At 40.7% G+C, this 265,089-nt stretch overlaps 1 protein-coding gene across 2 annotated transcripts; it reads left to right on the top strand.

Annotated features, from left to right (window-relative positions):
* Positions 1 to 53,528: 53,528 nt before the first annotated feature.
* On the top strand, positions 53,529 to 248,391 carry RCL1 (RNA terminal phosphate cyclase like 1). Of its 2 annotated transcripts, none has more exons than XM_027549345.1 (9): positions 53,529 to 53,845; positions 74,528 to 74,599; positions 77,953 to 78,128; positions 83,677 to 83,751; positions 84,672 to 84,796; positions 98,801 to 98,926; positions 102,880 to 103,036; positions 106,794 to 106,897; positions 117,965 to 118,736. In XM_027549345.1, exons 1-9 carry the CDS (start codon positions 53,710 to 53,712, stop codon positions 118,113 to 118,115), a joined length of 1,122 nt encoding a protein of 373 aa, XP_027405146.1. In that variant the 5' UTR covers positions 53,529 to 53,709; the 3' UTR covers positions 118,116 to 118,736. The 2 variants fall into 2 exon arrangements, with proteins under 2 accessions (XP_027405146.1, XP_027405145.1); XM_027549344.1 differs by lacking the exon at positions 117,965 to 118,736 and adding an exon at positions 247,970 to 248,391 and having other exon boundaries at positions 53,537 to 53,845.
* The last annotated feature ends 16,698 nt before the right edge of the window (positions 248,392 to 265,089 follow it).

Genomic DNA, 265,089 nt, shown 5'->3' with positions numbered 1-265,089 from the left:
GGTCCCCAGGGTTAACAGAGGTTCCCCCTCCCTCCTCCTAAACCCGCAGTCCCTTCCACTCCCTTCTCTGCTGCTGAGACTCTTCCTCCTCATTAGCTTTCTAAAGGCGGTTTTTGAGGTACGTTTATCTGAGTAGAGTCACTGTGGGTGGCAGTGAACCCAAAGGGCTCTGCTCATTTCACAGAAGAGGAATCCCAGTCGAAATTGAGCACAGGGTTCTAAGTCACAAGTCTGTGGAGGGCTGTCTCTTAATTCCCAGGATCACACTTTCAGATTCAAAAGTAACTGTTGCTTTTACTCGGCAGAGCCTGAAAATACTGACTCCTCCTCAGATTCTATTGTTTGCCTTCGGCCCGCCCAAGCATATTGTCTCACTTACTGATTCTGTAAATACTTACTCAGTTAAATTCCCACTCCTGCAGTTGAAAGTCTAGTGGAGGCAGATGAATGTGCAAGGTAATTTAAGATAAGTACTATGAACAAAATAGGGGGCTTCCCAGGTGGCTCAGATGGTAAAGAATCTTCCTGCAATGCGGGAGACCTGGGTTCTATCCCCAGGTGGGGAAGATTCCCCTGGAGAAGGAAATGGCAACCCACTCCAGTATTCTTGCCTGGGAAATCCCATGGACACAGGAGCCTGGCGGGCTACAGTCCATAGGGTCGCACAGAGTCGGACAGGACTGAGCAACTAAAACACAAACCTGAACAAAATAAAATAGAATGCGCGGAGGAAGGCTGTTTTATATCTAGTGGTCAGTTAAGCTTTAAAGAAATGGCATTTGTTTGCTCTTGAGTACTGAATGGGAAGGTGGAGGGAGAGGGACAAAGTCAAGGAGAAAAGGCCCTAAAATGGCATGTTTTTCATGTTCCAGGAATAGAAACACAAGACAAAAAGACCTATTTCCTCTGTAAAATGGGCATGGAAGATTAGTTTGGAGTTGTTCAAATTATGGGTATAAAGTAAAATGCCAGCCACAGGGTAAGTGTTCAGTATTACATTAGAGTCATCGATTATTATTAACAATTTTTGTAGAAGGCACTGTGCTAAGGCAGAGAGAAGGTTTTGTGAAAATAAACAGTGCCATCCTTCACAGAAGTTGCCAAATGAGTGGCCCCAAACTGCTTTCAATTTAAAAGATAGAAATTATGTCAGAGAGAGATGGTAAGAGAAAGCTTGCTCCCCAGTGAATCTGAGCTGGGAGAATGGGTGGGGGAATTCAATATGTAGACAGCTCTGTACGTGGAAAGAAATTTAGTAGCTCATTCATATTTCTTACTAAGAAAGCAAGAATAAAAATAATTAAATATTCAGCTCATGTAGTTAGAAAAAAACATCAAAATAATCCATTGAAAGGGTTATATGAAGAATGCAAGTAAAAGGATCAGAAAACTTAAGAACAGAACTAACAAATTAAAAAGTTTGGACAAGTACAAGTTACAGAACACTGGAGAACTAGGTGCATAGAGACTCCTTCTGATCTCCAAAGCTGGGAACATTTGAGGGTTTAGAATGCAAAAGAGACCTCAAAGAAAATCCTGGGGTTATTTGGCTTAGAAAGAAAACAAACAAAATAGCTGAGAAACTGTCCTATCAGTGGGGAGGGAAAGCTGAATGTTGTGTTCACATCACCAGGACCCACAAAACACCAACTAACTGCAGCTTTGCAAAAGTTTGTTGATTATGAATGAGGAATGATAAGTAACTGTCAAACTGAGAAATCTCCTGGCATCTGGGCTTAGCACAGTCATTTGTCCATGGGCACGCACATTTGTATGGGTTGGTTCTTCTCCCTTGAACTTGCCCCAGTAGTAAAAACACTGAGCTCAAATAATACATTAAGACACCAAGAAAGTCAAAAAGAGATTTAAGAAGTGCTTGTATGTCAGGGCTTGCTCTCTAGGATTCTTGAAAAGGCCAGATCTGAAGAAGTTTGAGTGAAGGTTATCCACATAAGCCCAGCAATCTGAGTGGGTTCAGCCATTCCAGCTGAGCTCCTAGTTGTAGCCACAGGATTGAACCTGTGGATAGGTGGATTAGAGAGTGGAAGAAGAATTTCTCCCTGAGTACTAGAAAAATAGAACTGTCATTAACTGAGATTGGAAAGACTATAGGAGAAACAGGTTTGAGGAAAATCTTAATGCTGTTTTGGGTAAGTGAATTTGGAGATGCCTTTGGGACATCTACAGAAATTGATAAGGTAGCAGTTAGATGTACAAATTTTGGGTGCATAATAGAGGTCCAGGCTGGAGGTATAAAACCGGGGAGTTGTTGATACATTTAAATCCATGAGCCAATACAAAGTCACTTAGGGGATGGGTTTAGATGAGAGGAGAAGAGGTTTGAAATCTGAGTTTTAGGGTTCTCCAGCATTTAGGGGATGAAGAGGAAACACTGAAGGAGCCCGAGGGGAACGGCGAGTTAATTAGGAAGAAAACAGGTGTGTGTGGTATCTTGGAAGTTGATGGAATGTGTTTCAAGAAGGAGTGACAGCCATAAAAAAGAACAAAATTGAATCATTTGTAGAAGCATGGGTGGACCTAGAGACTGCCATACAGAGTGAAGTAAATCAGAAAGAGAAAAACAAATACTCCTTTAAGGCATATATTAAGGTATATATGTGGTATCTGAAAAATTTGGTATAGACAATCTTATTTACAAAGCAGAAATAGAGACACAGATACAGAGAACAACAGTATGGATACCAAGAGGGAAAGAGAGGAATGAGATGAAATGGGAGATTGGAATTGACATGTAAATTATGTATAAAATAGATAACTAATGAGAACCTACTGTATAGCACAGGGATCTACTTAATGGTCTGTAGTGACCTAAATGGGAAGGAAATCCAAAAAAGAGGGGATATATATATGTATGCTGCTGCTGCTGCTGCTGCTAAGTCGCTTCAGTTGTGTCCGACTCTGTGCAACCCCATAGACGGCAGCCCACCAGGCTCCGCCGTCCCTGGGATTTTCCAGGCAAGAACACTGGAGTGGGTTGCCATTTCCTTCTCCAATGCATGAAAGTGAAAAGTGAAAGTTATACACAGAGCTGATTCACTTTGCTGTACAGTAGAAAATAACACAATATTGTAAAGCAACTATAAAAAGTATTTTTTTAAAAAAGGAGGGAGAGATTAAATGAGCCAGACTCTGTTGATAGAACTAAGAACCAACTGAAATTATTTCTAACTGTAAAAAAAAAAAAGATTATTTTTCATTTGCAATGCATCGGTAAAAATAGCAAAGGGTAGTGTTGCCCAAAATCCCATAGCTAATCAACGACTGAATTAGTAATTTCAAAAAATGCTGGATTGGAGAAGGAAATGGCAACCCACTCCAGTGTTCCTGCCTGTAGAATCCCAGGGACAGGGGAGCCTGGTGGGCTGCCATCTATGGGGTCTCACAGAGTCGGACACGACTGAAGTGACTTAGCAGCAGCAGCACCACTGCATTTTGGACTCTTTTGTTGACTATGATAGCTACTCCATTTCTTTAAAGGGATTCTTGCCCACAGTAGTAAATATAATGGTCATCTGAATTAAATTCACCCATTCTGGTCCGTTTTAGGTCACTGATTCCTAGAAAGTTGATGTTCACTCTTTGCCATCTCCTGTTTGACCACTTCCAATTTACCTTGATTCATGGACCTAACATTCCAGGTTCCTACACAATACTGTTACTTACAGCTTCGGACTTTACTTCCACCACCAGAGACATCCATAACTGGGCGTTGATTTTTCTTTGGCTTAGCCTCTTCACACCTTTGGGAGCTATTTCTCTGCTTTCCTCCAGTAACACACTGGGCATCTACCAACCTGGGGAGTTCATCTTTCAGTGTCATATCTTTTTGCCTTTTCATAGTGTTGATGCTAGCAAAGTAATGCTCAAAATTCTCCAAGCTAGGCTTAAACAGTACATGAACCAAGAACTTCCAGACATTCAAGCTGAATTTAGAAAGGGCAGAGGAACCAGAGATTCCTCCTGCCACTTAAGAGAGATAAAAATGTCTGACACTTGCAGCCTATTTCCTCCATTTGGAGACCCCTGGCCTTCCTGCCTGTTACCCTCTCACTGCCTCAGTATTTTCTTAATGGAATAAAATAATAAATTTTGGGGGAAAAATTCTGGATGAAATAGAAAAAATGCTTTCTCTGAGAGGGAACTTCTGAGAATAGAATTCAAACTAACAAGGATGTTAGAGGAAAAAGGAAGAGAAAATCTAGACAAAAGTAGAAGAGAACAGAGGAAACAGAAGTCAGAAAATACAAGGAAATATTTTTTAACACTGCAAAAGCAACAGAAGAGGGAGCCTCAGCGCTAAGACAGTTTTATTATAACATTCATTCAAAAGTATAAATAAGCAAGAATATATGAGAAAACCCTGAAAAGGAAGAAAATGAGAGTTGAACCTTGCCAGTTATTAAAACATTATGAAACCTGTATAATAAGGTGGTATTGAAACATGAATACATAGATCAATAAAACAATTAAAAATCCAAAAATAAACCTAAATTCATCTGGAAGCTTAATATATAATAAAGGAGGTATCTCAAATCTTGGAGAAAAAGATCTTCAGGACTTCCCTGGTGGTCCAGTGGTTAAGAATTTGCCTTCCAATGCAGGGAGTACGGATTTGATCCCTGGTCAGGGAACTACAAGGGATCAAATGGGTCAAAAGTGATGGGTCGAAAAGAGTCGGACACGACTGAGTGACTGAACTGAACTGAACTGACAGGGAACTACAGTACTCTTGCCTGGAAAAATCCCATGGACAGAGGAGCCTGGTAGGCTGCAGTCCATAAGGTCGCTAGGAGTCTGACACAACTGAGCAACTTCACTTTCACTTTTCACTTTCATGCACTGGAGGAGGAAATGGCAACCCACTCCGGTATTCTTGCCTGAAGAATCCCAGGGACAGAGGAGCCTAGTGGGCTTCCGTCTATGGGGTCGCACAGAGTCGGACACGACTGAAGTAACTTAGGAGCAGCAGCAGCAGGGAACTAAGATCCCAGTTTTTTCATGGCCAGAAAAAACCCCAAAACATGAAAACAACATTGTAACAAATTCAGTAAAGACTATGCTATGCTAAGTCACTTCAGTCGTGTCTGACTCTGTGTGACCCCATAGACGCCAGCCCACCAGGCTCCCCCGTCCCTGGGATTCTCCAGGCAATAACACTGGAGTGGGTTGCCATTTCCTTCTCCAAAGCAGAAAGTGAAAAGTGAAAGTGAAGTTGCTCAGTCGGGTCCGACTCTTAGTAACCCCATGGACTGCAGCCTACCAGGCTCCTCCGTCCATGGGATTTTCCAGGCAAGAGTACTGGAGTGGGGTGCCATTGCCTTCTCCAAATAAAGACTATGGTACATACCAAAAAAATCTTTAAAAAAAAAGAAAAAGATCTTCTTCATAAATAGTGTGAAGGTGAAGAGATAGCCAGTGGGAAAAACACAAACCTATCTCTTTCTTCATCAAGATGAATTCCAAACAGATCAAAAATTTACAATTTTTTAAAGAAATAAAACTATATTAATACTAGTAAAAAGTATGGGTGAATTTCTGTATAATCAAGAAGTTGGGGACATTTTTTTCATTTATTTTTAATTGAAGGATAATTGCTTTATAGTATTGTGTTGGTTTCTACCAGAGTCAACATGAATCAGCCATATGTCCCCTCCCACTTGAACAGCCTTCCCACCTCCCTCCCAATCCCACCTCTCTAGGTTGTTACTGAGCCCTGGTTTGAGTTCCCTGATTTATACAGCAAATTCCCATTGGCTATCTATCTTTACATATGGTAATGTATGTTTCCATGTTACTCTAACTGGCAAAATGTGGAGGCAATAAAGAAAAAGACTGAAATTTGGAATGTACAAAACAACAACAGTGTAGCAAAATACATCATAAGCAAGATGAAAAATTGCAAACCAGGAAAAATATTTCCAACTTATAGACAAAGGAATAATGTCCAGTGGTGTGTTCTGGAGGGGAGGGCTAGAAGGAGCCCTGACTCGTGGCATTTGCCCATGGCGTAAATACTTCCACCATAGCAGATTTTTAAGTTGCCAAGATGACATCAGCTGTACCAACATGATGTCACCTGACTAACTAAATTCCTGAAAATTAAGCCATCTGCACTTATAGGGCAACACCCATCAGCTCCTGCATGCCATTGTAAATATCCCTACTATAGAAAGGATTTCAACAAATAGAGAAAAGAAAAACCATTCTGTGGGAAATAGGCAAGTGATATAAACACACAGTACACACACACACAAACACAAAGAAATGAAAATAAAAGTTCTATTTAACAGCCCTTAAATGAGCCATATGAAAAGATGTTTAATCATACCTATGATAAAGGAAATGCAAATTAAAACTATAGTGGGATACTATTTCTCAACTATCAGATCAGCAAAAACCTAAGTTTGGCAATGTAATGTGTTGACAAGGTAGTGAGGAAACGGGCATTCATATTTTGCTAGTGGGAATGAAAAAATGGTACAATCCATAGAAAGAGAAATTTGGCAGTCTCTAGCAAAATTTCATGTATGTGCACTTGTCAATCCAAAAATTCCACATCTAGGAATCTAACCTAAAGATACACTGGCAGGGGACTTACCTGGTAACCCAGTGATAAAGAATCTGCTTTGCAGTGCAGGGGACTTGGGTTTGATTCTGGTCAGGGAACTAAGATCCCACATGCCGTGGAGCAGCTAAGCCTGAGCACCACAACAGGCATGGCCTGTATGCCAAAACTAGAGAGTCCATACACTGCATCAAAAGATCCCGAGTGACACGATGAAGATTACATCCTGCAGCTAAGGCCTGACAAACCAAATAAATAAAAGAAAAGCTCTGGGTTCTCGGAGCCTATTTAGAGTCTCATAAATACGTATATTTTTAAGATACCCTGACTTTAATACAAAAAGATGTATACATAGAGTTGTTCACTGAACACTATTTGTATTAGCAAAAGAGTGAAAACAATCCCAGTGTCCATCAGAATGGTCAAATAGACAAGGATCTGCTCACATACTGGAATACTACACAGCTGTAAAAACATGAGAAATATTCCACAAAGCTATGGCATGATTGCTAGTGAAAAATGGACAAGGAGGCAAAGCAGAACCATTTAACAGGATGGGGGTGGGAGTGGGAGGGATATGAATATATCTTTATGTTTTAGAAAAATAGGATAAAATAAAAATAAAATAAAAAAAACACAAATTAAAATTTTTGTTTTATTTAAACAAATGAAGACTGATTACCTCCAGGGAAAGGAAGGAACAGAACAGGGAAGCATGTCAAATCTCTCGTTGCACTTTGGTTTATACAAATGACTTTGCTAAGTATGTAACAAGGTCTAATTTTTTTTAATGTTTCCAAAAGCAAGTCTTAAAAGTCAAAAGCAAAATGAAACAAATGAACTTGGTTGTGTAATGACCTGGTTCTGTCTATTTTTATAAATTGCTGCTGCTCTTTGAATAGTTGTATAAATCTGAGTTGTTTCCTTTGCTACTGAGGTAATGCATGTTCTGAAGTTTTGCTTTGGAATTTTCCATACCATCTCACGTATCTCGCTTTGGCATTCCTGCCAGGTGACAAATACCGTAACCATGGCTGTGGAACATACTTCCTCACCAATTTTGTTCTAGCCTAAGGCATTGTTTGTAATTTGAGACAAAACTTCTCCTATCAGAGCACTGACTTCTGTCCAGAGAAGAGACACTGTTATTCCCCTAATAATGCCTCATGAGTTGTGTCCATCCAGGACATTTCTGTCCCAGGACCCAGGGTAAGACAGTCATATATCCATGAGGGTAATCCTCCTCCCTGAAATTCAAGAGTTTGCTGGGTCACAGGATTTGGTATTGCACCTTAGCTAAATTTGACTCTCACAAACTGACCTTGAGCAAAATAATTAACATCTCTGCTTCAGTCGCCTCATTTATGAAATAGGGGGAGGGTGATAGCATGGGGTGGCTGTGAAATTTAAATAGGATCCTGTATGTAAAATGCCAGGCATATGCTGGGTGCTGCTTCTCTTCCCCTTGCTCTGCTTCCCCCATCTTTTCTTTCCAACCTTCTTTTCATTAAATCTTCCCTCTACCCCCTTTCTTCATTGAACAAAATGAGTTAGACCAGGGAACTTTTAAGGGTCTTCTCAAACCCTGAGGTCCTTAGAAATATTGATAAAGTGCAGTGCATTCAAATGGAGACTTGGCCACTAGAATTTGAAATTCAAAGATAAATACAGTAGAAATGTGGGTGTAGAGGTCAATGATGATTTTAAGTGAAGAGGCGTTTAGGGGTTAAAAGCCCAGAGGAATGGGTTTCTTGGTTAGTTTTAATAATATTTTGCCAATTTGTCCAAGGGAGGAGAAGTAGGGAAATGAGAGAAGGACAGAAGGAAAGAGAAAAATTGGAAAGAAAGGAGGAGATTAAAATTTTAAAGTTAGATAACAAGTGTGGGTGAAAATATGGAAAAATTAGAGTTTTCATTCACTGTTAGTAGAAATGGAAAATGATACAGTCACTTTGGAATTATGACTGACAGTTTCTCAAACAATTAAAGGTAGAGTTATCATATAATCCAATTTCACTCCTAGGTATACACTCAAGAAAGTGGAAAACATATGTCCACGCAAAAACTTGTACATGAATGTTCATAGCAGCATTGTGCATAATAGCCAAAAGGTGGAAACAACTCATATGTCTGTCGATAGATGAATGGATAAATGAAATTAATATATTCATATAAGGAAACTTTATTTGGCCACAAAAAGGAGTAAAGTACCAATACATGCTATAACATAGATGAAACTTGAAAACATTATGCTACGTGAAAGAAGTCACATATTATGTAATTCTATTCATATGTAAGTCCAGAATAGGGAAATCTATAGAAACAAACAGTAGATTAATTGTTGGTTGGGGCTGGGGAATGTGGAGAACAAGGAGGATAGGGTGGTAATCACTAAAAGGTACAGAGTTTCTTTTTGAGGTATGAAAATATTATAGAGTGGACTGTAGTGATGATTGCACACATTTGGGACTCTCCTAAAAACCGCTGAATTGTACACTTTAAATGAGGGAATTATATGATGTGTGAAATATATCTCAATAAAACCATTTTAAAGATCAATCAATACAATTCACCATATTAACAGATTAGTAAGAAAAAAGCTTGCTGCTAAGTCACTTCAGTCGTGTCCGACTCTGTGCAACCCCATAGATGGCAGCCCACCAGGATGCCCCGTCCCTGGAATTCTCCAGGCAAGAACACTGGAGTGGGTTGCCATTTCCTTCTCCAAGGCATGAAAGTGAAAAGTGAAAGTGAAGTCGCTCAGTCATGCCTGACCCTCAGCGATCCCATGGACTGCAGCCTTCCAGGCTCCTCCGTCCATGGGATTTTCCAGGCAAGAGTACTGGAGTGGGGTGCCATTGCCTTCTCTAAGAAAAAAGCTTATGATTATCTTAATAGGTGTTAAAAATCATTTTATAAAATTCAACACCCATTTATGATTAAAAGCTCAGAAAACTAAGAATAGATGGAAAAAACCGTCTGTAAAAAACCTAAGTTAACATCATAGTTAATGGTGAATATATTGCCCCAAATGTGGGGGACAAGACAAAGATATCAATTCTCATGATATTTCTTTAACAGTGTGCTGGAGGGCCTAGACTGTGCAGTAAAGGAAGGAAGATTGGAAAGAAAACTGTCTTATTCATAAGTGAGCATGTATGTAGAAAGTCCTAAAGAATCTATTCAAAAGCAACTAGAATTAATGAGTTCTAGATTCAAAGTCAGATAGAAAGTAACATGGGTATCTCTTTGCACTGGAAACAGACAATAGCAAAACAAAGTTTTAAAGATGCCATTTGTAATAATGTAAAAAATATTTGGGGGTATCTAACAAATTGAATACCAGAACTTGATATATTTTTAAGAACTCAATATTGAAAGCTACTCATTTCAGAGAGAAATAATAGAAGATCTAAATAAATGGAAAGAAATACTATGTTTATACAGCAAAACCGTCAGTTTTCTTACAATCTCAGTTCTCTCCCAAATCATCTATAAATACAACATAGTCTCAATCACAAATATCAGCAGTATTTTTTTAATAAAAATTGACATTGATTTAAAAATTTTTAGAAGTAAAAGGAACCTAGATTAGCCAAAACAATTTTGAGAAAGAACAAAAATGGAGAACTTTACTTGATTTCAAGACTTACTACAAGACTGCAGTATTTAAGACAGTATGGTATTGATGTAAAAACGGGTATATGGATCAGTGGAACAGAATAGAGTCCAGAAATAGAATCATACATAAGGTCAATTCATTTTTGACAAAAGATAAAAAGATAGCCTTTTTAACAATGTTGCTGGAATAATAGGATATCCATGTGGAAAAACATAACCTCAATTCTTACCTCTTGCCATATGCTATAATTAACTCACAATGGATCCACAGACCTCCACATGAAAGTTTAAAATGATAAAAGTTCTATAAGAAACCTCACAGAAAATCTTTGTGACTTTTGTTCAGGCAAAGATTTCTTAGGCCACAAAAAGCATGAATCATAAAAGAAAAACATTATAAATTGAAATTTACCAAAATTAAAAACATATACTCTTTGAAAAACCAATGTTTAGAGAATGTAAAGACAAAGCATACACTGGGAGAAAATCTTTGAAAAATATATATCTAATAAAAGGTTTGTATTCAATAATAACAGAACACACAACCTGGTAACGAAACAGGCAAAAAACATTGGATAAATATTTCATCAAAGAAGATATATAATTAAAAAACAGGAACATGAAAAGATCCTTAATATCACTGCTCACCAGGAAAATGTAAAATAAATATAAAAAACTAGGAATAAAACTATCATATGACCCAGCAATCCCACAACTGGACATACATTCTGAGGAAACCGGAATTGAAAAAGATACATGTACCCCAGTGTTCACTGCAACACTATTTAAAATAGGTAGGACATGGAAGCAACCTAGATGTCCATAGGCAGATGAATGGATAAGGAAGTTGTGGTACATATACGCAATGGAATATTACTGAGCTATAAAAAGGAACACATCTGAGTCAGATGTAATGAGGTGGATGAACCTAGAGCCTGTTACACAGGGTGAAGTAATTCAGAAAGAGAAAAACAAATATCATGCATTAACACATATATATGGAATCTAGAAAGATGATATTGATGATCCTACATGCAGGGGAGCAAAGGAGACATGTAAAGAGAAGGCTTTTGAACTTAATGGGAAAAAGAATGGGTGGGATGATTTGAGAGAATAGCATTGAAACATATATACTACCATATGTAAAATAGGTAACAAGAGTTTGCTGTATGACACAGGACACATAAAGCTGGTGCTCTGTGACAGCCTGGAGGGATAAGGTGGGGAGGGAGGTGGGAAGGGGGTTCAGGATGGAGGGGACACATGTATGCCTATGGCTGACTCATATTGATGTATGGCAAAAACCATCACAATATTGTGAAGAAGTTATCCTCTGATTAAAATTAATTAATTAAATAACTATAATGAGAAATTGAAAGTGGTCAAACAGGAGATGGCAAGAGTGAATATTGACATTTAAGGAATCAGTAAACTAAAGTGGACAGGAATGGGCGAATTTAATCTAGATGAGCATTATATCTACTACTGTGGGCAACAATCTCTTAGAATAAATGGAATAACCCTCATAGTCAACGAGAGAGTACAAAATGCAGCATTTGGGTATAATCTCAAAAACGACAGAATGATCTCAGTTCGTTTCCAAGGCAAACCATTCAGTATCACAGTAATCCAAATCTATGCCCCAACCGCTAATGCCAAAGAAGGTGAAGTTGAACGGTTCTATGAAGACCTATAAGACCTTATAGAACTAACACCAAAAAAAGATGTCCTTTTCATCATAGGGGATTGGAATTCAAAAGTAGGAAGTCAAGAGATACCTGGAGTAACAGGCAGGTTTGGCTTTGGAATACAAAATGAAGCAGGGCAAAGGCTAACAGATTTTTGCCAAGAGAATGCACTGGGCATAGCAAACAACCTCTTCAAACAGCCCAAGAGATGACTGTACACATGGACATCATCAGATGGTTAATACCAAAATAAGATTGAGTATATTCTTTGTGGCCAAAGAGGGAGAAGCTCTATACAGTCAGCAAAAATAAGACCAGAAGCTGACTGTGGCTCAGATCATGAACTCCTTATTGCAAAATTCAGACTTAAATTGAAGAACATAGGGAAAACCACTAGACCATTCAGGTATGACCTAAATCAAATCCCTTATGATTATACAGTGGAAGTGACAAATAGATTCAAGAGATTAGATCTGATAGACAGAGTGCCTGAAGAACTATGAATGGAGGTTCAAAACATTGTACAGGAGGTGGTGATCAAAACCATCCCCCAAAAAAAGAAATGCCAAAAGGCAAAATGATTGTCTGGGGAGGTCTTACAAAAGCTGAGAAAAGAAGAGAAGTGAAAGGTAAAGGAGAAAAGGAAAGATTATACCCATCTGAATGCAGAGTTACAGAGAATAGTAAGGGGAGGTAAGAAAGCCTTTTTAAGTGGACAATGCAAAGAAATAGAGGAAAACAGTAGAATGAGAAACAAAATAAGAGATACCAAGGGAACATGTCATGCAAAGATGAGCACAGTGAAGGGTAGAAATGGTATGGACCTAACAGAAGCAGAAGATATTAAGAAATGGTGGCAAGAATACACAGAGGAACTATACAAAACAGATCTTAATGACCTGGATAACAATGATGGTGTGATCACTCACCTAGAGCCAGACATCCTGGAGTGCGAAGTCAAGTGGGTCTTAGGAAGCATCACTATGAACAAAGCTAGTGGAAGTGATGGAATTCCAGCTGAGCTATTTCAAATCCTAAAAGATAATGTGTTTAAGTGCTGTACTCAATATGCCAGCAAATATGAAAAACTCAGCAGTGGCCACTGAACTTGAAAAGGTCAGTTTTCATTCCAATCACAAAGAAGGGCAATGCCAAAGAATGTTCAAACTACCATACAATTGCACTCATTTCACATACTAGCAAGGTCATGCTCAAAATCTTTCAAGTTAGGCTTCAACAGTATGTGAACCAAGAAATTCCAGATGTACACGCTGGATTTAGAAAAAGCAGAGGAACCAGAGATCAAATTGCCAACATCCATTAATCATAGAAAAAGCAAGAGGATTCCAGAAAAACATCTACTGCTGCTTCATTGACTATGTCAAAGCCTTTGACTGTGTGGATCACAAGAAACTGTGGAAAATTCTTAAAGAGATGGGGATACCAGACCACCTTACCTGCCTCTTGTGAAACCTGTATGCAAGTCAAGAAAGAACAATTAGAACTGGACATGGAACTGGTTCCACACTGGGAAAGAAGTATGTCAAGGCTATATATTGTCACCCTGCTTATTTAACTTTTATGCAGAGTACATTGTGCAAAATGCCAGACTGGATGAAGCACAAGCCTGAATCAAGTTTGCTGGGAGAAATATCAATACCCTCAGATATGCAGATGACACCACTGTAATGACAGAAAGCAAAGAGGAATAAAGAGCCTCTTGATGAAAGTGAAAGAGGAGAGTGAAAAAGCTGGCTTAATACTCAACATTCAAAAACGGAGGATCATGTCATCCGGTCCATCACTTCATGGCAAATAGATGGGGAAACAATGGAAACAGTGACAGACTTTTTTTTCTTGGGCTCCAAAATCACTGCGGATAGTGACTGCAGCCATGAAGTTAAAAGACGTTTGCTCCTTGGAATAAAAGCTATGACAAAGCTATGACAAACCTAGACAGCATATTAAAAAGCAGAGATATTATTTGCTGAGAAAGGTCCATACAGTCAAGGGTATGGTTTTTCTAGAAGTCATGTACAGATGTGAGAGCTGAACAATGAAAAAGGCTGAGCACCGAAGGATTTATACTTTTGAACTGGTTCTGAAGAAGACTCTTGAGAGTCCCTTTGGCAGCAAGATCAAAGCATTCAATCCTAAAGGAAATCAACCCTGAATATTCATTGGAAGGATTGATGCTAAAGCTGAAGCTCCAGTACTTTGGCCACCTGATGTGAAGAGCTGACTCAGTGGAAACGACCCTGTTGCTGGGAAAGATTGAAGGCAGAAGGAGAAGGGGACAACAGAGGACAAGATGGTTGAACAGCATCATGGACTCAAGGGACATGAGTTTGAGCAAACTCCAGGAAATAGTTAAGGACAGGGAAGCCTAGTATGCTGCAGATCATGGGGTAGCAAAGAGTTGAACACAACTGAGTGACTGAACAACAAATAATGAGATACCAGTGTATACTACCAGAACAGCTAAAATTTAAAACCAGATCATACCAAATATTGAAGAGGATATAGGATGACTACAACTCTTATACATTGCTGATGTGAATACAAAATGATACAGTCACTTTGGAAAAGGTTGGCAGTTTCTTGTAAAGTTAAATGCCCACCTACCAAAAAAACAAGCAGTCTATCTCCTAGGTTTTTACAGACATGTAAACATATTTCCGATATTAACCTGCCTGGGTATTGTAACAAATACCATAGACTGAGTGGCTTAAACATTTACTTTCTTACAGCTCTGAAGGCTGAAAGTCCAAGATTAAGGTGTCATCAGGATTGGTATCTGGTGATAGCCCTCTCCCTGGCTTGCAGATGGCTACTTTCTCACTGTGTCCTCACATGTCCTCTTTTCTGTGTGTGCCTGTCCTCATAATGGGTGTAACATGTTGATTTTTTTTTTCTTTTACTTTTCTGTTTCATTTGAAAAAATGCTTAATGGGCTCATATAATTTTTACCCCCAAAATCACCTTAAAAAGAACCAAATCTCATTTAATACAGCATCACCTATCAAAAAAAAAAGTGAATTTTCTTCAGCTTTTTTTTAGCTTTATTGAAGTATAGTTAATAACATCACCTTTTTATTATTCATGTTGATTGATTTATTTTGATTCAATTAACATTTACTAATATTCTAGGAATATAGCAGTGAGCGCAATAAAGCCCCTATTCTCACAGAGTTTCCCTTCCATTATGTGGAAGGGAGAGAGGCTAGTAATGATTACTGTGGGAGAAAAAAGAAGAAGAAAGCAACTGCTGCTGCTGCTAAGTCGCATCAGTCGTGTTCACCAGGCTCCCCCATCCCTGGGATTCTCCAGGCAAGAACACTGGAGTGGGTTGCCATTTCCTTCTCCAATGCATGCAAGTGAAAAGTGAAAGTGAAGTTGCTCAGTCGTGTCTGACTCTTCGAGACCCCATGGACTGCAGCCTACCAGGCTCCTCCGTCCATGGGATTTTCCAGACAAGAGTACTGGAGTGGGGTGCCATTGCCTTCTCCGGAAGAAAGCGAAGGAGAATTTAAATCTGCAGGCAATTCTTATAAAAATAACTGTCTTTTCAGTGAATATTTGCAGTATCTGCCTCATCAAATACTCTCTACAACAGAATAAAGTGACAAAGTCTGAAGAGCTGGGTCTTCAAATTAGAAGAGCTGGGTCTTCAAATTAGAAGAGCTGGGTCCTAGCCCTGCCTCATTTATTAATTAGCTCTGGAAACTTGGTCAAGTAGTTCACCATTCTGAGCCTTGCTCTGTGCATCTGTGCTCAGTTGCTCAGTCATGTGTAACTATTTGCAACCCTATGACTGTAGCCCACCAGGCTCCTCTGTCCATGGGATTTTCCCAGCAAGAATACTGAAGTGGGTTTCCATTTCCTCCTCCAGGGGATTTTCCCAACTCAGGGATTGAACCCAAATTGGGTCTCTAGAATTGGCAAGCAGATTCTTTACCACTGAGCCACTTTGCTCTCTCAACAGTAAAATGGAAATCACGCCCGTCCCAGAGGGTGGTGAGACTCTAAAGGATGTGGCACGCTTTATTACTATGTAAATGAAGGCTCTGTTTTCAAATAATCTTATTAATCAAAGGTTGTGATTTGAAATGGAAATTCTCTTTTTCATCATTCCCTCTTTTTTTAACTCAAGGTTTTAAAGATTGCTATTAAAAGACAAACATCTGTTAAGATAGCACATTAAGATACTATCACCTAAAACATATTTATTTAAAAATACCTTTCCAAAGTTATTCAAGTCAGTCTAAGTAGCAGAACTGTGATGCCTTGGGGCACAGTGAAATTGGGGTTCAGATATGGTGGGACGTCTTCAAGAACAACCTGGTTCCTGGCTCTTGGTGCTTTTAAAGAAGACCACTAGACAGAAAAGTGAATGGAAGGACCCTCAAACCTTGCCCATCTTTGCAGTTTTGCCTTGGGCTTGCGATTTGCTTGTCTGGAGAACAACACAGAATAGGTGGATAAGCAGATGAAGACTATTTCTCAGCAAGCACTAATTGACAAGCTAAAAAGATATAAGATTAACTGTTAGAACTGAAGCTGTGCTGTACATCTCACAAGTTTCTTCCAGGAAAGGTCCCCAGTGATACACAGAACCCTTCGGTTGAGTATGAAATTATCACAGGGCAGTTAGAGAATTCTAACTGCTAAGTCACTTCAGTCGTGTCCGACTCTGTGCGACCCCATAGACGGCAGCCCACCAGGCTCCCCCGTCCCTGGGATTCTCCAGGCAAGAACACTGGAGTGGGTTGCCATTTCCTTCTCCAATGCAGGAAAGTGAAAGTGAAGTCCCTCAGTCATGTCCAACTCTTAGCGACCCCATGGACTGCAGCCTACCAGGCTCCTCTGTCCATGGGATTTTCCAGGCAAGAGTACTGGAGTGGGGTGCCATTGCCTTCTCCAGAGAATTCTAAACTGTTCGGAAAAGTTGATGCCCAGACTGAAGCCAAATTGAGGAATGGGAGAGTGGTACCAAGGAAACCAGGAGGAAAGTTGTAAAGCAACTGATGATGGGAACCTGAGATAGGGAAACCTGTAATGCCTGAGGCTAGGAATCCCCACTCTGGATGAAGACAATCCCCACTCTGGATGAAGACTGCCACCTCAGTGATGTGTTGAAGTTCCAGAGATGCACAGAAGGAGGCAACATTCGTGTATTATTCCTCCTGCTCCCACCCCCCCCCCCCCCCCCCCCCCCCGTATTGAAACTCCCAGCAATAGGACTTGTCACTTGTATTTCACTTTACAGTTTTGAAGCACTTTCTCATTTGGTTCTTACAACTAGGCGATGATTAGGGGCTGCTCCTATTATCCTCATTTTACAGATAGAAAGCTGAGAGTGGCCAGTTTAACTGAATATTCAGTGTCAGACAATGAGGAGGCAGAGCTGGTCTTCCAACTTCTGACACAGTGCCCTTCCCATTCTCCTGTCTAGAATAAAACAGGATTGTCAAGTACAGCTGAGAAATGAACAAAGACCCAAAAGCTCCTGACAGAGAGAAAGAAGACCCATTCCAGTAGCCATTCTATGCAGAGAATTAACTTTAGAAACAGCACTGCTGTTAGAGGAGGGTCGGAGGTCAAGTTGTGCTCACTCCCAGGTTTCAAATAAACAATTAAATTTAGCTTTGTTGGGTCATTCTGTGGTCAGAGCCATGAGTTGAGCTTGGTCAAAGGGAAGGAAGGGTATAAACTGAAGTGGGTTGGGCACCTGATGCTTTTCTGACTCAGTGCCTCTCTTCTCATAGACATGAAGACACTCAGCATAACTCTTTGGTAGCTACAACTTGGGAAGCCTCTAAAATGATTACTTTTGGGAATTCCCTGTGGTTAAGACTCTATGCTTTCACTACTAAGTGCCCAGGTTCAGTTCCTGGTCAGGGAACTAAGATCAAATACGTTGTGTGGCCAAAAAATAAATTTCAACCTAAAAAAAAGAAAAGATTACTCCTGACAAAGGCTGAGAAAGCCTGGTATATTGTCAGAGATCTAGGATGCCTAGGCAGCCTTTACTTTTGAGGAACCTAATGTAGAGATACAAGAATCACTGAAACAGTGTAAAAATTTGGTCAGAGAATGTTTTCCCATATCAGCGTATTAGTTCACAATTGTTACAGTAATGCTCTGTAACAACAACACTTGTATCTTAGTGACACACAACCGCAAACATTTATTTTCTTGCTCATAAGTCTACGGTTCGGCTTGGTCCCTTGGGACTGAGGCTGCTCCTTGGTCTTCATCACTCCAGGCCCAGTGGCTAACAAGGTCATGGCTGATGAATAGCATAAGCTCAAAAGAACAAGCCAAACCTCACGAGCACATTTAAAGCCTCTCCTTGTGTCACAGTGCCACTACTCCTGCACTGGCCAGAGCAAGTCATGGATGCCAAATGGGGATGTACTTTATCCTAGTGCAAAGTCCTTTAGCAAAGGACATGGATGTAAAATTCTAAAACATGGAGGGAATGAAACATTGGGGGCAATGATCCAATGTTACCACAGTTAGTAATCTGGCAATGAACATTATTACGAATAATATATAAAGATAATAAAATAATATTTATCATCTACTGGGCTTCCCTGGTGGCTCAGACAGTAAAGAATCTGCTGCAATGCTGGAGACCCAAGTTCAATCCCTGGGTTGAGAAGATCCTCTGGAGAAGAGAATGGCTACCCACTCCAATATTCTTGGCCAGAGCGGACAGAGGAGGCTGGCGGGCTATAGTCTATAGGATCACAAAGGGTCAGACACGACTGAGCGACTAACACAACACTAAGTCTTATTAAGTGTTAGGCACTTTTGTTAAGTATCTTGCATGTATTAACTCATTTAATCCTCACAACAACCCTATGAGGTAGATACTAATATGGTGTATATTTTACAGATGAACAGCCAAGGCACAGTAGGATGAAGGAAGAATTAAGATCATATAGTAAATGTCAGAGTAGGGTGCTGCTGCTGCTGCTGCTAAGTCGCTTCAGTCGTGTCCGACTCTGTGCGACCCGAGATGGCAGCCCACCAGGTTCCCCCGTCCCTGGGATTCTCCAGGCAAGAACATTTATATTAGAAAAGAACACTGCCCATTACCTCTCTCCCTTTTGTGTCTCTCCTACTCTTCTTTGCCCCTCCCCAACTCTGTCCCTCCCTTTGTGTGCCTTGTCTTGTGAAAGACAACCCAAAACTGGTTGTCTGATTCCTGATAACCCAAACCAGAACCCTTAAGGTCATCCTTGGACCCCTCACACTTGCTCCCTGCTCCATGTGTGTCAGCCATTAGTGTCTACTGTCTGTACCTTCTTAATTCCTCCCAGGCTGCTCCCTCCTCTTCATCCTCTGCCCATTGCCTCCACTCAGAGCCCCACCACTTCTTTACCAAAGGATGCTCTGTTTTTCATCCTGCACACTTAGTTTGCTGCCAGAGAGATTTTTCTAAAATACAGATCTGGCCAAGTCAATCTCCTATTTAAAAAGTTTCCGCATTCCCTGGAGCTTTTAGGATAAAGTTAGCCTAGTATTCCACACATTTTGTTTTCTGACACTCTGTCACACTTCAAACTAGCTTCCAAAATTTAAAAATGCTTGCTCCTTGGAAGAAAAGTTATGACCAACCTAAACAGCATATTAAAAAGCAGAGACATTTCTTTGCCAACAAAGGTCTGTCTAGTCAAAGCTATGGTTTTTCCAGTAGTCATGTATGGATGTGAGAGTTGGACTATAAAGAAAGCTGAGCACCTAAACATTGATGCTTTTGAACTGTGGTGTTGGAGAAGACTCTCAAGAGTCCCTTGGCCTGCAAGGAGATCCAACCAGTCCATCCTAAAGGAAATCAGTTCGGAGTATCCATTGGAAGGACTGATGCTGAAGCTGAAACTCCAACACTTTGGCCACCTGATGCAAATAACTGACTCATTGGAAAAGACCCTGATGCTGGGAAAGATTGAAGGCGGGAGGAGAAGTGGAAAACAGAGGATGAGATGGTTGGATGGCATCACTGACTCAAAGGGCATGAGTTTGAGTAGACCCCAGGAGTTGGTGATGGACAGGGAGGCCTGGCGTGCTGCAGTCTATGGGGTCACAAAGAGTCGGACACGACTGAGTGACTGAACTGAACTCAACTGAACACTACCTGCAGGTCACATGAAATTTCGTGACCTTGCCTTTTCATATAGGGCACCCTCTGCCTGGATCCTCTGTTCCACTTCTTCACCTCATCTAGAGTCTTACCTTTGTGGAAGCCTTCTCTAATCTATTCCCTATTCTGATTAGACATCTTTTCTCTGTGTCTTCAGTAGACTCTGCCATAGGATGTGGCATTTACCGGTCTATATTTCAATATTATTCCACTGTCTACTTCTCTGTCATTAGTTTTCCTCAAAATATGATTTGTGGGCCCCCCTGCTTCAGAATCACCTGGGAATTTTGTTGAAAATCAAGTTCCTGGGACTTGTCTCAGTCCCATCAACTCAAAATCTTTGCAGGATGGAGCCCAGGAGTGTGCATTTTAGAAATTTCCTGAGATGATTCCGACTTATACCAAGATTCTGACCGTCCTAGACAAAACAAAACTGCGGCCATGCTTTCTCGTACTTCTAACATCTAGCATAGTGCTTGACACAAAGTAGGCACACAATGAATGTGTTCCTAATGAATGAGTTAAGTGAGCTGCACTAGTCAAGGCAACACAAATATAAAGCGTGTATTCAGCGACTGTAATACCAGATTCCAACAGATGGCGCTGTGTCAACATCTGTGTTTTAACCCGATGGGGAGGAGGAAGACGGGAAATTTTGTTTTACAGGAATTCAAGACTAGACTGCTGCGTAATTGAATTTATTTTTTCCTACCCAGTTTGTCTACCATTGTCCCACTTGAATTATTAAATTGATTTCTGAAGACATGAAAACTTAGACAAGAAAAACAAGTGGAAAAAGTCTGGTCGCAGAAAGAGCTGAGCAGGTAATGAAAGAGAAAAGAAGGTTATGCTAATTACCCCTATTTCCATCCTGTTGATGGAAAGCTGCTCCCAGCCCGTACTAAGTGTTGTGAAATTACCCAGAAAGTTCAAAAGAATAAGCCATTTCTGCAAGAGGGTGGAGTCATCCTGTAATTCTGTTAGTCATCCACGTTTCCTTTACAGACTGTCAAATGACTACATGACTAATCTTTTAAAATCCTTTCCCTAGTAGTACAAAGTCTGAAAGCCTGAGTATTCCTCCTGGGCTGAATACTTTATTCTCCTGAGGTGTTGGAAGCGAGCTTCACAGTCTAGGAGCCAGGGCCCCATAGACCACTCTTCCTCCCACTTCCAGCCTGCCCTCTCGACCCCCAGGGGCATCCGTGTGCAAATAACTGATAGGGCTGGCATAGGGCACTGGGAAGACTATCAGCAGGGCCAGAACGAGAAGCTGAGCTGTTTTCCTCCCAGCACAGAGCTTTCTGCCAGAGGCCCTCTCGGGGCGGGGAAGGGGTGGGGGAGGGGCTTCCCAGCACGCGGAGGGGAGCAGTAGACACAAAGATAGACAGAAAGGAGAAGCAAAACCCCTGCTCTCTGCACAGCCTCCCAGCCTTACTGGGAAGGCGCAATTGAGAGGCATCATACAAATTTCCACCTAGTAGAAAATAACTTTCAAGTTCTGAATGATTCAGTATAAACTAGATGGAAGTGCTTAAAAGAAATGAGAGACAATACAGTTTCCCTTTTGCTTTCTTTTTACTCCTTGAACTGTCAAGTTCAAAAGTCACTAAACGTCATTTGGTGGGGGGCTAGGAAGTTGGGACTTCCTGGATGGCTCCTGGTCACAGCAGCAGGCAAGAGCACCCTCCCAGGTCCCCCACATGGGTCTGGTTGTCCTCATGATGAGGGGTACATGAGGACAGTGGCGGGGAGGTTGGAGAGCACCAAGCAGGAGAGTGCTCAGTGGCAGATGTTCCTGTCTTTGTCCAGTGTCCCCTCCCCCAACCCAGGAGCAGGGCCATGTCTGGGCCCAAGGGAGCTGTCCCCTGGAAGCAGGAGGTCCAATCTGCTGCAGCTGCAGGTAGCACCCAGTGTCTCTGACCAAACTGAGCATTGGGCTTCAGAGAACAAATGTGTTTTACAGAATATGAGCAGCTTGAGGGGTAAAAGCAGAAGCACTACCAGTAATCTTTCCAGTGGCTGAGGTGAGAGTAACTAGCTGGGGGTAGGTTCCAGGGGCCACACAATGCAACACATGTTACAGCGAGGGAAGCAGATCTGGCTCATGTGGTCTGGGAAGGGCAGCCTGGAGGAGAGCGGGAGGCCAGCCAGCCAGAGGCCCTATCACTGTGGGGAACGCCCTGGACAACAGGAGTGAACTGAGCAGGGGGCCAGAACTCAGCCTCGGGGTGGCCGTGGACCAGTGTGGGGCTGACACTGTCTCTCTCTGCTGGTGGCAGGGAGAGCAAATCGTCTAGACCAGAAACAGGGAGATAAACTTCCTCCTGACCCACAGGGGATTGTGGAGGGCAGTGCTTCCTCCTGGAAGGGATCCTGCCTGTGGCAGGATGGGCAAGAAGAGGGTGGCCCTGCTGGATGCAGGAGTCTTTGGGAGGAATCCCCCTCCCTTAAGTCAGGGGAGGGTTAGGAGCAGGTGCTCCTGGGGAAGAACTCTGACCAGACTCTTCCTGCCCTGGAGACCGTAGAAGATAAACTTGGCCTGATAAAAACCGGACCAAGGTCAAAGTTGCTCTGGGCTGGGTCTCCAGCTGGGATAGAGATCAGCCACTGGCTGCCCAGAGGATTGGGTTCTCTCTATAAGAGCTGGGTTTAAGGGATGGGGTCATGGGAGTCCGTTCCCTGGTGGGTGTTAACTATTGTGATTACAGGACTGGTTCCTCCATCTTCTTAGATGGTTGATTAGGTGCAACATGGAATTCCTGATTTCAGTCCTCAAACTCATTCTTCTCTCACATTCCTCATCTCGACTGGTACCACTATCTACCAGATTGTTTAAACCAGAGAGCTAGACATGATACTTGGTTTGGCTCTTCCCCTTCATATCAAATCCATTAGCAAGTCCTATCATTTCTACTTCTTAAATATATCTCTAATATGCCCACTTCCTTCTCTCTCCACAATAATCAAAACCATCTGTCATCTGCTGCCCAGACAATGGGAGGACCCACTTTATTGGTCTCCCCACTTCCTCTTTCAGCAACCCCCTCCCCAAGTTTGCATATCACCCACCAACCAGTAGACCCTCTCTGTGATTCTTGGGCACCCTGGTTATTTATTTCCTTCAGAGCACTTGTCACAAGTTGTATGTTTATTTTTGTCTTGCACTTTATTGTACATCTCCTTCACTAGCTCATGGCACCATGGGGCGGGGGATCTCGCCTGTTAACTTCGTTGCATTCTTGTATCCTTTCTGCCTAGCACAGTGCCTGGCACAGACTAGATAGTTTTTAAATGAATGACATTAGGTCTAAGAGTTTAGATTTTAATTAGTAAACAATTAAGACCTATGACACATTTCAGAAAAAGGACTAATAAAACATAAGGACGTGTGAGGGGGAATAATGAAGAAGCAACTGGATGGACATGAATTTGAATCCTCCTTACTAACATCTTTCCAGTTGATGAGGCCTAAAGTGGTTGGTGTTGTGAAATTCAAGATGGAATTCTGGAGACAGTTTAAAGGAGAAATCTTTTTTCCCCAGTTTTATTGAGAAGTAATTGATTCATGTCACTGTATAATTAAGGTGCACAGCAAGATGGTTTCATTTATGTATGTTGTAAAGTGATAGCTACAATAGGATTGGCTCATACCCATCTTCTCATAAAGATGCAATTTAAAAAAGAAGAAAAGAATAAAGGAAAAAAATTTTCTCCCCTTTATGAGGTAAAAGGAGAATTTCTGTCTTTGTAAATATGTGGAGAACAAAAGAGAGAGGCATCGATGTTGTAAGTCTGGTGAACCAGAAAACTATCATTACTTCCTCTCTTAAAAAGAAAAGGGATGACATGACTGGAAAAAACCTCAGATTTGAGCAGAAGATGAGTTCAGCTTTTAGACATGTTGAGTTTGAGACGATTATAAATGTTTCTTATGGGCCACTGAAACAGCCTCACTGGGAAACTTCCTTGACAATTTAGTCAGCCATGAAGTAGTCATTGAGTTTATTAAAGTTAAGGAATTACAATAAATTCTTCAATTCTAGCAGAAAGGAGAGAGTTAAAACTTTAACATTCTGAATCTGTGTTTAAGGAGACAAATAATTTTGTGCCATGATTTTTTTTTACAATAAAACACCATTAATAGGTATGCCATTGTCTACTGAATATAGAAAGATTTTATTGTATGAGTACCAGTCATATATGATTTAATTTCTACTTATGAGAATATATAATGTTTTATAAATAAGAGGGAAAGAGGAAAACTTTTTTTAACTAAAAAATAAAGACTCATTATGTCTCTTGCTGACTATCTTTGGGATGAGCACTTGCCTTTATACACCAAACATATGTAAGCACAGAAGTTACTAAATGTTCCCAGAAATCACTAGAAATTTCCCTCCAAGAAGTATACACATGTTGATGTTTCTTGGAATTCCCTGCAGCTGGTTTCCCCTCTCTGGTTTCCCTTTTCTGGTTTTAGACAGCCTTGGTCACACTGGGCTAGAATTATACAATAAGTCCATTGTTCCAGTACCTCTCCCTGAAGGCAAAATTCAGGATTTTGTCCTTTTTGTAAAAATAATAATAATAAATTATAGTCCCAGGCCTGACTATGAGCTATTCTCTTCGTGGTTTTGATCTCTTAGAGGATTGTCCCAGCAAAAGTGTCTTTTATGGTTTTAACTTGGGAAGGTGGTGGTGGGGAGGAGAGGGCAGGGAAGGGAGTAGAGACCAGTGCATGTCAAATTCAGAGTCATCCAGCTTATTAGACTGAACAATGGTCCAGAGATGAAGGACAGGGAAAGAGAATGGTCTGGAAATAATGACATTGAGAAATAGACCAAATTCAGTCAGTCAGTCACTCAGTTGTGTCCAACTTTCTGCGACCCCAGGGACTGGAGCACGCCAGGCTCCCCTAACCATCACCAACTCCCAGAGCTTGCTCAAACTCATGTGCGTCGAGTCGGTGATGCAATCCAACCATCTTGTCCTCTGTTGTCTACTTCTCCTCCTGCCTTCAATCTTTCTCAGCATCAGGGTCTTTTCCAATGAGTCAGTTCTTCACATCAGGTGGCCAAAGTATTGGAGTTTCAGCTTCAGCATCAATCCTTCCAATGAATATTAGGGACTGATTTCCTTTAGGATGGACTGGTTGGATCTCCTTGCAGTGCAAGGGACTCTCAAGAGTCTTCTCCAACACCACAGTTCAAAAGCATCAATTCTTTGGTGCTCAGCTTTCTTTATAGTCCAACTCTCACATCCATACATGACTACTGGAAAAACCATGGCTCTGACTAGATGGACCTTTGTCAGAAAAGTAATGTCTCTGATTTTTAATTGCTGCCCAAGTTTGTCACAGCTTTTCTTCCAAGGAGCAGGCGTCTTTTAATTTCATGGCTGCAGTCACTATCTGCAGTGATTTTGGAGCCCTCCCAAATAAAGTCTGTCACTATTTCCATTGTTTTCCCATCTATTTGCCATGAAGTGATGGGACTGGATGCCATGATCTTCGTTTTTTGAATGTTGAGTTTTAAGCCAATTTTTTCACTCTCCTCTTTCACTTTCATCAATAGACTTCTTAGTTCTTCTTCACTTTCTGCCATAAGGGTGGTGTCATCTGCACATCTGAGGTTATTGATATTTCTCCTGGCAGTCTTGATTCCAGCTTGTGCTTAATCCAGCCTGGCATTTCGCATGAAGTACTCTGCATATAACTTAAATAAACAGGGTGACACTATACAGCCTTGACATACTCCTTTCCCAGTTTGGAACCAGTCTGTTGTTCATGTCCAGTTCTAACTGTTGCTTCTGACCTGCATACAGATTTCTCAGGGGGGCAGGTCAGGTGGTCTGGTATTCCCATCTCTTTCAGAATTTTCCACAGTTTACTGTGATCCACGCAGTCAAAGGCTTTGACATAGTCAATAAAGCAGAAGTAGATGTTTTTCTGGAACTCTCTTGCTTTTTCTATGATGCAAAGGATGTTGGCAATTTGATCTCTGGTTCCTCTGCCTTTTCTAAATCCAGCATGTACATCTGGAAGTTCTCAGTTCATGTACTGTTTAAGACTCACTTGGAGAATTTTGAGCATTACTTAGCGCATGAAATGAGTGCAATTGTGTGGTAGTTTGAACATTCTTTGCCATTACCCTTCTTTGTGATTGGAATGAAAACTGACCTTACCCAGTTCTGTGACCATGGCTGAGTATTACAAATTTGCTGGCATATTGAGTACAACATTTTCACAGCATCATCTTTTAGGATATGAAATAGCTCGGCTGGAATTCCATCACCTCTACTAACTTTATTTTTAATGATGCTTCCTAAGAGCCACTTGACTTCACACTCCGATGTCTGGCTCTAGGTGAGTGATCACACCATCATAATTATCTGGGTCATTAAGATCTTTTTTGTATACTTCTTCTATGTATTCTTGCCACCATTTCTTAATATTTGCTGCTTCTGTTAGGTCCATACTCTTTCTGTCCTTTATTGTGCCCTTCTTTGCATGAAATGTCCCTTTGGTATCTCTAATTTTCTTGAAGAGATCTCAGGTCTTTTCCATTCTGTTGTTTTCCTCTGTTTCTTTGCATTGATCACTGAGAAAACCTTTCTTATCTCTCCTTGATATTCTTTGGAACTCTGCATCCAGGTGGATATAGCTTTCCTTTTCTTGTTTCCCTTTTGCTTCTCTTTTCTCAGCTATTTGTAAGTCCTCCTCAGACAACCATTTTGCCTTTTTGCATTTCTTTTTCTTGGGGATGGTCTTGATCACTGCCTCCTGTACAATGTTATGAACTTCTGTCCATAGTTCTTCAGACACTTTGTCTATCAGATCTAATCCCTTGAATCTATGTCTCACTTCCTCTGTATTGTGAGGGATTTGATTTAGGTCATACCTGAATGGTCTAGTGGTTTTCCCTATTTTCTTCAATTTAAGTCTGAATTTTGCAATAAGGAGTTCATGATCTGAGCCACAGTCAGCTCTTGATCTTGTTTTTGCTGACTGTATAGAGCTTCTCCATCTTTGGCCGCAAAGAATATAATCATTCTGATTTCGATATTGACCATCTGAAGATGTCCATGTGTAGAGTCATCTCTTGGGTTTTTGGAAGAGGGTGTTTGCTATAGCTAGTGTGTTCTCTAGTTCTAACTCTGTTAGCCTTTGCCCTGCTTCATTTTGTACTCCAAGACCAAACTTGCCTGTTACTTCAGATATCTCTTGACTTCCTACCTTTGCATTCCAGTCCTCTATGATGAAAAGGACATCTTTTTTTGGTGTTAATTCAGAAGGTCTTGTAGGTCCTTATAAAGCCATTCAACTTCAGCTTCTTTGGCATTAGTGGTTGGGGCATAGACTTTGATTACTGTGATATTGAATGCTTTGCCTTGGAAATAAACAGACATCATTCTGTCATTTTTGAGATTGCACCCAAGTACTGCATTTCAGACTCTTTTGTTGACTCTGAGGGCTACTCCATTTCTTCTAAGGGATTCTTGCCCACAGTAGTAGATATAATGGTCATCTGAATTAAATTCACCCATTGCAATCCATTTTAGTTCACTGAATCCTAAAATGTCAATGTTCACTCTTGCCGTCTCCTGTTTGACCATTTCCAATTTACCTTGATTCAGGGACCTAACATTCCAGGTTCCTATGCAAAGTTGTTCTTGACAGCATCGGACTTTACTTCCATCACCAGTCACATCCACAACTGGGTGTTGTTTTTGCCTTGACTCTGTCTCTTCATTCTTTCTGGAGTTATTTCTCCACTCTTCTCCAGTAGCATATTGGGCACCTACTGACCTGCGGAGTTCATCTTTCAGTGTCATATATTTTTGCCTTGTCATACTGTTCATGGGGTTCTCAAGGCAAGAATACTGAAGTTGTTTGTATTCTTTTACGCAGTGGGCCCCGTAAAAATGCTACAGTGTTGTCATAGCAAAACACTGGAAATTGTTGTGGATAGTTGAATAAAATGGCCCATCCATACAAAGGAAGCTGTAAAGGGAAATGAGAAAGAACTGTGTGTTCTTCTGTGGAGTAATTTCTAACACACATTTATCAGTTGAAAACTGACATGAAGAAAATTCTATATAATATGATACTGCTTATCTAAGAAAGCTGAAAGGAGAGAGAATAAAACTATATTTTATAAAATAAGGATAAACTAAAAACTTTAAAAAATCTGTCATTTATATGGGGGAGGGAAGGGACAAGATAGAAAGTATGGAAACAATAGCTACATTTTTCTACATATACTTGTGTTTTGTAAATTTTGCCTAACTGTGAGACAAAGTTAAACATTTTTTAAGTCCCTAAAATTGGAAGCAAATGAAACAAATAAGCCTAAGTCTATAATGAGTAGATGGCATAACTACAGAGAGTGGAACTATTTTAAGACTTTTAAAACATCGGAAATTCCCTATACATCCCTTCTGGTGTATACTCTGGGGACAAAAACAAATGCTGTAAGTGCTTTTTTATAATTGTATTGTTGATGTTATAATTATTGTTCTGACACTAGCTTTGTGTTTTGTGGGATAAAGCAAATGAGTAATTATGTTGGGGTCCTTGGGAATAAGGCTTTTTTTTGGAGGGGGGCAATGGAAGCAGAGATACAAATGTAAGAATAATGGAATTAACTTAAATACCTTGAACCCTGAATGGAAGTACCACTACAAATTCACAGTATATTTTTATTTTAAAAATATAAAGTATTTCTCTGCTTTGTCTCCTGAAAAAGACTAGAAACAAAGACAATACAGTAGATTACCCAGATCTACTTAGTGGCCTCCAGCCCCCACTAAAAGAAGTCAGAACTTCTTAGGAAAATGTCTGATTCTAGATGAGAGACAGAAAAGATACAGGTTGATTCTGGAACACCATCTCATCCAAGAAAGCAAGGATGTTATTAGGATACACTTGAATAAAGCAAAAAGGTTCAGCAACCAAGTAAAGATTCACTTCTTGGGACTTGCCTGGTGGTCCAGTGGCTAAGACTCTATGCTCCCAATGCAGGGGGCCCAGGTTCAATCCCTGGTCAGGGAAGTAGATCCCACATGCCACAGCTAAGAATTCACATGCCACAGCTAAAGATCCTGCATGCTGCAACTAAGACCCAGTGCAGTTAAATAAAATAAATAAATATTTAAAAGAAGAAAAGAGAGTCACTTCTTAGAGAGAGGGGATAATTTGATTATTATTAAGAATATTAACTGCAGTGATTTGAGTCATATCAAATATGTTTAAATTAATGAGCTCATAAAGGTTCACATACTCCCAAATCCCCAAAGGACACCTTTGCAGAACTCATTATTTTGAAAATTGGTAGATAAATGAAAAGGAACAAATGCAGATCTTACATTTCCTCTGTGAACTGCACCTCAGGTAAGCAGATACTAGATTAGAAGAACTTTCTCTTCATGCAGATATTTGACTTAATAAATGAAAAAGAAATAATTGAGTTTGAAAATTACCATTGTGCAACCCCTCCTGATGAATTAATGGAGGTAGGCAATGCTTATCCCTGGCTGCCAACATGAAAAAGAAGAGCCGTCTAGACATTCTATGCCTCATGACAGAGATGCACATCCTACCTATAGAGTATGCCTTCTGCTCCCCAGTGCCCCATTACCCTAGATTTGATCCTGAACCTTATGAGTCCTCTAATATCAGTCACTCTCAATGTTTTTGTTCCTAGAATACATTTGTCAATATCTGGAGATTGTTTTTGGTTGTGTTAGTTGGGAGAGGTAGTGCTCCTAGTATCTTGCAGTTAAAAACCAGGATTTCTGGAACTCTCTTGCTTTTTCCATGATCCAGTGGATATTGGCAACTTGATCTCTATTTCCTCTGCCTTTTCTAAATCTAGCTTATACATCTGGAAGTTCTGCATTCACATACTGTTGAAGCCTCACTTGAAGGATTTTGAGCATTACTTTGCTAGCATGTGAAATGAGTGCAATTGCATGGTAGTTTGAGCATTTCTTTGGCATTGCTTTTCTTTGGAATTGCAAAGGAAACTGACCTTTCCCAGTCCTGTGGCCACTGCTGAGTTTTCCAAATTTGTTGACATATTGAGTGCATCATTTTAATAGCATCATCTTTTAGGATTTGAAATATATCAGCTGGAATTCCATCACTTCCACTAACTTTGTTCATAGTAATTCTTCCTAAGGCCCACTTGTCTTCACACTCCAGGATGTCTGGTTCTAAGTGAGTGACCACACCATTGTAGTTATCTGGGTCATTAAAACCTTTTTTGTGTAGTTCTTCTGTGTATTTTTACCACCTCTTCTTAATCTCTTCTGCTTCTGTTAGATCCTTGTCGTTCTGTCCTTTATTGTGCCCATCTTTGCATGGAGTGTTCCCTAGGTATCTCCAGTATTCTTGAAGATATCTCTCTCTAGTCTCTTTCATTCTATTGTTTCCCTCTATTTCTTTGCATTGTTCACTTAATAAGGCTTTCTTATCTCTCCTTACTATTCTCTGGAACTCTGCATTCAGTTGGGTATATATTTCCCGTTTTCCTTTGCCTTTTGCTTCTCTTTTTTCTCAGCTGTTTATAAAGCCTCCTCAGAAAACCACTTTGCCTTCTTGCATTTCTTTTTCTTTGGGATGGTTTTGGTCACCACCTCCTGTACAATGTTATGGACCTCCGTCCATAGTTCCTCAGGCACTCTGTCTACCAAATCTAATCTAATAATGCTCAAAATCCTTAGACTAGGCTTCAACTTTATGTGAACCAAGAACTTCCATATGTACAAGCTGGATATAGAAAAAGCAGAGGAACCAGAAATCAAATTGGCAACATCTGTTGGATTAAAGAGAAAGCCAGGGAATTCTAGAAAAACATCTATTCCTGTTTCATCAACTATGCTAAAACCTTTGACTGTGTGGATCACAACAAACAGGAAAATTTCTAAAGAAATGGAAATCCCAGACAACCTTACCTGCCTCCTGAGAAACCTTTATGCAGGTCAAGAAGCAACAGTTAGAACCTTATACAGAACAACTAACTGGTTCAAAATTAAGAAAGGAATATGTTAAGGCTGTATATTGTCACCCTGCTTATTTAAATTATATGCAGAGTACATCATGTGAAATGCTAGGCTGGATGAATCACAAGCTGGAATCAAGATTGCCAAGAGAAATATCACCAACCTCAGATATGCAGATGATACCACTCTAATGGCTGAAAGCAAAGAAGAACTAAAGAGCCTCTTAAGGAGAGTGAAAGAAGAGAGTAAAAAAGCTGTCTTAAAACTCAACATTCATAAAAGCAAGATCATGGCATCCAGTCCCAATACCTCATGGCAAATAGATGGGGAAAAAGTGTAAACAGTGACAGATTTTGTATTCTTGGGATCCCAGATCACTGTGGACAGTGACTGCAGCCATGAAATTAAAAGACCCTTGCTCCTTGGAAGAAAAGCTATGATAAACCTAGACAGTATATTAAAAAGCAGAGGCATCACTTTGCTGACAAAGGTCCGTAGAGTCAAAGCTATGGTTTTTCTAGTAGTTATGTATAGATATGAGAGTTGGACCATAAAGAAGGCTGAGCACTGAAGAATGGATGCTTTTGAACTACGGTGCTAGAGAAGATTCTTGAGAGTCCCTTGGACAGCAAGGAGATCAAATCAGTCAATGCTAAAAGAAATAAACCTGAATACTGGAAGGTTGGAAGGACTGATGCTGAAGCTGAATCTCCAGTACTGTGGCCACCTGACATGAAGAGCCAACTCACTGGAAAAGACTCTGATGCTGGGAAAGATTGAAGGCAAAACGATAAGGGGATGGCAGAGGATGACATGATTAGATTGTATTACCAATTCACTGGACATGAGTTTGAGCAAACTCCAGGAGATAGTGAAGGACAGAGGAGCTTGGTGAGCTGCAGTCCATGGGGTTAAACTTTCAGACATGACTTAGCGACTGAACAACAACAACAACTAGTTATCATCCAAATATAAATGGGATTTGGGCTTATATAGCTCAATAGTTCCAACCTTTTTAGATGTTCCCTTAGGAGAGAGGCCTTTGTCATAGAAGGGCAGACCATTTGACTTGTATTTCTTGAAACTCAGAAAGTCTGTCATCTCCATCAACACCTTTAACACCCTTCATAAGACATTTAATCAGATGTGGGATTTGAAAACCAGTGTAGTAATTTTCTATTGCTATGTAACAAATTACCACAAACTTAGTTGCTTGAACATGCACTAATTATCTCACAGTTGCTGTGGGTCAGAAGTTCAGGCATGGCTTCATTGGGTTCTTTGCTTCAGAGACTCTCAACCTGGACTAGGTGCTTATTCGGAGGTTCTACTTCTAAACCTTCAACTTCAAAACTAGTGCCTTTACTTGGATGTGTAGCTTTATGTATTTCATCAAATTTGCAAAGTTTTGGCTCACATATTCTTTCTATCCTTGTCTCTCTCTCCTCTTCTGTGAGACTCCCATTATGTGTATGTAAACATATGCCTTTTTTTTTTTTTGGCCACACTGTGCTGCTTATGGGATCTTAGTTCCTGACCAGGGAATTGAACCCATGCCCCCTGCAGTGGAAGTGCAGAGTCCTAATCATTGGACCACCAGGGAATTACCCTCTTTTTTTTTGTTAAGCTTCTCAAAGTGTGATCCTTAGGCCAGAAGCATCAATATCACTTGGGAAACTGTTAGAAATGTAAATTCTCAGGCCATAACCCAGAGGTACTGAAGAAATTCTGGGAATGAGGCCCAGGAATATGAGCCCTCCAGGCAATTTTAATGCATGATAAAGTTTGAGAACCAATGTTTTAGCCAGTTATAATTTATTAATATAGCCTAGCCATGTGTGTTTCAATGAATTGATTAATCAACTGTAGTCACAGTGATTAAACACCTATTAGATGCTGAAGAATTGATGCTTTTGAACTGTGGTGTTGGAGAAGACTCTCAAGAGTCCCTTGGACTGCAAGGAAATCCAACCAGTCCATTCTAAAGAAGATCAGTCCTGGGTGTTCATTGGAAGGACTGATGCTGAAGCTCAAATTCCAATACTTTGGCCACCTCATGCAAAGAGTTGACTCATTGGAAAAGACCCTGATGCTGGGAGGGACTGGGGGCAGGAGGAGAAGGGGACAACAGAGGATGAGATGGCTGGATGGCATCACCGACTCGATGGACGTGAGTTTGAGTGAACTCCGGGAGTTGGTGATGGACAGGGAGGCCTGGTGTGCTGCAATTCATGGGGTCGCAAAGAGTCAGACACTACTGAGCAACTGAACTGAACTGAGATGCCAAGCACTGGACATACAATGAGATGACTTCTGCTCTAAATGATAGGACCCAGTCCTCAGGCCCACTGGATCACAGAGTGTTGTTAGGAAGGCTGCCACATAAACAGGTTTAAAGAGGTAATAAGAAGGTATATATGTGGAGATGTACTTGTGACTAGTCATTGTGGGAGTGCAGAGAGGAGAGTGAAAAAGCTGGCTTGCAACTCAACATTCAAAAAGCAAAGATCATGGCATCCCATCATTAAGTGCCATCACTTCATGACAAATAGATGGGGAAAAAGTGTAAACGGTGACAGATTTTATTTTCTTGGGATCCAAAATCACTGTGGTTGGGGACTGCAGCCATGAAATTAAAAGATGCTTGTTCCTTGGAAGAAAAACTATGACAAACTCAGACAGCATTTTTAAAACCAGAGACATCAATTTGCTGACAAAGGCTCACATAGTCAAAGCTATTATTTTTCCAGTAGTCATGTACGAATGTGAGAGTCAGATCATAAGGAAGACTGAGTGCCAAAGAATGGATGCTTTTGAACTGTGGTGATGGAGAAGACTCTTGAGAGTTCCTTGGACAGAAAGGAGATCAAACCAGTCAATCCTGAAGTAAATCAACCCTGAATATTCTTTGGAAGGTCTGATGCCACCTGATGTGAAGAACCAACTCAGTGGAAAAAAAACCTGATGCTGGGAAATATTGAGGACAGGAGGAGAAGAGGGTGACAAAGCATCAGATGGTTGGATGGCATCACTGACTCAGTGGACATGAGTTTGAGCAAACTCTGGGAGACAGTAAAGGGCAGGGAAGCCTGGAATGCTGCAGTCCATGGTGTTGCAAAGAGTTGGACACAACTTAGTGACTGAAAAACAACAAGAGAAGGAGCACTGGAAATAAAAGCATCCTAAAATTGAAGCAGTGTAAGCATTAGTTCCAGGCTGAGTTGAGAAAAAGCCCATTGAGCCATTATGGTTTGAATAAAGGAGATGATAAGATAGCAGAGTTGGTGGAAGTGTGGTGTTGAGTAATTTTCTCTATAAACTGGGAAGAATGTGTTTCTACTCTGACCTCTAAATCCATTGCTGAGCCAAGTACACTGTTATCACTATTGAAATGGGAGTAATCATGGAAGTAATTATAAGAGAAGATATATATCATTTATCATTGTGATATATATTAGTGTGAAAGAAGAATATATGAACAGATTTTAAAAATTGAAATGGACAATTCTGAAAATAAAAGTAGAGAGAATTGTATCATAAAACCCCTATGTACATATAATCCAACTTTTGAGGTAGTTGTTGTGACCAAATGAGATCATGTGTATAAAGCCTTTATACAGGGCCTTAATATCAGTTCACTTCAGTTGCTCAGTTGTGTCCAACTCTTTGCAATCCCATGAACCACAGCACGCCAGGCTTCCCTGTCCATCACCAACTCCTGGAGTTTACCCAAACTCACGTGCAATGAGTCGGTGATGCCATCCAGCCATCTCATCCTCTATCATCCCTCTCTCCTCCTGCCCTCAATCTTTCCTAGCATCAGGGTCTTCTCATCCCTCTCTCCTCCTGCCCTCAATCTTTCCTAGCATCAGGGTCTTCTCAATTGAGTCAGCTCTTCGCATGAGGTGGCCAAAGTATTGGAGTTTCAGCTTCAACATCAGTCCTTCCAGTGAACACCCAGGACTGATCTCCTTTAGGATGGACTGGTTGGATCTCCTTGCAGTCCAAGGGACTCTCAAGAGTCTTCTCCAACGCCACAGTTCAAAAGCATCAATTCCTTGGTGCTCAGCTTTCTTTATAGTCCAACTCTCACATCCATACATGACTACTGGAAAAACCATAGCCTTGACTAGACTTTACAGGAATTAAGACCATCCCCAAGAAAAAGAAATGCAAAAAAGCAAAATGGCTGTCTGAGGAGGCCTTACAAATAGCTGTGAAAAGAGAAGTGAAAAGCAAAGGAGAAAAGGAAAGATATACCCATTTGAATGCAGAGGTCCAAAGAATAGCAAGGAGAGATAAGAAAGCCTTCCTCAGTGATCAATGCAAAGAAATAGAGGAAAACAATAGAATGGGAAAGACTAGAGATCTCTTCAAGAAAATTAGAGATACCAAGGGAACATTTCATGCAAAGATGGGCTCAATAAAGGACAGGAATGGTAGAGACCTAACAGAAGCAGAAGATATTAAGAAGAGGTGGCAAGAATACACAGAAGAACTATCTGTGTATCTATCTTCACAACCCAGATAATCACGATGGGTGATAATAATCACTCTCCTAGAGCCAGACATCTTGGAATGTGAAGTCAAGTGGGCCTTAGGAAGCACCACTACAAACAAAGCTAGTGGAGGTGATGGAATTCCAGTTGAGCTATTTCACATCCTAAAAGATGATGCTATGAAAGTGCTGCACTCGATATGTCAGCAAATTTGGAAAACTGAGCAGTGGCCACAGGACTGGAAAAGGTCAGTTTTCATTCCAATCCCAAAGAAAGGCAATGCCAAAGAATGCTCAAACTACCACACAATTGCACTCATCTCACATGCTAGTAAAGTGATGCTCAAAATTCTCCAAGCCAGGCTTCAGCAATATGTGAACCGTGAACTTCCAGATGTTCAAGTTGGTTTTAGAAAAGGCAGAGGATCCAGAGATCAAATTGCCAACATCCGCTGGAGCATCACAAAAGCAAGAGAGTTCCAGAAAAACATCTACTTCTGCTTTATTGACTATGCCAAAGCCTTTGACTATATGGATCACAACTAACTGTGGAAGATTTTGAAAGAGATGGGGATACCAGACCACCTGACCTGCCTCTTGAGAAATCTGTATGCAGGTCAGGAAGCAACAGTTAGAACTGGATATGGAACAACAGACTGGTTCCGAATAGGAAAAGGAGTACGTCAAGGCTATATGTTGTCACCCTGCTTATTTAACTTATATGCAGAGTACATCATGAGAAACACTGGGCTGGAGGAAGCACAAGCTGGAATCAAGATTGCCGGGAGAAATATCAATAACCTCAGATATGCAGGTGGCACCACCCTTATGGCAGAAAGTGAAGAAGGACTAAAGAGCTTCTTGATGAAAGTGAAAGAGGAGAGTGAAAAAGTTGGCTTAAAGCTCAACATTCAGAAAACTAAGATCATGGCATCCCGTCCCATCACTTCATGGCAAATAGATGGGGAAATAGTGGAAACAGTGGCTGACTTTATTTTTCTGGGCTCCAAAATCACAGCAGATGGTGATTGCAGCCATGAAATTAAAAGACACTTACTCCTTGGAAGGAAAGTTATGACCAACCTAGACAGCATTTTAAAAAGCAAAGACATTACTTTGTCAACAAAGGTCCGTCTAGTCAAGGCTATGGTTTTTCCAGTGGTCATGTATGGATGTGAGAGTTGGACTATAAAGAAAGCTGAGTGCTGAAGAATTTATGCTTTTGAACTGTGGTGTTGGAGAAGATTCTTGAGAGTCCCTTGCACTGCAAGGAGATCCAACCAGTCCATTCTAAAGGAGATCAGTCCTGGGTGTTCATTGGTAGGACTGATGTTGAAGCTGCAACTCCAGTACTTTGGCCACGTCATGCAAAGAGCTGATTCATTTGAGAAGACCCTGATGCTGAGGGCAGAAGGAGAAGGGGATGACAGAGGATGAGATGGTTGGATGGCATCACTGACTCATTGGACATGAGTTTGAGTGAACTCCGGGAGCTGGTGATGGATAGGGAGGCCTGGCATGCTGCAGTCCATGGGGTTGCAAAGAGTTGGACACGACTGAGCGACTGAACTGAACTACACTGACTAGGTGGAGGCTTTCAATATTGGCTTGGTACTGGTCACGTTTTAAGCAGAAAATCAAAAGAGGTTAATTGTCGGGATCTGACCTTAACAAGTGTGGGGGCTAGTTTCATAGTCCATATGAGGCTCTTGTCTTTGTACTTGGTGATAGAGCTCAAAATCAACAGGGATGAGCTGGAAGCTGCGTCAGTGGCTCACTGACTCCAAGTCTCTAACTTTATTGACCAGCAGAAGATGCTGTCCTTTATCATGGAGCCCATGACAGTTGGGGCTGCTAGGATCAGGTAGGAGCTAGAATGTCAGGGACTGTTTAACAGTAGGATTCCTGTGTGCTGTTTCCTATCTCTCTTGAGCCCTCTGTTCCTTATCAGTTCCTGATAGGAGAGAGCAGAGTGGCAAGCCACTCCCAGGACTCAGATCAAAGAGATGGGATTCTTGCTTAAGATTTCCTTCATTAGCTTTTCCATATGGTGAAAGGGATTATCTACAACCCTCTTTTGATATGGATTGTCTTTTGGCTTTATGGCCTCTAGTACTCCTTGTTTCCTTGGTAATTTGTAAAGTCTGGTCTTTTGATCTTTATCTGAAGAAGCTACCTTGTAATATGGTATATATATCCACACAGAATTCAATAAAGCACCCTTGTTCCACCAGAGACTTGGGTCCCCATGTCCTTCTTTCTCTCTCTCTCTATCTCTCTTTCTGGCTGATTCCCTGGAGCATGGAGGCCTTCCGAGTTCATTTTCCTGCCTGGGCTTCCAAGACCTCTCAAGACTTCTTGAGAGGGTGCCCTGTGCCTACATGAGTGGTACAAGCTCTGTCCAAGGGCTTTATTGGTTTTCAGCATAACCCAGGGAATATTAGCCTCTTTCTTTCTTTCACTTTCTTATCATCGACTATGGACCACCAGGTTCCGGTCCATTAAAGGACCCCAACACTAGAGGACCGGTGAGCCTGGCTGCTGCTACATGCCAACAAAGTAAGTATGTGAGCTGCAAGGGAGCCTGGCACCTTGTAGTGACCTTTGAAACATAAAAAGTGTGGCTGTGACTTCACTTTTGCCTTTTAAATCTCATGTAAGATGTTCCTTGCACTTTGGTTGGGAACCCACTCCAGTATTCTTGCCCGGAGAATTCCGTGGACAGAGAAGCCTGGTAGGCTACAGTCCATGGGGTCGCAGAGTCAGATGCAACTTAGCACACATACACACAACTGAGAATTATGCACAGAAGGGGATTCAGGGACATGTAGTTTTGGTTATTAATTACTGTGTAACAAACTACCCCCAGAGCCATAGCTTAAAATAGTAACAATCGTTTATTTATCTCAGAAATACACAATTTGGGCATGCCTCACTGAGGACGGCTCATCTGTGCTCCATATGGTGTCAGCTAGAGTGGCTCCAAAGACTTGTCAGAGGCTGGCTGGGGACTGGAATCATCTGAAGGCTCTGTCACTCCTATGTCTGGCAGTTGATGCTGGCAGCTGGAACAGCTGGTGCTCTGTCTGTGTGGTCTCTCTGGCATGGCAGCTTCATGGTAGCCAGACTTCTTATTAGAGTTCAGAGTTCTAGAGACATGAGATGAGAGAGGTAGACAGACAGTGACAGGCAGACAAAGTTTTTGTTCTGGTTCTGCCATTTATTAAAGGTGTCACTTTAAGCAAGTGTCACTTTAAGCATTTATTCTCTCTGATCCTCAGTTCTCAAATATTAAAAATCAAAACTTACATTGGAGTTGTTGAGAAGAAGACCCTTAGGCAAAAAATTGAGTGAAAGTAGTTTATTTGGAAATTAATCCCAGGAAATATCAGAAGGGAGCTGGGAAGCTTGCAAGGAAGCCAGTAAAAGGTACTTAAGCAAGTAACCCCTTAGGCAATGGACGCTTAAAACCTCTGGGGAACCCTGGGGAACCACTGTAGAACTTATGTCTCAGAACTAGGGTATTAACTCAAACCAGCCATTGGGTGAGGACTGGGGGGAGGTGGAGGGTGAGGGGGTGGGGTGGGGAGTGGGAGGTGAGTGAGGGAGAATTAATTCCCAGTACTTTTGCCCTGTTAAGTTACACAGGTGAGAAAAACCCTCAGACAAAGAGATAAAGGTGCTGTTGGAGGAAAATTAAGCAGGTTTGCACAGAAAATAGTAATAGCTGAAGAGATATGAACAGGGCACTGACAGGGGTTGATACAAAGGATATTAGTTGTTTTTTTAAGGTCGTTGAATAAAATGTGATAATATACAAAACATCCTCTACTGGTGTGATGGTTCTAGTTTTTGCTTTGGGATCCTCCACATCAGGATTCAAGGGCTGCATTCAGAGGTCCTGGAACTTTGAATACTGTCAACTTCCTAAAAGTCTCAACAAATGACATTAATGTATATGGATTACCACTTCCCTCAATGAACTTCACGGCTGATCATGTTAAACTCTGCATTGTTGTTGTTGTTCAGTAGCTAAGTTGGTTCTGACTCTTTGTGACCCCATGGATTGCAGTAAGCCAGGCTTCTTTGTCTCTCACTTCCCTGTCCCTCTTGTGACTTTGCTCAAACTCATGTCCAGTGAGTCGGTGATGCTACCCAACCATCTCATCCTCTGTTGCTTCCTTCTCCTGCCTTCAATCTTTCCCAGCATCAGGGTCTTTTCCAGTGAGTTGGCTCTTCACATCAGGTGGCCAGAGTGTTGGAGCTTCAGCTTCAGCATCAGTCCTTCCAATGAGTATTCAGGGTTGATTTTCTTTAGGACTGATTGGTTTGATATCCTTGCAGTCCAAGGTAATCACAAGAATCTTTTCCAGCACCATAATTCAAAACCATCAGTTCTTCAGTGCTCAGTTTTCTTTATGGTCCAACTCTCACATCCATACATGACTACTGGGAAAACCATAGCTTTGACTATAATAGGGATCTTTGTTAGCTAAATTATGTCTCCACTTTTTAATGTTTTCTAGGTTTGTCATAGCTTTTCTTCCAAGTAGCAAGCATCTTTAACTTCATTGCTGCAGTCACTGTCTGCAGTGATTTTGAAGCCCAAGAAGATAACACATGTCACTGTTTCCACTTTTTCCCCTTCTATTTGCCATGAAGTGATGAGACTGGATCCCATGATTTTCTTTTTTGAATGTTGAGTTTTAAGCCAGCTTTTTCACTGTCCTCTTTCACCTTCATCAAGAAACTTTTTATTTCCTCTTTGTTTTCTTTTATTAGAGTGGTATCATCTGCATATATTAGGTTGTTGGTGTTTCTCCTGACAGTCTTGATTCCAGCTTGTGATTCATCCAGTCTGGCATTTTGCACAGAAATGTAATGTAATATGCACAGAAGTTAAATAAGCAGAGTGACAATTAACAGTCTTGATTTATTCCTTTCTCAATTTTGAAACAGTTCATTGTTTAATGTCTGGTTCTAACTGCTGCTTCTTGACCTGCATACAGATTTCTCTGGAAACAGGTAAGATGGTCTGGTATTCCCATTTCTTAAAGAATTTTCCACAGTTTGTTGGGATCCACACAGTCAAAGGATTTAGCATAGACAATAAAGCAAAGTAGATATTTTTCTGGAATTCCCTTGCTTTCTCCATGACTGAATGAATGTTGGCAATTTGAACACTTGTTCCTCTGCTTTTCTAAATCCAGCTTGTATATCTGGAAGTTCTCAGTTCACATACTGCTGAAGCCTAGCTTGAAGGATTTTGAGCATTACTTTGCTAGTATGTTAAATGAGTGCAAATTGGGTGGTAGTTTGAACATTCTTTGGCATTGCCCTTCTCTGGTATTGAAATAAAAACTGACCTTTTCCAGTCCTGTGGCCACTGCTGAGTTTTCCAAATTTCCTGGCATATTGCGTGTAGTATTTTAATAGCATCATCTTTTCGGATTTGTAATAGCTCAGCTGGAATTCCTCACCTCCACTAGCTTTGTTCACAGTAATGCTTCCTAAGACCCACTTGACTTCACACTCCAGGATGTCTGGCTCTAGGTGAGTGGCCACACCATCATGGTTATCTGGGTCATTAAGACCTTTTTCATACAGTTCTTCTGTGTATTCTTGCTACCGCTTCTTAATCTCTTCTCCTTCAGTTAGGTCCTTATGGTTTCTGTGCTTTATCGTGCCCATGATTGCATAAAATATTCCCTTGGTATCTCCAATTTTCTTGAAGAGATTTCTAGTCTTTCTCATTCTGTTGTTTTCCTCTGTTTCTTTGCATTGTTCATTTAAAAGGCTTTCTGTTTGCTATGCTCTGGAACTTTGCATTTGGTTGGGTAAATCTTTCCCTTTTTCTGTTGCCTTTCATTTCTCTTCTTTTCCTGGCTATTTGTAAAGCCTTTGCTGTCAGACAACCACTTTGCCATCTTGCATTTCTTTTTCTCTGGGATGGTTTGGTCACTGCCTCCTATACAATGTTATGAACCTCTGTCCATAGTTCTTCAGGCACTATGTCTACCAGTTCTAACCCCTTGACTCTGTTTGTCACCTCCACTGTATAATCATAAGGGATTTGATTTAGGTCATACATGAATGTGCTAGTGGTTTTCCCTACTTTCTTCATTTTAAGTCTGAATTTTGCAACAAGGATTTCATAATCTGAGCCACAGTCAGCTCTTGATCTTGTTTTTGCTGATTGTATACAGCTTCTCCATCTTCGACTGCAAAGAATATAATCAATCTGATTTCAGTGTTGACCATCTGGTGATGTTCATATATAGAACCGTCTCTTGTGTTGTTTGAAGAGGGTGTTTCCTCTGACCAGTGTGTTCTCTTGACAAAACTCTGTTAACCTTTGCCCTGCTTCATTTTGTACTCCAAGGGTAAACTTGCCTGTTATTCCAGATATCTCTTAGCTTGAGCTTCCTACTTTTACATTCTAATCCCCTATGATGAAAAGGATGTCTTTTTTGGTGTTAGTTCTAGAAGGTCTTGTAGGTCTTCATAGACTCTGCAGATGACCATTATATCTACTACTGTGGGCAAAAATCCCTTAGAAGAAATGGAGTAGCCCTCATAGTCAACAGAAGAGTCTGAAGTGCAATCTCAAAAATGACAGAATGATCTTTGTTCGTTTCCAAGGCAAACCATTCAATATCACAGTAATCCAAGTCTATGCCCCAATCAGTAATGCTTAATAAGCTGAAATTGAATGGTTCCATGAAGACCTATGAGACCTTCTAGAACTAGCACCAAAAAAAAAAAAAAAAATATATCCTTTTCATCATAGGGGACTGGAATGCAAAAGTAGGAAGTCAAGAGATACCTGGAATAACAGGCAAATTTGGCCTTGGAGTACAAAATGAAGCAGTGCAAAGGGTAACAGAGTTTTGCCAAAAGAATGCACTGGTCACGGCAACACTTTCTTCCAACAAGAGATGACTCTACACATGGACATCACCAGATGGTCAATACCGAAATCAGATTGATTATATTCTTGCACAACAGACTGGTTCCAAAGAGGAAAAGAAGTACGTCAAGGCTGTATATTGTCACTCTGCTTATTTAACTTATATGCAGAGTACATCATGAGAAATGCCGAACTGGGAGAAACACAAGCTGGAATCAAGATTACCGGGAGAAATATCAATAACCTCAGATATGCAGATGACACCACCCTTATGGCAGAAAGTGAAGAGGAACTAAAAAGCCTCTTGATGAAAGTGAAAGTGGAGAGTGAAAAAGTTGGCTTAAAGCTCAACATTCAGAAAATGAAGATCATGGCATCCGGTCCCATTACTTCATGGGAAATAGATGGGGAAACAGTGGAAACAGTGTCAGACTTTATTTTTCCAGGCTCCAAAATCACTGCAGATGGTGATTGCAGCCATGAAATTAAAAGACGCTTACTCCTTGGAAGAAAAGTTATGACCAACCTAGATAGTATATTGAAAAGCAGAGATACTACTTTGCCAACAAAGGTCCATCTAGTCAAGGCTATGGTTTTCCCAGTGGTCATGTATGGATGTGAGAATTGGACTGTGAAGAAAGCTGAGTCACAAAGAATTGATGCTTTTGAACTGTGGTATTGCAGAGGACTCTTGAGAGTCCCTTGGACTGCAAGGAGATCTAACCAGTCCATTCTAAAGGAGATCAGTCCTGGGTGTTCTTTGGAAGGACCGATGCTGAAGCTGAAACTGCAATACTTTGGCCACCTCATGCGAAGAGTTGACTCATTGGAAAAAACTCTGATGCTGGGAGGGATTGGGGGCAGGAGGAGAAGGGGATGACAGAGGATGAGATGGCTGGATGGCATCACCAACTCGGTGGACAGGAGTTGAGTGAACTCTGGGAGTTGGTGAAGGACAGGGAGCTCTGATGTGCTGTGATTCATGGGGTTGCAAAGAGTCAGACACGACTGAGCGACTGAACTGAACTGATATTCTTGCAGCCAAACATGGAGAAGCTGTATACAGTCAGCAAAAACAAGACTGGGAGCTGACTGTGGCTCAGATCATGAACTCTTTATTGCCAAGTGAAAAGTGAAAGTGAAAGTCGCTCAGTTGTGTCTGGCTCTTTGTGAGCCCATTGACTATACATTCCAAGGAATTTTCCAGGCCAGAATACTGGAATGGGTAGGGTAACCTTTCCTTTCTCCAGGGGATCTTCCGAACCAAGGGACGAAACCCAGGTCTCCCACATTGCAGGCAGATTCTTTACCAGCTGAGCCACAAGGGAAGTCCCCTATTGCCAAATTCAGACTTAAAGAATGTAGGGAAAATCACTAGACCATTCAGGTATGACCTAAATCAAATCCCTTAAGATTATACAGTGGAAATGACAAAGAGATTCAAGGGATTAGATCTGATAGATTGCCTGAAGAACTATGGATGGAGGTTTGTGACATTGTACAGGAAGCAATGAGCAAAACCATCCCCAAGAAAAGAAATATAAAAAGGCAAAATGGTTGTCTGAGGAGGCCTTATAAATAGCTGAGAAAAGAACAGAGGCTAACGGCAAAGGAGAAAAGGAAAGATAGGCTGATTTGAATGCAAAGTTCCAAAGAATAGCAGAAGAGATAAGAAAGCCTTCCTTAGTGATCAACACAAAGAAAAGGAGGAAAGCAATAGAATGGAAAAGAACAGAGATCTCTTCAAGAAAATTACAGATACCAAGGGAACACTTCATGCAAAGATGGGCTCAATAAAGGACAGGAATTGTAAGGACGTAACAGAAGCAGAAGATATGAGGAAATGGTGGCAAGAATACACAGAAGAACTATACAAAAATGATCTTCATGACGCAGATAACTGCGATGGTGTGATCACTTACCAAGAGCTGGACATCCTGAAATGTAAAGTCTAGTGGGCCTTCAGATCAGATCAGATCCGTCGCTCAGTCGTGTCTGACTCTTTGCGAACCCAAGAATCGCAGCACGCCAGGCCTCCCTGTCCATCACCAACTCCCGGAGTTCACTCAGACTCGTGTCCATCGAGTCAGTGATGCCGTCCAGCCATCTCATCCTCTGTCGTCCCCTTCTCCTCCTGCCCAAAATCCCTCCCAGCAGCAGAGTCTTTTCCAATGAATCAACTCTTCCCATGAGGTGGCCAAAGTATTGCAGTTTCAGCTTTAGCATCATTCCTTCCAAAGAAATCCCAGGGCTGATCTCCTTCAGAATGGACTGGTTGGATCTCCTTGCAGTCCAAGGGACTCTCAAGAGTCTTCTCCAACACCACAGTTCAAAAGCATCAATTCTTCGGCACTCAGCCTTCTTCACAGTCAAACTCTCACATCCATACATGACCACTGGAAAAACCGTAGCCTTGACCAGACGGACCTTTGTTGGCAAAGTAATGTCTCTGCTTTTGAATATACTATCTAGGTTGGTCATAACTTTCCTTCCAAGGAGTAAGTGTCTTTTAATTTCATGGCTGCAATCACCATCTGCAGTGATTTTGGAGCCCGGAAAAATAAAGTCTGACACTGTTTCCACTGTTTCCCCATCTATTTCCCATGAAGTGATGGGACCGGATGCCATGATCTTCGCTTTCTGAATGTTGAGCTTTAAGCCAACTTTTTCACTCTCCACTTTCACTTTCATCAAGAGGCTTTTTAGTTCCTCTTCACTTTCTGCCATAAGGGTGGTGTCATCTGCATATCTGAGGTTATTGATATTTCTCCCGGTAATCTTGATTCCAGCTTATATTTCTCCCAGTTCAGCATTTCTCATGATGTACTCTGCATATAAGTTAAATAAACAGGGTGACAATATACAGCCTTGACGTACTCCTTTTCCTATTTGGAACCAGTCTGTTGTTCCATGTCCAGTTCTAACTGTTGCTTCCTGACCTGCATACAGATTTCTCAAGAGGCAGGTCAGGTGGTCTGGTATTTCCATCTCTTTCATAATTTTCCACAGTTTATTGTGATCCACACAGTCAAAGTCTTTGACATAGTCAATAAAGCAGAAATAGATGTTTTTCTGGAACTCTCTTGCTTTTGTGATGATCCAACGGATGTTGGCAATTTGATCTCTGGATCCTCTGCCTTTTCTAAAACCAGCTTGAACATCAGGAAGTTTGCGGTTCACGTATTGCTGAAGCCTGGCTTGGAGAATTTTGAGCATTACTTTACTAGCGTGTGAGATGAGTGCAATTGTGCTGTAGTTTGAGCGTTCTTTGGCATTGCCTTTCTTTGGGATTGGAATAAAAACTGACCTTTTCCAGTCCTGTGGCCACTGTTGAGTTTTCCAAATTTGCAGGCATATTGAGTGCAGCACTTTCACAGCATCAGCATCATCTTTCAGGATTTGGAATAGCTCAACTGGAATTCTATCACCACCACTAGCTTTGTTCATAGTGATGCTTTCTAAGGCCCACTTGACTTCACATTCCAGGATATGTGGCTCTAGGTCAGTGGTCACACCATCGTGATTATCTGGGTCGTGAAGATCTTTTTTGTACAGTTCTTCTGTGTATTCTTGCCATCTCTTCTTAATATCTTCTGCTTCTGTTAGGTCCATACCATTTCTGTCCTTTATCGAGCCCATCTTTGCATGAAATGTTCCTTTTGTATCTCTGATTTTCTTGAAGAGATCTCTAGTCTTTCCTATTCTGTTGTTTTCCTCTATTTCTTTGCATTGGTCGCTGAAGAAGGCTTTCTTATCTCTTCTTGCTATTCTTTGGAACTCTGCATTCAGATGTTTATATCTTTCCTTTTCTCCTTTGCTTTTTGCTTCTCTTCTTTTCACAGCTATTTGTAAGGCCTCCCCAGACAGCCATTTTGCTTTTTTGCATTTCTTTTCCACGGGGATGGTCTTGATCCCTGTCTCCTGTAGAATGTCACGAACCTCATTCCATAATTCATCAGGCACTCCATCTATCAGATCTAGGCCCTTAAATCTATTTCTCACTTCCACTGTATAATCATAAGGGATTTGATTTAGGTCATACCTGAATGGTCTAGTGGTTTTCCCTACTTTCTTCAATTTAAGTCTGAATTTGGCAATAAGGAGTTCATGGTCTGAGCCACAGTCAGCTCCTGGTCTTGTTTTTGCTGACTGTATAGAGCTTTTCCATCTTTGGCTGCAAAGAATATAATCAATCTGATTTCGGTATTGACCATCTGGTGATGTCCATGTATAGTCTTCTCTTGTGTTGTTGGAAGAGGGTGTTTGTTATGACCAGTTCATTTTCTTGGCAAAACTCTATTAGTCTTTTCCCTGCTTCATTCCGTATTCCAAGGCCAAATTTGCCTGTTACTCCAGGTGTTTCTTTTTTTTTTTTAACTTTACAAATTGTATTAGTTTTGCCAAATATCAAAATGAATCTGCCACAGGTATACATGTGTTCTCCATCCTGAACCCTCCTCCCTCCTCCCTCCCCGTACCATCCCTCTGGGTCATCCCAGTGCACTAGCCCCAAGCATCCAGTATCGTGCATCGAACCTGGACTGGCAACTCGTTTCATACATGATATTTTACATGTTTCAAAGCCATTCTCCCAAATCTTCCCACCCTCTCCCTCTCCCACAGAGTCCATAAGACTGTTCTATACATCAGTGTCTCTTTTGCTGTCTTGTACACAGGGTTATTGTTAGCATCTTTCTAAATTCCATATATATGCGTTAGTATACTGTATTGGTGTTTTTCTTTCTGGCTTACTTCACTCTGTATAATAGGCTCCAGTTTCATCCACCTCATTAGAACCGATTCAAATGTATTCTTTTTAATGGCTGAGTAATACTCCATTGTGTATATGTACCACTGCTTTCTTATCCATTCATCTGCTGATGGACATCTAGGTTGCTTCCATGTCCTGGCTATTATAAACAGTGCTGCAATGAACATTGGGGTACACGTGTCTCTTTCCCTTCTGGTTTCCTCAGTGTGTATGCCCAGCAGTGGGATTGCTGGATCATAAGGCAGTTCTATTTCCAGTTTTTTAAGGAATCTCCACACTGTTCTTCATAGTGGCTGTACTAGTTTGCATTCCTACCAACAGTGTAAGAGGGTTCCCTTTTCTCCACACCCTCTCCAGCATTTATTGCTTGTAGACTTTTGGATCGCAGCCATTCTGACTGGTGTGAAATGGTACCTCATAGTGGTTTTGATTTGCATTTCTCTGATAATGAGTGATGTTGAGCATCTTTTCATGTGTTTGTTAGCCATCTGTGTGTCTTCTTTGGAGAAATGTCTATTTAGTTCTTTGGCCCATTTTTTGATTGGGTCATTTATTTTTCTGGAGTTGAGCTGTAGGAGTTGCTTGTATATTTTTGAGATTAGTTGTTTGTCAGTTGCTTCATTTGCTATTATTTTCTCCCATTCTGAAGGCTGCCTTTTCACCTTGCTAATAGTTTCCTTTGATGTGCAGAAGCTTTTAAGTTTAATTAGGTCCCATTTGTTTATTTTTGCTTTTATTTCCAATATTCTGGGAGTTGGGTCATAGAGGATTCTGCTGTGATTTATGGTGGAGAGTGTTTTGCCTATGTTCTCCTCTAGGAGTTTCATAGTTTCTGGTCTTACGTTTAGATCTTTAATCCATTTTGAGTGTACTTTTGTGTATGGTGTTAGAAAGTGTTCTAGTTTCATTCTTTTACAAGTGGTTGACCAGATTTCCCAGCACCACTTGTTAAAGAGATTGTCTTTAATCCATTGTATATTCTTGCCTCCTTTGTCAAAGATAAGGTGTTCATATGTGCATGGATTTATCTCTAGGCTTTCTATTTTGTTCCATTGATCTATATTTCTGTCTTTGTGCCAGTACCATACTGTCTTGATGACTGTGGCTTTGTAGTAGAGCGTGAAGTCAGGTAGGTTGATTCCTCCAGTTCCATTCTTCTTTCTCAAGATAGCTTTGGCTATTCGAGGTTTTTTGTATTTCCATACAAATTGTGAAATTATTTGTTCTAGCTCTGTGAAGAATACCGTTGGTAGCTTGATAGGGAGTGCATTGAATGTATAAATTGCTTTGGGTAGTATACTCATTTTCACTATATTGATTCTTCCAATTCATGAACATGGTATATTTCTCCATCTATTAGTGTCCTCTTTGATTTCTTTCACCAGTGTTTTATAGTTTTCTATATATAGGTCTTTAGTTTCTCTAGGTAGATATATTCCTAAGTATTTTATTCTTTCCGTTGCAATGGTGAATGGAATTGTTTCCTTAATTTCTCTTTCTGTTTTCTCATTATTAGTGTATAGGAATGCAAGGCATTTCTCTGTGTTGATTTTATATCCTGCAACTTTACTATAATCATTGATTAGTTCTAGTAATTTTCTGGTGGAGTCTTTAGGGTCTTCTATGTAGAGGATCGTGTCATCTGCAAATAGTGAGAGTTTTACTTCTTCTTTTCCAATTTGGATTCCTTTTATTTCTTTTTCTGCTCTGATTGCTGTGGCCAAAACTTCCAAAACTATGTTGAATAGTAATGGTGAAAGTGGGCACCCTTGTCTTGTTCCTGACTTTAGAGGGAATGCTTTCAATTTTTCACCATTGAGGATAATGTTTGCTGTGGGTTTGTCATAAATAGCTTTTATTATGTTGAGGTATGTTCCTTCTATTCCTGCTTTCTGGAGAGTTTTTATCATAAATGGATATTGAATTTTGTCAAAGGCTTTCTCTGCATCTTTGACTCCAGGTGTTTCTTGACTTCCTACTTTTGCATTCCAGTCCCCTATAATGAAAAGGACATCTTTTTTGGGTGTTAGTTCTAAAAGGTCTTGTAGGTCTTCATAGAACATGTTCAACTTCAGCTTCTTCAGCGTTACTGGTTGGGGCATAGACTTGGATTACTGTGATATTGAATGGTTTGCCTTGGAAACGAACAGAGACCATTCTGTCATTTTTGAGATTGCATCCAAGTATTGCATTTCGGACTCTTTTGTTGACCATGATGGCTACTCCATTTTTTCTGAGGGATTCCTGCCCGCAGTAGTAGATATAATGGTCATCTGAGCTAAATTTACCCATTCTAGTCCATTTCAGTTCGCTGATTCCTAGAATGTCGACATTCACTCTTGCCATCTCTTGTTTGACCACTTCCAATTTGCCTTGATTCATGGACCTGACATTCCAGGTTCCTATGTAATATTGCTCTTTACAGCATCAGACCTTGCCTCTATCACCAGTCACATCCACAACTGGGTATTGTTTTTGCTTTGACTCCATCCCTTCATTCTTTCTGGAGTTATTTCTCCACTGATCTCCAGTAGCATATTGGGCACCTACTGACCTGGGGAGTTTCTCTTTCAGTATCCCTATCATTTTGCCTTTTCATACTGATTATGGGTTTCTCAAGGCAAGAATACTGAAGTGGTTTGCCATTCCCTTCTCCAGTGGACCACATTCTGTCAGATCTCTCCACCATGACCTGCCCATCTTGGGTTACCCCAGGGCATGGCTTAGTTTCATTGAGTTAGACAAGGCTGTGGTCCTAGTGTGATTAGATTGACTAGTATTCTCTGAGTATGGTTTCAGTGTGTTTGCCTTCTGATGCCCTCTTGCAACACCTACCGTCTTACTTGGGTTTCTCTTACTTTGGGCGTGGGGTATCTCTTCACAGGCTGCTCCAGCAAAGCGCAGCCATTGCTCCTTACCTTGGACAAGGGGTATTTCCTCACCGCCGCCCTTCCTGCCCTTCAACGTGGGACAGCTCCTCTAGGCCCTCCTGCGCCCACGCAGCCACAGCTCCTTGGACCTGGGGTTGGTTCTCCCGGCCACCGCTCCGGCCTCTGGCATGGGGTAGCTCCTCCTGGCCACCGCCCCAGACCTCGGACGCGGGGTAAGTCCTCTCGTCTCCACCTCTGACCTCGGACGTGGGGTAGCTCCTCTCGGCCCTGTGACGACCGGTGCGCTAAGCGCAGGCGGCTGCGACGACCTGTGCACTAAGCGCGGCCGAGAGGAGCCACCCCACGTCCAAGGTCAGGGGCAGAAGTCAGGAGGACCCCATGCCCGAAGGGCGGCGGCCAAGAGGAGTTACCCCATGACCCAGGTCAGGGGCAGCGGCGAGAGTACCAGTGGGCCTTAGGAAGCATCATTACAAACAAAGCTAGTGGAGGTGATGGAATTCCAGTTGAGCTATTTCAAGTACTAAAAGATGATGCTGTGAAAGTGCTGTACTCAAGATGCCAGCAAATTTGGAAAACTCAGCAGTGGCCACAGACCTACAAAAGGTCAGTTTTTATTTCAATACCAAAGAAGGGCAGCACCAAAGAATGTTCAAACTACCACACAGTTGGACTCATCTCACATGCTAGTAATGTTCAAAATTCTCCAATCCAGGCTTCAACAGTAGGTAAACTGTGTACTTCCAGATGTTCAAGATGAATTTAGAGAAGGCAATGGCACCCCACTCCAGTACCCTTGCCTGGAAAATCCCACAGACAGAGGAGCCTGGTAGGCTGCAGTCCATGGGGTCGCTAAGAGTCGGACATGACTGAGTGACTTCACTTTCACTTTTCTCTTTTCATGCACTGGAGAAGGAAATGGCAACCCACTCCAGTATTCTTGCCTGGAGAATCCCAGGGACGACGGAGCCTGGTGGGCTGCCATCTATGGGGTCGCACAGAGTCGGACACTACTGAAGCAACTTAGCATAGCATAGCATAGAAAAGGCAGAGGAATCAGAGATCAAATTGCCAAGATTCATTCAGTCATGGAGAAAGCAAGAGAATCCCAGAAAAACATCCACTTCTGCTTGAAGTGAAGTGAAAGTCGCTCAGTTGTGTCTGACTCTTTGTGACCCCATGGACTATACAGTCCATGGAATTCTTCAGGCCAGAATACTGGAGTGGGTAGCCTTTCCCTTCTCCAGGGGATCTTCCCAACACAGGAATCGAACCAGGGTCTCCTGCATTACAGGTGGATTCTTTTACCAACTGTTCTGTCAGAGAAGTAGATCACAGTAAACTGTGGAAAACTCTTCAAGAGATGGGAATACCAGACCACCTTAACTGCCTCCTGAGAAATCTGTATGCTGTCAAGAAGCAACAGTTAGAACTGGACATGGAACAACAGACAGGGAAAGTAGTACATCAAGGCTGTATATTGTGACCCTGCTTATTTAACTTCTACGCAGAGTACATCATGCAAAGTGCTGGGCTGGATGAAGCACAAGTTGGAATCAAGGTTGCAGGGAGAAATATCAGAAATATCAGAAAATCAGAAACCTCAGATATGCAGATGACACCACCTGTATGGCAGAAAGTGAAGAGGAACTAAAAAGCCTCTTGATGAAAGTGAAAGAGGAGAGTGAAAAACCTGGCTTAAAACTCAACATTCAAAAAACTAAGATCATGGCATCCGGTCCCATTACTTCATGGCAGTAGATGGGGAAACAGTGGAAACAGAGAGCTTATTTTCTTGGGCTCCAAAATCACTGCAGATGGTGATTGCAGCCATGAAATTAAAAGACACTTGCTGCTTGGAAGAAAAGCTATGAGGAACCTAAACACCACATTAAAAAGCAGAGACATTGCTGACAAAGATCCATCTAGTCAAAGCTATGGTTTTCCAGTAGTCATGTATGGATGTGAGAGTTGGACTATACAGAATGGTGAACACTGAAGAATTGATGCTTTTGAACTGTGGTGTTGGAGAAGACTCTGGAACGTCTCTTGGACAGCAAGGAGATCAAATCAGTCAATCCTAGAGGAAATCAGTTCTGAATATTCATCGGAAGGACTGATGCTGAAGCTGAAACTCCGATATTTTGGCCACCTAATGCAAAGAACTGACTCACTGAAAAAGACTCTGATGCTGGGAAAGATTGAAGGCGGGAGGAGAAGGGGCCGACAGAGGATGAGATGGTTGGATGGCATCACTGACTGCATGGACATGAGTTTGAGCAAGCTCAGGAATTTGGTGATGGTCAGGGAAGCCTGGCGTGCTGTAATCCATGGAGTCACAGAGTCAGACTCGACTGAGGGACTGGACTTAACACCTCTAATAGCCTATAGGAGTTCAGACCTTCCAGTGGTTCCTCATAACTCTTAACCCACATTAAGGCTAGCCATCTTCTTTAATCTTACGCAAACTCTGACCCCTTCCAGAAGCCCCTCTTTTCTCATATGTTCTGGAACTCATGATCTGTAATATTTCCCGAGAATAGCTGCAAACCAACCGTATTATGGTATTGAACTCCCAAGTCTGCAGTCATTTTATAGTTAATTGTGTTATCTTCGAAGATTTTTCAACAGAGTGACATAATCCAATCTTTGCAAAGATTTTGGTGTGCAAGATTTGGTGTGCAGCTACCCGTTTTGAGGCATGAGAGGCGGGAGGACCTGACTTGGCATGAAGCACAGTGACAGTAAAGGAAGCCACTGAGGTTAAAGTGGCAAAGCTTCATGTCTAGTAAACAATGGCCTGGTATCTGAAGACTTCGGTTCCTGGGCATGGTGCTATGCCAGTCTCGCAGTGTTGCTGGTGTCTTCCCCAAGTGTAGGGAAGGAATGACACTACCTCGCAGGGTCACAGAGGGGAGCGAGGGGATAAAACTGGCTGCGTGCTCAGCACTGTGTCTGCCAACAGGGTAAAGCGCGCCAATCCTGTTTTCTATTAAGAAAAAGCGGGAGGAGATTATACTATCCACATCCCAGAGATTGCCGTTAGTGGTGAGCCTAAGTACCAGGCCTGCTGTTCACTCCCCTTACCCCTACGGGGGAAAGACCCGAAGAAACTGGCAGGGAGGGTGTGTTACAGAGAGTCCGCTCCCAGGCCTCTCCGCAATCCACCCCCAGCCCCAAAGCTCCTCCAGCCGAGAGCTGTTGCCGGGGCCCGGGCGCCGCCCAACTCCAGCGCAGGCCAATGGTAGCGCGGCCTGGGCACCGCCCAGCCTCAGTGAAGGCCTATAGCGGCGCGGCACGGGCACCGCCCTGATTCTCCTCCGGCCAATAGCGGCATGGCCCGGTGCGGGGGACTGCCTCCACCGGGCGGGTAGGTGGAGAGGCGGTCACCGGCTCCGCCTCACTCCCCTCTGACCCGGTGTCTCGTCTCTCTCTCTTCCTGTTCCAAACCACGTGGACGCGCCGGGGGCTGCGGGAGGGAACCCAGGCCGCCCCTGCCGCTGTCGCCGCTACTGCCATACCGCGACCCCCTCGCCCATCCGAAGTCGCCTCGTCCCTGCTGCCCGCGGCTTTGCGGAGGGCGTGCACATGGCGAGCCAGGCGCACTCCCTCAGCTACTCAGGCTGCAACTTCTTGCGCCAGCGTCTGGTCCTGTCCACTCTGAGCGGGCGCCCAGTCAAAATCCGAAAGATTCGGGCCAGAGATGACAACCCCGGCCTCCGAGGTAACTCCAGGGCGCGCAGCTCGCAGGGTGGGCGCAGGGCCCGAGGGGAGACCGCGCTCTTGCCCTGGGGTCCGGGAGGCAGGGAGCCTCCGGGTTCCGTGGGCGCGTAGGGGGCTCGCAGCGCGTCGCCCCCACACCAGAACGCGCTTGAGGTTGTGGGGAGGCGGGGTCGCGCCCCGAGGACTGAGCTCTGGTGCGCGCGGCGCTCTGCGTCTCCCAGGCGCTGGTAGTAAACAGCTACACGTTTTCCAGCACTATGTGTTGCAACATATCCCAGGCATCGCCCCCTCGTTTGTCTTGAGTCTCTCTTGCTCTCGCTATTAACCTCTCAAAAGAGAGAAACAGTTTGTTGGACCGACATGTGGTGAATGGGCAGATGAAAAGACGGAGAGAGATGTGGAGAGAGCGAAGTACCACTGGTTGGTATTGTCCCCTGTCCCAAAACAGGTCTCAGAAGCAGATGTCCCCTTGGTCGCCACCGGCTGTCCGTGTCGCCATGATTTCTCGGCCGCCCTCACACATCTCCTTGCGTGTGGATTAAAGAATTTTTTAAAATTCTTTGTTTATTTTCAGCCGTGACTGTGATTGGTTTGTGCAGGACAGAAGCTTTGAGATAAATTTTTAACAGTCATGGGCCTAATTGCCTTGACTTTAGTAAAGGGTTGGTGACAAGTGCTAAACTATAGGCTTCAGAGCTCTCTTTTTGCCCTACAGGGTGAATAGGTGAAAAATAAGGCCCCATTTAAACCCATGTCAGGTTAACAGTGTCCGAATTTCAACTGGTCCCCTGGCATAAGACTCATATATTTAAAAGCTTCTGTCTGGTTATTCCGATTTGGAAAAATCACTTCAAGAAAAAAAGAAAACCTCTCTGCATGTTGAAGGAGAAGAGGGTTTGTGGTTGGTCCTGGGAGCTTTCTGGGCCCTGCTGGTGTGTTTGATTTTGCACTGGTTCCTATACTCGGTGACCAGCCCATTTCATCATCTGTCTGAATGCATTTTCTGGATGTTTCTGCCTCTCTTGAAGGGTGATTGGTTGCACATAAGGGGAAATGTCATGTCATTGATGGAGATAGAAGGTTTGTAAGGAAGGAACCAGATGAACCTCTGTACCATGGAGGGGAACCTGGTGACAGTGAGAAAGGCTTCTGTTGGTACATGATTATTAGTGCCCTCACTGTCCTGAAGAAGTTGAGGGACCGCTAGCATGGTTTTTGCCAGGTGCTCTTCCTCTCAACATTTCTTAACCTTAATTTGGAGTCTGACTCTTGGGTGAAGCAATTGCTTGATTGCTCTACTCTGGCATTCCCTATCAACTCTCCCACTAGCCCCCTATATTAGCCTGCTGCTGCTAAGCTGCTAAGTCACGTCAGTTGTGTCCGACTCTGTGCGACCCCATAGACGGCAGCCCACCAGGCTCCCCTGTCCCTGGGATTCTTCAGGCAAGAACACTGGAGTGGGTTGCCATTTCCTTCTCCAATGCAGGAAAGTAAAAAGTAAAAGTGAAGTCGCTCAGTTGTGTCTGACTCTTAGCGACCCCATGGATTGCAGCCTACCAGGCTCCTCTGTCCATGGGATTTTCCAGGCAAGAGTACTGGAGTGGGGTGCCATTGCCTTCTCCATATATTAGCCTAGAGAACTCATAGCTACCTGGATGTGGTGTGAAGACAGGGTTCTAGGAACACTGGGGATAGCATTTTTAAATAGAAGTACTTTGGCTTCTATTTAAAGTACTCAGTGGTAAAGAATGGTGGCTCAGTGGTAAAGAATATGCCTGCCAATTCAGGAGACGTGGGTTCAGTCCTTGGGTGGGGAAGATTCTCTGGAGGAGAAAATGGCAACTGACTCCAGTATTCTTGCCTGGAGAATCCCACGGACAGAGGAGCCAGGCAGGCTACAGTGTATAGGGTCACAAAGAGTCAGGCAAGACTGAGTGACTGAGCACACATTCATACATTAGCCTGTAGACCTGGGATTTCTAATGGAAATTGTGCCCATGAGATATAATTTAGTGATGTTTCCCTTTCTCCCTCCTGCACTGTTTGTGAGTATCTTTTCACTGCCACACACATGAATGGAGCTTGGGCACTTGGCATTTTCCTGAAAAGATACCAGACTCTGGTACCTAGGGACGGTAGTACTGGTTAGCAGAAGTGCTGGTATTATATGAGGAGCACTCTGTATAGCCTTATTTGCCTTACCTTATTAATATACTAGGGGGTAAAAAGAGACCCTTAATTTAGACCTTCTTGGCTAGATTCAAGGCCTCAGAAATTCTGTAGACATATACTTAATTTCTAAGAAGAGAACTAAGATATATGTATATACATGCATTCATAGAGAGAGAGAGAGAGATATATGTATATATGTCATACATACATATGTAAGTGTATATACATACACACATATAAATACATGTTGCCCCAACACATGATGTGATCATAGTCATATGAGTCTGTAGTAGCTTCAATGGAGGTGTAGCCAATGAATGTCTTATCTGTCATCTGTCCCTTTCTGACTCTTCCTGACTTAGATTCTGAGAGTTAGAAAAAACTCATCATCTCCAATAAAATTTTGCAGCTCAAGTGCAAGAATTATATCTCCTGAAGGTGCTTACTTAAATATCTCCTCTGGTGTGAGCTTTGGAGAGTGGAGGTGGCGTCTCTGGAATAGTCATTCATAAAAGGTTCATTGAGCCCCAGGTCGAGCATAGCTTTGTGGAGGTGTAAACATGAGAAGCTCATTGCTCCATTCTCAAGGAGCTTTCTGAAGAAGAGCTGAGAGAGTGAGTATCCTGAGTAACTTGAGGTAGGAAGTTGTAATGGGGCTCCTCAGAGTTAGAGCAACAGTGTGCCTAGAGGTTATGATGAAGACTCTCTGGATCTTCTGATCTGACCGGATAGGACTGAGATGGTGGCTTTGGGAATTGTTGCTGAAAGAAACAGCTTTTAAGTCAAAAAGTTCTTCATTTTCTTTATTTTGTGGAGGTGTGTACCCTCCGAGGTGGCACAGTGGTAAAGAATCTGCCTGCCAATGTAAGAGACGGAAGAGATGTGGGTTCTCTCTTTGGGTTGGGATGATCCCCTGGAATAGGAAATGACAACCCACTCTAGTGGGAAATTACATGAACAGAGAAGCGTGGCAGACTACAACACATGGGGTTGCAAAGAGTCGGACATGACTGAGCACACAAAGATGATGAATAAACTGTTCATTTGTCATGGTCATGGTAGGTTGGGAGTTGAGAGCTTGGGCTCAGTTAGATCTCTGTTTGAAATAGGGTTCTGCTTTTGCTATTAGCTATTGGAGCTCCTGAGCCTCAGTTTTTTCATCTGTAAAGTGAGGCCATTACTACAACTTCAGAGGGTCATGTGAAAATTAAATGAAATAGTGCTTGAAAGTGCACTCAGCAGAGCCTGGTGTGTAAGAAGAGTAAATATTAGCTGGTTTTATTTTTTGTAACTTCTGTTCACTGGTATATTTCCCTTGTCTGGCATTCAAAATCTGTTCCTGCTTCTATATGGAAAATTTTCAAATATTTAATTGTACCTTCTCTGTTTTCTTTTCAGTCTAAAGGTTTCCTTTTAGGTGATGGCTTCCAAATATTTGTGTGTTATATGTATAATGTAGTGGTTCTTAGGCAGGAGCAGTTTTGCTCCCCGGGGATATTTGGCAGTGTTTGGAGACATTTTTGGTTGTCACAACTGAGAGTCTGCTCCTGGCACCTAGTGGGTGGAGCCCGGGGATGCCCCTAAACATCCCTACAGTGCGCTGGACAGCTCCCCACACAAAGAACTATTCTGTGCAAAATACCAGTGCTGCTGTTGGAAAACCCTGCTCTACCAGACTTAACTGGGCGTCCCAGGTCGCTCCGTGGTAAACAGTCCACCTGCCAATGCAGGAGATGTGAGTTCAATCCCTGGGTAAGGAAGATCTGAAGAAAGGAATGGCAGCCCACTCTAGTGTTCTTGCCTGGGCAATTCCATGGACAGAGAAGCTTGGCAGGCTACAGTTCGTGGGGTCCCAGAAGAATCAGACACACTTAGTGACTAAACAACAGCAACAACTGAATATAATTGTTAAGCTTTTTCTTTTCTTCGTATCCGTAATGACTGGGAATAGCAGCATGAGGTACCAAGAAAACTGCAAACAGATTCAGAAGGGGATGAGACACAGCTGAAATTGTGATTTCAGCTGGATTTGTTAATCTCTTAAATAGAATATTTTTGTCTCCTCTGAACGAGGAATTGTAAATGATGAGAAGAATTTGAATCCCAAAGAAAGAAGATCCTGAAATAGTTTTTATTAATTATGCAGCTACAATGTATAATATTTACTTCACTTTTGAGGAACATGAACAATTATATTGCCTCGTTAGATTCTTTCCATCAGTGAGGAGGAAATAAATATTCTTCTGTTGTTGTTTTACTAAAGGTAAAAAGGCAAAACATGGTTAAGTAAGATAGCTGGTGAAGTTAAATATCTAGTCAGTAACAGAGCCAGAAGCAGACGGCAGCCAGCTCCAGTCGGCAAGGCCTATTCTCCCAACCGACTGCTTGGTGGACTTGAGTGTTCCTCAGATTATAAAGCAGCTGTCCAAAGTGCTTCGGTTTCTGGATTTCACGAGGGCTGTATGCTGTAGGGTTCAGTTGAATTAACATTTTCTGGGTAAAGGTGAGGTCCATATGGAAAGAATTCACAAGAATGATGATTTTTTAAAAGTGGGAATACAGAAATGATGGACTTGGGTAAGAGTCCTGATTTAGCACTTAGGACATGGGATTGCTGCTACCCATGTCCCTGAGTAGGTCACATGTTTGCTGTGAAACTGGAGAGAGGAGTTATTTGGTCCTCGGGGAGTGCTGCACGTGGCTTAACCAGATGAGTTTCTGAAAAAGGAGGGGTAAGTGAAATTTTAATAAAAAGAATCCTTTAAAGTGTGCTGAGGAAACATGCCACATGGAGGTCCTTAAAGGTAAAATGTCTTTTGGCAAACTGATACATTGTTTTGGGGATAAATCTGGGTGTTCATGAATTGGATTTTGTAAAAGGATTGTAAGGGCAAATTATTTTTCTTCTCTGCTCTCAATACTTCTGACACCAGATGTGTGGGGTTTCCTTTCCATACCAGGTAGTTGTCCAGTTCCCAGTGGACATTCACTGCTGCTGCTGCTAAGTTGCTTCAGTTGTGCCCGACTCTGTGTGACCCCATAGATGGCAGCCCACCAGGCTCCCCTGGCCCTGGGATTTTCCAGGCAAGAGTATTGGAGTGAGTTGCCATTGCCTTCTCCGGGACATTCACTGGGTGTGCTACAAATTTAACTCAATTGTGAACTACCTCGGTGGTGATAGCATCAAATCCCACAGGTTAAGGACTTAATCTCAAATCTCAGTCACAAGCCCAGACCATTTATACTTCGTAGCAACCGGTTATAATTCGGGGGTTCCCAAACTCCCTCCTGAGGTCTAATAATTTGCTAAAATTATGTCTCATGAAGCTCAGGGAAATATTTATTTGCATTTACCAGTTTATAATAAAGGATATAAAAGATAAAGATGAGTAGTCAGATGAAGAGATACATAGGGTAGGTCCAGAAGAGTCCTGAAGTAGGGGCTTCCATCCCTGTGGAACGGTGGGGGTTTGTTATTCTCCCAGAATGTGGATTTTTTTTTGTTTTGTTTTAAACTAACATGAAGTTCTCTCCTTGTTCAAGAATTTTTACTAGGGCTTAATCTCCAGGCCTACCTCCATACCACACCACCCCCTGTAGAAGTTGGTAGGATTGAAAGTTCTAACCATCTAATCTTTTGGTTTTTTTGGTGACCAGCCCCATCCTGAGGCTGTCTTGGGGCTCTGCCCTAAGTCACCTCAGCAGCATAAACTCAGGTGTGCTCAAAAGGGACTCTATGAATAGCTTTTAAAGTAGACCCCTGTCACTCTGGAACGTCCAAGGTTTTTTTTTTTTTTAATAGGAGGTCTGTGCTGGGAACAAAGACTAACTATATTTCTTATTATACCACAGGATGTACCTATACTTTATTTCAGTATGGTCTGGGACTCAAAGTTGTTGCTAATTAACTGGAATTGGGGGAGGCCTGGCCACTGTACTAATGATAAGCATAGAGTTTGTATTCCTACCAGTATTGAAGGAATGATTTAATTTCTTTACATTCTTGCCAGCATTTGGTGTCATTATTTTTAACTGTAGCCATTCTAATTAATGTGTAGTGCTGTCTTGCAGTTTAATTTGCACATTCCTAATGACTAATGACCCTGATGCTGGGAGGGGTTGGGGGCAGGAGGAGAAGGGGACAACAGAGGATGAGATGGCTGGATGGCATCACCGACTCGATGCACTCGATGCACCGACTCGATGCACATGAGTTTGGGTGAACTCAGGGAGTTGGTGATGGACAGGGAGGCCTGGTGTGCTTCGATTCATGGGGTCGAAAAGAGTTGGACTCGACTGAGCAACTGAACTGAACTGAACTGAACTGAATGGCTAATGATATTGAACAACATTTCATGTCTTTTGCCATTTTCTAGTAGGATTTTTCTGTTAAGTTTGAGAGTTCTTTACATATTCTAGTCCTTTGTCAAATATGTGGTTTCCTAGTTCCTAGTATTTTATCTCACTCTACAGCTTGCCTTTTTATACTGTAACATGGTCTTTTGCAGAGGGAAAGTTTTAATGAAATAGAATTTATCAAATTTTTCTTTTACTGCGTGTACCTTTGGTGAAAAGTTTAAGAACTGTTTGCCTAGCCCTAGACCTGAAGATTTTCTTTTTTTTTTCCTGTAAATTTTATAGTTTTATATTTTATATTTAAGTTAATTTTTGTATGAAGTTTAAAACTTAGGTCAGTGTTCATTTTTTTGCTTATGAATGTCCAACTGCTCTAGCACCATTTGTACAAGTGGCTATCTTCCATTTAATCCCTTTTTAACAAATCACTTTGTTAAAAAAATATTGGGCATATTTGTGTGGGTCTCTTTCTGGGTTCTCTGTTCTGTTTCACTGACCTTTATGTCTGTCCCTTTGTCAGTACCACACTCTCATGATTTTTGTTGTTCAGTCTCTTAGTCATGTCTGACTCCTTGTGACCCCATGGACGGCAGCACACCAGGCTCCCCTGTCCTTCACTATCTCCTGAAGTTTGCTCAGATTCATGTTCATTGAGTCAATGATGCCGTCCAACCATCTCATCCTCTGTTGCTTCCTTCTCCTTCTGCCCTCAGTCTTTCCCAGCATCAGGGTCTTTTGCAATGAGTTGGCTCTTCGCATCAGGTGGCCAAAGTAGTGGACCTTCAGTTTCAGCATCAGTCCTTCCAGTGAATATTCAGGGTTGATTTCCTTTAGAATTGACTGGTTTGATTTCCTTGAAGTCCAAGGGACTCTCAAGAGTCTTCGCCAGCACCATAATTTGAAAGTATCCATTCTTCTGAGCTCAGTCTTCTTTATGGTCAAACTCTCACATCCATACATGACTACTGGAAAAACCATAGCTTTGACTCTACAGACCTCTGTCAGCAAGGTAATGTCTCTGCTTTTTAATACGCTGTCTAGGTTTGACATAGCTTTTCTTCCAGGGAACAAGTGTCTTTTATTTTCATGGCTGCAGTCACCATCCACAATGATTTTGGATCCCAAGAAAATAAAATCTGTCACCATTTCCACTTTCCCTCTGGTCTGTTTGCCATGGAGTGATGGGACTGGATGCCATGATCTTTGTTTTTTGAATGTTGAGTATTAAGTGAGCTTTTTTGCACTCCTCTTTCACGTTTGTCAAGAGGCTCTTTAGTTCCTTTTTGCTTTCGGCCATTAGGGTGCTGTCATCTTCCTATCTGAGGTTATAGGTATTTCTCCTGAAAATCTTGATTCTAGCTTGTGATTCATCCAGCTCCGCATTTCACATGATGTACTCTGTATTTAAGTTAAATAAGCAGGGTGACAATGTACAGCCTTGATGTATTCCTTTCCCTATTTGGAACCAGTCTGTTGTTCCATGTCCAGTTCTAACTGTTGCTTCTTAACCTGCCTACAGAATTCTCAGGAGGTGGGTCTGGTATTCCCATCTTTTAAGAGTTTTCCACAGTTTGTTGTGATCCACACAGTCAAAGCCTTTGGTGTAGTTAATAAAGCAAAAGTAGATGTTTTTCTGGCATTGTTATGTATATAATATTTGGGTGGGTTGGTCCGTTCAACTTTAGTCTTAATTTTCATGAGTATTTTAGTTATTCTAGTTCTTTGCCTTTTCATATAAAGTTTAGAATAATTTTGTCTTTATAAAAAATCATATTAGGATTTTGACAAGAACTGTGTTAAACCTATATGATAGTTTAGGGAGAGTTATCATCTTTACTGTATTGAGTCTCCTAATCCATAAACATAATGTATCTTTGCATTTATTTAGATGTTAGTTTTCTTTCATCAACATCTGTTGTTTTTAGCATTTAAGTCCTGTACATGATTTGTTGATTTACACCTAAATGTCTCACTTTTTTGAGCAGTTGTAAATGATACCTGATTTTAAATTTTGGCCTCTATGTGTTCATTAATAGTATATAAAAAATACAATTTTTTTTTTTCATGTTTGTCTTGTGTCCTGCAACCTTGGGCTTTCCTTGTGGCTAAGCTGGTAAAGAATCTGCCTGCAATGCAGGAGGCCTGGGTTTGATCCCTGGGTTGAGAAGATCCCCTGGAGAAAGGGAAGGCTACCCACTCCAGTATTCTGGCCTGGAGAATTCCATCGACTGTATAGTTCATGGGGTTGCAAAGTGCCAGACACTACTGAGTGACTCAATTCCTAGCCCTGCAACCTTGCTAAATTCATTTATAAGTTCTAAATGTGTAGTGGTTTTTCTTTTTTTGGTAGATTCTTTGGGATTTTTTTTTTCTTAGTTTTCTTTTTTTTTTAATTATTTTATTTTATTTTTTAACGTTACAGTATTGTATTGGTTTTGCCGTATATCAACATGAATCCGCCACAGGTATACACATGTGGACAGTCATGTCATCTATAACTTGGAACAGTTTTATTTCTTCTTTTCTGAAATTTATACCTTTTATTACTGCCTTATTGCACTGAGTAGGACTTCTAACACTATGTTAAATAAGAGTAATGAGACCAAACTTCGTTACTTTGTTCCCTGTCTTAGGAAACAAGTGTTTTGCCACAAAGTATAATGTTAGCTGTATATTTTTTTTAGATTTTTTTTTTTAATCAAGTTGAGAAAATTCGCTTCTGTTTTCTAAGATTTGTACATGTTTATGAATGAGTGTTGTATTTTATCAAATGCACTTTTTGTACCACTTATGTGATCTTGTGATTTCTCTTGTTTAGTCTGTTAATATGGTTTATTTCATTGAATGATTTTCAAATATTGAAGCATCCTTGCATTATGGAAATAAACCCTACTGGTCATGATGTGTAATTCTTTTTTATATTACTGGATTTTATTTTCTAACATTTTGTTACAGATTTTTTCATATATATTCATAAATGATACTCATTTGTGGACTTCCCTGGTGGCTCAGATGTTAAAGAATCTCCCTGAAATTCAGGAGACCCAAGTTCGATCCCTGGGTCAGGAAGGTCCCCTGGAGAAGGAAATGGCAACCCACTCCAGTATTCTTGTCTTGAGAATTCCATGGACAGAGGACCTGGTGGGCTACAGTCCATGTAGTTTCCTATTTTTGTACTCTTAGTCTGATTTTGATAATTTAAATAAGAATATACTAGTTTAACGGAGAAGGCAGTGGCACCCCACTTCAGTACTCTTGTCTGGAAAATCCCATGGACGGAGGAGCCTGGAAGGCTGCAGTCCATGGGGTCGCTGAGGGTTGGACACGACTGAGCGACTTCAGTTTCACTTTTCACTTTCATGCATTGGAGAAGGAAATGGCAACCCACTCCAGTGTTCTTGCCTAGAGAATCCCAGGGACAGGGGAGCCTGGTGGCCTGCCGTCTATGGGGTCGCACAGAGTTGGACACGACTGAAGTGACTTAGCAGCAGCATACTAGTTTAAAATAAATTGGAAACTGTTTCTTTGTTTTCTAGAAGAGATTGTGTAGAATTGATTTTAGTTCTTTAAACATTTGGTATAATTCTCCAATGAAACCATAAAGGCCTAGAGATTTCTTTTGGGGGAGTTTTAAAGAATATATTTTCAATTTCCTGAATGGTTATAGGATCATTTAAATTACCCATTTTGTATGATGAGTTGTGGTAGTTTGTGTTTTTTGGAGAAATGGTCCATTTCATCTAAATTGTTTTATATATGTAGAGTTCATAGTTCTTTCTTATTGTGCTTTTGATGCCTGGAGGTTCTGCATTGATATTCCCTGTTTCCTGATAAACTATTGATTTGTGTCTTTTTTTTTTTTCTGTGTTGCTAGAAATTTGGGATTATTTTCTTAAAGAACCAGCTATTTCACTAATTTTTTCCCCCCATTTTTCTTGTTTTCAATTTCATCTGTCTCTGCTATTTTTATTATTTTCTTCATTTGCTTTGGATTTATTTTGTTCTTTTTCTAAATTGAGGTGAGAGATTATTGGAAACCTTTTCTCTTTTGTAATATAGGCATTTAGTACAATAAACTTCCTCTCAACACAGCTTTAGCTGAGTCCCATGAATTTTCAGTGTGTCATATTTTAATTTTCATTTAGTTGAATATGTTTTTTCTTGCCTTTAAAACTTCCTCTTTGATCCATGGATTATTTACAAGTGTGTTGTTTAACTTCCAAGTGTTGAATATTTTCCCGTTATCATTTTGTTATTGATATAAGTTTGATTCCGTTATGTTTAGGGAACGTGCTCTGTAAATTTCAATTACTTTAAATTTCTTGAGTTTTCTTAAAGCCCCAAGATACCATTATCTTGGTGTGTGTTCATTGTGCACTTAGAAAGAATGTATATTCTGTTCTGTGAGTTGGGTGATATGTAGATGTTGATTAGAATTGCTTGGTGGAATTGCTGAGTTCTTGATTCTGTCAGAACAGTTTTAGCTTCATATATTTTGCAGCTTTGTTGTTTGGTGCATGTAGGTTTGCTCTGTCTTCTTGGTGGATTGACCCTTTGAGTATTATGCAGTGTTGTCCTACTCTGCTTTGAGTAATTTTCTAAGGTGGAGGAAATATTTCAGTGCATTAGGCTTAGAGAGGGGTCGGTTCAGTTCAGTTCAGTTGCTCAGTTGTGTCAGAGAAGGGTCACTTCCTCTCTGTTTGAAGAAAAAGACTAAAACTGAGGAGGTTGGATACAAATAGAATACTTGAAGATGCTAAAAACAGCATAAATCAGAAAAATAAGCTGTGTTTTGTTGATTTCATTTCTTCAAAGGTTTTTATATGAGCAAGATAAAATATCCAGGAAAATTTGAAGGTAGGAGGCAAAAAAAGTAATCTTCAGTGTTGGTTGTTTTAAATAGAGCACCACAGTTCAAAAGCATCAATACTTCAGTGCTCAGCTTTCTTTATAGTCCAGCTCTCACATCCATACATGACCACTGGAAAAACCATAGCTTTAACTAGATGGACCTTTGTTGGCAAAGTAATGTTTCAGCTTTTTAATAAGCTGTCTAGGTTGATCATAACTTTTCTTCCATGGAGCAAGCATCTTGTAATTTCATGGCTGCAGTCACCATCTGCAGTGCTTTTGGAGCCCCCCAAAATAAAATCTGTCGCTGTTTCCATTGTTGCCCCATCTATTTGCCATCAAGTGATGGGGCCAGATGCCATGATCTTCGTTTTTGAATGTTGAGGTCTAAGCCAACTTTTTCACTGTCCTCTTTCACTTTCATCAAGAGGCTCTTTAGTTCTTCTTTGCTTCCTGCCAAAAGGGTGGTGTCATCTGCATATCTGAGACTATTGATACTTCTCCCAGCAGTCTTGATTCCAGCTTGTGCTTCATCCAGCCTGCCATTTCACATGATGTACTCTGCATAGAAGTTAAATAAGCAGGGTGACAATATACAGCCTTGCCGTACTCCTTTTCCGATTTTGAACCAGTCTGTTGTTCATGTCTAGTTCTAACTGTTGCTTCCTGACCTGCATACAGATTTCTCAGGAGGCAGGTCAGGTGGTCTTGTATTCCCATCTCTTTCAGAATTTTCCACAGTTAGTTGTGATCCACACAGTCAAAAGCTTTGGCATAGTCAATAAAGCAGAAAGAGATGTTTTTCTGAAACTCTTGCTTTTTCCATGATCCAGCAGATGTTGACAATTTGATTTCTGGTTCCTCTGCCTTTTCTAAAACCAGCTTGAACATCTGGAAGTTCACAGTTCACATACTATTGAAGCCTGGCTTGGAGAATTTTGAGCATTACTTTACTAGCATGTGAGATGAGTGCAATTGTGCGGTAGTTTGAGCATTCTTTGGCATGGCCTTTCTTTGGGATTGGAATGAGAACTGACCTTTTCTAGTCCTGTGACCACTGCTGAGTTTTCCAAATTTGCTGACATATTGAATGCAGCACTTTCATAGCATCATCTTTTAGTACTTGAAATAGCTCAACTGGAATTCCATCACCTCCACGAGCTTTGTTCATAGTGATGCTTCTGAAGGCCCACTTGACTTCACATTCCAGGATGTCTGGCTCTAGGTGAGTGATCACACCATAGTGATTATCTGGGTCATGAAGATCTTTTTTTGTATAGTTCTTCTGTGTATTCTTACCACCTCTTCTTAATATCTTCTGCTTCTGTTAGGTCCCTACCATTTCTGTGCTTTATTGAACCCATCTTTGCATGAAAAGTTCCCTTGGTATCTCTAATTTTCTTGAAGAGATCTCTAGTCTTTCCTGTTCTATTGTTTTCCTCTATTTCTTTGTACTGATCACTTAGGAATGTTTTCTTATCTCTCCTTGCTCTTCTTTAGAACTCTGCATTCAGATAGATATATCTTTCCTTTCCTTCTTTTGCTTTTTGCTTCCCTTCTTTTCTCAGCTATGTGGAAGGCCTCCTCAGACAACCATTTTGCCTTTTTGCATTTCTTCTTCTTGGGGATGGTTTTGATCACCGCCTCCTGTACAATGTCATGAACCTCTGTCCATAGTTCTTCAGGCACTCTATCAGACTTAATCCCTTGAATCTATTCATCACTTCCACTGTATAATTGTAAGGGATCTGATTTGTGTCATACCTGAATGGTCTAGTGGTTTTCCCTATTTTCTTCAATTTAAGTCTGAATTTTGCAATAAGGAGTTCATGATCTAAGCCACAGTCAGTTCCTTGACTTGTTTTTGCTAAGTATATAGAGATTCTCCACCTTTGGCTGCAAAGAATATAACCAATCTGATTTCAGTATTGACCATCTGGTGATGTCAATGTGTAGAGTTGTCTCTTCTGTTGTTGGAAGAAGAACATTAAGAGACATATCAATTTTATCAAAATATATGGGAGCCTACCAAAGAAAAATTTACCACTCTAAACACTTTGGTAATTAAGAAGAAAAACAACAGAACAATGAACTGAGATATTTAGAAATGGAACAAATTTACAAGCCAAAAACGAAATGAAAATATTTTAAAGGAAGAGATAAACAAAATGGAAAATAGCAAAAGACATCAAGTTAATTCATTAAAAAAATACAAAACAAATCAATAGACTCATTCATTTGTAAAAGGAAAGAAAGTATGAATTAATAAAATAAAAAATGTAATTAATGTAAAAGATCAAGAACATTTGTGGTAGACTATTCTCTATTATTTACTGATACATTTGGAATTGACATAGTTATGTAAAAAGATAACAAATCAAAATAGATAAAATGAAATTTTTAAAGACACCCAAAGATAAAACCAAAACAAAAGGAATGCAAAAATTCACCAAGTAATATATAGAAAAGAGCACTGAAGTTGCTAGAAAATTTCCCCCAATATTCAATGAAAAATAATTCTTATTATTTTACACATTCCAAAGAACAAAAAAGAATGTATAGAGATGACTTCTGGAGAAGGCAGTGGCACCCCACTCCAGTACTTTTGCCTGGAAAATCCCATGGATGGAGGAGCCTGGTGGGCTACAGTCCATGGGGTCCCTAAGAGTCGGACACGACTGAGCGACTTCACTTTCACTTTTCACTTTCATGCATTGGAGAAGGAAATGGCAACCCACTCCAGTGTTCTTACCTGGAGAATCCCAGGGGCGGGAGAGCCTGGTGGGCTGCCGTCTATGGGGTCGCACAGAGTCAGACACGACTGAAGTGACTCAGCAGCAGCAGAGATGACTTCAGTTGTAGGGTACTTAAGAGCACCACACACAAAAAAATTAAATTACAAAATAACCTCATTTAATGAGGCCAAATGAAAAGCCCTAAATAAATCTTTAAAAAATAGATCATAACAAATTTTTAAACTATCCAGTATGATTAGGAAGGGTACATCTCAAGAATTGGCTACAGATAAAACACATGGAAAAGTATAACATAATTAAATGTAAGGTTAAACACAAAAATGAGGGGGAAAAAAATCACATAACCAACTTAACTGCTACTGAAAAGACACCTGACAAAATTGAACGTCCATCTCTCAGTAAACTGTTTCAAAAACCATGAAGAATAAATTTATCAGATGTAGTGGTTTCCACATGAATATAGAAGTTCAAGGAGAACATCTTCATGAGCTTGGTGAAGGCAAAGATTTCCTTAAAAGGCCACAGAAAGATTTATAAATTGGGTTCTCACACACTAGCAAAGTAATGCTCAAAATTCTCCAAGCCAGGCTTCAACAGTACGTGAACCGTGAACTTCCAGATGTTCAAGCTGGTTTTAGAAAAGGCAGAGGAATCAGAAATCAAATTGCCAACATCCACTGGATCATAAAAAAAGCAAGAGTTTCAGAAAAGCATCTCTTTCTGCTTTATTGACTATGCCAAAGCTTTTGACTGTGTGGATCACAACTAACTGTGGAAAATTCTGAAAGAGATGGGAATACGAGACCACCTGACCTGCCTCCTGAGAAATCTGTATGCAGGTCAGGAAGCAACAGTTAGAACTAGACATGAACAACAGACTGGTTCAAAATCGGAAAAGGAGTACGGCAAGGCTGTATATTGTCACCCTGCTTATTTAACTTCTATTCAGAGTACATCATGTGAAATGGCAGGCTGGATGAAGCACAAGCTGGAATCAAGACTGCTGGGAGAAGTATCAATAATCTCAGATATGCAGATGACACCACCCTTTTGGCAGGAAGCAAAGAAGAACTAAAGAACCTCCTGATGAAAGTGAAAGAGGAGAGTGAAAAAATTGGCTTAGACCTCAACATTCAAAAACGAAGATCATGGCATCTGGCCCCATCACTTGATGGCAAATAGATGGGGCAACAATGGAAACAGCGACAGATTTTATTTTGGGGGGCTCCAAAAGCACTGCAGATGGTGACTGCAGCCATGAAATTACAAGATGCTTGCTCCATGGAAGAAAAGTTATGACCAACCTAGACAGCTTATTAAAAAGCTGAAACATTACTTTGCCAACAAAGGTCCATCTAGTTAAAGCTATGGTTTTTCCATTGGTCATGTATGGTTGTGAGATGGACTATAAAGAAAGCTGAGCACTGAAGTATTGATGCTTTTGAACTGTGGTGTTGGAGAAGACTCTTGAGAGTCCCTTGGACTGCAAGGATATCCAGCCAGTCCATGCTGAAGGAAATCAGTCCTGAATATTCAATGGAAGGACTGATGCTGAAGCTGAAACTCCAATACTTTGGCTACCTGATGCGAAGACCTGATTCATTTTAAAAGACCCTGCTGCTGGGAAAGATTGAAGGCAGGAGGAGAAGGGGATGACAGAGGATGAGATGGTTGGATGTCATCACTGACTTGATGGACATGAGTTTGAGCAAGCTCTGGGAGTTGATTATGGACAGCGAAGCCTGGTGTGCTGTAGTCCACGGGACTGCAAAGAGTCAGACATGACTGAGCCACTGAACTGAACTCACATGATTTATAATTTAGGAAAGATGGGATGTATGTAAGGTCAAATTACTTATTATTTGTCACATTCTGCATAATTATATAAAATATGTAAATGCCTTATATATATATTATTTCCAAGTGAGTGAACATCCTTTAATTTATTCTGAGACTTGGGTATATATTTGTAATTTCTACCTTTTTTGGATTAAATGTTGAAAATAGTAAGTCCTAATTTCATGTGTTAATAGTTTGCTGTCTTTTCTTTTAGTTCTGTCTCTGACAGAATTGTAATCACACTGTATATATTACTTAAAATTTGTTTTCCTCAAAATAGTGTGAATATTTTCTTTTGTAATTAAGCAGTTATTTAAAAAATGATGGCTATGTTGTATTATAAAGACCTTTCATAGGCCATTTAATGAGAGCAGTGTTTATTGGTTCTTTAAATTGTATTACAGTACCTTTGTTTTTTTTTTTAATTTAATTTTTATGTATTTTTTAAAAATGTGTACACATGACATGAAATTCAAAACAAACAAAGCGGTTTACAAAGTCTGTCTGTTTCTTTCTCAATCTTCCTTCCGTGTGAAGCAACCAGTGTTGTTGGTTTGCTGTGTTTCTTTTCAGGACTCTTTTTTTCTTTCCATAAATAAGCAAATAGGTACTGTTTCCTTTCTCAGACAGAGGCCATTTGCATCTTACTTTTTTCCCAGTCAATATACTATAGAGATGATTCATATCAATGTATGAAAAATCTCACTAATTTGATAGCTGCTGAGTGTTCCAGTATATAGATGTGTCATAATTTATTTGAGTCATTACAATACTTTTAAGTTGAATCTGTTTCTTGAGATTTGCTCCTTGTTTTTAAAGGGTAGATCTTTGGATTGTATTCCTTTTTTCAGTCCCCTCCTTTAAGAAATGGCTTTTTGCCTTTCTTTGGTGAGGAATGGGTCAGGCTTAGTGCCAATATTGAGTGCCACTAAGTCCTCATGTATGGATGTGAGAGTTGGACTGTGAAGAAAGCTGAGTGCCGAAGAATTGATGCTTTTGAACTGTAGTGTTGGAGAAGACTCTTGAGAGTCCCTTGGATTGCAAGGAGATCCAACCAGTCCATTCTGAAGGAGATCACCCCTGGGATTTCTTTGGAGGGAATGATGCTGAAGCTGAAACTCCAGTACTTTGACCACCTCATGCGAAGAGTTGACTCACTGGAAAAAACTCTGATGCTGGGAGGGATTGGGGGCAGGAGGAGAAGGGGACGACAGAGGATGAGATGGCTGGATGGTATCACTGACTCGATGGACGTGAGTCTGAGTGAACTCCGGGAGTTGGTGATGGACAGGGAGGCCTGGTGTGCTGCGATTCATGGGGTCGCAGAGTCGGATATGACTGAGCAACTGAACTGAACTGAACTGAAGTCTTCTAGAAGTTACCAACCCCTTTAAAGAAATGAAGAACTCCCTTCTTTGGGGGTCTAGGGAAGGGAGGTCATTATGTATGGGAGGTAGTATTTAAGGAATCCTGAAATTAAAGGTCTTAAATGGGACAATTTTGTTGAAAGTGTGAAGTACAATAACATGAAAAATTCATAAAACATAAAAGTAGTTCTCATAGGATTATAAAATGAGCATCCGTGTGATGCCATCCAGGTCAAGAAAGAGAGCATTGTGCACACCTTCACTGACCTGTTTTATTTACCTCTCCCTTCCATGCCCCTAGTGGTAGCCAGTCTCCTGACCATTGTGGCGTTCATGTTGATTCTCCTTATAGCTGTGTAACCTAATTATGTATTCTCAAACCATCTAGTAAAATTGTGCTTTTGGGGGGAACTTCCTCCCTAATGCTCAATATCTGAAATTCTGTACTCCTAGGAGCAGTCTTGAAGAAGTGAGGTGGCAGGGAATCCTACACATCTTGTTTTAACGAAGTTTGAGGCTTCAGTCTGACTATTATTAGGCGAACTTGAAATCTTTTTCGTACCAGGTGATGGAGCTGTATCTTCACTGTTACTAGGATTCAGGAACTAGCTCTGCATTGGGTCTTTGAGGTACGGCTTCTAAAGCACCTGTTTACTGTGATCTGGGGATGGTTTTTGTCTGGAGGTCTTCATAAGTGCTCATTTTCTTCCTACTTGTGTTCCTCTGCTGGACATTTTAAACTGTGTTCATGCTCAAGAGCCCCTGTGGATTGCAAAAAAAAAAAAAAAAAAACACCCTACTTTCAAAGTAATTTTTTGTTTTCTTTTCTTTACTAATTTATAAAAGCTATGGGGTTTATAATCTTGGACTTTATTCATAAATGCTTGTTTGTCTCACCCATTTAGGCAGCCTGAAAGCTTGAGCAGGTCAAGTTTTCTTTTTTTGTGCAGAATACCTCGCATTTTCTATAAACATAGGTAGACAGTGGCATGGCATTAATACATCCTGCCTACATTAAAACATACAATATTCTATATAAAAGACCATAGAAATAATATGTAGTTCAATTTTGTAGCTGACTTAACCTTTCAACTTTCGTGGTGCTACTTCTACGTAACCCAATACATATACAAGTATATATTGAACTGAGACTAAAATTTCATGAACAGCACCCTTACTATGTAACTGATACTGTTTATTCTGTTCTTATTTCATTAAAGATAAATGTTGACTGGGGACTCATTAAGTCATCTGCAGGACCTTCAGTAAATCAATTGAAAGGTAGTATGATTTTCTAGAGGGGGAGGTTAGCTTTGAGAGATTAAACTGAGTGAGGCAAACCCAGCCCTGGTTTGGTTTTATAGAGAAGGGCAGACTTGGGTTCAAGTCTTCACTGTGCCAGTTGGGCCTTAGCCTTCTGTAAAACTGGAAGCACTTCCTGCTTAGTGGTTATGAGGATTAATATAATGTAAGCATTAACACACAGCTTCTGTTATTAGCCATTATGCCTTATTTCAGGACTTAAGGGAGCTTCTCTGACTTCTAGCCTAGTGCTCTTTGTACAGATTGCAGAATTTGCTGTAACAGGAGTTATGGGACAGCGTTAAGTAACAACAGGTGGATGGGAATTGCTTCGTTGATCTGCTCACCCTTTGGGATCAGTTTAGGTTACTGTTAAGGTCTGTGCTCTCAAACTCTGCTGGTTTATTAGAGGAGTAGGAACTGCCTGACGAAAAAGGCAGTAACAGCCCACTGCAGTACTCTTGCCTGGAAAATCCCATGGATGGAGGACCCTGGTAGGCTGCAGTCCATGGGGTCGCTAAGAGTTGGACACGGAGTGACTTCACTTTCACTTTTCACTTTTATGCATTGGAGAAGGAAATGGCAACCCACTCCAGTGTTCTTGCCTGGAGAATCCCAGGGACGGGGGAGCCTGGTGGGCTGCCGTCTATGGGGTCACACAGAGTTGGACTCGACTTAGCAGCAGCAGCAGGAACTGCCTGAAAGCATCAGGCAGTCACCATGCCTTCAGTATAGAAGACTTGGTCTTCCTGTTTCCGTTCATGGGAGGGATGTTGAAGCTAAAGCTCCGTGTGTGTGTGTGTGTATGTGAAAGAAAGAAGAAGTGAAGTCACTCAGTCACTCCATGTGACCCCATGGACTGTAGCCCAGCAGGCTCCTCCGTCTACGGGATTTTCCAGGCAAGAATACTGTAGTGGGTTGTATGTATATAATATCAATTCAGGAGAACAGAGAACATATCCTTCTGATTCTTCTCTCTGTCTTTTCATATTTCACATTTACAATCTACCCCCTCATGTTTTAGAGAATAACCCAGCTTTTGTATTTTTTTTAATTAATTTTTTTATCGAAGGATAATTGCTTTACAGAATTTTGTTTTCTGCCAAACTCAACAGCTTTGATAACAATTTATTCATAAAAGTAACTGAAGCAATTTTTTTGAAGCATATTTAAACAAAAATTCATATAAAATGCTACTGTGAAGAGAAACCTATTTATTAACATTTGGTGTTTTTTTCTTCTAATCTTTTTCATGCATTAAAAAAGTGACAATAATACTGTATATTCAGGTACCTTGTAATAAAATTAAAAACTGAACTGATTAGAAAGTTCTAGATCAATAAGATGATAGAGGAAGGGAGAAAGGGCACTTTGTTGAATGAGAGAGGCAGTGACCTTTTACTGTCTCTGAGATTGAAGGGTATTCTGCAGCAAGTAAGAGTTTGACTTTAAAACTCTTTCCTGCTTTCTATTCTTTCTCTCATTTGGCACACACTCCTGAGATCAGAACAAATGGGTGTTATGCTGCTGAAATTAATATCCCATTAGATTGCTGGTAGAGTTCCTATGTTTTGGTGGAATACAAAAACTGAGTTGTTTTTAATAGTTCTACTAAACGTACATATGGGCTTCCTAGGTGGCTCAGTGGTAAAGAATCTGCCTGCCAGTGCAGGAGATGCAAGGGACACGAGTTTGATTCCTGGGTTGGGAAGATTCCCCTGGAGAAGGAAATGACAACTCACTCTACTACTCTTGCCTGGGATATCCCACGGACAGAGGAGCCCAGTGGGCCAAGTCCATAGGGTTGCAAAAGAGTTGGACGCTACTTAGCGACTGAACAACAGCAACAGCAAAACATACGAATGCTAGTCAGTGCTTCTCAACTGCTTCAGATTCCTTAGCCAGTGTGCTCACCCAGGTCCTGTGAAGAACCCAGTGTGATGCAGGAAGTAACCTACCCTGCACTGCAGCACTTGGATGGGATCTGCTGTCTGAAAATGACCTAATTGGAGGCCAATCAGTTTTCTTTTCTCCCCACAGATTTTGAAGCCAGCTTCATAAGACTGTTGGACAAAGTAACTAATGGTTCTCGAATTGAAATAAACCAAACAGGTAAGCTCCTTTTCTTCCCATTCCTGAAAGCACTTACATGTACTACTTAAATATTCCTCTGTTACTCACTCTTTTTGATGGTATAAATATTGTATTTGAATGGAAAGACCCAGTTTCCTGTCTGTGATATGATTGTCTGAAGATAGTATGTGATATTGCCAATTTAAGGGACATATACTTGACTTAAGGAAGTGAGAAGAGTGAAAATTTCAGATAAACAGGCAAGCACCTCCTCTCTTTTAAACAATAGAAGTGTTTTATACCTAACTTTATGTACAGCTTTTCAGTGTCCATGTAGCTTATGTTGTCACAATAAAATCTTACAACAAACTCTGAGGTAGCTGTATGTGATGAATTTTAATTTTTTTTATTTTGTCTTTTAAAATAAGTTCATGTAAGTATGTGCAAAAAATGTGAAAATCCCTTCACCTGTTTCCCCTTCCATTCACTCTCCCAGGGGCAGGCATGGGGACTTTGTCCTGGTCTCCTTTGTATGTATTTGCTTCCATGGGCACTTCTGTATCTCAAACCATCAACAGGATCAGGCTGTTCATACTGTTCTGCAGCCAGCTGTTTTTTATTAGCACAGATGTCTCAGGGAATTTGCTTGCCAGGCACATGCAGGTCCATCTCAATTTTTCAGTGGCATTACATTGTATTCTGTTGTATGGATACATGATAACTTATTTGACTGTTCCCTGCTGATAAACATTTAGGTTGTTTCTAGCTTTTTGTCTAGTTTTTTTTTTTTCCTTCTTTTTTTTTGCTATTAGAAACTGTTATCTACATTGTATAGGTGATCATGGCAAACATGCTTTGATTGTCTCCATGAGCTATGTGCCTTTGCACATGTATTCAACAGAGGAAACTGATCTTTTCTATGTGTTTTCTGTTAAGGGAGAAACATGTATTCAACAGAGGAAACTGAACTTTTCTGGTATGTTGGCTCTGTTAAGGGAGAAGACAAGCTTGGCTTTATAAGTGGCCATGGGACTTGATCTGTAGCTGCATTCAGCCATACCTCACAGAGAACAGGTTTCAGGAGTAAACCATCAGATGCCCTTTGCAAGCTATGATTCCTTTAGTCTTTCTTGATTCCTTTACTTTGAAATTGCTGGGGATGTTTTCAGTGGTTTTTATTGGTGATTCAGAGGACAAGAAATTCTGTTGTTTTGGGGTCATATCTGTTGTTTTATGGTCATATCCATAAAACCCGAGACTGTGAGCCACGCAGCAGAGCAGTTCTCCTGGATTCCCTTACCCTACTGCTCTCCACCCGGGTGCCCTTTCCCAATAAAATCTCTTGCTTTGTCAGCACATGTGTCTCCTCAGACAATTCATTTCCAAGTGTTAGACAAGAGCCCAGTTTTGGGCCCTGGAAGGGGTCTGCCTTCCTGCAACAAATGGCGACTCTGGTGGGACTCTTCTTCTCTGAGACCAACATCCTGACCACTCAGGGTACTCAGGGGCCAGCTTGCCTGCCAATGGACCAGACCCAGTGGCTGCAACTGGGACCCTTTTGTCCCTGGTCTCCTCCTGACCTGGACAACTGGCCAGAGTGCCCCGACCGGTAAGGAACAAGAGACTTTATTGACCTCTCTCCCCTTCCCTCTCTCTTTCCTCTCCTTAACCCTTCCTATCCTTCCCCATTTTTCTAGTCCCCCGGTCCTGGACACAGGAATCTGGTCGAAGGGTCCTCAGCATGAGCTGAGGATTGGAGACTGATCACCTCCTCGTGGCAGAGAATTCGAATTCTGGTTCTGGTCTGGTCTGATTTCTGGTAGGGCCGAGTTCCAGTCCTCCCTTCTCTGAAGGCCCAGGGAAAAGTCCCATAATGCCTGGGTATCTGTAGGTGGCAGGAGACGTCTGTAAGGCCACCCCTTTCGCCCCCCTCTCCCGCCTCCTCCCCCTTCTTCTTTCAACCTGGCTTCCTTTCCTCCCTTTGACATCTTTGATGTTAGTACTTGGATCTGAAGTTCTGTGTCTCTATAGGAGGTTTTCTGAGAGACTGTATTCTTATATTTAAGGGCTTCCTTGGTGGCACAGAGGTTAAAGTGTCTACCTGCAATGTGGGAGACCTGGGTTCAATCCCTGGGTCAAGAAGATCCCCTGGAGAAGCAATTGGCAACCCACTCCAGTATTCTTGCCTGGAGAATCCCATGGATGGAGGAGCTTGGTCAGACATGACTAAGTGGCTTCACTTTCACTTTCTACAGCTTAGTTGAGAAATAAGATATTTATATGATCCTGCTTCCTTCCACCTCTTGTGTCTACCCGCCCGCCCCACCTCACCACCCCCCACCCCCCCCCAGCCTTCATTTTGATGATCTGGTTAGTTTCTTATTTGGTTAATTTGCCAGCATAGACAGATTTTAGTGCAGAGTTCAGTGGTTATAGTCTTTGGGAGTTGGGGGCTTTTGGACCTAAAAGATTGTTTTGAGTCACGAATAGTATTTAGAATAACTAAAGTAGAGTTTTCTAACTTTGATTAGAATATGATTCTGATAGTGATTATTGTGATTTTGATTTTTTAATATGGTAAAACCTGTATTTCTTGTGTCAAACTCCCAAGTGCTGCTTTCCTTTTGGTGACTGAACCTAGTTCCTTCCTCTAATGTTAGATTTCTTTATTGGTAAATTGTGCCAGGAGAACTTGGCCAGGGATTATTAGTATCAAAAATATATTGTGTTCATTTCTTCATATCCCCTGAATCATCTAGCATATTTTATTTGGTTTTTCCTCTAATATGTAAACCTAGTATGAAACTTTTTGGATGATATGCATATTTGAAAGAATAAAGAAAGATAAAGTGTTTTCACTAAAGCAGTTCAATAATTTTAGACATTTCCATTTGTTACTATTAAATTAAAATAGTTACTATTAATGGAAATGAGTGCCATAAGTACTTGCCTTCTCTAGGTACCTAGTTTGGTGACTATGGTATTGGGAAATCTGATTTCCTGGGCCTAGAAGAAGCTGATTGCTGGCACGATGATTTCAGAACATCATCTGTAAACCCCGACATTGGCACAATCTGAGAGCATGCTGTTGGGAGACTAAGGTGCCTGTTAGGATATATCTCCTCTGTGCCCTGCTGTGACTCTGGCAATTCAGATGGCTTAGGGAGGGGTTTAATTTATTACTGTTTATTAAATTACACTCACAGTTTATTATTGTTACAAGGACTTGACAGTAATGAGTCAGCTTTTGGAGTGAAGTATGTGGGCTCTCAGGAATGGCATTTTGAATTCTTGGATGCCCTTGCCAGACTTTCCCCTTGGGACTGACTGTTTCATTGCCTTTGTGACACTTTTTTTTTTCCTTCTGCTGACTTTCTTTCCTCTGTTATAAGGAACGACCTTATATTATCAGCCCGGCCTCTTGTATGGTGGGTCCATGGAGCATGACTGCAGCGTTCTTCGCGGCATTGGGTATTATCTGGAAAGTCTGCTCTGCCTGGCTCCATTTATGAAGCACCCGCTGAGAATAGTTCTGCGAGGAGTGACCAATGACCAGGTTGACCCTTCGGTGAGTAGTGAGGCCACACCACCCTGTGATTTTTGTCTCCTGTTACACCTAACTTCTGAGAAACTAGTTCCTGATAAAACACATTTGTTTTGTTATTTACCTTGAAGTTTAGAGATTAATCACTCCAGAAGGCAGATGAGCCAAGACTCATAATCATCAGATTCAGTGACGATTGTTAATCTTCTTCAAGGTGCCTTTCATTGTTATGTCTAAGAACCTTCTGAACAGATGCTTGCAGTCTCATCGTGTTTGACATGAAATATGGCTCTGTTGACTGAAGTTTGTGGGAGTGGAGTTTTCATAAGGTCATGTGACGGTTGAGGCTGAAAGGCAGCAGATCAGAATTTTAGGCAGAGAATAATATCTTCTTGGCATGCTGTAGCATAATCTTGACTTAGGCTTCAACTGTACACTTTAGGACTTTCTTCTTCTGAGAAGAGTTTGCAGATTTAGAGAAAGGGTATAAGGGCAGGGAAGGTATATATGAGCTTTGCCAGTGTGTGAGCATCAGCAAGCTTCTTATTAAGCGTGCTGTGTTTGTGGGGAGGATAGTTTAATGTACAACTAGAGTATTCATTGTGGCTACCTCAGCTGTCTTAATGCCAGTCTGGGATGGGTTTTATTGTATGTGTGTGTGAGTGAGAGAGAGAGAGAGAGAGAGAGAGAAAGACAGACAGGTTGGGGAGAGGGAGATTGATGGATTGGAGCAGGCCTGCCTTAGACCTTTCATAGTGAGGCAACGATCCCCTCCTTTGGATGCTCTGCTGTCCAGAGAAGATATCTTCAAGCTGAGGGCCATGATGTGAAGTTCTAACTGAGGATGCTTGTCTTCACCTTGGCAGACATTAGAAGAAGACCACTGAAGGGGTAGCTTCAGAGGCAGATGTGTGTGGCTTCCCTAACCAGGGAAGACCAGTTAGGTGGTGCAGTGAGCTCCAAAGCAGAGACTGCTGGTATTCACCAGGATGCTGATGAGGTTATAAACATGATTAATGTGTTCTTGGGCAATAAAAGGTTTATTCCTGAATTCTTAAGATTCGGGTACATAAAGTCTTCCCAGGATCCAAAGTAGAGTGCAAGATCTGATATTCTTAACTATATACGAATGCTGCATAAACTGTTTAGAATTTCAAAGTAATTTCAAGTGGTTGCTTATTTCTCACATTTTCCCGGAAGATTGTAGGAAATGGGTTCTTCAGTTAAAAGTAAGAGTGGAGACCTCTACTATTTCAGATTGGGAGGGGGTGGGGTAGGTGCCTTGACTCTTGGGAAAAGTCCCTGAAGCAGACAGATGTTGGCACCATGTATCCCAGTTTTGTATTCTCTTTCTATAGTTGCCAGTGATCTTAAAAGCTGTTATTACTGACAGTACTAAAAATTTACATATTTACATATTAACAATGACAAAGATTAATTGATAGATTCCCTAGAAATAGTATTTTATTCTTTCTAGCAGTATACTAAAAGGCTTTCTTGTAGTTTTCACAAGCTACAGGACTAAAATGACCTTGGTTAGTACCTGGCTCCAGCCCAGGATAAAATAAATACACCTAATCCTGGATAAAGAGTAACTTCTTCAGCCTGTGGCTTCTTCATTTTAAACTTTCTCTTTAATGTGTAGTTTCCCCATCAATTTATGTCCACACCTACTGTCTGCACACAGGGATGAATACGATGAGTTCTGCCCGTAGGGAATGTGGTTTCATGGGGTGAACAGCTGTGAACACAGCCAGGGAGACCACAAGGCTGGATACTCTGGGCTCTGGCAGACGCACAAGCCGAGTGCTGAGGGCTGGGGAGGGCTTTCAAGAGGAAGGGAAGCCCCAGAGTCAGTCATGGTTTTAGGAAGATAGCTGTAGAGCTGAGAGAAGGGTAAATTGCCAAGGTGTCAACCAGTATGAACTTGATGCAGAGGGAAGTGGAAGGGTAGACAAATATGAAGGGCATTGTGGAGGGAGGGGCTTCATAACTCAATAACTAATTGGAGTTGGGATAGGAGGAAGGGGTCACAGGTAACTCCATGATTTCTGTCATAGTTGACTTGAAAGGATAGTGATCAGAAAGAGTTTCACAGGGAAGAGGAAAATTGTGATGGGGTGATAGTTGATGTGTCTGATTTTGGTCCTATTCTCTGGGATATTGATGGGATATCCATGGGGGATGTCCAGTTGGGAATTACTGTTTGGAGCCTCAGATCATCAGGATCTTACCTACTCACATTTCACTCTGTAGGAGAATGAGGTTGACTAGTACCCAGTTTGATCACTGTTGGCTTTTTGGCTCAGTAAGTCTGACAGGTGCTTTTCTCTTGGTCTGCACAGTGTGCTGGTGGTGTTGGTGTTGGTGTGTGTATCTGAGTTGGTTGTTCTTGTTTGAAACCCCAGAGTTTTTCATTGCAGTAGGTTGGCGTGGCTTCTCCACAACAGCAATCCATCAGAGCAGAGTAGCACCTGCCCTCTTGGGAAGAGGCGTGAGAGCTCCATTTGGACACAGGTCTTAACTGACCTCATCATTCATTTAACGTCCCCTTCTAGCCTCAGTGGGCCAGTAGAGTTTTGGCTTCATGGTTCCAGGGACTGAGAATAGATGAAGAAGAGGAATAAGTGTATAAGGAGTGAGTTGGGGAAGAGGAGCTGGAGACAGTGACTATGGAAATAGAAGGATTTGGAGGAGCCAAGGAGTTGAGTTCTGAAAAGCTAGGGATGATCCAAGAGTCAGTCCTTGCAGGAGTTGAGTTGGGATTGGGTAGGGAGATGCAGCAGTGAGAAGTTCTGTTGAGCTTTAAGAGAACAGTATCATTAGGGTGCAAGATCACACACAGGTTCAGAATGAGTAAGAAATAGAACCATAGAAGGTTGGGAGATTCTTCCAGAATGCTAGATGGGATATCCCCTTAAGAGCTGAGGTTGGGAATTTTTAAGTGAGAGAAACTTGCACTCGTTTGTAGGCTGCAATGGAGAAGGAAAAAGTTAAAATGAGAAGGGTAGAAGGGCTTAATAAGGCCACCTACAGATATCCAGAGGATAGAAGCAGCAGTGATGGGATGAGCCTTGTAAAGGGGTAGGGACATTTTGGAGACAAAAAGATAGGAAATGGGGGGAAATTTTGAAAAGAAAAATTCTAGGAGGTCTCCTTTGAGTCTCAGTGATTTGATACTGGTGCCCCCAGTTGATATTTACTGGTGCCAGCAGTTGGCCAGACGGTGAGTGAAGAGTCTGTCCTCTTTCAGGGCTATCCTAGCAGGGAAAAGAAGTAGAGTGAAATCTGCTGTGTCCTGGCCACTTGTTTAGGTGGACCTCTGTCAGTATCCGTATTTATTTGATTCATGAGGGTTAGGTAGATGTTCTTATCACTGTTTCAGAAGGGAACAGGTTTCTTCCCTTTTTCTGTTTGTTGTGGTGTGTGCTAAGTTGCTTCAGCCATGTTTGACTCTTCTGCGACCCTATGGATTGTAGCCTGCCAGCCTCCTCTGTCCATGGGATTCTCCAGGAAAGAATACTGGAGAATATTCAGTTGCCATTTCCTTCTCTGGGGGATCTTCCTGACCCATAGATTGAACCTGAGTCTCTTATGTCTCTTGCACTGGCAGACAAGTTCTTTACCACTAGGGCCACCTGGGAAGCTATGGGTCTGATCATATTTCTACTTGTTGACTGATTGGACTGTAAGGGTGGTGCCTTTGCCTGAGGTTCCACTTGGGTCAGACTTTTGCCTTTCCTCTCTGACTTCAGAGTAACAGATAGGTTTCCTTGAAGCAGAACCCGCAGACCACCCCCACTTTGCTAGATCCAGTGTGTGGAGCTTGAGGAGGTTATGGAACTTTCTAGTTGGGCCCCTCTTTCTACAGCAGGCAGCCAAAGCCCTGAGGAGAGAGCGTCCGGGCCTCAGAGGCTGTAAGAGGCAGAGTGGGGCTCCAGGCCACAGCTGCCTTTCCAGCCCTTGTCCCACCACAGCGAGGGGCCTGCCCTTCGTGTCAGATGGAGAGTGACCTGGGAGACAGGACCACACCTGCAGTTGTATTTGGGCTCCTGACTGGCCCTCAGTCAATTTGACTTCCTCCTATTTGACTCCAGGTGTGGGTGGGATGAACCAGCAGGGGTGTTCTGTTCTCTTGCCTTTCTCTTACCTGGGAGAGCTGGAGGCCGCCTAGCTCCAGGAGTCATGCTCACGGAGCAACCGGCGTCCTTGCAGCCCCCACCTTTTCCAGAATCTGGCTTGGTCTTCTCCCCAGCTGCCCTTCGTACTAGCCTTGACTGAATTCTTCTTGGTTTCAGCAATTCCAAATGCCTATTTTAAGTTTCTGAGTTGTGTGTAGCTTTAATATTTAATTGAAATTAGCTAATCTTTAATGGATTTTCTCAGTAACTGCTTCTGCCCCACCTGATCCATGCTGAACATGTTCCTAGGATACATAGGTCATTTCTACCTCTGGTTAATTTTCTGATATATGAATATTTGGTTGGGGACTGTTCTCTGCCGTAAAGCCCTGTTGGAGTATTGTTCTGTTGAATGTTAGCATGTAAGACTTGGTAGCAACTTGGAGACAGGCAGGCTGAGCTCCTTACCTTAGAGACAAGGGAATTTAGAAATTGAGATTTTCTTGTTTGAGGCCACACAGCAAACTAGAGCCTGGACTGGGACCAGGGCTTTTTCCCAGAGCCTCTGCTTATGCTGCTTGCCCTCAATGCTTCCTGTTGTAGGATCAGCCCCTGCAGGGCTGAGAAACATCTCTTGTTCCATTGGGAACAAGGAAGGGATTGCTCTTGTTTCCCTAGTTGCCGCTGAGACAGCAGTCACTGACTTCTTGGATAACGTGGATTGGAATATCACCTTATCCTCTGTGAGGAATCTGCAAATGAATAAGGAAGGATCGCAGCCCTCCTAGGAGTTTCGAATGAGGAGATGGTAACAGTTGTACTTGACAGTGTCTTGCCATCGACTGTGGATGTCTTCCTTTGCACTTAGGGGTTTTTGTTGTTTGCTGCAGTTTGAGGCTGTCTTTCCTCTGAGGCTCCCGGCGCCTTGTAGAATCACCACCACTTTTAACTGCCTGTGTGTGGGTGTCAGCAGGATTCTTAGGTAGAACTGTTAAGCTGAATAGTTGATTCACTTTAGCCTGGAGTGCCACCAGCTCTAAACGTGAAATAGTCATGTTGAATAAAGAATACTTAAAGAGGCCATGTCTTTGCTTAGTGTTTATACCTGTAAGAATGAGCAGAGGTCTCAGTTTGTTTTCTGCATGAGCCCAGCAGTTTCTTGGTGCTTTTTGCGTGATAGCATGTGATGCTCATGATGACTCATAAGGTAGGTGTGTACTACTATAAATGTGGAAAAGGGGCTCAGAGAAGCCAGTGGCTTATAAAATCATAGTCTTTAGTCGAGAGCAGAGCCAACCCATGCCCTCAGTTGTAAGCCAGCCTCTTTTCTCTTTACCAGACTGCTTCATCTACCAGGAGGCTAAGCCTTAACCGGCTTTGTGGATTCTTTCTTCTTTCAATCTCAAGGTTTAACTAAACTTTTTTTTTTTTTTTCTGAAATTATTCTGCAGGTTGATGTTCTGAAGGCAACAGCACTCCCTCTACTGAAACAGTTTGGGATTGATGGTGAATCTTTTGAGTTAAAGGTACGAATGTCCAGATTGTTGGTGGCATAAATCAGTGTGAAATATTTTCTTACCAACTCACTGGAAGAGCTGTATGGCCCAGTGTGTGTGTGGCACGTTTGAAGTCACCATTATAAGAATTCTTGAACCTAGCATTGCAGACTTTGAGCTGAAAGGGTCCCTTTAGTAATGACAAGAGTAACTGATATATTGCACTTACTTAGTGGTAGTAGACGTTGTCAACATTCTACATACATTAACTCCTTGACTCATAACAACTCAGCCAATAAGTCATGGAGCTGGGATTCTGACCATGCTACCTCTCTGATCTGGATCATTTATTTTAATTTGTGTCCAGAGCCTACCAATCTGAATGTCCCTGAGACTTTTTAGTACTTTACTTTCAAAACCTAGTTGAAGTAATTTAAGCATCTATTTGTTTGCTATTTAAGGGAATTATATCAATCCAGGGTGATAACACTGGATATCTTAAGCTGTTTAGCATCTCTGCTTTTTGAAGGGAAATTACTTCATTTTTATTTAATAACTCAAAACTATTGAGTTTTGATAGACCATTTAATTCCAAAAGAGGAGAAAAGGGTTCTTGGTGGTTAAGAAGTGGGTAAGCTGATGAGCTAGACCAGTCCCTCATTTTAAGGTTGAGGAAACAAGTTCTGGTGGTGAAGTGACCTGTCTGGCTTTGACTGGAACATGCAGGCTCTGTTTCTACTGCTTTTTCTGACACACCACATAGTCCCCTTGCTCAGCATGTGCCCCTGTGGAGCTGACATTAGGTTCTGTTGATCTTGAAGAGATGGACAAGTTGGGTTTGAAAGCCTTCTGCATTCTAATGTTGGTTTTCATTCTTGGTGTACACCAGCCTGGCTGGGTGTCATCCACTCTGTTGAATCCTGACCTCTTCTTTTTCACTATGCCTACAGGTTGTACGACGGGGGATGCCACCTGGAGGAGGAGGTGAAGTGTTTTTTTCATGTCCTGTGAGGAAGGTCCTGAAGCCTATTCAACTCATAGATCCAGGAAAGATCAAACGTATCAGAGGAATGGCGTATCCTTTGCATTAGCTTCAGATTTCTTACTTTTTTTTCTTTGCCTCAGTAAGATAAGAATGACTCATAACAGTTTACTTCTTCCCAGGGTTATTTACATTTCAGACAACAGTTCAGTCGCTCAGTTATGTCTGACTCTGCGACCCCATGGATTACAGCATGCCAGGCCTCCCTGTCATCAACTCCTGGAGCTTGCTCAAACTCTTGTCCCTCAAGTTGGTGATGCCATCCTACCATCTCATCCTCTGTTGTCCTCTTCTCCTCCTGCCTTCAGTCTTTCCCAGCATCAGGGTCTTTTCAAATGAGTCAGTTCTTCACATCAAGTGGCCAAAGGATTGGAGTTTCAGCTTCAGCATCAGTCCTTCCAGTGAATATCCAGGACTGATTTCCTTCAAGATTGACTGGTTGGATCTTCTTGATGTCCAAGGGATTCTCAAGAGTCTCCTCCAACACCACAGTTCAAAAGCATCAATTCTTCAGCACTCAGCTTTCTTTATAGTCCAACTCTCACATCCATACATGACTGCTGGAAAAACCATAGCTTTGACAAGATGGACCTTTGTCGGCAAAGTAATGTCTCTGCTTTTTAATATGCTGTCTAGGTTGGTCATAGCTGTCCTTCCAAGGAGTAAGCGTCTTTTAATTTCATGGCTGCAGTCACCATCTGCAGTGATTTTGGAGCCCAAGAAAGTGAAGTCTGTCACTGTTTCCATTGTTTCCCCATCTGTTTGCCATGGAGTGGTGGGACCAGATGCCATGATCTACATTTTATTAATGTTGAGTTTTAAACCAGCTTTTTCACTCTCCACTTTCATTTTCATCAAGAGGCTTTTCAATTCCTCTTCACTTTCTGCCATAAGGGTGGTGTCATCTGCATATCTGAGGTTATTGGTATTTCTCCCTGCAACCTTGATTCCAGCTTGTGTTTCATCCAGCCTGGCATTTCACATGATGTACTCTGCATACAACTTAAATAAGCAGGGTGACAATATATAGCCTTGACATACTCCTTTCCCAATTTGGAACCAGTCTGTTGTTCCATGTCCAGTTCTAACTGTTCCTTCTTGACCTGTATACGGATTTCTTAGGAGACAGGTAAGGTGGTCTGGTATTCCCAGCTCTTTAAGAATTTTCCTCAGTTTTTTGTGATTTACACAGTCAAAGTCTTTGGTGTAATCAATAGAGAAGAAGTAGATAATTTTTCTGGAATTCTCTTGCTTTTTCTATGATCCAACGGATGTTGGCAATTTGACCTCTGGTTCCTCTGCCTTTTATAAATCCAGCTTGAACATCTGGAAGTTCTCAGTTCACGTACTCCTGAATCCTGGCTTGGAGAATTTTGAGTATTACTTCACTAGTGTGTGAGATGAGTGCAGTTGTGTGGTAGTTTGAACATTCTTTGGCATTGTCCTTCTTTGAGATTGGAAGGAAAACTGACCTTTTTCCAGTTCTGTGGCCACTGCTGAGTTTCCATATTTGCTGGCATATTGAGTGCAGCTTTAACAGTATCATCTTTTAGGATTTGGAATAGCTCAACTGGAGTACTGTTACCTACACTAGCTTTGTTTGCAGTGATGCTCCCTAGGGCCCACCTGGCTTCACATTCCAGACAACAATCTTGGAAAAATCTTAACAGTGAACTTGTAATTATTGGCTGAGATAGGGTATTTTATTATCTGCCTCATCATAACTAGACTGACTGATTGATTCATTTATTTTTTTTGGTTAACACTTAAGCAAACAGTTCCACTGTTTGTTACACTGTCTTGAGGGCTTTGATTTGGGGGCTACCAATGCACTGTAGTCCCTGCTTCAGAAGAGCTCATTGTCTGGTGAAGGAAATGAATGTACAGATACATAATTCTGCTATAATGTATAAAGTGATGTAGATGATGTTCAGTGGGTCGGAGGAACTAAGAGTAGAGTGGCATATTTGTCTGGAAGATGTGAGAGAGCTGACTAGTAATTAATAATATCTACCATTTAGTAATTGCTTATTCTGAACTATGATAATTTATATACTTAATTTATTTTTTATTTTTTAAACTATTGAGATGTGGTTGACATACAAAAAACTGTATATATTTAATGTGTACCACTTGAGGAGTTTGGAGAGATACATATATATACCTGTGAAACCATCAGCCCAATCAGTGCCATAAGTGTTTCTGTCACCTCCAAAAGTTTCTTTTCATCCTCTTTATTGTTTTAATTTTTTGTGATAAGAATACTTTTAACATAAGATTTATCCTCTTAGCAAATTTTAAGTATGCAATATAGGCATTACAGTGTATAGTAAGTGTCTAGGAGAAGGAAATGGCAACCCACTCCAGTGTTCTTGCCTGGAGAATCCCAGGAACAGGGGAGCCTGGTGGGCTGCCGTCTATGGGGTCTCACAGAGTCGGACACGACTGAAGCAACTTAACAGCAGCAGCAGCAGGACTTATTTAGATTCCTCATATACATGGGATCATGTAGTACTTGTTCTTATGTATCTGGTTTATTTCAGATAGCATAATATCCTCCAGGTTCACCCATGTTGCCACAAATGATAACATTTCCTTTTTTGAGGATGAATAACATTATTGAATCCATATACCACATTTTCTTTATCCATTTGTCTGTTGGTAGACATTTAGGTTGCTTTTATACCTTGGCTATTGTAAATAATGCTGAAAAAAAATATAGGAATCCATGTGTATTTCTTTGAGATCCTAAGTTAAGTTTCTTTAGATATATGTCCAGAAGTGGGATTGCTGGATCAGATGGTAGTTCTATTTTTAATTTCTCAAGGAATCACCATACTGTTTTCTATAGTGGCTTCACCAGTGCATGTTCCCACTAGCAGTGTACAAGGACTCCCTTTTCTCCATACCCTCACCAACACTTCTTACTTATTTATTTTTTGATAATCACTGTCCAAATAGGGTGAGGTGATATCTCAGTGTAGTTTTAATTTGTAGTTCCTTGGTGATTAGTGATTATTGAGTGCCTTTCCATGTTTTAGTTTGCCATTTGTATGTCTTTTGGGGAGAAGTGTCTATTCAAGCCCTTTGCCCATTTTTAAGTAGAGTTGTTTGTTCATTTTGCTACTAAATTGTAAGATAAGGTGTGCTGTATCTTTTGAGTGTTAATCATATATATGAATTTCAGACATTTTCTCTAATTACATAGGTTGCCTTTTCACTCTGTTGTTTATTTTGCCTCCTTTTTTTTTTCCTTTTTGGTATTCAAGAAATCATTGCTGAAGCTAAAAGTCTTCCTCACTGTTTTCTTCTCAGAGTTTTACAGTTTAAAGTCTTACATTTGTCTTTAATTCATTTTGAGTTTATTTTTGTACCTGGTGTGAAATAAGAATCCTCTTTCATTCTCTTGCATATAGGTATTGTTTTCCCAACAGTGTTTATTGAAGAGGATATCCTTTCCCCATTGTATATTCTTGGCAACCTAGTTGAAGGTCAAGTGACTAGATATGCATAGGTTTATTTCTGGGCTCTCTGTTCTGTTGTCTTTTTTTTTTAATGTTAGTACTATACCGTTTTGATTTTGGTAGCTTTGTAACATATTTTGGTATCAGGACCTGTGATGCCTTCAGCTTTGTTCTGCTTGCTCAGAATTCTTTGGCTATTTGGAGTCCTTTGTGGTTTCATATAAATCTTAGGTTTATTTTTTCCCTATTTTTATTAAAAATAAATGTGAGATTTTGATAGTGATTGCCTTGAATCTGCAGATTGCTTTGGAAAGTATGGACATTTTAACAATATTAATTTTTCCAGTCTTTGAACATGGCCTGTCTTTTCCTCTAAAGTCTTTTAAAATGTCTTTTATCAGTGTTTTGTAGTTTTTAGTGTGTAGGTCTTTCACTTCCTTGGTGAAGTTTATTTCTAAGAATTTAGGTTGTTTTAAATGCTATTGTAAATAGGATTGTTTCTTTGATTTTTTTTTTGTGGGTAGTTTGTTGTTAGTGTATAGAAACTCAACTGATTTTTGTATGGTGATTTTGTATCATGCAACTATATTGAATTCATTTATTCTAACAGTTTTTTGGGGGGGATGCTGTTCTTTAGGATTTCTACATATAAGATCGTCTTCTGCAAAAAGAGATAATTTTACTTTTTCCGTTCCAATTTGAATGCATTTTCTTTTTCTTACTTAATTACTCTGGCTAGGACTTCTAGTATTATGCTGAATAGAAATGTCAAGAGTGGGCATCTTTGCTTTGTTCTGAATTTTATAGGAAAAGTTTTCAGTTTTTCACCATTAAAGATAATGTTAGCTTTGGGCTTTTCATATATGGCCTTTATTGTGTTGAGGTAAGTTGCTTCCATGCTTAATTTGTTGAGAGGTTTTTTGTTTTGTTATCATGAAAGAGTGTTATTTATCAAATGCTTTTTCTGCAGCTATTGAGACAATGATGTGATTCTTATCCTTCATTCTGTTAATGTGAGGTATCACATTGTTTGATTTGCATATGTTGAACCATTCTTGCATCTCAGGGATAAATACCACCGTGTCATGTTGTGTGACCCTTATAATATGCTGTCGAACTCAGTTTGTTAATTTTTTTGAGGTTTTTTGCATCCGTGTTTGTCAGATATATTGGCCTGCAGTTTTCTTGTATTATCTTTGGCTTTGGTGATCCTAATCTCATAAAATGAGTTTGGAAGTGTTTCCTCTTAGATTTTTTTTTAGAAGTTTAAGCATCGGTGTTAATTCTTCTTTGAACATTTGATAGAATTCACCATTAGAGTCATCTGCTGAAGCCACCTGGTTATGGGTTTTTCTTTGTTGGGAACTTTCTGAGTACTGGTTTAATCTCTTTACATGTAACTGATCTGTTCAAGCTCTCTGTTCTTGATTCAGACTTGAAAGTTTTTATGTGTATAGGGGTTTATTTATTTCTTCTAAGTTGTCTAGTTTATTGACATATAGTCATTTATAATAGTCCCTCATGATGTTTTCCAATTTCTGTGGCGTAAGTTGTTAATATTTCCTTTCATTTCTGATTTTACTTATTTGAGTTTTGTCTTGTCTTAGTCAAGCTAAAGTTTGTCAGTTTTTATCTTTTCAAAAAATCAACTATTTCATTAAGTTTCTTCTATTGTTTTTCTGTTTTATTAATGTCTAATCTGCCAACTGTGAATTTGGTTTCTTTTTCTAGTGTAAAATTAGGCTGTTTGAGATCTTCCTTTGAAAGAATGTTAGCACTTATCAGGCGGTCCTAAGATGGCGAAATAATAGGACAGGGAGACCACTTTCTCCCCCACAAATTCATCAAAAGAACACTTGAACGCTGAGTAAATTCCACAGAACAACTTCTGAATGCCGGCGGAGGACATCAGGCAACCAGAAAAGCACTTATCAGTATAAAATTTCTTAGTACTCCTTTTGTTGCATTCGTAAATTTTGGTATGTTCTGTTTTCATTTTCATTTGTCTCTTGTTGGATCTTCTTTTATCGATTCAGGCACTCTGTGTCTTTTGATTGTGGAGTTTAATACATTTATATTTTATATACTTTATTCTTAACCTCAAAGTGAGTCTGAATTCACTTCTATCCTATTTTGTGGATGTAGAAACTGAGGCTTCAAACACTTAAGGAATTTGCTCCCATATAACATTGCTAGTAATGGTAGAGCTGGGATTTGAGCCCTGTCTCTGTGGCCCATGCCTTTAACCTCTGCTTTTTCCTGTAGACAGGACAGGGCATTTGGACTGAGCTTGAAGAATAGAGGCTTGTAAAGCGGGACAAAGAAGGAGGAGTGCTGTGGACGGAAATGTGGGCCTGTGGAGGGAACAGTGCCCAGCCGTTCTGGGGAGCGGCAGGCGATGTGGTGTGGCCTGAATGCAGGTCACTCAAGGATGTCAAGTGGAAGATGGGATGAAAAGTGAGAGCAGGAGCCTGTGGAGACTGGAGGCTGTGCTGAGGAATTGACCTTCATTCAGAATCAGTAATTTTCTTTTGGAAAGAGAATTTAGAATTTGCACATTAACCAAATAACTCCAGTGGTACAGAAAGAACTTTTGGCTGTTTTTGGCTCATTGTAGAAATTTTGGTAGGTATGAGTTGGAAAACAAAACAAAACAAAAGCACCTCTTCACTGCACTCACTTAGAGGCAGAGATAGTAAGGAATTATCATGCCCTAAAGAGAGCTGGTGAGGGTTGTGTCTTGGGGACAGGTGAGGGCTGCTAGTTTATGAAGGTCTCCTAGAGGCAGGATGGATAGGATGCAGTGATCACCTGGGTCTGTGCTAGAGGAATAGGGAGTCCTTGAGTATGATTTTGATGCTTCTCACTTATACCCCTGAATAGACGTATTTGTTCAGATAGAAACTGCAAATGTTTGGGGTGGGGTGTGGCCATGTGGTTGGCAGTGAAAATAAGTTTAGTTTTATTCATGTTGGGTTTTATGATTCCAGGTAAGTACATGGATAAGTCCAGAAAGGACTTAGAAATTGGGAATGTAGAACTTCCTAGGAAATGTAGGACTCAGGGACAAGGAAAGCTAGAAATGGATGGTTGTGGCATCAGCCACTATGTAGAAGGCAACAGAAGAGGATGGGACCCTGAAAGGTCACTAAGATTTGAAAGCAGAAAGCAACGTTCTTCCAGGAAGGGAGACTAGGGAAAATCAGAGTTGAATGGGGAATAAAGAAATCAGTGATACTTCATTAAAAATAAATAAATTAAAACTACACTGAGATGCCATCTCTCACTAGTTAGATTGGTAAAGAAACTAAAGCTTGACATAATATTCTGATGAAAGGTTGGTGAGAAGGTGAGACAATGTAATTAGTATGATTAAGAATTTGACAGTATCTAGTAAAATTCCTAGACATCAAGGGAGCTGTCAAAGGCTACTAGAGTCATGTCAAATGGACACGGAAGCCAACTTGAAGTGGCTCCTACTAGCCAAAGATGGGACAATCTAACTACCAATAAAAATAACTACAGATCAATTGATTACACATTAAATAAGGTTACATCCACAAATTTATTATGATACTTAAAAAAAAACCCTGTATTGATCATCCTTGGAAATCGACCCATTCTTTTGAAAATCAGTAATAAAAGTCAACCATTTTTTCTGCTTTTCCTATACAAACTGATAAGGGGAAGTTGATGAGGGAAAGTCTCTGTGTATCAAGGTATTGACTCTTTGTTTATGAATAAATTGCAAATAGTTTTTTTCTTAAAAAAATAAAGAGAAAAGAAAATGCAGCTTATTAGAAGCCAAGTCAGTGCCTTAAAGGGCCCAGAGAAGTAAGCATTAGGCCAAGCCGAGGGACTCACAGGAGGCTGCCACTGATAACCCTGAGGGCTCTTTCCAGTGAGTGTTGGAGTCAGAGGCCAGATAACCAGTTCTGGGCTGCAGAGTGATGGGGGGAAATGGTGGCAAGCAGAAGCTACTCTTTCAAGAACTTTGACAGGAAAGAGAATGGAAAGAAAGATATGGTGATAACTTGAGGAAAAGAATTGAGAACATCCCCTCTCTTTAACAAAAAGATTGATGATTGGAGTATTTTTGTAGGTTAAGTAGATTTACGCATGAGAGAGGGAGACTGACAAAGCGAGGTAACAAGGCGATTAAAGCTAAAGCACAGGTGCTAGAGTCAGACAGACGTGGCTCTAATTTTGGCTTTGCCATTCACTGATGTTGGGATTTTGGCCCCAAACTTTGGTTGGCACATTTATCATTGGGCCAGTTTATGACTGCTATGTGGGGCTGTTGATGCTGTGCTGTGCTCAGTCTTGTCTGACTCTTTGTGACCCCATTAGTCCGCCAGGCTCTAATGAAGTTTAAATGGAGTAATAGATGTGTAGTATGAGAAACTGGGCTGGTATAAGTAAGTATTTGGTAAATGGTGGCTGCTCTTGTTTTTATTATTATTTAAGAGGAGATGGATTGAAAATGCAGGTGTATGGTAAGAATGGCTCTAGATGGAGCATTTTGATGATGATTGGAAAGGGGTAGGAGGCATTTTGAATTTTTACTGAGTTAGGATGGGTTCCAGGGTGAGGGGACTGGCAGGGGTGTGATAAGGGAATGTGACAAGGGTGGCGAAGATGTGGGCCACTTAGGCATTGTGAGGGGTGTGTCCAGTGGGGCACAGTAACTCGGGATAAGGAAAAGGCTGTGGCACTGCAGTAAGGGCTCAGCTGAAGTGAGGTGTTTTCATGGTGCTAGCTGTGTGGTGTGTGGCTAGTCCAGCAGTAATTGGCAGCCTAGAAGGAGGAGTGGAGGAGGCAGGAGGCCATCTTCATGCAGGACTGGGTGTGGATCGACCAGGTGAGTGAGATGTGCAGAAGTATGGAGTACAGGGCGTATTAGTGAGCGTGTCACTGGAGCGACGGCCGGTGCACTCCTTACTGAGGAATGCAGCAGAGGCTGCCAGCCTGGAGAAGGCACATGGTCATGGGGTTGGAAACCTTCACAGTTGTTTTTTTTTTTTTTTTTCTTCACAGTTTTAATGGAAATAGACGTGTGTGTTGTGTAGAACTTGACATTGTGTTTAGGGAGTTGTATTTCGGGGTTTCCATTGTTAAGAGTGGTAGAATTCTAGGTGCCAACAAGATCATGGTAAGGGCAAGTGTTGGAGGTGGGGGGCCGGATGGGGTTGGGTGATGGCTTTCCTGGTGGGGATTTGATATGAGTAGAAAGGATGTGTGCTTCTAGGGGTGATAGGGGCTTAAAGTCAAGTTTTGTATTTTTCAGGAGGGTTAAGGGTGGTCTTACTTGGAGGAAAGGAACTGTGGAGTGGATTGCCTTTTCAGAGGCCTTGACTGGATTGCATGGTGAGTAGTGAGGGCACGATGTAGGGTGGATGCAGAGCCACAGGACAGAGAGAGCTGTTGCTGAGATAAAAGAAGAAACTTGGGGTGCTGCCTGAAGTTCTTTTTAGGAATTATCAAGAACAGAAGAACTTGTAAGAGAGCTTCCCTGGATTAATGTCTGTTCTCTGCAGGGCTATCCTTGGGCCCAACCATAGGCCAAGACTTGTGCATGTAGGGGGGAATATGGCTGGTGGAGGAGAAATGGTACCTTTCCCAGGGAACCCCCAGGTTGATGGATGCTTACATTGACGTCTGAAGGTGATGGTCGACTCTCATATTCTCCGACTCTTAGGAGATAGAAACAGGTTATAGAGGAATGGAAATGTGATGCAAGTGTGTGCTAAGTTGCTTCAGTTCTGTCCGTCTCCTTGCAACCCTGTGGACTGTAGCCAGTCAGGCTCCTCTGTCCATAGGCTTCTCCAGGCAAGAATACTGGAGTGGGCTGCCACTTCCTCCTCACAGGGGATCTACCTGATCCAGGGATTGAACTTACATTTCCTGCATTGGCAAATAGGTTCTTTACCACAGGTGCCACCTGGGAAGCCTGGTGATGCTAGTAGGTGGGTTTTCATTTTAAAAACTAGAGATACCTGTTTTGCTTGATGCACGTTAGTTACTTATGTGCATGTTTAGTCGTTTAGTCGTGTCCGACTCTTTGCAACCCCGTGGGTTGTAGCCAGCCAGGCTCCTCTGTCCATGGGATTCTGAAGGCAAGAATATTGGAGTGGGTTGCCATTCCCTTCTCCAGGGGATCTTCCCAACCCAGGAATTGAACCAGGGTCTACTACATTGCAGGTGGATACTTTCCTGCCTGAGCCACCAGGGAAGCCCCCCTAGTTACTAATAGCTCGACCTCATTCTCTTTAACATTGAATTTCACTGTGTACAAATTCCAAGTTAAACCCTGTTGATGGCCATTGGGATGTCTTCTGTTCTTCACTGTTGCCAAAAATGTTGTGGTTAATGGCCTTGTACACAGAGTCCTACACACTTTCAGAACTATTTCAGTTTGTTTTTTCCATTTAGAGATTTGTTTCTTCAGTGCTGTGTCATGGCAGTGAACTCTGCTTGGAGTCCACTCTCTCAGTTTGGAAATGTGATTTCCAGTGTGTGCTCTCTTTGTTTACCACAGTCCTGTGGTAACAACGTGGGTTGCATGGAGGCTGTTACACTGGGGTCTCACATGTACTCTGTACCAGGTGTACAAAAGCCTTGTGAGTTTTTTGATGCCTTTGATGAAGATGCCAGGAAACAGGGAAAGCTCTGGGATTGTACAGGGTTTTACATAACAGCTGAAGCAGCTGTTGTACCCTAGGCATCTGGGATGTAACCTCATTCCTCCCCTGCTTTTTTCCGGCGTTCTTCGAACATTCCCTGTGTAGGCTCTGAGCCAGAAGGATGCTGGTGAGGTCCCAGGCGGTTCCTCTTCCTTGAGGCTGGGGATAGGACACCTGTGCCTTCCCCCATCTAGCCCTAACTCTAGTCCTTCCTCTAAACTCCCCACGCAAGTCGACACAGCGCCCTTGCCCAGATCCCTGTCTGCAAACCAGACATTCCAGCTGCTGATCTGCAAAGCTGCCCGTTTCACAGATACCCCAAAGGAATGTGGGTTTGAATTGAGATCACTTTCTTGGCCAGCTTTGGAGCCTGGGAGAAAAGAAGCTGCTTTTGGAAAAAGCTTTAGCAGGGGTTTGTTACTTGCAAGGCTGGTTAACAGTCGGGCTGAGCTTGGAGGTTATATTCCCCATAGGAGGACTCAAGCTGGGAGAAATAGCCCCATTCTCTTGTGTGTGTCTGTGGTTTTAACTGTTCCCCCTCCCCCGCCACCCCCATCCCTGCAGAGTGCATCTCTCTGACTGACTGGCCAGGGCCTGGGAGGGAGCTGGTGGCGTTCCTGCCAGCAGCTGTGACTGGATGGTGCGGTTGCCTTTTATTTACTGCCACCCACTCTCTTACTCCCCACTGCCTGAGAGAGAAAGAAACACTGTCTTTCAGTTTTGTGATGCTGTCCCAGTAGTTCATGATTGGATGTATAAGAGTCAAGAGAAAAAGCTGGGGTGGAGGCAGGAGAGGGGCATGAGGTGGAGTTTGTTGGACGATCTGGTTTCCTTTCTCTTAATTGTAGGGAGGGTACTTAGAGAGTGAGTCTCTTGCTTTGTGTTCACACATACCCTCACTCCTTAGCCTTCTCTGACTTGTAACACCAGGGAGGGTGAAGGGTAGGAGTTCCATATGCCCTGTAGCCATGAACTTGTCTTTCATGGATATGAGTTCTTAGTATGGTACTCATAAAAGGCCCCTGGAATTGTCTGCAAAATTGTGTGTTCACGTGTTTCTTGAGACAGGGTTCATGGCTTTTACCAGATTCTCAGAGAGGTCTCTTACTCCTGAGAGGAAAGAACCTCTGCTTTGGGGTTTGAACCTTGGACTGCCAGTAGGAAAAGCAGTAGTGGACATTCACTGGGCTCCAACTACACACAAGGCATGGCTGAGCGCCTGACATGCATTGTTTCAGTTGAGCTCCCAGACCTTGTGAAGGAGAGTATTATGATCGTTATTTTTGTAACAATGAGGATGCGGAGGCACCAGGTTTTCAAGTAGCAATAATCACACCTTGGATAAAGCTCGTTGGCTATGATACCACCACTGTGCAAAGCCAGAAGCACCAGGTATAGCACATTGGTTCCAGAATGATGCAGTTTGCCAGAGCTGGGACTTAATACAGATAGTCCGATTCTAGAACTCTTAGCCAGTGTTGGTAGGACCTCCATACCAAGCCAGAGAGCACCACAATGACTCTGGGATGCAGCCGGCTTTAAAGTTCCTTTCCTTCATTACTACAGTGCCTGAATTCTAGTACACGCTTCCATTGGCCCCGATTAGCACTTTTACCTACTGAGTTTCCACATCCCTGGAGGGATCAGGGAAGAAGATTGCCTTTGGGAAGTCGTATCTGTTTAATTTTGAATCTTGGTTCTGTGATTCAGTTGTCTTCAGTGAGACCCCTGAAGCAGAAACCCGTGGCCTTACCTCAAGGTTGCTGCTAAGTCGTTTCAGTCGTGTCCGACTCTATGTGACCCCATAGATGGAAGCCCACCAGGCTCCCCCGTCCCTGGGATTCTCCAGGCAAGAGTACTGGAGTGGGTTGCCATTTCCTTCTCCGATGCATGAAAGTGAAAAGTGAAAGTGAAGTCACTCATTCGTGTCCGACTCTTAGCGACCTCATGGACTGCAGCCTACCAGGCTCTGCCATCCATGGGATTTTCCAGGCAAGAGTACTGGAGTGGGGTGCCATTGCCTTCTCCTACTTCAAGGTTACGTGAGCATAAAATAAGATGACCATGTACCTGAAAGAGCTTTGAAAGCCACGAGCACCATGGGATTATGTATCAGGATAGTGACATCTGTATTTTCCTGCAGAATGCAGGCACTTCAGGCCTCAGAGGGACAGCACCCTCTTGGTCCAAAGGGTATGAGACCTGGGACTGTTTATCGAAGCTGCCTGTGGTCAAAAGTACGTTCTGGACAGAAGAGGTGGTGATGTAACTGGGCTGTGTGTGTGTGTGTGTATTGAAAAATCCCTCTTTACTCTTTCCTCATTTTGGGTTTGTCCTTTGAGTCAAGTCAAATATTTATCGAGTATTTCTGAGTACAAAAGTAGTGTATGAGAGACTTGTGAGGGATACGGAGGTAGAGCCCCTTTCATTATGAAGCATGCAGTGTTATCGGAGAGCAAGGACGGCCTGAGTGTATATGAAGGGAGACGTGTGGTAAGTTCAAGTGCAGGCCACAGGTGGGGCGTCCTGGAGGGTTTCAGGAGAGAGGGAGAACTCCAGGTTGGAAGAATGGAAGCAGGTAGATCAGGCTGAGGGATTTGGACACTTTGGTTCATGGAGCTGGGGATGGTGGTGTTGGGTTGGGGATGAACCAAACAGACTAGGGGTCTGATCGCAAGATCTGGGAAGGCCTGGAGTTACTGGGAGCTTCTCCCTTACATGTGGGAGCTGGATCTTTTGGTGAATGTCCAGGATGGGTCAGAAAGGGGAGCTTGATGCCAGTCAGATTCTTTGGTTTTTGTTTCTGCAGTCCAAATGAAAATTAAATGTGTTATTGACAGTAATTTTCGAACAGTTGGGCTGGGCTGGGGAGACCACACACCTGGTTTTCCCTGTTGGACTTTGTGCCTGGGGTTTGGATCAGAGTAATGGAAAGATCGTGTGTTGTTCTTCATTTCTTTAGCCCCTCGTTCCACATGCACAGCCAGCCCCTAACCATACATCGGACATTGGAAGTGCTTAGTACATACTTACTTTTTATTTGGTTGGTTGATTTGGGGAGAACCAGTCTGTAATAAAGTTTAATTTGAGGCAGTAGTTTCCAGTTCCTCAAGCAGCACTCTTTTAATTTGAGTTGATTTGAGTTGCCAATATCTTTCCTTTCCTTTCTGAGGCTGTCCTGTTGTAAAAGTGCTAATTATCACTAATTGGACCATTAGGTAGCAGTTGTAAGGAGCCTGTATCAGCCATAAATAGCATTGTCGGCACTTACATAATCGAAAATAGGCGTGAGTTAAAAACCTGTTTAGACCTATATAGACAGCCCCACTATGTTCTTTTACTAATGTTTTTTCTGCTTCTTTTGTCAGCATACCATGGGGTGGATTGGGTCACCCAGAGGCCCAGGTCAGTCCCAGTGGGGTGTCTGTCCTGGTCTTAGGTTTCTAAGAGAAAGACTTAATGGTAACAGCAATGGGGATGTTCAGAGAATACTTCAAAGGGAGTCTGGCGCATGCCATACAGGGGGGCAATTGCCTTTACTTGTTCCAAAATTGAGGTGAACCATTTCTAGCGGGGAGGGAATGGGTAGGCAATCTAGAGCAGGGTTGGCAGCTGCTTTTATTTTATACTTTCCAAGTGTCTATATTGTTTGGGTGTTTTTCATCCAGGACTTTTTATAACAATACAAAAATTATATAATAATAAAAATAATAATGTAAAAATTGAGTTATGATACTACAAAGTTTAGTAATTAAATACAGGTGGAGAATAGAAAGAAATTAGAAACATCATTTTGTTATGGCAGTACCACAAATATTTGCTAGCTTTGTGACTGACTTTTCTCCGCTGTGGAGTCCAAGCAGAATGACACCCTTAACTCCAAGTTGCAGGTATTCGGTACGTGTATCACCTCAGATGGCAAACCGGATTGTGGATTCTGCAAGGAGCATCCTCAACAAGTTTATACCTGATATCTATATTTACACAGACCACATGAAAGGCATCAACTCTGGGAAGTAAGTGTCTGTGCATTTTGGAAGCCTAATTCTGCCGCCTCTCTAAGCATTTTTCATACTCCTGGTCTCTGATTGAAGCTTAAGCTGCCAGCTCTGAGGTTGGGCAGCCAGAGGAAGAATGATTCGCCTTTTTTTTCCTTCTGACTTACTGCCATTGTCACCACCAAGTATATTCTGAGCATCTATCACATGGAAAGCATCGCCGTGCCCAGTGCTGGGTGATGAGGGTTTGAGATATCAGCCTCGGGGAATTAAAACCCAGCTATTAATAAAAGTGCCTCCAGCTTTAAATCCCATCTGCACTCTGTTCCCACTAAAAAGTAAAGTAAACAAAGTTCTCCCACCCTGAGTAAATAACAATTTAGGGAAAAAAATCCTTTGTTGGTCTAAGTGCCAGTCGGTGTGTCTCTCCATCAAGGGGAACAACACCCTTAGAGCCAGAGAAACTTGTTATTGCAGATTTTAATTTGGTTTAGTTAGAGCCTTTGTGGAAAACCTCACGTTAGAACATAAAAGTTAATAATGATGATTTATGTAATGAAAATATCTGTTTTAGGCTTTTGTTATATATTTAGAAACCACTAATTTTTTATTATGAAAATGTTAAGCGTACAGAAAAGTTGGAAGGATAATACAGTGTACACTTGTATATTTTTCTTACTTGTAAGTAGAGATTATTTTGCCAAATTTGCTTTCCTTGTATGTGAGTTTTCTCTGTTTTTGCTGAGCCATTTTAGTGTGAATGACAGTATCTTTACACTCTGGACCTGAACTTTTCAGGTTGTGTCTTACAAAAGTAAGAACATTAGACACTGACAATTGTGAGATAAGAAATCAGTTTTTTTCCTAAGTTGTACCACAGCTCATCCTTTCATAGTCCTTTCTCTGAGTTTCTTTAACCTCAGCAAAAGAAGGAAAGAGAGGGGAAAGAAGGGGGCGAGTGTGTTATGGGATCTCTGACCTTCATGAGGCCTAAGGAAAAGATAAAGGAGATTTCACAAATGCAGTGGTGGCTCTTTGTCCAGAGCAACAGAGGAGGTGGTGTCAGAGCTTAGAGTTGGGACAGGATTTGTGTGCAAAGCTGGCCTTTTCCCTGGGAATTGGAAAGGTCAGTGATGGTCCCAAACTTTTGGTGTATTGCTCAAATACCACTGGTGGTGTCCTCATTCCTAACATGTGAGTGATAACGCCTACATCCCTAGGTTACTGTTACTGTAAAGATGAAAAGATCCCATATGTAAGCCCCTAATGCAATGCCGGGCACATAGTAGGTGCTGCAGAAATGGTAGCTGCTAATGCCGTTCTTGCCTTTTTCCTCCCTTCTTGGCTGCAGGTCTGGGATTATGTGTCAGCTGTTTTTGGGGAGAGGGAATTACAAGGGATGGGGGAGGATAGGTGGTGCCAGCAGCTGTCTGAGTGGCCTGATCTCTGTCGTGCCTTGTCATCTGGCTTCTCGCTCTACAAAGAAGCAGAGCAGACCAAAAGGCTGTGCTCCCAGCTAGAATGTGGCTTTTCATAATGCCATCATTGACCAGCTGACCCTAGTGCTGCTCAAGGCCCATACTTGCGAATAATGAGTAGGAAGCTCACATGTGTATGGAGATGTAGGCATAATGTAGCCTTGTTTTATAGGTAAAATTTACCTATAAAACCAATGCACGATGTTAAATTTGCATTCTGCTTTCTAAATAACAAGTTACGGTTGACAAACAGTGATCTTCCTTCTCCCTTATGAAATTACAGTCACGAGTAGCTATTTTCCTTTTCTAATTCAGTGACGTGTCCTCGTAAGTTAAGCTTGCTGAACTCTGGGAGTGAGTCCTGTGTGGCCACGCCCTGGGACTTTGGGAGCCAGCAGTTCTTGGGGACCTGTGTCAGTTGTTTATCCAGTGCACATTTGTCCAGCATGGTCCCATTTTGATTCCCAAAGTCATGACTTTTTTGAAAAATCTAACCATTTATCAATGAGAAAGCTTTGGAGCCCGTTATCTATAAACTGTACTAATGCCATCTTCAGTGAGGTCACTTGGTGATCAGCTGCTTTGTCAGCATAACTTGAAATAGGCCTGATAATATACATAGCCCAAATTGGGGGGTGGGGGATGTCGGCATAACGTGCATAGAGCATAATATGTTATCGTGTTTTCTCTGTAAAACAAATACGATATCAACAGTCTTGATTAAATGTGAAGTTCATTGTAATAAGTACACAATACCTCAAAAATTTCACATGGATGGAAAAGTTTGGAAGTGCTTAGGAACTGCAAGTTAAGTGGGTTTGAGCAGTGATGATGGCTTGTCTCCTGGCCCTTCCTCCCTCCGTTTTCTCTTTGTCATTTTGTGCCACTACCTCTGCTGATGAGTTGGGTGCCCCCTTCCCTTCTCCTGGTCAAGTGAGTCATAGGCAACTTGAGATTGTGCTTTAAATGTCCCATGATGATGCTGGGAAGTACAGTGTTAGATTGTTGAGTGTGACTCAGAGTGCCCTGGAACCTGTGTTCTCACTGCTCCCTGTCCCCTTGGCAGGTGTTATTAACCTTTGGCTGTATAGACGATCAATTTTTTTTTTTTTTAAAGAAATTAAGGACCAACCAGTATAGTTAGCCCCTGTCGTGAGCTCATATAGTACATTATTAATTTTACATGTAGTTTTTCTGAAACAAATATTTTGGCTAGTTTTGTGCTAGATGCATAGAAGGTGCTTCATGAACATGTATGTTGAATTGTGTTAAAGGAGGCAGGGCTGTATCATGCTTGCATGTGGAGTGTACTGCTGGGAGCTGGATATAGCTAACCCTGGAACAACGCTTGGATTAGGAGTGCTGAACTTCCCTGTACTCGAAACCAGCGGTCAGCTCTCCATCTTTGGTTCCTCTGTATCCGGGGTTCGTATTTAGTGAAAAAAGGTCTGTGTCACTGGACCTGAGCAGTTCAAACCTGTGTTATTTAAGGGTCAGTTATATTTGTTTGAAAGGCACTGAGCAAGGTAGACATGAGGTGTCACGTCTAGAAGTTTTGTGGGGAGATGCTTGTGTTTATTATTGTCAGCTGATTTTGTTTTACATCAAACTGGTTGTCACTAAGCCTCATGAGGGCAGGGGCCCGTGTGTGCCCCAGTTCCTGGGTATGTGGAAACTTTCTCCTAAATGTTTTTTGTGTGCATGAGTGCACGAGGCATTTGTGGTCCTGGACTGGTAAGGGTGTTAGGTTCTGGCTGCTGGTGGTCAAAACACCTGGGCGAGAACATGATACTTACTGGCTTCTGGATTCTATTCATTGAATTCTGAGTTAGCGATGTCCCGTGGGGACAAAAGCATAAAGGTGTACCTTCTCTAGGCCCGTTCTCCTTGGGTGGTCTTTGCCATCACGGGGCAACAACTTGCTGTGTCTCAAGAAGAGCTATAATCAGGTGGTCTCCAGGCTGCTTACATTTCTGGGGTGGTTGAGTGAGGGCCAAGGAAGTGGAGAACTTGTGTGGTCTTTGGCTTCTGGAAGACCATGTTTGAAATGCATATCAATCTTCTTTCTGGCTGTGTGGACTTGATGCTCGTTGCTGGATTTGTCCATTTCCTCAGTTGTAAGGTGGGATGGTAATATTTACTCTGCAGAGTCATGTCAAGCCCCTAGCTCAGAAACTGGCTGAGAGTAGAACTCAATATCTGGTAGCTGTTAGGGTGGCTGTACATGTGGAGTGTTACAAACTCTCACAGTGTACGGTGTGGGCGAAGGGAGGGCTGAAAGGCAAAGCAGTGCAGATTCTCATCACCTTTGGTTTTGCCATGTTGTGCCCTCACTGAGTCATGTGTATTTCCAGTGTGAGCTGGTAGGATCTCTAGTAAGGCCTGATATAACCAGACAGAGTGCCATCAAAAGGATGTTTGTCTTCTCTTTTGACTGGTGAATGCAAACCCTGCTTCATACACTACTCAGTGTCTGTGCCTTTGAACCTCCAGGTCTCCGGGCTTTGGGCTGTCCCTGGTTGCTGAGACCACCAATGGCACTTTTCTCAGTGCTGAGCTGGCTTCCAACCCCCAGGGCCAGGGCGCAGCGATGCTGCCCGAAGACCTTGGCAGGAACTGTGCCAGGCTGCTGCTTGAAGAGATCTACCGGGTATGTCCTCAACTTCTGCAGGTCTGGGAGAGGAGCACCTGGAAGCAGTTCCCATGTATCTTCATTAGCAACTTTCTTTCTCTTTGAAGGGCTTCAGTCAAGGAGTTAACCTCTTCCTACCCTTTAGACAGTTCAGCATTAACTAGCTTAGTGGGTTAGCTAACTAGTCAGTGAGCAGAGACTCAGCCCCATTGGTTTGATACAAACAGCAGGTAAGTTTTAACGATTGGGAGGGCAGAGAACTAGAACAGAGTCATGCATGAGGGAGGAGATGAAAAATGAAGCAAGTTAGGCAGTGACTGGCCAACTGAAGGGCACGCACTGCCCTCCCCAGAGCAGGGACCTTCTCTCAGCCCCCCAGTCGTTGCCATGGCATGGGTGAGGGCTCGTTCTTCTCAGATTTTTCAAGAAAAACTGGAAAGCTGGATTTGTATGTGACAGTTAATTCAGATAAAAAACAGTGTAGTAGGGTCAACTTTGCACAGCGTTCGGGAGCATTGACGACTGTCTAAGGAAGGCAGGCCTGTGTCAGAGCACAGTAGGGGCTTGGGAAGATGAGACAAAGAAAAAGTGACGACAGGATGCTGAAGACAAGCCTGTACCACCGGTCATTTTGCTTAGACATTCATCTGCGCTCCTGTCTCTTTCCAGTGGACCTGGGGGAAGTGGATGTATCTCATTACGGAACAGCCCAGTGGGAGCCCACAGGCACAGTTGGAATGTGGGTTTTAAATCTCCATAAATGGCAGATTATAAGCCTCAGGGTGAAAGCACAGTCTACCAGTCCCCAAGACATGCAATCTGGATTAGGTTATTATTTTTTTTCTTTACTCTAGTTAAATTCTACTTTAAACCATTTAATTGTGGCTGGACTGCATTTTTTTTGTTTGTTTTAAATCATTAAGAAAACTTCTTTTGTGTGGGTCTGTGATCTTTAATTGCTAAAAAGGATGAAGATGCTTCTTGTTTTTATAATAATTCTTTGTAAGTCTGTGATGTGACATGGTTTAAATAAGGAATAAAAATCCATCTCCTTTGGTACCATTTATTTTTACTAAAGTTTTAATCCTCTGATCTAATTCCTCTTGTTCCATTTATGTCTCATCAGTTACCAAGCCCTCTTGATTTCATTCCAGACTTTCTGGAACTACCCTAGCCTATCCATCTCTCTGGCACCATCTACTACCCTCTTCCCTTCCACACCAACCTCCTCTGATTAGATGTACTGGCTTTCCCTTCTTGCAGAGAGCAAATCCTTTCCACATTCTCTCCAACATCGTCTTCAGTCTAAATCTCCCCCTAAACAGTGATCTGATCTTGTTACTCCTGTGCTCAGAGATCTTCACCACCTTCTCACTTTCCCAGGATAAAATCAAAACCCTTGACCCAGTGAGAAAAGCCCTGCCTCAGCCTCCCTGCTCCGCCTTGTCCCTGCAGTTTCGTATAGTTCTCCTCAGAGGGCACTCAGTCACTTTCAGGCTGGCCTCCTGGCTGTTCCTCACTGGCCCTGGGTCATATTTTCCCCCATCCTCCTGTTCTTCTTCCCTCTCCAAATCCTGCTCATCACTCCAGGGCCAGCTCAAATCCCCACCTCCACAAAGCCTCTCTCTGATGCTGGGCGAGTGACTACCCCTACCCCATCACCTTGGCAGTCCTGGTGCCCTCAACAGCATAGCTTCATCTTCACCTTGAACTCTTACTGGTTCCTGCTCATATCTCATCTTTATAGTGAGATTGAAGCTACTTGGCACAAGGATTGTATCTTCTGCTTTTGGAGTGGCCCCACCACTCCCTCCATGGTGTCCTGTACACAGACCCTAATATATTTATTGCAGTGAAGTGTTGGTTCAGCACGTAATAAAAATCAGTTGAGGAACTTCCCTAGTAGCCTAGTGGATAAGAATCTGCCTGCCAATGCAGGGGACACGGGTTCGATCCCTGGTCCAGGAAGAACCCACATGCCTCAGAATAACTAAGCCCATGTGCCACAACTACTGAGCCTGTGCTCTAGAAACTGTGCTCCTCAACAAGAGAAGCCACTCCGATGAGAAGCCCTCACACCGCAAGGAAGAGAAGCCCCTGCTAGCTGCAACTATAGAAAGCCTGCACAAACGCCAGTGAAGACACAGTGCCACCAAAAATAAATAAATTAATAAAATAAATAAAAATCAGTTGAGAATGGCAGAACAGCACTACAGTGATAGGAAGCAGAGACGAAAGAGAACAGTTTTAATTTTATGAAATGGAGTGAATTCTGTAAAAAAGAAATAGTGTTGTTGGTTCATATATTCTCCATGGGGTCAGGTTTTCCTTTTAGATGGAAATATATGTGCTATATAACTCTTGTTCTAAAATTTGCTAAAGAAGGTAAATATTGTCCTTTATCAACTCAGGTAGATTTAAGAAGAGCAGATTTTCATAAAGCCTGGCTGGAGGATCCACTTCCTGGTTTTCTTACTCCATTGTAGGAAGTTTTAACGGCAGAGAATGAGTGTCTGCATCTGGGAACTGACTTACTTCCTACCCTGCACACATTGAAAAAGGAGAGAGATGTGCTCACATAAGCAGCAGTAGGCGACCACCTAACCTGTTCAAAGTCTGGGAGATTCTAGCCCTGAACGGTGATGTGTCATGGTTAAAAACTAGATTTCTTGTGATGTGTGCAAAATATGTTGATGTCATCCTGCTTTCGCTATTTACAATGCAAGTTTAAATTGTTTTTGGAACTTCCCTGCCTAAGGGAAGTGGTCCAGTGGCTAAGACTGCATCCTCCCAACACAAGGGGCCAGGTTCAATCCCTGGTCAGAGAACTAGAGCCATGTGCTGCAACTAAGAGTCTGCATGCCGCAACCAAGGATCCCGCATGCTGCAACTAAGACCCAGTGCAGCCAAATAAATGAGTAAATGTAGCTAGCTAACTGACTAAATAAATTGTTTTAAATAAAGTTATCCCAGAAAGAATGATCTGAAATAAAGACATTGTTTAAAGCACAAATGGAAACAGCAGGAATGCACACATCAAGTGTAAGAATGGCTAAAGTGGTTGAGAAATTCAAGAATGAAAAAAGAAAGGCAACCAAAGCAGTTATACTTCAGGAGAAATTTTTGAAAAGAATTCTGTTCTGCTTCTTGATTTGGAGGAACAGGGAAAATGAAAGATCATGCATAAATAGTAAGAGTGGAGGGATTGCATTTGGGAGGTTCTCCAGTTCTAAGGCACACAGGAAGAGCTGAAGAGGGGAATCTAATGGGACATGGCATGGAGTTTCTGAATGTAATTAAATAAGTGTTTCAGGTAAGACCCTTGAAAGGGAATGGTCCTTTCATGTCAGATTAGCTGTGGTGTTCTCTGAAAGATATTAATAAGTAAAAATGTCATTCACTTAACCCATGTTAATTACCTGTGCAAAAATGATTATGCCTTTTTGCTTATATGTCCTGCTGTGGGTTTAATTACGAAGGGAAAGTTTTATTTTTCCTTAGATATACTTCAGTAAACTTCAATGTCTATTGATTCTGATAGTCTCAACTCATACAATTATTTTGATTAACTGTTAGTTTAACCCCCTACAGTTGTTAATATGAGGATAACTCTTTAAAAAACCCTTACTCAGTTTTATTATTGTTTGAACTTTGCAGTCTGCTCTTCTGTGTGTCTGCTCTGGGCATCTGTGTCTTTTTTTTCCTCCCTCTATTTGATTGGTTTTCCATTATCTGATTGGTACAATATTAATCTTTATAGTGTTTTTATTTACAGGGTGGATGCGTGGACTCCACCAACCAGAGCCTGGCTCTATTACTCATGACCCTTGGACAGCAGGATGTTTCCAAAGTCCTGCTCGGACCACTCTCTCCCTACACGTGAGTTGTTTTCTTTCAGCTTCCTTATATTGTCCACTTCTGTTCCCTGATAGCTCAGTTCGGAAAGAATCTGCCTGCAATGTGGGAGACCTCGGTTCTATTCCTGGGTCAGGAAGATCCCCCTGGAGAAGGGATAGGCTACCCACTCCAGTATTCTTAGGCTTCCCTTGTGGCTCAGCTGGTAAAGAATCCTCCTGCAATGTGGGAGATCTGGATTCAGTCCCTGGGTTGGGAAGATCCCCTGGAGAAGGGAAAGGCTACCCACTCCAGTATTCTGGTCTGGAGAATTCCATGGACAGTCCATGGGGTCACAAAGAGTCAGACATGACTGAGTGACTTTCACTTCACTTTGTCCTCCAGTTGCACGAAACCTTGAAAGTGTTATACTGAACACTGTCCTGTGGACACCTGATTGTACTAATTCATAAATGAGCTGGAGGTTGTCGTTTTCATCTGGTGTCTCAAGGATTCGGCCTTCTTTTCTTTCCTGCAGTTTCTTCCTGTCCATCTGTCGCTCCCATGTCCTTAAAGCTGCGTGATATGTGTTTGACAGTTCTGTCTGTGCTTTAGACCTTATTTCGATTTTGGAGGTGTACTATTATATATATAGCTTGGGTGTTATTGTTAGTTTTTAAAAATTCCTCTTTTCTCTAGTCATAGGAAAAAGGACTGCCTTTTTGTCCGAAAGACAAAGTTCATAGTAACACCACTGGACTAGGAGGGAAATGCAGAAGTGAGTTTGAGGCCAAGGGGTTGTTATCAGAAGTTGACTGCTGGGTTTTAAAGTAGGCATTCTCCAAAAAGAGCAGATCCTCAGAAGACTTGAATCTAAACAGCACAGTGAAAAAGCATTACTGAAAGTAAGTGAGGTTGCTGTGAACAGCCCCTTTGAGCACTGATATCTCTGTACATGTGTCTGTGTGCTTAAAGATTGTTCTGTAGCCACCTATGGGTGGGTAGCTTGGGAGGAGTGTGCCTTGGGTGCAAGGGAATATTCAGGTAGATATGAGACTGAACTGTCCTTTTTCGGTTATCATGGTACCGATGCTGTATATCTGAAAGGTACAGTACTGTGATAACTGAAGAATGGTGGTGCCATCACATTGAGAAAGGCTGGGCACTGCAGAGGGGCTGGCACACCACTGGACCATGGTGTTATGGGCAGAGACCACGGTATTCTTCTGGAGGCTTTTTTTTTTCCTGTAAGTTGATGGTGGAAGGCTCTCCGAAACAAGGAAATGGAAGAGAATACATTCTGTTAGCAGTGTGGAAAGACAGATAAGCAGGAAACTGATGAGGACCACATTATCTCCTGATAACTTGTGTAAAGTAAATGTTTCACAGGACAGGAAATCTGAAATTGACTAATCCTAAATGACAAGCTGACATGAGGAATCAACATTGCTGAGAGAGACTTTACAGTTAGCACAGCACCCTAAGTGCAGAGATTGGCTTTCCGGTGAGGGTTTGCTGGAAGTGACTGGCGGCTGTGTGACCACCACAGCCCACTCCAGCTTCTTAGCCAGTCTCATCGCTGCTGCTTTCCCAGCCTTGGTTTCGGGGCCTGGCCGCTCACCCAGCCTCAGACAGTGTCTAGAAATGTGTGTGGTCGTGGGGCATGGGTTTTGGCAGAACATTATGTGAAAAATGGAATGTATATTTTTATTTTTCCTTGACACTTTTTTTTTTCTCTCTCTTTTAGAGTTTTGTTTTTTTTCAGTTTGCTACAGAGCCTTGTATAGTCTTTTTAAGTCAGCAAACTCTGTGGAGATGGTGAAGATGTGACTGGACATTTTTTAAAGTTCCTGTGTCCTTGACACACTCCCTCACTAAACATTAATTGCAGTGTCTTGTCTTCCAGAAACCTTGCCTAAAATTACACATCTCCTGGAAAACAAAGTAGTCTGCTCTGAATGGAGCTTTACAGAAGTAGGACAAATTGCAAAATTTTGTGTTTTGAGCCTTGGGGCTGGAGCTCGCAGGACATGTTCCTCTGGGTTACCCACCTCCCAGGGCTTCCTGCAAGAGGGGTGGCCAGGGGCTTGGAAAGGGCAGCCTCTCATCTTTCAGTAAACTAGCACGAGGTGGTGGTGGGAGGGGGTCTCTTTTTGAAAACTGTTTCTGTTTGGGACCCTTCTTCCCTTAATCATCATGGAAAGCTCCAGAAGCCCAAAGTGATGCAGGGCAAAGGTGGGAAGAAATACATGAGCTGCAGGGCAGACAAAGTTATCATCACCTGTTTACATACAGGCATTACATACATTACGTTAATGGTGAAAAGGATAGAATCCGCTGTCAGGTAGATGGCGGTGAGGGGACAGCTTATCCCAGTTGGATTCAGGAACTTTGGAGACCAAACTATCACACTTATTTTTATGTGCGGTTAAAATAATAAAAATCTGCTTTCTGTAACCTCAGATTTCTAAAGAAAACCAGAAGCAAGATCCTCCTTGGTTTAAAGAAATGTATTTCTTCTGGCAGTTTGCACATTTTGATTTGTATAAATAACTTTAAAAATGTATTTACAGAGCACTGGGATCAGGCAGGATAGTTTTTTTCCAGCAGTGTTGCTTTCAAAAACCCTTTCTGGAAAATAAGGGTCCCTTGTTTTTCTCCTTTCATCTTCTCTCTTATTGCAGGATGTGACTGGTAATGATTTTCTGTGTTACTTGAGAAAGTAAGTCAATATGTGTGAAATTCTCTGGGAAAGCCAGAGATTTTTTTTTCCCCCCAGTAGAATGAAATAGTATTGGATGACATGGTGGTAATGTGGAGAATCTTATTTCTTTTCCGTTTGTGGAGTTCTGGGTGATTTACAATTGGTAATGATGATTCTACGTTCCCTTCAAAAAGCTTAGTTTTACAGTTTAGGGACAGTTTGTACTTCATTTAAAATTATGGTTACATAGCAATGAGCGTCTTAATTAGCGCTTGCAGAAACCGTTTATGATCGGAAACTGCAGTGACCACAGCTCTCTGTGTTCTTCCAGTGCACTGGTATTGGAGCCCAGCCTATCTGGATTTCACTTCTACCTATACTTTGCAGCACTGGGAGACCATGGACAAGGTCCTTAGCATCTCTGAGCCTCAGTCTCATCCATAGAGAAAGTCATTGGTCCTGAAGTCATGGGCTTGTGGAGGTGGAGTGAGGCTTTTAGACGAGATTGGGCACTTAGCGCTCCAAACAGCATGCCTGGTGAAGCTCCATCAGTGCTCAACGCACAGGGAAGTCCAGTCTCCAGTTTAGGTTATTTTGAACATAAGGAGGAGTTACTTTGGGTGATCTCAGGCCTGAAGTCAGCTGTAAATTGTCTATCTCTAGATCTGTGTCCACTGATTTTTTAAAATTTATGACTTAGCTTCCTTCAGTCACATTAATAAACAGATTACACATATTTTACTTACTGTTCCCAAGAATTCTGTAAGTTTATTTAACAACATTTATAGTGTTCACTGTTGGCCAGGTGTTGTTTTAAGTGCTTTACAAATACGAACTCATTCAGGTTTCATGATAATCCCACAAGGGTTTAGATAAAGACAGGTACTGTTGCACACTCTATTTTACAAGTGAGGAGATTGAGACACAGAGAGGTCGAGTCACATGCCCAGGGTCACTCACACAGTCAGCAACTGAGGTTTTTGACCTCTGACGTCCTGTCCCTGACCCACTGTGCTCTTCAGTAGAGCATATAACATACATGTTACTGAACTCCAGGTACCTCCCTGCCTGAGCAAGTATGCCATGCTGTATCTTCTCAAAATCCTTGTTTCAAATTGTCATAAAATAATTTCCTTCTGTCTTTCTTTGGAAGTCTAAAGTAAACCATGTCACTTTGTTTTATTCCAGTTTTAATAACTGACATCTTTATACTATTTTTGAAGTGCTGGGGAGTGAGAGCCCAGTGTCCTTGTCAGACGCTGACTGATGGGGGTCGTTGGCTCACCCAGCATGTAGCACAGCAACGTGAGGATCAAGGCGAGTGATGCGCAAGAGTACTGAGAGCTGCTGGTCGAGCCTGCTGCTCTTTGGGTTCGTTGCCTAACTGCTCTCTAGGAGCCAGCACAACACATGCCGCTGTATTTACATCTGGGGAGTGGTTTAAATGCTGCAAAGCCCTGCCAGCTTACTATGCTCTTTGAGCCGCAGAACACATTTGGAATATGGTAAAAACAAGTGATATCCTTACTTTTCAGATGAAAAAGAGGTCAGTCACCTGCTTATAGTTAGTTCTTGGCTGAACTTGGCCTGGGGCCCCTGTCTCATGAGAGTGCAGCCTGCCTGGCTCTCTTGTTTCCTGTTGCCTTATAATGGAGTTTAATAACTTAATTCCTGGAGCAGAGGTCAGTGGGGCTTTGGGAAAGTTGCTCTTTGGCAGAAGAAGTACCACCAATACATCTAAAAGCTGCCGTGTAGTGACTTCAGGGGGCCCCATTGAGCAGATTCTCTTCCCACCCCCAGATCTTCCATCCCCTCAGCTTGCAGATCAACTCCTTAGACCCCAAAGGTAGGTGATTCCAGTGTCTGAGTGGCTTGGTGGAGCAGGAGGCAGGACCCTCTGGCATGGTTTGGTCTGTGGAGCTGCCAGAGGGAGCTCATTGTGACTCCTCTCACTGCCATGCTCTAGCAGGCTCTAGAGGGGGACCTGCTAAGAAGGGCTGTATTTTAAGGGGCAGTGCCAGGCAACCTGACAAGTTCCAGGCAATTGGGATCAAATGGGCAGATGACAGTGAGCCCAGTGGCCTTCACCTGTTGACCAGTAGTGGTGGTGGGAACAACCTGCTCTTGGAAAATACCCAGGAAAAATTACCTCTGTGCTCTAGGAGTCTCTGAAACCTGCTTGTCAGATGGACTGGAGGCATTCACAAAAAGTCGGTTGTTTATATATATATATATAAATCACTTTGTTCTGGGGTGGGGGAAGCTCACTCTGGATACTTGTCTGAGTCAGGATTTAAATTCTCTGCACAGGAGTTGCATAGTCCCAGTTGCCTGAGATGGCTAATTCGAGAAGCTGCCAGTCACACCATGTGGGGGGTTATCTGTAGAGGAGCAGGGCTGTCCTCCGTATCCCCTAGGTGCCTCTTCTGCCTGGCTCTGTAGCTGGGGTGTATATTTAGGAGGTGTGGGTCTATTGTATGGTGTTTGGAAGAGAAGGAAAGGGGAGTGGTGCCTTAAGAGCCAACATGTGGCTATGGCCGTGCTGAGCTGTGGGGCTGTGGAGGAGGATGTGGACACGCCCTGAACGTGACTTTGTTCAACTGCATGTAGAGGTGGGTGAATTTATTCTGTTTGATTTTCTTAATGAGATTGTTAGGATTCCATATCGTCTGAGGTTATTTCTCATAGCAAAAAAAAAGCTATATTTGCTTTTTGCTATCCCAAGCAGCAAGAGACTTAGGGATAATGAGGCTGGAGGGGAAGGGGATCATAAGACATACTTTCATCCAGCCCTTACACAGTCTTCTTCAGACTGGCTGGAGGGTTGGCAGAACATTATGTAAGAAGTGGAACCAACTTTGCTTTTTCTAACACTTCCAAAGGCTACAAATACCCCATGCAACTATGCAGGCCTGCACACTCAAGCCTGTGTTTCTGCCCTCCTTCTCCAAGAGATCAGAAGCAGGCTGTGGCCTCTTAGGAATTCTGCCAGATGAGGAGGGTGTCTGGTTTTTCTAGCACAGTTGAGCAATTCAGGTGGAAGAATGAAGTAGCCTGGGGAGGCTTTCGGGCCTGTGTTCGAACCGAGGCAGCAGCAGGAGAGAACAGGCTGTTTGCTGCTTAGAATGCAGACGAGTGGGTGAGATGGCTGGCTTTTTCTTCATTACTGCCAGCTGGAAGCTTTGCCCACAGATGTGGACTATTTATCTGTGGCTTTGATGTGTTTGTTTTCTTTTTTCCCTAGGGCAGCGTTGAGGAGGTTGTAAGGCTGGGACATAGAACAACAATCTGAAAATTTCAGTTGGTTAGTAAAATGGGAAAGCCAGCAGGGGAAGAATAGACTCCCCTTAATTGCTCAGAATGTTGAAGTCATTTCTCAAAAGTATCCCTGAACCCTAACTCCCGGTTTCTGTTGGTTACCCCATTCCTGAGTGCCTTATATAGTGCCTGGCAGGTATAATGGGTTAAGGTCATTGCCATGGAGATGCTTATATAATTTGCCAAGAGGGGGCAAGGGGCAATTGTGAGACAGCTATACATGAACATTTCATGCGACTCCATAAGCAGAGCCAAGAATGCTGTGGAAACCTGGAGGGGTCATAGGCTAGAGAAGGCTTTGTAGATTAGGCAGCAAATAGGATGTTACTTTAAAGATGGAAATGAAATAGCACGATTCAAGGTGGAAGAGAGAGCAAAGGAGTGAGGAGTTATTCTATGAGTGTGCATTCATCACCCTGCTCTCCAGGGTGGTTACTGTTTCATCTCTTAACCCCGTCTCAAGCAGAGAGGATATGCAATTGTTCAGGCTTACTTTTCCCCTTTTTGCCTTTCCCTCTTTTGTCTAGATTAATGAGGACAGAGGGGTAGGAGATGGTGGAAAATACAATAGACTTTAGATTTAGCTTGTAATACCATGTGAGGATGGGAGCCAAGGATCAGTTCTTTTTTTTTCTTAACTTCACAAAATTTTAACCAGCTTTCAGTTCAGTTCAGTTTAGTCGCTCAGTCGTGTCCGACTCTTTGTGACCCCATGAACCACAGCACGCCAGGCCTCCCTGTTCATCACCAACTCCCAGAATCCACCCAAACCCATGTCCATTGAGTCGACGATGCCATCCAACCATCTTGTCCTCTGTCGTCCCCGTCTCCTCCTGCCCTCAATCTTCCCCAGCATCAGGGTCTTTTCCAGAGTCAGCTCTTCACATCAGGTGGCCAAAGTATTGGAGTTTCAGCTTCAACATCAGTCCTTCCAGTGAACACCCAGGACTGATCTCCTTTAAGTTGGACTGCTAGGATCTCCTTGCCATCCATGGGACTCTCAAAAGTCTTCTCCAACACCACAGTTCAAAAGCATCAATTCTTTGGTGCTCAGCTTTCTTTATAGTCCAACTCTCACATCCATACATGACCACTGGAAAAACCATAGCCTTGACTAGATGGACCTTTGTTGACAAAGTAATGTCTCTGCTTTTTAATATGCTATCTAGGTGGGTCATAACTTTCCTTCCAAGGATTAAGTGTCTTTTAATTTCATGGCTGCAATCACCATCTGCAGTAATTTTGGAGCCCAGAAAAATAGTCAGCCACTGTTTCCACTGTTTCCCCATCTATTTGCCATGAAATGATGGGACCAGATGCCATGGTCTTAGTTTTCTGAATGTTGAGCTTTAAGCCAACTTTTTCACTCTCCTCTTTCACTTTCATCAAGAGGCTTTTTAGTTCTTCTTCACTTTCTGCCATAAGGGTGGTGTCATCTGCACATCTGAGGTTTTTGATATTTCTCCTGGCAATCTTGATTCCAGCTTGTGCTTCTTCCAGCCCAGCGTTTCTCATGATGTATTCTGCATGTAAGTTAAAGAAGCAGGGTGACAATATACAGCCTTGATGTACTCCTTTTCCTATTTGGAACCAGTCTGTTGTTCCATGTCCAGTTCTAACTGTTGCTTCCTGACCTGCATACAGGTTTCTCAAGAGGCAGGTCAGGTGGTCTGGTATGCCCTTCTCTTTCAGAATTTTCCATAGTTTATTGTGATCCACACAGTCAAAGGCTTTGGCATAGTCAATAAAGCAGAAATAGATGTTTTTTTGGAACTCTATAGCTTTTTTGATGATCCAGTAGATGTTGATGATTTGGCCTTTTCTAAAACCAGCTTGAACATCTTGGTTTACGGTTCATGTATTGCTGAAGCCTGGCTTGAAAAATTTTGAGCATTACTTTACTAGCATGTGAGATGAGTGCAAGTGTGCAGTAGTTTCAGCATTCTTTGGCACTGCCTTTCTTTGGGATTGGAATGAAAATTGACCTTTTCCAGTCTTGTAACCAGCTTTATTGAGATATAATTCACATACCACACAGCTTATTTAAAATGTACAATTTAGTGGGGTTTTAGTTTATTCACAGAGACATATAAATGTAACTACAGTCTAATTTTAGAACATTTTCACCACCCCAGAAAGAAACTCTTGCCTATTTACAGTTATTCCCAATTCCTCTCATCCCACCTCTGCAGCCCCAGGCAACTCCTAATCTGCTTTCTGCTGCTGTAATAGATTTGCTTGTTCTGTCCAGTTTATAGAGACATAAACAATATGTGATTCTTTGTGACTGGCTTGTTTCACTGAACAAAATGTTTTCAAGGTTCATCCATATTATCACATATATCAATACTTCATTCCTTTTTATGGCTGAGTAAGGAGAAGGCAATGGCACCCTACTCCAGTACTCTTGCCTGGAAAATCCCATGGACAGAGGAGCCTGGTAGGCTGCAGTCCATGGGGTCGCTAGGAGTTGGACACGACTGAGCGACTTCACTTTCACTTTTCACTTTCCTGCATTGGAGAAGGAAATGGCAACCCACTCCAGTGTTCTTGCCTGGAGAATCCCAGGGACTGGGGAGCCTGGTGGGCTGCTGTCTATGGGGTTGCACAGAGTCGGACATGACTAAAGTGACTTACATAGCATAGCAATATTCCATAAACCACAATTTGTTTGTGTATTCATCAGTTAATAGGCATTTAGGTTGTTTGTACTTTTTGACTGTTATGAATTAATGCTGTGTACAAGTTTTTGTCTGGATATGTTTTCATTTTTCTTGTGTATATACCTGAGTGGAACTGCAGGATTATATGGTAATTGACTCCTTGTTTCACATTTTGAGAAACTGCCAGACTGTTTTCCACAGTGGTGGTACCATTTTACATATCTATTAGCAGTGTTTGAGAGTTCAGTTTCTTCATATCCTCACACATACTTTTCTTATTACCTTATTTTTTTTCAGGCTTTCTGTTGGTTTGTGAAGTGGTATGTCATTGTGATTTTTATTTGTGTTCCTGTAATAACTAATGATGTTGAGTTTCACATGCTTAATGCTGTATGCATATCTTCTTTAGAGAAATTTTTATTCCGATCCTTTGCTCATTTTAAAATTAGGTTATTTGGTTTTTTATTATTGAGTTGTAAGAGTTCTTTATATGTTCTAGACACCAGACCCTTATGAACTAAATGATTTTCAAATATTTTCTCCCTTTCTGGACATTGTCTTTCTACTTTTTTAATAATGTCCAGACAAGATTTTAATGTTGATGAAGTTCAGTATGTACCTGTTTTTTCTTTTATTACTCTGCTTTTGATTCTGTATCTAAGAAATCATTGCTTAACCCAAGATTATAAAGATATTCACCTATGTTTTATTCTGTGAGTTTCGTAGCTTTAGCTCTTGCATGCAGGTCTTTGATCTGTTTTGAGTGAATTTTTGTGTGTGATATGAGGAAAGGGCCTAGCTTCATTTTTCTGTGTGTGAAGTTGTTACAACACCATTAATTGAGATTATTCTTTCCTCATTGAATTACCTTGGCACCTTTTAGAAAATTAGTTGACCATAAATGTGTGGGCTCATTTCTTGACTCTCAGTTCTGTTCCATTGGTCCTACACGTCAGGATCAGTATTTTGAAAGCTCCTGGGGTGATTCCATGTACGTTCTGGGTGGCAAGCGTTTGGACAGTTTGATTAGGAGACAGCACAATGCAAGGTTGCTGAAGTACTTCATGAAAGACGTGCTGATTGTGTGTTCCTTAACTAAACCTGTGTTTCCCAAATTGGACTGGTAAGAGTCACTCAGGGATGAGGAATTACTTGGGGAGACAAGGCCTGGTAAATGGTGGAGGGGAACATGTGGCCTGTATTTCTGGGCTCTCCAACATGGACATTTTCTCTTCACCAATTGCCAGTTGATTGAAATCTTCAGGGAGTTGCTTGTTTAGTGAACTATGGTCAGTCCTATGATCAGTCTGCTGGAGTGATGCTGGATCTGCTGGGCCAGACTAGTAGAAGACTGCATACCTGAACCATGGTCCTTCTACAGAATTGTTGCTCCCACAGTATTCTTGGGGTGAAGCCATCACTCTGTCTTGAGGGAGATGACAAGAGAGAGCTCCTTGGAACTCCATGTTTACTGTGAGCCCTTCTCTGGTCACCTTATTTATTGCCTTCTGCCATATATAGGGCTTCCCTGGTGGCTCAGAGGGTAAAGAATCTGCCCACAATGGGTGAGACCCGGGTTTGATCCCTGGGTTGGGAAGGTCCCCTGGAGAAGGGAATAGCTACCCATTCCAGTATTCTTGCCGAGAGAATTCCATGGACAGAGGAGCCTGGCGGGCTACAGGCCATGAAGTTGCAAAGAGTTGGACATGATTGAGAGACTAACATTTTCACTTTTTCTGCCATATACACACAAATATTTTATACCTACATTTCCTTCTCATCTGCCTTGTTTACTTAAATTTCTGATTATGGAGAAAGAATATATATATATATTTCAAGGATATTTATGTTGTCTGCTCTACTGGCCTGAAAGCTTCATGAGAAAAGGGAGTTTTGGTTGACAGCAATGTCTCTAGCACCAAGGACAGTGCCTGGCACATAGTAGGCACTCTGTAAATATTTGTTGAATGAATGAAGGGCCTGTTGAGATCAAACAGTGGAGAGGGCAGCTTCTCTCTTTCAGCATCAGCAGCAGTCACTCTGCTTGGTTTTAGCTTCATGATACTGTGAATCATCAAAGCATGTGTTTCTCTGTATGAACCACTTGAAGATTAATGCCATATTCATGTCCAACCTAATGTGCTTGTAGGACTAACCTCCATACTTTTCATTTATTTACTGAGTTTGTCTAGTATGCATCTCTGCAAGCTGTCTAAAATCATCTTTGGAATCTAGCAGGCTGTAAATAAATGCTATTTAATCGGCTTTGATGAGAATTTCCTAATTTCAATCTTTGCTCCTGATCCAGGAAATTCAGTTCTAGGTTGGCAGAGGAGGACAATTTTTGTAAAATCGAATTCCTCTTTCATTTCTCCCTCCTTTTTTTACCCCCTCCCTTTTTTTTTAATTTTAATTTTTATTTTTTAGGATAGAATTTTTGCGGCATTTGAAGAGCTTTTTCCAGATTATGTTTAAAATCGAAACCAAACCATGTGGTGAAGAACTCAAGGGAGGGGATAAAGTGCTGATGACTTGTGTTGGCATTGGCTTCTCCAACCTTAGCAAGACCCTCAAGTGACATTGTCAGAAGATGAAAGGCCCAAAGGCTTCTAGACAACGCAGAAGCTGCCAAGGAACCAAAGGGACCAGATTCATCCAGGACTTTCCAACTTCCCGTTTGAAAACAATCAGGATATCCGAACAAAAAATGTCTCTCTACCTGTGGTTTTCAGCCATTTCTCCGGGGCAGACATTCCTCAGGAGGCCCAGTCACAACGGGAGCTCCCTCGGCTTACCTGGATGAAGAGTGTGCCTTCGGGACACAGTTGTACTGCTGCAGCATCACAGCTGCGTTTTAGCACTACTTCCTGAGCCCACATCCTCGGGCTTCCGCTGTATGGCTATTTTCTAGACCTTTGGAGTTTGTTACAGTTGCTTCTGCAAGGACTGACCCTCCTGAATCTTGGTTTCTGTGTCGGGATTAAATGAGATACAATGAATTGGAAGCCCTTTATGAATAATGTCATGTAATGCAAATGTCAGAAATTGGTGTGTTAGACTATTTTATCCCTTGTCTTATGAATGGACTACTATCTTGGAGATACACTGCTCCCCATCTGGTTCATTGTATGTGGATTTTGGGGGAATGAATGCCTAGGGACTGCAAGAATCCAACTAAAGTTATTGAATATTTTCCATATCTCGGGTGTGCTATGCATGTTCTCATTTAATTCTCCCAATAGCCCAGTGATGTAGATTTGATTATCCCCACAAGAGAAATTCAAAAAGGATATTTTGTTCCTTTTGAAATTTGATAATATAGAGATATTAGCTCTCCTGATTTCAAGATCTAAGTATCAGAGTCTAGAGTTTTATACTACTTGCAAGCTAGTAAGTTAGATTATTACTGTTTCACGGATGCTAGCAGAAAACATGAAAATCTCATGTCATAGACAAAAAGCTTTATTACTCAGAGCACAGGAAGCAGCATGAGCTTCACTGGTTTCTTTCTCCAAGTCCCACAAGATGTGGAGGGTCTGCAGGTATGCCATGCACACCAGTGGTTTGCATCACAGGCAAGGAACATGCACATGTGGGAACTCCACCTCTTACAAGCTTGCTCTTTGTTCCAGATAGGGACATTACTTCACCCCTCAAGATTGCTTGCTGTGAACACGTGATAGGAAAGGGCCAGGATAAAAGCCTCCCCAGTGGGAATGTGCAGGAACACTCAGGACTTGTGGCGATTGTACCTGCTGCTAGTAGAGGCTACAAGTGGTGTGTATGGGGGTTCAGAGTTATCAGTGGTAGGGGAAATATCTGATTTTTCTATTAGGATTCCAAATGATATTGTCTACCTAGGGTGGACTTTTGAGGTAAGGCATGGTCTTTACCTCCCCAGGTCTCTCAGTACACTTTTCTTTTCTCAGTAAAAGGGGTCCCGAGGAAGTTTGTGCTCTTGTGTCTGGGGGTGTGGGAGGATGTGGAGTGGGGAGCTAACACCGACAGGTCAGGCCATTGTGAACTGTGGTTGTCAACTTACTGAGAGCTCTACATGCTGTATTAGATTTCTGTTGCTGCATAACCAGTTACCACAAACTTAGGAGCCTAAAGTATTACCATTTATCATCCACAATTCTGTAGGTCAGAGGTCCTGGTCTGTGCTTGGATTCTCTGGTTATGGCTTCGCAAGGCTAATGTCAAGGTGCTGGGCTCCGGGCAGGAATACATTTCCAACCATATTTGGATTGTTGGCAGAATTGTTGGACTGGAGTTCCTGTTTCTGGCTGGCTGTCAGCTGCAGGCAACTCTCAGCTTATAAGTAGAGGCTGCCTGCATTCCTTATAACTTGACTCCCTGCATCTTCAAGCCAGCGATGATGCATTGAATCCTTCTCATGCTTTGAATCTGACTTCTTGTGATAACGTATCTTAAGTCATCTGGTCACAGCAGTACCTAGGTTAGTGTTTGAATAGCCGGGGCCAGGACTCTTAGACATCTGAAAATTTTGCCTACCACACATCAGTTCAGTCACTCAGTCGTGTCTGACTCTTTGCAACCCATGGACTGCAGCATGCCAGGCTTCCCTGTCATGCTCCTTCCTGATGCTTGCTCAAATTCATGTCCATCGAGTCAGTGATGCCATCCAACCATCTCATCCTCTGTTATCTCCTTCTCCTCCTGCCTTCAATCTTTCCCAGTGTAAGGGTCTTTTCCAATGAGTTAGTTCTTCACATCAGATGGCCAAAGTATTGGAGTTTCAGCTTCAGCATCAGTCCTTTCAATGAATATTCAGTACTGATTTCCTTTTGGATGGAAAAGGATGCTCAGCTTTCATTATAGTCCAACTCTCACATCCATACGTGACTACTGGAAAAACCATAGCTTTGACTAGATGGACCTTTGTTGGCAAAGTAATTTTATTTAATGCTGCTGATGTTCAAACCCAGATCCACCCATGCTCAGATATAGAAGTAAGGAACCAAATGGCTTTGGCTGTGTCCAGTAGGAACTTTCTGTCCCTTGGGACAAGATTGGGAAATGGGTCCTGTTGGTCAGTTTAGGGTGACATGTAGACACCAGGCAGATCATTACAGCTAGTATAAGGGATGCGAGCTTCCATCTGCTGTCAACACGAAAGTGTCTGGTGGTCTCCAGCCCTCTGACTGGTACAGCTGCTTCTGGAGTGGTAGTAGTGATGCTGTAGGCAATAGGAAGACACATTAAATATTAATATTTATTTAAGCAGCCTGCTGCCAGCTCCTTCTCAGGTGCCTGAGAGAAGCAACAGCTCTCCTTGGGCAGAGGTTACTGGTACTTCTTAGTGACATTCCACTTCTGCAGTCTCTGCCTTGTTCTTAGCTTAGCTCCTGGTTGGTGCAGCTACCCCTAGTATAGTTTGATGGGAGATTCCAGCACTTTGAGCTTAGCTTTCTATCTTGACCCCTTTACTTCCCTCTGTTGACAGAAACAGACCAGTCTGAATTCAATAAGACTAGTAATTTTTTTTTTTTTTTTAAGGCATATACACATTTTAGGGATCGTGACAGAATCATGGCCTTGCCTTCCTATCATGTTCCAAGCCTTGCTTCTGTCTTCTACCATCCTTCTCTGTTACATTCTGGGTGAACACCAGCCAGCCTCCTTCCATCATGATTATTTACCATATTCAACAAGACAGATGGGGGGGAAGCTAGGGTGTTGCAACATGATGTGCGGATGGGGAAAGAGCAGGAGGCACTGCTGAAATCCAGATTGCCCTCAGAGGGCAGCCGAACCTTGTGGTTTGTTTGTTTATCTTTTCTGATAAAAAGTGGTGAAGGACATCGTTGATTACAGACCCAAGCAAAAAGCCCCAAAGCTTAGGTTGCACTGTGGTGCCTGTCCTCTCACTGTCACTCTATAGTGAAAAATGGTGAGGTCGCCATCCCGCTGGGTCTTCTGTGTTGGGAGGCTCCTGGGTAAGGCCAGTGCTGACACTTAGTTTCGAGGTGGCCAAGTGGAAGAGAGAAGGGTGTGAAAAGGCAGGGAAGAAAGTAGATGATTGGAGTAGAGGAGGCCTAAGGAAGTGGACAAAATCGTAGGTAGATGGAGAAAAGGAAACACCAGGGAACTAAGGGATTACTTTAATTTTGGCTGTGCCTGAGGCCAGGGGTGGGATTCAACTGGTGAGGTGAGGGGACCAAAGCAGGGTGCAGAAGTGGATTTTTCCAGGGTATTGGTTATGGTGGGTGGATTAGAATGTGGGGCCTCATTGACTTTACCTGTTGGTGCTTTTTTGGAGACGTGAATGTGCTGGTAGGTGATTATAACAGTCTGTGATGGATAAAAAAGCAGCATCACAGGCCTTGCACCCAGCCTGGACCTCTGCTGTTCCTCATCTGACTACAGAGTGGAGAAGTAACTTGCACTCAATCAGAGTTTCCATGTTTAGACCACCCTGGCCTGTTCTTTAGAAGTGACCAGTAGTTACGAGGAATGTCAAGCAGGCAAGTGCAGTTTTTCTGTACTCTAGTTGACTAGATCTAGGAAGCCATTTGAGTGGGAAGCCAAGCCACATCACTCCTTTACCCAAGCAAATAGGGCTGTCATATTTGTCAGGAGCAGACTAGGTCCAGGGCTCCTCTAATCCATGTCTTTCATTTGGCCCTTAATAGTTAGATAGCCTGACTCCATGCCTGAGGCACTGGCCTTTGGTAGCATCTGTAGATGGACTGGGGCAGAGCTTTTGGCACATGGGCCACTTCCTGTCTTCCTGGTTCTTCTGATACTGGTGGTTCTAGATGTGGATCCTGCTCTGCTAATACCCTTGTGTTAAGTCTACAGGGGTGGGGATGCTGATCTTGGGAGGTAAGAGGCCCAGCTTGCTTTCTGCCCCATTTCAGCTACTGACCAGCTGTGATGGCATAAGTATTTCACTTCTGCACACTTGGATTGCTTTTGGGAAATCAGGGTGGATATATGAGGCCTTGTACCCAGCCTGGACCTCTGCTCTTCCTCACCTGACTCCAGAGTAGGGGAGAAGTAATTTGCACTCCATCAGAGTTTCCTGGTTTGGGTGCCCCCAAAACCAGAAAGATGACCTTCATTGCCTCCTCCATGCCACTCCCATCCTCATAACATCAAGATGTTTTACACTCTTTATTCCTGTGTTTTTCCCCCCATTCCCAACCCTCTTAAAGAGCTTTACATCTAAAAATTTCAGGTTGATTAGTTTGCTAATAATTTCTACTGTGATTTGTGAAATCATGTATTCAAACTGATGAAGGTAGGTGAATTTCTAGAAATCAGAGACTGACTTAAATGAAGTAGCCCAACAATGACGCATTTGGCAGCTTCATGTGTCTACTCTGTGAATACCCTGTCACCACACGGTCCTGAGGGTGGTGGACCTGCTGTTGAACTCACTGGGGGCCATTTGGATAACTGGTCTCCTCTTGGGAGTGGATGCTGCCCCAAAGGAAGAGGAACGTTCGAGGCAGGTGCCTATTCCTGGTGCATCTTGGATGGTAGGACTCCTGAAGATATCACTTTAGTCTTTAAGGGAAGATATTGGTGGGACCATATATTTTGAAATGGTGCCTGGCTTGTTGCTCGGAGGGGTCCAATTTCAGGTCATGACAACTGACCTGAGGTTGTTTTAAATGCTGAGTACATTTGGCTCCCCATACTTCTCAAATTCTCCTCTCTCTGTCAATGCTCTGTTTCCACGTCTCTGCTGTTTTACCTGTTAGGCAATTAAAGGCATTGTGTCTAATATTTGTAAGCTTTGAAGAATCAGTGGGAAGGCTTACCAAAAAAAAAAAAAATATATATTGCCTTCAAGTTAGGCAAAGAAAAAGAGCAAAAATAAATATCCACAAAATGAAACATTTCCAAATTTAAAATGTTGAAAACAATATAATGAGTTTGTTTCTTCACATATATTCCCAGGCACACACCATAATTGCAAGGAATTATTGCCAGTCATATATTAAATGGCCAATTGTTTGGCCAACCAAACAGTTTAAAAGGCAAAATTATAAGGAGCCTTTCAGAAATTTGCCACATGGCTGTATTTTAACATGTGTGGTTTGGTGACACTGTCATAAGAAGCCTAGAAAGTAAAACCATGTAAGTCCTCCCCCCTCACCGAGCCACCGCTGTAACGTTAGAGCCTCAGCATCTCCGGAGGGACTCCCCCAGCCTATGGGGCATCCCCAACTACAGGTTCTCATACACCCCTGGGTTCCTTCTTCACACGTCACACCCTCAGTTATTGGTTAATTCTCTGTGTTAACCTGTTTTGATGTGAAGTAGGTTGATCTTTTACAATTTGGTGTGGTTGTGGTTTTAAAGTGTTTTTTTGAAAGACTATATTAAAAAAAGATGAATTCAATCATTTGTGAGGAAAGCTTTTGGCTTCTTGAGTTTCAGTAGAGCACTGTGGAAGTAACAGGCTTAGGAATGAGACTGTGTTTACATCTTATTAAATAGCTGAGTCTGTAGCCACATGGCATTGGGCAGATCCTCTACCTCATCTGTAAAATGGAAAATAGCTGCTGTCCACCCTCGTACTGACAGGACATATTAAATGGTTATGTGTTAAATGCTTAGGGTTCTTTTTAGCTGTTAAACCCCTGATGAGGATTCAAAGCAGTCTTTTACCTAACAGGTTCATGGCTCCATGGGTCATAGGGTTTATCTTTATATCTGATACTTGGATGGACTCAGCCAGAAGACCAGAGGCAAGATGTGGCACCTGTACATGGGTTGGGGTCACACTGCCCCATGACACGCTATAGAGTTAAAAAGAGTGCCTACAGGCATCTCTGTGAAGTTCGCCATGTTCTAGCAGGACCCACCTGGTCAGGGTGAAGTAAGCAGGCAGGCTGCCTCAGGGCTCAGCACTGCTCAGCTACTGTGTGCACCAAACCAAATGAAGAGCTCCAGTGTCATCATGCCAAAGTGTTACAAGACTACCATGTAAGCAACTGTATGTCATCAGAACTCCGCTGTCTCCCTTCTCCCAGTATTGCTTTGTGTTTCTTCTCCATCAGGCAATCTCTTTAACATTCAGTTCTTAGCAATCTTGTGGTCAGAGAGATTCTACCCATTATTTAAATAAAAAAAAAAAAATCCTCCAGAATTGTGTCTCCCTCTGGTTGACTCCAAAATGACCAGATCTGGGTCCTATTCTCAACCCTGGAGTGGTAAGGATGTCAGCCAAACTACCAAACTGTGTAGTTTGAGAGGAACAGGTAAAGTGGTTCCTGAAGGAAAATCTGAATGCTTTTACAAAGAGAAAAGACACTGGGAAGGCAGAAATAACAGTTATCTACTATAGACTGCATTACCTAGTTCCCTGAATACTCTTGGGAGGATATCTTACATTACTGTTTGCCCACCGCCATCTTTCACCATCCAAAATCTTCCAGGATCATGGTATAGAATAGAGTGGACGGAACTTCCCTGGTGGTCCAGTGGTTAAGAATCTGCCTGCCAATGCAGGGGTCACAAGTTTGATTCCTGGTCTGGGAAGATTCCACATCCCACGGGACAACTAAGCCCATGCTTCGCAACTACTGAGCCCATGCACCCTAGAGCCTATGCTCTGCAACAGGAGAACCCACCGCAATGAGAAGCCCATGCACTGCAACTAGAGAGTAGCCCCCACAACTAGAGAAAGCCCTCGCACAGCAATGAAGATTCAGCACAGCCATAAATAAATAAAAAGAATTGAGTGGGCAAGAATGAATTCACTTCAACAGGTGCTTCCTGACAAAAAGCAAGACTTTTGTACCTGGAAGGCCAAAGTTAATATGAACACTGGGCAAAAGTTTATCATTTTAGCTAGTGGTATTCTTGGGCTGGAAGGAGGAGTATACCAGGATGATAACACAGAGGGAGGAGAACTGGCGGTGGGAACACCATGTGGGCTGTGGGCAGGAGGAAGGTTAGGGGGCCAGCTTGAAGAAAGGCGGATATGCAATATCCATTGGTGCTTTCCATCGTGGTTCTGTCTTTTTCCACCTCTGGAAAGACAAATTCAGAAGTGGGGAGGAAAATCAGGGCTTTTTTCCATTGCCAGGAATACAAGAATTAAAATGATAATGACAGTGATGTAAAAAGCTATCCCTAGAAGAGCACTGAAGACATATATAAGTGATGACAGGAATTAGGATGGGGACATGATGGGTATTCCTCTTATTTCCAAATAACTTGCACGATTTTGTTTTTATAGTTATATACCTGTTTCTGTGTGTATATACGTTTACTTATATTAAGAATCTCAGGTGCAACTCCCATCATTTTTCGTGAGCTGCAAGGCAAATAAAAGATCAAGCATCCCCTTTGTCCTACTCCTCTGCACCTTCCCTTAAAACACACAGACACACACAAGCAACTTACTTATGATGTGGCTGGGGCCTGTGGAAGGAAGTGCCGTAGATGGAGAGGAATCCAAGGCCTGCTCATGAAACTGCCTAAGTGGCTTCCCTCTACCCTTGCCTCTCTTCAGGATTCTGCGTCAGAGCACTGCTTCACCTCTTAATTAGATTACGTTGCTGCTGAGTCACTTCAGTTGTGTCCGACTCTGTGCAGCCCCATAGACAGCAGCCCACCAGGATGCCCCGTCCCTGGGATTCTCCAGGCAAGAACACTGGAGTGGGTTGCCATTTCCTTCTTCAATGTATGAAAGTGAAAAAGTGAAGTCGTTCAGTCGTGTCCGACCCTCAGCGACCCCATGGACTGCAGCCTTCCAGGCTCCTCCATCCATGGGATTTTCCAGGCAAGGAGTGGAGTGGGGTGCCATTGCCTTCTCTGTAGATTACGTTAGGTCTGCTGTAATGTTTCCCAGAGCATGTTCTGTTGTACACTAGCATCATAGAATGCTTTCCATGAAAAAGTGAAAAGAAAGTGTTAGTCGCTCAGTTGTGTCCCACTCTTTGCGATCCCGTGGACTGTAGACTGCCTGGCTCCTCTGGGCAAGAATACTGGGGTGGGTTGCCATTCCCTTCTGCAGAGGCTGTTCGTGATCCAGGGATCAAACCTGGGTCTTCCACACTGCCGGCAAATTCTTTACTGTCTGAGCCACCAGGGAAGCCCTTTTCCCTGAAATGCCAACTTAATACAGGTGTAGACAGTGTTGCAGCCTCTAGCAGGTTCGGAGGCCACAATGTGTACTAACATAGCAGAAGCTCTGAGGAGTCCTGTAGCAGAAACTGTCTTTGTTTTACTTACTGCTTTTCAAACTGACCTGGACATTGAACTTTCCATACCTCCCACCCCCAGAAAAGTATTGCATGTAGTGCTCTTATTCTGCAAATCATATTTGGCAGGTATTTGGTCTAGTAGGATTTTTTTTTTTTTTAGGAAAGATAAACTCTGCCATTTGTGATTGGAATATTTGTAAGAAGTCAAGCGGTTGGAATTTAGTGACTAACCCTTGCCCAACCTTACAGCATTGACACCCACGCCCATGAGCTTCAGATTATGGGCCTCGCCTAGTCCCATACCATCTTACTTTCTTATCTGGGCTTCTGGGAATTACAAGAGTCAGAAATGGGACTAGGCTAGGATTTTGTGTGTGTGTGTTGTGATAAACTACAATGTCCCTAATCTCTTGAGGGGGCTTCTTAAGTAGCTCAGTGGTAAAGAATCCATCTGCTAATGCAGGAGATGTGGATTCAACCCCTGGGTCGGGAAGATCCCCTGGAAGACAAAATGGCAACCTACTCCAGTATTCTTCCCTGGAAAATCCCATGGACAAAGTAGCCTGGTGGGCTACCGTTTATGGGGTCACAATGAGTCAGACACGACTTAGCAACTGACCACAATCTCTTTGAGAATCACATTGACTGTTCTTTCCTTCTCGGCTCAGAACCTTAACATCGCAGTGGAACCCACCTGAGCTCTCAACAAGAGGTTGTCAGAAGATGTTCTACTGACTTGGGAGCCCAGGGAGAGTGCCAGAACCCTGTGAGGGCTTAGCCCAAATCTTGGTAATAGGTCAAGGAGAAACCCTTGGGGAAGGAGCACCATAAAATGATTGGCCATATTTTTAGATTTCAAGCCATATTCAAGTCTGAGCCCCCAAACACCTGGATTTTCAGAACTCTGACCTGGGCACCACTTGCCAGCAGCTATCACCAAGATGTGAAGACAGGGCCCTCAAGGCAGTGGGTCTAGGAATGTGGAGAGGCCTTGGGCTTTTTAAACAGCCATTTTAAAAGATGATGGTTTAGTTGTTAAGTTGTGTCCGACTCTTGTGACCTAAGGACTGTGGCCCACCAGGTTTCTCTGTCCATGAGGTTTCCCAGGCAAAAATACTGGAGTATGTTGCCATTTGAATTACACTTGCAACAAGCCCCTACTGGCCCTGCTCCTCTGTTAATAAGCTGTCCAGAAAAGAGCCTGCCTGGATACTCTCTGAGTGTCTTCTTCAAAATGTACAACTTAAGTAGGAGCTTTCTTTTTTTTCCCCCCTCCAGCATGTTATGTTTTTTTATTCCAAGGAAGGTAAAAATGCAACTGAAACACAGAAAAAGATTCGTGTAGTGTACAGAGAAGGTGCTGTGACTGATCAGATGTGTCAAAAGTGGTTGTGAAGTTTTATGCTGGTGATTTCTCACTGGACAGTGTCCATGGTCGGGTAGACCAGTTGAAGTTGATAGTGATCAAATAGAGACATTAATTGAGAAAAATCAGTGTGATACCCAAGTGGATGCTTTTTAAAGCTGTTGATGCTGTACATCAAGGAAAAGCTTTTGCATCTCTTGACAACCTGAGTGGGTACTATTTGCAGTTCTGAGTTTTGTCTTCTGGGAGTTCAGAAGGTGAAATCACAAAGCTTTAATCAGAGTCCTGAATGTGACCCAGGTTAGGAAATAACAAAACAAACTTGAACTCCTGTTCACCCACCTGAGAGGAAGAAAAATGCAAAACAACAACAAAAGGAAATGGAAAACAACCAAATCTCAGATGGAGGGAGCAAGTGGCAAGTGCCCTTCTTAAGAATACCAAGAAAACAACATTGGCACAGAAACCAGACAGTGGCGGGGGGAGCTGCCAGGGAAACAGCAAGGAGTCAGTCCCTCAGGGGCTGTCCTGGTCGTCTCATCTGTTTGCCCCTGACCTGAGGGGACTGAACACCAAGCACCTCATATGACTTGCATATTCTTGTGTGACTCCAAGTGTTGGGAACTGCCACTGTTATGAGTAATATACAAATTCATTTTAAAGTAGCACTGAATTCATAATTCAATAAGTATTTTCTCAATGAACAGGTGCCTTCATGTGGAAAGAGGTCTGTGAAAATTTCAGATGTTTAAAAGAGGTTCTCATGCTTTCTTGAAAAGATTAGAATGACTGTTATATTGAATGTAATTATTTTCTCCCCAGTGGTAGTCTCCTGTTGGTTACCCATCTGGAATGTTTGAACTTCTTGGTGCAAATCTTGACTGTCTGCTTGTGTCTGGGGAAGGAGTAGGTTAGGAGAGAGAAGCAATGGGAATATAATAAAGAGTGGCCCTTAGCAAACTGTGGACGCTGTGTGCCATTACCACCATCCTCCTTCCAGCCTGCCCACCCTGCTACTAGGCAACAGTTAGCACAAGACCTTTAGTGGTCCTGCTCAGCCATTGGTCGTCTCCTCAGTGGGCCCCTCCCCTAAGCAGCCGTCAGTGAGTGACCGTTAATGATCCTGCTCAGTCATTGGTTGGTGCCACAGTGGGCCCCTCCCACAAGCGACCAACTGTTCAGGAGCAACCTTAGTGAGGCCGTTCAGCCAACCTTCAGTGGAGTAGTTAGTTGTCAGGCAGAGAATAAGAGGCGGATCCTGGCCTCCCCCATGGCCCTCCAGCTTACCTGGCTTCAGGCCAGTGAGTGAGTGGAGGGGCCCAGAGAACAGGCTGGGGGCTGTGTTCTGGAGGGCTCTAGGGCTCTCGCCAAAGCCACTCGCTGGCTGGACCCAGGCCTTGAGGCTACAGTGAACCTCTCCTTTATCCCCACCCCTGTGACCTAATGGCAGCAGCCATTTGCCTAGAATGTCATCTGCGGGACCAGGCCCCCACCATTTGGGCAGCCTGAGGAGCTGAAGACAAGAGGTCCCGGGCACCTGGCTCCCTCAGGGATGACAGCTGGGCAGGGTCTGGGGACCTGGCTCTGAAGGAACCATCAACTGAGAGCTTTTCAGCCGGGACCTGGACCTCACAGGGGAAAAGTTGAGCCTTGGGACCCCGCCATTTCTTGTCAGAACGGAGAATAACATTTGTCTGGTGGATATTTGCAGGAACATTGTTATCTAACCATAACCTGGCCTCAAGAACAAAGGCTCTGACACCAAGAAGTCTGCAACAACTAACCATACTCCTTCACCTTTCCTAGAAAAGGACTTTGCTGAGAGCTCTTGTTGGGGGGGAGATTTGGGAGTTTTAAGGCATGAGCACCATTTCCTTGCACACCCCTGCAATAAACTTTTCTCTGTTCCAGACTCCCACGTTTTGGTATTGTTTGGCCTCACTGTACATTGGACACATAAACTTACTTTCTGGTAACAGGAAGACTGGAGGTCATATCAGTTATTGAGCTGTTCTTAATCCTCATTCAAAGAGATGAAGTTCCATTTGGCATCATGATCTGCTGATACTAAAATGTGTCCCAGCTCAGCCTTCTTCAGATCAGATCAGATCAGTTGCTCAGTCGTGTCCGGCTCTTTGCGACCCCATGAATTGCAGCATGCCAGGCCTCCCTGTCCATCACCAACTCCCGGAGTTCACTCAGACTCAGGTCCATCGAGTCAGTGATGCCATCCAGCCATCTCATTCTCTGTCGTCCCCTTCTCCTCCTGCCCAAAATCCCTCCCAGCATCAGTCTTTTCCAGTGAGTCAACTCTTCGCATGAGGTGGCCAAAGTACTGGAGTTTCAGCTTTAGCATCATTCCTTCCAAAGAAATCCCAGGGCTGATCTCCTTCAGAATGGACTGGTTGGATCTCCTTGCAGTCCAAGGGACTCTCAAGAGTCTTCTCCAACACCACAGTTCAAAAGCATCAATTCTTCGGCGCTCAGCCTTCTTCACAGTCCAACTCTCACATCCATACATGACCACAGGAAAAACCATAGCCTTGACTAGACGAACCTTTGTTGGCAAAGTAATGTCTCTGCTTTTGAACGTGCTATCTAGGTTGGTCATAACTTTCCTTCCAAGGAGGAAGCGTCTTTTAATTTCATAGCTTCAGTCACCATCTGTAGTGATTTTGGAGCCCAGAAAAATAAAGTCTGACACTGTTTTCACTGTTTCCCCGTCTATTTCCCATGAAGTGGTGGGACCAGATGCCATGATCTTCGTTTTCTGAATGTTGAGCTTTAAGCCAACTTTTTCACTCGCCTTTTTCACTTTCACCAAGAGGCTTTTTAGTTCCTGTTCACTTTCTGCCATAAGGGTGGTGTCATCTGCATATCTGAGGTTATTGATATTTCTCCCGGCAATCTTGATTCCAGCTTGTGTTTCTTCCAGTCCAGCGTTTCTCATGATGAACTCTGCATATAAGTTAAATAAGCAGAGTGACAATATACAGCCTTGATGAACTCCTTTTCCTATTTGGAACCAGTCTGTTGTTCCATGTCCAGTTCTAACTGTTGCTTCCTGACCTGCATACAAATTTCTCAAGAGGCAGGTCAGGTGTTCTGGTATTCCCATCTCTTTCAAAATTTTCCACAGTTTATTGTGATCCACACAGTCAAAGGCTTTGGCATAGTCAATAAAGCAGAAATAGATGTTTTTCTGGAATTCTCTTGCTTTTTCCATGATCCAGCGGATGTTGGCAATTTGATCTCTGGTTCCTCTGCCTTTTCTAAAACCAGCTTGAACATCAGGAAGTTCACGGTTCATATATTGCTGAAGCCTGGCTTGGAGAATTTTGAGCATTACTTTACTATCGTGTGAGATGACTGCAATTATGCGGTAGTTTGAGCATTCTTTGGCATTGCCTTTCAGTGGGATTGGAATGAAAACTGACCTTTTCCAGTTCTGTGGCCACTGCTGAGTTTTCCAAATTTGCTGGCATATTGAGTGCAGCACTTTCACAGCATCATCTTTCAGGATTTGGAATAGCTCCACTAGAATTCCATCACCTCCACTAGCTTTGTTCGTAGTGATGCTTTCTAAGGCCCACTTGACTTCACATTCCAGGATGTCTGGCTCTAGGTCAGTGATCACAGCATCGTGATTATCTGGGACATGAAGATCTTTTTCGTACAGTTCTTCTGTGTACTCTTCTTAATATCTTCTGCTTCTGTTAGGTCCATACCATTCCTATATCGAGCTCATCTTTGCATGAAATGTTCCTTTGGTATCTCTGATTTTCTTGAAGAGATCCCTAGTCTTTCCCATTCTGTTGTTTTCCTCTATTTCTTTGCATTGATCGCTGAAGAAGGCTTTCTTATCTCTTCTTGCTATTCTTTGGAATTGTGCATTCAGATGCTTATATCTTTCCTTTTCTCCTTTGCTTTTCACTTCTCTTCTTTTCACAGCTAATTATAAGGCCTCCCCAGACAGCCATTTTGCTTTTTTGCATTTCTTTTCTATGGAATGGTCTTGATCCCTGTCTCCTGTACAATGTCACGAACCTCAGTCCATAGTTCATCAGGCACTCTATCAGATCTAGGCCCTTAAATCTATTTCTCACTTCCACTGTATAATCATAAGGGATTTGATTTAGGTCATACCTGAATGGTCCAGTGGTTTTCCCTACTTTCTTCAATTGGCAATAAGGAGTTCATGGTCTGAACCACAGTCAGCTCCTGGTCTTGTTTTTGCTGACTGTATAGAGCTTTTCCATCTTTGGCTGCAAAGAATATAATCAGTCTGATTTCGGTGTTGACCATCTGGTGATGTCCATGTGTAGAGTCTTCGTTTGTGTTGTTGGAAGAGGGTGTTTGCTATGACCAGTGAGATAAAGTTCTGCTTTCTTCCCTCAAGATGTTTTCTTCTGTAATGTAGCATCCTTGCAAGGTGGTAAGTGTTCAGATTTCCCTGACTCACAACTCCTACTCCTTTATGGATTTCAAAACGCTTCCATGAACATTATCTCCTTCATCCTCACAGGCACATATATTTAGTCTTAGAGAAGCTGTGAGACTAAATCAAGTTCACACAGTTAGTGGAGAAACTGGAACATGAACACAAAGCGTTTGGTTCCATGATATCTGAACCATGGTATACATGTGTCTCTAGCCAGTCATACCTCTGTGCCCTTTTAAATGGATATTCTTAAATTATTGTCCAGTACTTAGAGTTGAAGAAATAACAGAAGTAATTTCTGTGAGGAAAGAGTGGAAAAGGAGAATGCTAGAGGTAACATCCCATCTTTTGCACATCTCAGCAAAACAAAAGCCCTGCTTTATCATCTTTGTTGCTCAAGCATTCCCCTTGGAAGTTGTGTTAGTCAGGATTTTGTGTGTGTGTGTGTAAGTGTAACTAAGTGGAAAAAAAACAGGCTTAAGCAAAATCAGGAATGTATCAATCATTGAACTCTAGGGAATTAACTTACTTTTGGCATAGTTGGATCCATGGACTTGAATAATGTCATCAAAACACATCATATTTGCTCCATATGTCTGTTCTTCTATTTCATTCTCCCCAGGATCTTCTCACTGATGGTGGCAAGAGGCTGTTAATTCTTGGCTTACATCCTGTCCTTTGAGCAGCTGGAACAGAGTCTCCCTAACAGTTCCCAACGATGTCCCCAAAGAATTGAGCATCATGGTTGGGTCATTTGCCCAACCAGAAATCAATGATTATAACCAGAGGAATTCGCTGCTCTGATTGTCCTTGCCTGGGTCACATGCCAGTTCTTACAGCCTGAAGGAGTCCAGCTCCCAAACCATTTGCACTGAGGGTGGGGGAGGTGGTACATCACAGAAAATATTCCTTCTGATGCCAAAAGACAAGAAGATAGATACTGGGCAGGCCAGAGCAACAAATATAGACTATAGAAATGTTCTTCTGTCCACCTTAATGGGCTTCCCTGATAGTTCAGTTGGTAAAGAATCTGCCTGCAATGCAGGAGACCCTGGTTTGACTCCTGGGTCAGGAAGATCCTCTGGAGAAGGGATAAGCTACCCACTCCAATATTCTTGGGCTTCCCTTCTGGGTCAGCTGGTAAAGAATCCACCTGCAAAAAAAAAAAAAAAAAAAAGAATCCACCTGCAATGTGGGAGACCTGGGTTCAATCCCTGTGTTGGGAAGATCCCCTGGAGAAGGAAAAATCTACCCACTCCAGTATTTTGGCCTGGAGAATTCTATGGATTATATAGTCTATGGGTTCACAACAAGTCAGACATGACTGAGTGACTTTCACTTTCACTTTCCACCTGAATACCTGGCAGCTTATCAATATATTCCTTTAAACCAGACTCAGGATGCTCCCTGAGCAGAGTGCTAATTAATACCATTTTCTCTATTCCATTACATTACAGATTAGTTCCCTGGGCATCTTAACAACTTGCTCCCTCTCATTCCACCTCTGTCTTTACCAGGTGAGGTAGCTGGAGAGCAGAGGGACTCATCCAGGACAGGGCAGAGTTCAGATCAGATCCTGGCCCTAAACCTTTGGCTTCTGGACCAGAAGTTACCACTGACTTTGTCACTTGAGCGTTCCAGCAGAACAGGCTGTCTTGTCCCACAGCCTACCTGGGTTCTGCTAGGACCTGAGATTGGTATAGGTTGTAGCTGTGCTGAACGATCTATAGACTTAGAAATTAAGCCATCCTGGCCCAAGATAATCATAGCCTACTTAAGGCTTTGCAGAGGGTGGTGGGTCACTGTGCTCACTGCAGGGTATTCTTCCTGTCATTCAAAATATGTGTATTGATTTAGTTAAAAGAGCATGCTTGAGTCCCCAAAAAGAAACCATGTGGGAAGAAACATACTAGGTATCACTAGGAGTAGCCTAGGCTTGTGAGATTGCGGAGGGGACTTTCCTTTTTTGCTTTATCTTTTTAAGTGATTTGAAAGGAGGCACCCAGCCATAGTAGGATATCTGGGGGAATCACTTTTAGCCCTGAACACAGGGTTGAAGAAAACTGGCAGAATACCACTGATGGGGAACTGGGTGAGATCTGGGGATTGGAGAGACAATTAAGGACCCAAATATGAGTCTGCTACAGACCCAGAAAATGAAGGTGTTCCAAGGATAAGAACTTTCTCTTGCAGTGACACTGACCCTGCTGGGCAATGTACTTGGTCCACTGGACCTGACAATGTCAAGACCCTATTGGCAGGTGAGCAATGGTGATCATGGTCCAGCCAGCCTAGCCGCCTCACTTCTGGGAAATTTACAAATAAGAGAAAGATAATTGTTAAACCAACCTCACCTAGATTTTGACCTAAAAGGGACTTGCCCAGCTTTTTAGTAAGGCTTTACTCTACATGACTCGCTCCTGTCATCAAATGTGTCCTGAAATGGTAAAGATTTGCCATTGCTAAGGATATCCAGCATAATAAAGTATAGTGAAAGTGAAGTCGCTCAGTCGTCTACAACTCTTTGCAACCCCATGGACTGTAGCCTGCCAGGCTCCTTCATCCATGGGATTTCCAAGGCAAGAGTACTGGAGTAGCTTGCCATTTACTTCTCCAAAGGATCTTCCCAACCCAGGGATAGAACCCATATCCCCCGCATTGCAGGCAGAGGGTTTTACTGTCTGAACCACTAGGGAAACTTCTATAATAAAGTATCAGTTCAGCTCAGTTCAGTTGCTCAGTCGTGTCCGACTCTTTGCAACCCCATGAATTGCAGCACGCCAGACCTCCTTGTCCATCACCAACTCCCGGAGTTCACTCAAAAACTCGTATCCATCGAGTCGGTGATGCCATCAGCCATCTCATCCTCTGTTGTCCCCTTCTCCTCCTGCTCCCAATCCCTCCCAGCATCAGAGTCTTTTCCAGGGAGTCAACTCTTCGCATGAGGTGGCCAAAGTACTGGAGTTTCAGCTTCAGCATCATTCCTTCCAAAGAACACCCGGGACTGATCTCCTTTAGAACGGACTGGTTGGATCTCCTTGCAGTCCAAGGGACTCTCAAGAGTCTTCTCCAACACCACAGTTCAAAAGCATAAATTCTTTGGCGCTCAGCCTTCTTCACAGTCCAACTCTCACATCCATACATGACCACTGGAAAAACCATAGCCTTGACTAGATGGACCTTTGTTGGCAAAGTAATGTCTCTGCTTTTGAATATGCTATCTAGGTTGGTCATAACTTTCCTTCCAAGGAGTAAGCTTCTTTTAATTTCATGGCTGCAATCACCACCTGCAGTGATTTTGGAGCCCCCCAAAATAAAGTCTGACACTGTTTCCACTGTTTCCCCATCTATTTGCAATGAAGTGATGAGACCAGATGCCATGATCTTCGTTTTCTGAATGTTGAGCTTTAAGCCAAAATTTTCATTCTCCTCTTTCACTTTCATCAAGAGGCTTTTTAGTTCCCCTTCACTTTCTGCCATAAGGGTGGTGTCATCTGCATATCTGAGGTTATTGATATTTCTCCTGGCAATCTGATTCCAGCTTGTGCTTCTTCCAGCCCAGCGTTTCTCATGATGCACTCTGCATATAAGTTAAATAAGCAGGGTGACAATATACAGCCTTGATGTACTCCTTTTCCTATTTGGAACCAGTCTGTTCCATTTCCAGTTCTAACTGTGGCTTCCTGACCTGCATATAGGTTTCTCAAGCGGCAGATCAGGTGGTCTGGTATTTCTATCTGTTTCAGAATTTTCCACAGTTTCTTGTGATCCACACAATCAAAGGCTTTGGCATAGTCAATAAAGAATAAATCAGTGTAAATCCTATAGGCAGCAGAGGGTTTCCTAAGTATTTATTACACAGGACTTCTCTATGGAAATAAAGATCTCACCTTCTCAGGTGATTACTTTCGGAAGATCCTGTTCATTTACACAAGCAGGGGAGCACTTTACACCATTGCCTGAGAATGGCTGGTGGCCCCAGCTATACTTGGAACTTTCCTTCTTGCTCTTCTCTCCCTCTGCTGATTGCTTCTCAGAATGGGCCTGTGACTATCCCCACCTTTACTTTGTCTTTCTTCTCTTGTACCAAGTGAAATCTGCAGAGACTAGACTGGCAGTGGCCATGGATGTATCCTTTTGAAGCACTGGTACATCTAAGGATGCTGGTAGTTCTGGACCACTGAAATTTGCCTTGTATTACAAGAAAGGAAGAAATGGTAAAGTTGGATAAAATTGAGTCATTTTTTTCCTTTCCTGTTTTTCTGACCAACCATAAGCAAACCCTTCAGAAAACCACAGAAGAGATGTACCTGGAATAAGATGAAACTCTAAACACCCATGGAGGAAGTGAGATGGAGGGGGTGGGCAGAGGCCCAGATGGGTGGGCACAGAAGTTTGAAAGCAAGCTAGGGATGGGGCAGCTGGCCACATTTCTACTGTGCCCCCGCTGGGGCCTTTTGATTAAATTTTCACAGGTCTACAGCAGTGCTGGTACATGGCATGGTGTGAGAGTGGGTTATCTTTAAAGATAACTCCACCTTCAAAATTTGATACACTTGAAGGAACTAGTGGACAGCTGATGTATATAGCACAGGGAGCTCAGCTGTTATAACCTAGAGAGGTGGGATGGAAGCTGGGAGGAAGGGCGGTTCGGGAGGGGGGGATATATCTATGCTTATAGCTGATTCATGTTGTATGGCAGAAACTAACACAAAACTGTAAAGCAATTATACTCCAATTAAGAAAGAAAAAAGATTTGACATACTTTCAAGTGGTATATCCAAGACTGAAAACAATGCTAAAAAAAATCCCAGACCCAGGATTTTATTTCTTCTCCCCAAGACAGTCTCCACTGAAGAACCATCTTTGGTGACTGTGGAGACACCAGCCTTCCTCAAGCTGAAGAACTTGGTGTGATGTGATCCTCTCCTATAGCACCTTCATCCCTATAGCCAGGTGCCCAGAGATTTCTACAAGCTGAGGGCTCAGGTTGGGCTCACAGGTGAGTGAGGGAAGAGTTGGGACCGGACAGGCCCTGAGGCATGGGCGGGCTTGGGTTGGGGTGAGGGAAGGAGAGATGAGGCTGCTGGCCCCTGGCAGTGCCTAGGGGAGACTCACATTGTGCAGAGAAGCTTGACCTGAATTCACTTACTTCCTGTGGGATCTTGATCACCAAACCATCTGGACTGAAGGACAAGAACAGCTTGATCTAATCCTTAGAGCTGACCTCACTTGAACACTAAATCAATAAATGATGATTTAATGGAGCTGTTGCTGGGAATCAAGTATCTGACATCTCAAATAGAAGATTTTTTTTTTTTTCTAAAGCCACAACTTGTTCCTTGTTGCCCTTTGGGTTATTCTCTTTCAGTGGGAAAGTGGCTTCCCACTGTCTTGCCTCCATGCACCCACCCTTGAGGAGGCTTGAAAACACACTGAATAGCTGCTCCCGTGATTATCTGGAAGGGCCCACAGTGTCCAGATCAGGAGATTCTCCTAACATGTAGAATGAGGAGTTAGAGAATGAAAGAGGAGATTATGGTCTTTTCCAAAGAAAACCTCTAGAGGAGAAATATCTGAGTAACAAATACCAGTTCATGTTCTGAGCATCTCCCCAGTTCTCTGAGACTCCACTTTCAAGGAAACTGTGTGGCTCTCGGCATGGTGCCTTTCGTCCAGTACTGGTGATGTGCCACCCATCTCCATCTTCTATTAGTTTGCCATGGAGAACAGGCAGTCAAGCTATGTCTCTCTCTGTGTGTCTTATCCTAGAGACAAAGATGTCAGTTTCTTACTTCACGTCTTGTCTGTCTCTCTGTTCCTCTCCCTTTCTTGTGCCCTGAGAGATAGTGTTGGAATGTGGGGTTGGCTGTTGGGAATAGAGAAGGATGAGTCCCATGTTCTCCAGGATGGTTACCAGACAAACTGCCCAGACAAGGGCTGGGAATGGGGCCTTGGGTTCCAGATGTTGGGTGCCTGGCATGCTCCCTGCCCTGCTAAGGCACATGGTTCTCATGGTCTGTTTTCCCACCTTGCAGCCAGTCTGTGCATTCCCACCTGTGAATGCCCTCTTCTTCAAATACTTGAACCTCTTGGAAACTGGGCTCTGAACCCAATTCCACTGGAGTTTAGTCTAGGCTACGCTATCAGAATTTCCATCTAGGCTTTCAGTTATTTTTAGAGAAAAACTGTGAGAGGGGAGTAGTGGAATAGGAAAGTAGTCTAAGGACAGTTATTCTGTTGGTGTTCAGTAGCTAAGTCATGTCTGACTCATTGCCGTCTCATGGACTGCAGCATGTGAGGCTCCTCTGTCCTCCACTGACTCCTGGAGTTTGCTCAAATTCATATACATTGAATCAGTAATGCTATCTAACCATCTCATCCTCTGCCACCCCCTTCTCCTTTTGCCTTCAATCTTTCACAGTATCAGCATCTTTTCCAGTGAGTCTGCTCTTTCCATTAGGTGGTCAAATTATTGAAGCTTCAGCTTCAGCATCAGTCCTTCTAATGAATATTCAGAATTGATTCCCTTTAGGATTGACTGATTTGATCTCCTTGTTGTCCAAGTGACTCTTAAGACTCTTCTCGAGCAACACAGTTTGAAGGCATCATTTCTTCGGCACTCAGCCTTCCTTATGGTCCAACTTTGACATCTGTACATAACTACTGGAAAAGCCATAGCTTTGACTATATGGACCTCTGTTGGCAAAGTGTTGTCTGCCTTTTAATATGCTGTCTAGCTTTGTCATAGCTTTCCTTCCAAGGAGCAAGTGTCTTTTATTTTCATGACTGCAGTCACCATCTGCAGTGATTTTGGAACCCAAGGAAATAACATCTGTCACTGCTTCCACTTTTTCCCTTCTATTTGCCATGAAGTGATGGGACTGGATGCCATGATTTATTTTTTCAATGTTGAGTTTCAAGCCAGCTTTTTCACTCTCCTCTTTCACTCTCATCAAGAAGCTCTTTAGTTCCTCACTTTCTGCCATTAGATTGGAATCAACTGCATATCCAAAGTTGTCGATATTTCTCCTGGAAATCTTGCTTCTAGCTTGTGATTCATGCAGCCTGGCATTTTGCATGATTTACTCTGCATAGAAGTTAAATGAGAAGGGTGACAACATACAGCCTTGTCTTATTCCTTTCCCAGTTTTGAACCAGTCACTTGCTTCATGTCCGGTTCTAGCTGTTGCTTCTTGACCTACATACAGGTTTCTCAGAAGACAGGTAAGGTAGTCTGATATTCCCATCTCTTTAAGAATTTTCCACAGTTTCTTTGTGATCCACACACTCAAGAGCTTTCACATCGTCAATGAAGCAAAATTAGGTATTTTTCTGGAACTAACTTGCTTTCTCCATGATCCAACAAATGTTGGCAATTTGATCTCTGGTTCCTCTGCCTTTTCTAAACCCAGCTTGTCCATCTGGAAGTTCTCATTTCACATACTGCTGAATCTTGACTTGAAGGATTTTGAGCATGACCTTGCTAGATGTGAAATGAATGCAACATTGCTCTTCTTTGGGGTTGGAATGAAAGCTGACCTTTTCTAGTCCTATGGCCACTGCTGAGTTTTCCAGATTTGCTAACATAATAAATGCAGCACTTTATCAGCATCATCTTTTAGGGTTTTCAATAGCTCAGCCAGAATTCCATCACCTCCACTAGCTTTGTTTGTAGTGATGCTTCCTAAGTCTCACTTGACTTCATGCTGTAGGATGTCTGAATCTAGGTGAGTGGCCATACTATCATGGTTATCTGGGTGATTAAGACCTTTCTTGTATAGTTCTTCTTTGTATTCTTGTCACCTCTTTTTAATCTCTTCTGCTTCTGTTGCTGCTGCTGCTGCTGCTAAGTCACTTCAGTCGTGTCCAACTCTTTGCGACCCCATAGACGGCAGCCCACCAGGCTCCCCCGTCCCTGGGATTCTCCAGGCAAGAACACTGGAGTGGGTTGCCATTTCCTTCTCCAATGCATGAAAGTGAAAAGTGAAAGTGAAGTCGCTCAGTCGTGTCTGACTCTTAGCGACCACACGGACTGCAGCCTACCAGGCTCCTTCATCCATGGGATTTTCCAGGCAAGAGTACTGGAGTGGGGTGCTGTTGCCTTCTCCATCTGCTTCTGTTAGTTACTTACAATTTTTTGTCCTTGATTGTGCCATCCTTGCATGAACTGTTCCCTTGATATATCCATTTTTCTTGAAGAGATCTCTAGTATTTTCCATTCTTTTGTTTTCCTCTGTTTTTTTTGCATTGTTCATTTAAGAAGGCCTTCTTATCTCTTCTTGCTAGTCCCTGTAACTGTGCATTCATTTGGGTATATCTTTCCCTTTCTCCCTTGCCTTTCACTTCTCTTCATTCCTCAGCTATTTGTAAAGCCTCCTCAGACAACCACTTTGCCTTCTTGCATTTCTTTATCTTTAGGATGGTTTTGATCACTGCCTCCTATACAGTGTCATGAACTTTGATCCATAGTTTTTTAGGTATTCTATCTACCAGGTCTGATCCCTTGAATCTATTTGTCACCTCCACTGTAGGGATTTGATTTGGGTCATACTTGAATGGCCTAGTTATTTTCCCTACTTGCTTCAATTTCAGCCTGGATTTTGCAATAATGAGCTCTTGATCTGAGCCACAGTCAGCTCCAGGTCTTATTCTGGCTGACTGTATAGAGCTTCTCCATCTTTGGCTGTAAAGAACATAATCATAGCTAGAACATGCAAGCAACCTAGATATCCATTGACAGATGAAAAGCTAAAGAAGTTGTGGTACATATACACAATGGAATATTACTCAACCATAAAAAGGAATGACTTTGAGTCAGTTTTAATGAGGTGGATGAACCTAGAACCTGTTATACAGAGTCAAGTAAGTCAGAAAGATAAATACCATATTCTAACACAAATACGGAATCTAGAAAAATGGTACTGAAGAATTTATTTACAGGGCAGCAATAGAGAAACAGACATAGAGAATAGACTTATGGACATGGGAAGAGGGGAGGAGACGTGAGATGTATGGAAAGAGTAACATGGAAACTTACATTACCATATGTAAAATAGATAGCCAATAGGAATTTGCTGTATGGCTCAGGAAACCCAAACAGGGGCTCTGTATCAATCTAGAGGGGTGGGATGGGGAGGGAAATGGGAGGGAGGTTCAAAAGAGAGGGGATAGATGTATACCTATGGCTGATTCATTTTTGACAGAGAACAACAAAATTCTATAAAATAATTATCCTTCAATTAAGAAATTAATTTATATATATAAAAAGAACATAATCTATCTGATTTTGGTGTTGACTATCTGGTCAAGTCCATTGTAGAGTCTTCTCTTGTGTTGTTGGAAAAGGGTTTTTGCTATGACTAGTGTGTTCTCTTGACAAAAATGTTAGCCTTTGCCCTGGTATATTCCAAGGTGAAACTTGCCTGTTATTCCAGGTATCTCTTGACTTTACTTTTGCATTCCAATCCCCTATGATGAAAAGGACATCTTTTGTGTGTGTGCTTGTTAGTTCTATAAGGTGTTATAGATCTTCAGAGAACTCATCAGTTTCAGCTTCTTCAGCATCAGTAGTTGAGGCATAGACTTGGATTACTGTGATGTTGAATTGTTTGCCTTGGAAATGAACCAAGATCATTCTGTCATTTTTGAGATTGCACCCAAATACTGCATTTCAGACTCTTTTGTTGACTTTGAGGGCTACTCCATTTCTTCTAAGGCATTCTTGCCCACAGTAGTAGATATGATAGTCATCTGAATTAAATTCGCCTATTCTCACCCATTTTAGTTCATTGATTCCTATGACATTGATGTTCATTTTTACCATCTCCTGCTTGACCATGTCCAATTTACCTTGATTCATGGACCTTACATTCTAAGTTCCTGTGCAATGTTGTTCTTTACATCATTGGACTTTACTTTCACCACCAGACACATCCACAGCTGTGTGTTATTCCCACTGTGGCCCAGCCACTTCATTCTTTTTGGAGCAGTTAGTAATTGCCTTCTGCTCTTCCCCAGTAGCATATTGGATACCTTCCAACCTGGGGGGGCTCGTCTTCTGGTGTCATATCTTTTTGCCTTTTCATACTGTTCATGGGGTTCTCTCGGCAAGAATACTGGAGTGGTTTGCCATTCTCTCCTCCAGTGGACCGTGTTTTGTCAGAACTCCTCACTATGACCCAATCTGTCTTGGCTGGCCATGCAAGGCATGATCTATAGCTTCATTGAGTTATGCAAGCCCCTCTGCCATGATAAGACTTCCCAGTTGGCTCAGTGGTAAAGAATCTGCCTGCCATTGCAGGAGATGCAAGTTCAATCCCTTTGTCAGGAAGATCCCCTGGAGATGAAAATATCAACCTATTCCAGTATTCTTGCCTGGAAAATCCCATGGACAGAGGAGCCTAAAGGGCTATAGTCCATGTGTCGCAGAGAGTTGGACACGACTTTGCAGCTGAGCACAGATGCAAGTTATTCTGACCTACATAAAATTAGAACCTTGATGGAAGGCAGTGAGTGCAACACCTTTTTTTCTTTTTTTTTAACCTGCAGCTGTCTTCCAAATAGCGTGTCATTATTTGAGGACTGTGTTAGTTTCTAGAGCTGCCACAACCAGGTACCACAAATTAGGTGGCTTAAAATAACAGAAACTCATTGCCAACCAAATTGGCAGATTTGGTTCCTTCTGATGGCTCTTAGGGGAGAATCTGTTCCATGCCTCTCTGCTAGCTAGGTGGCCCTAGGCATTCCTTAGCATATAAATGCATCACTCTAATCCTCCATCTTCATATGATATTCTCTCTTGGTTTCTGTCTTCATATGACCATCTTATAAGGACACTAGTCATAATGGATTCAGGGCACACCCTACTGCAATTTAACCACATCTTAATCAATTATATCCTCTGTGACTGTAATTCCAAATAAGGTCACATTCTGAGATACTTTGGAATAGGACTTCAACATATCTTTTTTTGGAGGGGGATGGTGGTGGGGGAGGACACAGTTCAACCCATAATGGAGACCAGAAATGGACTGGAAGGAGTTATGGGGTTGGGAGCCCCTGCCAGAATAGTGGTCTTTCTAATTCTTTACAAACAGTTGTCTTAATCCAAGACTTCCTAAAACTGCTCCTTTAGTTAGGATTTTGGAGGCAAGTTAATAAAAGTGAACTTACATGAGTCATGGCTGTTTGACTGCAAGTGATGGAAATCCAATTCTAGTTGGCTTAAACAAAGCAATAATTGACTAACATAACTGGAAAATCTAGGAATGGATCTGGCCTTAGACAGGGTAGAATCTAAGGTTCAGTGTTTCAGAGGTCTTTTTCTCTTGCTCTCCCGCCATCTCTTGGGTTTTGCTTGTCTCTGCTCAGTGTGTCCTTCTGCAGACAGGGCCTCTTCACAAAGAAGTAAAAATGGTGGCTGAGTCCCTAATGCACATCATCTCAGTTTTCCCACCTAAGTGGAAATGTCACGTGAGTGTATGTTCCTCGGTTCTTTGTCTCGTCACAACAAAGATTTGGAGCAACGGACATTAAAGCCCTCGGCGCATCACAGCTCTCAGGTCTTGGACAAACCGTGCTACAGTTCTTAGGCAAATCAGTGTTACAGCTCCATTTTATTTAGAAGATAGCAGGAGAATCCAAGACTCAAAGAGAAGAGAGTGGAGGAGTGCATGGGGAGGGAAAGAGAGAGAGAGAGAGAGAGAGAGAGAGCGCACGCAAGTGGGAGAGAGAGTCCGTGAGAAAGCGCTTTGGCTCCTTCTTTTATATGTTTTTTCCTCCACCTGGGCCTGCCCTATGCAAATTGGGCTTAGCCAGGAGTGCTGTTTGTTCTGCCTGAAGTCTTTACTCTGGTCCTCGGACCTTCCTTGTCTTTTAGCCACCGCCATTTTGGACTCCTTTTCCCTATTCTACCCACCTAACAGAAAGAACTTTCCAACTTCCTGTATCAATCTCAGGGAAGACACTGATTGGCCTTTCCTGGGTCATGTGCCCACATACCAGCAATCATTGTGTCCATGCAGATAGAATGCCCTGATTGACTACCCTATTATCATGGACTCACCCTTGAAGGGAGTATTCATGATGATTTATCCTACTCATGAAAATTAGAGGAGGAATTCCCTAGGAAATCCAAAGAGTGGATGAGGAAACACGTTGTTAGACAAGCATAATACCTGCAATGATCCACTGTATAATTCAAGCTAGCTTATGAGAAAAGAAGAATTTATTAAAAGGATATAGAGGTATCATGTGTAATATAAGGACAGGCATATAGCTGACCTTAGGGCGAGTGCCCAGACAGCTTCTTTCTGCCAATGTTTCATTCTTTTCTTTCTGAAATCCTCCTTTCTGCTTAGTCTACCCCGTGGGAAGAAAGTGGTTTCCCTACAGCTTCCCAGTTTTTATCTCCTTCATTCCAGGAACTAGCCTCTTTAAAATTCCCCAGTGATAAAATCTGCTTGGCCCAATTGAGTAAGTTCACACCCTCAAACCAATCAATTATGCTCATGAGGGCTGGGGGAAATCATACCCTAGAAACACAGTATACCCAAGAGAGGAAGGTCTAGTAAATACCCAGTATATTTCTGTTGATTTCCCTGGTGGCTCAGATGGTAAAGCATGTCTGTTAATCCCCTATGAGTGTACAAGGTTCCTAGAATCCTCCTAAAAATCATTTATTCTAAGACCTTCATTTTGCATGTGAAGAAATGGAAGCCCCTAAATGTTAAAGACTTAAGATGTCATATATACACATAGAAGTGATAATAACTTGCCTAGATAGTGACTAGTGCCCAGAATTTCCATTCCAATTTCTTCTGTAATATCATGTTTAGACTTAATAAGTCCCATGATTTTAGTCCATAAAGAAAAGTAAAAACAACAAATAAAACCAAAGATGCACACAAGCACTGGCAAACAGTAAACTTGCCTTGCTTCACAGTCCTTGCTCCTACTGTTCCCTTTGCTTGCAGTGGTGCGTCAACCTCTCCCTAAGTCTTGGTTTAGTTAATTCTTACCCATGTTTCAAAATTCTGCTTAACCATGACTTGCTCAAGGATATTCTCTTGACCTGTCAAACTGGCTCAGTTCCTACCCTGTTTTGTGTTTTCATAGTGCTTCTGTTAAGCCCTTCTTTTGTCATTGAATTATTAGTAATGTTTGTGTAATTTGTTCAGGAGGTTCCCTACCCTTGAGTCACAGGTGCTACAGGAACCAAGACTATGTAATATCCTGTGTTCAGCATAATGTCTCACTGTGGTAGTGTGTGATGAATTGTTCGGTTGCTCAGTCATGTGATGAATATTTTTCAGGAAAACCATAAAGAGTGGGAAGAGAAAAACAAACTGTGAGCCTCTACTGCCACCTTTTCTTTAGAAGGAAAGAAAAGTTTCCTTGAGAACCAGTTTATTTGCTTATTATTCCTGTGAATTCTAAGAGATTAGAAATAAAGCTTCTGAGATGAAGGTTACATCAAAAATGATTTCAGAGATAAGGTTCCAAAATTTCCGACCTCCATAATGATGATAATGGCTAACATTTTGGAGCAGCTGTCATCTCCCAGGCTCTGGGCTAAGTGCATTTTCTCTTCTAATCCTCACAGGGAGTTGGTACTATAGGCTCTGAACCTATTAATCCAGAGCAGTAAATATCCTGTCAAGTGACTGGTCTCTTGAAGACAGTGTTGGGTCTCATTCTTCTTTGCACCCATCTAGAGACTGGCTAGAGACTCAGCATGCTCAGAAAAGGGAGTCATGTGTAAGTAGCTCCCACAGAAAGCAAGAGCCTTACTTAATTCCTCTGGCTTCAGAGCAGGAGTATACAAAATTTGCAGGAAGGTACTGACCGGTGTTTTCACTGGAGATGAGATTCTACTATCTAAGAAACTTCAGAAGAGCCAAGGGAATTTCCTGGGATGCTCTAAGCTGTCATAAGAACTGACTTTGCTTTGGGTGGAAAATGTGGGTGCTGCTATTTCCTTGTAAATGAAAATCTTTTGAAATTCCCAGTCACACAAAAGTTACAGTTTATTTGATTTTTCTGAATCTGTTCTTGATAAATGTGTACTTGTAATAACAAACTAAGCCCAAATTGAAATTCTCCAGGTGAGAGTACTGGGGTAGGTAGCTGTTCCCTTCTCCAGGGGATCTTCTCAACCCAGGGATTGAACCCAGGTCTCCCACACTGCAGGCAGATTCTTTACCAAGCATGCCACCAGAAACTGGTTAATTTTTTTTCAGACCCTTTGGTATGCCCAGTGTCTCACACAGTCCTTGTAGCAGCAGCCACCTGAGGTGCGGGTGAAAAGTACCAGATAGGGTACCTGCAAGAATGGACAAGGAAGCTTGAGAACCAGTAGGACTTGTTTCTGGTCTTTCTTACTTTGAATGTGAAGTCGCTCAGTCGTGTCTGACTCTTTGTGACCCCATGGACTATAGCCTACCAGGCTCCTCTGTCCATGGGATTTTCCAGCAAGAGTACTGGAGTGGGTTGCCATTGCCTTCTCCTAACAGATTAAGTCCTATCATAATTACAGAGGGCAATTGTCTTCTAGCTGATTAATTTCTATTTCCCACTGTACTTTTTTCCAAATTAGTTTAGACAAACAGCTTTTTCCTTTCCTTGAGTATACAGAATTATTTCTAAAATCTTCAGTCCTGGGAATTTATATTAATACATTTTGATCCTTTTTAACATAAAAAATGTGGCTTTAAATTCACAATTTGTCAGTAAAGTATTCATGATGAAACTTCTCACAAATGTGAATGAGAAGGCTCTATTGTAAGGTTATCAGTTGTCAGGTCACGATACCTCTGTTGTTATGCACAGTAAAGTAGGTTTAGCAAGCCTAACAGAAATATTTCTAAATTTGAGGGTTTTTTCTCTTCCTTTCCCAGGTTTTCATAATTGGTTCTCTAGGATATGGCTCATACTATTGTCCAAGATGTTTCACATTTAGTCTTTACTGAGATAAAGTTTCACTTCAGTTCAGTTCAGTTGCTCAGTCATGTCCGACTCTTTGCGACCCCATGAATTGCAGCATACCAGGCCTCCCTGTCCATCACCAACTCCCAGAGTTCACTCAGACTCACATCCATCGAGTCAGTGATGCCATCCAGCCATCTCATCCTCTGTCGTCACCTTCTCCTCCTGCCCGCAATCCCTCCCAGCATCAGAGTCTTTTCAATGAGTCAACTCTTTGCATGAGGTGGCCAAAGTACTGGAGTTTCAGCCTTACCATCATTCCTTCCAAAGAAATCCCAGGGCTGATCTTCTTTAGGATGGGCTGGTTGGATCTCCTTGCAGTCCAAGGGACTCTCAAGAGTCTTCTCCAACACCACAGTTCAAAAGCATCAATTCTTTGGTGCTCAGCTTTCTTCACAGCCCAACTCTCACATCCATACATGACCACTGGAAAAACCATAGCCTTGACTAGATGGACCTTTGTTGGCAAAGTAATGTCTCTGCTTTTGAATATGTTAAGTTGGTCATAACTTTTCTTCCAAGGAGTAAGCGTTTTTTAATTTCATGGCTGCAATCACCATCTGCAGTGATTTTTGGAGCCCCCCAAAATAAAGTCTGCCACTGTTTCCACTGTTTCCCCATCTATTTCCCATGAAGTGATGGGACCAGATGCCATGATTTTCATTTTCTGAATGTTGAGTTTTAAGCCAACTTTTTTACTCTCCTCTTTCACCTTCATCAAGAGGCTTTTTAGTTCTTCTTCACTTTCTGCCATAAGGGTGGTGTCATCTGCATATCTGAGGTTATTGATATTTCTCCCAGCAATCTTGATTCCAGCTTGTGCTTCTTCCAGCCCTGCATTTCTCATGATGTACTCTGCATATAAGTTAAATAAGCAGGGTGACAATATTCAGCCTTGATGTACTCCTTTTCCTATTTGGAACCAGTCTGTTGTTCCATGTCCAGTTCTGACTGTTGCTTCCTGACCTGCATAAAGATTTCTCAAGAGGCAGGTCAGGTAGTCTGGTATCCCCATCTCGTTCAGAATTTTCCACTGTTTGTTGTGATCCACACAGTCAAAGGCTTTGGCATAGTCAATAAAGCAGAAATAAATGTTTTTCTGGAACTCTCTTCCTTTTTCCATGATCCAGCAGATGTTGGCAATTTGATCTCTGGTTCCTCTGCCTTTTCTAAAACCAGCTTGAACAACTGGAAGTTCACGGTTCACATATTGCTGAAGCCTGGCTTGGAGAATTTTGAGCATCACTTTACTAGTGTGTGGGATGAGTGCAATTGTGCGGTAGTTTGAGCATTCTTTGGCATTGCCTTTCTTTGGGATTGGAATAAAAACTGACCTTTTCCAGTCCTGTGGCCACTGCTGAGTTGTCCAAATTTGCTGGCATACTGAGCGCAGCACTTTCACAGCATCATCTTTCAGGATTTGGAATAGCTCCACTGGAATTCCATCACCTCCACTAGCTTTGTTCGTAGTGATGCTTTCTAAGGCCCACTTGACTTCACATTCCAGGATGTCTGGCTCTAGGTCAGTGATCACAGCATCGTGATTATCTGGGTCGTGAAGATCTTTTTTTGTACAGTTCTTCTGTGTATTCTTGCCACCTCTTCTTAATATCTTCTGCTTCTGTTAGGTCCATACCATTTCTGTCCTTTATCGTACCCATCTTTGCATGAAATGTTCCCTTGGTATTTCTAATTTTCTTGAAGAGATCTCTAGTCTTTCCCATTCTGTTGTTTTCCTCTATTTCTTTGCATTGATCCCTGAGGAAGGCTTTCTTATCTCTTCTTGCTATTCTTTGGAACTCTGCATTCAGATGCTTATATCTTTCCTTTTCTCCTTCGCTTTTCGCTTCTCTTCTTTTCACAGCTATTTGTAAGGCCTCCCCAGACAACCATTTTGCTTTTTTGCATTTCTTTTTCCTGGGTATGGTCTTGATCCCTGTCTCCTGTACAGTGTCACGAACCTCAGTCCATAGTTCATCAGGCACTCTATCTATCAGATGTAGTCCCTTAAATCTATTTCTCACTTCCACTGTATAATCATAAGGGATTTGATTTAGGTCATACCTGAATGGTCTAGTGGTTTTCCCTACTTTCTTCAATTTAAGTCTGAATTTGGCAATAAGGAGTTCATGATCTGAGCCACAGTCAGCTCCTGGTCTTGTTTTTGCTGACTGTATAGAGCTTCTCCATCTTTGGCTGCAAAGAACATAATCAATCTGATTTTGCTGTTGACCATCTGGTAATGTCCATGTGTAGAGTCTTCGTTTGTGTTGTTGGAAGAGGGTGTTTACTATGATCAGTGCATTTTCTTGGCAAAACTCTATTAGTCTTTGCCCTGCTTCATTCCGAGGTAAAGTTTAGATTGTTCCAAAACAATGATCAACTTATGCCTTTGGTCTAATTTACCAAATTATTATATATTTTATACTAACATAACAGTGGGGATGATAAGTGCAGAAAACATTGTGAAAATAACATGTATAGTATTACTTTAGGGGTAAGCCAAAAACTCCACCTGAATCTAATCCCTCAGCCCAGTGGCCCCAGGACCTGTAGAATCTCCTGTCTGCCCATCACAAGTGCCAGGATCTTACTTTTTTTTTTTTTTAATCTTGAACATTGTCAACCTGCAGATTAAATAGGTAAATTAGCCCTGAGGTGAATGCGCCACCACAAAGACCTGAGATTGCCCTGGTTGATGCTTTTCCAAGGAGCCACCATACTTAGCAATGATGTTATGAGCTTGTATTGGTTAGTTTGCTCATTTATAAAAATTCACTGAGCACCTTCTATGTGCCAGGCACTGAACTAGACACCAGAAATAGAGTGATGAACAATATATACAAATGTCAGCTCTCACTGAGCTTACATCTAGTGTGGGAGAGAAGTATTAATTAATTATAAAATATTCTATTGCAATTGTGAGAGTGGTTCCAAGGAAAAAGCACAAGGGGAGTAAGGAACCCAACTTAATCTGAAGCATGGTTGTGAGACTTCAAAGCCCTTTGGAGATGGGATTGTACTAGGCAGAGAGCTGATGTGAGAGACCATGTCAGAAGGCTGTTGGGCAGAGTTGGCTGAGATCTAACCAAACTGTTCTAGGGCAACTTCCCTTCTGCTCAGCCTTAGTCTGGTGCCCTTTGGCACCTTCACCAGTCTCTGGTCCAAAGAGCAATGGCTAGGGCAGCACATTTGGCTTCATCTGATGGCAGTAGCTCAAGCCATGACAATTTAGGCAGGGAAGAATGAGTTTGGTTGACCTGTTTCAAAAAAGTATATGTTTGCACCACACACCTAGGCTTTCATTTATTCTTAATTTTTTTTCTTGTCCAGTAAGGAGACCTGGGTTAGATCCCTGGGTTGGGAAGATCCCCTGGAGAAGGGAAAGGCTACCCACTCTGTATTCTGGCCTGGAGAATTCCATGAACTATACACTCCATGGGGTTGCAAAGAGCTGGACACGACTGAGTGACTTTCACTCACTTAAACAATCTCAATAATTTAACTCTACTGCTACTGCTAAGTCGCTTCAGTTGTGTCCGACTCTGTGCAACCCCATAGATGGCAGCCCCACAGACTCCCCCGTCCCTGGGATTCTCCAGGCAAGAACACTGGAGTGGGTTGCCATTTCCTTCTCCAATGCATGAAAGTTAAAAGTGAAAGTGAAGTCGCTCAGTCATGTCTGAACCTCAGCGACCCCGTGGACTGCAGCCCACCAGGCTTCTCCATCCATGGGATTTTCCAGGCAAGAGTACTGGAGTGGGGTGCCATTGCCTTCTCTGTAACCCCAATAATTAGTTGCTATTTGACTTTCTGAGCATATACTCTGTCACATGCCTTCTTTTAAACTATAAGTTCTCGTGTGAGCCTCAGTCACTCCCTGTGATAGAATCACTAGGTTCCATCATTACTTCATTAGGTCTGCGTCGTGGAGGGCTCTGTAGTAGGGTTCAGTGTATTACTGACCAGGGTTCTTGGCCGCCTTAATAGAAGGATCAGAGGCCAGACAAGAAATTCAGGACAGGCTTTATTGGGGCCCCTACTGTGGCAGGGGAAATAAGAACAAACAGGTTCCCTTGTTTGCTCTCTCCCTGAGTGGGGGCAAGCTTGGAGCTTATTCCTTGTTTGGGTTGAAGGTAGAGATGTGTCCAGGGGTCTGGCCAGAGAGGTGGCTTAGGTGGTTTGCCCACCCCTTAGGTGATGTGTATAGGGGGCATCCGCAGTATCCTGCTTTTGTTCCCTGCTCTTCAAAAGTGGCAGTTGGTTTTTTTTTTTAGTCTCTTTGTATCTTTTATCCAGAATTTGCCCCAACTACATGCAGGTATTTTTAGTCCCATGTAGTTGCTTTGTATTATTTTGTTGCTGAGGAAGGTTTGTCCAGGTACAAGCATTGCAGCACTGCAACAAAGGGTCCCAGGCCCTAGCCTGTCTCAAGTGCAGGAAGCAAACACTCCTCCAGGTATATCAAGCAGAAGGAGATTTAGGATAAGGAATGAAGACTTTACAAAATCACTGAAAGGGCTGGAGAAGAAGAAGCCACTTGGCTTTTGGCCTCAAGGTCATTCCAGTGTAGCTGAGATCTAGAGGTCTGCTGGCCTGTCAGTCTGCCCCTGTTGTTTGTTAGACTGTCACTGCTGTCCTTAACACCACCCCCTCCACCGGCCACAGTAGAGTGTGGAGTCTGGCCCCTGCCAGCATTTGTCGGAGCCCACTTATTGGCCTGAAGCTCCGTGGAGAGATGGCAAAATAGAGTTACCTTCTTTCCACTTCCCAAATCTCTCATGAATACATCTAACTGACAGAACTAATTCACACCCAGAAGCCTAACTTTGAGGCTACCAGGGAAATATATTCTCAGCTTTCCAACTTCTGCATAGAAGAGATGAAATAAGTTTGAGAAAGCCATTTAAATATTCATCCAATAGTGAAAGTGAAAGTCCCTCAGTTGTGTCCATCTCTTTTCGACCCCATGGACTGTAGCCAGCCAGGCTCCACTGTCCATGGAATTCTCTAGACAAGAATACTGGAGTGGGCTGCCATTCTCTTCTCCAGGGGATCTTCCTGACTCAGGGATCGAACCCAGGTCTCCTGCATTGCAGGCAGATTCTTTACTATTGAAGCCACCAGGGAAGCCCATTCAGCCCATAAAGCAGGCCCAAATCTGCATGATTTCTACAATCCATTTTTTAAATTGACGTCTAATTTTCATATGAAAATGCAGAGGTTTTAAGTGTACAGTTTAATATTTTGACAGATGCCTGAATTTTTGTTACCTACACCCAAATCAAGATACAGATTTCCATCATGACATCCTGTCGCCTTGTTCCTCTTTGCAGTCAGTCCTTCCCACCTCCCAGTCAGAGATGATCACTACTCTGATTTCATTAGTTTATTTCATCTGATAATCACAAATCAGTATTACCTGTTCTGAGACTTAAAATAGGTATTACTAGAACTGTGTAATATATATTCTTCTGTGTCTGGCTTCTTTTGCTCAAAATTATATTTGAGAGATTCAATCATGTTAATGTATCAGTAGTTCTGTCCTTTTTAGTGCTGAGAAGTATTCCATTATATGAATATATCATAGGCTTTCACCAGTTAATATTTGTTGACATTGTTTCCAGTTATAAATAATTGTTCCAGCTGTTTTAATAGCCATTGTTCCAGATATTATAAAAATAGCTGCTTAAGACTATTTTTAAAAAAATAATTATTTGTTTTCTCTATTTGACTGTGCCAGGTCTTAGTTGGGGAATGTGGAGTCTATTAATAGTCGCCTGACCAGGGATCGAACCTGGGCCCCTGCAGTGGGAACATGGTCTTTGCCACCGGACCACCAGGGAAATCCCAAGACTTTTTTTTTTTTTTAAATAAACGCACCTAGTATTTCTGATGCAAGTAGACTACATTTTAAGAAACATTGCTCCAATTCAGAAAAACTGATGCTTAGAAAGGTTAAGTAAATTGTCCAAAGCCCCATAGCCAAGAAACACTTGATGCCAGAGCCCAGGCTCTTCCTTCTTGCAGAAAAGACTTTAGTATAGCAGCTTGGAAAGTTGGCTGGAGACCTTTAGGACTGAAATAGAATTCTTCCATGACAGAGTCGGAGAACGGCCTTGAAAATAAGGCATATATTTCAGTTACCAATTGCTGCATAACAAAACAACCAAATCTTTGGCTTAAGCAATAGTTATTTTTTATGATTTTGTGGCAAGGCTGGGAGGTTCTTCTGTTGATCTTGCCTGGGCTCCTTATGGCTCCATTCTCCTGGGAGGGCCACTAGATGCTAGGCTCAGCTGGACTTCTCTCTCCAGGAGCTTTCATCCTTAAGGAGTCTGGACCAGACTTCCCCGTGTGGCAGTGTTCCAAAAGACTATTGAAATGCACAAGCACTTATCAAGTTTGTGTTTGCATTGTGTTCGATAATGTCCACTGGCTAAAACTAAGTCGCGTGGCCAAACTCAGAATCAGTGTGGGAGGGGGCTATCCTAGTAATAGTGTGATTCTTCAGGGACTGTTAGTGTAACAGTCTATCATAGCCTGGAAGTTTATATTTCAGAGGCAGTGGGGAGCTAGAGAGGGTAGAACTAGGGAATTAATAACAGAAGATTAAAGAAATTTCAATAAAGTCAGAATAGGTTAAAAGAAATACTCTATGAAGGAAGGGCCAGCATTCTTCCTGGTCATCTTTGTGGCCCCCACAGCACTCAAGGAAGAGTTTTACACAAGGTAGGTGCTCAGGAATATTTTCTAAAAGTGTTAGAACCTTGAGGAAGGATGGCTAAATGATAATGCACTAAAGGAAGCCAGATTTCTTTTTTTAATCGAAGTATAGTTGGTGTACAATATTATATAAGTTACAGGTGTATAGTATAGTGATTCCCAATTTTAAAGGTTATACCCTATTTCTGGTTATTATAAAATATTCACTATATTCCCTGCATGTACAGTATATCCTTGTAGCTTAATTAATTAATTAAAAAATTTTTTTTCCATACCACATGGAATGTGGGATGTGGGATCTTAGTTCCCTGACCAGGAATCAAACCTATGCCCCCTGCAGTGGAAGTGCAGAGCCTTAACCACTGGACTACCAGGGAAGTCCCTTTTGTAGCTTATTTTATACCTAATAGTTTTTGCCTCTTAGTCCCGTCCCTATTTTTCTAGTCCCATCTTCTCCCTTCCTACTGTATCCACTGATTTGTTCACTAATCTCTGAGTCTGAGAAGCTAGACTTTTTAAAGATGCTTGGGGCTAGTGCATTGGGACGACCCAGAGGGATGGTATGGGGAGGGAGGAGGGAGGAGGGTTCAGGATGGGGAATACATGTATACCTGTGGTGGATTCATTTTGATATTTGGCAAAACTAATACAATTTGTAAAGTTTAAAAATAAAATTAAATTAAAAAAAATAAAGTGTGAAATGAAGACAGACATGATAGAGAACATGAAAGCAAACTTGTTCCATAAACAAATTGTATGTCTACCATTTAAATCAATGTTTATGGTTTGTTTGTTTCAACCAATGCTATGCAAAGGACTGGAGATGTGTTTCTCAAAATGTGGGTCCCCAGATCATGTGATATACACCCAGACAGTTGATTGGAAATGGCTGAGAGAGGTGTCTAAGTGGACAAGGCTAAGACAATGTCCTTGGTTCCATGATCTTCCCAGAACTTGTAGGGGGAATCTCAAAGTCACTGCCTGCCCCAATAGGGGACACTAGATATGTGTGCCCTAACCATGCCATCTTACCCTTATCACTTCAATGCAGGATAGAACTTTCAACTGCCAGCACCTGAATGTTCTGCCTGAGGGCTCTCTTTGTCCATTCCTCAGCCAAAGATTAGCAGATGTTGGTGTAGAATATTAAAACCAAACCAGTTATAAACCTACAAAGAGGCAAAGAGTGCCCATTATTCCACTAATCAAAATACAAGTTCTGCTGAAAATACAAAAGAACAACAACAACAAAAGTCTTTCTAATGCCCTTCCACTCAGAAATGTTCAGTGAAGATGACAGACCTCCTCCTTCCTTACATTTCTGAAATTGCTTCCAAGATGATCTTCTGGCTCCAATGTTGTTTTCCTCCAACCCACTTTCTGCACATGAATGACCTTTGAAATATAAACATGATGATTAAGCTTTGTGAAAACAGAGATGCTGTCTTTCAGTCTTCACTGTAACTTCAGAACCTAGCAATACCTGCTCATAGCAGGTACCCAGTAAATATTTATTGACTAGATATTATTGGAAACTTCCAAGTCATAAACAAGTTATATCCCAAACAGTTTCTCTTGTAAGGAGGCCCTGTGGAATTTGGAAGATATTTGGCCATCACAATAATAGGTGGTTTTTAGCTTATAGTCTACTAACATATAAAAAACAAATTCACCTATGATGTAGTTTAACTGTAGTCTCAGCTTTCCTAGTTCCTTTGAGCAGGAGAGCATACAGCAAAGGAAGAAAAAAGAAATGGAAGAAGGATAGGCCTTAAGAGTCATTTGGAATTCAATAAGTTATCATGAACATTTTCTATTTTCATACTTCCACTTTTACACTTCTCTGCCATTTATGAATGCTTTCTCTGTGCCTGTTCCCCACCAGGCCCTCCCCCAAGTACAGTAACCCCCTTGCCACCGGGATCCTCTTAATGACAATCACAGTCCTGTTCCCTGAGTGCAAGAAACTTCAGGTATTAAGAGGAAAGTGGCCTGATTGAGGAAATTCACACCCCAGGTGAATGCTTCTTGGTTCTTTAACCGCCCTAAAGGTATTTCCATAAGAGTGGTGTCATCTGCATATCTGAGGTTATTGATATTTCTCTCAGCAATCTTGATTCCAGCTTGTGCTTCTTCCAGCCCAGCATTTCTCATGATGTACTCTGCATATAAGTTAAATAAGCAGGGTGACAAGATACAACCTTGAAGAACTCCTTTTCCTATTTGGAACCAATCTGCTGTTCCATGTCCAGTTCTAACTGTTGCTTCCTGACCTGCATACAAATTTCTCAAGAGGCAGATCAGGTGGTCCGGTATTCCCATCTCTTTCAGAATTTTCCACAGTTTGTTGTGATCCACACAGTCAAAGGTTTTGGCATAGTCAATAAAGCAGAAATAGATGTTTTTCTGGAATTCTCTTGCTTTTTCCATGATCCAGCGGATGTTGGCAATTTGATCTCTGGTTCCTCTGCCTTTTCTAAAACCAGCTTGAACATCAGGAAGTTCACAGTTCACATATTGCTGAAGCCTGGCTTGGAGAATTTTGAGCATTACTTTACTAGCATGTGAGATGAGTGCAATTGTGTGGTAGTTTCAGCATTCTTTGGCATTGCCTTTCTTTGGGATTGGAATGAAAACTGACCTTTTCCAGTCCTGTGGCCACTGCTGAGTTTTCCAAATTTGCTGGCATACTGAGCGCAGCACTTTCACAGCATCATCTTTCAGGATTTGGAAAAGCTCAACTGGAATTCCATCACCTCAACTAGTTTTGTTCGTAGTGATGTTTTCCAAGGCCCACTTGACTTCACATTCCAGGATGTCTGGCTTTAGGTCAGTGATCACACCATTGTGATTATCTGGGTTGTGAAGATCTTTTTTGTACAGTTCTTCTGTGTATTCTTGCCACTTCTTCTTAATATCTTCTGCTTCTGTTAGGTCCATACCATTTCTGTCCTTTATCATACCCATCTTTGCATGAAATGTTCCCTTGGTATCTCTGATTTTCTTGAAGAGATCTCTAGTCTTTCCCATTCTGTTGTTTTCCTCTATTTCTTTGCATTGATCCCTGAGGAAGGCTTTCTTATCTCTTCTTGCTATTCTTTGGAACTCTGCATTCAGATATTTATATCTTTCTTTTCTCTTTTGCTTTTTGCTTCTCTTCTTTTCACAGCTATTTGTAAGGCCTCCCCAGACAGCCATTTTGCTTTTTTGCATTTCTTTTCCATGGGGATGGTCTTGATCCCTCCCATCACTTTATGGGAAATAGATGGGGAGACAGTGGAAACAGTATCAGACTTTATTTTTCTGGGCTCCAAAATCACTGCAGATGGTGACTGCAGCCATGAAATTAAAAGACGCTTACTCCTTGGAAGGAAAGTTATGACCAACCTAGATAGCATATTCAAAAGCAGAGACATTACTTTGCCAACAAAGGTTCATCTAGTCAAGGCTATGGTTTTTCCAGTGGTCATATATGGATGTGAGAGTTGGACTGTGAAGAAGGCTGAGCGCCGAAGAATTGATGCTTTTGAACTGTGGTGTTGGAGAAGACTCTTGAGAGTCCCTTGGACTGCAAGGAGATCCAACCAGTCCATTCTGAAGGAGATCAGCCCTGGGATTTCTTTGGAAGGAATGATGCTAAAGCTGAAACTCCAGTACTTTGGCCACCTCATGCGGAAAGTTGACTCATTGGAAAAGACTCTGATGCTGGGAGGGATTGGGGGCAAGAGGAGAAGGGGATGACAGAGGATGAGATGGCTGGATGGCATCACTGACTCGATGGACGTGAGTCTCAGTGAACTCTGGGAGTTGGTGATGGACAGGGAGGCCTGGCGTGCTGCGATTCATGGGGTTGCAAGGAGTCAGACATGACTGAGCGACTGATCTGATCTGATATGAAAGGTATTTCCAATTTTCTAAAGTCAACGTACAGTAAATCAGTCTCTAATTAGTGGAATTCACTGTAACAAGATACAAATTAAAAAAAAAAAATGGTGAAAGATATTTTGGAGCACGTATTCTCACCAAAAGTCTTCAGTCTTTTTTCAGACTACACCCCCTGCCCCCTGGAGTTAATAATTTGGATTATTCTGCATTTTGATAACTTCATGTTTTTTAAAGATCCCTCCCTGCCTCTTTCCACTCAATTGTTACTATAGGCCTAGGTGGGGAAGGAACATTTGAATAAACGCAGCCATAAGTGGAAAGGCCTACAAAGTGGACCCATCACTGACATCCATGATGGCCTTGCCCAGCAATGTGCACCTTTGAAATCACTCTACCTGTGGGGACACTGGAACCAAGCCTAATGTCAAGCTGTGGTCACTACTCAGAGAACAAAAGTAGGGATAAATTGGAGGGAATTTCTAACTAGACAATCTGGGGTTTTCCATCCTGACATTTGTATCCTCTTTAATTCTGTGTTACTCAAATACATTTATATTTGGCTACTGGAAAGACCTCTGTGACCAGGGGATTTCTGCTTTTATATCTATAGGAGAGAAATTGGATTAGAAAGGATTAAAGTGGTAGTTAACCCAAGGTCACACAGCTGTTTATAAAAGAGCACATTTTCAACCTCCTAATCGTTCTTTTGTTCTGAAGTAGATGCTTCATATCCCTTAAACTATAGTTCAGTCCCTCAATCATGTCTGACTCTTTGAAACCCCATGGACTGCAGCATGCCAGGCTTCCCTGTCCGTCACCAACTCCCAGAGCTTGCTCAGACTTATGTCCATTGAGTCAGTGATGCTATCCAACCACCTCATCCTCTGTCATCTACAACAAGTAGAAATAAAAATATGCTCATTATAGAAGAACAAATAGAAAATCTCAATAGAAAAATAGAAATTATAAAACAAAATAGAACTGTTAGAACTAAAAATGTAATATCTTAAATAAAAATTTACTGGAAATATTAACAGCAGAATACAGATGGAAGAACAGTTAACTTGAAGATATAGCAAATATCAGTCAATCATGTACTCATTCCTGAACCAATCACTGATTGGCTTATACTAATTAGTTCACCTCCGGGGTCACAAGTTATTCATGAGGAAGCGTACAAACCTGAACAAAATTGGAATTCACTTCGAAATGATGAAGGGGAGAATGGATTCTGGCAAGACAATCGACAGTATTCACTTTCCTGTGCTTTGTTTTTCTTATTCATGAAAGGGTGATAACAATCATACATACTTCACAGGATTGATTTGAGGATTCAGTTCAGTTCAGTCGCTCAGTCATGTCCGACTCTTTGCAACCCCATGAACTGCAGCATGCCAGGCCTCCCGGTCCATCACCAACTCCCAGAGTTCACTCAGACTCATGTCCATCGAGTTGGTGATGCCATCCAGCCATCTCATCCTCTGTCGTCACCTTCTCCTCCTGCCCCCAATCCCTCCCAGCATCAGAGTCGTTTCCAATGAGTCAACTCTTCACATGAGGTGGCCAAAGTACTGGAGTTTCAGCTTTAGCATCATTCCTTCCAAAGAACACCCAGGACTGATCTCCTTTAGAATGGACTGGTTGGATCTCCTTGCAGTCCAAGGGACTCTCAAGAGTCTTCTCCAACACCACAGTTCAAAAGCATCAATTCTTCGGCGCTCAGCCTTCTTCAAAGTGCAACTCTCACATCCATATATGACCACTGGAAAAACCATAGCCTTGACTAGATGGACCTTTGTTGGCAAAGTAATGTCTCTACTTTTGAATATGCTATCTAGGTTGGTCATAACTTTCCTTCCAAGGAGTAAGCATCTGCAATCACCATCTGCAGTGATTTTGGGGCCCCCCAAAATAAAGTCTGACACTGTTTCCACTGTTTCCCCATCTATTTCCCATGAAGTGATGGGACCAGATGCCATGATCTTTGTTTTCTGAACGTTGAGCTTTAAGCCAACTTTTTCACTCTCCTCTTTCACTTTCATCAAGAGGCTTTTTAGTTCCTCTTCACTTTCTGCCATAAGGGTGGTATCATCTGCACATCTGAGGTTTTTGATATTTCTCCCGGCAATCTTGATTCCAGCTTGTGCTTCATCCAGCCCAGCGTTTCTCTTGATGTACTCTGCATATAAGTTAAATAAGCAGGGTGACAAGATACAACCTTGACGTACTCCTTTTCCTATTTGGAACCAATCTGTTGTTCCATGTCCAGTTCTAACTGTGGCTTCCTGACCTGCATATAGGTTTCTCAAGAGGCAGGTCAGGTGGTCTGGTATTCCCATCTCTTTCAGAATTTTCCACAGTTGATTGTGATCCACAGAGTCAAAGGCTTTGACATAGTCAATAAAGCAGAAATAGATGTTTTTCTGGAACTCTCTTCCTTTTACTATGATCCAGCGGATGTTGGCAATTTGATCTCTGGTTCTTCTGCCTTTTGTAAAACCAGCTTGAACTGTAGCTATAGGATTAAAGGTTGAGGAGTAAATAAAATAATTCAAGTCCTCGATACATGGCCAGCACATAGTAAGACCTCAGTAGATATTAGCTCTTACTCGTAATGTTTGTATGGTTTCCATCTTTGCTATCATGCCTAGGAAGTTGTTTCCCTCCCTAAGATGATATATTCACTCATATTTGCCTGAACAGTATTATGTTGTACATTTTCATTTTTCTCAAAGCTTATTTTATTGTGGTAAGAACATTTAGCATGAGATCCACCCTCTTAAAGTTTTAATTTTATGATACAGTTTGTTACCTTAGATAAAATGTTGTATAGCAGATCTCTAGGATATATTCATCTTGTTTAACTGAAACTTTATACCCACTGATTATCATGTTCCCATTTCCTCCTCTCCACTCCTTAGCCTCTGGCAACCACCAGTTGATTCTATGGTTCTATGAAATTGACTATTTTCAATACCTCACACAACTAATCATGCAGTATTTTCCTACTGTGGCTGACATTATATTTCACTTCACATAACTTAAAGTCACACAGCCAGAAACTGACTGAATTAATATTTGAATCCCAGTAGTTCAACCTAAAGCCTGGAAATTTAATGGAATATGATATAAAATAATACTTACTATGTATACTGGCCATTGCTAAAACACAGGAGTATTGAGAAAGCCAGATGAGTTATTGTATATAGAAGCTCTTGGTAAACTGTAAAGGATTACATAGTGTTGGTGAGCAGGGATTCAGCCTCACTGCTTGCTAGAATGTAACAAGAAAAAACAGCCAACATCCAGCCCACGACTGCCCAGCAGCCTCCTCTCACCCTTCTTCCTCTGTTGCTTTCAGTCCCTGTCATTTAAACAGTGCTGCTTGATTGCCCACGTGGAACCCCCTCAGCTAATCCAACAGTACAAGATACCTCCCCCGTCCTGCCAAAGAACTCAGCAAAAAGCCTGCTTCCTATTCTCTGGGGATGAAATAGGATGGATTTCATATCTGAAAGATGAAAGAGAATTGAACCCAAACACAAATAGTATCTCTCCGTCACTTGGTAATTAATTGGCCATTTCTTCTTTCTCTTTTTCCAGCAAGTAGATAGATATGGTTAACCTTACAGGTTGAGTATAGTTGGATGTAGAGACAGAAGTTTAGATAATTGCTAATGTAAGCCACCTAATTTTAGTTTAAAATTTTATGGGAAGGAAATGTTTTTAAATACAATACTGCTATTGCTGAAGAGTTCAGAACATCTCATTAGGTAATACTAAAAGGCATCCACTCCTTCGTCATCTTCTGACGATAGTCATTCTTCAAAGTATTTGACTTATTGCTCCTGAAGTGTGAAAGAAATAGAAAACTTTCCCACTTCTAAACGCAAACTTCTGTGGTTAAGAAGACTTGGCATGGTGAAGAAATGAATCCCGGACAGGAATGGCAGTTGGGAATTTCCAAATCTGATACATTCCAGTGAATGAATGAATACTCAGGAGTTATGAGTGGCTCCCCAATGGAAAGAAAGCTGTTGGGATTACGGACCACAAAAAGGAAAATTTCAAAATTTCCAATTATTTTTCACTTTAGATTGCTTTCTATCTTTGGGAAATCCACTCTTACCAGCATTAAGGGCAATTTCTAAGTTAAAAAGGGGGGAAAAAAGGAGATGCCACTTTGGAGGATGTCATTGCTTCATCCTTCAAATAACCACATGACAGAATGTGCAGCAGTTTCCTCGTTAGGAAATTCTGTTCCAAGCACCCTATGCTTCTCTACATGCAGACTAGAACTCTGCTGAGAGCTAGACTGGCAAACCCATCACCTGACAACATTCACTCATATGGGCTCCAAGGAAAAACTGGAGCCTAACATCAACTTTTGGAGTTGGAGTTGCCTAACTCAGAAGTCAGAAAATCTCATGGGTGTTTCTGACTGAGCTTCAGACCCTGAGGCAAAGCAAGTAAGTGCTGGAATCATAAGCTCTTTATTTTCTAGTTCTTAACACACTTCTCCACAGGTGATTTCATAATATAGTGGCATTATCTAATTAATAACTATATGTACATCTCTTGGGAAAAAAGTCTATTCATATAATTCATAAAAATAGTCTATTCATATATTATTATTCAATAATAATAATAGTGTTGGGATTAAGACTCATTACTTAATAACTATTAGTAAATTAAGGAAAAGTTGCAGTTTATACCATCAGCATAATGTAACATTCATTTGAAAATGAATACTCTTTTTAATTTGAATAACTGCTTAAAAAGGCAGTTTAAGATTAGATTCACTTTACTATTGTGAGGTAGAAAACTGAGAGAAGTTATATCAGTTTTCATAACCTAAGAATCACATGCCATCTCTGAATGATCACATATTTTAAATAGCTTATTATAAGTAAAGTGTCATTCTGCTGCCTCTGCTAAGTCGCTTCAGTTGTGTCTGACTCTGTGTGACCCCATAGATGGAAGCCCATCAGGCTCCCCCATCCCTGGGATTCTCCAGGCAAGGGTACTGGAGTGGGTTGCCATTTCCTTCTCCAATGTGTGAAAGTGAAAAGTAAAAGGGAAGTAGCTCAGTCATGTCCAACTCTTAGCGACCCCATGGACTGTAGCCTACCAGGCTCTGCCATCCACGGGATTTTCCAGGCAAGAGTACTGGAGTGGGGTGCCATTGCCTTCTCTGAAAGTGTCATTATAAATTATTAAAGATCACTAGCCAGTTTCAAAGGTAGACGCTTTCCCAGACTATGTCTAACTTCTAGGCTTTTGAAGGGGAAGCTGTTGGTTTATTCATTTCATTAAAAATGGTATTTATTCTGTTTTCTAATTAAAAAGCAATGCATAAAAATGAAAACAATTTTAAAAAGAATACATGTTCATTTTTTAAAAATATTCTTAGCAAAGCTGCAATTGACATCTTTGTACATTTGTGATTGGGTTCATGTATTAATAGATCTGTAAGAATAATCCTTGGATTAGAGTTACTGGGTCAAAGAGCACATGCATTTAAAATTTGAAAGCTGTTGGTCAAATTGCCTTCTACAAAGGGTTAACCAGTTTCCAGTCCTATTGACATATATGAGACTCTGTTTTCCCTTTAGGCCTTTTCTTTTCCTGTTTATAGGTATGAGCATATGGATCTACATAGATAGGTAATTAGACCTATTGTTAAAAAAAAAACATTATACTGTCAGTATTGTTTTGAAATTGCCCTCTAGTATTTGAGTCATAAGCTTGTTTAGTCATTATTTTCAATTTTTATGTATAGAATCATTCATTTGCGGGAGCTGTAGCCTACGTCAACCACCATTGTTGCCAATGCTGGGTATTGGAACTGTGGATTTGGACTAACCTAAACCTACCTTTGAAGAATTTGTCTCTTGGATGATGACAGAAATGAAATGCTTTTTCCCTGGATATAACTAAACAAATGCTTTGAAATAGTTGGCTGTTATCCTTCTGAAAGTTAACTTTCAGTTATCTTTTAGAACCTAATTAAATTATTAAAATGACATTCAAACCCTATAGGCTTGGGCTGCTATAATGAAATGCCACAAAAATGGGTGGCTTAAACAACAGGAATTTCTTTTCTCACAGTTCTGTTGACTGGAAGTTTGAGATCGGGGTGCCAGCATGGTCACTGTCTTGTGAGAACTCTACCCTCAGACCCAGCAATTTCATTTCTATATATTAATATTTACTTAAGGGAAATGTGGGCTTTCCTGGTGGCTCAGACTGTAAAGAATCTGCCTGCAATGTGGGATACCCAGGTTCGATCCCTGGATTGGGAAGATCCTCTGGAGAAGGATCTTCTACCCACTCTACCCACTCCAGGAGAATTCCATGGACAGAGGAGCGTGGCGGGCTACAGTCCATGGGATTACAGAGAGTCAGACATGACTGAGTGACTAACACACTTTCAAGGACACAGCAGAAATGCATATACAAGTGTGCCAACAGATATATAAGAATTCATTGCAGCACTGTTTGTAACAGCCCTTAATTGGAAAGAATGAACAAACCAAAATATAGTGCCAAAATAAATTTCACAAACAGGATGTTGAGCAAAGAAAGCCAGATACAGAATAGTATATGTTGTATAGTTTCATTGATATAAAGTTAAAAAAAATAATCTATATTGTTTAGTGTCAAGATATTGGCTCACCTGTGGGAAAGAGGTAGAGTCTGGGAAGAAAACATGAAAGGGATTCTGGTATGTTGGCTTGTTCTATTTCCTGATATGATTGGTTACCTAGTTATCATAAGTTCACTATGTGAAAACTCCTGAAGCCATATACTTAATGATTTTTACAGTTTTTATGTGTATATTTATACGCTTCTGTGCATGTGTGCTCAGTTGTGTCTGACTCTTTGCAACCCCATGAACTGCAGTCCATCAGGCTTCTCTGTCTGTGGGATTTTCTAGGCAGGGATACTGGAGTGGGTTGTCATCTTCTACTCTAATCCTTAGGATCTTTCCAACCTAAGGATTGAACATGTGTCTCTGGCCTCTCCTGCATTGGCAGGCAGATTCTTTACCACTCTACCACCTGGGAAGCTCTTGTATGTACACTGTCCATCATTAATTATATACAGATTTCTAAGCCCTATCTGATACCTACCAAATTAGAATTTTTAAAAGCTTCCCAGGGATTCTGGTATATTGGGATTTTTTGGAAACTGCTGATCTTCTAAAAATAGCATTTTAATTGTCCTTCTCAAGATCTAATATTTCCTTTTTGCTGGGAAGGAATCATTGTGGAGAACACTGAGGCACTCGGGGTTTGTTGTGGAGATGCTCAGAGAAAGCCATTGGCAATCTACCAGACTGACTGCCACAGTCTAATCTCCTTCCTGCTCAAATAGACTTTTTCTCAGAGAAGCACAAAGAAATAGGTGGGTAAAGAGGTGGATGTGACAGGTTTTATTTAGGTGACTAAGTGATTATGTTTTTACACTAAATTGTCATGTTGAAACAAACAAGAGAAATGTAGCTTCACAGCAGATGAGATCAGAAGAATATACCAAGTATCTCATAAGGATTTTGCCTCAGTATTGACAAATTATGATATGCAGAGCTGATATCATGAGACTAGTTGTGTTACTTTGGTTTCTTATCATTCATGGAATCATGTTAAACAGGAAGGGAACAAATATCACTTTTGGAAATATGTTAAAAGAGAAAACATGATAGTCCTGAATCCAAGAGGGAAAACATTATTTGACAATCAGAGTACATTTAACTTCTTAGTTACCAGGGAAAGAATTTGGGGTATTAAAGAGACACTAAACATTATTAGCGGAGAAGGCAATGGCACCCCACTCCAGTACTCTTGCCTGGAAAATCCCTTGGATGGAGGAGCCTGGTAGGCTGCAGTCCATGGGGTTGCTAGGAGTCAGATACAACTGAGCGACTTCACTTTATTTTTTCACTTTCATGCATTGGAGAAGGAAATGGCAACCCACACTAGTGTTCTTGCCTGGAGAATCCCAGGGACGGTGGAGCCCGGTGGGCTGCCGTCTATGGGGTCGCACAGAGTCGGACACGACTGAAGCGACTAAGCAGCAGTAGCAAACATTATTAGATTTTATTTGACTCTCTTTTTTTTTTTTTCGTTGAATTTTGCCAGTGAGATGGCCACTAACAAAATATAGTGACTTATAATCTGCAAATTTGAGTGTGACTAAAGTATGGGAGGGATTGGGGGCAGGAGGAGAAGGGGACGACAGAGGATGAGATGGCTGGATGGCATCACTGACTTGATGAACGTGAGTCTCAGTGAGCTCCGGGAGTTGGTGATGGACAGGGATGCCTGGCGTGCTGTGATTCATGGGGTCGCAGAGAGTCGGACACGACTGAGTGACTGATCTGATCTGAAAGTATAACTATTGGATGGAGTCCTTCAATTTGAGGTAGGGAAAACCATAGTCAATTGTTATTCAAACTTTTTTTGAATAACAAAGTTATTCAAACTCCATAAGAAATGTATTTTACATTGTGTCCTAATACACACACATATACCCCCCCATGTGCTTGCGACAAAAGATTGATCAAAAATACTTACCTTACTACATGTGAGTAACTTTTTTATTTTCCACAATTTTAATACTGTAAATATATTAATGCTCTACTCTTCTATCTTGTTTGATTTCTTAAGATATAATGATTGTGGTTCACTAAATTAATTTCATATTCCACTAATGGCTTGTAAGATGCAGTTTACAAAACACTGCCTTAAACGTATCCAGTCCAACTCTAGAAACAGAGTACAGAGAAGCTAAGTGACTTAACTAATGGCACACAGAAAAGAATAAAACAGGAGAGACCCATATTTCCTCACACCAACTGCTCCCCCTTACAAAGCAGCTCAGTTTTTCCTGAAACTGATTTAGACAATTGCTTAGTCACAACATTCAGGTCATTATCATTCACTTTAGACTAAATTTATGTTCTTATAATTTGGTGAATGAACTGTAACCTGCCCGAAGAGAGAGACATTCATTGGGCCACCATTTTAGGGAAACTGGTAGAAATGAAGTTTGTTTTTTTTTTCAGGTCCTAGTCAGAGAGAAGTGTAAATGTGGAGCTCTTGAGGGCTCAGAATTTGGAGTCACACAAACACGGGTGTAGATTCCAGCTGCCACCCTCTCTAGTTTTGTGATCTGTGGGCAAGAAGCTTCTCTATGAGTCAACTTCCTCAACTGTAAAATGGAAATAATAATGATAATAACTATAGAATTGAGTGAGGTCATTCATGTGAAGTATAGATGTGTTATTGATACTTACACAATATCTCAAGCATGGAAAGTACTCAATGTATGTTGACATTGTGATGATGATAGTCAGCAGGGAAGTCTAGTCTAAGGGTAAATGAGGCAGTCCTGTGAGCAGAACCCTGAAAATCCAGCAGAGACCAGTGGAAACTACCTACAATTAAAAGAGGGAACACTGGTTGCTGTCCATTGAGCTCCAGTTCCACGAACAATGAATAAGATACTAACGAACCCATATATGGAAATCATTTGATGTTGATTTACAGTAGACATGATTATCAGTTCAGTCACCCAGTCGTGTCCGATCTTTGCAGCCCCATGGACTGAAGCACGCCAGGCTTCCCTGTCCATCACCAGCTCCCGGAGCTTGCTCAGACTCATGTCCATCAAGTCAGTGATGCCATCCAATCATCTCATCCTCTGGCATCCTCTTCTCCTTGATAATAGCAATCAGTTAACAAATGATGGATTTAAATATTACCTGGCATATAGGGACTTGGTGATAAATATTCAGTTAAGTGATCAACCCAGAATGGACTAGATATGGAGAGAGACTGGGCTTTCTTAAACAAAGACTATAGCAGATAGCTCTCTTCTGTTGCAGTCACCTTTCAGGGCAAATGATAACAAAACATCAGCTAGTTGAAATCCTCAGTCCTTTGACTTAGAGTTCAACCTGTTTCCCTCTTCCTCTTATCTTATTTACACTTCATCATAAGCACAAAGGCCCAGCAGTGGCTACCTGCAGTGAGTCTGTGTCCAGCTGCCGTATACATGGAGAACCTAATAACAAACTTGCAACTGAAAGAATTTCATACTGAAGACAGAATGGGTAAACAGTTCATAGACTAGCTGTATTGTTATTATTCAAAGGGGAATCCAAGCCTTAAAAGAGTTTCCCAGATACGCGATGGCCTCTGAGCTTTGTATTCTGAGACACTGTGATAAGAAGCATGAGAGCATCTGTAGAAAATAATCAGCTTTAGTAATTGAGACAATTTTCATGACAATGAAAGAAGCAAATAATCCCTGTGTTCCCAACTTGACCAGTTTTGGACAAAGGCAAAAATAGTCTGCTGCTGCTGCTAAGTCGCTTCAGTTGTGTCCGACTCTGTGCGACCCCAGAGACAGCAGCCCACCAGGCTCCCCTGTCCCTGGGATTCTCCAGGCAACAACACTGGAATGGGTTACCATTTCCTTTTCCAATGCATGAAAGTGAAAAGTGAAAGTGAAGTCGCTCAGTCGTGTCCAACTCTTAGCGACCCCATGGACTGTAGCCCACCAGGCTCCTCCGTCCATGGGATTTTCCAGGCAAGAGTACTGGAGTGGGAAATATTAAAATAAATCCAATGTGTCTGAACTTCCTTGTCAGAAGTCACTGATAGTCTGAGGTCAGGAGTGTGACTAAAGTGCCCACACTCTTTTCAGGCCTCAAATCACATCATCATTATACCTGGTAACAGCGTTGCCCCTCTTCAAATGTGCCTGGACATTACTGCTGGTGCCACAGAGCTCAGTTCTACCGCAGAAGGGTCCTCTGACTCTCTTATCCTTCTTATGAGGGATGAACTCTGCCCTCTCATGTAATGATAATCTTGCATTGGGGTCTTTGCAAATGTTAGCTCAGAGAATCCTCATTCTTCGATTTTATAGACAAGATAGTGAGGTTTAGTGACTCTTTAGGAGCAGAAATGGGGTTAGAAGCCAAATTTGGCAGCCAAACCCATGATGAAGCCTGGGGGAAGCAGGGAGCACAGAGGTGTCAGAATCAGAGGCCCAGTGTTCATGTCTCAGTTCCGTGTCTCAATAGCTCAGAATATTGGGACATTTTCTTAATCTTGGCTTTCGTATCTGTGAGGATGATAATAGTGAGGATGATAATAGTAGCTACCTCAAAGCATTGTTTAATCATGTAAGACCATGCATGTAAATTACTTAAGACAATGCTTAGCCTATAGTAACTGCTTAGTAAACATTACCAATCAAGTCCTATATCTTTCTGGGGCTTTGGAAACTAAAATATGACCAAATCGCTGTACTCAATCTCTGCTGCTGCTAAGTCGCTTCAGTCGTGTCCGACTCTGTGCGACCCCAGAGACAGCAGCCCACCAGGCTCCCCCATCCCTGGGATTCTCCAGGCAAGAACACTGGAGTGGGTTGCCATTTCCTTCTCCAATGCATGAAAGGAAAAGTGAAAGTGAAGTCACTCAGTCATGTACAACTCTTAGTGACCCCATGGACTGCAGCCTACTAGGCTCCTCCGTCCGTGGGATTTTCCAGGCGAGAGTACTGGAGTGGGTTGCCATTGCCTTCTCCTACTCAATCTCTAAAGTCTCCTAAACAGATAGGTATATTGCTGTTTGCTTGCTGATTCTGGGCACATAATATTCTGAAATAAAATATTTTAAACTATTGAGAAAGCTAAAGCTGTATGTAAAATCTTAATTCTTGTAGATTTATTATGAATTTCTACTGCTTACTTTAAATAGGCTGCTTACTTTAAATAGCCATCTAATCACATACGACCACTTCTGACCCCTTAAATTGAGTAACTGACAGGTAAAAATAACATTTTGCACCAAGAAGGCTTTTACATTTCACTGTGCTTACCAAATTACATTGACACATCATTTATGATCACTCACCTAGTAGTGGAATTCCCAGCATTGGTGTAACAGAGCTGCTTGGCTAGGTCAGAGTTGAGGCTCAGGTGATTGTGATAAGAAAGTCCAGCACTGATTTGCAAAAAGGCCAAGAAGTGTCCTGGAACACAAGACTTGAATCTTGATACCACTGGCTTCAGACACTATGCCTGATGGACTGGAATAGCTCTCACAGAGGCCAGACAACAGGGAAAAATGGCTGGGGTGATCCCCTATGTGACCTGTCAGTGCTGGGGCTCTTGAGAGCTAAGTCACCATAAGGGAAGAACTGTCATAACAAAACCAAAACCAAAACCAGCAGCAAGGCCATAGTGTCTTAAGGAGTGGTTGCTCCTGGTGTACGGTAGGGGTTGCTACCAAAACCCATCCTGACTTTACCATCTGGGTGAGTAAGGGCCTAAGGAAAATACCTGTTTCTAACTTGTGAGTGAGTTGTCCAGAGAAAATTGGGCACTGAAAAACTTTATTATGGACCACCCCTAAACTCCTTCTCATTTTTCAAGGTCAGTTTTAGGTGACAAGATGTCCAGCATTGGCAGGATGGTGTGACCCCCTGGGTGGCCTGTCAGTGCCTAAACTGCTAGTAAGGTGACAAATGAAAGAATTTGCTGGGCTAACCACTTAACATTGTGAGGTTCAAGCAACTTTAACTGAGGCCTCTTTCCCTTCTGAGTTCCCTAGCTCACTGTTTATGGATATTTGTGTGTGTTTGTAGGCACCTTGGCAGGCTCTGGGAAATGACTTTAAATGGGAGATTCTGAGAAATTGGACTTCCCATGGTCAAATTGATGGGAGGCTTAGAGCTGGTGAAATTTGGATATTAATGTTATTATTATCCTTGTTCTAATGGTGAATGAAGGCTGAACTCTCTGGATTGCCAAACATCAGAGATTCAAAAAGAGTGCTGATTTCTTACAAAGAAAATTTCAAGTTAAGTATTCCTTAATGTCAGACACTATATCCTGTATTTTTAAAGTGTTCACAAATCCTAGAAGAGTGCTAGTATTATACATAGTAGGTGCTCAAAGAAAAATTTAGAGTAAAATTTGTTGCCAATCCATTCTCTTGTGGCCTGAAGACTTGGAGTGCTTTAGTGGATTGTGGTTTCTTCTTGCAAATCGTCAAACTCTTCTCTGCTATGACTCATATTAACAGGAAGACTGGTGAAATTTCTTTTCAGCAATAACCGGAATGTGTTCTTTACTTTATTACTTATAAGTGTAGTAGATTCACTAACATGATGACAGAGAGAAGTGAAACATTTTCTTAGGGGACTTTGGTGAAACTTCCTTCCTTTTTTCTTTATCAATGGAGTAATTATAAATGTAGCAGTAATTATACAGTGAACTGGTGTATTGAAAAAACTTGTCTACCTACTTTGAAAATACTTTCCAAATGAATTACAGTTACATACCACAAGGAATAAGTAATCTACAACAGACATTCATATTTTTTCTGCAGAACAAATATTAAATATCTGAAAAATTTACTAATTAGATAAAATTGCCTCCTCCCCCTCAACTACAGTAGCTCCATGAGTTTTGGGGAGTTTGCTTTGTTACTTATTGTGTGAAAGACAAGAACTTTTATTACACTCTGAAAATTTGAAACTGTATTGAAGTTGGAGTGGGCAAAGGCGGGAATGACATCACCAGATTTCTTTTTCTCTTGAGAAGTCAGTGAGTAACTGGGGTGTGTCAGTTTCGCTATAATTTTTGTCTAAGAGTATTTTCCTCTTTGAGATTTGTATTCCAAATATAATGTTGTTGCTTAGATAAATTCCCTGGAATAAATTATAAATCTTGTATATGAAGTTAAAACTGTCATCTCAGTATCTTTGATTTTGCTTCAGCAGCTAAATTAGGGATTGAGATTTAGGATTTAGTATTGCTTTGCCCATGTTCTTGCCTCCCGGCCTTCTTTCCTTTTTCCACTCCTGTGATTTTAGGCTAAAGGAGAGGAAAGTGGGAGAAAGAAAATATTGGAGTATGACCTTTATATTCCCTTCCTTGTTTTTCAACCATATTTCACTAACAGATATTATTATATCTTATTTTATTCATCCAACCACTCGCTGTGGGAGCTGCTTGTATTGTCTTTGTTTCCCTGATGAGAACACCAAGGCACAGAGATTGTTAACCTGTGTGGAACCTGATTTCAACTCTATTTAATTCCCCAAAGCTCAGTCTTCCCAAGCATGAGACACAGTAAATATTTGACCATTTCTGACTCCTTCATTCCTACACCATAGAGGACATGGCTGAGTTAGATGCAAAACCTGCGGCCTCCTCAGCCCTCTCTGACACCAGGTTTAACAGAAAAAAGGGGAGGACCATCTAGATTTAGAAGAGAAGAAAGGCAAGAAGACAGGAAAACAGAAGGGAATAAAAGCAAAATAGAAATGAGGCCAAGGAGAGAGAAAGGGATATTTGGGAGAATTTGTGGAGAATGGGAAAAGAAGGATTAAATTCAAGTCCTTGAAAAATGAAAAATGCCCTCCATACTTGGACTATATTGTATGGACAATATTTCCTAATATTTTCACCAGAAGTTCCCCAAATACTGAATACTCTCATCTAAAATTTTTATCTTTTTGAAATGTAAGGAATTCAGATAATGATGATTTATTCATGGAAAGGAATACATAATAGAGGCTCAAATGGCTTGTCTCTACCAATCTTTTCTGACCACTTATTATTCCACTCCTTTTTGATTGTTCTCCATTTCCTTTTATCTTATTCATATCCTCTCACTATATTCAAGGTGATGATCATGGTATGCCTACTGCACCCAAAATATTATGGGGATGGAATACAAAGAGAATGTTACTAATCATCTAGGAATGGAAGCTTCCATTTCAAATCTTAGTTTTCATAAAGCATACATTTCTCTATATTTTGTTCTGGTGGTCAATCCTGAGTCTTGAGAATTGACTTTATATTCTTACTGGTTATTGCTAATATAGGAAAAATAATGCTTTTTGTATTATCTGTCTTGAATCTTGCTATGTCATTTCATTATTTTATCAGTGCAACTTGTTTTTTTAGTTTTCTTAGATTTTTAAAAGTTAGATATTTGCAATTAATGACAGGTTTTTTTTTTTCCTTCCAAGATATTTACCTTTTCTGGTCTTATACATTGACTATGAAGTCTAGTACAGTGTTCAAAGATAGTGGTGACAGAGTTCATCCTCTTGTTTCTCTAACAGAAATGCTTCTAATGATTTATCACTAAATATGGTGTTTAGTTTTCTGATTCTCTTTACCAAATTAAGGAAGTGTCATTCTCAGGACACTTAGTCATAGGATTGGACCTAAGTTCCAAATAGGGCCAATTAGAATCTTCTCCTGGATTGATACAAGACACCAGAGTTTGGGGATTTTCCTTTTTCTACTTTGGCTTTTAAACTAGGGAGATGAAATTTTGTGGCTGTAGATGTCCATTTTCTCTGACACATGGAGAGAACCTACATGAGTTAAGAGATAAGCTGAGCCGGGGAAAACAGTGGGAAGAAGGATAGTCTTATGACAGTAAGCTGTTGAGCCCAGTCATGTTGGAAGCTAGCACTATCCTATGGACTTCTCAGGTATATGAATCAATACAGAATCTGTTAAAGCAGATAGATTTTTTTTGTTTTTGGCTGCACTGGGTCTTTGTTGCTTTTGTGTGAGCTTTCTCTATGTGGTGAGCGGGGTCTGCTCTTTGTTGCGGTGCACAGGCTTCTCATTGTGGTGGCCTCTCTTGTGGAGCACAGACTCTGGGTGCATAGGCTTCAGGAGTTGTGGCACACTGGCTTAGTTGGTCCATGGCATGTGGAATCTACCGGGACCAGGTATTGAACTTACATCCCCAGCATTGGGAAGTAAATTCTTATCTATTGCACCACGAGGGAAGTCCTATTGCAACTAATTGGAAATGGGTGCCTGACATTTGCATTCGAAGCAGTCTTGACTAATAAACCTCCTAATTTTTTCAAATTTATGGATAGAAATAATACAGTTATCTTATATATCTTATAATTCCAAAAATCTCTCCTATCCCTGTAGTTAAGTTCTCATCCCTAAATGGTATTTTTTAATAATTCCTTTTAAAAAAATTATAGTTTCCTATAATTACTGGTTTTTAGGAACATGGTTTTATTGATCAAAACCCTAATGACCTTATAAATTTAATAAAAATTTAATTTTTATTTCCTTCTATTTATATTCCTTTTATGACTTTTAAATTATATATTATTTAATGTTACTGTTTTTCTTCAATTTTGTGCTATTTATTTCAAAATTTACCATTCTCTAGAAGATGCATTTAAGGCTATAAATTTTAATTTTCTCTGCATACTGCTTTATCTGTATTGTAGAATTTCTCAGGTATAATGCACTTATGTTACATATTTCTAAGTTATTTGTAATTTTTATTTCCATTTTCTCTTTTACTCGAGTTATTTAGAAGGATATTTAAAATTTTCAAACTATATACATATAAAATTAAAAAATTTTAAATTAATTTTTAGAATAGTTCCAGATTTATAGAAAGATTGTAGAAGTAGTACAGAAATCCCATATAGTCTCCACCTATTATTAATATCTTGCAGTAATATAATACATATGTTATAATTAATGAATCATTATTTACTAAAGTCCATACTTTATTTAGATTCCTTTTATGGCACCCCACTCCAGTACTCTTGCCTGGAAAATCCCACGGATGGAGGAGCCTGGTAGGCTGCAGTCCACGGGGTTGCTAAGAGTCGGACACGACTGAGCGACTTCATTTTCACTTTTTCACTTTCATGCATTGGAGACGGAAATGGCAGCCCACTCCAGTGTTCTTGCCTGGAGAATCCCAGGGGCAGGAGAGCCTGGTGGGCTGATGTCTATGGGGTCACACAGAGTCAGACACGACTGAAGTGACTTAGCAGTTTTTATCTAATGTCTTTTTATTATTTCAGAACCCCACCTAGAACACCATATTACATCTAGTTGTTTGGTCTCCGTAAGTTCACCTGGCTGTGTCAGTTTCTCAGACTCTCCTTGGTTTAGATGACCTTGACAGTTTTGAGGACTATCAGATTTCTCAGTTGTAAAGTTACTCTTTCCTTCCCACTTTCCACCTTGTGCTGTGTGGAAGGACGTTACTAATACTGCCCACACATAAGGAATGCGGAATTATGCTCACATCTTTGAAGGTGGAATACCTCCACAATTTACTTTGAATCGTTCTGCAAGGGAGATTTGTCTCTTTTTATTAATTAATTCAGTACTTTATATCAGTATGGACTCGTGGATATTTGTTTTTATACTTTGGGTTATAATCCAATACTACCTTACTTATTTTGTTGTTTAAATTGATTCATTTTGCCTGTTTGAAGATATTTTTACTTGGCCTTGGTGTCCCTTTTCCAAATCCTCATTATTGTAGTATTACGGATTTTCTGTGAGCATTTCCTTACTTTCTTCCACTGTAAGATGCTGCAGTTTCATCCCATATATTTTCTGTTCCTAGAAAGAGTCACGTCTCTATGGAGCTCTGCTTCCTTTGGAGAACGGTGTTAGAAACCAACATTGGAGCACTAGATGTGCTTGTTACTACTGGGGTGTCATTGTTTCTAGATTCTCTCAGCTGATTGAACAAGGAACTATACGTGTATAGATGATCTGTATATATACACATATAATAAATATTTCTATATGTAACTATATCTATATTTAGCTAAATATGAGTTCATAATTATGTCCCTAACTCATATCTGTTACCACATGGATCATTCTATTATAGCTTGCTCCACTTGCTTATCTGTGTCAACTCTTTCTGTCTGCCAACCATTTCCTTAACTGCTCAGTTACCATGTATAGCAGTATCCGGATTGTTAACCCATACCCTCATGGACTATAATCTTAACAACTAAAGTCCGCACTGCCCCCAAAAGTTCTCTGTGCTTTGACTATTCAGATATCCATCCTCTTTTCCTTAAACTCCTGTGAGCCACTGATAATTTTTATCCTCTCTATTGTTTTGCCTTTCCCAGAATGTCATATAAGGCATTATTACAGAATGTAACATTTGCTACTGACTTTTTTCACTTGGTAATATTAGTTTAAAATTCATCTTTGTCTCTTAATGTTTGATGGCTTGTTTATTTTTATTGCTGAATAATATTATATTGTTTAGATATGCCACAGTTTGTTTATGACACAGATATGACACAGTATGCCATTTGTGTCTTGAAGGGAAACTTGACTGCTTCCAATTTTGGGCTATTATGAATAGAGATCCTATACATATTTATATGCAGGTTTTGTGTGAACATAAGTTTTCAAGTCAATTGTGTAATTAATTTGGAGCATGATTGCTGGATTTTATGATAAAGCTATGTTTACCTTTGTAAGATAATGCCAAACTGTCTTCCAAAATATAATTTTGAATAAATGTTCCTGTTACCTTTTACATCCTTATTAGCATTTGCTATTGCCAGTTTTTGTTTGTTTGTTTTTGGATTTTAGCCATTCTAATAGGTGTAGTCTACCTCATTATTGTTTAAACTTGGTATTCTCTAATGACAAGTAATGTTGAGCACATGCATTTTTGCCATCCGTATATATTTTTTGGTGAGACACGTGTGAAGATCTTTTGCCTATTATTAATCAGGCTGTGTTCACACCGTTGCATTTAAGAGTTCCTTGTATATTTTGGATAACTGGCTTTTATCAATTATGCCTTTTGCAAATGTATTTTCCCAATGTGGCATGACAACTCATTCTCTTGACAGTGTCTTTCACATGGCAGAAGTCTTTAACTTAATGAAGACCAGCTTATCAATTATTTCTTTCATGAACTGTACATTTTGTGTCATCCAAATTCATCCTCGTTTTCTCGTAAGTTATCTTCTAGGAGTTATATAGTTTTGCATATTTATGTTTAGGTCTGTGATACATTTTGAGTTAATTTTTGTTAAGGGTATAAGTCTGTGTCTAGATTCATCTTTCTGCATGTGGATGTTAAATCGTTCCAAGCACCATTTGTTGAAATGACTGTCTTTTCTTCATTGTATTGCCTCACTCCTTTGTCAAAAATTAGTTGACTTTATTTTTGTGGATCTATTTCTGGGTTCTGTATCCTATTTCATTGATATATTTGTCTATTTTTTCACTAATACTGCACTGTCTTGATTACTGTAGTTTTATAGCAAGTCTTTTTTGATTTTGAGTGAATCAACATTTTATTATGTATTCACATTTAACATACTCATATAGTAATGTAAATGGGCTTCGCAGATGGCACAGTGGTAAAGCATCTGTCTGCCAATGCAGGAGATGCAGAAGATGCAAGAGATGTGGGTTTGATCCCTGGGTCAGGAAGATCCCCTGGACTAGGAAATGGCAACACATTTCCTAGAGAGATGGGAGTAGCTATGTGTGGGGCTAAGATCACTAAAGGTCTGGTCTGACACATTCACTGCATGGGAGACCTTATGTAGATGAGCCAGGTGCAGATGAACAGCATGCAGATACCACATGGCAACCCAGTGCTGTGGAATTAAGGAAACTCCCTACCAACCATTGTGGCCACAACTACTATTGTAATTACTATATTACTACTGAATTACCGTGATGACTTCTACTTCCTAACAGGTGTGTGTGTGTGTGTGTGTGTGTGTGTGTGTGTGCTCAGTCGCATCTGACCCTTTGTGACCCCTCCTCTGTCCATGGGATTTCCCAGGTAAGGATACTGGAGCAGGTTGCCATTTCCTACTCCAGGGGATCTTCCTGACCCAGGGATTGAACCTGCCTTTCTTACATCTCCTGCATTGGCAGGCAGATTCTTTACCACTGTACCACCTGGGAAGCCCCTGTACATGGCTATATGATACAGTCATGTAATACTCTTCTAAGTTGTCTTCTTGCTTCTTCTGCGCCCCTGATGCCCATTCTCCCAATCCATTGCCCACACAACAATCAGAGTGCCTCATTTAAAACATGGTGGCATATCATGTGATTTGGCAATTCTAAACTTACATAGCTTCCCATTTCACTAAGAATAAAAGCCAGTATTTTTTATGATTCAATAGCCCATGTCATCTTGGCCTCTGTCCTCTTTTTTACCTCATCTACTCCTCTCATCCCACCCACTCTACTCTGACCATCCTGCTCATGCCTCTTCTTTTTCTTTGCACATGTGGCTGCACTGTGGACCAGTCTTTCCCAGATGGTCTCATTGTTCCTGCCCTTACTTCATTCTGGGCTCTGCTCAGATGTCATATACACCAAGAGTCTTCCTCTGACCCCCTACTCAAACTCACAAGTGCTCTGTTTCTTCCTATTCTGTTATCAGGTTGAATTCTCTGGAAAGAATCAGACATAGACATGGAGTTTGGGATGCAAGATGTTTAAGAGGGATCAATGCCAGTGCAGAGAAGAGGGTGGAAGCAGGGTTAAGGGAAGAAATGGAACTGTGATTTGGGGAGCTTGGGAACCAGTATTGCTTACCAGAGATGGCCTGGGGGCCAAAATAGCAAGGCTTTTACAGCTCATCTTGCTTTGCCCTATGTGGAGGCTGTCCCAGGAACACTGGGAGGCATCCGTCTGCAACTGAGGCAGGTCCTAAGGGCTCCACAGCTGGAGCCCATCAGCTGACCACACTCCCATCTGAAGGTGAACCTCACCTCCATCACACTTGACTTGGTTTTCTTCATTATACTTAGTACTCTTTAGGTATTCACTTGTTTATGTGATTACTGTCTTTCTCCAAAAGGGTAGGAACTTGTTCATCTTGCTACATTCCTTGAGACTGGAAAGTTCCTCAGTAAATAATTGTGGAATAAGAGACTTCCTGCTAAATATCTTCATATCTAGTGCCTCATACTATCCACACAACAGTCCTTAAAGATCAGTTTTATTATTTATATTTTACACATGAGGAAACAGAGGTTTAGAGAGTCAGTAAGACCTTAGATTTAGGGGCTGTACAGCATCTGATTCAAGATTTTTTTTTCCTTCTTATGATGAGATTTACTTTATTAGCAACTTCCAAATTTGCAGTAAATATTATTGACTAAGTTATAGAACTAATGCTCAGCAAAGCCAATCTACTAACACTGTGTTGTGATAAAGGGAAGTATGGCATTTATTGCAAAGCCAAGCAAAGAGGATGGGCTACTCTGCTTAAAAGACTCTTTGATGCATTCAGGAAGGGGCTTTTTAAAGGCAATGTGAGGGAAAGGATCAGGGTGTGTGAACAGCTCAGGTACATCCTTCTGATTGGTTGGTAGTGAGGTCACAGGGTGGTATATTGGGAATCTCAGTTATCAGTTTTCTGGCTCCAACTATCTGTGGTCTATGTAGTAATGGTCAACAGTTAACTCCTTTCACCTGGTGGGGATTTTATATATGCAAAATAACTCAAGGGTGTAGCTCAGGATATTATCTATAGTCCTTGGAGAGGAATTAAGGTTTTGGACTTTGTTTTATTGCTAACCTGTTAATATTATTTTGTCTTGCTTAGCCGTTTTCATTTGTTTCTACATTTTCACACTTCTTTGGTTAAATTTGCTCTTTGGAACTTGGGAAAGGCTTAGGAGGCTAAAGCTTTTCTACATACAAGAGGCAGATTGACACAGGGGACCTATCCCTGGGAAGGCCCTGCAGTATCTGCTCAGTTTCAACCAAAGTCCCCATACTGTATATTACATCCCTGTGCATATTTATTTTATGATTGGAAGTTTGTAGCTCCTGATCCCCTTCCCCTATTTCATTCATTTCCCAAATTTCAAGTAAATTAGAAATTTTAAATTTATTAATACTTTTCACTGCTAGATATAGAAATAAATTGAATTTTTTACATTACCTTTGTAGCCTGCAGAATTGATTATAGCACTATAATAGTTGTTTGTTCCAGGAGTTTTGTTGTTTTTGTTGATTCTTTCTGATTTTCTACACAGACAATTATGTCATCTGCCAACAGAGACAGCCTCCCCCTGCTTCCCTGCTGGTGTGTATACTTTTATTTCCTTTTCTTGTCTTATCCCAATAGCTAGGACTTCCAGGACTACCTTGAATAGGATTGATTGTAGAGGACATCCTTGCCTTGTTCTTAAGCTTTGGGGAAAAGAATATATTAATAGTTTCTCATCACTAAGTAGATGTTAGATACAGATTCTTTAAAGATGTTGCTTATCAAGTTGAGGAAGTTTCCCTAGTTCTACTTCGTTGTGGCATTTTTGTTTTGTTGTTTTTGTTGTGGTTGGTTTGTTTTTAATTTAATGAATTTTGGATTCCAAAAAGTGTTCTTTTGTGCATTAATTGATATGATCATGTGCTTTTTTTTTTTTTAGCTTGTTTATATACTGGATTAATTTAATTTTGTGAATTTTTAAAAATATTTTTTCACTCAGGCAGATAAAATGTATAAACAGTGAAACACCCAGGTGTTAAGTTTGCAATTAGTTGAGTTTTATAATTAGATACAGTTATAAACTGACACTCCAATCAAGATACAGAACATTTCCTTCATCCTAGAATCATTCCATTATGTTCCAGTTAAATTTCATCCCTCCGTTCTGATTTCTGTCACTTGAACTTTATAGGAGTAATTTTATGTTTAATGTCCAGCTTTTATTGTTCAACATAAAGGTTTTTTGGATTCAGTCATGTTGTTGTATGTATCGGTGGTTTATTTTTTTTAATAATGAGTAGTATCCTATTATATAAATATGCTATAATTGTTGATGATCATTTTAATTATTTTTAGTCTTTAGTTATTTTCATTTAAGCTGCTATTAGCATTTTCTGCAAGTCTTTTGGTAGACATGCTTTCATTCCTCTTGAATATATAGCTAGGAGCTAAACTGGATAGATACTTATTTAGTTTTACAAAGAAATCTATTTTTAAATGTTTCTGTTTTAATGCCACTATTGGCTTTATACCTATGTCTCTGTATATCATTCTTTAAATGTTTGCTGTAGTCATTCCAATCCCAAAGAAAGGCAATGCCAAAGAATGCTCAAACTATCACACAATTGCACTCGTCTCACACACAAGTAAAGTAATGCTTAAAATTCTCCAAGCCAGGTTTTAGCAATACGTGAACCGTGAACTTCCAGATGTTCAAGCTGGTTTTAGAAAAGGCAGAAGAACCAGAGATCAAATTGCCATTATCCGCTGGATCACTGAAAAAGCAAGAGAGTTCCAGAAAAACATCTATTTCTGCTTTATTGACTATGCCAAAGCCTTTGACTGTGTGGATCACAACAAACTGTGGAAAATTCTGAAAGAGATGGGAATACCAGACCACCTGACCTGCCTCTTGAGAAACCTGTATGCAAGTCAGGAAACCACAATTAGAACTGGACATGGAACAACAGACTAGTTCCAAATAGGAAAAGGAGTACGTCAAAGCTGTATATTATCACCCTGCTTATTTAACTTATATGCAGAATACGTCATGAAAAACACTGGGCTGGATGAAGCACAACCTGGAATCAAGATTGCTGGGAGAAATATCAATAACCTCAGATATGCAGATGATATCACTCTTATGGCAGAAAGTGAAGAACTAAAGAGCCTCTTGATGAAAGTGAAAGAGGAGAGTGAAAAAGTTGGCTTAAAGCTCAACATTCAGAAAACTAAGATCATGGCATCCGGTCCCATCACTTCATGGCAAATAGATGGGGAAACAGTGGCAGACTTTATTTTTGGGGGCTCCAAAATCACTGCAGATGGTGATTGCAGCCATGAAATTAAAAGACGCTTACTCCTTGGAAGGAAAGTTATGACCAACCAGCATATTCAAAAGCAGAGACATTACTTTGCCAACAAAGGTCCATCTAGTCAAAGCTATGGTTTTTCCTGTGGTTATGTATGGATGTGAGAGTTGGACTATAAAGAAAGCTGAGTGCTGAAGAATTGATGCTTTGAACTGTGGTGTTGGAAAAGACTCTTGAGAGTCTCTTGGACTGCAAGGAGATCCAACCAGTCTATCCTAAAGGAGATTAGTCTTGGATGTTCACTGGAAGGACTGATGTTGAAGCTGAAACTCCAATACTTTGGCCACCTGATGCGAAGAGCTGACTCATTTGAAAAGACCCTGATGCTGGCAAAGATTGAGGGCAAGAGAAGAAGGGGATGACAGAGGATGAGATGGTTGGATGGCATCACCAACACAATAGACATAGGTTTGTGTAGACTCCGGGAGTTGGTGTTGAACAGGGAGGCCTGGCGTGCTGTAGTTCATGGGGTCACAAAGAGCTGGACACAACTGAGCGACTGAACTAGTCATTAAAATATGTATTCTTAATTTATAAGTCTACTTAAAAATAATATAGTACTACTTCACATAAAAAGCAAGACTCTTAGAACAATAATTTCTCCATCCTTTGACCTATTGTTATTGTTCTTTTTACATATACTTAATAATTTCTGCAATAACATCGTTTTTCCTTTAAAGTGTCAATTTTCTTTCACAAAAATTAAAAGGAGAAAAAAATTCACCTGTTTTATGTTTCTACATATTTACCATTTCAGGCACTGTTCATTCCTCCTATTGATCCATACTTCCATCTGATACCATCTTCTTCTGGTCTGAAAAACTTCTAGCAACTCTTGTTATGCCAGTTCTTTGATAATGGGATTTTTAAGCTTTTCTTCTCTGAAAATAGTTTTATTTCATCCTCAATTTCAAAGCCTATTTCACTAGATATAAAATGTACTGAGAGTGGTTTTTTTTTCCTGCAGCACTTACAAAATGTTATCACACTGTTTTCTAGCTTGCTTTCTTTCTGATGAGAAGTCGCCCATTATTTGTATCATTGCTTCTCTGCATGCAAATATGTCTTATTTTTCTATCTGTTAATATGTTTATTTTAATTTTCAGTGTTTGATTTAGATATGCCACAGAGTTTTTGTTTTATATTTAATCCTGTTTGAATTTACTGCTGTTCTCAGTTGTATAAGTCGATGTTTTTCATTGAATTTGGAAAATAACCACTGTTATTACTTTACATATTTTTTTCTGTCCCAATTTTTCTTAATCCCTCTGGTACTTTAATTTTATGTATATTTACTCTGCTAAACATTGTCCTACATGTAACTGAGGCTCTACTATTTTTTTTTAGTCTTTCTGCTTTCTTCAAGTGGGGAAATTTCCATTGATTTATCTTCATGGTTGTTAACTCTTCTGCAAACTCTCATGTCCATCTAGGAAACTTTTCCTTTCAGATATTGTACTTTTCTGATTTGAAATTTCAACTTGATTAGTTTTTTATAGTTCATAGTTCTGAGAATCTCCATCTGTTCACTCATTATATCCACATTTCCCATTATATTCTTGAATATATGATTGTTGTTGTTCAGTTGCTAAGTCATGTCCGACTCTTTGTAACCATGTGGACTGCAGCATGTCAGGCTTCCCTGTCCTTCACTATCTCCCAGAGTCTGCTCAAATTCATGTCCATTGAGTTGGTGATGCTATCTAACCATCTCATCCTCTGCTGCCTTCTTTTCCTTTTGCCTTCAATCTTTCCCAGCATTAGAGTCTTTTCCAATGAGTTAGCTCTTTGCATCTGATAGCCAAAGTATTGGAGCTTCAGCTAAATATATGATAGCCTCTTTGAAACCACTATCTGATCATTTCAACATCTGTGTCATCTCAGTGTCTTTTTCTATTAACATTTCTCTTTCTTAATCATATTTATATTTTCCTGCTTATTTTCATGTTCAGCAATTTTAAAAAACTCTGTGCTGGCTTTGTGGAACATATGTTGAATAGTATACATTATCTCATCATCTTAATGGCACCCCACTCCAGTACTCTTGCCTGGAGAATCCCATGGACGGAGGAGCCTGGTGGGCTGTAGTCCATGGGGTCGCTGAGAGTTGGATACGACTGAGCAACTTGCCTTTCACTTTTCACTTTCATGCATTAGAGAAGGAAATGGCAACCCACTCCAGTGTTCTTGCCTGGAGAGTCCCGGGGACGGGGGAGCCTGGTGGGCTTCCGTCTATGGGGTTGCACAGAGTCGGACACGACTGAAGTGACTTAGCAGTAGCAGTAAGAATGTTGAATTTTGTTGCTTTGGGTATTTAACTTACAGAACTTTTTAGTCTTGTCAAGGTTGATTTTATTCTCATTTTGGGTAGGTCTATTTCTGTTTTGAAGTAAATCTTAGGGCCTGAATCTTATTTTAGGTTCTTTTCCTTACTTCTAAGGCATGACCTTTCTGGGTTCCAAGCTGAATAACATAGTTACTAAATGAGGTCTCTCAGCATTGAATGGACTAGAAACCACATATCTCCTAGCACGTCAGCTCTCAAACCCACACCAGATTATCTCTGCTAGACTTTGTGGTCTCTCCTTGTGATTGTGTATCCAAGTCATGTTTAAATTTCTGTCTTCCTTCATGCCCCAGGCATATCTTTCTTCTCTAGTATACCTGCTGAATATTCCAATTCCTCAGCAATCTGAAACTCCGATGTCATCAGTTCACTGACACCACTGCCGTGCCTGGTCCCCCGTTTCTTCATTCCAAAGAATAAAATCAGTGAACATCTCGTGTATGTTCCTTGTCTCAAGGATCACAGCAATATGCTCCATGTTGTTTGATATCTGAAAGAGTTGCCTCTTATTTTTTCTACTTTTTGGTCAAAAGTCAAATCTGGTACCACATACTCTGTTACGACTTTCTAAAAGTTATTATTTGCCATAATTTCTATTGTTTATGTGTGTTTGTTTATTTTTCCAATTTTAGACTTTGTGTATGTGACTATGAGTGTGTTTATAAGGTGTCCTATGTGATAAATTCCTGTTAATATTCCACGGATGTTTGAAAAGTATTTGTATTTTCTGTATATGAGATTAAAGGTTCTAAATTTGTCTATTCAATCTTTTAAATTTTGTTATCCATTTACTTTACATTCTTATTTATTATGTTATAATGTCTTTTTTGAACTATATTTCACATGCCTTACAACTCACCCCTTTAAAGTGGGATTTTAGTGTATTCAGAGTTATGCAACCATCACAACAATCAATTTTAAACTATTTTAATCACTCCCAAAATAAATCTCATACTTCTTGGCCATCATTCCCCAAGCCTCCCAGATTGGGGACCTACAGGGGTTGCTGTAGGCAACCACTAATATGCTTTCCATCTCTATCAGTTCAGTTCAGTTCAGTTGCTCAGTCGTGTCCGATACTTTGCGACCCCATGAATCGCAGCACACCAGGCCTCCCTGTCCATCACCAACTCCCAGAGTTCACTCAGACTCATGCCCATCAAGTCAGTGATTTGCCTATTTTGACATTTTATATAAATGGAACTTTGTATGTTGTATAATATAGGATTATATAATATGTGTCTTTTATGGCTGACTTCTTCAGTCAGCATGAACTTTACAGGATTTTTATATTTTGTAGTATATATTTTCATTTATTTTTATGGCCAAATAATTCCATTGAATGGATATACCACATTTCACTTATCCATTTATCAGTTGATGGATATCGGGGTTCTTTCTACTTTTTGGCTTATGAACACTGCTGTTCTGAGCATTCATGTATACATTTTGTGTGGACATATGTTTCTGTTTCTCTTGGGTACATTCTGAAAGTGAAATTGCCAGATCATGTGATATTTCTGTATTTAATGTTTTGAAGAACTGCTAGACTCTTCCACGGTGGCTGCACCATTTTACATTCCCACTGGCAGTGTGTATGGGTTCCTATTTCTGCACATCTTATACCAACACTTATCATCTGTCTTTTTAATTATAGCCATCCCACAGTGTTGTTAAGTGGTCTTACTTATTTTTGATTGCTTGAATTGTTAATTTGTAACAGAGACCACTTAAATTCTTCCCTTTTGATTCAATAGGTTACAGTTCTTTATCAAAGAGATATACTCCAGGCATTAAACTAAGTGTTGAGTGGTAAACCTGTTTCCCTTCTACATAGTACTGACAATAAATGTCATCAAAAATTTGTGATTTAATATTAAAAAGAGAACAATGGTGTTAAAGTGATAGAAGATAATAAATTGAGTAGGTTCTCAAAGGTATCCTTGGTACTACCAGAATTAGCATTGTTTGGGAAATCTTACAAATGCGAAATTTCAGGCCCTAGCTCAGATGTGCTAAATCAAAATCTCTGGAGGTGGGACTTAGGGATGTGTTTTGCAAGCCGTTATATGAGTCTAATAAATATTAAAGTTTGAGAATTACTCTTTAACAATTCTGCTGCTGCTGCTAAGTCACTTCGGTTGTGTCTGACTTTGTGCGACCCCATAGATGGCAGCCCACCAAGCTCCCCCATCCCTGGGATTCTCCAGGCAAGAACACTGGAGTGGGGTGCCATTTCCTTCTCCTATGCATGTAAGTGAAAAGTGAAAGTGAAGTTGCTGTCATGTCCGACTCTTAGCGATCCCATGGACTGCTGCCTACCAGGCTCCTCCATCCATGGAATTTTCCAGGCAAAGTACTGGAGTGGGTCGCCAGTGCCTTCTCCGTAACAATTCTATGTCTTTAAAAATTCTAAATTCTGATGTAGTTGGTCTGGAGTGAGGTTGAAGAAACTATTTTATTAAAGTAACTTTGATGACTCTAATATACAGGTAGGGTTCAGAAACATTGGGGTACACTGGGCAGAGAATGAAATGGGTTTGGAGTTATTAGCAAGTCCAGATAAGTCAAGACTTTGAAAACTATGGTCAGGAATTTAGATTTAATTCTAAGTGCAGTGGTAAACCTTTAAAAAGGTTTAGGCAGATAAATCTCATGGTATGATTTTATGTTTTAAAACAAATCTTTCTTGACCATGCAGTTGTACAAATGAAAATGAGAAGGATTTTTGAACATTATATTGACTTATCTCTAGAATGTATTTTAAATAAAGATGTAGACCACCGTTTATAGTAGGGATAAAGAATCTGCCTACCAATGCAGGAGACGTGGGTCCCTGGGTTGGAAGATCTCCTGGAGAAGGAAATGGCACTCATGCCAGTATTCTTGCCTGGAAAATCCCATGGATAGAGGAACCTGAAGGGCTACAGTCTGTGGGGTTGCAAAGAGTCAGCAGGACTTAGTGACTAAACAACAATAACAGCTACAATCTTTGTGGAAGGGGAGAATAAGTATGTATATCTTATATTTTAAAAGCAGTTAGAGATTAAAAATTAATAAAATGTGTTGCCTCTGTAGAGAAATAAGGTTTCGGGGGACAGGCAAGCATAATGCAAGACTCTTGTCAAGTCACTTTGTTATAGTTTTAACTTTGGAACCATGTAAACGTTTTACGTACAGAAATTGAATTACTAAAGAACAAAAAGAAATCCCTAAAAATTGAAAACAAATGGCTGCAACTGTAGATCACATTGATGCTAAGCCCACATAAAGAACATAATTACTAGAAGTGACTTTAAAGTGCAGTATTTTGAGTTTGCAGCCCTAGTAGGCTATATGCTAAGAACAAAACCCCATAAAAATATTAAATTGTGTTCAGTAGCTTATTGTTTTAAATAATACTGGTAATGCTAGTCTAAAACTATTGTAGATCTGTCATAGTATAAAGAAAGTAAATAATTATGTTAATGTTGGAAACCAAGATTTTCAACTTAAAAGAAAAAAGACATATATAAAACCAGAGAAATTAAGTAAACACTCTGTAAGCATGTAATCATTTCATGTAATACATGAAATGCACGTATCAGCTTATGATTTATGAGTTTTTAATTTCAAAAACCAATACATACTTCCTAACTCTGTCTTAGCCTTCCTAATTCTACAAAGACATAAAAGCAATAATGATGCAATAACAATGAGCACCCTTAATTTCCCAAATTGTTGGTTTTCAACTAAAAAGAAACTGGTCTTCTTAGAAAAATAGCTGATTGCATGTTTATGGTAAGAAATATATTAAGATAAACCTGTATTATCTTATCGTACCCAAGAACAAGTAAGCTATCAAAAATTAATGGGAAAAATTTAGACTTGAGCCAAAGAACAATAATTGCAATTCACTGAATCATATGAGATATATAAAATTCCATAAAAATGTCAAACATAAACTTTACTGATTGCCATTGAAGGTTAATAGGGCACTAACTTATCTGTAAATTGATACATAAAAATAAAGAATCAGCATTTATTCTGCCTTTCAAACTTTAAGAATAACCAAGCCATTTATAAAAATTCTTTATGGAAGAAATCCAACTAATAAATGAAGAAAGAATGATAGAAGTAGAAAATCACTAGTTTGTAACCCTATGGACCTAAGCAACATGTTTGTCAGTGAATGTTAAAGCCATAAAATGAAAATTTATTTAAAATTTTTATTTATTTATTTGGCTGCATGCAGAATCTTCTATCTTCATTGAAGCATGCAGGATATTTAGCTGTGGACATGTAGGATCTAGTTCCCTGACCAGGGATCCAGCTAGGCCCCCCTGCATTGGGAGTATGGAGTCAGCCAGTGGACCACCAGAGAAGTCCCATAAAATGAAAATTTAATGAGGGATTTTGTAATAGAGGGCTCAGGATGTTGCCACCTAAACCCTCTTGATTGCTTTGAGGCTTATGAAGGGAACAACCAGACATTATATGTCTCATGATATAATGTGATAGGAAATATTTAGCATTACCCGAAGTATTCTTATCTATGATATTAATCCTTAGTCTAGCCAAACCCCATAATTGATTTACCACTCCCTCCCCCAACACACATTAGCTGAGACCAAGAGAAAGTGATTAGCCAAATCCAAAATGTCAGAGAATCTACAGGACAAATCTAGGAAACACATGGCTCAGTTTTATCAAAAATTCATGACATGTACTATAATATATCCATTCATTGAATATTGTTTGTCAATACAAAGGAAATCTGCTAAAACACAGATAAGCCTTGAAGATATTATGCTAAGTGAAAGAAGCCAGTCACAAGGAACTAAATATTATATGATTCCATTTATATGAAATGTCCAGAATAGACAAGTCTATAGGGACTGAAAATGATTTGTGGTTGCCTGGAGAAGATGGTAGGATTGGGAGATGGTGATTAAGGGGTACAAAATTTATTCTTTAGGGGTAATGAAAATATTTTAGAATGGATTATGGTGAGAGTTGCACATCTTTGAGAATCTACTAAAAACCATTGAATTAATGTGAATAGTGCTTTTACAAAAGAAGTCTTAGAAAGCTCCCATTGCTCTTTGCCTTGTGGAGATTACAGTGAAAAGGCTGGCCATTAAGGAAGGAAGGGACTCTCACCAGGCATCAAATCTGCCAGTGGCATGATCTTGGACTTCTGAGCCTTTGGAACTTTGAGAACTAAATTCCTGTTGTTTATAATCTACCCAGTCTATGGTATATTTATTCTTGCAGCCCGAATCAACTCAGAGATATTAAGAAATAATTACTGATTTTGTTAGATATGGTGATGTTATATTGCTTATAAAAAAATGTTACCAGATAATGTGCATACTGAAGTGTTTATAGGTGAAATAATATGACATTTTGGATTTGCTTTAAAATACTAAGAAAAAATTGAGGATTAGATGAAATAATGCTATTTAAACTGGGTAATGGGCATATAGGGACTCATTATTCTATTTTCTTCACTTTTATAGGATTTTAACTTCTATAAGGCAATTTAAAACCACTTATTTGTGCATTAAAAAGATCACACTGAGTGTTATTGTGATAATTTATGCTTTGCATTGGTATTTTGATAGTAGGTTTCAGTTCAGTTCAGTTCAGTCGCTCAGTCATGTCCAACTGTTTGCGACCCCATGAATCACAGCATGCCAGGCCTCCTTGTCCATCACCAACTCCCGGAGTTCACTCAAACTCATGTCCATCAAATCGGTGATGGCATCCAGTCATCTCATCCTCTGTCATCCCCTTCTCCTCCTGCCCCCAATCCCTCCCAGCATCAGGGTCTTTTCCAATGAGTCAACTCTTCGCATGAGGTGGCCAAAGTATTGGAGTTTCAGCTTCAGCATCAGTCCTTCCAATGAGTACCCGGGACTGATCTCCTTTAGGATGGACTGGTTGGATCTCCTTGCAGTCCAAGGGACTCTCAAGAGTCTTCTCCAATGTAGGTTTACATTTAATTCCACACAATAAGGTACATTAAAGTTTTATACATGTTTTAACTTTTTGCTAGATAAGTTTATCAATATGAAACATACTCCTTTTTTCTCATTTAAAGATTTTTTGCCTGACATTCTATTCATTCTATTAATATTGCCATTCTTGTTCTCTTATCACCATCTGCCTAGGTATCTTTGTCTCTGCCTCTTTTTTCAAACTTCTGTGTCATTTTATTTTAGTTTTAACTCTTATAAACAATTTTATGGCTGAGTTTAGTTTTTAATCAAAGTCAGTATACTTTCTAACTTGTGGATTCAACCCATTCACACACTTTCTTTTTTTTAATTAATTAATTTTTTATTGAAGGATAATTGCTTTATAGAATTTTGCTGTTTTCTGTCAAACCTCAACATGAATCAGCCATAGGCATACATGTATTCCCTTCCTTTTGAACCTCCCTCCCATCTCCCTCCCCATCCCACCCTTCTAGGTTGATACAGAACCCCTGTTTGAGTTTTCTGAGCCATACAGCAAATTCCCGTTGGCTCTCTATTTTACATATGGTAAAAGTTTCCATGTTACTCTTTCCATACATCTCACCCTCTCCTTCCCTCTCCCCATGTCCATAAGTCTGTTCTCCATGTCTGTTTCTCCATTGCTGCCCTGTAAATAAATTCTTCAGTACCATTTTTCTAGATTCCATATATATGTGTTAGAATATGGTATTTATCTTTCTCTTTCTGACTCACTTCACTCTTGTATAATAGGTTCTTGGTTCATCCACCTCATCAGAACTGACTCAAATGCATTCCTTTTTATAGCTGAGTAACATTCTGTTGTACATATGTACCACAACCTCTTTAGCCTTTCATCTGTCAGTGGACATCTAGGTTGCTTCCATGTTCTAGCTATTGTAAATAGTGCTGCAGTGAACAATGGGATACATGTGTCTTTTTCAATTTTGGTTTCCTCAGGGTATATGCCTAGGAGTGGGATTGCTGGGTCATATGGTGGTTTTATTCCTAGTTTTTTAAGGAATCTCCATACTGTCTTCCATAGTGGCTGTATCAATTTACATTCCCACCAACAGTGCAAGAGCATTCCCTTTTCTCCATACCCTCTCCAGGATTTGTTTGTAGACTTTTGATGATGGCCATTCTGACTGGTGTAAGGTGATACCTCATTGTAGTTTTGATTTGCATTTCTCTGATAATGAGCAATGTTGAGCATCTTTTCATGTGTTTGTTAGCCATCTGTATGTCTTCTTTGGAGAAATGTCTGTTTAGGTCTTTCTCCCATATTTTGATTGGGTTGTTTGTTTTTCTGGTATTGAGTTATATTTCCAAATATATTTTGAAAATTAATCCTTTGTTAGTTGTTTCATTTGCTTTTATTTTCTCCCATTCTGAGGGCTGTCTTTTCACTTTGCTTATAGTTTCCTTTGCTGTTCAAAAGCTTTTAAGTTTAATCAGGTCCCACTTGTTTACTTTTGTTTTTATTTCCATTGCTCTAGGAGGTGGGTCATACAGGATCTTGCTTTGATTTATGTCACTGAGTGTTCTGCCTATGTTTTCCTCTAAGAGTTTTATAGTTTCTAGTCTCACATTTAGGTCTTTGATCCATTTTGAGTTTATCTTTGTGTATGGTGTTAGGAAGTGTTCTAATTTCATTCTTTTTACATGTAGCTATCCAGTTTTCCCAGCACCATTTATTGAAGAGGCTGTCTTTGCCCCATTGTATATTCTTGCCTCCTTTGTCAAAAATAAGGTACCTGTAGGTGCGCAGGTTTATTTCTGGGCTTTCTATCTTGTTCCATTGGTCTATATTTCTGTTTTTGTGCCAGTACCATACTGTCTGGATGACTATAGCATTGTAGTATAATCTGAAATCAGGAAGGTTGATTTCTCCAGCTCATTCTTCTTTCTCAAGATTGCTTCGGCTATTCAGGATCTGCTTTGTTTCTAAATGAATTGTGAAATTTTTTGTTCTACTTCTGTGAAAAATGCTGTTAGTAATTTGATAGGGATCACATTGAATATATTGGTTGTGTTTGGTAGTATAGTCATTTTCACAATACTGATTCTTCCTACCCAGGAGCATGGAATATCTCTCCATATGTTTATGTCATCTTTTGATTTCTTTCATTAGTGTCTTATAATTTTCTGTGTACAGTTCTTTTGTCTTGTTAGGTAAGTTTATTCCTAGGTATTTAATTCTTTGTGTTGCAGTGGTGAATGGGATTGATTCCTTAATTTCTTTCTCATTTTTCATTGTTAGGGTATAGAAATGCAAATGATTTCTGTGTATTGATTTTGTATCCTGAAACTTTGCTAAATTCACTGATTAGCCCTAGTAATTTTCTTATACTATCTTCAGGGTTTTCTAAGTACAGTATCATGTCATCTGCAAACAGTGAGAGCTTTACTTCTTTTCTGATCTGGGTTCCTTTTATTTCTTTTCTTTTCTGATTGCTGTAGCTAGGACTTCTAGAACTATGTTGAATTATAGTGGTGAAAGTGGCCACCCTTGTCTTGTTCTTGATCTTAGGGGGAATGCTTTCAGTTTTTCACCATTGAGAATAATGTTTGCTGTGGGCTTATCATATATGGCCTTTACTATGTTGAGATAGGTTCCTTCTATGCCCATTTTTTTGAAGAGTTTTAATCATAAATGGGTGCTGAATTTTGTCAAAGGCTTTTTCTGCATCTATTGAGATGATCATATGGTTTTTATCTTTCAATTTGTTAATATGGTGTATCACATAGATTGATTTGTGTATATTGAAGAATCCTTGCATCCCTGGAATAAACCCAACTTGATCATGGTGTATGAGCTTTTCGATGTGTTGATGAATTCTGTTTGCTAAAACTTTGTTGAGGATTTTTGCATCTATGTTCAACAGTGATATTGGCCTGTAGTTTTCTTTTTGTATGTTGTCTTTGTCTGGTTTTGGTACAGGGTGATGGTGGTCTCATAGAATGAATTTGGAAGTGTTCCTTCCTCTGCAATTTTTTGAAAGACTTTTGGAAGGATAGGCATTAGCTCTTCTCTAAATGTTTGGTATAATTCTCCTGTGAAGCCATCTGGTCCTGGGCTTTTGTTTTTTGGGAGATTTTTGATAACAGCTTCAATTTCAGTGCTTGTAATTGGATTGTTCATAATTTCTATTTCTCCCTCATTCAGTCTTGGAAGACTGAACCCTTCTAAGAATCTGTCCATTTGTTCCAGGTTATCTATTTTATTGCCATATAGTTGTTCATAATAGTATCTTATAATCCTTTGTATTTCTGCATTGTCTGTTGTAACCTCTCCTTTTTCATTTCTAATTTTGTTGATTTGATTCTTCTCTCTTTTTCTTGATGAGTCTGGCTAAAAGTTTATCAATTTTGTTTACCTTCTTAAAGAACCAGCTTTTAGTTTTATTAATCTTTACTATTGTTTCTTTCTTTTTTTTTTTTTTTCCATTTATTTCTGCTTGGATCTTTATGATTTCTTTCTTTTTACTAATTTTGGTCTTTTTTTTTGTTGTTGTTCTTCTTTTTCCAGTTGTTTTAGGTGTAAAGTTAGGTTGTCTATTCGATGTTTTTCTTGTTTCCTGAGGTAGGATTGTGTTGCTATAAACTTCCCTCTTAGGACTGCTTTTGCTGCATCACATAGGTTTTGAGTTGTCATGTTTTCATGGTCATTTGTTTCTAGAAATGTTTTGATTTCCCTTTTGATCTCTTCAGTAACCTGTTGTTTATTTGGAAGCATATTGTTTAATCACCATGAGTTTGTGTTTCTTAGTTTGTTTCTTGTAATTGATATCTAGTCTCATAACATTGTGGTCAGAGAAGATGCTTGATATGATTTCAATTTTCTCAAATTTACTGAGGTTCAATTTGTGACCCAGGATGTGGTCTATCCTGGAGAATGTTCCATGTGCACTTGAGAAGAAGGTGTATTCTTCTGCATTTGGATGGAATGTCCTGAAGATATCAATGAGATCCATCTCATCTAATGTATCATTTAAGAATTGTGTTTCCTTATTAATTTCCTGTTTTGGGGATCTGTCCATTGGTGTGAGTGGGGTGTCTCCTACTATTATTGTATTACTGTCAATTTCTCCTTTTATGTCTGTTAGTATTTGTTTTTGGAGAAGGCAATGGCACCCCACTCCAGTACTCTTGCCTGGAAAATCCCATGAATGGAGGAGCCTGGTAGGCTGCAGTCCATGGGGTCGCTAAGAGTTGGGAACGACTGAGCGACTTCACTTTCACTTTTCACTTTCCTGCATTGGAGAAGGAAATGGCAACCCACTCCAGTGTTCTTGCCTGGAGAATCCCAGGGACGGGGAAGCCTGGTGGGCTGCAGTCTATGGGGTTGCACAGAGTCGGACACGACTGAAGCGACTTAGCAGCAGCAGCAGCAGCAGCAGTATTTGTTTTATGTATGAGGTGCTTCTATGTTGGGTGCATAGATATTTACAATTGCTGTGTCTTCCTCTTGGATTGATCCCTTGATCACTATGTAGTGTCCTTCCTTATTTCTTGTAATCTTTATTTTACGGTTTATTTTGTCTGATATGAGGATTGCTACTTCAGTTTTCTTTTGCTTCCCATTTGCATGGAATATACTTTTCCATCCTCTCACTTTCAGTCTATGTGTGTCTTGAGGTCTGAAGTGGGTTTCTTGTAGACAGCATATATATAGTCTTGTTTTTGTGTACATGCAGCCAGTCTGTGTCTCTTGGAGCATTTAATCCATTTACATTTAAAGTCATTGATATATATGTTCCTATTGCCATTTTCTTAATTGTTTTGGGTTGATTTTGTAGATTTTTTTCTTCTCTTGTATTTCTTGACTATGTAAGTCCCTTTAACATTTGTTGTAAAGCTGGTTTGGTCATACTTGATTCTCTTAACTTATGTTTGTCTGAAAAGCTTTTTATTTCTCCATCAATTTTGAATGAGATCCTTGCCAAGTACAGTAATCTTGGTTGTAGATTTTCCCCTTTCAGTACTTTAAATATATCCTGCCATTCCCTTCTGTCCTGCAGTTTCTGCTGAAAGATCAACTGTTAAGGGTATGGTGTTTCCCTTGTATGTTACTTGTTGCTTCTCCCTTGCTGCTTTTAATATTCTTTCTTTGTGTTTAGTCTTTGTTAGTTTGATTAGTATGTGTCTTGGTGTGTTTCTCCTTGGGTTTATCCTGTATGGAACTCTTTGTGCCTCTTGGACTTGATTGACTGTTTCCTTTTCCATGTTGTGAAAATTTTCAACTATAATCTCTTCAAAAATTTTCTCATACACTTTCTTTTTCTCTTCTTCTGTGACCCCTATAATTCGAATGTTGGCACATTTGATATGGTCCCAGAGGTCTCTGAGATGGTCCTTAGTTCTTTTCATTCTTTTTACTTTATTCTGCTCTTCAGAAGTTATTTTTAACTTCCAGCTCATTGATTTGTTCCTTTGCTTCAGATATTCTGCTATTAATTCCTTCTGGAGTATTTTTAATTTAAGTAATTATGTTGTTTGCCTCTATATGTTTATTTTTTAATTCTTCTAGATCTTTGTTCATTGATTCTTGTATTTTCTCCATTTTGTTTTCAAGATTTTTGATCATTTTTGCTATCATTATTCTGAATTCTTTTTCAGGTAGTTTGCCTATTTCCTCTTCATTTATTTGGACTTCTGTGTTTCTAGTTTGTTCCTTCATTTGTGCAGTATTTCTTGCCTTTTCATTATTTTTCTTTTAACATATTGTGTTTGAGGTCTCCTTTTACCAGGCTACAAGGAAAGTCGAATTCTTTCCTTGAAGAAGGTTGAATTCTTTCTTCCTTTTGGTTTCTGCCCTCCTAAGGTTGGTCCAGTGGTTTGTGTGAGCTTTGTGAGATTTGTGCTGAGTTTTTGTTTGTTTGTTTTTCCTCTAATGGGCAAGGCTGAGTGAGGTGGTAATCCTGTCTGCTGATGATTGGGTTTGTATGTTTTTTTCTTTGTTGTGTATACGAGGCATCCTGCACACAGTGCTACTGGTGGTTGGGTGATGCCCAGTCTTATATTCAAGTGGTATCCTTTGTGTGAGTTCTTACTATTTTATACCTTGCCTGGAAAATTCCATGGATGGAGGAGCCTGGTAGACTGCAGTTCATGGAGTCGCTAAGAGTTGGATACGACTGAGTGACTTCACTTTCACTTTTCACTTTCCTGCATTGGAGAAGGAAATGGCAACCCACTCCAGTGTTCTTGCCTGGAGAATCCCAGGGACGGGAGAGGCTGGTGGGCTGCAGTCTATGGGGTCACACAGAGTCGGACACGACTAAAGTGACTTAGCAGTAGCAGGTTGGTCATAACTTTCCTTCCAAGGAGTAAGCGTCTTTTAATTTCATGGCTGCAATCACCATCTGCAGTGATTTTGGAGCACAAAAAAATAAAGTCTCACTGTTTCCACTGTTTCCCCATCTATCTGCCATGAAGTGATGGGATGATCTTAGTTTTCTGAATGTGGAGCTTTAAGGCAACTTTTTCACTCTCTTCTTTCACTTTCATCAAGAAACTCTTTAGTTCTTCTTCACTTTCTGCCATAAGAGTTGTGTCATCTGTATATCTGAGGTTATTGATATTTCTCCCGGCAGTCTTGATTCCAGCTTGTGCTTCTTCCAGCCCAGTGTTTCTCATGATGTACTCTGCATATAAGTTAAATAAGCAGGGTGACAATATACAGCCTTGACATACTCCTTTTCCTATTTGGAACCAGTCTGTTGTTCCATGTCCACTTCTAACTGTTGCCTCCTGACCTGCATACAGGTTTCTCAAGAGGCAGGTGAGGTGGTCTGGTATTCCCATCTCTTTCAGAGTTTTCCATAGTTTCTTGTGATCCACACAGTCAAAGGCTTTGGCATAGTCAATAAAGCAGAAATATTTTTCTGGAACTCTCTGGCATTTTTGATGATCCAACGGATGTTGGCAATTTGATCTCTGGTTCTTCTGCCTTTTCTAAAACCAGCTTGAACATCTGGAAGTTCACGGTTCACGTATTGCTGAAGCCTGGCTTGGAGAATTTTGAGTATTACTTTACTAGCATGTGAGATGAGTGCAATTGTGTGGTAATTTGAGCATTCTTTGCCATTTCCTTTCTTTGGGGTTGGAATTAAAACTGACCTTTTCCAGTCCCGTGGACACTGCTGAGTTTTCCAAATTTGCTGACATATTGAGTGTAGCACTTTCACAGCATCATCTTTTAGGATTTGAAATAGCTCAACTGGAATTCCATTACCTCCACTAGCTTTGTTTGTAGTGATGCTTTCTAAGGCCCACTTGACTTTGCATTCCAGGATATCTGGCTCTAGGTGAGTGATCACAGCATCGTGATTAACTGGGTCATGAAGATCTTTTTTGTACAGTTATTCTGTGTATTCTTGCCACCTCTTCTTAATATCTTCTGCTTCTGTTAGGTCCATACCATTTCTGTCCTTTATTGAGCCCATCTTTGCATGAAATGTTCCCTTGGTATCTCTAATTTTCTTGAAGAGATCTCTAGTCTTTCCCATTCTGTTGTTTTCCTCTATTTCTTTGCATTGATCCCTGAGGAAGGCTTTCTTATCTCTTCTTGCTATTCTTTGGACTGCATTCAAATGGGCATATCTTTCCTTTTCTCCTTTGCTTTTCGCTTCTCTTCTGTTCATAGCTACTTGTAAGGCCTCCTCAGACCATATTGCTGTTTTGCATTTCTTTTTCCTGGGTATGGTCTTGGTCCCTGTCTCCTATACAATGTCATGAACCTCTGTCCGTAGCTCATCAGGCACTCTGTCTATCAGATCTAGTCCCTTAAATCTATTTCTCACTTCTACTGTATAATCATAAGAGATTTGATATAAGTCATATCTGAATGGTTTAGTGGTTTTCCCCACTTTCTTCAATTTCAGTCCGAATTTGGCAATAAGGAGTTCATGATCTGAGCCACAGTTGGTTCCCGGTCTTGTTTTTGCTAACTGTATAGAGCTTCTCCATCTTTGGCTGCAAAGAATATAATCAATCTGATTTCGGTGTTGGCCATCTAGTGATGTCCATGTGTAGAGTCTTCTCTTGTGTTGTTGGAAGAGGGTGTTTGCTATGACCAGTGTGTTTCCTTGGCAAAACTCTATTAGCCTTTGCCCTCCTTCATTCTGTACTCCAAGGCCAAATTTGCCTGTTACTCCAGGTGTTTCCTGACTTCCTACTTTTGCCTTCCAGTCAACTATAATGAAAAGGACATCTTTTCTGAGTGTTGTTTCTAAAAGGTCTTGTAGATCTTCATGGAACCGTTCAACTTCAGCTTCTTCAGCATTACTGGTTGGGGCATAGACTTGGATTACCGTGATATTGGATGGTTTGCCTTGGAAATGAACAGAGATCATTCTGTCATTTTTGAGATTGCATCCAAGTACTGCATTTTGGACCCTTTGTTGACTATGATGGCTACTCCATTCTTTTAAGGGATTCCTGCCCACAGTAGTAGATAAAATGGTCATCTGAGTTAAATTTACCCATTCCAGTCCATTTTAGTTCACTGCTTCCTAGAATGTCGATGTTCACTCTTGCCGTCTCCTGTTTGACCACTTCCAATTTGCCTTGATTCATGGACCTAACATTCCAGGTTCCTGTGCAATATTGCTCTTTACAGCATCGGACCTTGCTTCTACACCAGTTACATCCACAACTGGATGTTGTTTTTGCTTCGGCACCATCCCTTCATTCTTTCTTAATTTATTTCTCCACTGATCTCCAGTATCATATTGGGCACCTACCGACCTAGGGAGTTCATCTTTCAGTGTCCTATCTTTTTGCCTTTTCATACTGTTCATGGGGTTCTCAAGGGAAGAATACTGAAGTGGTTTGCCATTCCCTTCTCCAGTGGACCGTATTCTGTCAGACCTCTCCACCATGACCTGTCCATCTTGGGTGGCCCCACACAGCATGGCCTAGTTTCATTGAGTTAGACAAGGCTGTGGTCTATGTGATCAGACTGGCTAGTTTTCTGTGATTGTGCTTTCAGTCTGTCTGCCCTTTGATGCCGTCTCTCAGTGCCTGGTGTCTTACTTGGGTTTCTCTTACCTTGGACGTGGGGTATGTCCTCACAGCTGCCGTTCCTGACCATGGACGTGGGGTATCTCCTCTCTGCTGCTCACTGATCCTGTACCACCCAACTGCCACTAGCTGTTCCTGTGCGGCAGCCACTGCTGGCCTCTCTGCTGCTCGCGGCTCCTGTATCACCCAACTGCCTCTAGCCGCTCCTGTGCCTTGCCTTCTCTCAGCACCTACTGTCTTATTTGGGTTTCTCTTACCTTGGACGTGGTGTATCTCCTCTCTGCCGCTCGCTGAGGCTCCTGCGCCGCTTGCTGCCGCTTGCTGCTCCTGTTGTGGTGCTATTGCTGCCGCTGCTGCTGCTAAGCTGCTTCAGTCATGTCCGACTCTGTACGACCCCATAGATGGCAGCTCACAAGGCTCCGCCATCCCTGGGATTCTGCAGGCAAGAACACTGGAGTGGGTTGCCATTTCCTTCTCCACCTGTTGTGGTGCATGGGCTTTTACTTACAGTGACTTCTCTGGTTGTGGAGCATAGGCTCTAGGCACATGGGCTTCAGTAGTTGCAGTGGGGCTTAGTAGTTATGGTCCATGGGCTTTAGTTGCTCTGCAGTATATGGAATCATCTTGGCCCAGGGATTGAGCCTGTGTCCTCTGCATTGACAGGTGGACTCTTATCTACTGTACCACTAGAAAAGTCCTCCTCTTAATTTTTTTCTAAAAAGAATCTCCCCTTACATTTGTAATTGGATTGGTTGAATTTTTAAAAAATATTTATTTCTATTTTTTTGGCTGCACTGAATCTTATTTGTGGCACGTGGGATCTCTGATCTTCGTTGGGAAGACAGGATCTTTAATTACAGCTTTCAAACTCTTAGTTGTCACATATGGGATCTAGTTCCCTGACCAGGGATTAAACCTGGGGCTGCTGCATTAGGAACATGGAGTCTTAGCCACTGGACCCCCCAGGTTGAATATTATTAGTTCCTTTTTGTTCTCTAGCACAGTGTTTCTCAAAGTGTGTCCTCGTACCAGCTGCATCAGGGCTACCAAGCAGCTTGTTTGTTAAACTGCAAGTTCCTGCCTTAGGCGGCATGCCCATGAAATCTGAACTTTTGGAGATTAAGGTCTGGGAAACTACATTTTAATATAAGCCAACCAGATTATACATATGCAAGTTAAAGTTTAAGAGACCCAGTGCTGTAGTACTTTGAAAGCTTATCTTTGCATTTCTGAAAAGACAGAGTTAAACATGGGTTTTGATGGATATTGAAGATTAATTAGTAAAAGTAAAGTACAGTGTTAGTCACTCAGTCGTCTGACTTTTTGTGACCCCATTTGCTGTTCGCCTGCCAGGTTCTTCTGTCCATGGCAGTATTCCAGGCAAGAATGCTGGAGTGGAGTGGAGTCAGGAACCATTCCCTTCTTCAGGGGATCTTCCCAACCCAGGGATAGAACCCAAGTCTCGCTCATTGTGGGCAGATTATTTACTTTCTGAGACACCAGGGAGGCCCAGTAAATGTAAACATTTCCGTTTTGAAGAAGGCCAGACTCTTGGAATGCTTTCACTTCTTTGACCTTGAGGCTCCTTTCATTCTCTACTCCCGCTGCCTCCTATACAGTATTTTGTTAAATTCATTTGGAATATTACCTATTTTATTTATTTAATTTCTATTTCTTGCAGTAATAATAATTTCTAATTATTTGATACAGGTCAGGCTCCCCAGGAGGTAGTCACTGAAACAGAGAAGAAGTTTATTAGGGCGTGCTCTTGGGATCAAGAACTGGGGAAAAGAGAAGGGAAAAGGAGCAGGACAAGTCAGAGGAAAAAGTCTGTGATGCAGGCCTGGGGAAACCTTAGCCTGACCTGGGGGACTATGAAGGTGGATGACTTTTCAGAGCTGTTTGAGTTGCAGAGAAAAGACTGGGCTTTATACCTTTGGGTAGATCAGTCATCAGGTAAGGGCCACCCAGGGAGGAGATGTGACTTCAGGTGAGGCCTGACCAATGAGGGCTGCTCCCTGGAGAGACTCCCAGCAGGTGAAGCCATAAGTCCTATTTTCCTGAAGGGCCATCTGACAACACAGCACAGCATCAACCACAGGTCTCAGGAGCATTCTATGAACAACCATTTTGAAGTAGCTATAACTTCAAATCAGTAACTATAACTTCAAACTATAATCAGGTTTTTTTGTGGCCTTTTTTGGTGTTCATTTTTTCATTGGTCTTCAGATAATTATTTTGATCAAAGTTCATGGACTGTAAACTTTATGAGTTCCTTCATATATAAAAACGCCTTTATTTTGCCTGTTATATGTTTGGCTAAGTATATAATTTGAGGTTCAAAAGTTTCTCCTCTCAGAATTTAGAAGAAAGTGTGCCATTGTCTTCTGGCATTCACTATGGCAAATAAGAGTTCTGGTGTAAATTTTGTTTTCAGTCCTTCATAGGTATCCTTTTCCTTTCCTGTCTCTAACAGGAGACTTTTCGATTTCTCTTTTTCTTAGAACTCATACATCTTTCCAAAATAGTCTAAGTGTGTTTTTCCCCTCCTGATTGGTACTTGGTGTACCCTTCTTTCAAACTGAGGACTCAAGTATCCACTAAGGGAAATTTCCTCCTCTAAGTTCTTTGATTATTTCTCTACTTTCTTCGATCTCTCCTCATTTTATCAAACTCGTATTGTTATACTGACAACGGGACTTGTGGGTGTATCTCTCATGTCTTTAAACTTTTCTATTATACTTTTTTCTCTTTACCTCATTGCAGTGCATTCTGGGAAAATCACTCTGCTTTCTCTGCCAGTTCACCCATGCACTCCCTGGCTGACTCCTTTCATCTATTCAGCCCAATGTGAAGTTTTTAATTTTGGTAGTGATATATTTAATTTCTATGTATTCTTTTTTACTTTTTATAGCATTGTGTTCTTTGTGCCACCCAATTTCTGGGGATATGAATTACAGTTAATATTCTCCCTGTTTAGTCTATATTGGTAACTAGTGTGTTTTTCCTTATTCCTTTTTTAGCTGACAGTAACTTCAAATTCTTTAACAGGAACCCTGGATCCATGGTTTGTTTGCTTGTTGTTTGAATTGTGGTAAAATAAGCATAAAGTGAAATTTACCATTTTAATCATTTTGAAGTGTACAATCAAGTGATATTAAGTATATTCACTGTATTGTGGAACCATCACCACTATTCATTTCCAGAACTTTAAAAAATATCCCCTGCAGAAACTCTGTACCCATTAAATAACTTGTTAGTCTCTTCTTCCTGAGACCCTGGTAACCTCTGTGATACTTTATTTCTGTATGAATTTGCCTCTTCTAGGTACTTTATATAAATTGGATCATACAATATTTGTCCTTTTCTATCTGGCTTATTTCATTTACCATAATGTTTGGGGCTTCCCTAGTAGCTCAGCTGGTAAAGAATCCACCTGCAATGCAGGAGACCCTGGTTTGATTCCTGGGTTGGGAAGATCCCCTGGAGAAGGGAACAGCTCCCCATTCCAGTATTTTTGCCTGGAGAATTCCATGGACAGAGGAGCCTGGCAGGCTACAGTCCATGGGGTCACAAAGAGTCAGACACACGACTGAGTGACTTTCGCTTTCAATATTCATCCATATTGTAGCATATATCATAATTTCCTTTCTTTTTTAATTTAAGGCTGAATCATCTTCCATTGTGTGTATATAACACATTTTGTTTATTCAGTTATCTGTTGATTGACATTTCGGTTGTTTCCACCTTGGCTATTGTAAATAATATTGCTGTGAACATTGGTGTGTAAATATTTGTTCAAATGTTTGCTTTTACTTATTTTTAAAATTTTTATTGGAATATAGTTGATTTACAATGTTGTGTTAGTTTCAGGTGTATAGCAAAGTGAATCAGTTATGCAGATATGTACGTATATCCACTCCTTTTTTTTTTTTTTTTTTTTGAGCCTTTTCTCATATAGGCCATTACAGAGTATTGAGTGGAGTTCCCTGTGCTATACAGCAGGTTCTTATTAGTTATCTAATTGCTTTCTCTTCTTTTGAGTATATACCCAGAAGTGGAATTACTAGACTGTATGGTAACTCTGTGTTAGATTTTTGAGGAACAGCTATAATTTTCCACGGTGGCTGCACCTGTGTTTTACATTTCTATTACAGTGCACCAGGGTTCCAGTATCTTCACATCCTCACTAACACTTGTTATTTTCCATTTTATTATTTTCTTTATTATAGTCATCCTCATGTGTGTGAAGCAGTATTTCATTGTGATTTTAATTTGCATTTCTCTAATGACCAGTATTGGAAGAAAAGTTATGACCAACCTAGATAGCATATTCAAAAGCAGAGACATTACTTTGCCAACAAAGGTCTGTCTAATCAAGGCTATGGTTTTTCCAGTGGTCGTGTATGGATGTGAGAGTTGGTCTGTGAAGAAGGCTGAGCACCAAAGAATTGATGCTTTTGAACTGTGGTGTTGGAGAAGACTCTTGAGAGTCCCTTGGACTGCAAGGAGATCCAACCAGTCCATTCTGAAGGAGATCAGTCCTGGGATTTCTTTGGAAGGAATGATGCTGAGGCTGAAACTCCAGTACTTGGGCCACCTCATGCAAAGAGTTAACTCATTGTAAAAGACTCTGATGCTGGGAGGGATTGGGGGCAGGAGGAGAAGGGGACAACAGAGGATGAGATGGCTGGATGGCATCACTGACTCGATGGACATGAGTCTGAGTGAACTCTGGGAGTTGGTGATGGACAGGGAGGTCTGGCGTGCTGCGATTCATGGGGTCGCAAAGAGTCGGACACGGCTGAGCGACTGAACTGAACTGAATGACTAGTAATTTTGAGTGTTTTTCTTGTGCCTTTTGGCTATTTGTATATCTTCTTTGGAGAAACATGTATTCAAGTCCTTTGCCCAGTTTTGAGTTGGGTTGCTTATGTTTTTGTTGTTGTTGAGTTGTAGAAGTTCCTTATATACTCTGCATATTAATCCCTTATGAGATATGTGATTTGCAAACATTTTCTCCAGATCCACTGGTTTTGGAGGTATAAGGTAGGAATATCTATTGGAATTTGCAATATCTTCTCTTCTGGGTACAGAAACACAAGCCATTACTTTGTTGGATCACTGTTGCATTTCTCAGGGACTAGCATCTTTTCTGGGAGTCTCTATCTTTGAGAACTACTCTTGAGCGAAGGCCATAGTCACTTACTCTGAGAAAAAAAGAATTGGATAGCTATTATCATTCGTATAATATGATAATGCTTTCAGCTGCAAATATAGTACACTCAAATGAAACTGGCTTAAACAATAAGGAAGTATACTGTCTCTCAGAGCAGACCCAGCCAGAGGATGGGCTTCAGAACTGGCTGATTGAGAAGTTCAACAGTGTCATCAAAGGCCCAGATTCTGTTGGTTTCTCAGTTTTTTTCTATATACAATGTTAATCTTATCCTAACCTTTTGTTGTAGGTTGTGTATTTTTGATAGTCAGGTCTGCATACTTTTCAGTCTGGCAAATATCCACTTGTCTTAATGGCCATATCTTAGTCACATGCTTATTCCTAAACCTGAGACATGAGACTGCACTAAGACCAAAGTCTGCCACCCTTGAAACTGAAAGGGTTGGTCATCCCACAGGTATATGCCCTGTTTGGAGGAGTGAAACAAAATAGGGGTTCCATTAGGAAGAAAGAGAAAATGAGTGCTGTAGGTAATCAATACTATTCGCCAACCACTATTAGTAAATTACCAAGTTCAAACCTCACTCTTTCCCCCTCATCCTATTTTCTCTAATCTTGAGGCATTCCAAGATTCTATTGGGAAACTAATTTGGGGTGGGGATGTCTTTTCTGTTGTCTTTTAGACTTAGTTGGTTTCACTATCAATCTGCTTTATATCTTCCAATAATTTCTCACTTTGGGGAGGTCTAACAATATACCCCTTTCCTTTCCATGTTTGCCTTGAACTCATCTTTATGTTTGTATTTCTTCTATCATTCTTGCTTGATGTTGGGAGTAAGACGGAACACAAGCATTTGGCTAGCCCTCTTGAACTGGAGGTCAACATACCTCAAAACTCAGGATTTTCTGACCTCTTATGCTTGACCCAATTATTTGGATTAAAACTCTCCAGAGTAGGTCTCCAAGTGTTGGTCTAAAGACTGGTGCCAATCTGTATACTATCAGTCTACAGCTAGTCTAAAATTTAGAAATTTTTTTATAGTGACATTTTTGGGACATCAAGCACATGATCAGTGGACTCTGTTTTTTGAACAGAGGAGAGACAACTTTAGGAGGTGTTGAATTCACTTGGTGAGTTGCATGTGTTATGAGCTGCATACTACTCATGCTGCTGCTGCTAAGCTGCTAAGTCTCTTCAGTCGTGTCCGACTCTGTGCGACCCCAGAGATGGCAGCCCACCAGGCTCCCCCGTCCCTGGGATTCTCCAGGCAAGAACACTGGAGTGGGTTGCCATTTCCTTCTCCAATGCATGAAAGTGAAAAGTGAAAATGAAGTCGCTCAGTCGTGCCCAACTCTTAGCGATCCCATGGACTGCAGCCTACCAGGCTCCTCCATCCATGGGATTTTCCAGGCAAGAGTACTAGAGTGGGGTGCCATTGCCTTCTCCGGCATACTACTCATAGCACATACCTAACACCTATAGTTATGTAGCCTGACACATATAATTAGGCTATATAATGTTCCAGCATTGACTGGGAAAACAAAGCATCAAACGAAATCTGGCCTTTCATCACAGAAAATTTGAGAAGCCTGATCTATATACAATTTGAATATTCTCAGTTTGGTAAATAAATTTATTTACCCACTCAAATATAATACCATGGCTGGATTTTTGTATTTAATATGCAGATTGAAGATTTCTAATCCCTTTTCTATGAAAAAAACTTTCCCCCTAAATGTTTTCTAACTCAATTATGTTACCTAAATGAAATGAAATGAAATGCCTTGATGTAGCAATTGTTATGGACTCAAAGCTACTGGAGTTTGGTGCCTTCAACAGCAGTAAATGTTGAACTACCTCAGAGGAATTATTATTTTTATTTTTTGTGCAGCGAAGCTGTTAATGCACCTTCTCCTGGATTTCTGAGTCTTAACTACTTGACTGGGACTCCTAAAACCTCACTGCTGTTATCTTACCATCACCCTTGGTTTTTCGTTTTGGTTTCCAACTTGATCTTCAGCTCATCCATTTCTAGAATTGCCTTTTCTACTCTGCTTTCCTGATTTTCTTCCAAGGTAGCCTGGAACTGACTCAGGTTTTTCATTTTGTTTCAGTCTCTTCCCTTGCAGTCTTCAACTCATTCCTTTTTCTCTCTGAGCACACCTCTTCATTCTCTTCTTCTGAACCACAAGTATAGTGCCTTGTTCTCTCACCTAGTTACAGGCAGTTATAAAATAATATTTGTTAATATTTATTACCAGCTTTCTATGTGCAAAGCTTTTGCTAGTTGCTTAACACATATTGTATCACTCAAAGGTAGGTTTTTTTACCTTCACAAAGGTCATACAGGGTCATACAGCTTGTAAGCAGCAGAGCCAGGAGTTGAACCTAGATAGATAAACTCAAGCCCGGATAGCATTAGAGTCCAGCTGAGGAGTCCTTTCCATTCAGGTTTGGCAAATGCATCATGTTTTTGTGGAAAAATGAAGTTATGTTCTCTTTCAATGTGAAAAGTAAAAGTATTAGTCACTCAGTCATGTCTGACTCTTTGTGACCCATGGACCATAGCCCACCAGGCTCCTCTGTCCGTGGGATTCTCCAGGCAAAAATACTGGAGTGGGTTGCCATTTGCTTCTCCAGGGAATCTTCCTTACCCAGGGATTGAACTCACATCTCCTGCATTGCAGACAGATTCTTTATCATCTGAACCACCAGGGAAGTACTTGTTTTCAATACCTTTATGAAAACATCAAATAATAGTATTTATTATTGTTGGTTTTTTTTTTCTCTCTGGCCTCAAAGCAAAATGACTGCAAACTTGCAGCTGATTTTTTTAAGTATTAAAGATGAAGATTCTTTTCTTTTTATGAGCTTATAATTTATTTCTTTGAGGCCACCATCCTAAATAAATATATTTTGAGTAAAAGCCTGAGACTACTTTCTTTATTCCCATCTAGTTGCATTTCATCAAGTAGAAGAGTTATATATAACATATATATATATATATATATAATATTAAGTAATCTTGGTGTTGATCCCTAGGATACAACTAGTGTTAAAACTTCCTCCATTTCTATAATTAGAGGATCATTTAACTTACTTATTTCATGTTTAATTGTTTTTTTATCCTTGCTCTAATTGCTTGAGAATCCCAAGTGCTGTTTTTAAAAAATGTCTCTGGTAGAAGAATTGAAAGAGACACATGTTTTCCAGTGTTCATTGCAGAACCGTTTTCAACAGCTAGGACATGGAAGCAACCTAGATGTCTATCAGCAGACAAATGATTAAGAAAGTTGTGGTACATATACACAATGAAATATTACTCAGCTATTAAAAAGAACACATTTGAATCAGTTCTAATGAGGTGGATGAAACTGGAGCCTATTATACAGAGTGAAGTAAGTCAGAAAGAAAAACATCAATACAGTATATTGACACATATATATGGAATTTAGAAAGATGGTAACGACGACCCTATATGCAAGACAGTAAAAGAGACACAGATATAAAGAACAGACTTTTGGACTCTGTGGGGGGAGGCGAGGGTGGGATGATTTGAGAGAATAGCACTGAAACATGTATATGTGAAATAGATCACCCGGTCCAAGTTTGATGCCTGAAACAGGGCACTCAAAGCCAGTGCACTGGGACAACCCAGAGGGATAGGGTGGGGAGGGAGGTGGGAGGGGGTTTGGGATAGGGGACACATATACGCCCGTGGTTGATTCATGTCATTGTATGGCAAAAACCACCACAATATTGTAAAGTAATTAGCCTCCAATTAAAATAAATTAAAAAAAAAAAAGTGTCTCTGGTAGAGAATGTTATTAAAAGCTTCCAAAAATGTAAATATATGTTTATTTGTTCTCTTTAATGTGCATTCTGTTGGATAAGATGACTTTTCTTGTGTTGCTTTGGAAGACAATTGATGATATTAGATATTTATCCCTTTTTAACGTTTATTTCTTTGAGTTATCATAGGCTTTAAATTTTTTAAGTTCTTTCATCTGGGAAAAGAGTATATTGAATATTTCTTTGTGTATTACTACCCTCCTACAACATGACACACAATTCTTGACATATTTATTAAGTAGTGTAAAGGTAGAATTCTAAGGAAGAAAAAAATACCAAGGAAAAGAACAAAACATATTCATGATTAATTTTCCACTAGATTACCATCGGACTGTATGTGCTTCTCAGCTTCATCTAACACCCTGTGGTTTCCCTGTTGCAAAGGGGAGAGTTAAGGTAATTTTAGATCCAGTTAGCCAGAGGAATTAGCTAGTTCCTAATATATGTATGAGCCGGACTTCTGAACTCCTTTCTTGCACCAAGTTGTTAACTCAAAGAGAAAATTATGTAAGATGACTTAGCAGCAGCAGCATAGGGGGAAAAAACCTTGAGAGACCAGTTAAGTATGGGAAATACTTTAGTCTGGGAAGAATAATTAGTTCCAAATTAACCTGGCCTTGAGAAATTAAGCTAGGAACAATAAAGTGATCTGCAGGTATGTCGTTCTAAAAAGCATAGCCATCTAGAATTTTTTTTTTTTTTTTACTAAAACTCTCAGAGAAAAATACAAAGGAGAGGTACATTTAATTTAGATTCAGAGAAAATGGGCACAGACTTTCTCAGTTTAAGAGATACGTAAGAAGGAGAGTAAAAAGGAAAATGTCAAACTCTTGGATATTTAAAACCATACTTAGTTGGTATAGAGGTGAAGTCAGAGAAAGAATTACAGTCCAGTGAAGGATTACTGTTATAAATTGCTCCCACGGTGCTAGTCCACAAAATTCCAGGCCAGGGTAAGACAGGAAATTTGAAAACAGTTCTATTTTCTACAATTAGTGCAATCAGCTCTTTCTCTGAGTTTGTAGCAATATTTGTCTTTAAGTGAAATAAAAATATGTAGGGCAGTGCCTAGTACAGAATCAGTATTCAAATTCCTTCCCCTTTTCAGGGACAAATGAATAATTGGCCACTTTTCTATTAAAAGCTATTAAACTTACAAAATGCAGTGAACGGAGTCTCTCCAGATAGTGTAGTATCCCTCTTTTCTCTGGCGTGGCCAGATGATGACCAGGGTACCAAGAGTGACTCTTTGATAGAGTCTATAAATATCTTCCAGCCAGCTCTCGCACAGGGACCCTGACCTCTGATCTGTGGTAGTATGCCTGTGAAGATCCCTACTATGCTACCGGAGGCGGGGGGGGTGAGGGGGGCAGGAATTAGTGGTTTCTGAACTATTTAATCAGATCAAGAGGTTTTAGTTGGTCTTTCATGGATTTTGTGGTTTAGGGCATGTGTATGCTCTGGGCCTAATAATTATTCCTGTCATGCCTTTCCTCTTCCACAAACCAGTTCAATATCTGTAGTGTACCTGCTTTATATCAGGTTCTGTGCATAGCACTAGGATTACAAAGATGAATATTTCATAGTTTGTGCCCTCTAGGAGGTTAGAGTCTTGGAAGAGCCATATGGACACAGAAAGACATCACCCTGGTTTTACAATGTGATGAGTGTAATAATCAAGATGCAGAAGTTACCATAGGAATTTAGAGGTACCACCACCAAACTCAAATTGGAGATCAATGACAGCTTCCTAGAGGAAGTGATTTCTAAGGCAAAACTTAAGGGAAGAATTGGAGTTGGTGACATTAAAGGAGGGAAATTGAGCTTCAATTTTCTTACGTATAAAATGAGAATCATATCGCCTGCCTCTTAAGACTTTTGTAAGGACTAATTAAAACACATATGTAAAACATTTAGCAGAATCCTGTTACATACTGAACACTTAGAGACATTGTGGTAATGGTGGTGGTGATGATGATGATCAAGATAATGACTGAATCGAGTTAGGGGCAACAACCTAAACAGACAGAGAAGTTCTTTTAATACCTTGCATTTCACACTCATTCCCACATCATCTTTAGTTGTAGTGTGAGAATTTCTCACTGCAGTGGCTTCTCTTGTTGCAGAGCACAGGCTCCAGAGTGTGGGCTCAGTAGTTGTGGCACATGGACTTACTGGCTCTGCAGCGTGTGGAATCTTCCCGGAACAGGGATCGAACCCCACATCCCCTGCATCAGCAGGCAGATTCTTATCCACTGTACCATCAGGAAAGTCCAGAATTGTTTTTTTAACTAGACCCTGGTTCTGCTACCTGGAAATGGCTTGCAAGTCATTTCCTCCACAGTTCCTGGCTCTGCTCTCTGATAGGCATCCATACTTTCCATTGCTTGCCTTGACCTCTTCTGGAAAGGATGTTAGAGAGTGTGTTCTCTGAACAATTTTTTTTCTGTCTGCTTTCTGTCTAGTGAAGGAGGCCAAGAGGCCTTTTTCATATTTTGAACAGTATCTATCATATTTAGTTTTACCTGGTGGCTACTTTTTCCATTACAACTGTCTCAGTAATTTGTGTTTTATATAACTTGACTTAACTCCATGTTTTGAAAAACTTACTGTAGATTCTTTTGGGGACATACCACTCTTTTGGACTGAATCAGTGCTAATTTGGGAATGTCTTATCAGGCTGCTGGGAGGCCCAGGTACATTTTTGTCCCACTGAGGGATCTACTCTGTATTACCTCGCATCTTTCTGAGGTCCCAACAAAAATTTCACAGCCCCATCCTTGATTTGACCTGGATCCTGAGGCTATTTCTTAATTTGAAACCCATTTACTGCCTTGAAAAAGCTACACATGAAAAACAATTTCACTTTGCAACTTAGCAAATTCTGGCCCTACTAGATTCTATATAAATTCTTCCTGAAAACTGGCCAGTTCTTTTCCGAGTTCTTCTCTTTCTTGAGGTGGCTTATTTATCTGCAGCAGCTAGTAAGAACCATTTGATACTTTCAGTATTCTTCCTAAAAATCTCTTTGCTCAAGTCCCAATGTTCATTGGGTACATCTTCTGTATTCTAAGTTATCATAGCTGTGCTTTTACCAAATATTTTTCCACCACAAAACATGGGTCACATTTCTGAAGCTAAGTGCCACATTTTTAGTTTTTGTTGTAGTAGTACCACACTTCTAGGTATCTATTTTCTATTGACACAAATATGTTTCAGGAGAAAGAATGACGGATCTCATAAGCATTCAAAATAAGCATTTATGTAGTTGTAGGTGACTATGTAGTTACCTGATTCAGGTTAAGCTTAGGTGATCTTGGCTGTGCTTACTCATATTTGTTGGAGGTCACCAGCCTCCTCTAGAATATTCTTGGCTGGGATGACTGGTGTAATTTAGTGTACTTCATGTGCCTTTTATCCTCCAGAAATGTGGGAATGTTCTCATGGGAGTCATAAAGATGCATGAGCCAGAGCAGTCTTCCTATACATAGACTAGGATGGATAACTTGTATGGATATAAATAGATGAATAACTTATAGACCTAAATATGAAATCAGAACTAGAAAGCCTCTAAAAGAACATGGAAAGACGTTTTCAAATCATAAAATTAAAAAAATTGATAAATTTCACTTTATTAAAATAAAAAAAAATTCTGATCATCAAAAGATAGCATTAACAGGAATTCATTGGTGGTCAGTACTTTCACTGCTGGGGCCCAAGTTCCATCACTCATAGGTGAACTAAGATCCTACAAGCATCACTGTGCAGCCAAAATAAGATACCATTAAGAAAATGAATAAATAAACCACAGATTGGGGGAAATATTTGAGGTGTATGTATTCAACAAGATTTGTATCCAGAATGTGTAAAGAACTAGAAATCCACAATAGAAACAAAAAGCCCATTTTAAAATAGGCAAAAGACTTGGTAAGACTTTCAAGGAGATATAGGAATGATCGGGTGAAAAGATACTCAAATATCATTCGTTGTCAGAGTAAAATTCATAAGAAAACCAATCAGAACAGCTTAAATAAAAACAACTCAAAGTGGTGCAACCATTTCAGAGAATTGTTCATCAGTTTCTTGTAAGGTTTAACCTACTATTAAAGCAGTTCAGTTTGAAAAAAAAAAAAGAAAAAGAGATATTCTCTATTACACTGAAGGCCTCTAGACTAAATCTGAAGAAGTTAATTCACCTCGCATTAGATGGGTATTTCCAAAAGAATTTTTATCTAGTGTGTGATTTTTCTGTGAAGATGGTTTGGGTTGGGATTTTCAGCAGCTGTGTCTTAAAGAGAAGTGGTCATATGTCTGTGTGGTTACTCCTTTTTCTACAATACACCTTATGGCTTGAAGGGGAAGCTAGATGTTTCAAGAACACGGAAACTACTACTTCCTCTGCCTTAACTTATTTTTTAATTACAAAAGTAACATTCTTTAAAGGTTGAAATAATACGGAAGTGTATAAAAATTAAATGGCAAGTCTCCTTCTCCTTTTTCTTTAACGATCTCAGTCTCAGAGGCAGCACTGTCACAGTGTGGTGTGATTCCCTCCATAGCTTTTATCTTATTTCTAAGTATATATAATCGTATATGCATATCACAGTTTTGTTGTGTTTTTTCCACACAAATGGGAACAACCATGTATCCAATTATGCAGCTTGATTCACACCTTTTTCCAGTGAACATCATCTTGATTTTTTTCAGAAATTTGGGAGAATTTATTGAGATTTTTCCCCCCAAAAGAATCTGAGTAAAGGACACGGGCGTAGGTAGTTGTGTCTTTTCCTTTTTCCTCCCTCTTTCCTTCCCTCCCTTTCTGTCTCTCTCCCTTTCTTTCTTTTCTTCTTTCTTCCTCTCTCCCTTTCTCTCTTTCTTTCTGTTAATTCCAAGGAGCTGGAATGAAATATTAGGAAGAATATTATAGAGGAGGGCAAACCGATACAAACCAGGATCTTTGGGCTGACTAGTTCAATGCACCCGGGGACCAGTTTCATGGAGACTCTATCTTAGAGTCTCCATGTAGAACACACTTCAGAATTGTCCCTCTAAAATACAGAAGGCAACCCCATTTGCTAAGGGTTGCCACAAGAGGTTAATTTCCCTGCTCTTCTGGTCTACTCTGGGAGGGCTGAGAAAGCTTCTCAGCTTTGACAAAAGCTCTGGAAGAGAGCTTGAAACTGCAGCTGTTACTTGAGTTGGGTAGCCTTCAGCATGCATGGAAACTGTCCCCATAGCTGCAGCTGAGGTTAGGACCAAGAGGAGTGGCCCTAGATCCCAGAACGTTTATTACTGATATCTTTCCATAGTAGCACAGATAGATCTATGTTATTCTTTTAAGGGCTGCATGACATTCCCTGGATGTACGCTAATTAAATTAGCCATAATTAACCAAGTGTGGAATTGAGTGTGTGCTCTCTTTTTTTGCTGTTATAGTGATGTCCCTCTACCACATTCTGACCAACTAGGCCAGCTGAAAGTCGTAGGTGAGGTGCCACGAAGCTACTGAAAATAGTGTGTTGAAATATCTGGCATTCTTCCCAGAGAAAGAATAAGATATCGTCTGACTGGCCCAGGTCTCTGCACAGCAAATGGAAAAATATACTGAAATGGAGCCCAAAGACAAATCTTTCCAATATTGCAATGTTTGTACCAGGAAAGCCTCCTATTTGATCAATCTATTCATTTGTAGAGTGTAAGACACTCAAAGTGTGTTATAACTTCTAAATAAATGATAATCTATATCCCTCCCAAATTATATAATCATTCATTTGGACTGTTCTTTAATGTCTATCCCCAGCTTTTGTCTCAAAAGTGTTAATATTTTCTCTCCAGTGTCTTTTAGATTTTAGGCATAAACAATCCAGTCTTGGGCATATTTATATTCTGCTCTGTTCTTACTAAAAAATATGAATAAGGAAAGCCCAATACTCTTCACAATATTAATTTGTGTTTTACCAACCAATATTAATCATTGACTGTATGCTGGTACTAGGCTCAACCCAAGGCCACAGTTATCTTTTACTTTAAGAGGCAGAATCAACATTCAAACCTGGGCCCAACTGACCTCAAAGCTTCTAGTTTATAATTTACCAAGATTTGTCATCTGTGAAACAAGTGATGTTATTAAATTGGGATGAACTACATTCAGAATAAGAAGTTGGCTTAAGAATGGATTCAGAACCAAATTTCCAATATTTTCTTTAAAGAATAGAAGTTCTCCCAGCCCTGAGATCAGCTGTACCTTCTTGGGTCCAGCCCTTAATGTCTCTGGAATTAACTTTATTAATCTATAAAATAGGATATTGGACTACTTTAATATTTTATTACTCTTTTCAGGGACATTTATACTGAACTGAATATATGTTGAAACTGGCAAATAAACATACTTCAGAGATCATAATGGTCATGAAGAATTTAAGATTTTTAAAACCCAATGTATGTTTGCTGCTGCTGCTGCTAAGTCACTTCAATCGTGTCCGACTCTGTGCGATGCCATAGATGGCAGCCCACCAGGCTCCCCTGTCCCTGGGATTCTCCAGGCAAGAACACTGGAATGTATGTTTAAAAGACATTATTACAAGGTTCTTAGATACAGGAATCAAAAATGCATGCTATGTGACCCGGAGTGTTTCCTAAGGAGTTTATGCGCATCACCTCATTTAACCCTCACAAAATAACTGAGTTAAATTACATTATTATGATCCCCATTTTTTAGTGATAGCAACTGACACCTGAAGATATTAAATAGTATACTGAAGGTCATATAGCTGGTAGGTTCCAGGACCAGTGCTCACCCCTAGCCTGCTAGATTCCAGAGCCCAAGTTCTTAATCTGTATTTTAAACTCTGTTCCAAAGAATAATTTAAAGTTTAATACCTGTTGCCTCCAAAGATAATTGTATTCAAATAGAGAGAGACTCTTAAAGATGCTTCTTTCACATAGTAATATACATCTAAGTTTCCTTTACATATGCATTATTTAAATTTTTTCTTGACAAATAAAAAAGGACATTCCCTTGTGGCTCTTGTGTCTGTAAGATGAGTACCCTCTGATTTTGCCCAAAGATAGAGAGGTGTCAGGTTAGAACTATTTGAGCCATTTGAGTTCTAGCCAGGCTAGAACTATTGAGAGGAGGCCAAGCCTCCTCTGAAAGGAGTTTACAAAGTTGTTGTCAGAAAAAAGCAAGCCAGAGGGAACATCAAGCCTGCTGGTAAATGAGATGGGGTGTGTAATCAAAGCTGGCTTTAGAAGACCTATTTTTAAAAGAGTTCATGGCTCACAAGAAGACTGAGTGAATGAGCAAAGCTAGTGTGACAGGAGTCTGGAGAGAGGACCTTATGGAACTTTTAGACCCTCCAGAAACCCAGATGGTATTCCCTGAGTGGAATTTTTTATAGCACTTTTAAATTGTGATACATGGTGGCAGCTTCAACATAATATCTTGGGCTCTCTCACAAGGTCGCAGGTAGGAAGAAGACGTCCATGCTTTCCTCACTTGCTCCTTTTCAGGGGCAGCTGGGTTAGTCTAGACAGAAAGAGGAAGGCATTTAGGTGTTTTCCATACCCTCTTCAGTCCTTTCCAGGAAGCTGAAAGTGACTTCAGCTCTCTACGAAGCTGGAAACCTTTTTAATTTCTGGAATGAATTTCCAGTTCAGTGGCCCGCATCTGACTGCTTGGCCTGCCAACTCCCTGGCTCTCTTGTATTATCTTTTCTCTCCTCAGATTCTTCTTCAGCCCTCAGGCCTGTCTTTCTCCGTATCCTTCTCTTGTCCCACAAACAGGGCCTGTGGGGCCAGGCTTCTGCTTGTGCCTTTATCTTAACACTCACCCACAGGAACTCAGAAGAAATGAGAAGAATCAGTCAATCTTTAGAGGTGCCCTCTGCTGGTTGTTGGCAATGCAACATCAAAATTAACGTCTGGAAATAGAGTTTCTTCGTTTAATAAAAATTTGAGTTGAAGACACTGGTAGATAGGAGAAAACACGGAGGAGAATGTTGCTATGAATTATAAAAGCTTTTAAATGCTACTGAATTGTGTTTGATTTACTGGGGCGTGCAGTAGAACAGTGGTTAACTGTGGGTGATTTTGCCCCCAGGGAACATTTTGCAGTGCCTAGAAACATTTTTGGTTGTCACAGCATAAGGTGAGAGTGTGCTACTTGCATGGGGTGGGTAGAAACAAGGGTTGCATAACAGCCCTCACCCACCCACCCCAACAGAGAATTATCTGACTCCAGTAGAGGGGGCCAAATTCAGATATGCCTGAGAATGCTCAAATCAGACTATTAGCATTCGGGGGTTTGAAAAAATTTAAAGATTACTTGAGCAGTTCCCAACCTTGGTTGCCCATAGGATCACTTAAGAAGCTTTAAAATACTGACATTTGGGTCCCATCCTTGGAGATTCTGATACAGTTTAATTTCTGGTTTGGGTGTGGTAAAAAATCAGGATTTTTTAATCTTTCCAGGTGGTTTTAATATTCAGGCAAAGTTGAGAACTGTTGATGTCATCCAAACCCCCATTGTTTTGGATAAAGCATCAAATCTTGGGAGATCAGATTTCAGTGTAACAGAGTGGCAGAACTGGAACAATATCTTGAGGAAAATACAATATCTTGAGGAAAAGATAATATGGCACTAGGGCTTCCCTGGTAGGCTCAGATGGTAAGGAGTCCATCTGCAATGCAGGAGACCTGGGTTTGATCCTTAGGTCCGGAAGATCCCTTGGAGAAGGAAATGGCAACCCACTCCAGTATTCTTGCCTGGAGAATCGCCATGGACAGAGGGGCTTGGCAGGCTACAGTCTGTAGTGTTGCAAAGAGTTGGACATGACTGAGCTACTAAGCACGGCTTGACTACACACCACACAGCAAAGCAAACACTGTGATAATATCTTATCACTTTTTTGGGGGAAAATTCTGAATCTTTTTTTATGATCTATTCGTTCTTTAATACTATCAATAATTTTTTCTAAAATGATACTTTAAAAAAAATTCAGGCTCAACAAAATGCAAATTGAAATCACGAGATGCCACTGTGCACTTATTTTATAGTATAGCTAAAAATTAAACACATACACACAACTAACAGTACTAAATGGTGATGAGAACACAGAACAAACAGAACTCTCATATGTTGCTAATGGGAATAAAAATGGTACAGCCACTTTGGAAAGAGTTGCAGAGAGTTGGAAACAACTGAGGGACTTAACACCACCACCACTTTGGAAAACAGTGTCAATTCCTTATAAGATGAAACATTTTTACCATGTGAACTAGCGTTCTCACTCTTAGGTATTTATTCAAGAGAAAAGAAAACTTACCTTCACACAATAACCTGTACATTAATGTTTACAGCGTTTTAATTCCTGATCACAGAAATAGGAGCAACCCAAATGTTCTTGAACTGGTAAATGAATTAACAAACTGTGGAATGTCCATACAATGAAAATCAGCACTAGAAGTGAACAAACTACTAATACAACAGTGTGCTTGAATCTCAAATAGATTATGGTAAGTGAAAGAAGTCAGACTCAAAAGACACATTCTGAATTACATCTATTTCTGCTTTATTGACTATACCAAAGCCTTTGACTGTGTAGATCACAATAGACTGTGGAAAATTCTGAAAGAGATGGGAATACCAGACCACCTCACCTGCCTCTTGAGAAACCTATATGCAGGTCAGGAAGCAACAGTTAGAACTGGACATGGAACAACAGACTGGTTCCAAATAGGAAAAGGAGTACATCAAGGCTATATATCGTCACCCTGCTTATTTAACTTATATGCAGAGTACATCATGAGAAACGCTGGGCTGGAAGAAGCACAAGCTGGAATCAAGATTACCGGGAGAAATATTAAAAACCTCAGATGTGCAGATGACACCACCCTTATGGCAGAAAGTGAAGAAGAACTAAAAAGCCTCTTGATGAAAGTGAAAGAGGAGAGTGAAAACGTTGGCTTAAAGTTCAACATTCAGAAAATGAAGATCATGGCATCCAGTCCCATCATTTCATGGGAAATAGATGGGGAAACAGTGGAAACAGTGTCAGACTTTATTTTTGGGGGCTCCAAAATCACTGCAGATGGTGATTGCAGCCAGGAAATTAAAAGACGCTTACTCCTTGGAAGGAAAGTTATGACCAACCTAGATAGCATATTCAAGAGCAGAGACATTACTTTGCCAACAAAGGTCCATCTAGTCAAGGCTATGGTTTTCCCAGTGGTCATGTACGGATGTGAGAGTTGGACTGTGAAGAAAGCTGAGAGCGGAAGAATTGATGCTTTTGAACTGTGGTGTTGGAGAAGACTCTTGAGAGTCCCTTGGACTGCAAGGAGATCCAACCAGTCCATTCTGAAGGAGATCAGCCCTGAGATTTCTTTGGAAGGAATGATGCTAAAGCTGAAACTCCAGTACTTTGGCCACCTCATGCGAAGAGTTGACTCATTGGAAAAGACTCTGATGCTGGGAGGGATTAGGGGCAGGAGGAGATGGGGATGGCAGAGGATGAGATGGCTGGATGGCATTACTGACTGGATGGACGTGAGTCTGAGTGAACTCCGGGAGTTAGTGATGGACAGGGAAGCCTGGTGTGCTGCGATTCATGGGGTCGCAAAGAGTCGGACATGACTGAGCGACTGAACTGAACTGAAGAAATTATGAAAAAGCCAAAATTATAGGAATAGAAAATGGGTTAGTGGTTTGAGGGCCAGAGAGTAGGAAGAGGGGTTGAATGCAGGGGAGGCTCAAGAGGGAAGTTTGTGGGATGATGAAACTCTTCCATGTCTTGATTTTGATGGCAGTTACATGACTGTGCATTTTTCTGAACTCAAAGAATGGTATAACAGAAAGGGTCAATTTTACTGTATGTAAATTTTAAAAGTGACTAAAACAATGCATAAAAGGTGAGAAACATAGAAATATAAGAAGAAACAAAAACAATAATTTACTCTTATCCCCATATGGGGTGGCATTTGGTTAACTTATTTTCAAATCTCTCTCTCTGCATGTGGGTGAGAAACAGAAATAGACAGACAGAAGTAAATACATGTTATTCTGTGGAGTTTAACTATGCATATATTTGTGTTATAAATAGTATTACTGTTTAATTTTACTTGAATGATGCATAAAATCACACTATAAATTATGCTTTAATTTTAAAAAAATAACAAAAGCAATAGAAACGAAAGCAGAAGTCACTCAGTCGTGTCTGACTCTTTGTGACCCCATGGACTGTAGCCCACCGGGCTCCTCTGTCCTTGGAATTCTCCAGGCAAGAATGCTGGAGTGGGTAGCTGTTCCCTTCTCCAGGGGATCTTACCAAGCCAGGGATCAAACCCAGATCTCCCACATTGCTGGAGGATTCTTTACCATCTGAGCCACCAGGGAAGTCCAACAGAAACTAAGGAGTTGGTAAACTTTAGATAATGATTTTTTTCACTACAAGGAATATTTTCTAGAATCCCTCTAGGATTAAGAAAAGAAATTATGAAGAAATTACTGAATTGATAACTTGTAAAATAAAACATGCCTAAGTTTAGACAGTACAGATGTATTCTTTGTTAGGGGAAGGAGGTAATATGAATGCTTACATTTGCTCCCACCTCCCTTTGCATTTACCTTCTGATTTTTGCTGCTCGTGTGTTTAAAAAATGTACTTATTTTTAATTGACGGATGATTGCTTTACAGTATTGTGTCGGCTTCTGCCATACATCAACATGAGTCAGCCATAGGTATACATATGTCCCCTTCCTCTTGAACTTCCCTCCGCATCCCACCCTATCCCACCCCTCTAGGTTGTCACAGTTGCTCCTGTATTTTAACTTTGTTAAGAATTATAACATTTGCATTCTGGCTTACAATTATAATTCCCCCAGTTGTTTAGTTTTCTCTGTTTGTTTTTTGTTTTCCTAGGAATTTAAAAAGTTAATTAATTTAAAAATTCTGTTGAAGCATCATTAACTTACGATATTGGTTTCAGGTGCACGATTTCAGTTCAGGTGTACAGTGACTTGATTTTTTTATATGTTACAAAATGATCACCACTGTTCAGTCTTTACTATAAAAGACTTCTATGATTGCCATTTACCCTTTTACTATGACTTTTAAAATTTTAATTAATTTATTTATTTGGCTGCATTGGGTGGGTCTTATTACAACACGTGGGATACTCATTGCATCATGTGTGATCTTCCATTGCAACGCACAGGCTCTCTAGTCACCCTGTGGCACGTGGTATCTTAGTTCCCCCACCAGGGATTGAACCCATGTCCCCTGCATTGGCAGGCAAGTTCTTAACCACTGGACCACCAGGGTAGTCCCTAGCATGACTTTTCCATTCCTAAATTTAGTTTGATTCAACTTTTGTTTGCTGGACTACATAGTTAAGTAGTTTTTTCAAGAAGAGTTTTATGGATTTGATGTGATCTGAGTTCTCTAAAATTTTGAGAAATAATATCTGCCTGTTTAAACAACACCTTTGCAGCCTGTAATATTTCTGGGTTATCCTGTCCTTAGATTTTATCAGTTTTGTTCTCTTTATATTGCTGAAGAGTTTTTTGAGACTAACTCAATTGTGTTCCCTAAAGTTGACAGTCATTTTTATCTTGATCTATCATCTTTAGTCTTAATTTTCTTAATTTCTTTGTATTTTTCTTTGGCATTAACTCAGATGATCTTTTCCTTCATGTCATCAATTCAAATTGTCTGTGTTTCCACCTTCACTAGGAATAGATTATCTTTCTCATTTTACCCCTTTTAGGAGCAACATGTTGCTGTCTATTCACTTCTCTGAAAACTAGGAGTGTGGATATGGGTATGAGGAAGACATGAGCTAGTCTGGACTGAGTACTGTTTTTATTTGGGTTCTTATATGTCCTCTGAGATTTTGTAGAACCTCAGAAGAGTAAGACCAAAAAGCTCACTTCACTTGGCCTGTGGTATATCCTACTTCCAAGGGCTCTTACTCATTCCTCTGACTCAGCACAGCACCCTGGAAAATGGGAAGGCCCAACAAGACCTTCCTGTCCTTGCAGACTGTGACTTTGACTTTTCCTAGGACTGTTTATTCATTGCTCACTTTATTTACAAATTGAGGATGATTAATGAGTTCTTATGATGCTGTTGACTTACTTTTCCTCAGCGCTATGCTTCTGTTTTTTCCTTGGTTACCAACCAAGGTTTGAAGTCTATGCCATAAGATCAATCTCCCATAAGACTGGAAGTATCCGCAGTGCTGTCTTATATTTGGTTACATGTTTGGTAAATTTATGGGTTTTCCTTTATTTTTATTGATTTCAAAAATGTTGCCAGTGAAGAGTCTACAGTCCTCCTTTGTTGTGCCATCTTTTCTGGAAATCTGTTTGTTCCACCACTTAATATCTGAGATTCGTTTTCTCATCTATACACATAGGAGGAAAGCCACCATTAAATGGTAAAAGATTAAATGAAACTTAAGAAAATTCTAGTTCTGTCTAAATTGTTTTGGGCCTGTCATCTAACAATGGCTCCCACTAGCAAATCCTATCATTTATTTGTCTGATCTCAAGAACTTAGAGGTTTGTCATCAATCAGAAGTATATCCCAGATGTTGGCAAAATTTTTCTGTGAAGGACCATGTAGTAAATATTTTAAAATTTGCAGGCCACATAGTCTCGGTAGCAACCACTTCATGTTGCAGTATGAAGCAAGTTGTTTATTGTTCAGCTGCTAAGTTGTGTCCAACTCTTTGTGATGCCATGGACTGCAGCACACCAGGCTCCTTTTTCATTCACTATCTCCCAGAGTTTGCTCAAATTTGTGTCCATTGAGTCAGTGATGCTATCTAACCATCTCATCCTCTGCTGCCCTCTTTCCTTTTGCCTTCAGTCTTTCCCAGCATCAGGGTCTTTTTCAATGAGTTAACTCTTTGTATAAGGTGATCAAAGAATTGGACCTTCAGTATCAGTCCTTCCAATGAATATTCAGGATTGATTTCCTTTAGGATTGACTGGTTTGATCTCCTTGCAATCCGTGAAGCTCTCAAAAGTCTTCGCCAGCACCACAATTCAAAAGCATCAATTCTTCAGGGCTCTGCCTTCTTTACAGTCCAACTCTCACAACTGTACATGACCACTGGAAAAACCGCAGCTTTGACTATATGGCAAAGAGATGTTGGCAAAGAGATGTCTCTGCTTTTTAATATACTGTCTTGGTTTGTCATAGCACTCCTTCTAAGACAAGATGTAAATGTATCAGTGGCTGTGTTTCAATAAAACTTTACTTATAGAAACTGAAATTTGAATTTCATATTTTTCTCACATGTCACAAAATATTTTCCTTTTGATTTTTTCCCCAGCTATTAAAAATGTGGAAAAAATTTATTTCCTCATGGGCCATACAAAAATGGTTAGTGGGCTATATTAAGGTCATATAAGCTCACAGGATATAATTTTCTGATCCTGGTATACCTTTAGCACTCCAGGATTTTGCTAGAGAGAATAATCTGGGTCTTCACAGCTTTTATCAAAACCCCCTTTGAGAGAAATGGATTTAGGAAATAGAACTCAAAGGACATACTGTCTATCCATTTTTCTACATTAACTTTAAATTCTGTCTTTGAGGCAAGTCCAACTCCTGAAAGGCTATTAACTTGGTCCAACTCAGCTCAACTCCAAAGAGAATCTCTTTCACTGAATTAAATTTGAATATTATGCTTTCTACTTTAATCAGTGGTTACTACAAGATAAAACAGCTTTATTTCAGCTTTTGCACTTGCAAAACAACTCCAGTAAATCACTCAGCGTCCCTGTGTAGGGTATCCTGCAAAGAATTTGTCTCAGAATTCAGTACTAGGAAAAACTCTTTCCTTTCAGACATTTCCCAGTTCTTTCTCTCAGCTAACTACATACAATTCTTACCAAGCTTTCCTCTTTACACTGGCTTCTGGGAAGCTTAAAGTCAGCTTTTATTCTCAGTCATAGCAACAGCATCATTCCAAGGCCCCTGTATAGTACCACTCCGGGGACCCTAAATTAGTCTAGTACAGACATTTAGGTGAGAAAACTGATAACTGGAAAAGTGACGGCCTTCTTTCTGAATCTGAGTCTGGACCTACTTTGAAGGCCGTCCTACATCTACCCCTTCTCCAGCTGTCTTTTCTGGTTCCCTGAAATAGATTAATATGTTCTCTTAGAAAAAGTTGGCAAAGGATAGGTTCTTAGAGGAAAATGGCAAAGGTCTCTCTAGAAGCTCATCTTGAAAGGATTCACTTTCTGTGTTGGGTTAATTGCACAGAGAAGTGTTAGGAAAAAAAAAAAAAACAACTTGAGGAAGGAACACTGGTCCGAACCTGGCAGGCCATTACTCTACTTTCCCTGTGTCAAACCTAACACAGAGAGCACCTGTTATTTGCTCTAGACTCTGAGAAGCCATAGATCATACAGTTCTTTACTAGCCCATGGACCCATGACTAAGCCTGTTCAAGGTCTGGTAGTTTACAGAGAGGCACTCTATAAATTACAGGAAATAGCACTCATTGACTCATCAAGCATTTCAATAATCTGAATCTTTTAGTGATTAAGGAATAATTTTCAGTGATGTTTGGACTAATTTGGACTAACGTCTCCAGAGTTCAGAAGGTAGTAGGATTAAAAAACAACAACAACAACAACCATACTTCTCTATCCACATCTACTTTGAATAAACACTGTCTCCACGTCTGGGTGCAAGGCTACCTTTTTTTTTTCCTTCCCCTCAGAAACACCCTGCTGTCTGTCCTGAGCCCTTTCCCAGTGGGACTCTGATTGGGTGCTCTGAATTAGAGACCAGGCCTTCTTTACTTCCAGCTACCTAGGTCTGCTGTCAGGAGGTCAAAAGTAGAAATGTGATTGGTTTTTCCACTTCTGGGACTTGTCAAATGCCTCTAGGAACTGAACATTTTTACTTATACTCCAGCTAGTTTTACTGCACAAATCAAACGGATTGGGACAGTTTAAATTGAGAGTTATAAAGGCCTTTCCCTATATGGGAGTTAGGATCATGTTCATTCTCTCTATACTATTTCCATTCCTTTGAGTCCAACAGTTTTTCTTGAACTGTTGGCATTAGTTTGCTTCATCCAGCCTATTTGTGGCACACTAATCTACCTCTTGGTCATCTAGTTCCCTACATGCTGCTGCACTGAGAGGGGCCCAAAGCCTCTATTTGAGGAAGAAGTGTATCCTATAGCGACCCTTAGACAACCAAGTAAGAACTAAAGAAATGAAGGTCTATGGGCTGTAACTCCAAGGTGGCCAGAGAATCCCTATTTTTCTATTTTCCTTTTTGGATTATCATACCTCCTTTCCATGAGTGGTGGGTCCAGGAGAACTGGGCCAAGAAGATGATTTTACCAAAATTTTCTCCAGGCCACTTAACTTGCTTCCAACCTAGGCAAATGGAATCATTTAGGTCTTCAGGTATAAAGGTGTACAGTCAGTAACCAGCTGACTCTAATAAGAATAGGCAGGTGTATGTGTGGAGCCATCTTCGTTTTTCCCTCTAGCTTCTGTGGTCAGTAGTGATGTCACTAACCTGGGGTCATCAGTCTTCAGTTTTTCTACCTTCCCCCTTTTCCTTACCCCTTCTTCTCCCTCCCTCTTCTCCCTCCTCTACCATGTAGAAACATAGCTCTCTCAATATTTCATAATCCCTCCTAGCTGTGCTCCTCTTATATTGCCTGTCACAGTGAATGGCACCCACCTCTGTCAGAACCAAACCCCGCCTCCTCCCTGCCCACACCTTACTGTGTAGTCATCAAATCTCGTCAGTTTTACCTCATCTTTAACTCTCACATCTGTCTTCTTCTTTCCATCTCTGTTGCTGTTGTTACTCTTTAGTTGGTAAGTTATGTCTGACTCTTTTGAGACCCCGTGTATTATAGCCTGCCAGGTTCCTCTGTCCATGGGATTTCCCAGGCAAGAATACTGGAGAGGGCTGCCATTTCCTTCTCCAGGGGATCTTCCTGATCCATTGATCAAACTTGCATCTCCTGCTTGGCAGGCGGATCCTTTACCACTGAGCCACTTAGGAAACCCCTCTCTCATCTCTGTCAGCTCCCACTTCTAGTTCATTACCTCTCTTGCCCACAACAGCTTCTGTCGTGCCCTTAATCATTGACTTCAGGTCTTCTTACTCAGGAAATTCATCCCATTCCTGTAAGACAGGGTATTCTTGTCCGTACTTCTACAACATCCTCTATTTATTAATTTTATAAGTAGAATTGCCTCCTCCACTGAACAGTAAGCTCTTTTTTTCTCCTTCACCCTTGTATCTCCAGGCCCAGACCAGATCTGACACATAACAAATGCTCAATAACTCTTTGATAAGTGAATTAATGAGATATACAAAAGAAATTTGGAAAGTTATGCTTTTAACTGGAGATAGATATTGAGGCTAAGATAGTTTGTAATTTTTTTTATTTGCACAGATTTTTGAGACATTAGTAGCATTTCTACCTGTCTTTTTTTTTTTAGTTATATACCACTTCAGAGAACTATTACATTTTTATAATTATGAAGTGCTTTTTTATAATCCACATTGTATTGAAAGAGACACAGGAAGAAAGCTTGCATTTTGAATTTCCTTTATTCCCCTGTGGCTTTAAATCTGACCCCTGAGGTACCAGGACCCAGACTGGCTTGATCAGATCTTGGCAGTGAAGGAGAATAGGCCCTTAGAGGAATTATCCAGCTTGCTGGATTTGCTAGGTGAGAATGGTTCTTAATAAGGATTCTAGTAAATGTTGGAAAAAGATCGGTGCTGTATAGTCAAAGTACAGATAGTAAGCCAGGAACGGGGAGGAAGATGGACCACTGCATGCACACAAGGCCTGTCAGAGATTTGGATTCAAACCAGAGCAGAAGGGATTATATGACAAGGTTAGTGAAGGGATCTCACATCTGACCCAGGACTGTGCTGTCTCTTTGATACTGGTTTATGCAGATGATAAGGAGTCTTTTAAGAGCATCAGCCCCAGGGATGCCTTTCTGGTTCTGCTGCTGCTAACTCGCTTCAGTTGTGTCTGACTCTGTGCGACCCCATAGACGGCAGCCCACCAGGCTTCCCCATCCCTGGGATTCCCCAGGCAAGAACACTGGAGTGGGTTGCCATTTCCTCCTCCAATGCATGAAAGTGAAAAGTGAAAGTGAAGTCGCTCAGTCGTGTCCGACTCTATCGACCCCATGGACTGCAGCCCACCAGGCTCCTCCGTCCATGGGATTTTCCAGGCAAGAGTACTGGAGTGGGGTTTCTGGTTCTGCCCAGTCTTAAAAGAGCCCATTCTGAGGATGGCCAGGGTTTTAAAACAGGTCTGTACAATTTGTTCTATTTTATTAGATACTGTGTTCAGATCTGCATTTATACTAATTTATTTCATATAATATACTTTCAAAAAGGTGGCACAGTAGTAAAGAATCTGCTTGCCAATGCAGGAGGTACAGAGAAGCAGATTTGGTCCCTAAGTTGGAAAAATCCCCTGGAGTAGGAAATGGCTACTCCAGTATATACAAACTGCTCCAGTATTCTTGCCTGGAAAATTCCATGGACAGAGAAGCCTGGCAGGCTACAGTCCCAGGGTATCACAAAGAGTGGGATACAACTGAGCAACAGAGCACACATACGCTTTCAAAAAAGAGTATGAGGTGGCCTAAGATAAAAGGACAGATGCATTGTTACTAACAAGCAGTAATACAGGTTAAAAGGCAGAAATTCAAGTGAGAAGGAGAAAATTAATATTATACTAAAAAGTTGTAGCTGAAGAGAATGACACTATCAAGATCAAAGTCTGGCCCTGAGCTTTCTAGTGGCCTCAACAAAACAGGAACTACATGGATTTTGTATTTTAAAATCTTTCTGAAATAGTTATAAATTTTGGTATAGATGACAAAGAGTATCTGTTTATCAGGAGAAGAAATTTTGTGTGGGGTGTGAACTCTGAGAGTAATTTGCTGTGCTGCTGCTGCTGCTGCTGCTAAGTCGCTTCAGTCATGTCCGACTCTGTGGGACCCCATAGACGGCAACCCACCAGGCTCCTCCGTCCCTGGGATTCTCCAGGCAAGAACACTGGAGTGGGTTGCCATTTCCTTCACCAATGCATGAAAGTGAAAAGTGAAAGTGAAGTTGCTCAGTCGTGTCCGACTCTTAGCGACCCCATGGATTGCAGCCTAACAGGCTCCTCCGTCCATGGGAGTTTCCAGGCAAGAGTACTAGAGTGGGGTGCCATTGCCTTCTCTGGGAATTTGCCATAAAAACCTTTATTTAAGAGGCACTGAGCAATATAATAAAGTATTCATATGTAGTATCCTTATTAATGCTCTATCTTTTTTGTAAAGTTTGAAAACAGATGATTAAAATCTTGGTTGAATCTTGATTATGGTTACATTTCTACGTTTCTTCTTTAGGTATTTATCACTATATTGGAACATGCATTCAGAATTTTTGCATAATTTTTTATGGCTTCTATTAATATTATATCCTTATTTTATTGCTCTAAATGCTGTCTCTCAATGCTTTTTGCTATAAAATTGACATCATATACAATAATTAAACCCTTAAATTGTCATCATGAGTTTTGCTTAAGTTAGCCATATTTTGAGTAAATCTTATCACAAATCTTTGCTCAGTTGGTTTGATTCTCTTCTGTTCCTCCCATCAGTGTTTTTAGATGTTTATACCATCTTTACAAGTACATTGCTATCATTCATTCCTGCTGCACATTGCAGGTTTATGAACTTTTTGTGACTCTCAAACTGTGTATTTTCTAGATGGACTCTGCCAGTTAAACTGGGAATGTATGTACTGGTTTCAGGCAAAAGTTAATTTACAGTGAAACTCTGAAATTCCTCTTCTGTTTTCCTTGGTTTATATATATTCTGACCAGGTGACACTAACAGTGAACTGTGTTTCATAATCACACCCATTTGCCACCTCTTTTACAAATGCTTCATCACCAAGTTTTTCAAACCTCTGGCTGCTAATATTTAAATTCCTAATTGTAATCATTACAATTAGGAGACCTCATTTATTTTGTTTAAAATCCCTTGGAAACTGAGGTCTCTGAATCTTCTCTGTCAACAAAATTGTGTAATGAAATCATTTTATTTATAGATAGTTGATATCATTTTAAAATTCATTTCCTTGCAAATCTTAAATATACTTTTTCAACTTTATTACTGCTTGATTTTGGGAAAGGGAACAAAACAGTTGTGACATCAGTAGCAAAGCTGTCAAAATCTTATGTAATTTATTCTTGAATTATTAGGCACAAGTCTTACTGAAGTGTTGTATATATTTTATATTCTGCAACCAAAATATGGAATTAACATTAGCTCATTAATGGATATTTCTGGATCCATACTCAGATCCACAGGAACATGAGAACTCAGACAAAAGTGGAAGTAATAATAAGAAATATTCAATAGTTCAAAGTAGCTGATGATAACATCAGGCCCTTTGGAGGAAGGCCATGGAGATGTTTAATTAGGCTGAAGAAATATGGGTAATGAAAATGTGATTGGATATAAAGACCTTCCTAATAATGAAGGCTGTTAAGTAATAGAATCACTAATATTCTTTGTTGAAAGGATAGATACATAACTGGCTGGGATGAGTTAAGACTCCTTAAGGGGTGTTGCTACTCAAAGTGTGGTCCACAGACCAGCAACAATAGTGATACCTGTGGGCTTGTTAGAACTGTAGGCTCCACCACAAATCTCCTCAGATTCTGCATTTTAACAAGATATCCAGATTAAGATGCACATTAACATTTTGAGAAGCAGATTGCCTTACAGCACTCTTCTAAAACTTGGGTGAATATAGGAATCAACTGGGGAATTTTTTAAAATGCCAACCTCAGAGACTTTGATTGAATAGGTCTGAGATGTGGTCCTGAGAGTGGGAACTTATCCCCAGATAATTTTAATGTGCAGCAGTTTCCACTGCCTTAGAACTGTTTTGGTAGTCTATGGAAATCCACTGAAGTCCTGGACTCAGACATCCTGATTGTTTTCTTAATTGTGGTTAAAAAATACATAACACAAAGTTTACCATTTTAAATATTTTCTGTAAAATTCGTAGTAGGAAGTCAAGAGATACCTGGAGTAATAGGCAAGTTTGGCCATGGAGTGCAAAATTAAGCAGGGCAAAGGCTAAGAGACTTTGCCAAGAGAATGCACTGGTCATAGCAAACACCCTCTTCCAACAACACGAGAAAACTCTATACATGGACATCACCAGATGGTCAATACCAAAATCAGATTGATTATATTCTTTGCAGCCGAAGCTCTATACAGGCAGCAAAAACAAAACCGGGAGCTGACTGTGGCTCAGATCATGAACTCCCTATTGCAAAATTTAGACTTAAATTGAAGAACGTAGGGGAAAGCACTAACCCATTCAGGTATGACCAAAATTAACTTCCTTACGATTATACAGTGGAAGTGACAAATAGATTCAAGGGATTAGATCTGATAGAGTGCCTAAAGAACTACGGACAGAGGTTCGTGACATTGTATAGGAGGCAGGGATCAAGACCATCCCCAAGAAAAAAAAAAAATGCAAAAAAGGCAAAATGGTTGTCTGAGGAGGTCTTACAGATAGCTGAAAAAAGAAGAGAAGCAAAAGGCAAAGGAGAAAAAGAAAGATGTACCCATTTGAATGCAGAGTTCCAAAGAATAGCAAAGAGAGATAAGAAAGCCTTCCTCAGTGATCAGTGCAAAGAAATAGAGGAAAGCAATAGAATGGGAAAGACTGAGATTTCAAGAAAATTAGATGTGCCAAGAGAATATTTCATGCAAAGATGGGCTCAATAAAGGACAGAAATGGTATGGACCTAACAGAAGCAGAAGATATTAAGAAGAAGTGGCAAGAATACACAGAAGATCTATACAAAAAAGATCTTTATGACCCAGATAACCATGATAGTGTGATCACTCACCTAGAGCCAGACATCCTAGATTGCGAAGTCAAGTGGGCCTTATGAAACATCGCTACAAACAAAGCTAGTGGAGGTGATGGAATTCCAGTTGAGGTATTTCAACTGGAAGTGCTGCACTCAGTATGCCAGCAAATTTGGAAAACTCAGCAGTGGCCACAGGACTGGAAAAGGTCAGTGCTCATTCCAATCCCAAAGAATGGCAATGCCAAAGACTGTTCAAACTATCGCAAATTGCACTCATCTCACACGCCAGCAAAATAATGCTCAAAATTCTCCAAGCCAGGCTTCAACATGAACCATGAACTTCCAGACGTTCAAGCTAGTTTAGAAAAGGCAAAGGAACCAGAGATCAAGTTGTCAACATCCATTAGATCATCCAAAAAGCAAGAGAGTTCCAGAAAAAACATCTACTTCTGCTTTATTGACTATGCCAAAGCCTCTGACTTGTGTGGTTCACAACAAACTGTGGAAAATTCTTCAAGAAATGGAAATACCATACCACCTTACCTGCCTCCTGAGAAATCTGGATGCAGGTCAAGAAACAATAGTTAGAACTGGACATGGAACAACAGACTGGTTCCAAGTTGGGAAAGGAGTATGTCAAAACTGTATATTGTCACCCTGTTTATTTAACTTACATACAGAGTAATTCATATGAAATGCTGGGCTGGATGAAGCACAAGCCAGAATCAAGATTGCTGGGAGAAATATCAGTAACCTCAGATTTGCAGATGACACCACCCTTATGGCAGAAAACAAAGAAATTAAAGAGCCTCTTGATGAAAGTGAAAGAGGAGAGTGAAAAGCTGCCTTAAAACTCAACATTCAGAAAACTAAGATCATGGCATCTGGTCCCATCACTTCATGGCAAGTAGGTGGGGAAACAATATTTTTGGGGGCTCCAAAATCACTGCAGATGGTGACTGTATCCAAGAAATTAAAAGACGCATGCTCCTTGGAAGGAAAGCTATGACCAACCTAGACAGCATATTAAAAAGTGGAAATATTACTTTGCCAATAGTCCGTATAGTCAAAGCTATGGTATTTCCAGTAGTGATGTATGGATTGAGAGTTGAACCATAAAGAAAGCTGAGCACTGAAGAATTGATGCTTTTTAACTGTGGTGTTAGAGAAGACTCTTGAGAGTTCCTTGAATTGCAAGGAGATCATACCAGTCTGTCCTCTTTAGGGCTGAATATTCAGTCAATCCTGAATATTCATTGGAAGGACTGATGCTGAAGCTGAAACTGCAATCCTTTGGCCACCTGATGGGAAGAACTGACTCACTGGAAAAGACCCTGATTGTGGGAAAGATTGAAGGCAGGAGGAGAAGGGGATGACAGAGGATGAGATGCATGGATGGCATTAATGACTCGATGGACAGGAGTATGAGCAAGCTCTGGGAGTTGGTGATGGACAGGAAAGCCTGGCATGCTGCAGCTCATGGGGTTGCAAACAGTTGGACGGGACTAAATGACTGAACTGAACTGAAGTACTTTCCAATGGTGTGTAATTATCACCACTATCCATTTCCAGAAATTTTTAATCACCTCAAAGAGAAATTCTCTACCAATTCAGGAATTATTCCCCATTCTCACTAACCCTTATTAATCTTCTGTCTCTCCGTATTTATTATTCTGAAATATTTCACATCAGTGGAATCACACATTGTGTGATCTTTTGTGTGTGACATTTCTCTTAGCATAGTGTTTTCAAAGTTGATCCATGATTTGGCATATATCGAATTTTATTCTTTTTTATGGCTGCAGGCCACTCTCCCTTCTTCGTGATAGCAGGGCTGAACCTCCACAAGTTTGAGCTGCATGGGAATTTCTTCAGGGTTGGAGACTGCCTCACCTGGTTGGGGCCCAGTAGCTTGTGGTGCAGGTACAGGGTGACTGGGCTTTTGTTTGCAAGGAGACGCACCTGAATTTATCACAAGTAAGAAGGAGGGCATTTTAAGGATATAAGAGAGGTTGCATCCTTCACCATTCAGGAGAAAACAGGACACCTGGAGCCTTGGGAAGATAAGAACCTTGGGTTAGTTCTGCGTCCCGTAAGGCTTTGGAGACCTCTCTCTTTAGTGAATGGAGCTTTCTTCTCACATTCCATCATCAGTGGATCTTAGCTACTTTTTATATGTCTGCTTCTTTCTGTTATGCACTTGTATTCTTTTATTTTTTGATGACTTTATTTCCTCTGGGCTTCCCAAGTGGCTCAGTGGTAAAGAATCCACCTACCAATGCAGGGGGCACAAGAGATGCAGATTCTATCCCTGGGTCAGGAAGATCTCTAGAAGAGGAAACAGCAAACCACTCCAATATTCTTGCCAGGGTAATCCCATGGACAGAAGAGCTTGGTAGGCTATAGTCCATGGATTCACAAAGAGTTGGACATGACTGAGTACCTGAGCATGCATGCATATTTCCTCTACCCCAACTTCTGCTTCTTCCAGATTCATTTTGCATTAAGACTTATCAAGGCTTCTTTTAGCTCCTATGGCTGCCATTGCTAACTGCCTCATTTTCTCCAGCAAAATTCTCTAGAAATAACAAAAATTTAATTGGTCCAGTTCATCTTTCTATACCAGGTAATGTCCATCATTCTCAGGCAGTGATCCATCTCCTGGTCCAATTGGCTGTTGTTTTATAGTCTCCTTGGGTGGGGGTGGAGTGGGGTGCATAGGGCGTTGTTCTTGGGAGTTGCTGGAGGGAAAGGTAGGCACCACTGGTGTGTCTATAACAGCATGTGATTCAGAGTTCACTTCTCTCAACTTATCACTTGTGTACTCAGGTTGATAGTGAGCATATTTTTACATGGGAAAATACTGGTTAATCATGAAGCCTGACTTTCCCACCCAGTTGTAAAGGCAAATGTGTTCTTAAATACATATTTAAGAAGCAGTGAAAATAAAACACAGGGCACTTAAGTTTGAACTTCAGCTAAACAATGAATATATTTCCGATGAGCAACATCTGTGTTTGTGACATACAGTGAAAAGCTATTCTTTGTTTTTGTTGTTACTGTTTTCTAAATCAGGCAACCCTAGTGACAAGAGATTTTTCAAAGGGGAAGCTATTCCTTAGGTATGTTATAAAAAAAGCCTGAGAATTAGGAAATGGTTTGTTTCTCAGATATTCCAGCTGCCTTCTTCAGGAGAGGGAATCTGTTTACATTGCTGCTGCTGCTGCTGCTAAATCGCTTCAGTCGTGTCCAACTCTGTGCGACCCCAAAGACGGCAGCCCACCAGGCTCCTCTGTCCCTGGGATTCTCCAGGCAAGAATACTGGATTGGGTTACCATTTCCTCCTCCACTTCTTTTGCAGTGTCTGTAAAATGCACTTGGTTCTTTGCTTCATACTCAAACAATCACAACTATGTCTGCTGCTGCTGGGGTTGCTACTGTGCTTCACTGACTACTTTACCATGTGATGCACACCAGTTGAGCAGTGTAATGAGAGTTTAACAAAGGAACTATTGACAGTCCGGTGGAAAAAATGTAGGAAACCATGAGAGAGAAGGCAGTGATGCCAGGCAGGCAGGTAACCTCATCTAGGCCTGATGATTTTGTAGACAAGACCACTTCATAGGCTTTGTGGCCTCTTGTCAAGGGACCCCCGACCGCCCCATGGCAGCCCTGAAGGTAGGCAGCTGAAGAAATACACATTTTACCTTCACCCCCTTCCTTCCTTCCTCCCTCTGTTCTCCTGCCAGGGCTCTCAGGTGACCAAATCCAGGCAGAAAGCATACGGGCCAGCCTCTAGAGCACACGGAGGGTGAAGAGTGGCAGAGTGTACAAAAGGGCAAATAGAAGACTTAAGCTCAAATTCCTCCTCTGCACAGACTGTCTTAATCATTTTGTGTCGTCACCTCACTTGATCTCACAACAGTTTTATAGTGAAAGTACTCTTAATGCCCCCATTTTACTGATGTGGTTGAAGGATTAGTTGTATTGAATAACTTGCTCAGGATCACATAGCTAGTAAAGAGTGCAAGAATATAAAACTATCTATTCACCTCCATATCACTGTACAAGACTTCTTGGTGATCTCTTTTCATTGTGTTTTTGTTTTTTCTTAACTTTCATGTTGTTGAAGATTTTTCGTTGTTCACACGTCTTGTTGACAACCACTGAAAAATCCCTCCGAGATCTAGTTTAGCAGTTTGTATACAAAACATGCTCACTCAGTGTTTGTCCATTTTCTGTTTGACTTCTGGTTTGGGATGGCAGCAGAGGCAGGGAGCCCAGGTTTAAGAGTTGGGTCAGTGAGTTCTTTACTCACAGGAAAGCTGGTAAAAGAAGGCTCCTGACTCAAAATCCATGCTTCATCCTGCACAGGGGAAGGCCTGTCAAGACAAGACTCTCAGACACCCCAATGAGTAATTTTACAGAATTGTAGGCTTAGAAATGCCCTTAGAGGTCACCTACAACCTCTACCTAGCGTGTGGCTCCTCTTCAAGATTCAGTCCTTCTCCTTGTCCCTAGGGTTGTCTTCTGGGTAAACACATCAAGAGAGTGACTGACCAAGAGATTTAAGGAAGGGTCCATAGTTCCCTTGACTGATTCTTTTTTTTTTAATTAATTTATTTATTTGGCTGTGCCCAGTCTTAGTTGCTGTGCACAATGTGATCTTTGATCTTCATTGCAGCATGCGGGATCTTTAGTTGTGACAAGTGGGATCTTTTATTTAGTTGTTGGATGTGGGATCTATTTCACTGACCAGGGATCAAACTCAGGCCCCATTCATTGGGAGTGGGGAGTCTTAGCCACTGGACTACTGGGGAAATCCCTTGAGTGATTCTTGTTTACTACCTAAGAATTCCTTTTCACTGCTGAACTTTGACAAACCTTGGTTTTGCCCACTGATCACATGGAGGTGGGTAATGCAACATATAATAATCTCTATAATCTCCTTGAAAATGTATAGGGCTTCCTGAAGAAAGTATCAAGTTGTGCTGTTGAAATAAGTAGGAACAAATGTAGACTCCCTTAGTTAACTTAGCTAAATCCCTGATATGTAAAAGTCAGGACAAGGAAGTGTGGGTTGGAATCTTTAAGTATGAGACAAAACATGAAAGATGATTCAGTTAGTGTATAATGTAATTTGAAAAGTGGAAATAGTGGGCTAGAGAAAAGCATTTACTTCTGGAAAGTGAAACAAAGAGATAAAAGCCAAATGATTAAAAAAAAAAAAAAAAAAAGTCAAGCTCATTACTCACAGAAGTTGAAATCTTCCTTTTTAATTGGATTTTTAAATCGTTACTCCCCCAGAAAAACAGTTTTTCAGTTTGCAGTTCTCATAAAACTGCATAAGATATTTACACTATTAAATTTAATTTTATATATTTTAATATCATTTATATATCTATTTTTCTTCCAACTTCTATGTTTAGGGTTTTTTAAAATAGTCAAAGAGGCTAGTTTGAGTTTAAAACTTGGTTTCAGAGGGAGATTAGGTAGAGTAGAGGGAGTTTTGATGTTTGGATGTGGCTTTCTTGCTCAGCCTATTATAGGAACACAGGTGTTGTGGGCCTAGATTGTGTGTTTGCCGCGCCTGTTCTGTGGCCCCTGACTTCCCCTCGGCTACTTTCACCCAGGGTTTCCCCTTTCTGCTTCCTTGGCACCTTAGACATGCATCTGGATGGTGCTTGTGTAGGTCCTTGTACTCATACAGTACTTATAGAGGGTACTGTCGGGTAGAAAGCACATCTCATTGATCTCAGTAGCTGAATATGCCTGGCATATGTTAATAGTGAATGCTCAGCAAATGCTTGTTGAAAGAATGAATGGCTTTGTTGATTTTTGCTATGGTCTCTTTTGTTTCTTTTGCATTTACTTCTGCCCTAATTTTTAAGATTTCTTTCCTTCTACTAATCCTGGGGTTCTTCATTTCTTCCTTTTCTAGTTGATTAAGGTGTAGAGTTAGGTTATTTATTTGACTTTTTTCTTGTTTCTTGAGGTATGCCTGTATTGCTATGAACTTTCCCCTTAGGACTGCTTTTACAGTGTCCCACAGGTTTTGGGTTGTTGTGTTTTCATTTTCATTCATTTCTATGCAAATTTTGATTTCTTTTTTGATTTCTTCTGTGATTTGTTGGTTATTCAGCAGCGTGTTGTTCAGCCTCCATATGTTGGAATTTTTAGTAGTTTTTCTCCTGTAATTGAGATCTAATCTTACTGCATTGTGGTCAGAAAAGATGCTTGGAATGATTTCTATTTTTTTGAATTTACCAAGGCTAGATTTATGGCCCAGAATGTGATCTATCCTGGAGAAGGTTCCATGTGCGCTTGAGAAAAAGGTGAAATTCATTGTTTTGGGATGAAATGTCCTATAGATATCAATTAGGTCTAACTGGTCTATTGTATCATTTAAAGTTTGTGTTTCCTTGTTAATTTTCTGTTTAGTTGATCTATCCATAGGTGTGAGTGGGGTATTAAAGTCTCCCACTATTATTGTGTTATTGTTAATTTCTCCTTTCATACTTGTTAGCATTTGTCTTACATACTGCGGTGCTCCCGTGTTGGGTGCATATATATTTATAATTGTTATATCTTCTTCTTGGATTGATCCTTTGATCATTATGTAGTGACCATCTTTGTCTCTTTTCACAGCCTTTGTTTTAAAGTCTATTTTATCTGATATGAGTATTGCTACTCCTGCTTTCTTTTGGTCCCTATTTGCATGGAAAATCTTTTTCCAGCCCTTCACTTTCAGTCTGTATGTGTCCCCTGTTTTGAGGTGGGTCTCTTGTAGACAACATATGTAGGGGTCTTGTTTTTGTATCCATTCAGCCAGTCTTTGTCTTTTGGTTGGGGCATTCAACCCATTTACTTTTAAGGTAATTACTGATAAGTATGATCCTGTTGCCATTTACTTTATTGTTTTGGGTTTGAATTTATACACCGTTTTTGTGTTTCCTGTCTAGAGAATATCCTTTAGTATTTGTTGGAGAGCTGGTTTGGTGGTGCAGAATTCTCTCAGCTTTTGCTTGTCTGAAAAGCTTTTGATTTCTCCTTCATACTTGAATGAGATCCTTGCTGGGTACAATAATCTGGGCTGTAGGTTATTTTCTTTCATCATTTTAAGTATGTCTTGCCTTCCCTCCTGGCTTGAAGAATTTCTATTGAAAGATCAGCTGTTATCCTTATGGGAATTCCCTTGTGTGTTATTTGTTGTTTTTCCCTTGCTGCTTTTAATATTTGTTCTTTGTGTTTGATCTTTGTTAATTTGATTAATATGTGTCTTGGGGTGTTTTGCCTTGGGTTTATCCTGTTTGGGACTCTCTGGGTTTCTTGGACTTGGGTGATTATTTCCTTCCCCATTTTAGGGAAGTTTTCAACTATTATCTCCTCAAGTATTTTCTCATGGTCTTTCTTTTTGTCTTCTTCTTCTGGGACCCCTATGACTTGAATGTTGTAGCGTTTAATATTGTCCTGGAGGTCTCTGAGATTGTCCTCATTTCTTTTAATTCGTTTTTCTTTTATCCTCTCTGATTCATTTATTTCTACCATTCTATCTTCTAATTCACTAATCCTATCTTCTGCCTCTGTTATTCTACTATTTGTTGCCTCCAGAGTGTTTTTAATTTCATTTATTGGATTATTCATTATATATTGACTTTTTTTTAAATTTCTTCTAGGTCCTTGTTAAACCTTTCTTGCATCTTCTCAATCCTTGTCTCCAGGCTATTTATCTGTGATTCCATTTTGATTTCAAGATTTTGGATCAATTTCACTATCATTATTCGGAATTCTTTATCAGGTAGATTCCCTATCTCTTCCTCTTTTGTTTGGTTTGGTGGGCATTTATCCTGTTCCTTTATCTGCTGGGTATTCCTCTGTCTCTTCATCTTGTTTAAATTGCTGATTTTGGGGTGTCCTTTCTGTATTCTGGCAGTTTGTGGAGTTCTCTTTATTGTGGCGTTTCCTCACTGTGTGGGGGTTTGTACAGGTGGCTTGTCAAGGTTTCCTAGTTAGGGAAGCTTGTGTTGGTGTTCTGGTGGGTGGAGCTGTATTTCTTCTCTCTGGAGTGCAATGAAGTGTCCAGTAATGAGTTATGAGATGTCTATGGTTTTGGGGTGACTTTGGGCAGCCTGTATCTTGAAGCTCAGGGCTGTGTTCCTTTGTTTCTGGAGAATTTGCTTGGTATGTCTTGCCCTGAAGAAATAAATGCAAAAGAAACAAAAGAGACCATAGCAAAAATCAACAAAGCCAAAAGCTGGTTCTTTGAAAGGATAAGTAAAATTGACAAACCATTAGCCAGACTCATCAAGAAACAAAGGGAGAAAAATCAAATCAATAAAATTAGAAATGAAAATGGAGAGATCACAACAGACAACACAGAAATACAAAGGATCATAAGAGACTACTATCAACAATTATATGCCAATAAAATGGACAACATGGAAGAAATGGACCAATTCTTAGAAAAGTACAACTTTCCAAAATTGGACCAGGAAGAAATAGAAAATCTTAACAGACCCATCACAAGCACGGAAATTGAAACTGTAATCAAAAATCTTCCAGCAAACAAAAGCCCAGGTCCAGATGGCTTCACAGCTGAATTCTACCAAAAATTTAGAGAAAAGCTAACACCTATCCTGCTCAAACTCTTCCAGAAAATTGCAGAGGAAGGTAAACTTCCAAACTCATTCTATGAAGCCACCATCACCCTAATACCAAAACCTGACAAAGATCCCACAGAAAAAGAAAACTACAGGCCAATATCACTGATGAACATAGATGCAAAAATCCTTAACAAAATTCTAGCAATCAGAATCCAACAACACATTAAAAAGATCATACACCATGACCTGGGCTTTATCCCAGGGATGCAAGGATTCTTCAATATCCACAAATCAATCAATGTAATACACCACATTAACAAATTGAAAAATAAAAACCATATGATTATCTCAATAGATGCAGAGAAAGCCTTTGACAAAATTCAACACCCATTTATGATAAAAACTCTCCAGAAAGCAGGAATAGAAGGAACATACCTCAACATAATAAAAGCTATATATGACAAACCCACAACAAACATTATCCTCAATGGTGAAAAATTGAAAGCATTTCCTCTAAAGTCAGGAACAAGACAAGGGTGCCCACTTTCACCATTACTATTCAACATAGTTTTGGAAGTTTTGGCCACAGCAATCAGAGCAGAAAAAGAAATAAAAGGAATCCAAATTGGAAAAGAAGAAGTAAAACTCTCACTATTTGCAGATGACATGATCCTCTACATAGAAAACCCTAAAGACTCCACCAGAAAATTACTAGAACTAATCAATGACTATAGTAAAGTTGCAGGATATAAAATCAACACACAGACATCCCTGAAATTCCTATACACAAATAATGAGAAAACAGAAAGAGAAATTAAGGAAACAATTCCATTCACCATTGCAACGGAAAGAATAAAATACTTAGGAATATATACCTAGAGAAACTAAAGACCTATATATAGAAAACTATAAAACACTGGTGAAAGAAATCAAAGAGGACACTAATAGATGGAGAAATATACCATGTTCATGGATTGGAAGAATGAATATAGTGAAAATGAGTATACTACCCAAAGCAATTTATAGATTCAATGCAATCCCTATCAAGTTACCAACAGTATTCTTCACAGAGCTAGAACAAATAATTTCACAATTTGTATGGAAATACAAAAAACCTCGAATAGCCAAAGCTATCTTGAGAAAGAAGAATGGAACTGGAGGAATCAACCTACCTGACTTCAGGCTCTACTACAAAGCCACGGTTATCAAGACAGTATGGTACTGGCACAAAGACAGAAATATAGATCAATGGAACAAAATAGAAAGCCCAGAGATAAATCCATGCACATATGGACACCTTATCTTTGATAAAGGAGGCAAGAATATACAATGGATTAAAGACAATCTCTTTAACAAGTGGTGCTGGGAAATCTGGTCAACCACTTGTAAAAGAATGAAACTAGAACACTTTCTAACACCATACACAAAAATACACTCAAAATGGATTAAAGATCTCAACATAAGACCAGAAACTATAAAACTCCTAGAGGAGAACATAGGCAAAACACTCTCTGACATACATCACAGCAGGATCCTCCATGACCCACCTCCTAGAATATTGGAAATAAAAGCAAAAATAAACAAATGGGACCTAATTAAACTTAAAAGCTTCTGCACATCAAAGGAAACTATTAGCAAGGTGAAAAGGCAGCCTTCAGAATGGGAGAAAATAATAGCAAATGAAGCAACTGACAAACAACTAATCTCAAAAATATACAAGCAACTCCTACAGCTCAACTCCAGAAAAATAAATGACCCAATCAAAAAATGGGCCAAAGAACTAAATAGACATTTCTCCAAAGAAGACATACAGATGGCTAACAAACACATGAAAAGATGCTCAACATCACTCATTATCAGAGAAATGCAAATCAAAACCACTATGAGGTACCATTTCACGCCAGTCAGAATGGCTGTGATCCAAAAGTCTACAAGCAATAAATGCTGGAGAGGGTGTGGAGAAAAGGGAACCCTCTTACACTGTTGGTGGGAATGCAAACTAGTACAGCCACTATGGAGAACAGCGTGGAGATTCCTTAAAAAACTGGAAATAGAACTGCCTTATGATCCAGCAATCCCACTGCTGGGCATACACACTGAGGAAACCAGAAGGGAAAGAGACACGTGTACCCTAATGTTTATCGCAGCACTGTTTATAATAGCCAGGACATGGAAGCAACCTAGATGTCCATCAGTAGATGAATGGATAAGAAAGCAGTGGTACATATACACAATGGAGTATTACTCAGCCATTAAAAAGAATACAGTTGAATCAGTTCTAATGAGGTGGATGCAGCCTATTATACAGAGTGAAGTAAGCCAGAAAGAAAAACACCAATACACTATACTAATGCATATATATGGAATTTAGAAAGATGGTAACAATAACCCTGTGTACGAGACAGCAAAAGAGACACTGATGTATAGAACAGTCTTATGGACTCTGTTGCAGAGGGAGAGGGTGGGAAGATTTGGGAGAATGGCATTGAAACATGTATAATATCATGTATGAAATGAGTTGCCAGACCAGGTTCGATGCACGATACTGGATGCTTGGGGCTAGTGCACTGGGATGACCCAGAGGGATGGTATGGGGAGGAAGGAGGGAGGAGGGTTCAGGATGGGGAACACATGTATACCTGTGGCAGATTCATTTTGATATTTGGCAAAACTAATACAATTTTGTAAAGTTTAAAAATAAAATTAAATTTAAAATTAAAAAAAAAATGAATGGATTCTCTCATCTCCCTAATGAATCCTTCCTACATACAGAAGCTCCACAGTACCCTCTGCATGACTCAGGGGTGGAGGAGGTAGTTTCCTGAGTGAATCTGGGCCACTGCAAATTTTCTGCTACCTGTACCTATGCCTGAAATTTCTCCCTTTGTTTCTGTTTTCTTTGACTTAAGACAATAGAAGCTTTAGTCCCACTTAAAATGCATATGTCCTTGGACGAGGTAACTCTTTCAACTTGATGATAGTGTAAAGCTCATTCTAAACCCTATAATTTAGTGCAAGTCCATTGTGTCCCTCAGTTCTGGGAGAAGGTTTGTTAGAGGAGACACGAGAGATAGAATGAAGATACTGACAACATGAAGGAGGCAGCTGCAATATGGAGGGAAACGTCCAAATACTGTGTTGGCCAAAAAGTTTGTTTCGGTTTTTCTGTGTTATGGAACTTTTGGCCAACCCAATAATTTTGTGTCACCCTCACCAGACTGGTTTTTTATGTTTTTTCAAAGGGTTCTTTGGGTTTTGAGATAAGAAGAAAGTCCTAAAAGCATCTTCCTGTCCAGGTTTGGGCTTTGTAACAAAGGCCTTCTAAAGATAATGCCAGGGCCTTTGATGTCTAATTCTAGTTGAAAAGGAAAATAACATAAGGAATGACTCTAACCCTGGAAATTGCAGGTTAGTCAAGCGGGTAGTGGTATTAGAGTCTGCCAGTAATTTGAGAGACAGAAAGGCCTTTCTGGTAGCCCTTAAATTGTACAAAGTCAATGACAGTTACTTAATCTGCCTGCTTATAAGATCAGTGCTGGATAATGCCGTGACTTTTTGGTGGGAAATATGTAGAATCGTCTTCGTTCGTCTGGGACTGTCCCCATTTTAGCACTGAAAGTTCCGTGTCTTGGGAAACCCCCACTCTAGGGCTAACCACAGCATTCGGTCACCTTAAAGGACCCAAATGTGAAGGTGCATTATGGTCGAATATGAAGGTGCATAATTAATTTTAACATTAATACAGCTGCTAACTTGCTATCCAGTAACTGTGGGGAAAAGAAACACTTTAAAATAAGTAAACAAGTCACCCTATTTGGGAGGATGTTAGCTCTCCTATCTCATTTTGATAAGGTAATCTTATATCATCAGAGAACTCCCAAATGCGGCTGTAAAAATAACAGTTACATAATTATACTTCCCTGGTTTAAACCACTAATAAGACATTGCCAAATTTTAGCTGTGTGAAGATAAATGTTTTTCATCAGTGATGATGTTGCATTACACACAAAAAAAGGAGTTTTATTTTTCTGGTTTAGCGTACTTTAGTTTTAATTACAGGTACATCATTTTTCACCTCATTAACAGAACATGGTTTATTGTTACAGGATATCTTTCCAATGGACACCCATTGCTGTTGTTTACTGAAAGCACTATACTGTGTTATTTACTTTTAAAATAGCTTTAATCAGGCATCCTTTCATTTAATATTAAATGTACTTAAATATTAACTTTTAAGAGTTGGTTTCACTTATAGTGATCTAAATAGATCTAAATGTAGAGAGAAGATAGAGAGGGGAGAGAGAGCCTCAGATGGCTGCTGCCTTCTAATGCCTGAAGTGCTACATTTGTTATTATATGAATATAGAGACAGTAAGACTCTTCAGGAACCAAGCAATAATATCCACCAAAGCCATACATTAAAAAACATTAAAACACATTACTAAACAACTCTTAAGAAGAAAATGGAAATTACAAAATATGTAAAGATAAATGGACGCAGAAGCATTACTTTATAAAGTCTGTGGTTTACATTAATCATCAAATTGCTACCCAGAATGAAATGTGTAGCCTTACATTATAGAAAATAAGGATGTTGAAAATAAGCACACTTTCAAATCAAAATTTAACCCCTCAGTCCAGCAATCAATCAAACAAAAATAGGAAAATGAACATGAAAGAGAATGGAAAAATACAAAAAGTGTAACGGTAGGAAATAATGCAATAGAAAATGATAGAAGCAGTGAACTTGAGAAAGTTCTCCTTTTACATTGGGATCTCAACTGCCTATTCTCTGATTTGGATACTTATTTTCCAGCCCAAGGAATAAGTGTTATGGACATTGAATTAACAGACAGAAGAGCAGGAAATCTGTGATTACTTCTGTCTGGGATACTGCAGAGGGGAGAAGAAGAAATAACATTTACAAAGATATATGTCAAACATTATGGTAGGCAGGTTATGTACATTTTGTATTTTAATAATATATCTTCCTCATTTACAGATAAGAATATTGAAGCACAGAGTGGCTTAATAATTTCTTAATTATTGACCAGACAGTAAGTCCTGGTGCTTAAGTTTGAATTCTAGAAGGGTTATTTTTTGACATTTAATTTACCATGTGTTGTCAGTTAAAGATATCACCGGTTTTAGAAACACGTTGTTTTGAAAACTCATATCTGCCTAGGAAGGCCATGGGGGTATCATTCACATTTTAGAGTGAAATGGTTTTAACAAATTACTTTCTTTTCAACATTTAGCTGAGGTTAGCTGTATTAAAAGAATGGGACGTCTGAAATGGTTGGAGACAGAGGAGTGATGTAGTAGAAGTGGTCCTGCTTGGAGGCTGAGGTCTGGACGAGACTGGAAGCAAACGTGCAGAAAGGGAAGTGGGAAATTGCCAACGATAAAGTCTGACTATTTCAAAATTCTGGCTAGGGTCAGCCCCACCCACAAGAAGAGCAAGACAGGTTCTTCCTCTTTCCTTCTCTTGTACAAATCAGTCCCTATTCCTGGGACCAAGAGGTCCAGGTCCAAGGGCTGCTCTATGGAAAACAGAGTCACAGGAACTTTAGAAGCTATGCATGCTGCTCCCCAACAGGCCTCCCCTATACCTATACAGTACCCCAAACTATTCCTGACATCCTTGCTGGAGGAGAGTGATAGAAACTTGCTCCTCGGAGGACAGCTCATAACCAATTCGAACTTGAGCTAATTGTTAGAAAAGCCTTCCTATCACCAGCAAAAGTCTTGTCTCCCTTCAGCTTCCCCTTATTGGTCCTACTTCTGTCCTCTGAAATTACCCAGTCTGTGTGATATTTGTTCAGATGGAATTTGATCTGTCATGCAGTGTTGTTTTTGGCTGATTTGCTAAGTTGATTAGATTCCTCTACAAACTCAAAGCTTTTGGATCAAGGTAAATCTGGTAAAAATGTTCTAGCAATTATTTTTCAGAAAGACTGCCACAGTTTTCTTAAAATAAGGATGCTCCCAATTTACAGATTCATAATGTGAGAACAGTCTTATGTGCAAATCCATAGACGAACCCACATAAAGCATTCACATAAAAAAGAAGCAATCAGTATATTTTTCCTGTTGATTGGCACTATGTGAAACCTACTTCTGTTCATTTGTGGTAAAGTAACTGGATATTGAGAAGAGGAACTGATCTAATTAATCAACTTGGGAAAATGTTCCACTTTTAAATGAACAGTTGATAATGAAGTACCTTTTTACTTCTGTTTGTTTAGCTACAAAACAAAGCAACACTCATAATAATATTTAACATTTGCTGCTTCAGTACTCTTGCCTGGAAAATCCCATGGACGGAGGAGCCTGGTAGGCTGCAGTCCATGAGGTCGCTAGAGTTGGACACGACTGAGTGGCTTCACTTTGACTTTTCACTCTCATGCAATGGAGAAGGAAATGGTAACCCATTCCAGTACTTTTGCCTGGAGAATCCCATGGACGGAGGAGCCTGGTAGGCTGCAGTCCATGAGGTCGCTAGAGTCAGACACGACTGAGCGACTTCACTTTCACTTTTCACTTTCATGCATTGGAGAAGGAAATGGCAACCCACTCCAGTGTTCTTGCCTGGAGAGTCCCAGGGACGGCGGAGCCTGCTGGGCTGCCGTCTATGGGGTTGCATAGAGTCGGACACGACTGAAGCGACTTAGCAGCAGTAGCAGCAGCAGAAAAGAGTAAAAGTAGTACTCTCATTAATTACCTTTGGTTTCATAAAAGTCTTCTAGAAATCAATTGATTTAAAAATATCATATCCTTTGTCCCAGTAGGATCTTCTGGAAAATTGTGCTAAGGAAATAATCAAAAGATTTAAAAATATGTGATAAAAATATGCAATTTGTTAAAATTATTTGTAATGGTGAAAAATTGTTCACAGCATAAAAATCCAACAGTAGGAAATGGTTAATTTGATTAGGGCTGAGTGGGAGATTAGGCAGCCATTTCATATAAGGATTATGAAAAAAACAACACTGTGTGTAATCCAGATGGTCCTAGAGGAAAAATGTTAGGTAAGTCACTGGGGTGGAAGCAGAAACACGGTGCAACAAAAAACATCTACCTCTACTTCATTGACTATGCTAAAGCCTTTGACTGTGTGGATCACAACAAACTGTGGAAAATTTTTCAAGAGATGGTAGTATCAGACCACCTCACCTGCCTCCTGAGAAACCTGTAGGCCAGTCAAGAAGCAACAGATAGAACCAAACATGGAACAACGGACTGGGAATTGGGAAGGGAGTATATCAAGGCTGTATATCGACACCCTGCTTATTTGACTTATATGTGAAGTACATCAAACAAAATGCCAGGCTGGATGAAGCACAAGCTGGAATCAAAATTGCAAGAAGAAATATCAGTAACCTCAGATGTGCAGATGACACCACCCTTATGGCAGAAAGCAAAGAAGAACTAAAGAGCCTCTTGAAAGTAAAAGAGGAGAGTGAAAAAGCTGGCTTAAAACTCAACATTCAAGAAATGAAGATCATGGCCTCTGGTCCCATCACTTCATGGCAAATAGGTGGGGAAACAATGGAAACAGTGAGAGAGTTTATTTTATTGGGCTCCAAAATCACTGCAGATAGTGACTGCAACCATGAAATTAAAAGATGCTTGCTCCTTGAAAGAAAAGCTATGACCAACCTAGACAGAGTATTAAAAAGCAGAGCCATTACTTTGCTAATGAAGGTCTGTCTAGTCAAAGCTATTTCTGTTTCCAGGAGTCATGTATGGATGTGAAAGTTGGACCATAAAGAAGGCTGAGGGCTGAAGAATTATTGCTTTTGTACTGTGGTGTTGGAGAAGACTCTTGGGAGTTTCTTGGACTGCAAGGAGATCACATCAGTCAATCCTAAAGGAAATCAAGCCTGAATATTCACTGAAAGGTCTGATGCTGAAGCTGAAGCTCCAATACTCCAATACTTGGCCACCTGATGTGAAAAGCAGACTCATTAGAAAAGACCCCGATGCTGGTAAAGATTGAAGGCAGGAGAAAGGGACAACAGAGGATAAGATGGTTGGATGGCATCACCAACTCAATGGACATGTTTGAGCAAGCTCCAGGAGATGATGAAGGACAGGGAAGCCTGGCATGCTGCAGTCCATGGGATCGCAAGGAGTTGGACATGACTGAGCAACTGAACAACACTAGCCATATAAAAAATTATTTTATAGCCATATTAAAAAATTTTTGCAGTATATATAATAGAAATCATGTATACAAAGAAATACACTGAAATTATGATAGGAAGATGAGAGGAGAATTTTATAGTTAATCAAGATAATAACAAAATGCTTTATTTTTAAACCAAAAAGTACTATATAAATTAATTTTTATCTGGACTGTTGCCAAGAATTGCATCACTAACTGCAACTAGCAGAAATGTATAACTATTATTATGATCTTTTGGGGAATGTGTCAAGAATGTACATGTAAAAGTGTGTCTCTGAAAATAAACATCTCAGTATATACCCTACCCTTTATTCCTTTCTGTGCTGCTCCTGTAACAAAACCGGAGAGAGACCACGATAAACCCCCTCCCCAGTCTCCAAGATTCCCTGCTTACTGCACTGTGCTCTGGGTGAAAACATACTAATGTGGCTAGCTACAAATGAAACAGGAGAAAGGAGGAAATGCTGGCAGAGTAAAACACTCCAGGTCCTCTGAAACCCAGAGGAAAAGTCACAGTTTGGACTACGTTGCTGATTCTTTGGCCAGTGGAGTGGAAGGCAGATTGCAATCTTGGTTAGATATAAATCTTCTTTCTGCTCTTGTTATTTCTGTTGGACTCTTACGGAAGCTAAGATTTTTGCACATTTTGGTTGACTATTCTGTTTCTCTTCTCCAGTTTTCTTATGGAAGTTTATCTAGTGTTTCCAGCTTGTCTGGGCTCCCCATTGGTAGTAGCAAGAAACAGTAGTTATTGGGATGTGCTTGATTATTTGAGTCTCCAAAGCTCCTGGTCATTGCAGATTGTGGGACTAAGAGTTAATGTAAGGATTGATTCTGTCGGTCAGTTTTCAAATAGGTGTATGCCACTGAGCACACCAAAATATGGCATATTTTTATCAGCTGTTGTTACACTAAAGCTAAGTAACATTTTCACAACTCAGTGGCTCATAAAAAACAAGAATTAGTTTTCCTTGATCATGGTTCATAGATGAGCTAGCACTGCCTTGTTTTTGCAGGTCACCTAGACCGGCCAAGGTCAACTGTGCTGCATGTGTTCTCAAAATCCCGTTAGCTACACAAGGTATCAATGCATTCTTTTCCTGTTGGATCACCAAGCAGAAGAGGCCAAGTCAAACCACTCACGTAAGGTTTGTACTCATATTTGCTGTTATTCAGTTGGCCGAAGCAAGTCACATACATGACTATACCCAACGTCAGTGGTTTCGGGAATTAACTCTCATTAGATTTTCACGAGGCAGAGGGAGGGGGTGAAGAATCCAGAACAATGATCTAATTTGCTATAAGGAACAGCATGTAAACAGATTAATTCAAATGCTTCAAAAGAGAATCCTACTGACTTCTAGAATAAACAGTATTATTTGCATGTGTGAAAAATATTCTATTTTTCTAATTAGACTAATGAAAACAATAAAATATCTCAGTTATGTGTCATATTTCTTTTAAAGAACATACAATATCACTAATGATAATTCCTGATTATGACTATGCTGGGTGTCTGGCCAAGTAAGAATTGATCCTATTGTAGGTCAGTTTCTGATTTTGGATTTTACACACACACGCTCACATGAACACACCACTTGTTTTTAGGAGCTTGTAATCAGTGAGTAAAATGTGCCCTGAAAGGAAATCAGTTAGTAAGAACTGCTATTTGGTAAGAAAAGGTGACTCAAGAAAAGAAGTTCCTTGTGGTTTTGAACTGTACTATGTTGTCGATCTCCACAAAAATAAGCCTTCGTTTAAAAAAGAAATTGATTTAAGGCAAAAGTTTCGAAGCAGAGGTTTCTATTTTTTCAAAATGAAAAAACTTCTCAGGAAATCTTGTATTTGTTTTAATGTAAAAAGAAAGGCAAGGGATAAGTAAAATCTGAGTTCAAGCTAGACAGATTTGCAAAACCTTTAAGCTGTAGGAAAGAAGAGCCAATAGCTCAGAGAACAAGCAAGTAACAGATTTAAAGAAAACTAGTTAGGAAAATTTTTAAATTTTTACATTAATAGGGGCCTTTCTCCACATTTTTCCTGTTTTTAAGATTCAGCTTAAGAGATGTATAGATATGAGGGATTAGAGAGTTAGTCAATAACAGAGAAAGATGGGGTAATTTCAATTACAGAAATTTTAACTAGCTTTGTCTGGATGGACAAAAGGGATGCTACAGCACAAGTTTGACATTTCTTGTCCTAGCTTAGTGGAATTCTTCCTGAAAATGAAATTGTTTCTTCAAAACACATCTAGTTGCCTTTTTCCAAAGAAAAAGGAAATTACACATTCTGATTAATCATCAATTATTCTTTTTTTTTATTTTATTTTATTTTTAAACTTTACAATATTGTATTAGTTTTGCCAAATACCAAATTAATCTGCCACAGGTATACATGTGTTCCCCATCCTGAACCCTCCTCCCTGCTCCCTCCCCATACCATCCCTCTGGGTCGTCCCAGTGCACCAGCCCCAAGCATCCAGTATCGTGCATCGAACCTGGACTGGCATCTCGTTTCATACATGATATTTTACATGTTTCAATGCCATTCTCCCAAATCTTCCCACCCTCTCCCTCTGCAACAGAGTCCATAAGACTGTTCTATACATCAATGTCTCTTTTGCTGTCTCGTACACAGGGTTATTGTTACCATCTTTCTAAATTCCATATATATGCGTTAGTATACTGTATTGGTGTTTTTCTTTCTGGCTTACTTCACTCTGTATAATAGGCTCCAATTATTCTTACTTAATGAAGAAAGCACAATTTTCAACACTCTCACTACTTGACTCTCTGGAAGCAATCAAGTGAGGCAAGATTGCTGTAGCCTTAAGGGCTTCTTTTTCCTGAACAGACAAACCTAGAGTAATTTAGTGAATAATAACAATCATTTTTTATAAACAGAAGGACTGCAGGATTTAATTAATTCTTTGACTAATGCATAAAGTAATATTTATGCTTTTCTAAAGGCCAGTATCTTGCCTGGAAAATCCCATGGACGGAGGAGCCTGGAAGGCTGCAGTCCATGGGGTCACCAAGAGTCGGACATGACTGAGTAACTTCACTTTCACTTTTCACTTGCATTCATTGGAGAAGGAAATGGCAACCCACTCCAGTGTTCTTGCCTGGAGAATCCCAAGGACGGGGGAGCCTGGTGGGCTACCGTCTATGGGGTCGCACAGAATCGGACATGACTGAAGCACCTTAGCAGCAGCAGCAGCAGCAGCAGCAAACGCCAGGCTGGAAGAAGCACAAGCTGGAATCAAGATTGCTGGGAGAAATATTAATAACCTCAGATGTGCAGATGACACAACCCTTATGGCAGAAAGTGAAGAGGAACTAAAAAGCCTCTTGATGAATGTGAAAGTGGAGAGTGAAAAGTTGGCTTAAAGCTCAACATTCAGAAAATTAAGATCATGGCCTCTGGTCCCATCACTTCATGGGAAATAGACGGGGAAACAGTGGAAACAGGGTCAGACTTTATTTCTTGGGGCTCCAAAATCACTGCTGATGGTGATTGCAGCCATGAAATTAAAAGACCCTTACTCCTTGGAAGGAAAGTTATGACCAACCTAGATAGCATATTCAAAAGCAGAGACATTACTAGTCCATCTAGTTAAGGCTATGGTTTTTCCAGTGGTCATGTGTGGATGTGAAAGTTGGACTGTGAAAAAAGCTGAGCACTGAAGAATTGATGCTTTTGAACTGTGGTGTGGAGAAGACTCTTGAGAGTCCCTTGGACTGCAAGGAGATCCAACCAGTCTATCCTAAAGGAGATCAGCCCTGGGTGTTCTTTGGAAGGACTGATGCTGAAGCTGAAACTACAATACTTTGGCCACCTCCTGCGAAGAGTTGACTCATTGGAAAAGACTCTGATGCTGGGAGGGATTGGGGGCAGGAGGAGAAGGGGACGACAGAGGATGAGATGGCTGGATGGCATCACTGACTCGATGGACGTGAGTCTGAGTGAACTCTGGGAGTTGGTGATGGACAGGGAGGCCTGGCGTGTTGCAGTTCATGGGGTCGCAAAGAGTCGGACACGACTGAGCAACTGAACTGAAACTGAAAGTCCAGTATTCAACATGAACCAAGAGAGGAAAATGTTTTAATACCATCTCAGCAGAATTGTATAACTTTATTTTTTCAAAGTGTCTTTATATCCATCATTTTATTTCATAATATATTGTAAAGGTTGTCAGGCATTTTAATAGCCATTTTAAAGATATCTCTAATAGGTTATATTTTCTAAATAAAGTGGTAACCACCTAGTAGTACCTATGCTATAATTAGAATGTGAAGCTCTTGAGGACATCTAAACTCTGAGTTCTGAAACTCATATAATGCCCTATGTTTGCTCAAAGAAAATGTGCTTCAAGTAATTTATCCTTATTAAAATGATTTTACCACGTGACAACAAAGTTCATCTTCTCATGTCTTTAACATTTAAAATGGATTAATTTTTTAACTAGAAAGCTGTATTCCACTGATTAGTATAAGATGAAAAAAGTACCATTTGATTCTGCCTCACTGAAATGTAGGAAGTTTTAAAAAATATAAAGTGTACTTTATGATTAAGGTTAATATGCAGCATTTTAAATAACTTGAAAAGTCTTCTAAAATTTAAACATCTGAATTCAATATGTTTTCTATCAGGCTTTTTTATGCAAAGCTTTATTCCAACATTTTATTAGGAAATTTGTTAAATATACTGAAAAATGGAAACATCTACACAGTGAATTATATATACTCATCAACTAAATTCCACAATTATCAATTAATTTACTTTTTTGCATATTTACCCAACCATTTATTTATATTTACCCAACCATTTATTTATTGACTCCTCCATCTATCAATCCATTTTTTGATGCATTTCAAAGTTGTAAACATCATTGTACTTCATCTAGTATTTAAGCATATATATTATTACTTAGAGTTCAGTATTTATTATGCTGTTTTTTGCATATAGGGAATAAATAATCTTAAGTGTACCACTCAATGAATTTTGACAAATGCGTATACTTGGATAACCTAAACTCCTACCAAAATATAAAATGTTCCGATCTCCCCAGCCAGTTTACTTATGCTTCTTCCCAGTTCCCTGTACCCATCTCTCAGAAGGTCACCACTAGTATGGTTTTCACCTCAGCTTAGTTTAGTAGCAGTATGTAACTATTTCAATTATAACACATGTTCACTGATATTTGGTGTTAATAGTCTTTTTATTTTAGCCACTCTTATGCATTTATAGCAGTATTTCATTGATGAATGATTTTGAGCACTTATTCATGTATTTATGCTATTCCTATATCTTCCTTTGTGAAATCTCAGTTTAAATATTTTGCTTATTTTTTGGGGGGCAGGGGAGGTAAACAGTCTTTATTTCACCAGCAAATGAATTTAGGTCATCTCAGGTTTAGTAATGAAACGGATTATAAGAAAACATATTTGCCCTCAGATTTTTTTAATTGTAAAATTAAAAAAAAAGGGATTGTGGACACACACACACACATATATATATATACATAGGCCTTAGAAATTTATGTAAGTATAAATAGATATCTTTGTTGTTGTTATTTAGTCACTAAGTCGTGTCTGTTTGTGACCCCATGAACTGTAGCCTGCTAGACTTGTCTGTCCATGGGATTTCCCAGGTAAGAATACTGGAGTGGGTTGCCATTTCCTTCTCCATCTTTTGCTCATTTTTAATTAGATTGTTTGCCCTTTTAAAATTGAGTAGTGTATGTACCCCAGTGTTCATTGCAGTACTATTTACAATAGCTAGGACATGGAAGGGAGAAGGAAATGGCAACCCACTCCAGTGTTCTTGCCTGGAGAATCCCATGGACAGAGAAGCCTGGTAGGCTGCAGTCCATGGAGTCGCACAGAGTCGGACACGACTGAAGCAACTTAGCAGCACAGCAGCAGCAGCAGCAGGACATGGAAGCAACTAAGATGCCCATCAAAAGATGAATGGATAAAGAAGAGGTGGTACATATATGCAATGGACTACTACTCAGCCGTAAAAGGAACAAATTTGAGTCTGTTCTAGTGAGGTGGATGATCCTAGAACCTGTTCTGCAGAGTGAAGTAAGAAAGAGAAAAACAAATGTTGTATGTTAATGCATATATATGAAATCTAGAAACATGGTACTGGTACCTATTTGCAGGGTGGAAATAGAGACATAGAGAATAGACTTGTGGCCATAGTGGGGGAAGGAGAAGGTGGGACAAATTGAGAGAGTGCCATTGAAACATATACACTACCGTAAATAAAACAGACAGCCAGTGCGTAGTTGCTGTATAACACCGGGAGCTCAAGCTGGTACTCTGTGACAACCTAGAGGGGAAGCAGGGGTGAGGGTGGGAGGGAGGTTCAAGAGGAAAAGAACACATGTGTATACTATGGCTTATTCATGTTGTTGTATGGCAGAAACCAACACAACAGTGTAAAGAACTTATTCTCCAATTAAAATAAAATACTCACTTGTAGGATTTTATTTATTTTGGATAACAGTCTTTTGTCAAATGTATGATTTGCAAATTTTTTTCTCCTGTGTATGTATCTTGCCTATTCATTTTCTTAGCAGTGGCTTTTGATGCAGAATATTGGTTTACCAATTTATGCAGATCTTTAAAATAGTGACACGTTTGGTTATACAATATTTTTAAATGACCCTTATTAATAACATTATCAATCTTACCAGAAAATGTTGTAAGTATTGAAAAGCTATCAAGCTAATGACGCTGGAAGATACAAGGGTTCCAAAATTCAAGAAAATGTCTGCCATTACCCAATTATGAATAACAGCAGTTTATCAGTCATTCTTACAAGTAAAAATGGTGCTCTGTGAAAACGCTGGCTTGTTCAGCTTACAACTCAAACAATCACTCAAGTGTCTTTTTCTCAAGAAAATCATCATACTTAAGTATGCAGCAGAAATACTTTATGTTTACTTCTGATTTCATCACATTACAAAGATGTATACTAAACATCTCAATTAAAAAGTGAGTATAAGACCTGAATAGAAATCCCTCACTAAAGACATACAGATGGTAAGTAAGTTATATAAAAATACATTAAACATCATCTGTCATTGGGAAAATATGAAATATCACCACACACCTATTATAATGACTAATCCAAAATGCTAACAACATCAAGTGTTGGTAAGGCTATGAAGCAACAGGAACTCTCATTCCTTGCTGGAGTAATCCAAAATGTTAAAGCCACTTTGGAAGACAGTATGGCATTTTCTCACACATCTCAACATAGGATTACATCAGTCCAGAAATCACACCCCTTGATATTTACACAAATAAATTGAACTTATTTCCATGTGCAAATCTGCACACAGATGTTTATAGTACCTTATTCATAATTGTCAAAACTTGGATGCAACCAAGATGTCCTTCACTAAGTGAATGGATAAACAAATTGTGTTGTTCTGTTGCCATGTCACATCCGACTCTTTATGACCCCATGGACTGCGGCAGGCCAGGCTTCCCTGTTTTTACTGTCTCCCAGAGTTTGCACTAACTCACATCCATTAAGTCAGTGATGCCATTCAACCATCCCATTCTCTGTTGCCCCTTTCTCCTCCTGTCCTCAATCTTTGCCAGCATCAGGGTTTTTTACATCAGGTGGTCAAAGTACTGGAGCTTCAGCTGCAGCATCAATCCTTCCAATGAATATTCAGTGTTGATTTCCTTTAGGATTGACTGGTTTGATCTTGCAGTCAAAGCGACTCTCAAGAGTCTTCTCCAGCACCACAATTCAAAGGCATCAATTCTTCGGTGCTCAACCTTCTTTTCTCACATCCATACATGACTACTGGGAAAACCATAGCTTTGACTATACGGATTGTGTTACATCCGTACAATGAGATATTGTTCAGCAATGAAAGGAAACAATCAAATCCATGGAAAGACCTGGAAAAAACATTAAATGCATATTGATAAAGAAGCCTATCTGAAAAGGCTACATACTGGATGATTCCAACTAAATGACATTCTGGAAAGGGCAAAACTTTGGAGATGATGAAAGGATCAGTGATTTCCAGGGACTGAAGCATAAGAGGAAAAGAATGAATAGGTGGAGCACAGTGGATTTTTAAGCAGTGGAAGTATTCTCTGTGAGACTATAACAGTGGATATATGTCATTATATAAAACCCATAGAAGTTTACAACACAAACAACCATAATGTAAACTGTGGACTCCAGTTAACAGTAATATATCTGGTTTCAGCTCTTCAGTTGTAACAAATGTACCACACAAATGCAAGATCCTAATAATAGGGGAAACTGAGTAGGCAAAAGAGTATGTGGGAACTCTCTATGATCTGCTCAGTTTTTCTAAACCTAATATTGCTCTAAAAATAAAGTCTTTAATTAAATATATATATATATATGCTCAAAGGTCAAGATTTAATAAGATAAATATTTTTATTAATTCATGACATTCTTAAATATAACTGGCCTTAAAAATTTTTTTGAGTTTCCCATGGTGTAGAAGACAGTGACCACAGCTGTAGTTTGATAGAGCTTCCCTGGTGTGTCAGGTGATACCACTGCTTGATTCATAATATGCCAGCAGTTTGATTTTGCTATTGCTTTTGCCCCATTAGTGTAAATGTCAACCAGTGAAAATGATGCATATTACCTTATTATTCTGAAAATAGTTGTGACCTTGTAAGTCTCCACAAAAGGATTTGAGAGATCCCTAGAGGTCCATGGCTCATCCTTCGAGGACTATTGGATTTTGATGTTTTTGAGTGTCATTTTCTTCATGTTTATCTGTTTGGAATTTGTTGGCATTCTTGAATCCATAAGCTTATGTTTTCACTAAATATGGGAAAATTTCAGCCATTTTAAGTTTATCAGACACATTTTTTTGAGACTCAACTTTCTTCTTATAAGACTTAATTACGTAAATGTTAAAATATTTGACATTCTCCCACAGTGATGCTAGTGGTAGAGAATTTGCCTGCCAATGCAGGAGATGCCAGAGAGATGGGTTCAATCCCTGGGTTGGGAAGATCCTTTGGAGTAGGAAATGGCAACCCACTCTAGTATTCTTGCCTGGAAAATCCCATGGACAGAAGAGCCTGGTGACCTGCAGTCCATGGGGTCCCAAAGAGTCAGACATGACTGAGCACACGCACACACGTCCCTGAGGTTCTGTTTTATTTTTTCCCAGTCTTTTTCTTTTCTCTTCAGCTTCAATAATTTCTACAATACTTACCATCTTTAAGTTTAAGGACTCTTTCATCTGTCATATTTAATATGTTTTTAAGCTTTCTCAGGGAACTTTTTGTTTTTCCAGCTATTGTATTTTTACTTATAAACAGGAAACAGTAACCTAGTAAAGATTATTTTACCTCTAAAATAGAAACTTTGGTTCCTTTGTATAGTTTTTATTTCTTTACTGAGATATCCTCTCCACTCACTGAGAATATTCTCTTTCACATCCTTGAGTATTATTGTGCTGGCCGCTTTAAATCGTACTGTGTTTATTCCTATAGCTAAGTCATCTTGGGGCTAGTCTCCATTGATTACCTTTTTTCTTGGGGATGGGTCACATTTTTCCTATTTCTTTTTATGTCTAATAGCTTTAAATTTATGGTGGGCATTATAAACACATTGAAAATACAAATCCTGTATGTTCCTTTGAAAAGTTCTTAATTTTCTTTTACTGTTTTATCAAGCCGTTAACCTGGCTGAATTCAAAGTTGTCTTTCCTGTAGTGGGCAATAGCTTAACTCTGCATGTTTTAACTCAGCTTAGTTGAGCTGCTTAGGGTCTGTGCATGTGTAATTCAGAGGGCAGGCAGTGATTTAGGCAAAGTTTATGTGGTCTTTACTGGGATTTAACCTCTCCCTTTCCAGCTGTTGTATTTACCCAAAACTATCTCATCTGACTAGTAAGACTGCAGGTTTTGTACTGGGGTGTTGACTTCCCAATTTGGCACTGACTGAGACTTGCCCTCAGGCAAAGAGTTGCAAAACCAGGAAACTCTCCCAGTGACATTGCTTATTTCCACCTGCAGACTCCTCTTCTGCCTGCCTTTGCGTACGCTTTGCAGGTAGTGTTCTCAGGTAGTACGTAGTACTCTCAGGTAGCTGTTTTCTTGGTCAGTCTTGCTGAATGTTTGTCAATTTTTACAATGTTTTCAAAGAACCAAGTTTTGGTTTTATTCTTTCTATTGTTTTTCTATTTGACTTACATCAATTCTAACCTTCATTATTTTCATCCTTCCACAAGATTTGAATTCAGCTTGCTCCATTTTTAAAAAATGTTTAAGTCATAAGGCTGGGTTATTGATTTGATAACTATTTCATATATATATATTTATACATTTTACTTTTTAATTATGAAGTGATTTCAAAAAGAAGAGAGACTGAGAAAGGGACAGACATAGAGAAAGAGACCAAGAGAATTACATACTGAATGGAAGTATACAATATACTCACAGCCAAGCTTAAAATATGAAATAATTCAATCAGAGAACCTCTCACTAATCTTCCTGGATCATATTTTTAAAACTCTGTCAGACCTAATCATTATTTTGAATTTGTAATAGTGTTTACAAATTTTGGACTTCCTTGGTGGCTCAGACAGTAAAGAATCTGCCTGCCAGTACAGGAGACATGGGTTCAACCCCTGGGTTGGGAAGATCCCCTGGAGAAGATAATGGCTACCCATTCCAGTATTGTTGCCTGGAGAATTCCATGGACAGAGGACTCTTGTGGGCTACAGTCCAGGGGATTGCAATCAGTCAGACATGATTGTGTGATTAACACAAATTTTATTTGTTACTTTATACCTTATTACATGACCAACCTAGATAGCATATTCAAAAGCAGAGACATTACTTTGCCAACAAAGGTTCGTCTAGTCAAGGCTGTGGTTTTTCCAGTGGTCATGTATGGATGTGAGAGTTGGACTGTGAAGAAGGCTGAGCACTGAAGAATTGATGCTTTTGAACTGTGGTGTTGGAGAAGACTCTTGAGAGTCCCTTGGACTGCAAGGAGATCCAACCAGTCCATTCTGAAGGAGATCAGCCCTGGGATTTCTTTGGAAGGAATGATGCTAAAGCTGAAACTCCAGTACTTTGGCCACCTCATGCAAAGAGTTGACTCATTGGAAAAGACTCTGATGCTGGGAGGGATTGGGGGCAGGAGGAGAAGGGGATAACAGAAGATGAGATGGCTGAATGGCATCACTGACTCAATGGACGTGAGTCTGAGTGAACTCCGGGAGTTGGTGATGGACAGGGAGGCCTGGTGTGCTGCGTTTCATGGGGTCGCAAAGAGTTGGACACGACTGAGCGACTGAACTGAACTGACCTTATTATATATGTGGCTGAGATGGTAAAGGATCAGCCTGCAATACAGAACTGAGTTTGATCCTTGGGTTGGGAAGGTCCCCTGGAGAAGGGAATGACTGAGCAACTAACACTTACCACACTTACCATACAAATTAAAGCAATATATAGTATTATTTTGTGTTCTAATATTTAAATTGTATCATGATGATTAATTCTACTCTATAATTCATTTACAGAGTTGTAGAATTCCCTAGTGTATGCATATACTAAAATTTATCATCTATTCTTTTGCCAGTGGACATTTTAATTATTTATAAATCCTTGTGATTTCAAATATTGCTCCTTTGAGCATTCTTGTACATGTCTGCAAAAGAAAATATTTAAGCATTTCTCCAGGGCATAAGCCTAGAGTTGAATATAGCTAACATAGCTCTTCAACTTTATTTGGGCCTCACCAACTTGATTTCTTCTTTACTATAAGTGCTTACAGGTATAAATTTCCCCAATGAGCACTGCTTTCACTGTATCCTATAGGTTTGGGTGTTTTGTGTTTTAATTTTCTTTCATCTCAAAATATTTTTCTCATTTCACACGTGATTAATCTTTGACCAGTTAGTTGTTTGAATGTAGTTTAATTTATATGTATCTGTGAATTTTTCACTGTTCTTTCTGTTATTGATTTCTAGTTTCATTCCACTGTGGTCAGAAGAGATACTTTGATGATTTCAATCTTTATAAATTTGTTAAGACTTTGATTTGTGACTTGATTTATGCTCTACCTGGAGAATGTTCCATGTATACTTAAAAAGAATGAATATTCTGTTGCTGTTGAATGTAATGTTCTCCATATGTCTGTCAGGTGTAGTTAGTGTATAGCGTTTTTAAGTCCTCTCTTTCCTTATTTGTCTTCTATGTGTTCTATCCAGTATTGAACATGGATATTAAATCTCCAAATATTGTTGCTGAACTCTGTATTTCTTCCTTCAATTCTGTCAATTTGTGAGCTCTATTTTTATGTGTGTATATGTTTATAATTTTTATAACTTATTGTTCAGTTATGTACTTTTTAAAATTCAATTTGCCAATCTCTTCTTTTTAACTGTAGAGTTTAATGCATTCACATTTTAAAGTAACTACTGATAAGGAAGTATTTACTTCTGCCATTTTCCTATTTGTTTTCTCTAAGCCTTATAATTTTTTGTTCCTATCATTCCATTACTGTAATTTCTGTGTTTTATTGAATTTTTTTGTATTTTGTTGTTTGATTTCCTTATATCTTTTTCTGTATAATTTTTAGTTTTTTCCTTAATGGTTACCCAGGAGATTATATTTAACATCTTAATTTTGTAACAATCCGGTTTGAATTAATTCCAACTTAGTTTCAATAACATGTACAAATTATGCGCCTTTACTGCTCCATCCCTTTCCTCTATGTTGGTAATGTTACAATTACTTCTTTATATATTGAGTGCCCATTAACATAGCAATGTAATCATTGATTTATGCATTCATTGTATGGAAAAGGAAGAGGACAAACCAAATATGTGATGCTGCTACATTTTACATTTACCTGTGTGGCTGCCTTTATCACTGCTCTTTATTTCTCTGTATGCTGTCTAGTGTTCTTTCATTATAATTTGGAGAAGTCCTTTCACCATTTTTGTAGAACAGGTGTACAGTTGACAAACTCCCCTCAGTTTTTTTATCTGAGTATGTCTTAATTTTGCATTCATGTTTCTAAAAATAAATTTTATTTTTTACAACTGTTTTATATTGACAGAAAAATTGACTGGAAGGTACAGAAAATTTCCATACTGCCCTGTCCCCATGTAGGCACACACAGCTACCCTGTTATCAACATCCTACACCAGAGTGGTACGTTTGTTCACAATCAGTGAAAATACATTGACACATCATCACCCAAAACCTGTAGTTCACCTTAGAGATCACTCTTGGTGTTGTACCTTCAGTTCAGTTCAGTTCAGTCCCTCAGTCGTGTCCGACTCTTTGCCACCCCATGAATCGCAGCACGCCAGGCCTCCCTGTCCATCACCATCTCCCAGAGTTCACTCAAACTCACGTCCATTGAGTCAGTGATGCCATCCAGCCATCTCATCCTCTGTCATTCCCTTCTCCTCCTGCCCCCAATCCCTCCCAGCAGCAGAGTCTTTTCCAATGAGTCAACTCTTCCCATGAGGTGGCCAAAGTACTGGAGTTTCAGCTTTAGCATCATTCCTTCCAAAGAACACCCAGGGCTAATCTCCTCTAGAATGGACTGGTTGGATCTCCTTGCAGTCCAAGGGACTCTCAAGAGTCTTCTCCAACACCACAGTTCAAAAGCATCAATTCTTCAGTGCTCAGCCTTCTTCACAGTCCAACTCTCACATCCATACATGACCACTGGAAAAACTATAGCCTTGACTTGAACCTTTTTTGGCAAAGTAATGTCTCTGCTTTTGAATATGCTATCTAGGTTGGTCATAACTTTCCTTCCAAGGAGTAAGTGTCTTTTAATTTCATGGCGCAGTCACCATCTGCAGTGATCTTGGAGCCCAGAAAAATAAAGTCTGACACTGTTTCCACTGTTCCCCCATCTATTTCCCATGAAATGATGGGACCAGATGCCATGATCTTCATTTTCTGAATGTTGAGCTTTAAGCCAACTTTTTCACTCTCCACTTTCACTTTCATCAAGAGGCTTTTTAGTTCCTCTTCACTTTCTGCCATAAGGGTGGTGTCATCTGCATATATGCTGCTGCTGCTAAGTCACGTTAGTCGTGTCCGACTCTGTGCAACCCCAGAGATGGCAGCCCACCAGGCTCCCCCGTCCCTGGGATTCTGCAGGCAAGAACCCTGAAGTGGGTTGCCATTTCCTTCTCCAATGCAGGAAAGTGAAAAGTGAAAGTGAAGTCGCTCAGTCGTGTCTGACTCTTAGCGACCCCATGGACTACAGCCTACCAGGCTCTTTCATCCATGGGATTTTCCAGGCAAGGGTACTGGAGTGGGATGCCACGCATATCTGAGGTTATTGATATTTCTCCCAGTAATCTTGATTCTACCTTGTGCTTCTTCCAGCCCAGAGTTTCTCATGATGTACTTTGCATATAAGTTAAATAAGCAGGGTGACAATATACAGCCTTGACGTACTTCTTTTCCTATTTGGAACCAGTCTGTTGTTCCATGTCCAGTTCTAACTGTTGCTTCCTGACCTACATTCAGTGGGTTTGTACAAATATACAGTGATGTATATCCACCAGTATAGTATCATGCAGAGTAGTTTCACTGCCTTAAAAAAATACTCTGCGCTCCATATCTATTCATCCCTCCCCCACCTTCCCCAGGCAACTGCTGATCCTTTTATAGTTTTGTCTTTTCCAAAATGTCATATTTTTGGAATCATACAGTATGTAGCCTTTAGGGACTGTTTGTTTTTTGTTTTTTTTTCACTTAGTAATATGAATTTGTTTCCTCCATGTCTTTTCAAAGCTTAATAGCTCATTTCTTTTTATCACTGAATAATATCCCATTGTCCCTATATACCACTGCTGCTAAGTCATTTCAGTCGTGTCCGACTCTGTGGGACCCCATAGACGGCAGCCCACCAGGCTCCCCCATCCCTGGGACTCCAGGCAAGAACACTGGAATGGGTTGCCATTTCCTTCTCCAAGGAAATATACCACAGTTTGTTTATTCATTCACCTACTAAAGGACATTTTGATTGCTTCCAGGTTTCAGCCATTATGAATAAAGCTGCTCTTAACATTCTTGTGTAGGTTTTGGTGTAAATTTTCCATTCATTGGGAGTGATACCAAGGATCATGATCTCTAGGTTATTTGTTACGGGTATGTTTAGTTTTGTAAGAAAACTCCAAACTATCTTCCAAAGTGGCTGTCCCATTTTGCATTCCCACCAGGGAACGAGAATTTCTATTGCTCCACACCCTTGTCAGTATTGGATGTTGATAGTATTTTGAGGTTTGGCTATTCTAATAGGTGTGGAATGGTATCTTGTTTTAATTGGCCATACCCTAGTAAATCTATATGTCTTTAGATTTAAGGCAGGTTTCTTGTAGACAGCTTTATAGTTAGATCTTGCTTTTTGGTCCGCTTTGACAATATCTATCTTTTAATTGGTGTATTTAGACCATTAATGTTTAAAGTGATTTTTTTATATAGTTAGATTAATATCTACAATATTTGTTCCTATTTTCTATTTGTTGCCTTTGTTCTTTGCCCCTATTTTTTGTTTTCCATTCTTTTTCTGCCATTTTTTATTTTAATTGAGCATTTTATGTGATTCTATTTTCTCCTCTTTTTTAGCATATAGGTGGTTCCTTTTTAAAAAATAAAACAAACTTTTTTAGTGTTTTCTCTTTAGAGTTTGCAATACACATTTACAAGTAATCCAAGTTCACTTTCCTATAGGATACTTCTTCATACATAGTACAAGTACTTTCTAATAACAAAATAATCCTGATTCCTCCCTTTCATCCCTTGTATCGATGTTAGCTAGCATTCATAACACATATATATAAACATGCATAAAGATATGTATTATATGTTATGTATTACATGTATGGACATATGTATTCATATACACTGTTGCTATTTTTATTTTAAACAAATTATGTTAGATCACTTAAGATAGAAAGTAAAAGTTTGTATTTCACTTTCATTTATTCCTTCTCCAGTGCTCTTCCTTTGCTTATGTAGGTACGATTTTCTGACGGGTATCATTTTCCTTCTCTCTGGAGAATTTCTTTTGACATTTCTTACAAGACAATGCTACTGATGACAAATTCTCTCAATTTCGAGTATTAAGTATTAAATTTAAAATTTTTTATTTATTTATTTTTGCCTGTGCTGGGTCTTAGTTGCTACATGTGGGCTTTCTCTAGTTGCAGAGAGCAGGGGCTACACTTCGTTGCAGTGTGCTGGCTTCTTACCACGGTGACTTTTCCTCTTGTGGAGCACTGGCCCGAGGCACAAGGGCTTCAGGGGTGGTGGCACATGGGCTTAGTTGTCTCACAACATGTAGGATCTTAAATCATAGACCAGGGGTCGAACTTTTGTCCCCTGCATTGGCAGGCCAATTCTTAACCACTGGACCACCAGGGAACTATTAAATTCCCTCAATTTTGGTTTGTCTGAGAAAGTTTTTATTTCTCCTTCACTTTTGAAGGATAATTTCACAAAATTCTTGGTTGATGTTTTTTTTTTTCTTTTAATACTTTTAATATTTAACTCTCCTCTCTTCTTGTTTCAGTGATTTCTTTGGTGAAGTTGTATAATAGTTTTAATCTTTGCTCCTCTGTATATAAGGCACTTTTTCTTCTGAGTTCTTTGAAGATTTTGTCTTTATCTGGGATCTCCTTCAGTTTGAATATGATATGCCTATGTGTAGGGTTTTTGTCTGTTTGCTTGCTTTGGCATTTACCCTGCCTAGTGTTCTCTGAGCTTCCTGGATATGTGGTTTGGTATCTGCCATTAACTTGGGGAAATTCTCAACAATGATTGTCTCAAATAATTCTCTTTGTTTTTCTCTTTATTCTTTTTTCACATATACCTTTTTTAGTTGTTCTTCAGTTTAGGGATATTCTGTTCAGTTTTACATTTTCCAAGTCTTTTTTTTTTTCTTTGTTTTTTCACTTTGGAAGTTATACTGACATATCCTCAAGGTCAGAGATTTTTATTCAGCTATGTCCATCCCACTAATGAGCCCATCAAAGTTATTCTTCTATTGTTACAGTGTTTTTAATCTCTAAAATTTATTTTTTATTCCTACATTGCCCATATGTTCATGCGTGCTATCTGCTTTATCCATTGGAGACCTTAATGTATTAATAATAATTGTTTTAAATTCCCAATCTGGTAATTCCAACATCCCCACCACATCTGAGTTTGGTTCTGATGCTTACTTTATCTCTTCAAACTGTGTTTTCTGTCTTATGTCTTCTAACTTTTTGTTCTTGTTGTTGAAAGCCAGACATGATGTATTGGATAAAAGCATCTCTGGTAAAGAGGCCTTAAGTCATGTGGTGGTAAGGTAGGGAGGAGGGGAAGCCTTCTATAGTCCTGTGGTTAGGTCTTAGTCTTTTTGTGAACCTGTATGTGTACTGTGAACTGTGAACCTCTGTCTCCCCCCCTACTTCCTGCTTTATTAGGTGAGACAGGATGGCTAGAGAGATGTGGAACTGGGTATTTCCCTTCTCCCGCATGGAAGACTGCAATGGATTGGAATCAGGTATTTCCCTTCCTCAGGTCAGTTAGGCTAAAACTAAACCCCATTAGTCTAGGCTAGGGTAAAACAGTTTCTCTTGAGGGTAGGCCTTGTTAAGAACTAGTAGAAGGCTGTACCATATTTGACAATGGTTACTTTCCACCTGCTAGAGCTAGAGGGGATTTTTCTCCAATATTCACTGTGAGAACCAAGTTAAGCTCTTGGAGGTAAACTTAACAAAAATGTGGTGACTCTCTGACTGATTTTTTCTCTCTCAGGCTTGTTCACACCAAACCTCCAGCAATTTGGCAGTTATAGTTTAGGTTCTAACCTGACAGTGGTTCCCTTGAAAGTTTCTATTTGAGAGTTTCCACTCTAGGATGCTTTAGTTGTCTGTATCTGCCTCTCCAGTTTTTTGGGTGACAGTTTGCTTTGTGAATTCATTAGTCCGATGGCTCAAAGAAGAGTTGTTGGTTTTTTGTTTGTTCAGCTTTCTATTTGTTAAGAAGAAATGATGATTTCCTAGCTCCTGGAAGTTTCTTTTTCACTTTTGGAGAATAGTATTGCTAAATAGAGAATTATTGTTTTTG

Source organism: Bos indicus x Bos taurus, chromosome 8 (assembly GCF_003369695.1).
Source record: "Bos indicus x Bos taurus breed Angus x Brahman F1 hybrid chromosome 8, Bos_hybrid_MaternalHap_v2.0, whole genome shotgun sequence".
Lineage (NCBI taxonomy): Eukaryota > Metazoa > Chordata > Mammalia > Artiodactyla > Bovidae > Bos > Bos indicus x Bos taurus.
Note: the sequence above shows the minus strand (reverse complement) of the source record. Positions and strands in the feature narration are given on the sequence as shown.

Bases quoted from the DNA above. Each gene is read 5' to 3' on its own strand.
- RCL1 (XM_027549344.1), top strand. From the start codon at position 53,710: ATGGCGAGCCAGGCGCACTCCCTCAGCTACTCAGGCTGCAACTTCTTG. The intron at 53,846-74,527 runs GTAACTCCAGGG...TTCTCCCCACAG, and splicing joins TGACAACCCCGGCCTCCGAG to ATTTTGAAGCCAGCTTCATA. The intron at 106,898-247,969 runs GTGAGTTGTTTT...TTGTTTTTGCAG, and splicing joins GGACCACTCTCTCCCTACAC to GTCACCTAGACCGGCCAAGG.